The sequence below is a fragment of the Falco cherrug genome, chromosome 7 (assembly GCF_023634085.1).
Source record: "Falco cherrug isolate bFalChe1 chromosome 7, bFalChe1.pri, whole genome shotgun sequence".
Lineage (NCBI taxonomy): Eukaryota > Metazoa > Chordata > Aves > Falconiformes > Falconidae > Falco > Falco cherrug.
The window spans coordinates 11,434,161-11,722,518 of NC_073703.1; the positions used below are offsets into that span (position 1 = coordinate 11,434,161).

A 288,358-nucleotide genomic window follows, 5' to 3' on the forward strand; every position below is an offset into this window, starting at 1 on the left:
GCATTTCTGCTAGAAAAAAAACCCCACAAATCTCACTTTACCAGGCTGGGATCTGGCTCTGTAGTGGATGGAGAAGCTGCTGGAATAAGGGTAGATTTATTTTTTCTTATTTTTTCTCCTGGGTGGGGGCTGACAGGAAAGGTTTCATGAGATGGAGGAGAGCCAAAGAAAGAAAGCGAAACCAAGCAGTCAATTTGCTAGCTGCAATCTTTGATCTGTGGCTGTCTGCAAACAGAATCTCAGCTCTGTGATTAGATGTACATGCTCATTATGTGTTGTACTCTCCAAGCAGGCATTGTACCTACAGCACAATGTATTCCACTTCCTTCTGCCCAAATATCTTTTTTCATCTATATTGCATTAAGACCTTGAGGCTTATCATCGGGGAGAGAAAAAAATACAATTTTCTTATTGTACAATGCATTTCATTCCCAGCTGCTGTATTAAATTTATTCCTATTTGAAGTGGTGTCTGCGAGTATAAATCATTTAAGTTTATATGTTTTTGTTGCTGTGGCAACTGTTTGACTAATTGAATTCCAAAGTGTCTCTCTCTATTTCAAAGCTATGATAAAGGGCACACATATTCTTAGCAGAAGGAGTCTGAAATGAGAGGGGGGGGACAGGCAGCCCTGTCAAAATGGCATGTCCTCAATCTCCTGTGCACAGGCTTAGCAGCAGCACCTTTGGCAACTGGTGGGGAGGAGGGCAAGGGCTGTGGAAGAGACATAGCTACCTGTAAGCTCCCCCTGTGAGTACCACACTCAGAAATGTTGTTCATGCCCTTAGCAGGATGGAGAAGACATGGAAAGCCTGTGACTGAGGCATTGGGAGGGTCATGTTTTATCTCTGCGTCTGTTTTCCCCATCATTCATCAGTTCTCAGTGGACCTGAAGTGTTAGAGTACTTCATGGTTATAAACAAGCCCGAGATATAATAAGCACCCTCTTCTTTCCATGGGGACTTTGTATGAGCTCCTGGGGCTTGTCTGCTAGTTGGGATCATGCATGTGTTCCCAAGGGATTTCTTTCCTTGTCATTTTTTAGCAGGAAAAGGCTCCTCAGAGCTATGACGGAGGGCCAGGGAATACTGGGGTGTCCTGAGTCTCCCCCAGGGGACCTGCAGGGACCATTTCTGCCCTGCTCTGTAACATTTTTCCCCAGCTGTAGAGGTAGATGTCCTCCTAGACTGAGCCAGGCAGACAGAAACATTAAAACTTAACTCTTTGCAAGGGAATTTGTCCCAGGAGGATGAAAGGAGCAATTCCTTTTCAGGTAGAAATTTCCAGACAGGAACCGGCCTGCCTGTGCTATTCCCAGCTTGTTCTGGCTACTTCTGTTAGCCTAGAAAGGGCTCCTTTTTTTTGTGTTAATTATGTAGGTGTTTATTACGGCCACAAAATGTTAATAGACAGCCTAATGGAAATCATGCTGGCTAATGAGAAGCTCCTGAATACCTGCTGCTTTTCTCTGGGAATAACAGAAGTCACAATTCAACAGGAAATAATTTCCCCCACTCCCGCCCTGTACTTTTACCTTGTGATTACATTGTGCCGTTAACCTTTCGTCTGGTGCACTCTGCAACCTGGGGGAAGGCCAGGTCCTCTCCCTCCCCTCCACCCAGAGGGGATGGCAGGGGTCTGCTTGCCTTTCCTGCTTTCTAAAGGGTAATCTGTGAAAGGTTTTATGGAGCTTGAAAAGGTTACTGGGGTGATTCAGGGTGGCTGTGGCAGGAATGAAGTACAGGGAGCCCCAAGCGGATCCGGTCTTTCCTTCACCCACTTTCCCACAAGGGATGCTGTCCGGTCCGGGGCACGTGCCTCCAAACTGACAGCCCAGTTGCAGGCAGCCTCAGCTGCTGTTTATTTTGGTGTGGTTTTATTCCCAGTCCATTAGATGCTCCACCAGCTGCTGCATGCTCATGTAACCAACCTCGTCTTGGATAGGCAAAGACAAATTGCAACAGGTACAGGGAGGGGGAAGAACAAGGCGACTCCTAGGGAACATGGTCAAATTGTGAGGATTTTTTTCTTCTTTATTGTATTTTTAGTGAATCTCCAAAGGTCTCCATCACATATATGCCTTAATTCAGTAATAAAAGGGAACCTTGTCCACCAGGCTAAAATTGCAAATCATTAGCTTCTGGTTTATTATTCTGATGTACAGAGAAAAAAAAGGGAGCTGTGTTTGATGACGGGTGAGGGTGCAGCCTGGTTTTGGAGGGCTCAGAAAGCAGCAGGAATGAATAACTAGTGCAGCATTTATGGGGAGAAGAGCAGGCTCCTGTTGAACAAGAGCAGGAGTAGGCAGAAGAGGGGTGTATGCACTGGGTTTGGAGGGCTGTCACACTGGGAGGCTGTTGGTGAGAAGACAGGTGTGTGCTGGATTGGGGGTGGGATGAGTAAACTTGTGGAGGAAAAGGTGGGTTAGGCTGTGACCGAGGTATGCCTGTGTGTGCACCTGCTGGAGGAGAGTGCACACCTCTGGTTTCCAGAGGGGAGCAAAGGTCTCCTTTAGCAAAAAAAAAAAACCACCAAAAAACACAAACACAACCAAACAACCAAAACAAAACAAAAAAACAGAAAGCAAAACAAACAAGCAAAAACAAAAACAAACAAACAAAACAAAAACCAAAACAAATAAAAAGCCCAAAGTCAGAAGGCAAAATACATTGGAGATATTGGAAAGCTGCATAACTAAAGCTGTGAACGAAATAAAAAGACTCTTCACTGGGCAATATGGAAACTCCCAGCTGGGACCAAGTTTCACAATAATTCCCCTGTGGGAAGAAATTTTATGCTTCTATCATTGCCTGCCAAAAATAATAATTAAAAAGAGAAAGTGGTCTTACTGCTCCAGAAAGAGCCAAACATTTCCCTCATGGGCTGTCTTAGTGAATAGTTGTGGAAACACCAGATTTCATTGTAAAGGTGGGATTTCTCAGTGGTGAGGAGCTGCAAATGAGGCATGTTGCAGGGTGCATGTCGAGTTGCTGGTAGGAACTCAACACCAGGCTCTTGGAAGCTTTTCAGAAGAGACTTTCGGGAAACAGCAGCAAAGCAGTTCAAAAGGTTGGCTCTCAGTAATACATAATGCTGTAAAAATAGCATCTGAGCATCTTCTGTTACCTGGGCACTGGTACCCGGATCCTGTCGAGTGATTTCTCTGGCACCCGTTCCCCCTGCCTTGACTTTAACAGGTTGTGCAGATTATTTTATGATCAATAAATATCCAGGCAGACACTGTGAAATTCTAATCAGAAAAATTTACAACATTAAGGCAGATATTGTATAGCAGGATATAAATAAATAGAAATTGTCAGTCAAATTCCTGGCAGCTAGAGTCTGGTGTCAGTTGCAGTAAATTAAGTGTTACTTCACAAATCACCTTTATGGTTTTGCCCAGTAAGTGTATCTGTGCAAAGGCTTTTTTTCCAACTTGCAATGGTAAATATCCTCTGGTCCCTGAGATTTCAGAATGAAGCCAGTGTCAAGGGGAAGCAAACGGCAGCAGTGGATTTTGCTGTAATCCTGAATCTTGTTCCCACCTCCAAGATTTACTCAGGGGAGTTGAGTTTAGGTGCCGAGTAATCCAGGCAACAACAAACCACCACCACTGCAGGGAGGTGACTGGATCCTTTAAGTCAAGGAGAGCTTTCTGCACTGTGGGAGGGTTGCCTGATGTAAAGATGTGGAGACCCACTGACAGAGGGGAGGAGCAGCATGGACTCCTGTTCTCTCTAACAAGATGAAGTGAGCTACAGTTGGTGTTGGCTGCACCTGGGGATAGGTGGGAAGAATTAATCAGGTCAGTAACAAGACCCTCGTTTACTACAGCTGAGGCAACATTTTACCTACAGATTATTACCTTCCATTAACTACTGTTACACTTGCTGGCCTGACCAGCGATACACAGGTCCTAAAGCATCATCTGGAGGTTCCTGCGCTGTTGAGATAGCTGGAAACTGCATTAATTTTCAGCATAGGCTTTTATGAATTAAAGCTGAATGTTCATCATGGAATAAAAAAAAAAAGGAGGACCTGCTAGTGGTAGTTTTGTACTTTATTTGAGAAGAGAGAGCTACATAAACTATGTCAGGAGGGTACAGGTCTACACACAGTTTCATCAATCAATAAATGGAGCTGTTAACATAACACTGAGGATATGATACTTTGAAGAAGACATAGACACATGACCAAGGAATATTTACAGCTCTAACATACAATATATTTATATTTGAGAGAGATATTCGTGTGCCTTTGTGCACACAGATACCACTGCGTACACGTGGTGCACGCACGCGTACACGTAAATAGGTATAAAAGGCTTTAAAAAAAAACCTTACGTAATTCAAGAAATGAGTCTGCCTGCCATTTGCAGCAACTGACTATCTTCAAGGCGGAAATGGTTCCAGTTTGTGGTGGTCTGGAGTGGAGGTTTCAGTTTGAAATCTCTGTTCTCCAATGGTCATTGGCTGAACCTGAAGCAGGTTTCTGGTGTGTGGTACGCTGTGGTGGGGTGGTGACGGGGGATGTGTGAGGTGAATGAAAGGGAGGGCAGTGGAATTATGGGGAAGAGGGGACGCACAGCCTCTGGGGCTGGGGCAGTAACACGGAGATGAAAAAAATGACCTTTGGTGATGCCATTAAACCATCCTTTATACTAAACATAAATTATCGACACAGTTTTAAAAAAATAATTTTCTGTTTCATTTCAAGGCTGGGGAGAGAAGAAGGGACAAAGCAGAGCAGGAGGGGAAGGGAAGGTCTGGGGAGGGTAAATACCTCAGCACTTTAAAAGGTCCCTTGACCTCACTGCAAATCCTTAATTTAAAATGTCTCCTTGTAAGTCTGACTAACACTGTATCAGTCGTCCCCTTCCAGGGTAGCAGCGTGCTTGATGCACATGAAGTGGAAGGTAGGGGAGAAGCAGGGATCCTACCTTGGTCAATACTCAGATCAGGGGTCCTCATCCTCTGAATTTGAGCCAGTGGGGGTCAGATGGGCAGGCAGAGATCACAACCACCTTGCTCTCACCACGTAACCTGGGTTGCTCCCAGCAGGGGAAAATGGTGAGTTTTGATTTGGAGAAGGGGAGACTGCAGGATGGAAAAGGTTAAGAACCAGCAATTCAGTTGCAAAATGGCAAATAGGATTCAGAAGATGTGAAATAAGCCCTAAATTAAGAAAATATGTAGACTGGTGCATGGGTAAAAAAAGTCTGCCAAAAAAAATCAATTCAGCAAACATCACCAAAGGATTTGTTTTCTGCTCATGCAAACTTTCAGTGACATTAACTGAGATTAAAATAAGCTGGTTTGAATAATAGTAACAACAAAAATGCCATCAAAATGTCTTTCCTCTGAGATGTAGCCCCATCCTCCTTTCACTACCAGCTCGCCTGCCAGAGTGAGCTGTGGAGCAGCACCTTCTGGGGGGCAAGCCTGTCTGCATCATTGAAGGGCATTTCAGCTGGAAGTAGGAGTAGTTTCCTGGAAGTTAAGTCTACCCTTGCCGTTTTCTGGAGGCTGGGTGTTTCTCCTCATGGCAGAAGTGCCAGTGGTTTCTCTGCCTAGGTCATCACACTGCCACACCGAGCCACTGATGGACAACACTGCTTCAGCACAGGTGTCTTATAGAAATTACCAGAGGCAAGTGTGCAATGCAACCCCTAAATGCCATCCCAAACACAGACTGAAGGTCCCAAGACAGCCTTCACCCAAGAAGGTTGTGTATCCTCAACCTTTACCTGGAGAAATCTTGCCCTCTTGCCTGATCCAGAAGAGGCAGAGGGAGCTGTAACACACCAAAAGCTAAATCAATGTCAATCATTTGCCTGCACAAAACCCCTTCATTTCTATTGAAATAACTTTAGTAAAATAGCACTTCATTAAGGCAAGGTGGGGGAGAAGGAGGTAATTGAGTGTATTTATTTATTTATTTATTTTTGTTCTGCTTTAAGCCTATCTATACGAAGCTGTCATGCAAGAAATTGCCTCCCAGTTTAGCTGAAAATTTAAAGGACACTTCTAGAAAAAAAGGAAAAAAAAAAAAAAACCACAAAAAAAAAACCCCAAAAACCAAAACACCAAAGAGCAACCAAAAAACAGGAAAAAAATTATGCAATTCTCTTTCACACAGGGAATTGGCTGGGTGTGGGAGTTCTGAGCAGGGGGAGTGAGAAGAACTAAAACAAGCTGCCCTGCTTTTTCTGAAACCAGAGTCTCATCGGAGAGTAAAATAAATGCAGAGAAAATTATGGTAGTTGTAAGAGTTTGAAGCAGAGAAGGTGAGCCTGGGAGAAGCCCAGCAAGGCTGAAGGTTTGGAGAAACCTTCAGGACTCATTTAGATGAGCACACATAATTTTGTGGTGACTGCTTCCTCACATCCATAGTTCTTCTCCAAGCAGGGCTGTCTTCTGCTTTGCCACAGCTCACATCTGACACACTACACTCACTATCGCTGACCCCTCACAGGGAATTAAGGCCTCACACATTTCCTTCCCCTCCCTATGTCACAGTAGGCTTCCTTGCTCCCTTCCCTTAGCACTGTTTGTTCTCTGAGCTCCTAGTTAAATCATCTTTGCCATCCCCTGCAAGCTCATCCTTTCTGACTTCCAAGTGGCCCTAAACATCAGAAGTCTGGCCTCAATTCCTCATTTTCAGTATTGTTACTTACAAGTTTTGAGGGCTTGTGTCTCTAGGTACTTCCTAGTCCTCACTGTCTCTGAGTGTCCATCCAGATGTCCCATTGTACTAACTACTAGTCACAGCTGGGGAGTATGTGGGAGGTGGGATGCAGAGGAAACTGCCTCTAGGAAGCAGTATGTGTTGGGCCAGGGGTAAACAGCCCAGATTTCTGCCCTGCTTATGTGTCTTTTCTTCCTCACACTAGATTTTTCAGGGTTGGAATGAGCCTGCATGTTCCTGCCCAATAGCTTCTCACCATGATGATGAAGTTCAGGAGATGCTCAATTCTAATTTGTGGGTCTATCTTCCTTAGTGGGATCCAGGAAAACAAGTGGGATGAAATTCCAAGTATGCAGGCTGAGCAAGCTGGATTCTGAAGTACCTGCACATTTTTGTATATGAGATATGACTGCCTCACCATTTGGAGCCTTGCCTGTAGATGCCTGCTCTTTCCTGCATGGCTCTTCATCTTTGGCTGACTCTTCTGACAACTCTCCCTACACAGTAATGTGGCTTTTTTTATGGATTGATGCAAAAATAACTTTCAGGGGCCACAGTGTCATTTATATGCCACTTACTTTGAATTTTCCAAGAGATTTGTCTGTTTACCCTTTACCAACAGTAAATTTACTTGATGGCTAAAGCTGAATCACATGATGCTCTCTTTCTAAAGGGCTAGCAGTATAGTACCTCTCCATTTGTCAAACTGTCCCAGTAGATGAGATGATAGGAACCCTTTGCAGTCCACATTAGAGATGCATCCTTCATAGGTGGAACACCAGTGCAGGAAGAAGTGGGACAGAGGGTTTAATTCTGAAGGAAAAATGGTTCTTTCCCACATTAGATCGATTGTTTTGCATTTAAAACCATTCCGCCTCCATCACTTGAAAAAAAGATACCAGCTAACAATTTCACGCTGGAAAAAAGAATGGGAGAAAAGAAGGAAGGGCGAGACAGTCGTGCCCTGGCCGATGTAGGAATGAGGTCCCCTGTTCCTTCAGAAGCGGAGTTCCTCCTTTCCAAGCCAAGCGGAGCTCCTGCGGGAGCGGGCGGCGCGCAGCGGGGCAGCGGGCGGCGGCTCCCAGGGGCGGTGGGAGGCGCCGCTGTCCGCGGTGCTGATCCGCAGGGGGAGGCTCCCGGCGGCTCCCGGCCGGCTAGAAACAGCTGCTGGGACCTTTTTTGTTATTGTTTTGTCGCTATTCTTAGGGACTGAACTGGTTTCTCCTCATGGTAAGAACTACTTACACCAGTAGGGGTTGTATTAGGAAAAAAAAAAAAAAAAAAGACGACGAAGCGGCACACCAGAAACCCGCCACTGAAAGGGGGCTAGGCTACAAAGCTGTTGTATCATCCAGCAGCATCTGATCTCTGTTTTTCTCTCCCAAATCTGCCTCTTACCTTAATTTCAGTTTTCAAGAAAGCCATAAGATACGATTTGTTCTATATTAGGAGAAGAAGGAGAAAAAGGAAATTAAAAGTGAGAGGAGGTTTGTAGGATAGAGAGCTACTCCTGTCCTGATGGCCAATGTTCTTGGTTGCCAGGCTGAATATTCTGAGTTTTTTCTCATGTACAGCAGTGGATTTTCTTGTACTATAAACCAAGCAATATATTTTCTCATATAATATTTGTGTTTTTTTCTTGTATAATTCCTTTTCCTCTCTCCTGTCATTCTGTTCCTGATATCATAGTGATCTTCAGTGCCTCTCAGTATCTACAGCCTCTACCGACTTCAAAGTTGTGGGTGTTCAGCCCCTTCAGGGTTTAACCTGGTGTTGCACTAGAAAGTTTCATTGCATAGGAACAACAACTCAGTCCCTTGTTGATTTCTATTGTTTCAATCTAGCTATATAAGAATGAGGCTGGACTCGAACAGATCACAGCCGGAATCAATCCCAACCATCTCCAGCAATCAGAACAACCTGCTGGGAGCTGAGTAACAGCTGAATTCTTGGTGAGAGAAATTACAGGCATAAAAACAAAATCAAATAGACTCCTTGTGCTCATTCAACATTTCAAGGCATATTTATAGGCACTGCTGCACGACATCTTAAATATCTGAGTTTAAAAAGAAACTGGATCATTCCTGTTGGGGGAAAGAATTTTTCTGTTCTGTCACTTTCACTGTCTTCACTCGTGATGAAAAAGGGGGAGAAAGACACTGAATTACACACCCATTCAGATCCTTTCATCTCTTCTTTTGGCTGTTTGGTTACCCCTGAGATGGAGCTATGAAGATAAGGAGATCTGAAGGTCATCTGAAGGTCATTCCTCAGAACTGGAGTAGGAACAAGAAAGCTGGGCAGGAAACTGCTCATTAAAAGCTGTGGGTCTCTTGCTGTGTGAACCTGGCAAGGGCCTAGTATGTGAACAGATGACCTTGCAGTCTAGGTCCTAGCTGAGTCCCTTCCTTAGATTGCTCCACTGTATCCTTCTGCCTCTGCTCCCAAGTCTTGCTGTCACTGGAAAGAAAAGCTGAAAAGAAATCTTACCACTGATGAAAATCCCTACATAAAGGAGATAATTCCACCCTGGTTTTTTTCACTTTCAAAAAACCAGAAGACTTGGGAAAAGAATTTTTTAGATTTTAAGAGGGAGAATACTTTTCCAAAAGGTTCACATAAAAATTGAACAATGGATCAGCATTCATTATGGAGAGGTGAGGCAGAAAACATATGGCTGCCAAGGACAGTGCTCTTTAATGGTCTGGAAGAAAAAGTGCTGATCAGCTAATAGTATTTGCTTTGGGAACAATAGTCAGTGAGGATTACGTGGGGAGGAGTGTAGGAACCAACCTAAATCAGCAAACTCACCCTTGACGCAGGACCAGAATGAGCTAAAACTCCGTTATCACATGGCTGAGACTCAAGTGCTGTGTAATCTCTGTGGCATAGACATCTAGGAACCATTGTGGATAGCAGATGGCTGCTGAATGGTGAAAGCAGGTGGCAGATTCTGGGCAGTGCAAAACCAGAAGACCTCAAACCCTGATCACAAACCTCAGTTCTTCAGATTAAATCAAACCAGCCAAAGGGAGTCACACAGCATTGCACAAAGCCAACGTACTATTGAACATGGGGAGGGCTCTTGTAAAAAGCTCCACCTCCCTTTCCCCCCCCAACACATATACAAGCACACAGCCGCATACAGAAAAAAAATATCAAGGTTATGTGTTTCCTGAAATACGGTTGGCTGAATAAATACACTTATAGACAACTCTTTGTAAAGCAATAGCAGAATGAGTAACAGTGCATCGCTATCATGGGAAATAAAAAGCAAAGTAACCCAACTGCAATTCAGCCAGAATCATTCCAAACCCCAAAGGTTGGCCTCTTTTTTTTTTTTTTTTTCTTTAATGTGTCTGACATTTTATGGCATCAATAATGCAAACAAAGAGGAAATCATATTTGCAGAACACTAATGCACGGATGTCTAAAGCGAAATACAATACTGATTACTTTTTAAATGAGGCCACCAGGTTTTGATGTGCTGTGGTGCTTAAATTGGTCCATCAAATTCCTTCTAAAGCAAATTCCAGTCCAAAGCAACAGCTTGACCTTCTCTATAACCTTGGGTAGCCTTTTCAGCTGTATTCTGATTGGGGGTAGCAAACGTTAGTTTGAAGCAATTTTCCTGATGGGCCCGATTACTGAAATACCAGGGGCACACAACTCCATCTGAAGATGAGGGGAAACCATGGGCAGGTCCCCTCTTCATAGGCTATCCCAAGCCTTTGACAAATATGATGGTAAGCCTACTATGAAGAGCTGTGGGTGAGAGGATGGGTTCTAGATTTCTAGAAGTACTATTGAGCTTTTTCCCTTAGGGTTAGTGATTAATCTGTTTGGCACCTGATCGCTTGTTTCTTGCCTAGAACCTCCTGCAGATGACTGCAGAGCAATGGTTGAATATGAAAATAATTGCATGAATAAGAAGGCGTGGCAAAAGCACACAAACAAAAAAACCCCTTACCTTCCTCTTCCGTTTTTTTTAGACGTTAGTGTTTTTTTCACAAAGAAGTGCATCTCAGCAATGCACCTTGAGAACCACAGACAGGATTGTCTCTACCCACACAAGACTGAAGAAGCTGTTGTGCTCCTGCCTAGGAAATCTTGCTGCTCAACCTACACTTACAGCAAGAGACAAAAGGGCTTGGGGTCTGGCCTACGCTCCCAACTTAACAGTGGAAGCATTCAGTTCAGGAGTCAAGAGACTTCTTTTGCAGTGTCTCCTGACTTACACTGAATAAACTGTGTGAACTTCTTTTATTTTTGCAGTTTCGGTTTGGTAGACAAGAGTTGAGAGTGTGCCGGTGGGCTGGTGGGTAGGATTGGATACCATTGTCTCACATCAGCTGGGAGTTTGTCTGCCATTTAGTCCTGGATCACGTCTGATCAGAGCATTGTGTGTGGGGATTGTTATGTGTTGCAGTTAATCTGTGCAAGCAGCTAATTGCCTTTGGTTAACTAGTGCCTTTTAATTAGGACTGTGTTTCTGGGTGGATACATGAAGGGAGCTGTTTGTCACTGGCAAAAAATGTCAGCCTTGTGATGTAAACCTCTTTGGGGAATTAAAAAAAAAAATACAGGCTGGAGCTACTGTCACTTTAGCATGGTAGAAAATCAGTTTCAGCAGAACTGGCCTGGATAAGGGTACAGTCACGCTTTGCTGGGGTCAAGAATGATAGTGGTCGCTCCCCGACCCTTTCTCCTGTGCAGAAGGGTGGGACACTATGGGCTTCAGCTGGGATTTACAGGAGATACCCCACATGCATTACAATGAGCTTTGCTGTAAAATTCACTGCACAGAGGTTAATCTAGATGTCAACACTGCCTGACAGCAGTGAAATTACTCCGGGGCAGTGCTCCTTCTGAAGTCTTAATATAACAGTCAATTCCATCCTGCCTGCAGGAAATGAAAGTTTTCTGCTTTGTGTGCGGAATTATTCGGCGCCAATTTTCTCACTGTTTGAAGTCCAAACTGTTTGTGGTCTTGGGATTCACCTCACATTAAGACTTTCACTTCATTTAAAAACTCTGCTAGTCAAGTCCTGAGAACTGCAAGGACAGGAGCTGCACAGTGAGGAAAAGAAGAGGGCAGGGGGGAGAAATCTCACTTACCACATCGAAATCAAACAGCTTCTCCAGCTCTCCGTGCTCTGAAAAGGGAGTGAATGCAGAACTCGGCTATCTAAGTATCAAGCAGCAAAGATTGAGGAGGCTGGAAGCCAGCAGAGAGCAAGAGAAAGCATGCAATGAAGACATCTGGACCGCCCAGAGCTATGATTTTCTTTAGAGGTATTTCAGGCCTTCCCTGCTGGGACCTTGTCCTAAGCAGCCAGTCGTTCAGTAGTTAAACACCCCCTCAGAACAACTGCTCAAGTTTTCAGCTGCAGGATCAGTCACTTGTGCTGGGCAGGAGATCAGTTCCTCCAGCAGACTCCTGACAGCGTGGGGAAGTGATGGTGAGATTTCTTGTGCCTCTTTTCCCTTTGGAGAGATGCCGAAACTGTGCGACTAGCAGAAGGGAGGAGGAACCAGTGGTCATTCCTTTAGTCTGAAAAGACCTGTCAGATTTGGTCTAGTGAGAAACTCAAGCCATAGAGATGGAACTGACCTATCAGTTAGCTTAGGTCAGGCCCTTGAAGAAAGCTGTAAGACTCTGTCCTTTCTCTTTGGTCTCTTATCTCTTCCCTCAGTTTAGTTTTTCAAAGTTGCAAGCTATGGGACTCCTATCACTTTTCTCAGGGAGCCGTTTCATGGCTGAGTAGTGTACTGGAAAGGAATAAGAGGCATAGGAGACATGGAATGCTCCTGCATTCCTCTTGGAGCATTGACTGATGTCTCTGCCTGTGTCATTTATGACACTGCCAGCCAGAACGGATGTTTTGAAAACTCCCGCTTCAGGCTAGAAACTCAATATTCCTGTTTGCAAGGAGAGCAGCAAAGGGAAAAGATTTTTTAGGACGACACAGCTACTTAAAGAAACATTAAGTGTGTGCCGATGTAAGAAACACCTCAGGGCAGGGGTGGGGAAAGCGCCTTAGAGTTAAGCAACTCTGTCCACTCCTGGAAAGCAGTGCTGAGAGGGGAATTTTATCTTTTTCTGGTTTTGGTACTCATTTAGAGACAGCACTATTATGCAGAGGCTTCATGGCCCTACCATCCATCGGAAAGCCACTGTGTCTGAATGGAGGACAAGCCTTTTGGGTTGTGCCAAAGCATGCCTGTGCCTGCTGGGTCTCACAGCAGAGGAACCCTGTTGATGCCCATAGCCTTCCAGCTATCAGAGGACCACTACAGCATGGTATCACAGCCAGCATCCCATTTATTCAGCTTGCTTATCCTCACCATTGCCTTATGACCGGAGAACACACCTACAGCTGTTACGAAAACATCGGGCATGAGCCATGGCTGTAGTGGTTCAGCTGATTCCTGGTCAGATCAGGAAGCAAAGACAGACATAAATTCAGCTACTTGCTTTTCATTTTCATTAATCATTGGGAGTCACAGCTAGGCAAAGCGTGTAGATACTCCCTGGGAGGGTGGGGAAATGAGAAGTATTTAAAACAGCATAAGATGAAATGCTGAACAAAACAGTCTCCACACAGACTGGCATGTGAATGCCTGCTGATTAAGTGCTCAGAACTGCTTCTGGTTTCATGGGCTTGCAGTGATCCGGGTCTGCATTCTTCAACCCATATCCTGAACTCAAGGAAATTCATGCATTTGAGTTTTGGGAAATAAAAGCCTTTCATATGAAAGGGAACAGCTCATGTAGTAGTATATTTCTGTCCGTGGCTCTGAAAAATTGTAACTGGTTCAGGCCTTCTTTTGGTTGTATTTTCTTATAGAAAAAAAAAATAATCACAAAAAAGCACAAACCGTAGCAATTTTGTTTTCTGCCTGCATAAATGGTCCCTTGCTTTTATTGGTTTCTATCTCCTTTTTACACCAGTATTTGTCCAGCATTATAGCTAACTTTTCCTGGAGCTCCAGTATGTTGCTGTTTTCTTTTGGCTTTGCCTGTGTCCACTGTTACTTAAAATTCTACTCCACACTCCTGAAACCAGTCTCGATTTCCCAACCCAAGATACTCACTTGCCTTCTACGACCAGCCTTCCCATTTCCTTGCCTTTTTTATTTCCCCACATATTTTCTCACCTTGTTCCACCCACTCCTGGGGACGAGCAGACCTCTCAAAGCTAACAATGTCTCTCAAGCAAGCAGCCTCTCTTAAAGGCATTCCGTATTTTTCACATTTGTCTGTGCAGCACATGTTCCCAGAGTCACCTGTTTGCAATTCAGCACCCTGCGGACCCAAGGACAGGACTGAAATGAGGCAGCCCAGGCTTTTTTTGACCCCCAAAATACATACATTGAGGGACTTTTTAAAAGACCAGATGGGCAAGCTTGGTGGGAGACAGGATGGACTTTCAGCCTGGCAGAGCATTGCATGTCTTCCCTTTGCTACCTTTCAGCTTTCATCTTGCAGCCTGACAGACTGGGGTGCAAGGAAAAGTAACAGCTGGAGAAGACAAGACGGACCACTGATAAGACCCAAAGGTTGGAGCCACATTTTCCACCCACAGTTTGTAGGTCTGGCATACAATTGCCATCTGTACCATGCACCAAAATAGCACCTGCACCTCCAAGAAAGCATCATTTCAGTGACACCCTTGGGTGACTGAGTTGGTGCTAATAATTTTAATTTTTAGAGAGCAAGATGCAACTGGGACAGGGAAGACCCCATGGCCCCTTCTCAGCAGTGCTCAGATCTGCGTTCCTCCCAGCTCCCTTTCACAAGCCCCTTGAGAAAACTGCAGATGGAAGAGGCTGGGTGGTGGGAATCTCAGCCTGGGCGTGCTGGGAATTAGGCCTGGCTTGCTCCAGAGCTGGCTGAGACCTGTCGGTGTTCCCAGGCAGCAGGGATAGCTCTCTGCTCTTTCTGGAGGCAGCGCAACGGGAAGTCTCTCTCCTGGAAATGGAGAAGAAACATGAACTCATTTCCCTTTGCCTCCGAACAGTCCCCACACTCAGACTTATGGTGTTCTGAGAGAGTTTTCCCCCAAATCTGCTCTTCTTTCTCCCCTCACACGCAGGAGGACCACCCCAGAGCCCATCTTCCTACAGGGAAGAGCACCGTCACCCGTGCAGATGGGCAGCTCCACTTCTGGTCCAGGGAAGGTGCTTCTGGAAATGAGGTCTCAGGGTGTTCACCAGGAACTCAGCACAGCTGTTTTCCTTCTTCCCCTCCAAAACTGTCATGCCAAAAAGGGATGCAGCAGTTTCCATCATGTCTTCAAGCGAAAAACAACCTCCCTCATCCCCACAACAAACCTCCATCCAGCATCAACAGGCCAAGGGGCATAAAGCAGCAGCAGCAGCCAGGGAGACATCACACCGCAGGACTGCAGCTTATCCTGCTCTTCTGAGCAATTGTTCACAATTACCTTTGACAAAAGGACATTTTTCTGAGTCAGTCACTGCACTTGGTGGGGCTAACAGTAAAGCAGTCAGACAGCCTGAACCTTGGTCTCAGCCACTTCACATGTTCTGGAGACCCATCTCCTTGCCTCTCACAGACTACTTATTCCTAACCATGTAGCACCAAGGCTCGGTGTCGTGCTCGGCTCCTGAGCTTGCCTTGCTGTTGTGACTCTACAAAGAGGTGGCAAAAGGGACAGGGTGGTGGTGCTGGGGAGGAGGGGAAGGGGGAAAGAAGGAAGGAAAGCAGGATGTAGCTGCTGTGCAGAATGGTGACAGGGAAATCTCATTGACTGTAGGAATGCAGTGTCTGTACGTGATCTGATAGTGTAAAGGCCCGTGACACTGGCCAAAAAAGAAATGAGAGCATGAAAGTGAGAGAGAGGGGTGGACAAAATGGCCTTGCACAATCTGGCACAGACCCTGGAAGTCACAAGAGCAAGAAGCCATTAGAGGTAAGAGACAGGCAGCCCCAGGGAAGGGTTTTCTTGTGGAGACACTGGGCACTTAATAGACATTGCTTGTTCTCCCCTTGTATAGAATCTCCAGTCCTTTTAGCCAAAGCAGCCTGCATACAAAGGGAGCCAGGCCAGGGCTAACAACCTTTAAACCAATCTTTTTCACTTTCATAGCTGGACTCAAGTAGGCACATGAGGAAAACTGGATGTCTTCTCCCAAAGCAGTAAGAACCTACTATTGAGGGGTGACATGGTATGCTGTTCCTGTGTGTGGGCTCCCAGCAACGGTCCACACCCTTGTCCCTGACCATGCCATCTTTGGTGTCCGTGCCGAGAGCTGCTTGTGCCTGTTCAGTGGCAGTCTGCCCAGTCTCCAGTGGCACCAGTCTGTCCCACTAGCCCAGATCTCTCTAACGCGCAGAGGAAGGTTACCATGCTTAGTCTCACATGGTTACTGCCACCCATCATCCCTCACCCCAGGCTTGCACTGCTCTTTACACAAGCACAGAATAAACCCACAGCCACTGCTGCCCACCACAGACCTCCTTCTAGCAGTGTCCCCAGCCTCTGTCTGAAACCATAAGCCAGGTCATGCCAGGGCCATGGGTGGGAGGTATAGATTGGCAAAGGAACAAGGAAGATGAGAAGATGCAAAATCTTCCCTTTCACTGTCGCCTCCTGGCCATGAACACTACTCTGACCACCAAGATCCTTTCTCTGTCTCTTCTTCCTCCATCTGCATTCCCTTCCAGGCTAACGCCACATCCAAGCAGCCTATTTTTGTGCTGGCTGTTGTTGCCTTCTCAAAATTGCCTTGACAATGCCTGTGCCGCCCGCTCCCTGCCTCCTGAGAGCAGCTGCCAAGCTGAGGTTCCCGCTCATCCTCCATTAGCCACGTGAAAAAAAGACCCAGAAAGGTTTTGTATTCTCAGCCTGGTCTGGACAGACTGGATTCAGCATCTGACTCAGCCTTTCCCCAGGTCCAGATTATTTCCTGCTAGAGGGAGATAGGCTACAGGGAGAATGTTTCTGTCTCTCCCTCGCTGTCCCCACCACCCCCTGTCGCTGCCTGTCAGGCCTTTATCCTCATTGAGATGCAAGGCTGGCCACTGCGGCCATCCGCTGAGCCGTCTGCTCCTGAAGGCACCTTCCCCTCCTTCCCCCCCTCCTCCCGGGGCTGCCTGTGGAGCTATTCTTCAGCCTCTGCATTTCACAACAGCTCAAAGGCAGATGCATCAATCCTTTCAGGGGATGGGGACGTGAGGAGAATGGCAAGGGGTCTGCAGGCAGGTGTTGGTAGGTTCCCAGCCATTTCACGAGCTTTGTCCCGCTCCCTGTCCCCCACTGGCTTGTGCCTGAGGCTTGGAGTGGGGCATGGGGCAGAAATGGGGAAGAGAAGAGGATGGGGAGGAAGAGCGCTGGGATACGCTGACCCCATAGGCACGCCCAGCCAGGACGCAGGCACGCTCCCTCCCAGCTGTCTGCACGCTGCCACCTTTCCCCCGTCAGGGGAGCAGGGATCCAACCCTGTCCGCTCAAGGTTTACACCAGGGACTAATTTGGCCCTGGTGCAGACAACTGAGGGAGGGGGAACAACCCCATGGATGCTAGCAAGCGTGAAGGGTGGGGAGAAAAAGGAGGGGAGGGGATGGGGGGTTGTCGCCACCTGCGCCGGGCACCCTGGGCAGACAGCGCTCCCGTCTCGTACCCTGGAATGGGTTGGGGCTGGTTCAGGACCGGGTCCCCAGGACCCCTCCTCGGCTCCCTCGCGCAGCCGCTCTGGTCCCGCTGCTCCCCCCGCCCTGGCAGCAGCCGGCGTGGGGCAGGAGGGAGGGCTGGGTCGGGCCAGCTCGAGGTCTGCAGGAGGGCAGCTGGTTCCCAGTGTGTGTTTTACCCGTAGGTGCCACAATCCTGTGACTGTGTGTTCGAAAGCCTTGAGTCTATACATTTAAGAATCAGCAAATTAGAAAAATTGTCCTGAAATGTTGGGGGGAGGAAAAAGGCAGGAAGGCAGAGAGGGGCAGGGAAGCACTGAGAGGGAGGGAGGGACGGGGTTGGTAAAAGAGAGCTCCTCCAGGGGCACTGCCCTGGCTTTGTGCCCATCACCTGTGGGCTGGGAAGGCAGGAGGGAGGCAAGGATGAGAAAGGAGGACTGATTTCACACATTCAGTGCATATCATACAACCAGGGCAAGGCTTTCCTCCCGGGGCTCCTACCCAGGATGGCATCACTGCCGTAAGCCAGTCTAGAGCCCTGCCCAGCAGCCCGAACCATACTCACAGCAGGGTTACAATTCACTGCTTCATTGCTCGGGGGAAAGATATCTTCTCCTTTCTTTCTTTCTTTTTTTTTTTTTTTTTTTTTAATTATATATATCTCTTTAAGCACTTTTTTCTCCCTTTTTTGTTTCTTTTTTTTTTAAAGTCTTACAATTTTCTGTAACAGCAGCTTCTTTCTGTATTGGTGTGGAAGTTATATATAGAGAGATATCTATAAATATATATAAGCCAAACTGCCTTACAGGTTGTTGTTTTGTGGGATTTTTGTCGGTTTGCTTTTTGTTTTTGTTTTTTTCAGTGTTGTATGTGTAGCAGGCACTTGAGTTTATATGAAGATGTTTGCTTGGGAGCTGAGGGGCAAAGGACTTGGGAGGGGGAGAGGGAAGGAAGGACGGAAGGAAGGAGCAGGGACTTTCGACAAGTGGCCACTGCTAGCCAAGGATGTCCAGGTAGATTGGTGTGGCCTTGCCCAGAGCATGAAGGATCTTGTAGATCTCCTTGATGTTGAGCCTTTGCTGAGGTTCTCTCTGCCAGCAGCCCAACATGATGTCATAAACCTCCTTGGGGCAGACTCGAGGCCTTTCCAAAACTCGGCCCTGGGTAATGCACTCAATGACCTGAAAGAATGAAAGAAAAGAGACGTTGAACACCAGCTGGGCAGCGCTTGGAGGGTGTCCTGTCCCAGCTACTTCTTGGGTGATGTGGTACCGTTTGGTGAATGGGAGTGCTAAGAAGCCAAGAGGTCTGCAGATCCTTAGCACTCACCTGTTTGTGTATTCTTAATGATAATTTTACAGTGAAAAGTTCGTCTCCAGCTACAGCCTTGCAGTTCCCAAAAACCTTCCCCATTTGACACCTATCTACCTCAATGCACTTTCCAAACAGGTCATAGGAAAATGAAACAAAGTTTTAATTTATGATGTCAGGTTTTCCTGCTAGCTGAAGAAGGAAAATAAGCCTTAAAATCCCCAAACTAAAGTAATACGTTGCACAACTGAAATGGTATTATTCTTCCCTGAAAATCAGAGTCCTTTCCATTACAAAGCCCAGGAATGTTCTGCAAGGGAGGGTACAGAGCATCTTTTCCTACCTCCATCTCCAAGGGCAGCTTTGCCTCATTTTGACAGAGGCAAGCAGCTGAAAGAATGAAATTTCATCTCAAATCACATCTGTGATGGAGAAAAAAAAATCGCAGTGCTAACACTCTGCTTTGGGTCAGGTTGATGCTGCTAATGAATGAGCAAAATGTGAGCTTTTGGGTAGCATTGAAGTCTCTTCAGAGGGATGCCATTGGAAAGGACTCCCCTAAGTGTCTGTTCATGTTTTCTTCACCGGAGGAGCAGATGCAAAAGGAAGGGAGGTATGATTTGTGAGAGCTGCTATTACTGTCTGGCCTCCTTGGTTGGAGTTGCTGAGTCCCAGCATTGCAGTGTTTGAGTGACCTACCACACTCTGCAGATAAACACAGATCCCAAGCAGTGTGTTGAGGGAAGCCACCCAGCAAGGGATGTTTGGAATTTATGATTTATGAATAGTAATGGGCCTGCCACACAGCTCAACAGATACTTATCGCTTTGCTGTTTGCATATAAATACAGAGGGGAGATATTTGGACCTGCTGAAAGCGGCTGAGGAAGACACAGCATGCAGAGAAGCCTGCACTGCCATAAAGCTGCTGGCAGCGGTGACTTGTGGGAGGAGGTGAGTTATGGTTTCTGACAGGACATCCTGGACATGCACAGGAGCACTGTGATGGGCCCCTTCTCTCCAGGACAAAGGAAGGGCATAAACAGAAATTAATGGACTGGCTGAGGCTTTCAGGTGAGGTGGTGCTCTGCTTCATTCCTCTGCTCAGGCAGGGTCTTTTCCAGCCTCGAAAAAAACTGCTAAAAATACTCTGGAGGTATGAGGCCATGTGGATGCCACAGGAGGGAGCAGGCATCCCAGCCTTGCTACTGCCAACCCCCAGCAGCAACAACGCTCGACCAGCCTGGTGATTGCTCATGGTCCAGTCCTGGCAGCCTGGAGCTGGGCACAGACTCCATTAAGCTGCGTCTCCATGGGGCTCTGCAGCTGCGGCCAGGCTGCCGCTGGGTTGCTTTGATGCCTCCCCATCCAGGAGCTGGTGGAGGTGTCAGTCCTCTGCAACCACCCAGGTTCAGTCAGCCCACCTCTTCACAAATTGTGAAAAACTAGCCAGATGAGAGCTAACGTGGCTTCCTCCCACCAGGATAGTGTGTTCTGGGGCGGGAGTCCTCAGCTCTCAGAATGAAGTGGATACAGCAACAGGAAAGGGAAGGATGAGATTTTTTGCAGGGATAGTAGCAAAGCCAACAGAGCTGCACTCGTGCAGAGTTTAACCAGCCCTCCTCCCTCAAGGTTAAGGTTGACTATTCTCAGTCCTATTGCCCTGCAAAGGAAACTGAGGCAGAAAGCATGGGGGTAGCCAAGCTGTCATATTGCAGCATGCCTATCATCCATGTACAAGCTACATGTGCTCATTTGTGTCTGTTTGTATTTACCCTCCCAGGGAAATGCAAGAGCAGCTCATTAAATAGCGTGACAAATAACTTCTGTCGCTGTCGATTCCATTGTTTGCGTCTCTAAAATGTTTACGTGTGCTACTTTGGGATATATAGTCAGGCCCCATTGAGCACATGAATGGGCAAGTATTAGAGCTGTAAAGCAACACCTTGGATTTGCCATCTCTGCAACTCACTTAATTAAGGGATCTGTATCCAGAAAGCAGAAAATGCACATTTCTCATTACAAAAGGTGAAATTTCTGAAATCCATTAGATACACAGTAGGATAAAAATGTGCAAGGTTCCCACACACTGCTATGTCAATGCATCTTGTTCCTCTTCTATAATGCCCCCTGCTATTCTGAGCAAAAATCTTCCAGTGCATTTCTGCTGATGTGCCTCAAACCTCAGGTCTGACACTCCGCTAATCCCAGCCAGTCTTCCCTCAACATTTTTACAGCGCAGCCTTATACTGATGGGCTTCAACTTTTGCTATTCAAAGAAATAACAAGCAGAAACCAGCTCCTTGGGTTCCACCTCCAATGAACTGGGGCAAACAACATAGTAGATATCCCTACGGCAAAAAGCCCCCCAGAAATGCGCCACGTGCTATATAACAAGCTTCAAACTGTTTCTCCCAAACTGGAGATGGCAGCCAGAGCCTCAGCTATAAAGGAGAAAGAGAGCACAGGAAACTCTGGGCATGACAATGACTTAGGTCCTGACAGTAATTTGGGTATCCCCAGTTCTGACAGCACCCCGAGAGTTTACCAGATGTGGCTGTTATGGAAGTCTGCCAGGGACTTAGAAGGGAGAGACTGAGGTTGAACCAGCACATGGCTTTGGCAGAACCCTTTGGTTCCTGCATGCCTCAGTTCCCCTAGGCCTTAGGCAGAGATAACGACACTTCTCCCACGGTGAGGGCACCTGTGGGAGGGGACCATCTATGTATGAATTGCTTTGCAAGCAACCTGGAAAGGAGAGATGGTAGAAAGTACAGTTTCCAGCTGAGGTGTCTCAGCACTGTTGTACCTCTGTGTTTGAGAGCTGAAACCAGGGCTGCTTCCCATACGTGAAGATCTCCCAGAGGATCACCCCGAAGCTCCAGACATCACTCTCTGTTGTGAACTTCCTGTACATGATGCTCTCCGGAGGCATCCAGCGGATAGGCAGCATGGTGTGTCCTCCGACCTGGGTGAGGGCAAAGGCACAAGGAAAGCTGAGTGATGAGAACCCCGAGGAAGGGATCATGTCCACATGATGTGGACAAACACAGGGCATCCCTGTAAGCTACATCAACAAGGAGCTGTTCAAAAAAGCTGGGCTGGCTACTGCCTCCCCGACCGCCCATGGGCTTACCTACCAATCCCACCTGGTTAACATGATGGATAGGGAGTGAAATGTTTCAAGATAAATGATGGCCTCTCCTCCCAAAATGGGCTTGAAAAGAAATCAAACGACAAAATGCCAAGAGCATACTCCAACCCTATAGTCTGATGAACCAGGAGGCAAGGCAAGAAACAGTGTTCAGCAAAGTATTGCACTGAGTTTTGCAGGGCCTCAGTGCTCTGGGGCACCCACCAGAAATATAGGGTGAGGTTTGTCCCTCCTCGGTAAGGTTTTCTAAAAGTCATGCACAGGCATCTGCACATCACCTAGTGCCATGAAAGATTTTGTGCTCATAAAACTGTGCTACAGGCTTTTTTTCAAAGAGTGCTTTGAATATGTAAATGACTGCAGGACCACACTGCAAAAAGGCGGTCTGTTTGTAAAGAACAGGCTCTTACAGGCAGGGATATGCCCAGCATTTAATGGAGGCAAGAAAACCAGCCCCTTTGGAGAGTTTGGCAATGGAAGAGCCCATGGGTGAAGTCCCATTGGGGTATGCCAAGCCAGGGAAAGGCTCTTTCTCTGTCAGGGTCTGCTCTTCTCCAGGGCACATGAATCCAGCAGGTACACAGCAGGTTTGCAGGATACATGCGAACAGTTTGAAAGCAGATGGATTTACCTTCAGATTCACTAGAGATTTCTAAACAAGTGTCTCTGAGCAGGACAAGTTTTTCTCTGTTCTGTCCTACATAAGAAGCACCATCTGTGGGGAAACAGCTAATTGATAAGGCCAGGCAGTGCTGGAAGCAGTACTGCTGCAAGTCTCCAGCACTCATTTCTACTGAGGATAAAGCGTCCAAGGTTTTAGCGGTGATGAAAAAGAGTGCTTTTGTGGTGCTGCTTGGAAGACTGCTTGTCTCATTACAGGCACCAAAAAAGCAAGTGCTAATAACTTTGTAGCACTCTATGTGAATCAGGCAGAAATCTCTCTGGTCCTGCGAAGCATCACAGGGAGGAGGTATCTGGTATCTAGGTTTCCAGCATATGTGTGGCTATTCAAAATAATGAGATTGTTGTGTTTACTTGGATGAAAACTTTCCTTCTACAAACAAAAGCTCTTGGTTGAGCTGCCAGTTTTCCAAAGCTGCTACAGTTTTGCCTGATTAAAGCAGAACTAGTGTGGGGAGGGGTCAGCACAGAGACACACTGCAGTGCTTGGAAGCAAGAGGGAGAGTGCTGGGGAGGTGTGTTGGAACAGGGTGTGAAATGGGTATGATGCTTAGCAGGCTCTCTGCACGAAGGGTGTGAGTCAGACTTCTCTGGGGTTTGGCAGAATTTGGACTTTGGGTTTGCAATGTTGTACTCAGAGGTCTGCAGACCAGCTTTTTTTTCTAATTTTGAAACAGACCTTCCTTCAACAAAGAGGAGGAGTTTTGAAAGTCTCAGGAACATCACTGTTTCCTAAGTGCAGAGGTGCTCAGAACTGCAACACATGAAGATAAAAAGCTCATTGCAGCTGTACACCTCCTGTTTAGAGATGGCTTGGCTGGTGTGTTCTCAGCTCGCTTCTCTGAACTCTCTTCCGTAATGGAAATTGAAATATGCTTTTCTTTGTTTGTTCCTTTGAAACCTTGGCTGCAATTCTAGCTCTTTCCTGCATTCCCAGCTTTTACAAGTTGCTTTCTTTTCTTGTGAAGGGCTCTGAGGAAATGTTATCAACAGAACAGGACATATATCGAACTTGATTGTTGTAAAAAATGTTTTGTGCTAATGTTTATTTTATTATCCTTTAAGTAGCCCTAAGTTTTCAGTTTTCCAACAACCTCCAACAAAATGATCACTTATTGCAAAGCTCTCTGTGTTTGCAGTATCCTGAATCTTGCAGGATCACTTGCAATTACAAGTCGTACGATGTGTTGAGCACAGTCAACTCCCTTTTGAACAGGTCTTACAGCAGTTCAGAATCTATGAACCAGCTTCTCAGCTTACACAAAGAATATTAGCGCAGTATTGCTTGAATGGGGGGCCCCTCATTTACACCACTTGCGTATCTGGCCCTGAAAGCAGAGTAGACAAGCCATCCCAGTTCTAATAAGCTAAAATAAAGTTGAGGTCTTTCATCTGCTCTAGAGACATCCTGGGGAAGAACTGCCAGTAAAGTGACATACACAGTCAACCGTTGTACCAAGGATGCGACGACAGTCTTGGCTTAGCTCATACGGTGGAGTCCAGGGACGGCCAAAGCATTCCTCCCAGCCCTGTATGTCATGTGAGACATATCTTTTACTAAAAATTAATCTGGTAATAATTACTAATCAAATTAATTTGGGGAGGAAAAGTCCCAAGCAATGCCCAGAAAACATGTGGATCCAGAAAAATATGGCTCAGCTGTGCTCATAAAAAGGAAGGTATTCTTTGCAGAGGTATTCTTTGCATCCCAAACAGGGTGCCACATTTTTGAGAGTGAATGTTAAGTCTTGCACTTACTAGCTGGCTATAAGCAGAACAGGCATCAATTAAACTATACCATAAAAGCACTCCAATGCCTAGCCTGACACATAAGGCTGACTATTACGTTTTAAAGCATTGCTTTTGACTATCCCTTACTGCTTCCCTCACAAACTGATTAGGATTAAAATTCCCATTTCACAGATGAGAAAACAGATGCAGGAAGGCTGGGGAAGGCCCTGCGCTGAAGCTGTGTAGTAAGTCAACACTAAGTTGAGTCTCCCTGGTCTGTGGTCAGCCATACCCTGTTACTTGCTGGTGTAGCAAAATGATTTAGAGCTGAGCACAGAGGGCTTGTGCTACTGATGCCATAGGAAGCAGAGTGTGTTCAGAGTGACAGAAATCCTTTGCATAACATGTAGTGGCTGCGAGTTGTATTATGCCACTGTAGACTTGCACGTGACTCCCATGGCTACACACTTCTTTTACAGGACCAGCCATTGCCAGAAGAATAAAAGTAAAATGATGCTATTAAATCAGGCTAAAAAAAAAAGGATGCTGTTTTTTTTCTTTTGCAAAGTTTACATGGCATGTCCTTGGCTTTGCAAAGAATCGTTACCATGTCTTCAGAGAGATGCTGAAAGTTTATTTCAGGCAAACATCTGTTTGCTCAGAGCTGGGCCTGGCAGGTTTCGGTCCATGTAAGACTGATGCTTGTCAGAAGCATGCTGCTTCTGAGTCTTTTCTAAACCCGTCACGTCATCTTCCTACCCCATCTTCCTCCATTTCCCTTGGGAGCCAGGGATGGGGGAGCCCAGCGATCATGCAGGTTCATCTTCTAAAGGCCTCTAAGGGTAAAATATCCTCAAACAGTGGCATTGTAACATCTCCCCTGGAGACACTCCACAACCTGGAAGAGGGATTTGCTTTCAAGCAAATAAAGCAAGTAAATCCTCCTCTGTTCCTCTCTTTAAATCCTAAGACGCTGCCAAGCTCACCCTTTCTCCTTGTTATTTTAATGCTTCATAGACCTGCAGACTGGCCTCTTTATCCCATTGTCATGGCTGTCTAGCTTTGCTTGACATTTTTAGCTCTCTGACTTTCTCCCCCTAGATAAACTCTCCATGCCCACATTGACATGTTACTCCCACTGCTTTGCTTTTTCAGTTTGAAGTACTATCCTGGTAATAAACAGAACAATAAGTGCACATCCTTTGAGTGGCCAAAGTTTCCTTCTTCTGTATCCATTTTAAGATCACAGTATCACCTACTCGTTTCCACCCCTTTCTAATGGATACTCCCAAGTGCATGACCTGGTCTACAGCCACGTTTCTGATACTCCAGGGCACCTGGCCTCTGCTCTGAAGCCTCATTACACATCCAAGCCTGTAGACTTGCAAGATAACCAGCCACTCCCTTGGAGTAGCTTATTGCTGTATTAGATATGAACCTCGGGGAGCTGGGGGAGGTTCGTGAAAGGCCAGCATTAATGGCCATTAGGGAGAGAGATAATTACTTAATGCTAGTACAGCACTTTGACGATGTAAAGCTATATAAGTGCTATGTACAAGTAGGAGGCTTATAAGGCTTGGGGTTTGTCTGCTACCAAGGAAAGCTGGTGTCTGGGGAAAAGATTCTCCTTGTCCCACCTTTCTGAATGACATCCAGCTGATTAGGAAAGGAAAAGATGGCTTGTTATCCCCAGTGAGTTCGACAGTACAGCAGCAGGTAGTGGAGCAGCACCGTTCAGCAAAGACTGTGCACTATGCCTGCAGTTTGGGCCGCTGACAGAGATACCATGGAAATCAAAACCAAAGTATGGCTGAAAAGCCCTCATGAGAACTCTGGACTGGTGGGAATCCAGAGACTAACACATTAAAGGCAGCTGTTTGTGAGCAGTGCTGTTTTCCCCCTCCCGGCTCACATACCAGCTCCTGGGCTGTAGCCCAGGGTGGCATTCAGAGGGGAGGTACCGAGCCATCCACTCCATGCTCACAGTTGAAGGTTGCTTCATGGATCTGTTAAGAACAGAGTTTGGTCTCTGCCATACTCTAAGGCAGTATTTTATTTTCCTTTTTGTGCAGTTTCCTTCCCAACTTTGAAATAAAAAGAAAAATAAGCCCGTGCTTTTGTTTTCCTTAGTCATTTGACATTCACTTTCCAAGGTCATTTGACAGCTTTCTTCCTGTTCCTGGCATACTTCAGGAAGGCCCTGCTCCTGCTCCTGCCTTGGGAAAGTCACAAGAACTACTCACTGTAGGTGTCTTCATATGGTGCAGCATTATTTGAACTTCCCTTTCATGTGCAGGAAGTTGAGACATTTGAGTTTGAACAGAATCATGTAGCAGTAGTGGAGACCTTGGCACCATTTTTCTCCAGGAAAATCCAACACTCAGTCCCCTCGATGTAATGATAACACACGCATTCCCCAAATGCTGTCTCTGTTCCTGCTGCTGTAGGTAGGGATGACCTGGGATCTTATTTAATTGCAGACTTGGCTGTCATCCCAGGCTGGGCTGCACCAGAACACATGTCCTTTAGCCCTCAGTTCTAGGAGCTGGGTGATCCCTGGAAGATACTTAGCTCTGAACCTTCCCCCAGCAGCCAGATGTACGTCCCCATCAGGACACGCTGATTCCTGCTGCGGGCAGGATGTGTTATTCAGCAGTTCTGGACAGCCTTGTATGAATAAGAGCCGCAGGTGGCTCGGTGACCCAAGAGGACACAAGGGCAAAAAAAAGCAATGCAAGCAAGAAGCAGGAAAACCACCCCTGTTTGGCTAAGTTGAGCTCTTGGAGAAAAACAAACAGCAAACAAAACTGCTGTAGATCATGCCTTTGTTAGTCGAAGTCTGTCAGATCAGGCTGGGGCAGGAGAAGGTGGCTTCTCAGGGACAAGGCAAAGGGCAGTACGTGGTTATGGCTGGGGATGCAGGAGACACTCCTTTCTCGCCTCCAGTGCTGCATCCAGCAGCACTGAGAGATTCTTCCCGATCACATGTGCCTGTATTTTGCCTGCGTGGGTCCTGACAAATTCCTGGGCACCTTTTGCAAAGCAGAGAGATTAACTGCCATGCCAGACAGAGCTGAGCTTTGCTGAACCTTAGCTGTCCTCTACTCCATAGTTTTAACTGTCACCTTACTGGGCTCTTAAGTACCCAAGTGGTTTAAATCAGAGGTAGCTGAATGTAACTGCAAGTTGTGACTGGGTGTGATTCCGAGTACTTTATCTGTCATTTTCCTTCAGCTTATCCAGAAAGAAAGGCTCTAGCTATAGCTGAGATTACACCATTGCCAGAATTACTCTGCCCACAAAATATCCCCAAGGTGTTCTCCTGACTGAGAGGCGTCACGCGTTACGGCTGTACCAGCCCTCGGGCTGAGCCTCTTCTAAGCGACTCAAAAGCCATCACTGCAAACTCTGCATAGCCCTGTCCTTGCGTTCAGGTCCTGTGCCTTTGCTGCCGCGCTGTCATAGCCAGTGCTGAACATGAGCTGAAGAACACTCAGCAAATAAGAAAAAGCTTCCTCCAAAGATTTTGACTTGACTTAGTGTGTCCTCACCATGCAGCACTCTGCATGTGTACGCTCTGCTTTCTGGGAATGGCAGATGTGATCCTCTCCTAATCCTCACTTTCTACGCCAACCACCTCTTCCATTGCAGGCTCTGGCAGTGCCGCAGCGTGGGGCTTGCTGCCTGCTCCCCTGCATGCCAGTGACTGAAGACATCTCACAGCAATTTGCAAGCGATCACAGAGGGGTTTTGGAAAATTACAGAACGCCCAAAGCAACCTGCAGCTGCCTCTCCTACTTGCCTGCAGCTGCACTGGGTGTCCCAGCCGTGGCCGAAGCAGGGAAGATGCAGGTCACTTGCTGCCAGAGGGGAGTGCTGGACTTAACCAGGGAGAGCATGAGGAAAAGAACCAAATGTCCGCATCATGAGGTGATGTAAGGAGCCAGATGGACTTGCTCAGGAGCAGGAAAGACTGACCAGGCAGGGTTAATGTGAAAATGAGAAAGGGGTGAGACCTTCCTGCTGTCAGTAGGACTGTTTGGCAGGGGACTGTTTGTTCCCCCCAGATGCACACACTGTGTTTAAACATGAGTCTAAAAATAAAGCCTGCCGTTGACATTGTTTTTCCTTACTTCATTTAACAATCTAGTTGCTTTATGACCTGTAATTCTGAATCACGTTGAATCAAGCGGTATAATTTGCAAGCAGGGACAGCGGCCTTTCTCCCCCTTCCCCTCATCTCTGCTCCACTGACTGTGTTTTAATCCCACGGTTTTCAGCATTCCTAATGAGCCATTAACAAGCTGCCAATTACTTATGCAAATGAGGGGGGGCAGACATGGAGGGGTGGCTGTAGCTAGAGGTAAATTCTGCTACCTCAAAACGGCCTGAGATAAATCACTGCTGCTCTAAGAGCTGCCTGTACCCAAGAGTCCTCTCAGTTATATTATCTGCCATCTAAAAATGCCAGAGGTAATGCAGAGGATGGTTAGAAAAGGGAAACAGAGGAGTAATCGCACATATATTTTTAATTATGTTTGCCAATAATCTATTTGGTGTGCTCCTTACCACAGCTCACCCCTCCTATTTACTTCCCAGGACTCAAAGCAGCAGCACCCACTGCTAGAAAAGGGCTGCACAACCAGCCTGCAGAGGATCAAAGGCCAGTTTCTTATCTTTGTAGAAGTAAATGCTCCAAAAGCCATGATCTCCAACACAGGGACATAAACTGTAAGAAACCCCACCCTTGCCTCATTCAGCTGGGGAGAGGTGAGCGCACCTAGTAACGAAGTCAGCAAGGCCACCACCACGTCCCAGCAGGTCCTACACCACCACCCTGACAGTTGCTGCTAGAGCCTGCCAGGTGAAGAAGAGGTGACCAGCCTCCTGAGCCCCTGGACCACCTACTGAAAGTTTCTTTTGGTCCAGAGTAACAAAACCCCACGCTAGGATCTCGGACAGTGGAGGAAAGTGGTAGCATGAGGGAAAGATTCACCGGTAGAAGACCCAGTGGCTTCCCAGGAGTCCCACTGCTGGGATGTGGGTTGGCACTGGGCAGCTGTGCAGAGGGGTGCATGCAGATGGTGGCCTCTGCGGTCTTCTGCACCACAGCCACAACACGGGCACCACATCTAGGCTGTTCAAAAGCTACCAACTAAGCCACCTTTCCCTGGCCACTGCCCAGACAACAGCAGGTGCTGAGAAGGCCACTAAACCTAGTCAAACTACAGCCATCACGTAGTTTGTCAGGCACCGTATGGATTTACCATTTTGTCTCCACCAGGCTGGAGATCCTTGTACCACGCCACACTCTTCCAGGACAGGCCTGCTCAGAGACATGCAATATCCGTGAAACAGCACAGCTGTCGGCTAGATACAGCTTCAAAGGGGATCTGTAGTCTGCAAAGACTGCATGTGCCAACAGAAATTGTCCATGACTGATCTGCATTATCATTTTGCAGTGAGCTGGTAATGCTACAAGAAGTGTTTAATAGCTCAAAAGCTAATCAGATAGAGACTAAGTTAAACCATCATGATGCAAGAAACGCGTCCATCAGGATTCTGCTCTTTGGCGGACGCAGAGAATGAAAATCAGCTCAGTTTCTGGCTTCAGAAAGTAGGAAGATTTTCCCAATAAATCTCAACCTGGCTACATAAAAGTGAAGTCTCAAAATGGCCTGAGAAATGCAGTTTAGGAAATAGGACCAATAAAACACTTGCATGTATGATCACCCTACACTAAAATGCTTCCAGATTAGTATCTCATAATCTCCCCTACCACCGTCCCTCTCTCTCTGTCCTGACAGTGACTCCCCTCTGGGTAACCCATAATGCTCTGTCTTTGTCTGCAGCCAGAGCCATTCCAGGCTGAAGACTATACGTGACTTAGATAAGGCTCCATTACTTAACTTGTAGATGCTGGACAATCAGTTCAACTGCCTTAGCATTAATCATAATCATATTCAAAATTCATTAAGCTAGATTGTTTGGAAATCTATTTCTTGTTAATGTCAGAATCACTGAGCATAGCCCCGGCAGTGTATAGAGAGAAATTTAATACATTGGGAACTCCCGTATAATAAATGGGAACTCCCTATAGAAGCAGAACCTTTCTTTACGTGCAGCTGGACTCTGGCAGCTCCTGCCTGGTTTGTCATTTGTGAATTTTGTTAAGTAGCAGTGAAACACTCTGAGCATGCTGGCTGTCGGCTGATCAAGAGGCATCTATAGAAATATGTAGCTGAGTATGGAGTTTTTAAGGGGGAAGCTTAGATGCTCAGATCCATGCCCACAAATCTTAATAATACCTTTTGTATCTAAAAACTGGCCAGGCAACCCAGAGACTTTCATGCACAATCATGGTGTAGAGGTACAAAAATCTAAAGTCCTTTAAAAATAGAAACCTGTTCCTTGCTTTCCTGAAAACTTTCATTAGATTAGAGGATGGGGCTTTAGTACTTCACCAAGATGAAAAACTTTGAGCAATAAAATAGCTGGATCACTCCTTCCAGCCAGTTTCCTGTAGGCCAATTGAGGACGGTTCCCAATGGTGCGCTCCCTAATGGTTTATTTGGCCTGTTTAAGCATTTTGGATGATGGTGCTTTCCTTCAGGTACGAGTTCTCACCCTCTAGTCGCACAGTGGTTTCTCAGCAGGGTAACATCACAGAAATACAGAACAACTTCAGAAGATGCATACTCTTTGTCTCCTAATGAAGGCAGTGCAGGCACAGATGGCATCTCAGACAAACACGTTGCAAGCAGTTTTAAAATAAAGAGCTCATCATCAGAGGCTGCAGTGTCACACCTACTAATGATGCAATTAAACTCATCAGTGCCGGTGGGAAAGCTGTGCCAGCTCTGGCACTGCTGAATGGAGAGCTGCATTTCACGGCAAAGGCAAACCCCAGCCTGCCACCTCCTCCCCCTGCCATGATTTAGGTCCCTGTAGAGACACACTGAATATATGAAGCCAGTGGATGAACCTCCGGACACCTAAAATACAGGGGGTTGCCCTGGACATGCCCTTCCCATGCCTGCCTGAAGCATCCCCGTCAAAATGTGATGTGGCTTACAGAGGGGAGGCTGCAGATGGTGACAACAGCCAAAGATGGACAGGCGCAGGAGAGCGACTGCACCCACCAGCACAGCTGCAGTGGGGGAGCAGCAGCAGCACTGGGAAGTGGCAGAACTAAAACCATCAACAGCCCAAATGGTGGCATGTGCAGAAAGTGGGGCTGGGGTTTGGCCATAGGATTGTGATAGAAAACAAGCTAAATTTGAAAATCTGAAGACATAAAGCATTGCAGCCTCTCCTACTGTTTGTCCACCCAAGACTTTCTGTGCATTGAAATTTCCTCCATTCTTTATCAAGTTTTCCAGATGCCCTTGAGTAGGAGAGAACTGCTGGAGTCCCATGCATTTTAAACCACTGTGTTAAAATTCTTCCTCCCTACTTCATTTAGCCAGGAGTGTAAATAAATAAGCAAACCCACAAACACAGGAACCTGGTTCCCAGATGCCATTAGAGCCCTCAAGCACTAAGTGGCCATCGTAGATATCGCTAGTTGCCTTCTGCTCCCCTTCCTGCAGCCAGTCAGACACTCCACCCCAGGGAGCCCCACCGGGACCATTCAACAAACCCAACACCCGGCAGGACACATCTGACTGTTTCTGCCGTAATAGAGGACTTCTTCTAGATGGTCAGCTCTCCGAACTAGGCGAGTTTTCCTAGAGGAGTCTCCAGCCACCAGCTCTCCATTAGGGTTAGCCACAAGAGGAAGGGCAGAAGGAGAAAGTGAGTCTAAAGAAACCGCTAATGTTCTGCAGTGTCTGATAGGATGAATGACCCCTGCAGACATATGCTGAGCAGACAGGACAGTCCTCAATTATGTCATTGCTGGAGCATTTACTTCAAGGAGAAACGTGACTACAAATGCTGGGCTTAAAGCCTTGGCTGTTTTTACCGCCTCTGGAGAAGCTGCTCTGGTCCAAGAGTGTTAGGTATGTGTGTGCATCATGCACAGGCAGTGACACACATGTCTGCGTATGAAACAGCTTTACAGCCCGAAGAGTAAAGCTGAAAAAAACCTGTTAAATTTCATTCTGCCCTCTTTCCTTTGTGAGAGAGGCCCTAAAGGATTTGCTAAGGTATTGATGGGTGCCAATCCATATATCCCGGCGGGTAACCCACAGCCTCTGTCAGGAAATCACAAGCAAATCTTGCCTACATGATGGAAATTTCCTGCTCGCCACAGATTTTCCCCAGCCTCATCCTCACCGCATTATCCCTGTGCTGACTTCTATATACTTCTCTCAATGTTTTCTAACCTTCAGGCTCACAACTTTGTAAATATTTGCAGTCAGGTAGCACATTTCCCCACTCTGGTCATTCTTTAGACAAACTATTTTCATACAGCTCTTTCTATCCTCAGCAATCAATTGTTTCACACTGTCTTTGCTTCTGCTGCGCCTCTGCAGAAACTGTTGACCTTACGGATACTCTTTGTGGGGCTGAATCAGGGACACATGGCTATGTAATAAGAGGGTATTTAAAATAATGACTGCTGTAGAGGCACACGCTTTGCTTTTTGACTTGGGCTCTTTACATGGATGGCTTCAGAAAGGCATTTGTTTCACTGGCACACTGAAAGCCATAGGCTTGCTGGGGAGCTGCCACCCCACGAGGGACTGTGCTTGGTTCAAGGAGGACAGGGTTTATAAAGACAAAATGTAATTTGCCCTGGGGCAGCCACAATCTCACTTTTACAGCAATACTTGCTGTATATTGATCATAACCTGCTCGGTGCTTTATTAGCCACCCGAGGTGCGATGAGCTGCTACTGGCATTTGTGCTTGATAATCAAAGGCATTTGTCATTCTTTGAAATGTTCTGTGAGTAGGTGTTTGATTTGGGTGCATGTAAAAGAGGGCAGCAGTCTGGAGCAAGAGGCAGGGAGGCAACGGGCATAGGTAGGGTGTCCTGCTGCCCACCCCTGTCCTGACCCACAGGGCATCCCCACTGCAGCATCCCACGTGACCCCATGGACACCATCCCACAGGGCAGGATCCCGTGGCTGTGCAGCTCTGTGGCTCAGCAGCATCCTCCACCACTGGCAAAGCTCTGCCTGAGGAAGCTTGAAGAGCAGCAGCCATTGCTGCCGTTCAGCCCGCAGCCGCCCAGCACCCATAGCTCCCTTGAAGCCCTCCTTTCTCTTTTGCCTTTCCCTCATTTCCTAGACAAACTGCTCTGGGTTTTTTTCCTCCCTCTCACTGGCAGGTACAGGTGGCTTGACGCCTCCCCCAGCTTGAATTTTAAACTATATAACAGCTTTAAATGCACCTAACGAGGTTTCAGTCTGCACTTTGCTGCCATCCCTCTGCTTCTCTGACACTGGGAAGGAGAGTGGTTTGGAAACCCAACCCAGACTTCACTGCACTGGAAGTCTAATTACATGGTAACTGGTGACCTTGTAAGTACGGGGTAATCTGCTGCGTAATACCAGGGTAAATTATCCCAGTACTTCTGTCTTTTCCACTGCAGCCTTCCGCAGAGACAAAAATACAGCCAGTTAAATGGTAATTAATCTTTAAATCATTTGGCACTTACCCAGGCCAATGAGGAGTGACCAGCAGAAGCCCACTGGCTCTCGCAGGGCAAGGGACCAGTTCAGGAGCCACCGCTCTGGGACTGTCTGGTGTCACTTGGCCAGAGCAGGGGCTACTTTGTCACCCAGCCTCTCCGGGTGCCAGATGCCTAAGGCAGCAGGTATGGGCTGCTTTCTCGGAGCTGGATGTAGCTCTCTTGCCTGCCCTGTGTCAGGCATCGCTTATTCGGAGGGACACATCCAAAGCCATCTGCAGGAGGAAGGGGGCACCAGGAGCATGTGGATGCCCAAGGGGAACAGGCAGCCACCCTGTCTGTGTTAGCAGGATGGGGCCAGAGGTTCGGAGTGGCTCACCCGTGATGGGGGTGAACCATCTGGAGCACTTCCTTACCCTCACCACGAGGGAGGTGCATGGGAACGCACCAACACTTTCCTCTGAAACCACCCAAACCATCCAGGCACAGCCTCAGGCATTCACCCTGCAAAACTCCAGGAAAACCGGCTGAGAGATGCGCTTCATTCCCTCCCACACTAACAGCCTGTCGCCCTGGGGCTGGGGGCTGCCTGTCTGACCCCTGGTACCTCTATGGCACCAAAATATATTTGCATACATTTTAGACCCGCTGACATCATTCTTTCTGGAGACCTTCAGGTTCTTACAGTAACTACGGTAATGATTTTCAGATTATAGACTAATAAAATATTTTAATTTGTTAGGAACATTAAGGTGGGCACTGTACGATTCTTATGACATTTAAATACTGCTTAAAAAAAAAAAAAAAAAGAAGGGGGGGAGTTCTGAGTGCATTTCTTTTCCAGACAAGAGCACTGAAATAGAAAGTCAAAATCCTACACACTGGTACCCAGATCAGCTCTGACACCTCCCCTCCATGCCTGTTTCACTTGAATACCTGCCAAGTTAAACAAGAAAACATGAGATTGCAGTGTCCTAGTTGCAGCCCCGGTTTTGGCAAGCGAGCCCTCCTCCTTAGTCACTGTGCGGCAGCGACCTGATCTAAGCATGTACGACTCCGTGTGCCATTGCCCTCTATGGGCTGGGTCACAACTAATGGGTAACACAGAGGTTTTGCACCTCAGCCTATACTCACCCTTTTCTCCCCCCTGCCCATTCGTTGTGGGCTCTGATTAACTAACCAGACAAGACTAAAGCAAGCAAGCCATGGCTTTAGAGCATCCCGTCATTTCCGTGGCATGCAACGTACACCGTGTGCCATAAGGCAGACTGCTGCATCAGCCCCTTTCCTCTGGCTGGGTAGAAATTGCACAGTTTGGAGTGCATAAGACTGCTGAATAAAGCAGGAGCATTTTGGAGGAGGAAAATTGCCCTTGCAGCTCCATGGGTTGATATGGCTGATAGCTCTGTCCTTCGCCTCCTAACCTGTAAAATGGGGCAATGCAACTCACTGCCTTCTCAAAGATGCTGTGCAGGTAGTGGCTTGTACAGTAAAGCAATAAATGGCATGGGAAAGCCTGCCAAGAAAGGGAAAAACAGTCAAATGTTTAGCCTAGCGTTAGTTATACCAGGCAAAAGAGACAGAGGGTTACACAATGAATATTATGGAGAAGAATAGCAAAGAAGTTCCTTTGTTCTGTGAGTACTTTTGCCTGTACCTCAACTGGATCATACAAGATTAACGGCAGGTGATTATGTAAAGTCTGTACTACAAGGCAGAGGCAAGTGTGAGCTTGGGCCTCCCCATTATCATTACCTGACCTTGCACGCTCCCTTTTGCAACCTCAGCATTTTTTTGCAGATAGGATTTTTGGGTGGTTATTTTAAGAAAACTGTGTTAAATTTCTTGCTTCTGTGCCAGATACCTGCTGTTTAACAAACGGGCCATGACTAAGCATAGACTGGAAATTAGAAGCATCTATGAGTGAAAGCAATGAGATTCTGGGACTGTCTTCCCTTAGGAGCACATTTAATAGTGGTGCTTGATTATGAAAAGGATAAATCTGATGTGATTGATGCAACAGGGGATTGGATTTGATGATCCAGGGAATCCCTTCCAGCCTTCTCTACTCCTAATGAATTTATTTTCTAAGGACGGGGGGGATGCAGTGCTCTACTGATGGCAAACAACAGAGAAAAGTGGGTACCTGCTGATGGTTAATGGGTCTCCAACCCTAGACTTAACCACTTCCCATCACCAAGAAGGTGGAGCAAGTGTCTCTCCTGGTTCTGCCCATCCTGAAAACACCAAGCAGAGGTGGGAGCAAGGATCCTACCTGCTTCCCTCTTTGCATTTTCCAACTACCAAGGACTTGGAAAATGCACTTTCCTTGAACCAGTACTGCAAATGTCTCAGGTCACAGGTTCCCTGTGCATTTCTAAGGTACTTACCTGTCTCCCAAAACCATAATGCCTGTATCCCCTGCAATCTTTTTTTCATGTGAATCTCCTCAGTGAAGATGATCAGGGATCATCTTTTAACAATGGGAAACTGAGGCACAGAAGGACTAACTGATCTGCTATGACGGCAGAGGACATCGGTAACATGGAAGGGACCCACAGCCCAGTCCAAAGCTGGGATCTCACTGCTGGACTCTCCTCTGTGCACTTAACTGTGCTTTCCCTTTCACAACAGGAATAGCGGAGCAGAAAGTATCTTTCAGCCCAAGCATTCACTGGTCTGGGATTCCCATCCTCTGCCAAGCCAAGGGGGCTGAGTCTGGGGTTCCTGAGGGGAAAGTGCAAGGCTGTTTCCGAAGGAACGCACAGGGAAAGTGGTTATGTTTCTTTTCCCCCTGAGTAGTTTAAATTCTTTAATTCCTACTTGCTAATAAGATAAAATGCTGTGATTTCTGCAGGATCAAATGGTGCAGGATAAGCTAAGGCTGTTTATTAATTAACATGCTTTCAGGGCTGGGAAAAAAATAACAAAAAGATGCAACAGGGTTGTAGATGATAGCTATAAATATGACCCAGACATTACCTGCCACGACATTTTAGCCAAGGGGAAGCTGTCATGTTAGTGCTGGGCATGGCACTCTGATAGTGAATAAAACCCATAAATGAGAGGGCAATGCTTTCCGTCTAGAAAATGTGGCTGTTCACAGACACGGGCTACAATTTTCCAGGGCCTGATCCTGCAAATAATACCAGGTATAGCACTTCAGTGTGTCAGTGCTCCGCTGGCCTCCCCAGGGACTGCTTGGAGCAGGGAGTGCTAAGCTCAGTGGTAAACGGTTGCAGGATCAGATTCATAGTGCGCCAAGCATTTTGGATGAAAAGAGCTATAAAGAAGTCACATATTATTATGTCACATTGCAAAGGTCAACCCCAGTATTTGTTCTGTCATAAGGACATGATTGAAAGGCAAAAAACAGTGTCAGGGCACAGGGGAAAATAATTTTTTAAAAACTGCCCTCAGGGCTGAGGATACAGAATTACATCAGTGCTTAGAACTAAATTCCCATCCACACCCTGCAATTCAATTTTGGCTCAGAAAGGCATAAATGTAACAAAATAATCTTTCAGCAGCACATCTTATCCGCTGACATATCCTCTGTAAAATCAGCAATACCTGAACTCACACTCCTGTGTGATCCTTGCAACAGTCGGGAACTGCCAGAGCCCTGTTCTGTCACGGATCCCAGCAGCACTTCGCAGGATCCACTCAGGTCCTTAACATCGTGTAGGCGTTCACTTAACCCCCATCGCTGATTGGGCAGGAGAAGTGTTGGGATGCTGGGAGGAGGCTGGGCAGGGGGACAGCTAGTCCTCCATCACCTGGCCAGGAGCATACACCTCCCCTAGCAATGTCACAGGGAGGTTTGGGGCATGGGACCCTGGTAGCTTGTCCCAGTCATGGCTACTTTGGAAATATTTATGACCATCTCTCTGGGCTTGCTGGCACGGGGGAGCTATTAAGAAATAAAGTAAGGAAGCCATCACTTTCCTGCCTTAATTTAAGAGGGGTCATGACTGCTCCACACAGACAGTGTCTTTGGGTGGATTCGCTCAATCCATTTCCAAAACCAACTCAAGACAAGGCTCCCCAACTTTCTGGATCAGCAGAGCACTTCCTTGTGTGCCAGCAGCAAAACCTTATAGAACAATCCAGTTCAATGTTTGCCCCTCTCACAGGCTTCTGCAGTTCACCTCTAGAAGCCTTGCAGCTTGCTAGCGGTGGCTTCTGCAGTGCTGCAACACCTGGGGACCCACCGAGCCGAGCATCACTACACAGAGGCTCCAGCACAACAGTATGGTGGCCCACCTCTGTGGGAGAGAAAGCAGGGCCAACAGAGGTGTTACCAGCCCTCAGCTGGCTCACATGGCTCCCATCAGCCACCACCTTGGCAAACCAAAACGCCTTTGCACTGCTAGAGCACCTCCAGGCAAGGGGTGGGAGCAGCAGCGGAGCAGCGATGGTTAACATCCACTAATCGCAGCTGCAAGCACCCAACCGGGCACCGGGCAGACACCTAGGCTGCATCTAGACCAGCAGACAGAAGGCGTCAGGGCTGTCATCTGACAGTCCAACTGGTCCAATGGTCTGGTTTTAGTCTGCGCCAATTTGACGGTATCTGAAGGACTGTTGAGAGGACAATGCAAGTCAGGGGCAGTCCCCAGGGAGCAGTGCACATGCCACCCTGCTTGGAGGTGCGGAGTGGTTGAGCTGCACAGAGGCAAACCATGCTGCACTCAGTGCCATCAGAGCCAGAGGACGGCACACACCGTCCACTAGTGCAGAGACAGCTGGACACCCACGGGGGAAGACTGCACTGAAGACTATTGCATTCATCCCATATTATCTCACCATACAGACAGGCCCCAGAGAGTTACTACAGTAGAAACACGTGCAGTTCCCATCACACACAAGAGCCCCTTTGCTGCCAAACGCACTAGACCCGACCAAGTCCCAAAGCTGCTCAACCCCACGTGTCATGTCATGCTCAAGCGGTACCAGTCCCCCGCTTCCAGCTGCCCCAGGGGTCGAGATCCACTCACTGTTGCAGCTGCCGGCGGTGCCAGTCTCTGTCGCTGCCACGCTGCGCTGAACTGGCCCTTCGGACGCGGCCCTTCCTGACAGTGAATGGGTGAAAACAAGGGAAGGAGACAAACAAAAGAGAAGGGAAGGGTGAGAGAGGGAGGGAGGGATGGAGGGAATGAAGCAAGGGGACAAGAAGGGAAAGGGTATGTCTTTAACCGAACCATACGTCTTTCGCTGGCTGCAACATCCCAACACTGCACAACCCTTGCTGCGAGGGCACGGGGCAGGTGAGACCCTCTGGCCCTGGTCACCACCACCTCGCACCCCACACCATCACCTGCCCTCGTGCAGAGGGAGGGTGACCTGGGTGAGAGTCAAGGGGTGGGGGGGTGGCCTCCTGAAGCTTCTTCTTGGACTGTGAAGCCACATTCCTTGGGGGTTCCAGAGTCCCTGTCCAGACAGGAGAAGTTTTAGGGGGCTTGAGCGGCTCCTCTGTATCGGGTACATAAGCATCCTGCTCCTTGCCCATTGCCAGCCCTCCTGGGCACAGTGCAGGGACTCATCTGCCTCTTCCAGCAGAACAAGACCCAGACCTGATGTCTTTACTCAGGCTTAAGCTCGGGGTAGCCTGAGTTAAGGGCATCGTTGGCCAAATGTCCCAGTGAAGCACCTCGTACATCACCCTATGCTTCCCCAAAAGTCTTCGTCCCGTTGGTACTGTCACAGGTTGGGGGAGGAAGGAAAAAATTCATCCCACAGCTTCTGATCACCCATAAACCTGCCAGCGCTCACAAAACTGAACCTTCAGAGGGGACAAGGGAAGAAGCAGAAAATACAGCGCTACATTTTCCAGCATATCAAAGTAGGAAAGATTTGGGGAATGGGAGGGACGAGAAGGGGCAGGGATCTCAGTGTGCAAATTAGGAGTAAATGAGGAGCATAAGGGCTGCTGACTTCCTAGTAAGGTGTTCATGTTCCCACGGGGACAAAAAAGGAGACAAATTCCCAAGACAAAAGGGCAGTTGATGAGCACGGTGATTTGGGGGGACACTCCTGGCTGTGCTACTTAGGAGCTCAGGCTGACATCTGCCTGGGGAATATCAAAAATACGGCCTCAGGGTGTGTCCAGCTAGTCATCACCCTGGGCAGCTTCCTACTCCGCACCAGAGGTGAAAATTGAGCTGCTAAATGTAGCCGACAGCTCATTCCGCTTGGGGAATTGCCCCGTGAATGACTGACTCACCTCCCTTCCCAAAAGGTTGAGGTGGGAAATGGGTGGGGGAAAAGCATAGGAAATGGTTTCATGATGGTTGTTTAAATTGCCTCTGCATTAGTGTTACAGTTAGAGAAAAAGAAAAGAGAGATCTATCGCATAAAGCCACATCCTAAAGACAGCTGTGGCAGAGCTATGGACATTGGAAAGAAGTAGAGTAAATGAAGTCATCCAGCAGTGGAAAAAAAACAACCCATCAATATAACATAGTGCAGAACAAAGCAAATTCTACCTCAAACACAGAGCTGAAAGAGAAACATCTTCCTCTGTCAGATCTATTACCATGCATTTATTCCAATAACAAATAACTAACCCAGAGAGTTACCCAAACCTGATTTATTCCTCCATCTAAGTAAATATGAAGAGGCAGCCGAATCTGACTGTAAAAACCACTGATCTCATATGTTTTCCTTGTATGTATTGGAAAAAATAGGAGTGGAGTTTCTGCCTTGCTGCCAGGGGATGCTGGCAAAGCATTTGAGCTATAGATATTGTATCTTGTCACTAATGACTGCAGGGAACTAAAAAGGATTTGGATTTTTTAATGCTTCACATTAATTGATAATTTGGTCTCAGAATCCACAGCGGAACACAGGATTTGCTATATTGGATCAGTCTAGTGGCCCATAAAATCTGGCATCTTGCCTCAGTGATGCTCAGAAAAATTATCATCCCATGTCTTTGCTTATAAGATTGCTGGCCATTTCTGTAAGGCCATACAACTGAGGAAGACAAAAGGTCTTTCTGGCCTGCACAGCAAGGCTCTTTAAAACCCTGACACGTGGTTTTGGCAGGGCTGTATTACATCTGTTTGGGTTTTTTTTAATGCAAGGAAGAAACTCTGTTAATGACAAACATTTTCAGCAGACATGCTGCTGGTTTTCCTCTTGGTCACCACCACCGACATAGTGAGAACTTGTGTCTTCAGAGGGCAAATGAGAACATGACTGAGGCCAGAGGGGGGAAGATGCCTTGTACTGAGCAGAATAATATTGATTAGGCAGCATAAAGCTTTCCCTCACTAATTCCTTTAGCAATCTTCTGTGTTGCTGGAGTAATTGCATGGGGAAGAGAGAGGTGGAATCATTTAAGCGTTCAAAGCTTGACACACACCAAGAAAAGATTCCTATTTTGTGTGTGTGTGCAATTTTGTGCATCGTTGCCCCTTGATTGGGCAGTGAACATGCTCTCTTTGACAGCCTAGCCCTAAACAGCCTGTGCATTAAAGACAGCTGCTTGCAAACAGGGGCTTTCTCCATCCAGCTGCTGTGGTGGAGCTCTCTGTGGCTGTGACTATGAAACTGGGGGGGACCAGGCGGGGAAAGCCTGTGGAAACTCTGACCATGCAGGAATCAGGAGGAAAAAAGAAAGGCAATGCTTTTTCCATGCAAACATCTTAATTAAGGAGTATGATGAAGCTATTTACATCTTAATTTTTCTAGGAAGGTCTTCCGTTTGCCTTGAAGCAAGGCATAATTTATACGTGCTCCCACTAAACTGCCTTATAACTTCTTTGCTTCGAGTTCCTTCTGCTGACCATACTGAGATCTGGGGATGCTCCCCACCTTTCCCGACTGATGTGTGATCTCATGGCTCTCCCGATGGTAAAGGAGAGCTGAGATCATGGTCCTGCAGATGGGAAGGCAAGAGGTGGTCACTGGCCAGCTGGGAAGCAGTGAGGAAATGGGTCCAACAACATAGGTAAGTTGAGAGGAGAGAGTTTTACTCATCCAAGTCTCCCTTGATTGTAAGTGGCTGTGCCTTCCAAAGTAGGAACAGTTAATTTCTGTGTGCACAGGAGCACACACACTCTTTCTGGTCTACCTGGGGCTGGAATAATGAAGCTTGCTGGCATATGGTTCTCCACCTTCTGCTCTAGCTACAGTTTAAATCAAACCACCTTGGTAAAACCCAGGAACCACCAGTTTCTCTGTCCTGCCCTGTACAAAATCCTTCCTTGTGTCTGGTGACACCACGAAGGAACACGTTTTGGATGGATGTCCACTGTGGGAGAGGCTCTCTGGCTCAAACTAGGCTCTGTGCTCTTTTCCATGTATCTCGCAGCTTTCAGGTTAATGGGATGTGCAGAGTGGGGACAGCGGGAGGAAGGGAGCACATTGCATGCAGGCAGCCTCCAGCAAGCGCTTGGGAACCACACTTGAACAATACAAATTAGAGAGCAGGGGAAAAAGACAGTTTCACAGTCAAGGCGGGGAGAAGGGGAACTACTCAAGGATGGGTGGGGAGCACAAGTAGCTTCTCTTGCCTCTCTGGATCTGTTGGCTGCACCCAGGGGACACTGAAACAGGAAAGAGTCCTGCCCTCCCTAGTTAAGTTTTATGGGAAGGAAAAGGCTCCTGAAATCCCTGCAGGGAACTTGCTGTCTCAAGTTTTCACAGCAGAGCTGAACAGGCTTGGGTAGTCTGGCTACGCTGAGAAACAATCCCAGCTTTCTGAATGGAACTGGATCTCCCAGTTCCTGGTAGTTAAGCACTACCCCTCACCTGGGTCCAGCATTTCACTGGTTACTCCCAGTACTCTCCTCACCTCCCAGGAAAACAGAGATCAGTTCGGACAGCTTTTAAGAGCAGCCAAAGTCCTGCCAGCTGGGACCCTGACCTCAGTCAGAGATGCATAGGGGAGAGTATGGAAACGGAAGAGGCCACAGCCTATGTCCCACAATATCCTCCAGTCCTTAATAATCAGTGGCCCAGAGATTTCTTGAAAACATGGGAGGTATTTTGTGTTTGATAGCCTCTGATACATTACTTTGCTTTTACAGTTCTGTTCAAACACTTTTTTCAAGCCATCTATCATCTCCTGAGACGAGGAGTCCCACCACTTTACTACCCAGCGCTGCACCACCGTTGAATCCAAACCTCCCATGTACATCACCAGGTGTTTTAGGCCAGGAAATACCAAACAACAAACAATTCTTCCCCATCCAGCTACATCTAGGACCTCCACAAATGGAAAGCCAGCAGTTAAAATCCATCAAGAAGCTAAATCCAATGACTGAGAGAAAGCAAAAGCCTCAATTCAAATGCTTGGGAGTGGGGCTGAGCTTTGATTGAAAGTTTGTAAGTTTGATTAGCTCTCAGTAAGTGTGTGAAGGTTTGGGTGGTTTGAGGGGAACACAGAAGGGTTAAGCATTGAGGTCAGTGTTTGCATGAATATGGAGACGATATTAAACAACAAATCTGAGCCAAATGACTTGCAATGCAGCAGCGACATATCCCAGGCGTGAGAAGAGATGAGCGTGGAGGTCAAGTACCATAGCAGGGAGGTTTTATTTCCCCAAAACAAACTGCTCTTTTGTGCCTGTGCTTCAAAGAAGATGTCATGAGATTATGAGAGCTCTTCACCTGCCACATCCCTCTCATTACTGAAATGAAATAAATGGCAGCAGCATGAAAACAGCAACTCGAGCAGGAGAAAGACAGGTATACAGTGAGGAAAAGGGGAGGGGGGAAACAGGGTGCAGGTGGAGGTCTTGGCAGGGTAGAGAATTAGGGTAGTTACCATTTCTGAGAAAATGCCAGAAGTACAACACAACCTAATTTCCCCAATTAATTCTTCTGTACTTGAGCTGCTTTGTGTGAAGGGCTCTTAATGTTTTGAACAGGAGGAAAGGGAAAAAAACAGAAAGACTCAACATTTGTTCTTTCCTCAGTGCAGAAATGGGGAAGTGTTGAGGAAAAATGTCTGGCTAAAACACAAGATGATGCTGTTACATCTTCCTTCCAGGAGATAAGCTACTGTGCCGCAAATTCAATTTGCAGAGATTTTTATGAGCCACAGAGATATCAAAGACCAGGACATTCAATATCACACTGACTTTTCCTGCACGCAAAACATATCAGGACAGGCACAGAGACACTTAACCCATGCACCCACATTGAGTGGTTCCCTCACATCCCCTGTTTCCCCCCCAACTGCAACGTAGGGAGAAATTGCTTCTTTTGCCCCTAAACCACCAGTCAGGGCAGCTGTGAGGCACCACGGCACGAGCCACCTGCACCTCATGGGGAAACAGGTTTCATCTAGAGGGAATGATGGCAATGACAACAAGGAAAGAAACAACAAATCAGGGGGTGGGGTGATGGGACCCATGGGGTAAACAGATGCTGAGACGGGCATGCAATACTTTCAGCAGCAGGTACAGGGTCCTGCACATAGCAAGACTGTGGCTCTGCCTGGCTGGCCCATCTGTATCAGTACTAGGGGACCCCAGGTCACATCTCCAGGTCACTACGAGACTTCTTTGCACTCACTTATGTAGGTAGACAAATCAAGACATGGTCTCCAGGATCCCAATTGGTACAGGAGAAAATTAAAGTACTTTTCACTTCTAAGTCCTTTCCTCAGCGGAACATATTTACAGAGACAAACCCTTCCCAATGCCCAAGCAGAAAGGATAGAGAAAGAGTACTGTGTTATGTTTTTCACCTCAGGGAAGGGGTAGAAGAGACAAAAGGCAATGCTCAGCTTTGGTGCTAGAAATGGTACTGATGTCGGAAGCTGAATGCGGCACACGCATTGTACCAGTTACACAAGATCCCACACAACAGCCAGCACGGCCGGGGACGGAGCTTTCCTTCCCCCACCCATCGGCACTGAAGCAGAGCCTGAGCACAAGGTCTGGGTGCACCAAACCCGGCTCACTCTATCTCTGGAGATGACTACCCCTGCTAGTGTACACCAGGTCTACTGTAAAACCTGAGGGTGGCAGCTTTTTTATTCCCACAAAGTGAGTCAGTAACATATCCCAGACAGAAATTCAGAGGGAGTTTTCCTCCCCTCTGCCTGTCGCGTTCCCCTTTGTAAGCGATGCTGCAGAGCCCTAGCACGCTCATTGCAGGGCTCCATCCTGGTGCTAACAGGGCTGGGCAGCAGTTTCCCTCTCCTAGGATTGATCTCCCACGCTGCAAACGTGCTCCACGAGATGGATAGCAAAGCAACGAAGAGAGCATCAGGGGACTTGGAAGTAGGTGGTGTACAACTGAAGGATACACACAGGCATTAAGGGGCCCTAGCAAGGATGCACAAAAAATGCTGGTGGGAGAGTACAGCCAAATCTCTCCAGAGAGTTCAAAGCTGCTGTGAACAGAGAGCACTGTTCAATGATGGTGTGATTGTTTAAGGACCCTCTATCTAGGAGAGCAAGGGTCAGAGCAAATCTACTTTCAATATGAGGTTGGTGTATTAGTCTTAATACCATGCTGAATGAGCTTCAAAAGGAGTACAACTCAGGCAGCTGCTAAACCCCAATGATCTATTACTTGCATGGAAACTTCACTGGAAAAATAACAGACTGTACCCAGGAAAAAGAAAACAATTCTGAACTCCAGAGCAGACAAACTAAAATAAGAGATGGTCTAGATGGGAGATGGTCATCAGAAAGCAACCTGACAATGGGTACTGAAAATTACCAAGAATGCAGGGGTTTTGCTAGACATTTTAAAGAAAGAGAAAAAAAAATGTTTACACAGTAAACCTTCATACTTTGCAGCAGGAGGCATCAGCCAGAGGGATCCTAGACTTTTTAAAGAACACTGACCTAAGGCCAAAGTTATAGCAGAAATGTTTTGGTTCTGATGTGAGAGCCAAGGTTCATAGGAAGAAATATTAATCTTTTATTAAACCAACTGATACTACTGGAAAAAAAAAAAAAAAAAACCAAACCAAAAAAACCCAAACAAACAAAAAAGAGCTCAGAGAGGGTTTACGTGTCTAAAATTCATTCTTCTTCCCCCTCCAACAATATCGTATGTTCTATTAAAAGATATTACTTCTTCCTGCAAACCTTGTCTCTCCCAAACCCAAACAATGCTCCAGAGTGGTAAGGACACAGAAACAGGGAGCATTTTTTGTTATTATGTTTAGCTCTCTGTTGCTAGAAATAGAAACGTATTTTCGGAGCCCTTTGCAAATCCTGCATGTGCCTTTTTTTTGACAAGCAGGTGTCCTCTGCACGACGAACTGTGACCAGGAGAACACTCAGGACAAACCTCCAGGAAAGGATGGAGCTAAGTCCCCAAGTGATTTTAAGCCCAGCCCAGGATTTGGGGCAGGATGCCAGAAGGGTAGGACACAGGAGGTCTGGCCACAGGGTTGTCTTAATGAGGTTTAATGCCTACATAAATCCTTCCCCTATGCAACATGTGTCTTCACTGCTGATGTCCCACCCACATCAGGATGTTACCTTGGAAGTTATTAAGGACCATTGACTACGATTTAAGACTGTGTTCTCTTCTAAAGATGAAGAAGTAGTGCCCTTTCCCTGGACAGCTGCCACACGATTTTGTTTTGGAATTGAATTACACATTTTGGGGGACAAAAGGAAAATGATCTGGGTTTTATTGGAGCTCAGGTGAGTTCAGAGCCACAGAAGGGCTCTGGGAGCAACCAGCCCCCAGTCTGCTGGGTGAAAGAGCAGCTGGGGGTCCTAAGCCCAGCTCTGGTGATGCCCTCTGCTCTGGACAGCCCCCACCCCAGCCGCCGTGACAGCCTCCAGCTCCCTGGGCAGCACTGGGCAGGCACCATGTGCTGACTTGCTGTAGTCTCCATGACACATTCAACTTGGCTGAGGCACAATGTCCCTGACCTGCAGCGTCCCACCACCTGCTGTCACAGTCCTGAGTCATACCTAAAAAAATCGCCTACTCACACATTTTTTTAAAGAAAACAACAAGGAAAACTAAATCCGCCCAAATCTTTTCTCTCCGATATGGATATATTTCATCCTGCCTTCCCACAGAGACCCACACCAAAGATTGCACAGCACATTACACAACACATCACAGAAATGCTTCTTCAGCATCCCCGCCTTTACTCTTCACACAGAAGCTGGGCTACTTCTCCATCTCCCCAGTCCCTCCACTTTCCTCTGCTTTCTAATCAGATGCTGCTCCACCTCTCCCCACCACCTCCACAACCATCGTCTCTCCATCCTGTCTTGTTGAAAGAAGGTTTAAAGGCAACAGCTGACAGGATCCCTCTGTGATGTACAAGGAAAAGGACGCATCTGTCTTCAGGCAGAACATGGAGAGCCTCGTGGAGAGGGGAAACAAGCCTTTCTGCTGCTTTTGTTACACAAATGTTTGGTTTCTGTATCCAAATGTGTAACAGGAAATTAAGCAGTTCACCTTTGTTAAAGCACTTTAGCATCCCACAAATGCAGGAGCCAGATGGTGTTCTTTCTTTGTTTTAAAAGATTAAAAATGGGAAAGAAAGGAAATGGCTAGGAGCTAATCCTCAGCCTGGAACATGCTTACATATCCACGTGCCCAGTTATCCATGCTCATGGGGCCTGGGCAAGAGCAAACACGGGGACCCAGTGGACTGAAGTGAGTCTGCTTGCAGAGAGCTCCAGACCTGTCACTTTGTCTCAGCTTTGAGGTGGAATCCTTCACTGTGTTCCCAGAAAATGACAAATTATAGTATTTTCCCTAGGCTGCAGCTTAGATACACCACGCAGTATTCTCTAGAAATCACCTGAAGCAGAACTTTGCTCCAGGTCCTACTGGTGGGAATGGCAGGCTGTCAGCAGGGGAAAGCTGCTGTGCACAAACACTGAGAATCGGACTTGGGAATTTCACCGGGCAGGCTGCAGATATAACCATGGACAACACCAAAGAGTTCCAAAGTTCAACTCTTCAGCCACATCTCCATCTTACATAGGTGAGACCCAGGAGCAGTTTGGTTCTTGCACTTGGGCTCCTTTTCTCTCTGTCTATATCCATTCAAAAGCCCTCACTTAGGATACCTTGGTGAATTTTATGATAGGCCTGTGCACTTAAAGGGATTGTCTCAGGAGCCTTGAAGAGCCAGTTTTCATGCAAGGAATGGGGATGTTAGGAATTAAGACTGTGAGGAAGACAGAGCACAAATGCACAACTGTTGCGAAGCTATATAGTTTTTCTCACCTACATTTGCAGGAGAAAGCAAATGCTGCTTCTAGATACCAGAGTTACAAGTCTAACACAGTCAATTCACATGAGCCCCATGTGGCTTCATTAGTGTCACAAGCAGGTTTCTGCTCAAAGGCTTGATTGCTCTTGTTCATAGGGAACTTAGAAGTGCAGGTTGCCACACAGAAACCAAATAGATTTCCCAGTCCAGAGACACCAAATTTTACAGCAGTTCTTGCAGAGAATGAATGCAGCAGTTCCGTGCAAAGGCACAGGGAGAGAAGAGGACAGGTACGAGACAGGGGTGCATGGGGAAGGACAGAGACTGTCACATAGCCATGAGGCTGAATAACGCGATCAGCTCCGTGTGCTCTCCTGGTAAACATGTCCCACAAGGTCGTGATTAGAGAAGGAGATTGAGAAATGAACCTATTTGGGTTCTTCTCATGTGCTGGGAGGAGTGTGGTTGGGCTGTGGCTGGAGAAGGGATGAAGGGCACTTGGCCCCTGCTTTTTGCTGGGGGGGATATACAGCCTGGGTGGGCTGCCCAGCTCCGCCACCGAATTCTGCTTTGGCCTTGGGCAAGTCATATAAACCCTCTGCCCCTCCTGCCACCAATGTAAATTTGGGCAATCAGAACCTTATTATGCTAGGACCCTTTTTTGGACTTTTGGAGAAAAAGCCTCCATGCATGCAGACCACAGTCTAACTGATCAAGGGTTTCAGAAGTACAAAAAGTCAGTGAAAACAGACAAAGGAAAATCAACTAAGAACAACAGGCTGTGCTGGTCTGCAGCTCAGCTCTTGCTCTGGTAAACAGGTGACAACCAGTTACTACTTTGGTCACACATGGCAATTTGTGTTAGCAGAGAAAAATTCACTAAAAAGCCTTACAACACTGCACGAGATACCATGGAGCAATCCTCAGCAAAGTGTTTTGCACACACAGGATGAGGTCTACAACACACCACTACAGAGAGGACAAGAACGCCCACAACAAAAAACTAGACTGTAGAGATCATATCAGTTCTCAGGTTTTGGGGCCCCCTCCCAGCCTTCACATGTTAGCAGCAGCAAATTCTCCCATTGCACAGAGAGCTCTCAGTGCTGCAGGAGAACAAGCTTGGCTGGGATTGTCTCAAGCGGTCTGACACTGACTGTGGCTGGGGTAGATCTAACAGAGCTGAAGGAAAGGAGGCAGGCAAGAGCATGGGTGATGGTGTGGGCCGCTTCTCATCCTCCCCTGGGCTCTTTCTTACTCTTTCCTTCCTGAAGTTTCATCAGTGATGGGGTCATAGCCACCTCTCTTCCCTCATCACTGCCCAGTAACTGCACCGAGATCTTTTCCCAACATGGGCTCTTGTGCTGCAAGGTGAAGATTGGCTCCCTCACTAGTAATTAAACTTAGTGATAAGCCAGTGTCCTGGGCTGGGAGATGTGATATGTCTCAGCAGAAATCTGGTCACATTTTTCCTCCTCCCCAACACAGTAACTCCACTTGACAGCTGCCTATCTTATAAAGAAAACCTTCTGAATCAGATCAAGACCTCAGGTCAACCCTTTCTAGGGTAGCTGATAGAAATCATCCTCAAAGCCAAACATCCATGTTGCAACAAGAAGTAAACCCGCCTTAGTCCAAGCATCAAGCTAGAAACCACTGCTCCTTTGCCTGAAAAGCCCTTCCCTGCTGGTGGATGGCCCAGCAACAAATGCCTGCTCCAGTGTGCTTCAAACGCTCTGCACATCACAGATGCTCCTGTAGATGAGGAAGGGTGAGAAACAGGCTGTCCCCCCCAGGGAGGCTGCCATCCCAGGCACATAGGGCCGTGCAGACAGGTACAAAGGGAGTGTGCAAGACAAGGGGACAGTGCGAGCACAAATCACAGCAGAAAAGGCTGGAAAGGCATTTCTGAGTCATTGAGTCTGTCCCCAGAGACGAGTGCAGGATTAGCCTCTGCACTAAACCCAGGCATTTTTATCTAGTTGCTTCCTGAACTTCTTTAATGACAGACCCTCAGCAACCTACCTCTGACAAATTATTCCTTTGTCTAAATGATGACCCTGCTGGAAAAAAATGTATTGAGGTTGAACCCAAATTGCCTATTATTTCCTCTTCCACATCTTAGGCACTTATCAGTCAGTCTTTCAGTTGCCTTTTCTCTAGGTCCCTGTATTAAGTTTCTTTAATCTAACACCAGAGGTCACGGTCTGTAGTCTTTGTCATCTCTTTGGATTACTTTTAATTTATCAAGGTCTTCAAATAAGAGGGAGAAAAAATAGGAGGAAAGAATGGGATGACTTCAGAGCCATCCCAAAGCGTGTGACTGTGTGCTGGGGTATCACAGAGAGCTCTGTGTGTAGGCATCTGTATGGATGTCTGAGCTACAAGCATGCCCAGGACTGAAAAGGAATAAGGACTCAGGGATGCCTGATCAACACCTGTGTGCGTGTTTCAGTGAGGGAATAACCAAGTGAGTGAGCCCAAGAGCTCCAAAAACTGATTTACTGTAACATTTCCTAGTCTCCCTTTGCTCTGAGCATCAGACTGTGCTGGAGCTGCCTTACCCTGTAGTAATCAGTGCTGTAGACATCTCTTGACATCCCAAAGTCTCCAATCTTCACCAGCAGGTTGGCTCCGACCAAGCAGTTCCTGGTGGCCAGGTCTCTATGGACAAAGTGCTGGGAGGCAAGGTACACCATTCCAGAGGCGATCTGGCTAGCGATGTGGAGCATCTGAGATAGCCCTAGCTCCCCTTTGGCTTGTCGCGGCTGCCCATCCACGAGGATCATAGCATCTGGGCCATGTGCCCTATAGGGAGGAAGAAGCAAAAAGCATAGAGTTGGGTCTCAAAAGTGAGCAGGAGACAGGAATCCCACACTGTCGCTGTTCCTGCTGGGGTGGGGACTAGCTCCCAGCTGCACTGTGAGGATGTACACACAGCTCCAGTGGAAAGAAAAAAAGAAAAGCTTAAGAGAGCAGGAGGTTGGGGGAACATTCGGGGTGTGAGTGGGTACCATATATCCTTATCCTATCCTTACTCTGCTGCAAACAACTTCTTACAGCTACAGGTAGAGACAGACTGCCAAGACAGAGGGAACATTGGCTTGATGCAACTTGGACATTCTTCTCTGGCAAGACCTATGCAAAACTAATGAGGCTCCAGATATTTACATTTGCTCCAGTTAATTCTTACACCTTGGAAACCTTCCCAAAGGAAGAGATATCACCCCCTTTTCCTCCACAGCCATCATATTCTTGCTACTTAGTATCTTTATTAGTTCCAACCAACCTCCTCTATTTCCTCCAAACACTGTATGACCAACCAGCCACCCCCTGATTGATATCAATACAGCCAGAGATCATAGAAAAGGTTTCAGAGGAACACCAGCAGCTTCATGGCTGGAGAATACCTTTTGTACCATAAGCTATCCCAGATGTAACACAGGTACCGTGAACTGTGAAGGCACGAGCACAGGTGCAAAGGTTAGACCTGGATGTCAGCAGATGCAGAGAACATCCTGAGCAACAAAAGGAAATAGTTTGCTGAACCAAGTGCATTGTAAATGCAGGACTTAAGGTCAGTCTCATTCCTGTCCTGTCCCCTTTTTAGTACCCTTCCTGGCTGTGTACCCAGCCTGTCTTTGCCGTACTCCCTCTGTGATGTCTCTTCCCCTGGTAGAGCTCACCCTGTGGTAGCCTGTGTGAAGGTGGAATAACAAAAGCCCTCATATTTAGGGAAAAGCAAGAGATTTTGCTGTGACCTTCCTCCTTGTGACTAAGACTGCAGCACAGTATTTCCTTTGAGGCTTTCATACTGTTCTCTTTGAAACGATTCTTGGCATTTCACCCCTGTCATCAGCAATAACCCCAGAGAGAGGCAGCAAATTGAAACTGCACATACAGAGATTTCCCTCCTTCTTGACATGGGACCGAACAGTGCACAGCAAGATCCAAACTGTTTCCCTCCTTCATCTCTGTTCCCTGACTGCTCTGTTGGACTTGAGGATGCCCCAAAGGGATTAGCACCCAGGTGTTTGGGGCTCAACTGATAGTTTTTCAAATGCCCCCCTCTTCAGCTACCTCCTGCTGCCCTACCACTGGGAACATGGCTCTGAAGGTCCCTGCTGGTAGAAGGGACAGCTGGAAGAGGAGAGGAACTCCAGAAATGAGCGCTTGGGAGCCAGGAGTGTTTTTTTGTGAGCCATGAGTGGGTGATGCTGCGGTGAATGTGGGATGAGCTGGCTGGGAGCAGCACTGTGGGCAGCAGGGCTGGGGCTGCCGGAGGCATCTTGGACATGGTGGGAGCAGCATCACGCTGGTAGAACTGCTGAGGGCAAGGAGAAGCTGTAGAAGAGTGTATGCAGAAATGACTGCTCGATGTCTTATTTAAACAGCCCACAGATGGGTTTACCCCAGGAAATTACCTGGTGGTGACAACAGACGTTGACAGCAGGTGAAGCTGAGCCAGGACTGAGCAGGGTAGCTAAAAACAGCAAAGCAGGACAAACAATAGCTTCTAAAACTGTGGCGAACAGTTTGTACCAGTCATGCCTTGCAGTTACACCATATTTAGCTGCAGTTGATACCTGTTGTCATCAAAGGTAAACATTCCTAGGTGAGAAATGAAGGATATATTACTATCTCATTACTGCCAGCTTTTCCAAATACAGTAATGGGCTCCAAAGAAATGTGTGTCTGAAAAGAACAGGCGATGTTTAAAAAATAGCCAGCCGACGCCTTTATTTCACTGGCTCTTTGTACATCCTACTATATAGGACACATCTCGGTATGTCCTATATAGTACATACACTTCTTTCCCCCCCCTTTCTCCATCCTACATGATTATAGTCCAGAAGAACGAAGTATCAACACATTTATGAGATTAACAGGAAGGATATTATTACATTTAGTTGTGTCAAGAAGCCTACAGAGAATATGAGAAGGACCTGCCCATCTTTTCTTGGGGGAAGGGGTTTATTCGGTTTTATAGAGAGGCTATAAAATTGGGTGGATCTCCTGTTAAAGAACTCTTGGGGTTTTTTTCCATTATGGAGTCATGGAGGCTTTTGTCAATGTGGGGAAGAAAATCACCCCTCTGGCTTCCTCTGCTGACATTCCTCTTTCTGTCCCAAGACAGTCTGACTGTGGGGCTGCTTCACTGGAAGGGCTGACACAGAAACATCAGAACTTTGCAACTTTTCTAACAACATCTATTGCCTGTCTGAGTTAACAGCAAATGACAACAACTTACTATAGACTGCAAAGATGGTCTGTAATGGCAATGTTCAAATATCCCTACTTCAAACCTGCTACTGTCACAGACAGAAAACAAACACTAAAAAGCCAGTGATGGAAGGAAAAGGAGGAAGCAATGAACATAGGTGGTGAGCAGAGGGAAAAGGCAGTTGCTGCAGACTCCCGAGCAGCGGGTCTGTGTGCCAAGGAGCACCCAGCCTTGCCACACACACAACCTACAGGCAGCCTTCAGCCCCTGTGTGCACCAGCCCTAGGGACACCACGCTCCCTGGAGAGCATGCCCCTGTTTCTCCACGGCAGGATCTCTTCACTATCCCGTTTCTATTAGCGCGGACACCATGATTGCAGACTCCCCTGGTGCAGACAGCAGAGTAAGTTGTTGCACCACTAGCAATGATCTTACACGCCAGGGCCCTGGGAGGCATGTGGAGCCATCCCAATACATGCCACCTCTAATCCAGCTGGTAGGTCTTGATCCTAGTGCTTCCCCTTGCCACACCAGTTCATTTTACAAACCAGTAAAATTCCCTTCTCTGGAAAGCACACAAAGATCTAACAACACTTAGGGGGATTTATTTATTGTGCTTTTCTCAAGGAAACTGGGTCTAAAGCAAACCTCTTCTGTTTTACCACTTCTCCGATTTCTGCAGTTACAATTGGGAAAAGTCCGTCTGAGTGTCTCCTACAGACTCCCAGTGTCCCTGGCCTCCAGAGCCTGCGAGCTCCCCTCTCCTGCTGTGGGCTGGTGAACCATGCCGCAATAAAAGCTGCTTGCTGAAGGATGCCAGGCACTCCTGCACCACCAACCCTCTCTGGCCCCCTGGCAGCCCCTGTCCCCCAGAGTTTCCCACGAGCAGATATCTGACCTGACAAACAAAGCCCAAGGCTTTTTTTTATACGCTCTCTTAGGCGTTTTGAGTACCCGTTTGCTGGCTATATGCACCCTTGTCCCAAAAGCCAGCTTCCTTTGGGACACAAAGGGCTTTCACCGCCTATCACACACCAACATGCAGAGAAGGGAGCTCATAGCTGCATGCAAAGGAGAAGCTGGCAGCTAAATGCAGCTGGAAGATGAGAGGCTGCAATCCCAGGGACCACACATCTGGAAAATATCTTTTCCGTCATAACGGCCAAAGATAATACAACAAGGATCTTTCTTCTCCAGTGACACCAGGACAGGCTCTGGGAGGCCAGACTGTTTCTCAGATAAGTCCCAAGGCAGTGTTGGGACATGGGGGTGAGGGGGTCCATGGCTCCAGCATGATATCAGCCTTAGGAGCACACTGTTGCGTGAAACAATTCCACAAGGCATTGGCAGTGGGCACAAGAGATCTCTCTGAGACAGCAAGACAGCGTGGTTTGGACGGTGAACTAGAGCAGTGAAGGAGGCTATGCCTCAGCTGTAATGTCTATCTCCTCCAAGGAGAAGAAAGTTGCTGATTCTGCCAGGAAAAAAGATGGGTCAATTTTCTGCTTTTCTTTGTGAAGCACTTCAGGAACACAGCTTCTCACGCTCCAGTCACGAGGCCAAGGCTCTGTCCTTAATGCTGCATCTCCAGCCTGCACTAAACACCATTTCAGGCCAATGCACGGCTTTCGTGCCTGTAGGCAGAGCTTAATCCACTGCTGCTAGGGGGGCACTGAGTCCCTGCAAGACAGCGTGCCAGGAGAGAGGCTCTTAGAGTAAGCAAGGTTGCTCCCCCTTGAATGTGGGTCTGAGGAGCTCTGCAAAGCTAGCATAGCATCAGCCTTCACTTGTCCTACCTTGCCAAGGGTGACAACTACCCAGAGCCTGAGACAGGGTCTGAGCTATAAAATTGTATTCAATCTACCTACAACTATGACAAAATAAGGAGGGAAACCAGTGCAGGGATGTTCCCAGCCCAGCCACTGCCCTGCGAATGCCCCATGGGAGCTGCAGGCAGTCTGGCACTGCTTGGCAGAGGAAAGAAGAAACCTCTGGGGTTCTTCCCCATAGCTCTTGTGGTAGAGCTGATCGCTCAGAAATAAAGACCTCAGGGAAGGACCTGTATTACCTGGTCAGAAACAGACTGTGATGGTGGGAAAAAAATCGAGTGTATCCCAACGCCAGGTCTAGACCTGCTGTGCTCAAGCGTCTTGTTCCTGCTGCAAACTTGTTCACACTTAGCAGTCAAAACAGGAAAATACCAAGGGTCCAATTTTCTAAATACTGGGAAATAAAACTACTAATTATTTCAAGAGGTAAGTACCACTCCACTTGCACGCATGTTTCGGAGCGTAATTTCTGTATCGTGGGAGAACAGCACCACAAACATCCTCCCACGGTTGCTCCCTGCCCCTCAGCGCTGGCGGATTCAGGGCACACAAATGATCTGTGTCGCACTGATGAAATGGCTGAGTGATGATTGGGGAGGGGGGAGACACTCCGGCAATTTGCATCTCTCTAGAGGCAGGGAAGGCAATTACAGCACTTTGTCAGGCCTCGCCTGGCTTCTTGAGTAGCGTGGTGCCACAGGTTAGGCTATTCTGTATCTCAGTCAGAAACTCTGTCTGATGAGGCTTAGGGAGCAAGGACCAGGGATGGACTCCGCAGGCACCACCCGAGACCCTTCCAATGTTTCTCAGGTCTTTTCTGAATATAGGAATGAGAACTAGAGATCAGTAAATGCCCAGAATACCAATTATACCAAGGGCTCCAGCAAATTTCTCAGAAGAGTACTTTGATTCCTGTGCTGTTGAACCAGGCACTGGGTGACATGGGGAGTGGTGACAAGCGGCCTTCCTGCTTCAGCAGGGCATGGCTTTGCTGGGTGTATGGGACTTGGAGCTGCTGACAGCCATGGCTTCATGTCCTTCTACCCACCCAGGGCAAGGAGGGATTGCAGTCACCCTTCCTGCAGCTTCAGACTCGCTGGAGTGGGAGAAGTCTGGTTTCGATAGCTCACAGGGACTGTCCCTGGGACTATCTAAGAGGAAATGCTGGGACAGGGCTAATAAAGCACCAAATCTGGTGAGGACCATCATCTCCTAGCAGCTGTCCTTGGAACAGCTGGCCATCATTACTCAGCTCACCAGCATCCATGCAGTAATGGTGTCGCCGGTGCACCGCAAGTGCACCATATATAACAAGCCACATGCATAACAAGCCACACTGAGGCTGCAGAGCAGCTGTACAGTATCTCCTGTGCCCTCCTTCACACATACCTCAGGAATTTGTTCAGGTCACCATGCTTCATGTACTCAAAGACCATGATGAGCGGGTCACCATCACCACACACGCCATAAAACTTGACGATGTGCTCATGCTGCAGGTTGGTGAGCAGCTCTGCCTCCCTCTGGAAATCCTTGCGGGCTGCCAAGGTGGGGTCCTTCAGCGCCTGAAAGAAGGGACACATACGGACAGGGTGGGCTCAGGTCAGGGCAAAGCAGGAACAAATAGGCCACAGCATTGCAGAAGAACCGGTGAGGAAAAGAGGGGAGACAAACCACTGCCACCACTTGCACCAGTTGCACTGGGAAGGCTGGTGGTAGGTGCTGGTGGCACCACCTCAGCGTTTCGTTCGTGTTGTTACCAGCCCAGCAGATTCCCCAACTCATTTCCAAGGCAGCAGCAAACATGCCTCAGAGGGTAATAGCTTCCAATTATTCCCAGCTTGGGCAGGATTTGTACTGGTGACCTAGGGGTGAATGGCTTCATATCTTATTATTATTAAATTCCTGAGCCAGCCAGTCCTTGCTATCTGTCTTTTATTTTGAAATAGCTGACTACACTGCCTTTATTCAGAAGATGGATTTGCCTGGCTGTGCAGTTATTGTGTGGATTTTTCAAACTGCCTCTGAAGAAGGACACTGTCAAGTCTTTTCTCATAATTTTTAAAATCATGTTTTTATTCCCTGCTGTTTATAACAGCTCCCCTGGCAGACTGATGCTGAAATCGGTATCCTTACTGAGAATATCTCATCTTCCACATTTGAGCACACCACTTTGCCGTTGCAGGGGAGCTTGCAGGCTCCAGGCTGTGTGGACCGGCCCGACGTCACAGGGTTGCTATGAAGATGTTGCTGTGGGTGCAGCCGGTGACTGGGGAGAGTTCCGCAGGGTTGGACTCTGGCTCGTCCGTGCGCTATTGTGCAGTTGCATCGCAGAGCTAGTTTGAGAGCAGCATGTTGTCATCCCAGGGTACCGAGGGATGGCACTTAGTAAAATAGTTGAAGTCCAGAACATTTGATGAGATGGGATGGCCAGGAGAATCAGCACGGTCTTTGAAAACATTTAAGGAAATGAAGAAGCAATTCTGGTTTTGAGTTGCTGCATGTTGGTTTCATTCTCCCCATCCTCCACATGCCGGGACTGTTTAGTACCAGTTCTGGCTTTAACTGTGCAGCCTAACAGGAGTCGAAAAGGATTCAAGACAACTTGTTCCAGTTATGTCCAGATTCAATCTGATGCGCACCGGTTCCCCCTCAGTGGTGGGGGACGCTAGGTGTCTCTCCCCTTACCTACACACAAATACACCTGCCCCTTCTTCCCCATGCCTTCAATCTCCCCGTGAGGACGGGAGAGGTGGCGTCAGCATGTGCAGGCTCCAATTTATGTGCAAAAAGGGACGTTCAGCATCAGAAAGCTGTGCAGAAGGGAAGGGGCCGAGCAGGCTGGTAGCACACCCGCGGCGGGTCCCCGGCACTGCTGGATGCAACGCCAGGCACAGCGCAGCAGGGCATCCTCCAGAGCAGGTGCTTTTCCCCCTCGGAGCAGATCTGCTCTGAGGCTTTCACCCAAGCCTTAGGACACAGACTCATCTCCTTCTTCTGCCCCCAAACTGCCAGTCACATGGCATAATTTTATTTTAATGCTATGTCCTCTGGGATAGCTTGGCTAGAGGTATTTAGATGGATGTTAGCTACACGGTGCAGATGGCAAAGCATCCATCCTTATCTCAGGCACACTATTACTTTTAGTCATTTAATATCTTCATAATGTAGATGCTACCCTATTTTTCCCCCGGAAAAGAATCCCCTCCCCCATCACTCTTTCTCCCTGTTTTTCCTGCATGTAATATTTCAAGCTGCAGCGAGTTTAGGTTTCCTCTCCTTCACACACAATCATTTCTACAAGGTGTTAGGACTGTAAGTTTGTAAATATCACACACACACACACACACAAAATATTAAAAACCTAACATTATTAAGGTTGCAACAGCCAAGCATTTAGAAATGAGGGAAAGGGGAGCTGGAAGTGGTAGAACAAGGAAAGAAAACCAGGACCGGAGGAAGAAAAGGGATACTTCAGCAAAACCACTGAACTGCCTCTCTAGGAAGGTTTGGGGTGCATTGTATCTGTGCCTCCATCACACAATTCCTGCGTGACATCTGGCAAGACACTCGGCATCTGCAGGTTGCAGCTGTTGTCACGAGGTGTCGGTTGTTCCAACATTACCTGGGAAATGCCCTCTCACACGGCATCAGCGCCAGGTCTGCCCAAGCACCACGTGTTTATTGCTGCAGCAGGGTTCAATGTGGGTCTGGTACCTGTTGCCCGTAGGGCTGGAAAGGCAGGTCAGTAACTCCATCCTCCACCTAAGTGGATCCTTTCAGTTTCCCTGCTTCTCCATCTGCCCTCTGCAAAACGGGGATGATGCAACCCCAGCACCTTGCTGGGAGGCTGTGAAAAACAGCACGCTCACATCTCGGGAGCTCTCACACACAGGAGTGATCATCACAATGGAGCAGCCCATAGAGAAATGAAAAATCTGCGTTTAGAGGACATGCCCTGAACAGCAGCTCCTCCAGCATTTCTAGTACTTGACTTTGTAACCTCAACACTCTTTGCTGAACATAGTTTTCATGCATTTCTTAGGATGTTTTTAGAAGCAAGCTGAATAAAACAGGAAGCTTGTCCATGCCATCACATCAAAACTCGGGCTGCAACCTTTAGATCTGCTGAAAATCTGAGTCCCATTTAACCGAGTAACACAGCCACTTTCTTTGGCCCTGGGAGGGAGTCCCTGAGAGCAGAGCAGAGGCAGACTTTGGGCTGCGGACTCAGCTGCCTTCACCAGCGTGTCCTGCTGCTGCCCTGAGCTGCAGAGACTGGGGAGGTAGTTCTCAGCCTCCATAGGGAGCATGAGATCTTCAGGAAATACAGCCAAATCTCAACTTAATATGTAAAGCCTTTACTTTTTTCCTCCCACCCCCCCCCCACCCCCCCCCCCACCCCACCCACCCCCTGCCTCCCCAAGATTTATAATGTGGCCCAAATTAGAGGGATTTTTGCCCTGCCCCTTTCTCGGAGCTGGCAAGAAGCCAGATTTCAAGGCCCTGCTCCAAAGCTGGATCTGTATGATCTTGCAGGATGAAAGGCACTCTGGAGACATAAGCTCATAGTAGCAATTAACAGAAACAAGTTTGGATGCTGTTTCTGCCTACATGCAAATGAAACTCAGAAGAGACTTGAGAGACAGGATCACATAAGGGATGGCTGACACTGATAGGCAAGTACCAGCCATGTAATCAGGCAATTAATCATATGGGTAGCTGTGCTAGCTCGGCTTTAACCAGTCTCAAGGTGAAAGGTGCAATCCTGCAGTTCATGGCCAGAGCATAAGGGGGCAAATGAGCTAAAAAAAGGCTTGAACTGTCAATGATTAAAACAACTCTCAAGTAACTGGCTGTCTCCAGCATCCTGGAGAGAGTGCTGGAACCTTTCTCCTTGTAAAGCACCAGTTCAAATGTAGATCTTCTTCCAAGAATTTAGGAGGCATCGATTAACTCCCAGGGATTAGACTACGTGTGTCTGCCAACTGGTGCCACTTGAGAGGACAGCCCATTTCTGCACTGAGTGGTGTCCTCTACCCAGAGCCACACTGATGTGGCACAGCTCACATGAGGACTCTCAAAGGGATGCAAACAGCACAGCACAAGCCAAGCTGATTTTTTGTTGGCTCACAATCACCAAAACAGGAGGAATTTGTGGCTAAGCAAGCAGGAGCTGAGTGCAGCCGAGCTGAGTTGCTTTGCCCATCTTGCAGCAAATTGATCCCAGCAAATTGGTTAGTTGTGCTTAGCTTTTGAGTGCTCATTTTTGCTGAGGCCCTTGTTTCAGCTTCTGCATTTTCCACAAAGGAATAAAATCCAGAAAGAGAAGGGCCCTGGTCCCTCATGGAGGAAAGTGGACTCCACGCTGTGCTGCTGTAGCTGCACGGGAGCTTACAGCTTCCAGACCAGCTTCTCCTCCCTGTCTGTCTCCTGGTTGTGTCAGCAGGAAAAGAGGCTTTGGCATTGGTGAGAATAGACAACCTTGAAGCGAAACACTGAAACTTTGCGTGACTAAGTGGATTTACCACAATCTCTGGCGTCAGATAAATTTCCACCCCTGGCCCCCAGCCCTCCCCTGCTTCCCTTTCCCACGCAGGCTCATCCAGCCTCACTCCGCCGGCCAGCCCCTGCCCTACTCTCTAGAATTTGCCCTTGGGATTTACCTTCACTGCCACCAGCATTTTGTCGTTGGTGGGGCTGAGGTTGTAACACTCGGCCAAGAACACCTTCCCAAAGGCACCTTCTCCCAGTTCCCTCTTCAAAACGATGTCTCTCCTCTTAATATGCTGGACATCTGTTGGAGGGAGGGGAGGAAGAGGGAGAGAGTTGAGGGAAGAATGAATCAGGGTTAATTCAGGGAATGGAAAACAACTAATTCAATTTTCTAGCAAGCTGCAAAGGATCTGAAATTGCTTTGCAAAAATATCTACAGGGATCTTTTTACCCACCCACGGAATGCAGCCATCTCTGGGATGGAGCTAGTCTCATGCAAAACATCTGGGAGGAAAGTATTTGAGGTTTATCCCGTTCTCACTACAAGCTCGCGGCAAGCTTGTCCTCAGGGAGAGGAACCTTTGGGGCAAAATCTGCTACAAAGACCTGAATCTCTTTGGAATGATCCTGGAAATAATTCATCTCCTGTGAGGCATAGCAAAGGTCACATACTTCCGATGCCAGGCCAGGCAAGATTAGAAGGTCCTGTTGAGTTTTGCATTTCAGTCGGGATCACTCTAAACTGAAACTCAGGCAGATTTTTGAGGCTGAACTTTGGCAAGTCAAAGCATTCCCAAGGGGGGGAGGACCACTGACCCCCATGCACCTTAGGGCACAGGCAGGATCCAGTTGGAATCACCGAGTGCTGCCTCTTGCAAAGCCCTGACCCTGTAGCCATCTCCTACACCACTGTTCCCTCAGAAACAAGGTCATCCCAGGATAAAGTCACTGGCACAACAGACAAACTGAACTCATTAGTTTCAATGATCCTTTCCACTGACATTTAGGATAGCGAGGACTGACAGAGAATAGCAACTGAGGTTTCAGGAAGAAACAAAAGAGCAATAGCTATTAATTTAATAAAGGTACAGAGGCCTATGAAGATTGGCCTGCTCAGCTAAGAGGGTCATTCATAAGGGCTAGATCTGCCCAGGTACTGGGCATCTACAGTAGATGAGCGACTAGCAGGATATCCACAAATGCTGCACCAAGATTAAATGCCACTGGTCACTGGGAGAGCTTAGGGGTCTCCATATTCTCTTTTGGGCACACTAGAGCACAGCTACTTGCTGCCAGATCTCCAAGAACATTTCTGGTGTCACAGCACCCATGCAGCTCCTCTGGCAATACAAAGGGGCTTTTTTTAATGCCCAAAATTAACTGTGGAAGCAGCCAGAGATGCACAGCCACCATAGCATTTTTGGGAGGCACAGTGCCCAAAACTTCATCTAAACTGCCCTTCACTAGAGTTTACTGTCTCCCTTGAGAACTGTGGTAGCACAGACCACCCCCAGCTTCAACCTGATGGTCATGGCAGGGCAGTGAGAGCTACACACTCTTCTCCAGTGCTTGGTGAGCAAAAGCTGATGCATCAGAAGTCTCTTCAAGAGGCATTAGATGGGACAGTGCCCTCTTTCCACTCCTATTCTGGGGCAATTATAACTTGGCCTTGCATCTGTTTGCTCACAAACTGGACAGCCTTTGAGTCTTGCCCATCTCTTCCATGTGCCTCAGGAGCTGTACAGGTATGCACCCCTTAGCTCAGACTCATTTCCCTTGGGGCACTGCAGATGGAGTGCTGGACAGAGTGATGGAGTACAGGTGGACGGACTAACACCAGGTTCCCAGCTGGCTGCAGGAAAGCATCACTGACAGCAATCGCAGCCTGCCACCAGCTCCTGCCACCCAGGTGCCTGAGTAGGCACCTGTATGGACCCAAGGGAGCGTATGCTCCACAGCAACATAGGTACCACTTAATGCATCAAAAAGCCAATGGATTGGAAGGCTATCATACAATTAAGCTTTTTAATCAGCAGCTCACAGGCAGGTTTCAGAAGCTGCCATCTCTGGCCCTTTTGCTTGTTTGGGAAGATGGATGCTGCGAGATTGCATAAGCAATGGGCCTTGTAATGAGTGATGCCTCTACAGAGAATTCCTGTTGACCTTTTCATTAATTGTTCAATAGACTGAAAACTGTTAGTTACCGATATTAATATTAGTAACATTAAGGCACAGGATGGTAGGCACGTCCAAAATTACTTTGGTTTAAAATCTGCAGTGACAGCCAGGGAGAACAAATCACATGCAGACTTTGTCTTCTCTACCTGGTTTAGTTGAGTGTTTAAGGAGTACCTTGAGAAATCTGAAACATTACGTGTTGAAATGTTAAGTGATGCACTTGGGTGAGGAAAGTCCTAATCTAAGAAAAGCTCAAATGGCACCAATTTACTTAATAGAGTAGAGGAAAAGGGTTTTTTCCTCTTTCTCTTGGCAAGCACTTCTGTAGCACTCATCACTACAGTACCTAGGATTTACTGTATTGACAAACCATGTATTTGCATTCTTGGTCTCCTGAACAGCAGCAGTCGAGAAAGCTGTGGGGAAATGATCTAGTATTAAATGGAGCCCAAGGACACTTTAAAAAAACTCAGAATCCCAACAGAAATGTAAGCTGATTGCTCCATTTGGTGTGAGACAAAGTTAAAAAAGAAATGAGCTCAGAATAACCAGCAATACTGTTTGACATTATTTACGCTTCTGGTGAGTTAAGAGGTAACACTCTTACGAGAACTGAAGCAAACCTCTCTTTCTGAACTCCCCAGGCTCTTGCCCAAAATTTTCAGCTCACAATTTTTCCTCCCAACATCTTAATAACTGGTCAGACGTTTCTGAGGGCTGGCATCCAGACTGTGTAATTATGTCTACATTATTAAAGTAATATCCCATCTGTCTTCAAGACCAGATTTTGCAGCAAGTTGTTAGGGTCACCTGAGAAGCTTCAGGGAAAATTTATATGAAGAACTAAAGGAGACACTGTAGCAGACAGAGTTGAACCGAGGGAGGAGCAATCCTTTTGAGGTAGTGGACTCACATAGCACTGCTGGATTTAAAGTAAACGTGGATGTTTATAAAAAGAAAAGGTTCATGAAGTTAAGCAGTTTGACAGCAACTGGACAATCTTACTGTAGAGTCAGAAAAGTACTTTTGCTGATCACAATTTCTCTCAACCTCGAATGGCCATAAATTTTGCTTCACAGTATTTTAGGCACAAATGGAATAATAAGTGAGTTATAATAAATTGCTTTTTCACATGCTATAGGCCTAAAATACTGAAGTTTACGTCAAGTTCTTCCATTCACAGTGAGATCAGCACTATGATTAATTCTACATTCCTATTAAATATGGGTTTTAAACATAAAGCAATGACAAACCGCCACGGCACTGTGCGGATGGCTGTGTTATTGTGCTAACCTTGCATCTCTTCCCTCATCTGTCCTGGCTGTAACTCATAAGGAAGGCCGAGTAGCCATGAAAGATGCTGCGCTGCAAGGGCACTTGGGAGGTTCATCTGCATAAATCTGTTTACCTCCTCCTGGAGAAAGCTGAGCCCTGTCTGATAAACAGCTGGTGTTTATTTGTTTTAGGCAGGCGGTGGTGTGCTAATCTGTCTCGGCTGTGTTGCAGTCAGCCCTGCCGACAAGGTGTATGCAAAATGTCTTCCCATAAGGACCACACTTTTTTTTTTTTTTTCCCCCCTCCTCCCTGTACCATTAACTTATAAAAACAAGCCAACAAGATAATTCAAAAGAAGAACCCATGCAGGAGCCACAGCAAGACCTGACAAGAAAATAACCAGACTTGACTGCATGATGGGAACTCGTTCAAGGCCACGCTGTATCTACGGGAAGGATGTGAACACACAACACTGAAGTAATTCCAGTTTTCAATTAAGCATCTTGCACCCTCATTTGGGGATTACTATATTGCTGCATGATGCAGAAGGAGAGTTGGGCAGATCCCCCACCTTCCTTCCTGTCCATCAAGGTTTAACACATGGAGAACATGTTTCAAGCTCTTGCTTTCACTGCTGTTCTGAACAACACATGAACCACATCAGAAAACACCTGACCTGCAGCTGGCTGGAAATGGCCCGGGACTTCAGCTCAACGATGGCAGCACGTGGATAAGCTAGAGCATTAACCAGAGGGTAGGCTGGGACACTGCACTCACCTTTACAAATCGTCTCCAGAGCAGAAAGCTTTCCTTTTCTCTAGAAGAGCCAAGGCAGAGGGATTGTAGCTCTGGATCCGCAATGGGATCTTAACTAACCTCCTCTGAACATTTTGCATGATGGCTGACTGTATCTGTGCTTAAAGTGCACGTAGAAAAGTGGCTGTCTACAAACGGCAACTTCTTCCTCCCCATGTTCACTCCCATGTGTCCCTTAGTCTTGTCTGCTCCTCTCCTTGACACAAACATATTCTGGTTTGCTAACCTTGCGAACTCAGCACAGCTATCGGATACAGGGGAAGTAGAATAGGGAACAAGATTAATTCTGCTTTTCTCGTACATCAATCTACCATGTCCTGATGGGTCACTTCTGCACTGGCCCACGGGACAGAGCCTGGAAAAGCCACAACTGTTTTTTCTTAAATCACTGATTCAATGACTCTTCACCCATCTTTTACACTCATCTTGCAGAATCTCTCTTGCTTGTGACAAGGTCAAGGCAAAAAAAGAACCTCGCTCAACTGCCAAATCCCAAGTAGAGCATATAGGGGTGCTAACAGACTGTGTGCAATGAAAACATCCTTTTTCTAATAACCACCACATTTCCATCACATGAGCAGAAATCAGGAAGCTGCATGGGTACATTTCATGAATCTAATTTTCCAATTATTATCTCATTTCCAAATCAGTCCTTGGGGGTCAGATGAAGAAGAGGTGGGTTCAGTGACACTGCAAATTCTGCATTGCAGATTCCCATCACAGCCAGCATCCTAAAAAACATGGTTTGATAATACTTTTGAAATCTGGATGCACATGATTGAGTTTGGACACAGATGACTACAGTGGGAGGTAAACGGACAAATCAAACTCCAAACAGAGTAAACCGTCAGCAGCGCCAGTACTTAAGTTATAGCAAAATGCAAAACTACTTCTTAAGCGAAACCATTTACACCAGGTCTGAAATTAATTCTTCACATCTCCTTCTTTCCAACTCCCGAGCAGCGGTCTGTCTGATTGCTGTATTTCTAGTGGGTTTCCTGCCCTAAGACTCTTAATTCACAAACAACATGTAGCTCACTGGGGAAACAGCACAATTTTAGAAATTTCTCCATTTACTTTTGCCATCCTCTTTATCGGCAGCTTTCTCTTCTAGCCTAGAAAAGACCAATATCAATTTTCTGTCAGTTTTCTTCTTTTCTTCCACACACGTGGCCCTGTTTTCCCTAGCGGGAGGTTCCTTCCTGCACCTCTCCATCACCAGCTCCTCCCTCCCTTAGCTTTGTCACATCATCGCATTTCTTCTCTCTTTTTCTTTTCTATTTCTTACCTTTCTTGTTGCTCAATCCCTGTTTTAAAAATGACTTATTTTAGATGTGTTTCTAGGGTATCCTGATTTGAGTCTGATCCTGGGCTCTTTGTGATAATGGCCTTGATTTTCATAAGCTTCTAAAGCCTCATTTGCATCAACAGCACTATATAAATGATAACAACAATGACATTTTTCAGTAGTGGCTGAGTCATTTGCTGTAACAACTAATCTATGCCAAAGAATTGTCTCTTCTCTATATACATAAGCTGTCCACAAAAAGGTAGCAAAGTTCTCAGTTAGTCAATATGATTCATTCACTTCTTTCTTGACTCACTGCTAAAATAATTCTTAAGAAGAAACCCTGCATAGCTTCCCTGCTCCATGACAATTAAAATCAAATAAACAAAGCTTACAATTTACACTGGAAATCTTGTCATTTAGACATGTAACTACCAAACACAGTGCTGTTCATGTCAGGCAGTCAATTGCAACTTGGATGTCAACCAAACGTATCGATGAGTTACCCAATGTACCTGATCAGAGGAAAGTGTGCAGATCAGGTAGGACCAGATCAAAAAGCTTTGCTACTGGAGGGCTGATAAGTCATTCTCTCACAGACTTGTCTCATATTGAGAGAAGATAATGCATAGGCTAGCTGCACAGAGTCTAAGTCTCCCTCCTGGCCTGGTGCAAATCCATCAAAGTCAATGAAGGATATTGATTTCAATCATGGACTGCTGAGAAGCACACATAAACAAAGGGAGAATCAGTCCCACATCATTTTAAAAAATGAAGACACAAACACGCTGTTTCTTATCTCCATGTGGACTCCGAGTCGGTAGCCCTCCACTTTGTATGGCTTCTCTCCCACCTCTGACATGAGCCGCCTCTGGGAAAAGGCATGGATACACACTTTGGCAGCTCGGCACTGTGCCCAGCTGCTGGTTCTTTGCCAAGTTCCTCAGTTAAGGCACCCTTCAAGGACTCAGATTCAAAAAAGTCATGATTATAAGCACCAAGAAGTTCTGACAGTCCTTTCAAAAAAGGCCCCAAATCATGGAGGTTTGTGTAAAGCATATCTGAATCTCTGGGAATGTGGTGGAGCAGGCACAGTCCTTGGATGAGCCACCCGGGCTCCAACACGTGAGTGCACCAAGGTCCTTCCCACCCTTTCTCTGCAGGCCCTGTGGACAAGACTACCTTGCTCAGACCTTTCTCTTCACTTTGGGGCCGTATTTCAGTCTCACTAATTCTGTATGACAGCTCTCATAGCCATTTGTTTGTGTCCGCACAGCAAAAATATAGAGAGACTTTCTCACATCTTCCATCCATCTCTCCTTTGGCCTTGACGGAAACAACCTGAAATGCAAACGATACTCTCTCCCTTTTACTGTGTTACCTCTCTCTTTGCATCCCTTCTGAGGCTTTTCAATCTGCAACAAACCAATATATGTCATTGGCTTCACAGCCTCTGTTCAGACTTCTTCCCACCTCTTGTACCTTACCAAGATGCTGGCAACTCGCTTCCAGGCAGCCCCTGGTGCCTGACTGTATATTACATTATCAAACAGTCATGATCATACTCCTTCATAAAGACCTTAAAAGACAACTATTTTGTGTTTTTGCAGTTCTTTGCGTTTTCCTACCATCCCTTTCATTCCTTGGGAGCAGGCATGAGTGCAGCTCCCAGATGTGAAGGAGGCATTATTGCCCAGTTGACCCAGCAGACCTGGAGCTAACGCACTACATGCTGCTAAATGGACCTTGGTAAAAAATAGCAGGACTTGGCTTATTTGGCTGGACAATCTGGGCTAAAAAAAAATTATCCAAGAATACCAGTCTGCACCAGGAGCTGACATTCAGTGTAATCAAGCTCAAGAAAACAGGAAAACAGAAAAGCAACCTCTGCAAGCCAGATCTCCAATGCTTTGAAAATACCTTACAACCACCACTTCCAGGCATACATCTAGCAATCAGGACATCATCAGCTCCTCTGGTTTTTGTTGTTGCAATAGCAGGGGGGGAGAAAGCTCTGACCCAAAGGCTGCCTTTCAGTTGTCAGCTAGCTCCAGCCAGCCTCTGTTCGAGCGAGAGCCACGTTTCTGCCAAACAACCCTCAAACTCCACAGAGTGCTTTGATTAGCAGCATGGAGCGACGGGATTAGCACCCGCTGAGCTGCCGTAAACTTGAGCTGCTGCATCTCCACTGCAGCACCAGCTCTGATATCAGCCACACAGCAATCACCAACAACGACACGTACAGTGCTCTCGGAGCTAAAGGGAAGTGTAAAGGGAGTGCGTGTGTGTGCGTGCGTAAAGGAGCTGACAGAAAGGCAAAGCGCAATCACCCCTTAAACCAACAGCTTGTCAGACGCGAGCCCAGAGCTTGCCGCACTCCCCCACCGCACCACACTGAAAGCCATTTGGAAGCAGATGACACACCTGCAAAGTGTAAACCCAAACCAAAGCAAACTCTCATTTTCTTCATGAAAGAATTCTGAAAAACAATAATGTTAGAACATGCTTGGCAACACCCCACAAACACTTTCTAAGCAAAAAACTTCTGTCCCAGCTTAAACTGCCCAATAGTCCTATAAAGACAAAACATGATTTCAAGCTTTTCTGATCCATTTCAGTCCCATAAATCTGAGTGCTAACCGCTTAGCAATTATTTTATGAAAAGAGCAATATAAAGTGTCCCATGGCTACTGGGTGCTGAGGAGTCTCAGCTGGGATGCACAAAACCACGCAGTTCTGCAGAATGAACAGCAACCTGGGGAGATCCCAAAGCAAAGGAGCTACAGCAAGAGGAAGGCTCCCGAGCATCACCTCCAGCAAATGTTCAACAATGATTACAGCCACAAAGAAAGAAAGGCTCCAGAACATGTGGGCCTCGCACAGCAGCAGGCTCTTGCCTTTAAGACAGCATCCACCTCCTCTTTCTGCAGATTTGTGACTTACTGAAATTACTCAAGCAAGACCTCACTGTATCAACAGCACCCTTCGCTCATCCAACAAGGGAAATCCCTTCACCTATGTTGTTGTCAATGGTTAAAATGTCCTTTAGTATGGAGAACTAGAAGACTGCCCCCCAAAAATGTGATGTTTGCAAGGCTCCCTGCAGCTGCTGGGGTCAGGGTTAGGGAGCAGGCAGGCAGCTGCCATTGGGTTCCCAGCTGTGCCCCAAACCAGCGTCTGCCTCTGCCCAACCTCCTTGTGCCCAAGGCACATGTCACGATCCCCTCAGGTTAGGACAGACACCCTGGTCCCCCTTGCTGCTGTCACCTCTACAAAGCCCACGTGCAGGTTTGACCCCATGCCTGCCCATGCCTCTGTATGCACCAACTCCTCCTCAGCTGCCTCCCAGAGGAACGCAAAACACTGCTGATGGGACCAAAACCTTATTAACATTCCAGACAAAAGACGTGAAAACCAACAAATGATTCCCATTATCTCCTGCACCGTCTCAAATAATTCCTGGTTGACACTAGGCTGCAAAGCCAAACCACCTCTCTATCTTCAGCAGTCTGTCTCCTTAGATATCCAGCACCAACCTCACATCCCGAGAGGAGAGTCGGGCTCTGCCTTTCATATACAAAGTTTAACTACACAGCTGGGCTGTTCTGAGGAGGAAGACTAAGCCCACCAGGAGACAGGTAGAGGGGGGACCAGAGAGGGCTGCAGATGTCTTTGCATTGCATGAAATGCCCAAGAGCCCCACGGCAATGTATCATAAAAAGGACCTTACGCAAAGCATCGTCCTCACCAACTCACGAGTACACTCCAGCAGCTCTTGGAAACAGGGTCCAGGATTCTTGGCAGGGTGGGAGGAAAAGGGAAAGGGAGAGGGAAAGGGAGTCTTTCTGGTGGACGGGGTTTTTTTTCCACCAGCCAGGCCCCTAGGTCCCCTGCTGCCAAAGCACTCAGAATAAAACATTAATTCAATACCACACATTTAATTACACATTATTTGAAAGTGAATTTATTTAACAGAGGAAAATAGTCTTCAGAGAGCATCTGCCTCCCTCAGACTCATGCGTCTGCAGGGAGGGGGCTTGGAAAGGAGATAGGAGGAATAATGGTTTGTTTTACATCAGCAGCTACTGCCGTTCAGTTCATCCCTTCAAAAGGGGAGATTTTAAAGAGATAGAGTTGTGTTTTGCAGGAACTTACCGGCTGATTTGATTTTCCAGCTAGTTTTCACTTGATTGGAAAGCGCTGCTGCAGACAGATATCACTTGTCTTTCTTTTTTATTATTTTTCCAAGGGAAGGAAGGGATTACTGGTGGAGGGATGGAGGAGGATTGGCTGCCCCTCAAGGGACCACGCAATAGTCAGATTTCAGGCTTAAGGCTTTAACAACACAGTAATCAGACACTTAGCAGCATCCTATAGCTGAGATGGATAACCACAAGAAAGCTGGAAGCGACCAAGTCTCAGCAGCAGCCTCACAGCTTTGAGACTGTCTCCCAGCAGGAACGCAGAGGCTTACCTTCTGCCCCCGAGGTCCCGGAGCCTCTCGGCTATCGCCTCCCCCAGCCTGCGAGTTCACTGCCACGGCCCTGCCTGCTCCAGCGGGCCCAGAAGCCCGGCAGTGCCTGCTTTCAGGCAGCATCGAGCCTCCTATTTCCCCAGTCAAAGCTCCACTGCAGAGAGATGGGGACCAACTCCAGCACCTGGCACAGGCAGCAGCCCCTCCTCGGCTGCGTGTGAATCATGCTGAGCCGCCGCAAGGCCAGAAAAGAGCTGCCGGGTCCTTTGTAGGAAGCAGTTTCCTCTCAGTAAACTCAGCCTGAGCTTTCGCCTTTGCTGTCCTCCGGGTTTTGGCACCCCTGCAATGTCCCAGCAGGAAGATGTCACTCAGGACTGAGTTAATTGGCTCACGCCAGGACATGAGCCTTTCTCCCAACCCTCATCCCTGTGCTGGGTCTTCCTCCCACCGCTTAAGTTGGAAGCAGCACCAAAAAACACTTTCATCTTTGCAACAGCCTTGATTAGGCTGCATCCCCCACCTGGAGTGACAGGCAGACATGAAAGTGCTGCTAGCACCCAGCACTCCCTCCCACAGGTAACAGGAGAGCTCAGCCCAGCTAGTACTTACCCCCACAGCAGCTCCCACGTCCATGTCCCCATGTCCCCTGGTCAATCTATTACCCTTTTTGGCCTCACCAGCCAGATCCTGCGGGTGCCATCGCGGTCCAAGTAGTCAACCTCAGAGCCATGCTGCAGTTTGGTTGCACACCCAGGCAGATATTGCAGCACTGGGTTCAGGTCACAGTATTAAGCTTTTCCTCGAAGTTTTGAGGATTCAGGAGGTTTTGATGCTACTGTTTCAATGTTGGTCAGTCTCTGGCCTGATCCATGGTTTGAAGGATCTAGCCACAAGTGTATGCTGCTTCTGCCTAGTCCGGCTTTCCTGTCAGCATCTTCCTAATGGCTTCTGATCTTACTGTGCCCCCACCACAAATGCTAAAAAATTCCATATATATTGAATATGTTCTGGGGACTATGTGACTATCAGAAGGATGCTATTAAAGTAAAAGGTATGTTTTGGAAGTGGTTTGAGTGCCAAACTACAGTTGTGGTCCCTAGTGCAGAACCCACTCTGAACAGAGTAAGAACTCAGCCTGACGTTGGGTGCAAAATGAAGTATTTTTAGAAGAAGTGCAGTTCCCTCCAGATGTGAAAGTGTGAAAAGACTTACAGAAAAATCTGTTGTGACAGCATTTCTGGACCATCTCAAAGCAGTAAATTTGGTGAGAGGGCCTGGTCTTCTGCATTTTCCAGCTAGAGCTCCAGGCAGGTTGGAAATGGTTCTGATCACTGCCAGCCTTACCATCATCTCAAACACAAAGGACAATTTTGGACAAAATATAGCATCTTCTGCTTCCCCCCGCACCCCCCTTTCTTTTTTCCCTTCTGTTATTTTTGAGTACCTATGTCTTTTCTCGTCCATGCCCAGTCATTCTCCCACCAGCTTCCTTCGGTGGTCATTAAATGAGTGGCTACTGCAGTCAAAGTCACGGAACAAGAAAATTCCAGAAGTAAGGCCATATGGAGTAAAAACATGAGGTGTTGAAAGACAAATCTCAGGCTCAAGTTATGATTTCATTAGAAAGCCTCTCTCCAATTTGCCCAATTTCCATCCCTCCCTTTCCTTCCCACCTCCTCCAACTCTGTTTCTCACAGGACCAACACAGGAGGTGTACTTATTCTACGGCTTGATGAGGTGTTCCCTCAGACTCATGTTTTCCTAACACCCTGAATGGACCTTGCTCCCTCTTTGTTTCTGCCTGAGGTTTCCTTGGCTTTCTCCCTGCTTGTTCTGTCTGCACAACCCCATCCCTTTTTTCATCTTGCCAACTTCTGCAGAAGGAAACCCCTGCAGGAGGAGTAATCTGAAACAGCTCTGCCTGCTGGGCTCTAAAATTACTGTGGTTTGGGTGACTTCGGCAACTGTTATGAGGTAGCAAATTATGCAGAGAGGAATAAAGAGAAAGATGGATCATACAAAGGAATTAGCTAATCTGATGGGGATAGCAGCTGGTCCTCCTTTAGCTCTCCAGGTCTGTACATAGTTGGAGCTTCCTGGACTGCTTTGGTCTATGTCTGAGTCACAAGTAGGATGCGATGAATATTGGGCTGGTGTTCCTGTGATACATCACACAAAGAGAAGTCCACCTTTCCTCTCAGGTCCCCCTCACTGCTGAAAAATGAGCAGGGTGGTGGCAGGGCAGGTCTAGATGAGAGAAAGGAGCCCATCAGTACTGTGGGCCCATCCTGCAGAAGAGGACCTCTGAAAGGTGCCGGCTTGGCCGTGTGTTGGCTCTGGAGCTTCTGCACAGTGGGATTGGATTCGTTTCACAGACACTGGCCAAGCGGAGGCACTGTCGTCCCAACACCACCTTCCTCTCCTTGGCAGAAACAAGAGTGCTTTGGGGAGCAAGAAGTGAGCCATACACAGTTCTCCTTGGACAAGCCTTTGGAAATCCCTCAGCACCAGGAGTTCAGGACTATTTAAGGAAACACATACTCTTGGACACTGCCTTTCCTTCCCTGATGGTACTGCTTTATCATACCCCTGCTGTGCCCTGCCTTTATTACGATTATAAATGTGAATCCATCTTGGTTTATTGTCTCTGACACTCCCAGCAAGGAGAGAACATGGGGTAATAAAACACTATATATTTGTCCATTTGTCTGTCTGTCATCTTTCAGCAATGTCTCAAGCTGTTATGAGCCAGATGGTTGGGGTGAATTTTCACAGGAAAACATCACAAACTTCACTGCATGCAAGAGGGTGGTAGAAAATCCCACAGTTTTCTCCTGTGGCAAAACATCAGTGTCTGCACCAGGGGAAAAATACCCAGTTAATTCTTCTTAAGGGCCCTGGTGAGACTTGAGAAAACATTCTGCAGCGCTGGTAGCCTCAGAAGACATGATTAATTGCAGATGGTGAAAAGGTGCATGTTCAGCTTTAACTGAACTATGTGTGAGGACCGGATGATTGCTAAGTTGGTATTCAAGACACATTGGGAAGGCAAACTACTAGATCTTCAGCTACAAACCCAAGATTATATATATATAATTTTATATATATATCATATATGGCTTAACAGCTTAAATTTAAATGTGTATACTGAAGTTTTACAGCAAGAACATACTGCCAGTGGAAAGTACCAAAATGAGCAAGATTGCTAAGAAAGGAGGGAAAGGGAAATAATGTTTTGCAGTTAGCTGAGGATGCAAAGGCATAAAAAGGACCTCCCAAAGCTGGCAATCACTATTTGTAGATGAATATATGTGAGTGATGCTGCAGAGCACAGAGTGGGGTATAATGGTGGAAAGATGTCTGATATGCCATTATCTGTTTCTCCTCACTAGCTTAGGACAGGTCTCATTTAATTGGAAAATGTCTTGAACAAGAGTATATAAGTTGCTTTCCTGAACTGTCTTTTATTGGAGAGCCTGCATCAGATACTGGGATGGTAACATGGAAGAATCAGAAGCCAGTTTCCATTAATCTAATCCATCAGCCTGCCTGCAAATCCTGCTCCATTATTGCAATCTGAGCTTGGAAAGTGACCCCAAATTCAGCTTGTATTATAAAGGTCACCTTGATGTCTTTTCTTTATCAATCAGAGTTTAAATCAAGTCCCTTAACCTTTTTCCAGGGCAGAATTTTCAAGCAGGTAATAGGCCAACCTACCCAGATCAATATCTGAGTGCAGATGAGCACCCAAAGTTTAAAACTTCACTCAGACTTCTTGCATTTACACAGCCAGGGCGCAATTCTCCTGTAAACAGAGCTCACATTGAGTCATCTGAGGTTTCCAGACTAGAATCTGGAATTGTAGAGAAAGCAGACAAAATAAAAAAATAATGAAGGAAAAAATAATTACCAGGCTGTTCAAAATCACATCTTCATTTCTGGAAGGAGTTCAATGAAGGAAAAGATTCCTATGGTGTCCAGCCCGCTGCATTTATCCTTTCTTGATAGATAGTGCTGTGTCTCCACGCCATAAATTGCTGTCTCCCCAAGCCATGTCTCCTCCGGCATGGGTATATTCCCAGTGCTGCTCACAGTATTGCAGGACGATCAAAGAGCTCCCCTCTCCCTCTCTCTGCATCTCTCCTCTTGCTTGGGATTCCTCTCTCAAACACACCCCAAATCAGGAGAGGCACTGGGCACATGTGGGACCTTGGCCACAGTCAGCACTGGTGAAAAATCACTCGCATCCATGGTGTCACAGCAGGGATGACTCCGGCTTCTGCTTTCAGCGTCTCCTTGCAGATCGTTAGCAGACATCATGAAAAACACAGATGATTAAGACTGACCTCCAAGACACATCACTTTCAGCCTCTTTCCAACTGGAAACACTTTCAGCAATAACTCCTTTCTGTCTCTTGCTTTTAGGGCAGATTCCTACGTAGGCTTTCATTTTAAATTCTACACCAATGCTTCTACCCCCAGTCATTAATCTCTGATGCTGGTCCTTGTCAAATACTTGCTGAAAATCTCACTGTACTATATCCACTGAATTTCCCTTATATATAGTGGCAGTTAGCTCCTCAGGGAATGCCAGCAGATTACTTTAGTGCGACCTCTCACTACTTCAAGCCACGTAACTTCGGTCTTCACAGAGTGTTGCTTTTCCAGGTGTTCTCCCATAACATCCCTTAAAGTGTAAGAAGATTTCCAAGATTTTCCCAGAGCAAACATTAAACTTCCTGGTCTGTCTCTTGTCCCCATTATGTCCACCACCTTCCAACTCTCATCCATCTGCCCCATTTTAGATGGGCAATTTAAAACGTCAGTGAAGAGCTTGGTGAGTCTTCTGCATGTCTACAGGTGTGTACGTTACAGGACGTCCTCTCCATCTGCAGAGGATGTTTACCTTGTCCCATGCCCTTGAACAGCTGGTCACTGATATGGGGAGATATTTCCCTTCATCTTCTATAAAGTAGGATGTGATTTTAGCAGATGAAAAATATTTAATATTGCTTCTCTCCTCGTATCGCTGATACAAGCTGGCTTTTGTTCTCTGTCATCAGTCTAAGTTCTGCATATATATCACTCTCAAGATAAGCACTTTCTCCTCTCTATCAGCCGTACGAGCTCACTGTTCTCAAAACTCCAAGCACCTCTTTGCTGTGAGGCCAGTTTCTTTGTCACTCGGAGATACTTACATGCAAAAGGACCTTGCTGTCTGAAACACACCCTCAGCATCCTCTATGGCTGCTGCTTTCCATCCCTCTGTTTTCTTCTGCTTTCTTCTTCCTGTCCTCTCCTTTCACTGTGATACTTCAGCATTGCCCCATCACAGTCTATCTCTTGCTTAGCCAGCCTGGCACACATCAGTCCTTTCATTCTGTCTTTTATTGCCTATTTTTACTAGACTGAATGTTTAGGGCAGCCTTCCCAACTGTACCTCTCAGACTTGCATTAAAGCCCAGCCAGCTTTCTTCAACTCATTTTGCATTCCCTGTAAGCCTGCCCGCCGAAAGGCCAGTGGTTTTGTACGGCTGCCCTTTCTGCAGACCCTCCTCAGCACTTCAGCTCTGCAGGGAATATAATCACTGCATCCTAGATGCTCTTCAGTTTCGAGTGTATTTATTACAGCTGCTCAGTTTCCTTTAATCTGTCATTTCGAAAGGCTTCTCCTCCCCCCACGACTGCCTTCTTTTCACTGAACCGTAAGTGCACTGAAGGAGGCTTTTACCTCTGACCCTCACCGCCTGCTCCAGTCCCATCCCTGCACTGACTCATGCTGGGTGCCTTGTGCACTGATTATTGCTCGTTACCCATGTGGCTTAACGAATGCACCCGGCCCTTTACAAACAAGTGCAAATGTTGCAGACAGCACGCTCCCACTGGTGACCCCTCGGGACTAATTGAGGGAGAGAAGACAACACTTTCATGCACAAATTGCCTGTATCATCAGCACCGAGATGGAAATAAACACCGAGAAACTCTCCCAGGCTTGTCTGAGAGAAGGAAACCTTAATGACAGAGAGTGCCCATGTCTGCCAGAGTCTTGTAAAACAATGCACTTCTGGGGGAACAGAACTATGTTTTTATGTAGGGGATGTGTGTCCCCTCGGCGACAAGGTTGAGCGTAAAACCACAAGCATCCCTTCAGAGCTGGGGCTGAAACAGCCAGAGAAACCCCAGTTGATATGAAAGACATCAACATGCCTTCCTATATGTTAAGCTGTGTGGGCATGCACACACCCCGAGGTTTAATTGGTGTATTAATGTATTAAAGCACTGACACAAACAAACAGGGACTGCTTTCATAAGCTACAAAATCCTTGAGTACATTGTAATTAGCTGGGCTTGTTAAACCACTTAATAAGCAATAGATAGCATGTGTCTGATGCCCCTGCACTTTGGCTCAGTGGGAAAGACAGGCAAGTGCTTAAATATGGAATGAATTCAGTTCTTAGGTGAACTGTTAAGAAATATCATTTCATTCCCTGTCATAGGGAACTTCTGCCCAGGGCAGACACAGCTGAGACCAGGGCTAAGGCCAGAGGTTTCTCTGGTCACCATCACCATTCTCCCCCTGGCATCCTGTTCCCTGCCTGGCCATGCACTCCCTGTGCTTCTGTATGAACAGCAATAGCCTGGGGAAGGCAGCACACTTGCCTCAGTTTCCCTTCCTGAAAATGGCCTCTGAATTATGCCCTTAGCGACTCTTGTTGACTACCAGTTGTAAAAGTGCTCTAAAAACCTTCAAATAGGACAGATACAGAAAAAGGGAAAGAACACAGCAAGACAAAACACGCAGACAGCATTTCCCAGTAGATCCCAAAGCTTTACAAACTAACTGCAGATGCATTGGAGTCCTTTCTCCTTTGCAATCCTGCTCTCTCAACTCATTACACAATTTCACAGGAGCAATCTCACCCTTCAGCCTTGACTGCAAGGGGCTGGGGGGAAACGGGGGCTGGCACAAATTTTCCTGTGCTTACCCAGGCTCTTTATCTGGGGACTAAACCTGGAACCTGTTGGACTAGAGGCTGTATGATCCAGTTAGAGAAGAGGAAAGAGCTGCCACGTGCTCGCTCCGTGACCAGGCAGCTCCCAGGCTGCATCTGGTGGTTTCCAAGGAAAGGTGGGAAGGGCTGGCACTAGGAGCATGGGGGAGAAAGCCCTGTGTTGAACAGGGGAAGGGGGTTATCTTTTCAAATGTTGGGCTTCTTTCCTTGTGATACCTCGTCGTTTGGGTATTCAAGGGAGGAAATACCTGCTTTCTGAACCAGGTGGCTAAGGAGCGTGAAGTATATGGCTGTATCTTAGCATCCAGTATATTGATTTGGATGGGGTAGGGAGAAGGGAATATATTCACATAATTCCATATGACACAGTGGCACTACCATGACTTTCACCAGCTCACAAAGCAGACCAAAGTAGCGAGAGCTAGGAAACCATCCCAAACACAGCCCGAAAGCTTTTCGACCAGCGAGTCATTACCAGGACTCATGCTGTGATCTCTCTTCTCCCGCTCCCTGACACATCCCAGGAAAGGAGAAAAATCAGCACAAACACAACCAGAGCAGGCAAGACACCTCTAGGGTTACTCAGCATCCCCGAATGCAGAATGGGCAGGCAATGCCTTAATTTTATCCCAAATTCTAGCTTACACCCACAACAATACCACCAACCCATGTGCTCCCGCACAGTCCAGCTGGCTATCCAGCACCTGACTTCACTTCCCCCAGCACATCACCACGCACAACAGCAGCTTTCAGAGAGCGGGCAGAGAAGCTCCCTGAAATACCGCCTCCACCCAAGCCCATCACGGAGACTTGCAGCTCTGCAGCTATTCCTAGATCCCAACTGGATTCTTCTTTTCATCTTTATTCTGCCTCCTATTCTAGTGCTGAACCCCAGGCCTGCTGCCTTGGAGCTTCCTCCAAACGTTGCATTCATCCATTTTTAAAGGTGACCTTCCAACTTTAAAGGAAGTTAGCAAGCCTTACTGTCTTCATTTGCCCTCTCCTTCTTTTCAACCTGCTCTTTATTATGAATTAAAAAGGGGTCTGAAAGGTTTCTTTATTAAAAAATAAAATCTTTAGAAAGACCACGTTTCCAAATCATTTCTCTCTCAGTTTTTGCAGCAGCCTTCTTGGATGCCAAAGTGCTTGCTTGCTGCAAGCAATCAGCTGCCAGCTCTGACGGTGAAACCTCCTCCCATCCCCACAAGTGCCTGCCACCCTCACCCCACCACTGGCCTCCTCCTCCCTCGTGCTGTTGCTGCTGTTTGGCAAAGAAGCACCCTGAAATGTTCTGGGTGAAAAAGAACCTTTGAGGGAGCGGGGTGGAAGTGGAGTTATTTTTAACTTGGATCGTACTAGACACGGGTTAGCCTGTGGCCTCATAAGCTCTTGCGCTGGCAGAAATGAAGAACGGCAAATAAATGAAGTTCTCTTTCTCTCACCTTACTGCCAAAGTTGCATCTTGCAAGCCCTGGGGCCATATAGCAATGGAAAGGGAAGGTGTTTCCAGCCCTTAGCAATAATATTACTCTTGCCAATGAATTGGTCACAGTAATTAAAAAGGCAATAACAAAGCAACATGATAGTTTCCTGCTGTTGTGGTACAACATTTTGCCATTTAATCAGGACAAGCAATACCTGAATTTTTACTGCAATACAACTGAAATAAGAAAGAAAATTATGATCTTATAAAATGAAAGCTCAACTTCTTAGCCCTTCTCTTTGATTACAGAATCAAACTAACAAACAAACAAACAAACAAAAAAACACAAAGAAAAAGTGACCGACAAACCCCTCTCTCTTCCACCCTTGTCACTTTTATGGCTACGAGTTCTGGTCCCATTCAGATGGGTTGTGTCAACTATTTTTTTCTTCCAAGAGGTCAGGATACCACAAACCAGCGCCGTGCAGCCACACACTGAATTTAGTCATCGTCATCTGCCTCCATCCAAGAAACCATAGGCATGTTCTGTGCTATGGATATCTGGCTGCCAGGAATGTGGCTGACACCCACAAACTCATTTCATGCTGACCGCCAAGTGACCACAAATGAGCAGGAGCCCTTATTCACATCTGGCCTGTGCCACACCGAGCCTGGAAGTGCCTGGCTGAGCAAGAAAGCAGCCAGCCTTTCCTTCGAAACCACTCAATTACATTTGCCCCTGCTCCTGTTTGCCAGACCCAGATGGTTAAGCCTTCACCCCTGCTTGATCCCAGAGCATACCAAGGACTTCTTCATTCTCCATCCGACCTAACGTGTCCCTGCTTTTCCTGGCAGCCCCACTGTGCCCTCACAGGCTCACTAGGACATACCCTTTACTCCTTTAAAGGCCAATCATCAAGCTGCACAACAAGGGAAGCAGTTGATTAGGTTATCGCTACAATTACCTACAGAAAGTAGCAGAGTACGTCAGATTTTTAGGAGAAAAGAGTGCTTCCCAAAGCAAAGGCAGGATTGCAAAGAGAAGGTGCAACCAGGTCAAGATTTAGTACAATAAATAATGGAAGGTTCCTCGCCTCACGCCCTCAGCCTTTCCTTAGCTCTGATGCTCAGTTTCATCTTTGGGTGATGAATAATTCACGGAGCCTTAAAATATATATAATCTATATCTCCTAGAACAAAGAGTCTTTATTCAGGGAGTTGTGAGGGTGCAGAGAGCAGCATGTGTGATGCCTGCACTTGGGCTGGGATGTCCCTTGGGGAAGAACCCTTGTAGCTCCCCACTTCTTTCCCAACCCAGAAGCTGCTCTGAGCTTGAAGCTGAGCTCTGTGGGAGATCCCAGCTCAGTCTCTGTGACACAGGGACGTGCTTGCTGCTGAGTGTCTCAAGAATTGTTTTCTTGAATCATACCCAGGACCAGCTCAGAGCCAGGCTCTTCTCTTCCATCCCTGGCAGCCGGAGTGTACGGATACCATCAGTGTGCTGTGGGGGACTTAAATCATTTATGCAGGGTTACAGATGGGGAAGTACAGCAAAAACTTACCTCTATGTCACAGCCTAATCCACTGAAGACTTTACCATCCCAGCTTCCAGCTCTCTGCCTTGGACAGTAGATCACATTTAATGATCATGTCTCTTCCCTTGAAAATCCAACACCACCTTCCCACCATCAGTATCTGATTGCTACTATGCATACAAACAGAAACATACATACATACATCCCTGCACCATGACCGGTGAACACGTACTTACTTCTCCAGACAAGAGCATCACTTCAGGCAATTCCAAGGATGTTATGTCAAAGTTACCTCCTTTCCAACCGAAGAGATGGCCATCCTCTGGTTTCTTGTTGGGGAACCTAGGGATGGGCCTGGGTAAGATCTGGTGAAAGCTCCAAGCCCATGAGGATTTGTCCTTACTCAGAAGGAAGCACAGGCAAAAACACAGGCAAAAGATGGAGGGTCTCAGGCAGAACAGGCTTGGCAGCAAAGTCCTCCGTGGCTCGTGTGCAGCAAGCTATGGGACGCCGCCCTCCCTGTGCTGGCAGGCCAACAGCTCAGGTAGCTGGCAAACATAAGCTTCACAGTGCTATAAACTAATGGCACAGACATGCCCCAAAAAGTTGAACCATCCCTTCAAGAGATCACTCATCAAGGGATTCCTGTGCAGCCCATTTGCTTTCAGTGGCCCTTTCAGGATCAGAGAGCCAGGTTTCATTCTATGCTGTATCTACAGCTCATGGTCGCCACGTTTCCTTGCTTTTTGGAGTCTTAGAGATCTTCTAGAAGGGACATAGTCGATCCTTACCCATTTGGGTGTACCTGACGATACCTTTTACGCTCAGGAGTCTTTATCTCCTAAGGGCAATTCTGGGGGTTTTTGGCAAGAGGAATTCTTCTTCCCTTGTAAGACTGCTATTGATATCAATCGGCTCATTTTCTTTGAGGCTCAGGCCACCACCCTGAATCCAGGGAACGAAATTTGGCACAACATTAGATGCTTCACACATTACAGTCATGCAGAGGAGCTTAAGGACCTACACAGAACAGTACCCAACTCCCAGGAGTCCCCTCTGAGGTTAACAGGATTAAACTGAACTTTCAGTCTAGTCACAGGACAGTATTTTCATCCAACATGCACTGTCAGGGACTTTGCTGCCTTCTTCTGAAGCTGTGTCTATACAGATCCTCTGTTGGGATTGTGTGGCAAGTGTTTCATATGGCTGCAAAAGAGGTGATCCGTCTGTAATGCACTCTCTGCTGGCACCAGCCAGAAGGGTTAAGGCACATCAGAGCCTTTTTTGCTTACTGTTGATGAAAATGAGAGACTGGCATTATCATCAAGTAGTCACCCTTGCAGTTCTGTGCTCCCAAGCTTTCTAAAGAAGCAAAGAGCCATGCCGAACACCTCTCACAGCTCTGCCATGCCTGCTGGCACCCCAGCTGCATCCTCCAGCCGTCAGCCCTGACCCAGGCGGTCAAACAGGAGTAACGGTGGGTGTTAACCCCAGTCTCCAGCAGCACTGTTTCTTCTGGTGTTCCACTCACACAGTGCCAGATCTGCAGCATTTCCAGCCAGAAGAGCCCCTGCTAGCTCCTGAGCAGGGACTGACAGTTTCTCACTGATACTGTCTAATGCAGTCAGTTATCCTTTATGCATTTAGAACAGATCCATCAAAGTAATTCCGGCTAGAGGTCTGAATTCAGCATATTACACACATTAGCTCCCCGGAAGGAGAAAAATGGCACTTACCTGCCTTTAAGTGAGTCCCTTCTCAGTCACCTGCAATGTCTGTGCATTGTGAGATGTGATGGCTTTGGGGGATGTGTACCTCTGGAGTTGCTCTAGCAGTGCTGGGTGTATGACTGGAGCTTAAACACCCTTAAACTTGCAGCCCCCTCTGGCACCAGCTGATGAACAAATGTGTCTCAGGAGACACAAAGCAAACCTGCAGCCACCTCCAGCAGTCCATGGGGGACTGGACCAGGCACTACCAAGGAAGGAGCGACTGTGCACAGCTGCTCCTGTTGTCCCAAAATATTGCTTGGCACTGATGCAGCAAAATACAAGATCCAGAATATCTCTAAAATTACCAGGCAAAAAGGCCTCATGAGGAAATCTGAGCAGAGGTACAACTCTTTAGCCTAGCAAGATGAGCTCACATTGGTGGTGTTTGAAATGTGCATACAGCATTATCATGATGCCACCCTACATCCCCGTTACTGGCACCAGGACTGAATCCCAGCAGGACCAGCCCCTGGACATGTGTAGAACATCAACTTTCCAAACCATGAGTGCCTTCTCTCTCGTATAAGATGTTGCAATACACTCCACCACCTCACCAGCCTAGTCCACAGACTGCAAACATTCCTCCATCCCTCTCCCAATTATCTTAATAAACAGCCTGGACACATCTTTGACTCACTTAAGATAATGATGACCTGGCCACGATTAGCTTATTCAGACATCCTGGCAGTTTACCGAGCCTAATGTGACTCCAGTCTGGCTCTTTCTGACTTCTCATGAAAGAGGCTGACCTCCAGCAGCGGCTGCGCTTCATCAGCGAGTGGAGACCAACATACAGATCAGACATGGGCTGCTCCCAAAATTCAGGCTGGAGCCATGAAGGCTACTTGCTCTGAAAACAAGCTCTTAACTACCCCAAAAGCCTGGGGAACAGCAGTTTTTCTTGCCTGCAAACAGACCTGGTGGGGTGGTACCAGTCCCAGGATAAGAAACAGAAACATGGGGTTAAGGACAACCCCAAATACCAGATTACCAAAGAACGTCTCTGTATATTACATTTCTGGCTGCCTGTCTGAAACATTCATTCACCCATCGTGACAGCAAATGCAGCACCAATCAGCGCGTCACACAACGTGAATATCTGAAGCAAACCCTTGGAGGAAAAAAGCCTAATAGTCTGAAATCATAGGCAAATCCTTACAAAAAGTCAACTCATCTGCAGGAATTGGGCACAAGTCACAAATGACTCACTAACAGCAGAGCAAATAATTTAACCAGCACTTGGAATGAATCCCTCTGCTTTGTAGAGAACAACCAAAATTTATTCCTGCTGATTAGTCAGCAGCTGCACTCAAAAGTTCAAAATTAGTATCAAAGTTCAAATGTAGTTGTCTTGTACTTGCACTCTGCTTCACTGCTGGAGAGACCATCATCTTTTCTTCGGAAAGGAATCATCCCACATTTATTTACCGGGGCTGTGAGTGTGGGTTGGGATTTATTCTAGCTCTTAACTTGACAAACTGAGCCTGGACTCCACCTCACAGTGCTGTTTGGCAAAAGTCAGTTAACACTCTCTTGAATTGCTGTACTGGTTTCAGTAAGAACAGGCAACTTACCACTTCTCCGGGAACCAATTACCAAATCCCAACAAGGAAAACAGACAACCCCCAAAACTCCAGTGGTGTCTCCAAGAAGGTGAAATTCAGAACTGAAGAACGACATCAGGAACTGACACAACCAAACTGAGTCCAAGCAGAAGCAGAAAGGCATTTATCTGCACCCCTAGCCCCTCTGTGTCTTCCCCACGTGCCAGTTTATGAGAAAAACAAAGGAAGCTACACTGGGCAAATTAACATATATTTACCATTGGGTTTCCTATGTTGTTTTTTAGGGGTCAAGACAAAGCGGTACCTGCGTGGTCCCCGACAGCGTGGACCCAAGCTGGTACCACCAAGGAGCCTGCCTGTTATGAGAAGAGTTGGGGAGGACATCAAAGAAACCACAAATGATACAGGCAAAGCAAAATATATCACAACAGCAAAGGAAGATATGTTGTTGCTTCTACAGGTAAAGCACCTTTTCCAGCTCTGTGTGTGCCCGTCTCCTGTCATACTCTTTCCCCTTCAAAGAGACCGTATGCACTTCCCTGCAGCTCGATAAACTTTTCTGCCATCTGTTCAGGCTCTGCAGGCACTGGTAAATACACAGTTAATAAGGACTCTTTGACTTACTGCATAAACCACACCAGTTTAAGCATTAAGCAAAAATGAAGTCACCCAGCATTGATTTCTTGCATGCTCTCTTCCTGTCGCTCCTCCAGACCTGTGGTTTTTAGCTTTACTACTGTACCTAGGCCTCTTTATCCTCTGCTAATGCCAGGGCTTAACCCTGAGGATCTGCAGCTTTTTCTGGGTACAAATCAGAGCAGAGTGGTGATGCAGTTTGCTGAAACAGCAGAAGCACCCTCCTCTGACTGTCCACAGCTCCTGGGACTTCTGCCCCTGCCTTCCTGGACAGCGGAGCACAGACACACGCTGCAAAGGCCAAAAACCTGGTGGTACAGAAAACCACTACCTTCAAAAGAAGTTCCAGCTTCTTTCTCGGGAAAGAAGGGCTGACCCCTTAAAAGCACATCTAAGTAAACAAAAGAGCAGCAAAGGACATGGAGACTCAGCCGGTGCAACTTGAATAAGCAGCTATGGAGACTCAATATACCCTGGTCATGACCTACAGCATCACATACATCAAACACTCGCCTGCAGCAAGTCCAAGGTCCCACTGGGCCATGCATTATTTCCATCATGCAGAGACATATTGTGCCAGAATCATACAATGTCCATCACGCTCATTCCAGGCATGAACTAAAATAAATATGAGTCCATCTTTTTAGAGTCAAACCACAAGAAAAGAAAACTTAGCTTGTCTACTTGTTCACATGTAGGCTCCACAGTCTACAAGAACCGAGAAGGCAGGGTTGTGATTTTCAGGAGGAGTTGATACATACCAGTGCCTGCACCCTACCAAACCAGTATCCCAAGCTCCTTCAGTAATAAGCTTCATAAACAGCTCAAGAGTCATTTGAAGCCAGTGTGGGGAGGGAGAGCAGGACAACAGTATCAACTCACCGTCCAGCTGTCCCGAAGAGCATGAAGCCTTCACATGGGTACATCAGGTAACAGAGGCAACCAAGCAAGCACAAGGAGAAACAAGTGCCCTACCCCTCTGCAATGCATGTCAGAGCCCATGGGCACAGTTAAGCTAGCTCCTTGGGAACTGGCAGCAGCACAAACATTGTGGGAACTTTTGTGTGAGCAATCAGTTGCCCTGAAATACAAAGCAAAATGAACTAAGGCTGGCCATACCAGCAGCCTGAGCAACTGGCTAATCAACTCCATTTGCAATGCTTCTGTGCTGTGAAACCTGGGAACAGACCCTGGATTAGTGTGGAGGAAAAGGCAGAGCTTCCACCACCCATGTTTCCCGCACCTCAGAAAGGAAAGGGAAGTAGGAATGAAATCTGGTGTAGCTCAGCTGTCCATCCCGTACATAAGGTTGTATGTCAGGAGACAACCATTTGTCTCGGGCATCACAGACATCCTTGGAAAGGTAAAGATCTCAGCCATCACCTGAAACTGTGAACCACAGCACCCGATCACTTCTAGAGGCACACTCATTAGAAGGGAATAGCATGCAGAAATTCAATCATAGCATGATTTTGAGACATTTGCTTGAAAGTCATGCCAGGAAGTTACAGGAACAGAAGGATGCTGGAAAACATGTTTCTATTTTGCTCATCAAAACTCTCACCAGGTTTTCTAAGAGGGTTCCAGCACCATCCACCAATATCAGCTCAAACACACCCCCAGCCTCATGCTCAGTCATCTGCAGGTTGGCACAGCAGCTTTAAGTCACATAAATGACATCTCCTGTTAACAATACTAAGCCACAGCCTCTAAGACACATCCTCATGCTGAGCCCTGCATGCTGAAGTCGTTCCTCTCTCTTCCTGGAGCAACCAGCCTTACATCAACTTCTGATGAGGAACTCGACTGCGGCACTCACCTGTACCCCACTGCCTTTACATCGAACGCATCCTTGCTAGCTTAGTAGGAAGCTAATTGTCCCTGATGAAGGGACAACAGTCCAACACCCAACAGGAGAGCAATTTGCACAGCTGAGCAGGGAGACCTGCAGCAACAGCATGTCCTGAAACAAAAGCACTGCAGCCAGAACAATTGTTTAGTGTCAAGGTCCCTGAGAGATAAGACTCCTGATAAAACTCCTTCCACCAAGTGTAGAAACATGTCTTGGCAAATCATGACACCATCTCCCAGCAGTACCGCCTTGTTCCTGAGAACATGACCGTTTTGAGTTACAAGAAACAACAGGTTATCAACTGAGTTAGTCATCAGCTAAGCTCTCAGGCAAGAAAACATCTTTGTGCCTGATGAGAACTACAGAAGCAAGAGCTACACCTCAGCAGCGTTCACATCACAGCTGTAAACCCCACCCTCCGCACACCCCGAAGAACCAAACCAAACAGACTCCCCACACATGGACCATCTCATGAAGAAGTAGACTATAGGACGTGTCATTCTGAACCTTTATTTATTTTGTCTTCAAAGAAGAGGCCTGATGCAGCTGTTTCGTTAGAAAATAAAGTGTTTATTAAGAAACTAGACATTGAACACCCCTATAGTCTCTGTGAAAAGGGACCATCCCATTTCCCATTAGCACAGGATGATAGTTATGGCAAGATAAGAATGCTCAAAGATGGAGGAGTCTCATTGACAGAAAATGAGGTAATGATTTACAATAATTAAAAATAAAATAAATTTTTTTTAAAAAAACATCCTTAGACTTGCTACTTAAAGCCACCAATCGCAAACGGCCATGACTGGCTTTTGTTTTCAGCAGTGAGGAACCAGAGACTTTAATTGGTGTTAAATTGAGACATCGATCACAGTGGGGAGAACTGCTTTAAATTATGCTGTACGGTCCGGAGGATTTCTTCTAAGCAGAGATGGACCTGAGCTGCAAAATTCAACCCTTCCTCTGCTAGGGTGTTTGGATATAGGCTTCTGGTCCAGGCCCACGGACGTATCTCTACGACTGATACACACAGTTGAGAGCAGAGTCCCCTGAACAGTGCTAGGGAGAGGAGACAGTTCAGACAGACAAGACATCCCCAGATCAGGTGGGCGACTTCCAGGAGATGGGGAAATTCAGTTCAGACAAGCACCCAGTGATTCACACGCTTTCTGGAGCTCCTCCACACTCTGTGAATCTGCAGAATTGAGGCGTCAATAACACATGGCCGCAGGTCCTCTCTGGCGGTGCACCTCTTGCATTTCCAGCTCCGATGCGGGCAGGAAACATTGTTGGGAGTTTTGGTCATGGTTTCTAAAACCATCCAACCTGAGCCAGGCCTCCTTGTCCTAATGCAGATGCCCCCCTAAGGCATGTCCGTTAACTTAAAGCAATCTGCTACCATTTCTCCTGTACTCTTCTATTGCACTTTACCTTTTTATGCGAGCGAACCAGGAGAAGAAGCAAGAGAATGGAACATTCCCAGGGACATCCCTATGGGAAAGCTGGTAACAAAACCTCCTGGCAATCTCCAGGGTGGTTCACGCCGGTCACCTGTAAAGGCAGGATGAAGCAGAACATCCCATTCTGAGGCTTCTGCCCAGTTCTGGCGGTGGGGGACCGTGACACTTTCCAGTGGCAGCAACCTTTCAGGGCTGGTGATTTACAGATATCCCTGATGTGATAAGGTCGTCTCGGGCCACCAAGAAGGCAAGCAAAGCTGAGTGGCTGGTGAGCAAGCTCCTGGTTCAGTACTCCTCTCAGAAAAGGATCTGGCCACACCTGAAGCTTTTGGAAGGTTTTTTTTTTTTTTTTTCCTCTAGAGAAAATCTGCCTTGCTTATAGGTTATCACTGATACGTGTGAGCAAATCTGTATTTCCCATACACGTGATGCCCAGAGAGTCCAAGGAAAGCCCTGCAAGTTGCCGCAAGGGCAGCAGGCTTCTCTTGAGGACAGGATCAAAGGGTTTACTTTTCCATCTGAGAGGCTTTGGATGAAGTAAGACAAAAGTGGGATGGGAGGGTGGCGAGAGAATATAAATATCGGCCGGAGAACAGGATCGATATTCCTGTTTATGCCAGAGAAGAAGCAACAGAATACTTATTTTTCCTCTCCTTCACTCAGTCAGCCTCAAGCTGATGGTTCTGGGTATGTGACTGGGTTACAATCAACCTCTAGCTGGGTGGGAATACAGGGGAGAGCTAAAGGGGGCTGGAAAAGGCCCAGCAACTGGGACCTGCGTGCGTCTGATAGGCTTTTCCACTTTGCTTACTGCCCTAGTCCTGGCAAGGACACAGACCCTCCTGCGCGATGGATTCTCCATCCATGCGGGAAGTCCAGGCAACTCCTCAGATAAAGCTCATCATTCAAGCAGCAGGGAGAGACCAGAGTACGACAACAATATAGTCAGATCCAACGAGCCGCTCTAACACACACAGACAGACAAACAAAAAAAGCCTCCTAGAATATGTGCACTTCAAAGATAACCACATTCTCTTCCTGTCAGAGAAGTAAGATGGTTTTGTTTTGTTTTTCTTTCCATTATTCCTTCCAACATTATTTTCTGTGCAAGAACTGGGAGCGGGGCTGCCTTTGTTCTTACCAAAAGTCTTCGTTCTGCTTTAGTTGCTTCCAGGCTCCCTGCCTCGGCTCGCTCTGGGAGACCTCCCATGGCGGCGCCACGTAAGAGGTGATGGCGGCATTCACTGGGTGTTGCGAAGACACAAGCTTACAAGGAAAACTCCAAGCAGGGAGGACATGACTAAAGATGTCAGTTTGGTTGGCTTGGTTGGTTTTGTTTTGTGTTTTATTTTAAAGCAAAAGTACAATTATTTACTGTGTTATTAGGATGACTCCTTTCAATTGGGTTTTAATTCTCTTTATTTGCTCTCATTGCTGCTGTTGTGCCTTGCAGGAATATTTAACGAACACAGCGACCATTGGAGGAAAAGAACAACCCTGTTATCTGGTGACAGAAAACCACAGTTTCAGTTGGCTTTAACGTGTGTACAGGCAGGGCTGTAGAGTCCTATTAGGAGGAGACCTCAATCCATACAGACCACGCTTACTGCTTCCCACCATTTTGAGGGCACAGCCTATAAACTTGACATCAGAACAGGGACTTTTAAGGAGTTTTAAAAGCCATGACGTCCTTTGCTGAAATAAACACTGACATCCTCAACATAAATGCCTTGGTTAAGAGGTTTGGAATGTCCAGGGAGGCTTATTGGATTCAACATAATTTCTCTGAAACCTAAAGGGGAAAAAAAAACAGAAAAAAGAAAAAAGCAAAATAAAGTAAACGAAAAAACAAAAAAGAGCAAAACTAGAAAAAAAGAGAGAGATATCGACACACATGTAATTATTAAAAAAGAACCAAATGAATAACCAGCAAATGGCTGCCATTAAATTAAAGCCAAAACGCCCTTTCTGGGCCGGGCTACCTCACTCTGTCTTTCCATAAGAACAGGCAATTATTTCACGTGGCGTGTGCAGGCACAAGTGCTCCGAGGACAAGTGGCATGCAAACGGTCTGGACAGAGAACTGAGAACAACTCTTTTCTAGAGGTTCCCACTAACCAGGGGTGGAAAAGTCCTAATTCCTACCTAGTCCATCTTTCCCCTAGTCAGGGAGTGAGGAAAACTGAGAATCCTTCCTACACCTACTTTTCTCTCACGATTTATTTAGCCTGACTCAACATGTCTGAAGCCAGGAGTACTGCTGCAAGGCTGGGGAGACCTGGCTCTCATAGCCCCGTAGACGTCCTTTGCCCCAGCTGTCCCGTCTGCACCGAAACTTGCATACTGGAGCCATCTTCTCCTTATGCAACCCCACCTCTTTAAGGTTTCTGAAGGTTTAGGATTTGCCAGAAATACTGGCCAGATGAAAAGGAAAAATAAGTGGAACAGAGAACACAGGCATGTTCCTTCCTTCAGTCCCAACGAAATTACTGGGCAAATACAACATTTTCAAGGGCTGTATTAACCATCTCATCATAATGCTCCTGCCTTGGGATGCCTCAGGCAGGGAAACCTACTATTAGCATATTTCTAGTACAGAAATTATTAGATGTTAATTACTATTAAAGATGAACATTAGTCTCTGAAGCTAAATAAATGCAAATATTCAGGACTTACCAGAGAACACGTCTCTGGACTGGAGGGAGCAAACCTGCTGCGGAGAGCTGGATGTCAGTTCCAGGAGGGAATCCTTCTGCTGAGACATCCAGTCCCACAGCGCTCTCCTCAAGGTCTGACTGAAGGAGGGCACATTCTGGTTCACTGTTAGGACACAACCTGACTACGTTTAGCCTACGTTTCCCTTCTTCTTGACTTAAACCCCTGTTTTCTATCATCTTTTGTGCTAAATCCTGCAAGTTCTTGCAGAAAAGACCCATGCATTTATCTTCAGGTGTCAGCTCATCATTTTCATATTACTTTCTGAGACACCCATTTATAACAGTATTTCTACAACTGAGGTCATCTCAATGGACTGGAGACATGGCAGGAGTAGGCATAGTTCATTGAAGGTACCTGCTAAGACTGAAGTTGCTCTTAGCTCAGTTATAGTATGTGGACATAAGAGGCTTCTACACCAGCTCACCAAAATCCCAAGTAACAGATCCACCAAGCTGTCAGGACCAAGACATGCATGGCAGGATCCTAGGGATTGTTCTAATCTGTCTAAGCTTCTCATGGCCCAAAGGGTTTTTCCAGAAAAATTAATGGGATGCCTTGGCTACACAATTGCTCTAAGTTCTGGAGAATGCTCCTGCTCCTCATACAGTCACAGGATCCTGAAAAAAATCGGGTAAGTTAGCCTAAATCTGGCATCACTAGAACAGCAAGGAGCAGCTTGGATGCCCTTGAATTGATCTCGATAGGAAAGGTGCCTTCCACTAGACAACAGAAACTTTCTCACACTGAATCCACACTAGCCAGAAGACTATTTTTTTACCCCTATTTCTTCTTTCTATTTTTTCTTTTATCTCTATTCCCTGCACTATCTTATTCCATGCTTCTTTTGATGAACCTGAGGATGCAGACAAAATCTGTTTGTTTGGTTTGGAACTGTTTGAACTTTTTTGGGGGAAAATAATCTGTTATTCTCAGTAGCCCTGAAGGACTGATCCACATGGGAGAGTAAGCCAGGCTCAGCTTCAGTTCATGTGTCATAAACAAAATTCATAGGCAAATTCCAAGTATTGAAATATCATTAGTACTGAGAAAGAGCCTAGCTCAACTCTCAGAGTTTAAAGTGCTGATACTTGGAAACGCGTATGTAAACTAAGTCTATTTCTTACCAGAGTCACTGGGAGACAAGTAAACATGGCATCCCTGAATGTCACTATTTATCGTGTTTTGATTTTCATAATATAAATATATTTTATGGCCACCAAAGGACAACTGGGAAAGTCTATACTCAACAATACCAAGTATCTCCAAGGAGCACTCCTGTCTGCTTTATTTTCTTTGCATTTCGAAGCTTTGCTAAATTAAGGCAATTCTACTTCTGCCAGACCACATCCAACAGACCTAAAAACCCACCGGGGACACACTGCCTCAGCAAAGGGACATGCGAAAGACTAGCAAGACAAAAGGCTGGGGATGCCAAGGGCTTTGCTCTTTGTTGACAGCACTATGCTGTGAATCCCAGCTGCAGGGCTCTCCTGTGACAGCAGGGTCTTTGCAGAATGGGACTGCAGCAAGGGTTACCCCATAACTGACACGCAGTCGTGACTGAGGGACGATGAGGAATGTGGCAGGAGGACAGCCTATGTTTCTGAAGCTTAGGGGCTGAACACACATACCACTGGACTTGGAAAAGCAATGCAGCATCGGTCATTTTGGCATCCTCTCCTCCTGATTTATTAAAGTTCCCAAAGAATCTGAAAAAAACACATCCTTCTCTCCTGACTGGTTTTCTCTCTTCCCTCACTGTTGTCTCCCACATTGTTCTGCTACCTTCAACCCCATTCTCTTGTATGGAGCAGAAACCAACAAGGCTCTTGCTAGGTTTATGTCTTCACTGTCAGATGTGAGATGGATGAAGTTCACTGAGATGTCCAGGGTTAAAATGGGTGAATCTCAACAGGTTCAGAGTTCAGATGCTGCTATGACAAATCTCATCTTGCTACCATCAAAGCTATTAGCTGCTGAAAAACTAGCTTGGAAATTCCTTAAAGAATGGGAGGGTTTTGTTTTACTTTTTCATTTTCCCCAGAAAGAAAAAATAAAAAAATAAAAAAATAAAAAAAAGAGGAAAAAAAGTGTTCACCACCTTTGGAGGAGTTGGAGAAATTTAAAAAAAATCCCTTTTGTGGAGTTTCACATTTGTCAGTGCTAGCTGGAAATTGGGAGGAGAAATACTATCTTTGACATTGGTTGTAGATTTGGAGGGAAACCGCAATATACAAGCCTGAAAACACTAAGGAGGTAAAAACCCCACCGTGCAGATTGAAATCACAAGCATCTCCAAAGACCTACAAAATTGGGAAGGGTCTGACAGATTAAAGTTTGTGCTTCTCCTTGTTCTAGTGAGACCACTTTTTAAATTAAAACATTCTACTTTCTCTACTAATAGCCATGGTATGGTAGTGGAATAAATGTATGGAGAGTGTTGGAGAATAGGGAAGGAGGAATGAGCTCGGATTTGCTGTGCAGCTTTAATAGCCTGAGATGGAGGGGGCAGATGGGGCATTTCTCTAAGCAGGCTGGAAGGATGTGGCAATGAAAGGACAAGAAAATTAAAGGCAACCAAACCATGCAGTCGGGTTTTGTTCTCAACCCTGGCCATCCACTTAGTCCTCCAGAGCTGTCTTGCGTTTCCCAACACCCTGGCTAGCAGACCTCAGCGATGCTGCCCCATGCACATACCCAACCAGCCTACAGACAGTGCCCTGCAAGGAACACCCCTCCTCCACTGACTGAAAGCAAGACTAAGGAGAAAAACTGTATCATTTCACCTCGCCTTCATTGTTTGCCTTCTGGTAAAATTGCAGCCATTCAAATATACCATGCTTCTAGGGTTTTTGAGATCTGAGGCTGCACCAGGTCACCTGAGAAAAGCAGCAGGGTGGGTGACAACCGGGAGGTGAGGGAACGACGCAGAAAGCAATGCAGAACTCCTCACAGCAGCCCCATCCACTACAGCAAGAGCGGAAACTGCTTCTAAAACATCAGCAGAAATTGCTGTGGGAATGGATGAGAAAAGCAACAGGGTGCCACACAACACCTGGCAAAAATGGGTTAAATAAAAATAGCAAATTAGGGGCAATGAGCTGGCCAAACATAACACTGCTATCCACACAGCCCACATCAGGCAACGGAGCTTTGATCTCTCTTCTGTGTTACAGCAGAATTTATGATATAAAGGAAAAGCAATAGGAGACTCCAACAACAGTGTACATTTTATCTTTCTCTATGCACAGATATGAAGTATGAATAGCATCAAAGAAGGCATGAAAACCATCAAGCCTGGCCCGCATCCAGAGTGAAGGAAACAGCCATCCGTCTAGTCAAAGCCAGGACTGATATGTCTATATCTGAGGGGAAAGCAACACAGCAATCCAGGTTTTCTGTCATGGATGGGTTCATCTGCAGGGCTATGATACAAAGCCCTCTTTTTTTTTTTTTTCCCCCCTCCCCCCTCCAACATATAGCACTGTGAGGTGCAACCCAGCCTGAGGTCTCACTTGCCACGACAAAGCAAGTCACAGAAGCTCAGCAGAAGCACACCATGAGGCTCTCCCTGGTGCTCTCAGCTGCAGATAGGCACATCATCTCCTGCACCATCCAAGGTAAAGTACAAAGAGCATAGACCTCCTAACTTACACCAGCCCAACACTACTGACCACAATGGAGAACCGCAAGAAAATTCATCCCACAGATGAATTTCACACCAATACACAGACCTCAAGCAGGTCTTCAAGTAGATAACTTCTTTTAAGATTCACAGAAAGGCTCCATGTAAACAGGGTCTTTATTCCCCTCCACAGCAGCTCACCTTGTATCTTTGTTCATTTTCCATGGTTTAACCTCAGGCATGAGTCTCCCACTTTAGTCAATGAGACTTGACATCACTGGAAACATTCTGGGAACGTGCTAGATGGAGTTCTAGCTACAGTTTGTGGCACCTTCGTCTTCTCCACAAACCAAAATCATGAGCAGGGGATCACAACACTGCATGTGTTTTTGAGGGCAAGAAAGGGAAAAGACGGGCTGAGAGCAAGAGAAACAGCAGAAGAAAATGGGCCCAGAAGATCCCATTTCCATACAAATTTCCCTCGTGTTTAACTGGAGCAGAGGAAGGGTAGGAGAATACTGCAGGCACTCAATAGCTGAACAGTGTTCCTTGAGAAAAGGGCAGCATTCACAGCTTTCCATGCAGTGAACTCTAAGAATATGTAAGAGTCATTAAACCTCTGGTCGGAGGAATTCCAGTATCCATTGCATTTCTACTGTTGCCGCCGTTAATGTGGGTCATGTCCATATTAGCCAGGATGACAAGTTTGTTTTCTCTGGAACTCTTTTGTGGATGGAGTAGTTCCAAGATACTAAATGATGTAGCCTGATAGCTCAGGAGGCAGAGCTCCAAGATTCCCCACTGATCCCCCTCAGGAAAAGCCCCAAAGAAAGAAAGCTCTTACCAGGGTATAAAATTAAAAAAAAAAAAAAAAAAAAAAAAAAAGGAGGAAAAAAAGAAATATCTATTTAAGACCAAGGACAAAATAAAAAGGCTATTTTCAGGTCTGAGATGCCCTGTGACTTGAGTCAAAGCTACCCTCCCTGTCCAGAGGCACAGCCAATGCTTCTCTCCAGCCTACACAGAGGTGTGGCTATTTAAAGCCACTCAGAGGCCCACTGCATGATGGAAAGCAGCCAGATCAGTTGGGCCTCATCGGTTTTGTTTTCATTAGATTGAAGCCAGAGTATGTGAAATTACTTGTAAGAGGACCAGGGAAGGGGAAAGGACTGGGCACCCAGCAGTTTCACCCACAGCACACCGAGCTTAGTCTCTGCCTCATTCAAATCATACTGGGTCAGAGAGAAGGTACCTGAGCAAAGAGGATGGCCGTTTTGTCCCTTCCAACACCCAAGGCCGTGAAAAGGTGCGTAGCAAAACTCTCAGGGTTTGTACATCAGCCATGAGAACAAGACGCAGGGAAAGTGTCTGCAAAATGCCCGGGAGTGTGGTGGTAGCTGACATCCTGGGCATTGCAAAGCTGTTGCCCTGCCTCAGCCCCTCTGTGTGCTTGTACCACTGCATCCAGGAACCTTCTCTGCAATTCTCACCGCCTGGAGGAACAGCCGCATGTCACTGCCTCCGCAAGTCCCCATTTCTCACCACCGTGCACTCCCTCTGCCTCTGCACTCCACAAAGCCCGCGGGACCTGGCATGAAAAATCCCATCCCAACAAGTAATACATCATTTTCATCACTTTGGTTTTCAAATATATTCTTTTGTCAATTTTTAATTTATTTTCTTTTTTTTTTTTTTTTTTCAAGTCAGCCCTCAGAGTGCTGTCAATTTAAACATTGTGCACACAGCGTTACAAGAGCTTCTCATTTCTACTTTGCCTGACAGGTATCCGTGTCCCTCTGACACCGCCTCTGTTCCCCAGCTGCTTTAGATAGCGATAGTACCCTAAGCATTTTACACAGAGTTATTGAAGCCACTCACTAATCTGCCCAGCAATGAATATCAACTGGGAAAGAATCTGTTTGGGCTCGTGTTCCTTAATTGCTGATTAATTCAAATTATGGTACAGCTGATCCACCAGTACCACAGATCGCCACATCAAAGAGCCAACCAGCAAAGGAAGCCCCTGAGTTAGGACAGCAAAAGCCCTGTTGCAAACTTCTTTTTCAGCCAGAGAGCGCCTCATAAACATTAATTTGTTACGCCTCGCTCATTCCCTGGGGAGGCAGGAGCTGTTATATTCATTACACAGATGGCAAAACAGTGGCACGGAGCAGGACCACAGTTTCTCCAAGGTCTCCAAAGGAACTGATGCCAGTCATGGGGACTCAAGTGGGAATAGCCCCAGCTCCCAGACTCCTGTCCTCTCCAGGGGCTCTGGGGTCTAGAAGGGGACAGAGTGCTTGGTAAAGCCAGATGGCTGGGATATGAAAGCAGGCAGCAAAAGGAGACACACACAGCAGGTAGGAAAGCACACAACTGCCGCAGTCCACAGCTGGGACCTTCCCTGCCGAGGTAGTGCCAGCGATGATCTCCTGCTCTTCAGAAGAAAGGAGAAGGTTGGTGGAGGAGCTGATCAAGGCCCAGAACAAATCCTTGCTTGCGCATCTCTTTACTCTGCCATCTCCTCCAGCAATGCCTTATGTTGTTGAGAAAGGCCAGAGCTCCCCTCCAGGAAGTCCAGGAGCGGTAAAAGGCCGAGAGCCTGAAGTCTCAAGAGGAGCATCCTGTGGGAAAAGGTGATTTCATGGAGTTTTACAAGCTGAGGATGGAAACTGAGGAGTGCAGGAGGTCTCAGCAGGCAAGGAGGCACCAAGCGCTACAGAGGATTTGTAAATGGGAACAGGAAGAGCTGAGGGCAAAAACACAGCAAGAGCAGCAGAGAGCCTCGAGGAATGGGGTTTTGTTGATTTTTTTAGGCTGTTTGGATGCTGCGTTGTCTGGAATTATTGTCCTTCATCAGTGCCTTTCCAGTGCTCCTGCTCTGCTGATTGTTTTGGAAATGAAGGCTGCCACCACAGCTGCTCTTCTCTTGATAATGCCCCACTAGATGGTTCTCAAAATCAGTTGCCTTCTGCACCAAAAGGCATCAGAAGAGTGTCAGTAATCTTCCCAGGGGAGAGCTGCTGGTTCCAGTTTTTCTTTCAAGACCATGTTTTGGTACCTGCTAGTATGTGGCAAGCTCTAAAACACATGCGCCAGAGCACAGGGAGGGCCGTGCTGTCCCCAGGGGAAGAGGGGACAGCAAGCAGAGGAACACAGGCTTGCGCTGAGATTCTGTTGCTCCGAGAGGACAATTTGTGTAGTGCCAGCCAAATGAGGCAGCTGTTTGTGGTGGCCTTCGTTCTGCAGGAGGGGAGGAAGGGCTTTGCTCCCACAAAACGCACATGAAACACAGTATGTTTTTGCAAGAGAAGGTACAAAGTGCCCAGAGCAAAGCAGAGATGAGGTGAGTGGTGAGCCCCCCAGGCAGTGCACCGGGGGGCTGCTACTGTGCTAGGAGACCCTCACTCTACCCGTCAGCCAAGCATGAGCTTTGCAGAGCAGGGAAGGTCTGGCCAGCACATCACAGCAGAGCAGCAAATGAAGACCTAAGCCCAAAACGCATGGCTGCTGTCAATTAGGAGTGTTCATTCAAAGGAGGAAGGAAGGATCAGGGTTTCTTTCCTACAAGCTTTTTCCAGCAAGTGGTTTAGCCGGGAATTTTTGCTTCAGCAAGCTTAATGCACTACATGACTGCCAGACCCTTCTCTGACCCAGTTTCATTTTGGGTCTGAAAATAAGTCTCCCTCTCCCATCAAGTCACCTAAACGCACAAGGCATTTAAAGCACTTCAACCCAATCTTATTTCACACCATATAATTCTGTGCAAGCCTTTGTGTGTCTGCCCCACTTGTGTCACTGGCATGTGCTGATCAAATACCAGTAGAGATGAGGGACAGGGAAGCGGCTGAGCTCCCAGGCCTCTGGCTGGGGAGGCACTGCGACATGGAAACTCCCGGGAACACAACTGTCCAAAACCCATTTGCCCCTCCTGAGGCTTTCACATTTGAGAAAAATGCAAACAAGTTTACTTAAAAATAAGTTATTTCCTTTTCTCCATCACCTATCGTCAGAAGCCCTGCCTCCCACCACAGCCAGGACACGTCCTCCCCTATGTATACTGCTCTTCAAAGCAAGAGCTACCCACATTGGGACAAAAGCATGCAAACCCACACACTTCTAACGGCATTTTCATATCTGCACGTACAACTGAATGCAAGAGATCACAGTTCACAGCCTTGACTTCAATCTCAGTGTCAAAACCAGCCTATGCACAGAGAAACCGAGCTGAACGAGACCAAGAGTGCCAGCAGAAAGCAGGGAGAGCGCGCACACAACCTGCTGCATGTGAGACACGTGGGATGGCTAGTGGGGAAGCGTGTGAGAGAGCAATACTGCAGCGCAGAGCACGTGGCAGGGAGCAGAGGAGTGCTGGAGAGGGGCCTGAGAGCGCGCGAGTGCACACGTGTGGGCCTGAGAGCATAACACTGCTGAACATTTACTCTCACTTTACATTACGGATTTAATGGCTTTTAACAGGGGACTTTGTAAGCGATCAGGAATTGGAACAAAAGGAGCTGGGGGAATAATTATTCTAACCAGGGGAGCTAAAGAACATGGCAAAATCGCGTGCTGAGCAATCATACTAATTAAAGGCACCCAGAAGAATCAGGATAGAAACGCCAAATGATTTTCACTCTGCTGCCCTAATCCACTAACTGCCTACTGCCTCGTCACTTTGACTCCCACCAGCTGTGGGAAGGACAGCTCTGAGTTGGTTTGTAGCAATAAACGATGGAGCTAAACAAGTGACACAGGGGGGATGGTCCCCTCTGCAGTGGGCTGAAGTGATGCTTGGCTTGCCAGACTGAACAGTGGCTGCTTTGCACCAGCAGCCTCGGCGAGGGGGGATGACCAAATGCCCCCACAGCCCCCAGCGGAGCAGCAAGGATCCAAACACACTTCCCAGAAAGTAGAAGAGCTGCTGGCAACTACCAGCATGAGGCTAAACACAACCCACAGTCACAAGCCTAATCCTTTCAGGCCAGCCAGCCCCGCTGCATGACTGCCTCTGCAATTAGCTGTGTTATGTGGCTCAGCATGGTGGCTTGTCCTGGGCTGTGTCTGGGGAGCACATTTTCAGTGCCACAACAGAGCTCTGGCAGCATGGAACATGCTGCTTCCTTGTCTACACAGCTTTGGTCATCACCAGGTTGGGTCCATTCAGGTTGATGCAGGGGTTTTCAAAGGCAGGGACATCTTTTATGCAGCAGGCATCATCCTGATCTTCTGCTTAAAATGCCAGCTACGATTCATGCCACACTAGCATCAGAAAAGCAGGCATTAACACTGCAATGTGGGCAAATTTTCACCCAGAGTAAGTGGAGACTAGGAAAATGTCCATGTTGCAGGGAAAGGAAATGAACACAATATTGCTCCAGCAGACTAGAGGCTTGGGTTTGTAGACCCCAAACCAAACTGCCATGCACTCAGCCAGGTGTAAAACCCAAGGCAGACTTCACAAGGAGCTGCTGAGCCATGACCTGGTGAGGATGTCAGGGGAAGATCTTCCCTGGACATTGCTGGAGTCCAACAGGGTATTATAAGCCAAGGCAGATGGGTGCAGAAAATACAATTAACAGAACAAGACACACAGTAGTGAAACCACATGCTGAGTACAAAGAAGTCTCTCTCCGTCCTTTCCAATCTCTGCGAGAAGGTCCACCTTCACTAACTGCTTGGGCGAGATGCAAGTGCTTTTCTCTCCCGCAGTGCAGATCTGGGTTTTGTTGCAGCAGTCACCTGCATTGGCATAGGGTGGGAGCTGTACGTAGGGGAAGTGGGGCAGCAGAAAACCAAATGCTGACAACTGCCATCAAGTAACGGCTTTCTATTTAAAAAGCAATGGTTTGTTTGTTAATCAACAGGTCCATTAACACAGAGCAAATGCCTCTCTAATGGACACCCACAGGATCACAGGCTGAACTATTTGTGTGTGGCATCTTTTGATTGATTCACCCTAAAGATCATCAAGTAAATGAGAGAGGATGTAATATTTCTGCAGGAAACATTCCACAGCGGATACATTGATTGCAACATTCAGCCAGCTGCTGTGTGCCGGTCTCTTCTTAAAGAGACTTCATATTTGATTCTCTGATTAAATATTTCAAAACCAAGAACAATTCAGGGACACTGGCTCAACCATGCCAGACGCTTGGCCTGTGGAGATCTGGTACCCTGCCAAGGAGGATCACATGGGTGGCCAACATCCAACCCGCTCCCTCTCTTCCTGCCCTCAAGGCTCAGGATCCCATTCCCTTGGTCCTTGCCCAGCCACAGAGATCACTGCCAGCCCACTGCCTGGCCTCTTCCTGCCACCGCTAAATCCTTGACCCCAGCCAAGGGAGTCTGCTTGGTGGCACGCCGGGGACACAGATCTGTTGACTCATTTATTCAACTCCCACCTGCAGCTAAAGCTGCAAAGTCACAGTCCATTTTGCTTGCCAGCACCTCTCTGACTCCTGCTCTGTCACCATAACGACTCCGTTTTTAATCAAAAGCCCACTGAACACCCGACAGGGCAGGAGGAGGCAGGGCTGAAAATGAGGAATACCCTGAGAACAAAGGAAGAAAGTCCAGGACCCATAAGGAAAATAGCAATGAAACCATCAGCTGCATCATTTGCCACACCAGTAATCCCAGGTGGCAGAGATGGCCCATGAGCTAAAACTAAGCACTTGCTGCAATCTTCAGTTTGCAAAAGCAGGTTCTTTTTCCCACAGACCAAACATGGACTGACACCTCCTTTATGAGCTGCTGAAAAAACACCGTCTTCTGAACGAGCTCTGCAAAAACACAGTGACACTTCCAGATTACAAGCAAACCCTGCCACCACTCACCAAGCCACAGCCTTGGAGCTGTCAAAGCTGCCCTGAACAAGACCAGCGGGACCAGGAGACCCTGGTTGCTACCACCACTTCTGAAACAACATGCTTATTTCACATGCAAATGAGCCACACAAATTGAGACCAGACCCGCCTTTTCCCCTCTGAGCTACTCATAAATAACAGAGGCGTAAGGCAGGTGAAGGGTCTTTGAGGCAGGTGAAACACAGATGTACAAAGGACCAAACATCTAATTGGAGACAAAAGGAGCAAGCTAAACACTCACCCAGCTCCCACCCGGAGACACAGCTAACCCTCCCCTCCAGAGATAAGCTCCATCAAGAGTATGTCCAGCCTGTTGGAATAATGACTCCTTGAGGCAAATCAGAGGTGCCAGCAGCTACAAACGAGGGCCCTTCTCTGCTGTAGCTTCCATACTTTCTCCCCTTCGGTACCAGCAGGAAAACAAAAACAAATAGAAAGAGCCTACACATCCCATTCAGGCTGAACTATATGTGCCATTACAGCCAGGCAACCAGGCAAGATCTGCAGGTATAAGCTTGGCCATGGATGCTGGGCTCCTGCCCCTACTTCCTTTCTTTTCAAAGAAAATAAAATTGAGTTTGTATCGACTACTGAGAAAATGAGACAACATCGTACAGGACACGACTCTCTGCAATCAAATTAGGTCATTGCAACACCATAACCAACATGGAATGTGTAGGTCTGATAGTGTATAGGATCAAACAGAATTATTTTATACAACAAACGTTAAAAGACAAAAGGAAAATTAATCATATCAGGACATCAAGCACAACTAGAATGTGAGATAAGTTTGGAGCGGCAGGAACAAGCATCACTTCTGTCTCGGGGCTTCCCTCTCAAGCCCTTCCTGTGTCCGAAACCAACCTGCTGCTCCTCAGAGCTGATCAGTAAAACCATGGCAGATGCTGGGAAATACCTTTGCCACTTCCTGCAGAGCTTCCTCACACCCCCTCCCTGGAGCTCTGATGGTTTCCAAAAGAGTAAAACCACCATAGAGCAGGTTTCCAGCCATGGCCCTCACTGTGTCAGCAAAATGCCTAGCAGCAACACACTCAGTGTGCAGACTTCAGGCATGCTGATATCTGTCTAGAAAGAGGACTTAACGTCCTACTTCTGCTGTAAGCCACCACTTCTTTGTCTATATATACATTGCACACAGATTATCAGAAAAGAAAAACTAGACGCATGGTCCAGCTGTGTAGACTTTCACCATCACGGTTTGGCATCTCCCATCTCCCTCCCCCAGCTCACATCTCTCAAACATCTCATGCCCTCTTCCTCAGCATATCCCTACACAGGTCACCCCCACCCCATCTCTCCTACCCTGAGCACTTGGTCTCCCATAGGAAAGCCTTCATCACCCAGCTGCTGAGCAATCACCAGCAGAGACAACTTCATAAAGCTGCTTCAACCCAAACACCCCTCTACAAGAGAGGAGGGACTTCTCCAGGTGTACATGTTGGTAGGTATTTATGGTGATGTGCAGGCCACCACATGTCTCTGAAAGACGAGGGTAGGTTAGCACTAGGCATAGCAGCAGTGCTGTTCATCACCATACCAGGACTGTGAGGATCTAGATGTGGAACCTTGGCCCTGTGTGACCTGGGAGGCAAGTACTGCCATGCCAGGCAGGTCAAAACCCAGCTCAGCACAACTCCCTCAGCACCTGTTTCACCCCATCAAGCGAAGGAATATGCACCCATTATACTCATCCCGCTACACGCAGGAAGGAGGACACAAACCTTCCTAAACCCTACGGTTTACATAGCAGTCTGTGGCAGTGGTTTCCCAACTGCATAATGAGTACATTAACTTTGGCTAAGCTGATTCTCCAGAGATGAAGAGATGGAAAAGAATAATCGAAGCAAACTGTGATAGAGTTTTTGATTAAACAGCTGATGATCAATAGAAGTTATCTGCAGGGCACAGAGTGTTAATGAGCTACCATTCCTGTGGCAAAGAAACACCTGAGCCCACAGTCCCCACCCTACTTAGCCCACAGAGGTCAGGAAGACCTGCTCCTCCAGGACTGACAATGTGAGAACATGGGCTACTGCCACAGGTCTCCCCTGCCCTCATTCCTGTTAAAGGGTGATGGTGGAAGAAGGAAAAGAAATAACCTTAAAGAGGAACATGGCTAGAAAGAAAGGAATGAAAAATGTTAACAGCTTGATTCAAGGCTTGAGATGCTATGTTTAGGGGGAAAAAAAATAATTGAAAAGGTATTCATAACCTTCTCAGATAGCTCCATTAATTTAAAGAGGCCTTAGAGCTCTGCAGCTGTAACACCGGCACCTAGCACACCTACAAGCGGGAGGAAGAAGCGCCAGCCCAGCTACCAGCTTTCTGTAACCAGTGATGCTAGGCACCAAATGACCCACAGCACATCCTGCAATTACTATCCTGTCCCCACAATGATGTCACTGCAAAGTATTAGGTGCTAAATCTCAATACTTACTAATATCTTAAATTCATCCCCAAAGACTCTACGGCATTAAAGAGTGGACTTTATAGAGAATTTCTCATAATAACGTAGCCACCTGTTTAATAGCATGCAGCAGCAGCAAGGCTGTACAAGGGTTTCAGGGAACAAGTGGAAAGGAATGCTTCGTATTAAAGCTACAGAGAAGAGAAAAGGCTCGGAATGGCAGAGACACAGAATATCATTACCTCTGCCTGAATTTAGCTATTTCACTGTAACTAATCATTTTACTCTTCCAGAAATGTCTGGAGAACTGCTAGTGACCACAGGGAGCTGCTAGGATCTTTGTATTACATTTCCTCCCAAAGTTGCCTCCTCTGACAGCTCAGCCCAGCCTGCCTACAAAAGGGATTTGTTTTCCCAAAACTCACTTAGCCTTACCGTCCTTGGAGGGTCTAGGGAAAGCTGAGAAAAAAATCAGCAGACAGGATACTCTTTCTGGAGTGTCCCAAAGGGAACAGAGGGGATGAACAGCACATTAGGATTTCTCCCCCCATCTCTCAAATTCTCACGGAACTGGGGTTTGCAATTGCCCTCTGCAGAGACCACGTCAAGACAGATCATTAATACTACTCGACGCTGAGGATCTCTTGTATTAAAAAAGCACTGCAATTACTTAGTTCAAATCTCTATATTATTCAAAAGATCCGTATCTATCACGGATATAGTATTTACACTGCTGTGGGGAAATGTAATAAATAAGGCAATAAGCGCTTCCTTCCTCCAGGCTGGGATGAAACTCTGCATCTTGGAGAGCGGCACTTTCCTTGGGCAGCAAGGCTCGCATCCCAGGCTCCCTGCTTGATTCCTTCAGCCAGGAACTACAGCCAAGGTAAAACACAACTGTTCCTCCTCCGAGCCCAGCACTCGGGCTCCAACCAACTCCAACTCCAATCAAGAGGGCCAGGAGGCAGTGCCTGGGTGGAATGAGGTCAACAGAGCTCCTAGGAGGTCAGGAAGGAAAGGTCTCTTCAGAATTAGTTGAGAGAGCAAAGCAGAAACATGTTAGACTGTAGCACGGTCCCTGTGAAGGTGGAAAGGGAGGATTTGGATTTAACCTATCTAAGAAAGGAGCCGGAAAAGCTCAGAACTGTCATTTTGTGGGATCATAATATATGGCTGACAGCTCCAAGAACTTGTGTGTCCGTCTAAACTCCTGACTCCAAAAGACTGGCTGTGAAAGGACTTCAGGTGGCGACTCATAAACACACAACACGGTCCAGCGGGCTGAACGTGGGCCAGCCTGCTAGCTGTCAGCAACCTGGTGTGACCTTGAGCAAATGGATGTCTTTCCAGCTGTCTCTCCTCATTCATAAAACAGCGATGAAGATGCTTGGCAGCCCCTTGATGGGCTGGAAGGAGAAATGCCTCTTTCCAGGAAATAGCGGAGGTGCAAGATGCCAGGTTACATCTCCTTGTTAAGGAGAGGATAAAACAGCCTCCATCCCTCAAATACTCAGCTGCCTGCTGTGCCCTCAGTAAGGATCCCCTGACATATGGACTCTGCTGTGATCTGTCATGAAAACAGGACCGTCCCACGCCACCCCATCTCTGGAATTTGCCCAGTATTTATTTTTAACACAGCCCTCAGTGTGAATATTTGTGGTGGGATTCATATGAATCCATGCTGATCTCCAGCTCCGAGCTAGCCTCACCCTGGCTGTGCCAATAGCCAGGGCTGTCAAGAGAACAGATGGCACAATCTCCTCCATCCTCAACAAGGTGTCTAACACAGGGCAGACCCCAAGCATCCCACCTCCTTCCACATGTAAGAAGGAAGATTTGGGCAGCCACCTCAGATGGAGTTTCTCCTACTCTCCAGAGGTAACTAACTTGTCCTAGAACATTAGACACATCAAACAGGGAGGGCCCTAAGCTTAAAACGGCCTTTCAGAATCATGGAGCCCTTTGCCAAGCTATTTATTTCTTTTGGGGTTTGGACTGTGAGTAATGGGATAGAGTAGGAGCTGTGGCCTTTCTGAGAGAAGGCTTGAAGATTGGGCTGCAACTTTCTGATATATCAAGACCTCAAGCACAGCTTGAAGCATGAGGTCCTTTTCTTCGGTGTACACCTGATGGCCATCATCTCCCCTTGCTCAATGCTCCACATCAATTACAGTGCAGAGATGTAAAATGACTGATACTTTTAATACAAAAGGCCTGTCATTTATTTATTAGCTGGCGACAGGCCCTGCAGTCCAGGATGGATGCATTATAAATCAACTGCATTTCTAACCATTAAAAATTCATCCAATTCATAATGTAGGACGTCCGTAATTTCCTTATTAGTGTTGAGTGTGAAGGATTTTTCTTTCTCCTCCCTTGGTTTTATTTTGCCTCTTTGCTTTCTCAAAGATCTTGCTCATCTGAGGATTAGCTTAGCTTAATCCTTGCAAGAAGGAGGTGGAAGGGTGGGAAGGGAGACAAGGGCTGAAGTAATTTTTTTTCAGTGTTTTCTTCTAATTGCAAATTTGCCATATATACTCAGGAGACTTAGCTGCCTTGTCTCCTAGTCACACTTATGGGAGCCAGAGAAACTGTTCATCCTGAATTTAAGAGATGCTTGTATAGAAAAAAAAATAAAAAAAAACCCCTTTTTGCAAAGGGAAAAAAAGGAGGTATGGTGGTAGGACAGGGAAGGATGATGTAAAATCTATTAAAATGTATTAGCAAGATAGGAACAGGTGTCCAAACATTATAAACCAACACATTTCAAATGATCAAACATGCATAAATGAGATAGATATATAAATCAAAACAGGTATGTATCATAACTTTCAGACTCTGCTCCAATCCATTGAGGAAAAAAAGGTTAGTAGGGCTGAAAGAGAGGCGTGACTCTTTGCAGACCCACAACTGTGATAGACAACTGCAGGTATTACTGCAACATCAGAATAAAAAGCCACCTGGAACTAACATAAGGAAAAGCTGAGTCTACATGAGGCTGTAAGTCATCACTTAGTTTGAGCACTGAATCCCGTACCGACCATGCCTAGCTGCAGACAGGACAGCCCAATCGTTCATGTGATGCATACAGAAATTTTCACGCTTTCACCAAGTCTCAGTTTATTCCTGTCTTAAATGGATCTATCCAGGTAGGGGAAGGGAGAGGGGGCCTGAAAAACAGATTCAGGCAGGACTCAGCATTAGGTAACTTGCCGTCTGTTTAGAAATGAGCATGCAGGAATCTAAAAATGGATTATGCAATAAACCCTGCCTTAATGGGAGGCAAGCCCAGGCACTGAGAGCAATCCTTACATGCTGTGAATTCAATGTACTTTTCACCTCAAGACACTTGCATACAAATCTTACATCAGCTACACATGGAAAAGGGTTTGCCCAGTTTTCCACTGGGTCTGTTCACTTCAATAAATCACTCTGAGTTCAACAAGGCTACTGCTTTATGCTTAACCGTGGTGTAAGACAGCTGCTTTAGGTCAGGGCTTCAGAGGCACACCACCAGAAGTGGTGCTTCCACTAACAGCAGCATCTTCCTCCATCCCATCAACCCCACCAGCAGCAAACCAACTCCATCCGCACGCATGACCAACAAGAGCAAGACAGCCAGAAGGATGCTGAGGTGGACTGGAAATGTTCAGCAACCAAGAATGACAATTTCTTCATTTTTGTTATATTACATATGAAGCAAACGAGCTCCACTCTACAAAAGTGATGCTGCTCCGCCTGCCCCATGCTGCTGGGAGGCATGAGCCATCACTGCCTGTGCACACCAGTTCTCCAGAGCCAGCCACCACCCTAGGCTGGGAAACAAAAGCCCCCTTTAACATGAGAAGCTCTTTAGGCAGAATATCTCTTTACATGGGTCATTCCCCAGCTTTTAGAAGGGGGTATTATGGGCTGTCTAGCCCAGAAGCAGCACTCAGAGTAGTTTTTTATGCTTTTTAAGCTCTACTGACATACAGCTTCTCTGCTACATCCTGGGCTGTACTTCTTGTCCCACAGGGCAGTGCTACTAATAATGTTCCTGCTCTGTGTGTGGTCTTGCAAAACTGCTCCAACTCCTAAACAATAGTAGCTATTTCTAATTAGGAATTGTAATTTAACTGTCAATGAACAAACAACAAGGGCCTGCAATCTTCTAACCAGAGAGACAGCTCCTGTCTGACCATGATGAGTCCCCATGCACTTCTAAGAGTTCACCTTAGAGGTTCTAAACCTGAAGAACAGTCCAGTTAGACTAAAAAGTCACAACACAATGTCCTTGCAAACTCTGGGAGGTCCCAGTGCCTTCAGGGGTATCCCACAGCCAGGTACCATGGTCACATCCCCCTTGTCAGAGGAGCACAGAGGTACCCTAGCCTCCAGATACTTTCCCAACAGTCAAGCATTAAAAGCCGCAGTAAACTCATCACAAAGCAAGACAAATGTTTAACTGATGGCCAAAAGAAATCAGTACCACAGCTCTTCTACCCACACGCAAATACATACACCGGCTATTTTTAAAGGAATCCACAGCAAAATTCGCACAATCAACAAGCCATGAGGAGAATACTCTTGAGCCCCCCTTGTTACACCTGATACCAGGGCTGCCTGAGTTTGCAATAGCCTCCAGTCTTGCACTGTGTCACTACCTCTTATCCTGCAGGGATGAAGCCATGGGCATGAGGAGCGTTGGCTGATGAACAGAGCCCTCCTTTCTCTGGCACGGACACTTCCTTCAGGTTTGAGTGCTGTGGGGTCAAGAACACTACAAGCCCAACTGCACAGGGAGAAGCACCAATACCTGGGCACACATCCAATAACGTGGGGAATGTAAACCTACTTTATCCCCATTTCATCCCATTTGTCTTCTCTCACCCTTCTACGAGTCTTGACTCATGCCAGACCACAGGTGAAAAGCACTCCTGTGCTGCCAGGCTTTGAACACCCACCACAAATTGGAGATGCAACCATCTTTGATAACTTCTGGTAATCCCTGGCAGGAGAACTGCTTGGTCAGGAGCATCGTGGTGTCCCTGGCTTTGCCAAGAAAAGGCAGAGCTGCTGTTCAGCAGAAATCCACGTGTGCTTCGGCAGCATCAGTTGTGAGGCAGAGGTGATCGGTGTGTAGGTGTCATCGTGCAGGAATCTGAGCCATGGGGAATGAAGAAGAGCTGATTCAGCAACTGTTTTATGCCATGCCCAACACAGTGCATGTGTGAGCGGGTGGAGAGCACATGCCCACCTACGCAGGGATGGTGGTGTCTACGTGGGGGCCAGAGGATGCTGCAAGAGCAGTGGGAGGGTGCGTGAGCCCCTGTATGAGATGAGCAGGGGGCTGGATACAAGACAAAGCATTACGAGTGCACATACACATCCTCCATGAAACGGCGCATGGCTTGGGCCAGCCAGTCCAACTCATTTGACGCAGGAACAAGGCTGCCAGGCAGATCGAGCAGCCTGCTGTTCTAGAGCTGCTTCAAATCCAGGAGGAAACCAGCTCAGGGTCTCCCCTCATCTGGCTTGTTAAGTGCTTGACAGTTCACTCCTCATGGGCTCACTTTCCAAAATGACCCCAGGCAAGCCAACCCTGCTTGCTGGCCCCACAGACACCAGGATTAAAAGGTCCAGAGGAGAGGCTTTTAGGCCAGAAAAGGAGGCAGAGTTTTGTACGAGAAAATACTTCCCTGTCCACTCCTTGATGTCTGTATCCAGAAGTATTTCCATCACCAGTGCAGTCTCTCTGCAGGTACGTCAACATTAGCAGCCCAAAGCCACATTCTGCTTGATTTAAGGGTTTCTCTTCCTACTGGATCCCCATCACCAGGAATGTGTCTGCTCAATGTCACACACCACAGCTGTGCTGCCAGCATCGCTTCCCCACACCAGGGCTGGAGCCTGCTCAGCCCCTTTGATCTCAGGTATTGCTACAAATATCTTCAATGAACACACGTTGAAGTAACAGAGAGGGAATCTACAACCCAAACAGCTGCAGGAGCTAATCGGCTTCTGTACAAAGTCAGGTGCACATCGCATCTGCAGCAAGGCAGGGCTGCACTGCTGGCTACAGTGGCTCCTTCTACAGCAGGCAGGAGCCAGACAGAGCCATGTTTCCCACCCTCCCACCCCGCTTTTCTTTCCTCTGATACAATCACACAGACAATATCTGCAGAGCTGGCTGCGAGGGAAGGTATACACAAAGGAACTTGCCCACCTTCCCGAGACAGCCTGGAAAACTCTGATTTCTGTAGCACCATCATGGCAGGAAGGTCCAAAGGCTGACTTACTGAGCCAGAGGTTGCAACTCAATGTATAGATGCAATAGGAGGGATGGGCATTCCACCTCTGCAAAATGCAGCTTAGACTCCTGAGTTGTGGAAAACGCAGATATTTCTTCCACTTGCTTTTTCAGAGCTGGATGAAACGATGCAGAGCATAAAATTGCCACAGGTAAGAAAAACCATCTGAGAGGGCTGGTAAGAGCTGAGCAGGTTGGATCAAGTTGCACTGGCCATGCAATCGCTCCTGTTAGTCAGGTTTCACAGCCTGGGCAAGGGGATGAGAGGGCAATGCTGGGCACAAGGGAAGTTCAGTTCTGCTCTGGCAGGGGACAGAAGCAGTAATCTTGGTTGCTCACACTTTTCCTCAGGCACCTGCAACATCTGCTCTGGAAGCAGCTAGCCAGAGCCTATGGAGTTTCTGTAACATCCAAATCTTTTGCAGGACAATCATATCAGCACTTGGAGCTCAGAGCAGTTTCTGAGAGGCAACCGCAAACCAGAAGGAAAGGAAATTTGGAGGCAGAAGGTCATTGCAGGGACATCCAATGCCTTCCACCTGCTAGCAGCTGAGAGTTGAGGTTGGGGTTTTTCCACAGACCCAAGCCACAAACTCAGGCTTTGTTAGGACAAACGAGGAAACACAGAACAGAGTAGCAAAAAACATATCAATGAGTATACAGCTGCTTATAGGTCTTCATTAAATCCCCTAAAGACATCTCATATGGGTTGACAAGAAGGACAAGACAGTGAGGAGCCTCAGTGCAGAAGAGTGCCTACTTCAGAGAGGTAGTGGGCATTGGGTCCTGCTGGAGAAGAGCATGGGGATTTCACGTTAGAGGAGAGAAAAGGAAAAGAGAAGTTTGGAGAAACTGGAGAAACATCAGAGACCTGTGGGAGGGACTGGGACCTGTACAGCCTGGCCCCAGGCTGGGCGCTGGGCAGCAGAGTGCTGCTGGCACTTCACACTGGGTTCTACATTGTATTGCATGAAAATAACATTTGACAAATCCTCTCATCCCTGGAAGAAAAAAAAAAAAAGAAAAAAAAAAAGGAAAAGTTTCTCTTTTCCACTACCAACAGTGCTCCTTCTCAGCCAAATAAAACTGCAAGCATTTATAGCTTTATTTTTACGTTGTTGTTTTTGGTAAAAAACGGGAACATGAACTGACCAAAAATAGAAACGCTGCATACTTTTTAGCTTCCCATGCCCAGGATGAACAAAGCACACTAGACAAACAAAAAGAATTTACAGCAGTAAGGGTAAATATCCTTATATCCCTCCCATTTTTGTTTTCAAGACCTATTTAGAAGCAGAGGTAAGACAAACTATTTGTTTAAAAAAAAAATATGATTTTTTAAATGACCACAATGTTCCTTTTAAACTGCACTGAAATACAAGATAAAGACAGGGTACTGAGTGAAAGAGTGCTGATGGCGCTTTTATTGTGTGATTTGCCTTGTTTTTTTCTGAAGTACTTCTTTTTAGCAGATTACCATGTATTTACAGTTAGTGTAATTATATCTAATTACTTAATTAGCATGAATACGTGTAATTACTAACTTCGAATATGTAATTATGTCAGGGCAGCCTGTAATAAATGAGGTTGAAAAAAGCCCTCATTAGGACTCTACGGAAGGACGGCTGCTCCACCCGTGTGGAGAATGCATCCCAGTCCCCTGACTGTGCCAGTCCTGGAAAACACAGAAAGCTCTGGTTGTGTCTGGCAAAAACTTCCACCAAAATCAAACCACTTGCCCCAAAAGTCTTCACAGCACTGGTGGGAACCAAGCATCCACTACTGGGAGGCAGAGAAGGATCTGCAAAGGATCTGCCCCCCAGACTAACCTTCTCCATCAAGGAGGATTCTTTCCTCTCATTTGCGTCTTGCTCAAGACAACCTATTTTGTTGGACAAGAAATATGAGGGAACAGAACTCCAGAACACAGGCATTTGAGTAAAGCTTGGGAGACCAGATCCAAGAACTAATCTGTATCTGATGCGCTGTGCTTATAATTAATTACTACTTAATTACTACTATTAAAGTAAAATAATCATCCAAAATGTTTCTTCTGAAACATTACCAATCTTTCACCACAGAAATCTCCAGCTGCTCATAAATACAAAACTTGAATTTTGCAAATTCACATCCTGAATATCAGAGGATGGATGGTAAGAAGTTGCTGTTACTGCCAAGCCTGCCCGAAAGGACTAATAGCCATCTTCTGGACAGAAATGAAGGTAGACTGGATCACATTTTACATTATCAAAACCTTGACCATAGGTTGAAGCCATGTGGTCCTACACCGTATTTCCTCATCACGTATTCTGTCCACAGCGCTTGCCACAACAAATACCATTCTTCTCTCATCTGCTTATTTCCAAGTACAGAGAGGTGAAAACTCACCACAACCTGTCGCTCCTCCTGCTGACACCCACCAAGCAGATATGCCACTTGGTTTCTCATCCATGTGCAAAAGATGAGGAGGAAGAGACTGTTTCAGCTTAGTCTTCTGAAATCAGTTTGTGGTTGGACTGTCCCCCCTGCCAAGCTCTTTCTTTAACCCTCCATGTAGAGCTGAGGATGGCTGAAACCACTGGCTGCAAACCCTAGTGCTGCCCAGCCTGCCATGGAGTTACAGCATAAAGATGGGGGGAGCATCTTCTCAGAGACTCAGTGCTTCATCATGAGAAAAGAGGGTGGTAGTTTCTTCCGTGGCTCTTTCAGAAGCCCTCAGCCAGGAAGGGAAAGAGGACCCTGAGCCAAGGTTGTCCCTCCTGCTCCTCTAAATCAGGTAGTAGCAGAAAGAGAGTGAGAGACAACCGCAAAAATCCCAGAAAGTCAGAGGTGAGAGCTGGCTCCTGTGCCCTTCATCCCATCGATGAGAAGACAGCACATCCCCAGTGAGGAACAGGTCTCTCTCTCCCTGAGGACACGTTAAGAAGAAGAGCGCACAGGACAGCATCGCACAGCGGGAGCGAGAGGGGCTGCAGCTCCGCGGGCAAGGAGCTGCTCTCCATATTTCAGCTGCAATTCCATTATGCAGAGCTAAGTGGCTGGGAATAAACATCCGTCATCCCTGCGTGATAAGCGATGTTTGCTAGTATAGAGGGTGACAGAAATCTATATCACATCAATGTACTATTAATACTGCATTAAGCATATAGAGTTTGCTCTCCTCATTGCAGCGCGGCAATGGGTATCGGCATGTCCTCAGCCCAGACAACATCCAAGAGCACAGGGATGCTTTCAGGAGGAAGGAAGGAAGGAGAAAAGTTTCATAGTGGAGAGGGAAATTGCTGTAGCAACACCTCAGTGCAAAGGAGAGATGCTGGGTGCCATGGAGCACCTTTGCTCATGGCTGGACAGCAGCTCTGTGGGAGGTGGGTGGCAGGAGAGAGATGAACGCCTGCATCAATACAGGCTCAGCTGGGCATCGAGGCACTCCCCAGCCCAGAGGATTTCTTTCTACAAGTGACAGCAAATGAAGAAATGTTTGTGTCCAAGCCCTGCACAGGAGGAAAGAAAAACCCTCCAGCATGAAAACCATGGGGAGAACATGAGCAACAAATATTCTCCAGCTCAGGTTTAAGCTGAACAGAACACATCAGATCAAACGACCCCCTTACAACAAAAGCTCCCCAAAGCACAGTTAATTTAAAAGGTGAATTATGAAACTCTCCAGCCTCAAGCAAAGCCACCAGTGAAGTCAAAAGTGTTGTCCAAGTCAAGTCTTGGGGACTAAAATACAAAACACACACCAAATCCAACTCTGCCTGAGGTCTCAAAGCCTGGATTTTGTCCTGTGAATGACAAGCAAATCTAAAAAATAAAAGGGCTTTCAGCTTGCCAGCATCCAGCTATGGTTTACCTCTTGCTAGCACCCAAAGGGAGTGCCTGTGTGTGGGGTTTGATTTCAGTCCCACTGCCTTGCAGCCCCAGGAAACCTAGAGCTCAGAGGTGGCAATTTGTCGTGGATTTTCAAGGGTGCAGAGTTGTCAATAGCACTACACCTCCACACTGTGGCACCTTCCACAAGAGAAGTGGCTCCAGATACCACCCTCATGCATCTATGTGAACCCTTCAGACCATAATCAAGTAGCCCTGTGAAACTCTGAGGCCAAATCCTGCTGCAAGCAACTTCCCCTGCAACCCACCCAGCTCTGACAAGCCCCACAGGGCAAATATTCAGAGAAAAACTCAATCCTCTGAGGTTTAATCTCTGGCACCACACAGCTACAACATCAGCCGTGTCTTGCAATGGTCGGCGCATAGATTCAAGAGATTCGAGAAAGCACAGGAGAGGAAGGAAAAAATAAAGCAGCAGAGCCCCCCCCCCCCAAGCCATCAGAGTTTGCAAATCATTTTGAGATGAGGTGCTATAGGAAATGTAAAATACATAATTAACGGCACAGAAAAACCCCACTACGTTCAGGTTCTCTGCTCCTGCCTAATCACCGCACTCTTCCTCCCCTCTCTACAAACAGACCAAATTTAGCACACCAAAATGAAAATCAAAGGGAAAGCAGGGTGCATTCACTGGGTACACCCCACTGCTCTGCAAGCAAAGCACGGCGATAACGGCTTGGGCATGGGCTCACAGCACCCGGGAGGGTGCACGGCGGGGGCTGCCCCAGGGACACCTCCACCAGAGCAGCGGCTGTGGCTCCCCGTTCCCTGATGGGAGAAGCGGTGGCCAGGGAGCAGCGTGCTCCTGCTGAGCACTTCACTTAAACGCTGAATGAGTTCCTGCAGGTTGGGAGATCGGCCTCCTCCCTCTTTCCAGGGGCTGTAACGTCTCCTGCACTCATGAGTCAGCAGCAGCCAAGGGGAGAACAGAGGCGACTTTAATGCAGCACTCCCTGCTTCCAGCTGGGCCACAGAGATAGCACAAGTTGGGGGGGGGGGGGTGGGTGGGGTGTCCCCCCTTTTTTTTTTTTTTTGTAAGTTTTTTATATTTTTAGAGTTCTACCTGGAACCCAGACACACCAAAAGGATGAGCAATAGCAGGAGAGAAATGTTATCCAAACCTCCTGCATCACTCGACTTGCATCTCAGAGCTGGTAAGAGGCTGGGAGAAAACTACTGGCTGGCTGCGAGCTGCGTGTTGCGGAGGGCTATATTCGCCACTCGCATGGGAAGCAGTGCAGGACTCCCAGAAAAGCATCCTTTTACCCAGCACTTCCCTTTTACACTCAGAATTCAGAAACACGAAATAGAGAGGACCACCTGATCACCACCTGCTAGTCTAATGAGCCCGGTTCACAACCCAGATTTACATGGGCAAGGTGCAAAAGCTTTACAGAAGCCCATCAAACAAGACATCCAGCACCTAAGCCTCCTGTTCTTTATCTCCACGCATCTGCCCCACCTATGGCCACATGTTCTGAGCTTCTCCCTGGCCTGGCGGGGAGCCAGGGAGACAGCCCCATGGCTGGGAAACTGCTGGAGGAGGAAGGGAAGGCAGGTCCTTTCCCCAGTCAAGCAGGGGTCCCACGCTCCCAGGTGGCTCTCACTCACCCCTGGGACTTCATGCTTGGAGCCAACAAGGCAGAGCCTGGCTTTGAATGGCACTTTCAGGCAAGGGGGGGAAGGTGACTGGCGGGTGGCGGCGGGAGGGTGAAGGGAGGTGAAGGTGAGAGTGGAAAGTCTTCTCTGGAAGCACCTACATGTATGTTGTGATTTCTGAGACCTGAGATTCACTTTGGTTTCTGGACCATACCAAGACCCACTCCCTTCAAAAACCTCTTTTTCCTCTTTCTCATCCCCTTAACCTCTTGCTCCTCGTCCTCCTTTGCCCACCCCCCAAGCCCATCCCCTGATCCTCGCAGGGGGCTCCGACCGGATCGGGCACTCACACGTGTCTGGCTTGTGGCAGTTGTGACCTTGTCGGAAGTACTGAGGGTTCTCAATGACGGGAATGCGGGTCATGCCGATCACCACCGTGTCCGGGCCAGCATCCAGGGACGAGGGTGTTGTGATACCGTGGTTGATGTGGTGGAGGGGACTGGCTGAATCCTCCTCTCCGCTGATCACTGCCACAGGACCTGCAAACACCATGCACATCTGTCAGGCACAACAGGAGAAAGGGGACCCGCGAGACCTGCTGACCGTGCGAATACAGATCACTGCAGGTCAGCAGTGGATCACCACCAGCCCTTGGACAGGACACCTGTCCTAGCACTCCTGGCAGCTGTCCCATCCCCAGGGCTAGTTTCTCCAGGCACTGGAGGCAGGGCAGGGAAAACACCTGAAATTTTCCTTACTGGGTTTGGGCTACCAGGCTAACAATCCTGCCGGGGTTAAGGTAGCTACAGGTGAGACCACGTTACAAGTGAATCCTACACAAAGTCCTCTCTTAGAGCTGTCACAAGATAGATCAGTCACTGTGGTGCCTGTATACCCTGGCGTCACGAGCTTGGCAGAATACATAACTGTGCTTAGACTGGAGAAACATCACCTGTAAAGAAGATCTATTTCACCCAAACCCACTTTCACACCATTTCTCTCGCCCAGTATGTTTCCCATCTTGTTCTCCCTCCTCCAGATTCACCTACGCAGAACCCTTCAGTCAGACCGATACCTACAGGGACCTACAATAGACTGGAGTAGATAGTGCTCAGGTCATGCTGCCCCCCATTACCACAACAAAAGGCAACATCTCCCCCTTAACCTCCTGACCCCAAAAAAGGTCACAGTACCATTAGACAGACAAGGAAATGAGGCAAAGTAATCAGACCCCCAAGATGGGAGCGAAGGAAACCTCCTATCCCTCCACAGACTCTCTAGTGTTCATTAACTGAGTTCACTAGAGCAAGAGCACAGAGGCGGTTTCCCATGGGAGGACCCCTCTGCCACGCTGGCACACCTTAGAGGTCACAGGCACCCAAGGATGGCAGAGAGGAGACACTCCAACAAGATATGGAGAAGGCGGTGCCACAACCTTTAGGCTGAGCTGCAACAAACCCAGAAGATTCCTTCTTCCTTGTCTCCTCTAATTCATCTGCCACCATCTCAACTACTTCTTAACTCCCAACTCCCCATCTGCTGCTTGCTCACAGGACCTGTCACCATTCCCCAGTAGACTGAGAGCTGAAAGTGGTCCCTCTGCGCTGACCCCCATGCAAAGTCCTGAAGTTGCTGCTCCATGAGTAAGGAGCCTCAGCACAGTCCACATGCCTTCCCAAGTCCCGCAGCACCCATTTACGCATTCTGGTCTACCTCCATGGAGAAGGTCCCCAAAACACCAGCACGTTCAAATGCACCCACATCATTCTCCCTTCTGCAGATGACCAGCCAGCAGCCACACTCCGGCTTCTTCAGCCTCCTGCTCCAGCTACGGCTCCTTAACACTCAAGTGCCTGCACGCAAAGGCATCAATGCTCTTATCTTGCCCTAACCAATGGCAGGCTTGTTCCCATAGGTAACGAGAAGTGATGAAGGAAAGAGCATCCATACCTGAGAGCCAAGGCCTGCTTCCCACACATACTTCACAATACTCAGCTGTACCCCAATTTTCAGCTTATGCTTAATTTTATTTTTAGACCTTCTAACTTCAGCCTTTGCTTTCCAGCCAAGGCTGGAAACCTCAGGGGACATCAGGCCTTAATACATTATTCCCCACTTCCATGTATTCTCTACCATCCCGAGGCCCAACCAGCAAACCAACATCACAAACACCTCCATCATGAAGTGAAACCCTCTAATCCATGCTGCAGCCATTCGTGCTATGTAAACACAGGATCCTGAGGAGCTGGGCAATGTGGGGACAGCACTGCAACCTTCCACGAGAACCTCCCTTGCATATTCACATGGGGACAAAAAAATCCACACTCAACTAGAGATGCTGCTTTTCTCCTGTCTGGATGCTACCAGGGGCTACCAGAAGCTCAAGCAAAAATGAGCGGAGACGCTGCACTGAGGCTTCAAACCTATTCAGAGGCACCAGCCTTTTACCTGCATCACATAGAAAATTCCTCTCTCCCATCAGTAATCTGCTTCTAATTGCACAATTACTTTATTATGTAGCACTAGCAACAAAGAGGGGAGTCTTCGAACCATTTTACTCTCCCGAGCTTCTGGGAGGACAGGGTGAACATCAGCTCCATGCAGTCATTCTGCCTGCATTATAAAGGCTGCTCGTTTTTGGAGCTTTGAGTATTGTTTGTTCTTCCAAGTGGGATATAATAAAGTTATTGTGTAATTAGCAGAGTCCTGGCAGCCACGACAGGTGTTTTAGTCACAAGGAAAAAAAAGTCTCCTTTCATTGTGAATTCCTTCTGGCAGGTTCTGGCCTTTTTTTCCTTTGCTCCCCAGGCCCACATGACTTCCAGCTTTTGAGATGCAGAGGCAAAATGCAGCTCTTGCCGCAAGATGCCTCTGTTGGGACTATGCACGCTATATTTCTCCAAACACAAAAAGCAAACAGGCAATTTTGGTTTGAATGACTTTTGTTCTTTTGTGTTGTCAATTCTTTGCATGCGAACCAGGAGGATTGTGTTATGCATGGCGTGCACATTCCCTCAGCCATACCGTGCACCGCTGGCCAGCCCAGCTGCAGTGGGAAGGGGAGAACTCTGCATTTCAAGGTGCAGTTCACAAAACAAGTCATAAAAATATCAGCTGGTATAGACTGGTGCAGATAATGTGAGGAGATACCAGGAAGATCTCCCTTGCAGTGGAGCAGTGGGAGAGGCTGTTGAAGGCTTATCACTTTCCCTAAGTGGCTGAGGTGTTGCTTCAAAGGAAGGTACCTAATCAGGCAGTGGCATGTGAAAGGCCTCTCTAGTGAATTATATGAAGGTAAGTCTTAATTCTCCCCTGCTTTGAGAGCAGAAATCGCACCTTTGTGACAGGGAGCAAAGAGGACATCTCCTACAGCATTAGTACTGGAGGGAGATAGTTGGTTTCAGAATGAGCTATGGGACAGAGGTCAGGTTGGCACAGACCCTGCTAGGGACATACCCCTCGGGGGCTCACAGAGCCCTGCTAGCACTTAACCCTTGCTGTTCCTGCTTGCACAGCACTTCCTCATGCTTAAGGAACACAGATCAGGGCAGTGTCCTGCTGGCACAGGCAGGTTAGGACATGGCTACATCTAAAACAGTAGGGCATGCTCAAGGAGGTCAGATACTTGTGAAACTAAGTACAGCCAGCATCTACTACCCAATGGTCTGATGGCAATTTCCTTGCCAATGAACAGATCCAGTGTCACCTTCTTTACACACCACAGGTTTTTTTCTGCAGCTCACTTCTTAGGAGGACTTTCTACATGCATTATCCCCAGTTTCATAATCCAAACCTGTCCAAGACCTATAGGGTAAGAAGTAACCATATCTCAGCTGATCCACAGTTGCAATCTCATTCGCCAACAGAGTCCTGTGAATGAACTTTACCTCTTAGTCATCCAGCTGAAGTCAATGCTACCAAGATGAGCCATTTACAATATACACCAACTCTCAGAAGCTTCAGAGCCAAACTGATGCTCCATGATAATCTCTACCCCTACCCATTTCTGCAAAAGTGGGAAACCTCAAGAACTGCCAAGACAGTTACAGTCCTGCCACCACAGGGAGAGTACAGCACATGAAGTAGATTCTACCCTTGCAATAATCTAGGGACAGTTTACTGCCTGACTTGGGTCACACCAGCCCCACACAGCGCTGCAGCCTGGGCCGGCTGGGCATGAGCCCCCCGTGTGCCCGGGTGGCCAAGGAGGCCAGCAGCACCCGGCTTGTGTCAGACACAGCGTGGCCAGCGGGGCCGGGGCAGTGACCGTCCCCCTGCGCTGGGCACTGGTGCGGCCGCCCCTCGAATCCTGGGGTCAGCGCTGGGCCCTCACTGCAGGGGGGACACTGAGGGGCTGCAGCGTGTCCAGAGCCGGGCAGGGGCTGGGGAAGGGGCTGGGGCACAAGAACCATGGGGAGCGGCTGGGGGGGCTGGGGGGGGTCAGCCTGGAGAGGAGGGGGCTCAGGGGGGACCTTATCGCTCCCCACAGCTGCTACAAGGGGCTGCAGCGAGGGGGGTCGGTCTCTTCTCCCAGGTCACAAGTGATAAGACAAGAAGAAATGGCCTCAAATTGTGCCGGGGGAGGCTTAGATTGGGGATTAGGAAAAATTTCTTCACTGAAGGGGTTGTCAAGCACTGGGACAGGCTGCCCAGGGAGGTGGATGAGTCACCATCCCTGGAGGTGTTTAAAAAAGTGTAGGTGTGGCACTTAGGGACATGGTTTAGTGATGGACTTGGCAGTGCTGGGTTAACAGTTGGACTCTATGATCTTAAAGGTCTTTTCCAACCTAAATCATTCTGTGATTCTACGACTGTATTTCCAGGTCCTGAAAAAAAATCAAAATAAATCACATTCTCAAGAGTCCTAAGGAACACATCTGATGGACGCAATGCACTAGCTTTCAAGTTTTCAGAAATGTTTCTGAAGATGATAGGCACTCAGCTGGCACTGACTATAACACACCATTTAGCAGACTCATCCCAATGTCCTCCACAGGATATAATTGGATTACAGATACTTTACAGCTGAGGACTTCTCCAAATTTCTGCTCTTAACTCTTTTTTTTTATGAGGGGAGAAGTGTAGAAATCTGGACAACATTATCTCCTACAACACAGTCATGGCTCTTTATCACTTTCATTCTTTCGTTCCTATCTCTTCTGGCTGGTCACAGCTGAGATCCAGTTCCCTCTAAGCACATGGCCACGCTGTTGCCCCTCAGAGACTCAGACAAGTGCTGGACTCACTGCACAAGCCTGACACAAACTTCAAAAACATTATCGATATGAAGCAGTCACTGATCACTTTTATAGCTCTGACACTCAAAATACATACTGCCATTAGTAACTCCTGGAAATAAAGCAGCTACCGCAGCTTCAACTTTTTAAATCTATCTTGGCAATAGCATATTTTTTTTGCTGTTAAGTAGGTAAAGAGGTTGAGTTTTCTGATGTATAATGCTGATGAATGGCTTTATTTGGAAGAACTCTCACCGGCTTCAGCAGAACATTTTCCTGGTAAGGTTAAAGGGAAAAATGGAGTAAAATGAAAAAGAGAGTACAGATTTTAAGATTTAGGTTTACCTTCCACTTGACAGAGAAAAAGGCAGAGGGACACAGAGAAGGAGCCAGTTTTGTACTGCAAAAATGCAGAGTAATAGTCAAGGGTAGCCTGGGGTAATTCCTGATATATCATCCTATGATCTTAAAACACAATCTAAAACATTTTGGAGCTCCCCTGATACTTAAAACCTGAACAGTGATGCACTAGCTGTTTCTGTGAATAGCTCAGTCTGTGTTACGGACAAGTGGATATTAACTAGAAAAGGAGTCTATTTGTTGATACTTCAAGAAGCCTTCATACGTTCTGAACATCAGACATGTTACATCTATATTCTGAAAGGCTTTTGATGGCTCTCCTCCCACCCAAGCAGGAGCCTCATCGGCCAGCAGCATGCACACTGTCTGCAAGGACAGAGTTCAGCTGTTCTCCATGCTAAGCCCATGCAGTGTTCCTGCCAGGGAAGCAACGTCAGCAGCAGTGGAGCCACAGAGCTGTGGGGAAAGGCTGGGGAGATACTAGGGCTGCCCAGGACTACTACCCCTTGGTGAAGAGGCGGTCGGCCCCTGCTCCAGCCCAGCATTACAGCCACTGCCAACCTGCCCCTTTGCAACAACCATGGGAGAGTCAGCCACCACAACCAGAAAATGAGGATCAACATGAATCTGATGTTAACCAAAGAGCAGCGAGGCAGCTTGAAAACGTTGCTTTGGGAAACATCACAAGGAGAATGCTGTTCTCCCTTCCCTCCCACAGCTCCTTTACAGCCAACTCCTCTTTCCCAAGACGCACGCCTCGTTCAAACACCACTGTTCCTGGCCTCACCTCCACCCTCTTTTTCTTCCCCAGCCTCCCAGTTAGGCTATGTTCCACCCATCCCAGCAATGTTCCAACTCTTCTTGCCTTGCATTCATCCCGATATTATCATCTCTGCAAATATTGAGCAAATACTCTTCCAGATTGCCCCAAAGTCTCTGCTTTTCAGAAAATCTGCTATCGTTCTCTACTTGGCACTCTTTCCTGTGGCTAAACTGGAGTTTGTCTTGGTGTTTTCCTTCACCTCCTTGTTCTTCTGGAAGCTCTGTGAACTAGGACATACCTTTTAGTCCATGTCTTGAATCGCCTGGTTCATTCACAGTGTTATATGGACAACTTGTAACTTAAGAAAAATAAAGCAAATAATAATAAATAGCTTAGGGAGCCCCTGTTTGCATGATCATATCATAATGGTAAATTATTTATCAAGGCTAAGAGCTATACTTTCTGATAAAATGTAGGCTCAGGAATATAGGGTACTTCATAAATAACCACAGATTAGAGAAGGTAATGGTCACTTCACAGACATCCATAACATAATGAATGCCCCAAAGCAGACAGGTGAAGAAACAACAAAAATTCCAGCTTGCTATCACAGTAACCTCTCCAAAGCAACAAAAATGATTGAAGGTGTAGGAAACATGACCTCCAAGGGAAAACTGAAAGAATTATGCTTTGTGTGGAGAGGAGAAGACTGAAAAGACACGTGATAACAGCCTTCAAATATGTAAAAGGTTGCAGCAAAGAGAAATGTAATAGCTGTTCTCCATGTCCACTGGGGATAAAACAAGAAATAATAGGTTTAAATTGCACTGAGGGAGATTAGGGTTTGAATGTTTCCCCTAATGCCTAGCAGTATGGATGGCTGAGCACTGGAACAGATAACCCAGGGATGCTGCAGGGGCTCAGCCACTGCTGAGCTGGGAAGGGAAAGGTTAAAGAAACTTCTTTCAAGGACAGCTTAGCTACAGGGCCTGACGCTGCTCAGAGCCCTCCCAGGCTGCAGCACTTTTCACATGCATCCAAACAGCCCTCTGCAAGGAGCACTCTTCTCTTTTTGATGCTTCCAAAGAAACTCCAAGCAGGGACATCACCAGCGCTGCTGACCGCATTGGGGCAGCATCTGAGGCACTGTGGGTGCAGCACTGGACAGGGATGGGGTTATGGTCTCTCCAACATGGTTTCGGAAAGGACAGCGCCGTCCACATCCCAGGCCACATGCTGAGGACAGAACCCGAGTCTGCTGAAGCAGAGTGTGATGTGACGAGTGCTGCAGGGCAATCCTTCCCTCACCACCCATGGCTCTGGGAGCTGTTGCTCAGAACACCATTTTTTCATCAAGAACAATCACTGCAAGAGCTAATTGTACCATCCACGTTTGTCTGTGTAATAAAAAGGAGCCATATAATTAACCTACTTAATTAAGAACTGTATATGACCCATAACTAGAAAAAAAAAATGCTCTCCTAGTAAAGTGGGTCACCATACATTGTATAGCAAGCACTGAAGCAGACCTCATTAAACTCCAATATATATTATATATAAAATCCCCTCTTCCTCTGACTTTAAACCTCTGTTGACGCTTCCATTATTTCCCTGATCTTAATCTTAAATGCTGTTCTTCAAAGGGCCACATCACCGACTGGCAAGTAGGTAATTCCAAGGCCAGATCTCTCAGCCTAGCTTTACAACTCTGAGCTATACGTACACACATACCTGCTTATTTTTAATGCAGATAGAAAACTAACCCCCAAACTTCAGCTTATCAGGAAAACAAACAAATAAAAAAAGTTTACAAAAATCCAAACCTTTTGCTGGAGCTGAAATCAAACCATCCCTCCGGGCTGATCTCTGCACCAGCAAGGAAGGGAACTGAAACTCATAAAACAGTAAGCGAAAGCACAACAAATACAATTAAAAATCTAGCCATGCTCAGAGCGAGATTGCATTTACTGTCTCATAAAGAGAGCCTCGTCCTGTCAGGCAAACAAAAGGAAATCAATTTGTTAATTTTTATTGGCAGATGTGGGCACGCGGCCAAGTCAGTGCTCGGTGCCTACACAGGACCTGCTTGGAGCCAGACTGCCGTGGGCTCCAGCCCATCCCCGGCCCTCCTGCAATGGGAAGCAGCCACTTCTCCTCATCCTCAGGGTCCCCAATCCAAACCAGAGGACGGCCCATCACATGGCGCCTCTTCCCCTGAGCCACAGCAGACCCCTCACTCACACAAAACACTGGGCTTTAACTGGAGAGCTCCTAATTCCAGCTTTGTCCAGTACGTTTGCTTTGTCACCACCACTTCAACCAGGTCCAAGCAGCTTTTCCCACAGCAGGTTATCCCTGCATCCTTGTACAAATCCTACAACACACCATGGGAGCTGGAGGGTATCACTGCAGAGGCCAGCCCATACAGCACAGCTCTGGCCCAAACCATGCCGTGGCCAGCTGCGGAGCCTGCAAAGGTGCCCACCCCTCCTGTGCCATGCCCCATGGGGCACAGTCTCCCCCATCAACTTTTTGAGGAAACAGAACATATAAGTCGTCACATCTTTCAGCTATGCAGGCAGATGAAGACTCTGAGAATGTAAATTTGAGCTCTCAAAGGGGTCTACTCCAAATCCTCAGCTTCCAGCCCCTCCAGCAGCAAAGGCAGGAAAAAATGGCCAAGCAACAATCCATTTTCCCCTCTCCTGAATGAGATGGTGTGTTTGGGGCCCTAACTATCTCAAGGAGGTGAAGATCCAGGTGAACTTTGGGGTGAAAGGGAGTGAGGGACAGGCCTGAGGGCCTTGCACCCACCACCACTCGGGTCAGACACATGGCTGCCCACCCTGCTGCCACCTTCCACCCTCTTATAAATTGCAGATACATTATTGTATAAAGAAGGGCTGGCAGATCCACATTCAGTGGGCAATCCCTACACAGGTGATCCTCACAGCACCTTGCCTTCCCAATGAAACAGTCTGCTGAAATACTGCCATTTACAAAAGCCGCTTTCCCTTTTTAATACTGACATTTCATTCTCTCTCCTGATTTTTTCAGGTGTTCACAGGGCAAGAAGGTAGCTCTTGCTGCAAAAAGGGATGTGTCAGGGCAGAGGGGCTTTGGCAGCCCTGTGCATCTTCCCTTTGCCTATTCCAGCCTCCAGTCATCCTGGTAGTGCCAGTATGGAGCATCATTCCAATCTCATTGTGGGCAGAGGATCCCCAAACCTCCCTCGCTCCTCCCATGTCCTTTTCTTCCCCCACTTTCCAAGTTTATTTATTGAGATCAGACACCAATCCTATAAGCACTCACACTCAGGAATGGAAACATTAAGATCAAATCATATAAAATATAAAGTCAATGCATATGATGGCACAATTGCATAAATCCAGCAGAACAAGCAACAGAAAATGCTTACAGTAAAAATGACGAGACAATCTCATAATTAAAAAGGGAGGAATCTGACAAGCCAGGGCCATGTGTGACAGCAAAGCCAGCCAGCACCCACAGGAAGGCAAAGCAGGAATTTTTATATCTGGGCTTAAAGCTCCTGGCCCAGCAGTACCAAACCTCTTCAACTCAGAAAGCGTATAACCAGGAAAAGGACAGCAAACAGGGCACAGGGGTAATCAGAATGTTTTAGATTCAGCAACACAAGGATCTGCTGACTCTTTAAGTATCAACAAGTTAACACTTTCTCCTGTATAACAGAGGATGAATACTGTGAAGCCACTGTGTTTGCCAATAGGAAAAGGTTTTCACCACTAAGGTCAGGTGAAACAACTACCTAGTAGCACAGAGAACAGGAAAGGAAGAAAAGTATTTTATTCAATTGTTGCTGCACAGAGAAAGATAGCATTTCATCTGGTGATGCTGGTGCTGGCATTCAGACCATCCCCAGTCACCTTCCGCCATTCCCACCACCTGGCTTCCCCCATTTGGTGGTCACAAGCCAGTTTTCCCCATTGCTAGGCATGCATTCTCCCTATGGAACGTGAGGAGCCAGCTGAGTTCCAACACATCCAACCTTGCAGACAAACCTCCTGAGATGGCATCTTAGCATGGCAGAGCCAGCACCAGCAGCTCCCAGAGCAGAGAAACGCACACCTGGATGAGGCAGAAGTGAGCAGAGGCACCCAGGGAGGCAGCATCTCTGTGCGGCCAAACTCCCTGCATGGTCCCCCTGCAGCCCTCCTGCTCCAGCCCTAAAGTCAAGTCTCAGAAATGGCTGGTGGGGCAGGATGGGGGTGTTGGTGGGTACTGGATATTCAATGAGACATCAAAACAAAGTCCCTGTTGCCTTATCTCCCCTGCACAAGGCCATCATTTCCATCCCTCTTTATGGGATCGTCTCCATTTGAAGCCAAAACCTCATTTTCTTCCCCCAGGTCTCCATCATCTCACTGCACTCAGTGCCAGAGCTGGGCACCATCCTACCTGTCCCAGATCCTCTGCTTATTACTGTTGACCATTTTGGCCCCATTCTTCCTGTTGACTAGAGATTTGCCTCTTAGTTTTTTCCAAAGTCACCAAGCTGTCACCTCGGGGGCACCTTGAACTCTGGAGCGGCACAGGCTTTACGAGGCGAGAGCTGGGCAGCGGCTGGGTAAAGGCCTCAGCAGCACCTATTAATCTCTTGGCTCACTCATCCCTATCACAGACACACCGTAAAAATGATATAAGCATTTCATTCAAACGGCACTGCAGAGGGAGTGGGGAAGAGCACAGGGCCGATTGATTTCCAGTATGTCTGCTCTTTACCTTCAGGTATAAATACAACAGCAAAATCAATCGGAATAACATCATATCAGCTTTCTAATCTCTTCTGTTTGCAAGACGCGCTTTATATACTGCGGCGTTTCCTACAGCTTGTCTACAGGAGGCCCCAGCACCTCCACACCCCCCACCCTGCCCGTGCGCAGCCGCTTCCTCACTCTCAGCCCCTCCAGGGCGAAGCTTCAGGATCTGCAGTTCCAAACCACAGCTCTTCCCCTGCTCTGTGCGGGAGGTGCCAAGAGGTCTCCCAAAGCAACGCACCTCATCCGCATAACAGCATCGCTAACATGCACTCGCAACCCCCTGGGTCACGTTAACACCTGCTAAAAGGGAGATGCTCGCTCACTCACATCCCTTCCCAAGCGGATGGCGGCTTGCTCAGGGTCAGTGGGTACCCGGGCATGCTCAGGTCTGCTGTCAAGCATGCCGACGGGGACAGTCCCATCAACACAGGGATACAGGCAAGGCAGTAGCAGCCTCTGCTTTCCCCACATCCTCAGGACCCCATGGCTCTATTCACCCATGGGCTCATATGTGGCCCTGGTGGCATTTCTCCTCCTTGTGAGCATCCAGCACCCAGAAGCCAAGTGACCCTGCACAAAAACCCAAGCCCAGAGCAGGGCTGCCTGCTCAGCACTGAGCAGATGCATTTCCTTTCTGCTTTTCCAATTTACCTTCAGCCCAAGGCTTTTATCCTTTCTCCTGGCCCCCTGCCACCCCACCGCAGAGCGAGACTGTGACAAACTGATAAACATTTTCCCTGAGGCCTTGCTGGGGTGAACGTGTGAATGTGAATGCAGCGTGAGGCTGGGGAAAGGGCTGCCTGGCAAGGCGTCAAAGGGCTGTCTCCTGCAAACTCCAGCTCAGCACCGAGGCGATGCTCTTCCCCACCTCAAACCCAACCTTGGCTGAACAGCTGTAAGATGGAGGGGAAAGCAGAAGTGGTTTAAGCTACGTCTCAGTTTTATCCTGCGATTCAGCCAATGAAGAACATGCACACAGTGTGCATTAAGCCCGTGGCAACTGCATCGCCTTCAACACTGTGGCCAGCGTTGGGTGAAAGCTTTAGGATGTGGTATCCAACCCACTCAGCATGGAGCTCCCATAGCACAAGGGGGCCACCAGTGATGTCTCTGTGCAGGGCTCCATTGGCAGCTCCACCACCAGCATGTCCAACCCACTGCTGGATCACTGATCTGAACCATGAATGTGATGCTGCAGTAACCTGCATCTGTGCCAGAAAATACTAAAAAACAGCAAGAACCACCGAAGGTCTCAGAGACAACAGCTAGGACCACTACGGCCCTTCTGCCCAAGAGTTTTCCTGCCTTTTGCCAAGACTGGCACCCAACTGTGCTTAATAAACACCACCCATGGAGAGAAAGCCCTGCCAGCAGCAGCTCAGCAGCACAAGCCAGGGCAGCAGCACACACTCTCCACCAGCCAGGACCATCACACACTGAGGGCAAGCATTGGGCATGTTTCTCATTAGCTCCTTGCCCGGGTCCACCAGCTGCCTCCATTCCCCTCCCACTGTTCCCCTTCCCATGCCTTGGCCACTGCAAGATCAGTCTTGGGTCATCTTGATCTACCTGGAAAGCTTAACCACCATGAAAACAAACTGCTTGTCCTCTGGCTCCAATCTCTCACAGAAATCAGCGCCAATGGAAGTGTCACTATCAATTTCATAATGTTATTAGATAGATGTAAAACTGGGCCAAGTCCCATATTCCTGACGGGCCATCAAAGGGGTGGGGATTATGGGTAAGGAGACAGGCAGCCCTGGCAGGAAAGGCAAAGGCTCCGGATCAATTAGCCTGATGAGGCTACCTTCCAGCCACATCACTTTGTGCTGACACCAGTGCCTTGTCCCCAGAGCCCAGCCGCCCACCCTTGCACCAAGAAGGTTTATTTTTTCCAGTGGTAACCGGAGCTCCTTCAAGCCCAGGGAGCTGTGCGTCCCCCTCCAAATATCCAATTTATGAGACTCCCAAGACAGAAGGATTTTGATATCATTACAGGACATCAATTTTCAAGCTTCCTTATTTTGGTTTAATATTCTGTCAAGATTAAAATGAAATATCATGCATTAAAAAATATAAATAAATGTCCCTCTCTTCATTGCTCAGCAGTTTCAACTGGAAGGAGCACACAAAATGTAAAGTACCTGGTACAACACATGGTTTGTCATTGCTCTGTGTCTTTCCTCTTGGTTTTCTTTCAAGATCCTACTTGGACCATGAAACTAAACTGGTCAGTACCACCATCTGATTCTCATGCAGTAATTAATAATGCTTGTAATTTTTCAAACTAAAATAGTTTTCAGTTGTTGCTTTTTTGGTCAACTTCTGACCTTTTTGCTTTAAATGGAATTTTTGTGAAAACATCAAGCATTGAGGTGACAGATGTCACTGGACTAGGTTCACTTCCAGCAGACACCCCACGTGCCCAGTCCCTGCCAGCAAGCAAGCGACTGCATTCACTCAGGGTGAGAATTTGTAGACCCAAACTTAAAGTCAGACCTTTGATGCTTACTTTCAGCCCAAAACATAAATCCTTACATGGTTAAAAAATAATAAAAAAGTCCTTGCAACCATAGTTTGGTTTAGTCCATGCACAAAGGCAACGGAAATTTAAAACTTGTGCCTCTCAGAAAGACAATTCTTTTGTTTTTTCCCCTCCACAGCCCTCCTTGAGATGATCTCCAGCAGCGATATCAGTCTCAGATTTATTCTATCCCAAGATAAATAGTGTGTTGCTCACAGAATCAAAACATATTTAACTTGTATAATGGTTTAAATCCTGAATCTGTTCCCACAATATTATGAGACTCTTCTCGAATATCAATTCCATGTCAGAAATATCCACAAACAAACAAACATTTTTTCTTTCACACTGAGAATTTGGGAGAGGAAGGGATGCTGGGCTTTGGGCAGCTCTGGTGCTCCCCAGCCCATGATGCTCACACCAATAACGGTACTGCAGGTGTGGAGCTTTGCTGCAAGTCCTGGGATCAACATTTGTTAAAGTGAACATCACTAAAGAAATGAGGTTTTGCAGGTTTTCAAGAAACCTTTGTAGACTTCACAGGGTAGGGGGGAAGCCCTTGATGTTCTCTAGACAGAACTGATTGGAAAGGGACTGATGCCTTTTGGCTCAACTAATACCCGCTGCAACATCAATACACTGGTGTTTTCCAGGATGTCATGCCTGAGTCCAAATTTTATAGTCTTTGGTCATAAAGGTGATGGCTTTGTTTAAAAGTCACAGAAGTGGCTCCTATATAAAGGCTCTGAAATTAAAGCTTTCTGGGAGCTGACAGCTCATCTGCAAAGGGCATCGCTGGTTTGGGGTTTCCACCTCCTTGCTAGGACCCTCATCAAGTCTGAGACGGGTTTTGTGAACGGGGGGATGAAATAAGCAGGGGATAAAAGGCTGGGAGATGAGGAAGGGGACAGATAACAACTCCCTGCTCAGACAACTTGCTGCATTGCTGATCCACCAGCTCAAACAACCCCTTTAATAAATTAGAGAGCTATTCATTGAAATGGCTTCCTCTGTCCCCATGCTGCCAGTTAATCTGTAATTCAGATAGATCAGTCAGAAGGCAAGAGTCCAACACATAAAATGATTAATTCCTCCAAGGCTTGGGGAAATTTCCTTTTCTAAACAGCGTAGCACGCTCCCCTCCTCACCGGTGAGCTACAGGCGTAGACGTGGCTCCCATCAGAGGTCAGCAAGGAACGCCACTTGCATTTCAATACAGGTGCTAGCAAACGCATCGCCTGTCACCGCCGTCGCTGGGCTGGCAGTCTCAGGGTGGGAGCTCTGCCACAGCCCTTGCCAGGAGCTTGTCTTGCACCTCCCAGCACCTTCCCGCTCCACAAGTCCTCCAGCACTTAGCTAGAAATGCTCAACCTCCTGCCACCCTGTCAGCCTGACACCAACACTTTTCAAGATGAGAGTTTCTATGCAGCAAGAGTGTAAATTGTCAATTAAAGGAAGCAGGCTGGCCTGCAGAAATACAGCATCTACTGATTCCAGGTGAGAAACAAGCAGCTGGTGCCCAGCATGAGTGTGGAGGCTGGGGCAGGGCCTCATCTCCCAGCTCCCCCAAGGGGAATCATCCCCCAGATCCACCTCCGTCCGTTCTTTACAACCAGGACGCTGGCCTTTGGCTGGAAGACACCAGTGAAACAGAGCAGCTTCAGAAAATAAATGAAAGGTGGGAGTTAACCAGATGGACACACTGCAGCGGGTGGTTGTGGAATGGGGACAAGTCATATGAAGCTCCACGTGAGACCAGAGGCACCTGAACATGGTGCCAGCCCTGCAAGCAGCAGAATCAAAACAACTACATTCCTATAGCAAGGAGAGAGGCATGAAGAAGGGGAAAACCCTGCTAAAAAGGACTTGTGAAATAATGCAAGAGATTGGGCATCACAACAGTCACCCTGGGCATGGCCTGACAATACGAAGGGACATTAAAGCAGGACCTTTAGACTCCCTCTTTGATTCTGCTGGTTCTTGTAACCTCAGCCACCGGTTTTTAAAGTATGAGCAGAAAAGCCATCACCAGCCAAACCTCTGTCTCCCTACGTGTATTCCACATCCTACCCCCAAGATACTTCATCAACATCCCAAAGGCAGGTGGGAGGGAAGCTGCCTCGCATTAGCCTCCGAGCCACAAGGGCAGAGAAAGACAGGGCGTTCTGCATTTACCTCGGAGACTAAGCACTGCCTCCCTGCTCTACACCCCATGCCCCAGAACACATCCCTTGCTTGATGGCTTTGTAGCTCACAAGAGACACAACAACACATCCACACTGGGAAACCAGACCTGAAGGCACGTGGAGGTCAAGTGACTTCTCCATCTGCACTGCCAAGGGAGCAGGAAGGAGAGAGTGGGATAAACAGCATCCTCACCCACAGCAGGATGATGAGGGGAAAAATAAAGAAAAAAAAGAAGTGAGCTTGCACAAGGCTGGTAGCTTTCTAGTTGGCAGTAGCATGGACCTGCTGAGCTTGAACAAGCCATGTACCCCTTGCACCAAGCCTGCTGCAAGCTGCCCACCCTACAGCAGACCCTGTCAAACCCATTCCCAAACTGACCTGCCTGAAGGCACCCATCGGGCTGGTAGCACCCTATGGACCATGGTTTGAGTGTGCAGGCAGCACAAGCATGCAACCAGAAAGCAGCATGAGGCAGTGAGAGCTGTGGTGGCAGAGGCACCTGGACCACAACGAAGACCCTTTCTAGAAGCAGCTATCAAGTCTCTGCAGAAGCAGTGAATGGAACCACTTCTCGTGCTACCTCCCAAGGAAATCATCGCTGCCGTTACACAGACACAATTATGTCTCCAGAACCTTTTAACCACAGCTCTTTAGGGCTGAGGGAGTTGATAGAAATTTAGTTACAGGGCTGACATCACTTAGCTGGGTAGAGACACTGGCACTGAGTCAGTGGCTGTGGAGGGATCACAAAACAAAACTAGTGATGGGGGAAGTCCTAGGTGATGCCAAGGCAGCATCTCCTGGGGGACCCACCCTTACTCCCTTGACAGTATACCACAAAGGCCAGGCCATTTTCTCATCTTATTCTTTTAGAACTTCCTTTTAAAGAAAACGAAAATAGTAATATATGTGGACTGCCTGTTTTCCTTTGGCTGTGTGCTCTCCTCTAGAGGGGACCACCACTCAGAGATGGATGGCTGCACGTGCATGTCAGCCACGGCAGGGCAACACAGAGCAACATAAGGGTGTCTCGTACCCAACACCCTCAACTCTCTAGGTAGCCCTAAGCAATGCCAGGATTTGAGCACTGGGCAAACGAGAGCACAGGAACACAGCTTGGCCCTCAGTCTCTCAGACACCTTGCCAAATCCATGTCCGGAGCAGAGGGATGCAGGAAGCTCTTACTGCGGGACCCTTGAACTGCATCACAGAGCCCTCTCTGAGCTTGGCAGAGCCAGCCGGGGGCTGCTTTATCATATCTGCCATCTGCTTGTTTGCTTTGCCATCCTCTGCTCCTCCTGGCTATGCTCAAAGACTCCTACCTGTTCTCAGAAAGCTTTGCTGGGTCTCAGTAAACAAACTACAGGCAGGGACAAGAATGGGGAGGGTGAAGGCAGGGGAAGGGGGTAGAGAAGAGAGAATCAAAATTTAATTAAAGACACTTTTGCTTCAGGGCCTCTGAAAATTACAAATTCATGAATCTCTCACTAAATGCCCTGAGCGGTTGTTATGCCAGGCTGCCTACCAGTCCCACCACAAGGGCCATAAAGTGCAAGTACACAGCTCGTCAGCTCCCTCCCTCCACCCTGCAACATCAGGCAACCTTGAGCAGCCTATCAAGCCCCTGACAAGTGTTTCTACAAACAGGAGCTATCAATCTGCAGCCCATTAGTGACACAGTGCAGGGACATGCTTGTTTTGTTTGGAGCCATGGCACAATGAGAGGTGGAAGAAGGATGGGATGTAGAGTAGAAGCACCGAGTTCTCCAAAAACATATTCTCTAATGAGACTGGCCAAAGAACTGGCATAAACCAAGAGGTAGATCCAGAGGGACTTCTGCTAGCCAGTGTCCATCTGAGGGCACTATAAAGAAAACCCATCTTCTGGTAATTCCCTAATGAACCAGCCCAGTATTTTCTTCTGTGGCTGAGAGGAATCTTCACCAGGGGATGCATGTGTGCTGTCCAGCCCAGGCATACTTTTTACAAGGATGACAAAGATAGCGAGCATCTTCCGCCAAACAGCAGCAAGAACAAGCTGTTTCACCGTGTTCCTCATTCGGCACGCAGCAAGGAACAGACTGAACGTCCAGCACGTGGGGGCGTCGCACAGCTCTGCTATATTTAACAGAGCTCTCAGTACAGTCTCTGGTAGTGCTATGAACCAACACATCGTTACCAGTAGCCTGTCATAGGAAGGCTTAGAAAGGAGGAACCTGGGGTATTTTTCACCCTTTACTCACAATCGGTCATAACCTGGAACGTGGGAGTCTGTTCCCAGTAGCACGGTCAAGTCTTGGCCTTTCTCTGCTAACAAGCAGGTGGTTGGTAAAGTGGTAACAAAATCTTGCTAGCTTGTCTTTAAAGTGGGCATCAGTGGGTGAGAATGGAAAGTTTCTTGTACAAGAAGAGACCCGGTACATAATGAATTCATTTGCTGAGCTATATCCTTGGCTAAATCGCAACCAGAAAAATAATAAAGATGTTAAGAAAAGCTTTCAGAATCACTCAACCCACCATGGGCTACCCTTTAAACCGTATCAGCTACTGACCCATCTAGTTACACCAATTTTCCAAAAGATTGAGTCAAGTGGGACAGACTAGTGTTGGTTATACCAGGAAGCCAGGGCAGATAAAGTAAAAAGCCCTGCACCAGAAAGGAGAAGATAGAATCACTCTGAAGAAGCATCACCCACACCAACTTTTGGCATTTCTAGAGCCAAGCTGAACACCCAAGCCTTTCTAAGAAACTACAAGAATTTCACATCCCTCCATTTAAGCAACTACTGCGCTTTCTGCTTCAGGTCACAAGTAGAAGCACAAGAGCCAAAAACTGAGGCAGGAGCATCTGTAACAGGAAAGCTTTGGGAGCCAGCCAGTTCTCCAGATTTTCCCAGCCAAATTCTCCAAAGCTTGGTTTGAAACACCCAAAATACAGACTATTTGAATCAAATTCCGAACAGCCTACAAAGGATGTCAACAGTCCACTCTGAGACTTTGTTTTGCATTTCTAGACCATCTGCTAAAGGATGAAACCCTGCTAGGGAGAGGAGGCAGCACAACAGATGCCATTGCTTCCAGCGGGTACCTGAGCACTGGAGGGGTGCAGGCAATCACGGAGGCTGCTTTCCCATAGCTCAGCTCCCCTCATCCTGCTGGATCAGTAACCCACAGGAGCAAAAGTGGAGGCAGGTCCAAGTCAGGCTGTTTTCATAAATAGATTTTCCTGGCTTTATTAAGCTCTCTCTTCCAAGGCTGCTCTCCAAATTGCAGATGCAATGCTTGGAAAGCTACAGAGTATGGAGACTAGAAATCAAGCCTTCTCGAGAAAAAGCAACAGCTCACCATGCAAATGACTGCTCTGGCAGGAGCATCAGTGAAAGGGGCAAACAGTTCAGTGCAGGATCAGAGCAATATAATTAGTGTGTCTCCACTTCCACAAGAGCATCCTGATACCATCTATGTCTATGGACTGGTTGTGCACTTGTCTGTCTACATAATTATTTAGAGTATTGAAGTATTTATCCACTTATTTATCTAAGCAGTGTCTCCTTATTCTATTTATCTTTCCATAAACCTAAAATACTTGTTTCTATTTTAAGACAATAGCACTGCTTTTTTCCCCAAAATTCCCGAAGTAGGACAGTTCCCAGGGGACATGGCTCCCCCCTCCCATGTCCTCACTGCAATTCAGGGAGGATCGCGTGGAGGTGGTGGGGTGGGATGGAGATAGGACGTGTGCCCACAGGGCAGAGCAGCTGGGGGAAAGTGAGCAGGCAGGCAGGAAGATGCATCCCTGCGTGTGTGGGGGGGCACGTGACAGCAGGCATGCAGACAGGGTTCAAGCTTAGAAGTGTGGAATATGCTGCCACAGGGTATTTCTTCTTCAGTGTAAGCCAGGATGGCAGCTGACCCAGCTTTCTCCTCCTACCTGCCTAGTCGAATTTCCCTCTTTCCACAGCACTCCGTACATGCAGAAATGCACAAACCTGGCAATGCTCTGCTCTCGCTCACACTCAGATACCTTTGCTGGGGGTGACCATGCCTGGTACCTTTCAAGGCTGAGCCTCTGATTTTTTCCTACAGGCAGGCTCACACCTCATATCATTAATCCTTGAACAGGCAGCAAGGGCAGACCCTTAAGGAGTCAGCAACAGAGACCGACCCCCTCACCGGCACGAGCAATGAGCATCCTCACACCCCACAGAAAAGGGAGGTGGTGCTCAGTTCTGCATCCCTCATGCTCCTTTACTTGTGACATTGCCTTCTGGTTTATCCTTCTCTTTTTTTCCCCTTGAAGAGTGAAAAATGCAAACAAGAGCTTATAAATTATCAATTCTTGATTGATTTTGCTGAGAAAAGCACATAAAACAATCACACAACAGAGAAGAAGAATAATTTAGCATTACAAGTGGGGAACGGTGATGCTGCTGAGACAGCTCTATGTAGGCAGAGCACTCCTGAGCCGCCCAGCAGGATCTCCCCAGTCCAGCCTCTTCCTCCTGCCCTTTGAAAACACACAAGCAAAACCATAACCTTTTCTAGCAGCTGCCTTAAAACAGAGAAACCCTTATTTCCATTAGCAGGACAGACCCCTTCCAACACAGTTATCTGATAGCACACAGACATGAATGCAGCTGCATACACACAGGCAGCCACCGAGAAGATCCTGTGGTATGACAGTCCAGGACTGACCCACAGCCTGGGAGCTTACCTACAGCAGAGCAAGGCTTCTGCATAAAAGACTACAATTTCAGCCCCAAAAGCTGTATCACAAGTCAGACAAGGCTATTATGGGCAGGTTTGTTGAATGAGTCTGTATGAACAACTTGCCACTGCAGATGGTTCATGCAACCGCAGTCCTCCTGCTCACACTTAGCTGCATACTAGCAGGTAGATTGGACTTCTCTTCCACCTGGGGACTCCTAAAAGAAATAGTTCTGCCAAGTGTTCACAGCTCTAGAGTTTCTCCAGCATCACATGCAAAATTTCTGTTCTGAGTCTATGTGGGAAGTGAGTCTTTCCCCAAAAACGAATGACAGCAGCACACCACTGTCTGCTAAAAGGCTGCATGTGTCACGGTTCAACCATTTCATCAAGACTACAAATGACACCATACAATGTTACTTGGCCATACATGCAGCTTTTAGCTCCTGTTTATGGAATTAGTACATTATTGCAGCTAAAATGCTTTCCAGGTTAGCTAATGAAGCCACCCAGGGATTGCGTGCAAGGACAGAGACAGGAGAAAGCAAAACAAACCACCCCACACTCCTCAAAGAGCTGATATCTGAGGACTGAGACTCTCCTGTGCCAGTGTGTCTCTGCCGGGGCAGACTTAAGACAAAGTTAACCTTGTCTGAAAGCAGTGATTTAAAGGAGATAAAGAACAGGAGACCAACACACTTACCAAAGGCTGTGCTCTCTGGCATAAGTAAAGGAGCTCTACAAGAGCTCAAGGTTCCTGTTGTGCTTTCTGCTCATAAACCATCACCTTTCCCGAGTCCCTCTCTTAAGTATCTCACCAACATCCAGAGTGCTGCAGACCACTGGCTGAAACCCAGCACTAGACCAGATGCTAAATGTGCAATCAGAAAGCAAAGCTACTCCCTGGGTCTCAGAGCCAGCTTCCACATACTGTTACAGCAGCAACAGAGTTGGGGTTTGATACATGTGAGGGTTTTTTTAGACACATTCACTTCTTCCCATCCCTTCTGCTCTGTAGCCTTTGGCCACAAGAACTCACTGTGCTAAACTGACAAGTCCAGTAGCTGGATTCTGGACATAGGGGAATATTTGATTGGCAGCAAAGACATTTGTGTGTGTCTATCTCAGCACTGGATTTCAAACCATCTGGGGTCTTTGCTTGGGTTTAATTCTGAAGAAAAAAAGCATTCACCATGCTGTCTAAACCCGACTTGCTTCTCTTCTTGCCTTTTACACAAAGTGTTTTCATTTTGACCACACAGGAGAAAAAAAAATAAAAAAAGTTTTATTTAGAAATAAATAAAGAAGATGCTGAAAGAGGTGGTGGCTTGTGGATGGGAAATTATATTCCTTCACTGCTGCAGTAATGATCTGATTAGGATCCAATCCTACCACATCCTTCATGCACTAAGTCATCTTTAAAGAGCTGAAGTTGCCTGAGGGCGAGGAATGGCAGGGGGGACACAGCGCGGGAGGCTCTGATACAATATGTAGGGTACCAAAGGGATTGTGCATTCGCCCTCTGGTCACTTTACAAAATGAAAAATTTCCTTGGGCACTGAAGCACCTTTTCTGGGGATTTTGACAGCAATGTCTTTTTAAAACTACAGTTTCATCCCTTCAAAATAATTTATGTGCATATCTGGATCCTCTGCATGAGCTGAAAATCCATCCATCCTTTTTGGTCTATTATTTCCCCCTTCTCCCCCAGACTTACCACCTTCCTCGCAAATCTGCCTTTCATCTCCCTCTTTTGCTCCAGTTTCCAAGCTGCGTAGGAAGCCATAAAAACGTGCCAGCACTGCTCCAGCAAGCCCTGTTCTGGCTGCTTCTGGCTAGATTTTCAGGATATAGTCAGAATATCTAATTTTTTTCCCTTTTCAGAAGTTAATTTCCTCTGATGCAGACAATGTTCTCTGCCCAGAGAAACTGCTGGGGAACATCCCACTGTTAGCTGCCTTCCTCCAGGCTTCACGCTTGCTATGATTGAGGACAGGCTCCCTCTCGAGCAGCCTGAAACCCAGCTAAGCTCCTTACACAGTAACACCTGTACAGGTGTGCCAAGCCTGGATTGAACCATGGGATGAGGTCCACAGATGTGACCCCAAAGCTACTCCATCACCCTCCAGGAACGACAGATGGAGAGAGCATTAGTTCCCCGCCAGCCTTGGGGAACTCACCCCGTTCTGGGAGGTTTTGGCCACAACAGAGGTGCTGCACCCCCAAAGAGCTCAGCAACCTGCTCTGGACTCAGGATGCGACCCATCATGTCTGCCAGGGTGATGCCAAGGTGCCAAACAGGCTCAGAAGAGGTTCTGCACATTTTTGACAGTGACATGTCTACAGGCACAACCTGCAATCCTACCTCAACCTGTACCCGATACAGCAGCCCCACAAATATGTCCCCTCGCGGTCTGGCACACAGCAGACACCACAGGCATTGGGAGAAAACTGTCCCTGCTCCTCATGAAATTGGGAACATCTCTCATCCACAGACATCGTACATGACTCTTTGATGCAATGCTGTTACAGCTGCTGGTATGTACCTTCACCACCACAAAAAATAAATCCTGATATTTTTCCCCTGCCCTCTTACTTTCATATTGACTTTCTTGTGGCCAGGAAAATACAGTGCTAAAGATGATGCAAGGACGGGGAGGTGGAGCAAAAGAGATCAAGGATTCCAATTTACTCTCCCCCATTCCTTATAAGAATTGGAGATTGGTTGGCAGTAAAGCTTTAATAGTAGAGATTAATAGGTGAATAAAGGGATTTTTTTTTTCCCCCTGCAGGTTTCTGCAGATCTCAGATGCAAGAACAAATCACTTGCCATGCCACGGTAGCACCTCTGGTACCCGGAAACTGGGGAGCTTTGAGGGGCTGTAGGTACCCTTTGCTTCCACTACAAATGGGTGACAAGGGGGACAGGAAGGCTTGAAGCCTGGGTCAGCTGAGGAGCCAGGGGCCCAGCTCAGGTTTCCTAGTCCCCACCACCCCCATTTGCTTGGACATGGGACCTTCCTGGCCAGGAAACTTAGCCATGCATGTCTCCAGTGCTGCCCATTCCCATGGATGTGGGCTACCAGGACTCCATCCCTTCCTCACCCCACCCTAGCAGGGCAGGAATACTATCATACAATTTCAGAAATAGCCAAAATGGACCATTAATCTGTTCCTGCAATTCAGGAGGTGGGATATTGGACCAAAGGGAACTCTAGGCTGGAGTGCAGCCTTGTGTGTGTGCAAGCTAACACAGCAGAGCACGGCTGTAATTTGTCATATGCCACCTAGAACACAGCTCGCACAGCCAACATGAGTATTTTTAGAGGCAGTGACACAGAGGAAAACAAGCTCTGGCCCAAGTGACTTCATGGCCAAAGACTACCAGCTGCAGCCTGCCCCAGGCTGTGCGCTGTACCTTGGCGATCTCGGAGGGTTGCGCTTAATGCCGTGTATACAAGAACAGTATAATTTCTGTATGCAAATCTCCTTATCAGAGTCGTTTGGTTCCAACAGAACTAAAGATCGATTCAAATATCATGACTGTAGCATTACACCAGGGGAGCACAGAGCAGGGCTGCACAAGGCTATCCCAGCAAAGGCTGCATGCTGGGAATGCTGCTCGCGTTGTCCGTCAACACAGAAATAAATCATTGCCTGTGGCTCTATCCACACACCATCTTTCTTATTTTTTGTCCACTTGGTAGTTCAAAATCAGCCAAATGCATTAGTTTAGGTCACGTTCATGGATGACACACACTGTACAGACACGAAACAAAAAGCAAGCTTGGCTCTTGGGTGCAAAACATCCTTGCTGTGTCCGCTGCAGCTGAATTCACAAGAAAAACAAATTTACTAGGACTTAGCTGGTGCATACTACAGCTTTGTTTCCAACCACAAAACATTCCTCAAAAACAATGGCCAAGAAAGTGCTGTTGCTCTTTAAACGTTACATTTCCCAGGGGTACACATTGGGTTATTGAGTGCAAGTAAGATAGGGGGAAAGCTTTCGTTCCTGTTTGGGGATTCATTTGGCTGCATTTCTTTTCTCATCATAAGTTATGTTTTTACTTCTATTTCATTAAAGCTTCTAGAGGCCTTTGGGAATGGATGCCCAGGAATAAAAAAAAACAATTATGATGAAGTTAAAAAAAACCAACAAATCAGCAAGATCAGGACTGCTGTCTTCTGCATGCAGGTTTTGTCCAGACTCAAGACAAGGCTCAGCCTGATGACCCTGCTCACTCAGACCTCATTGCCTTCACCTGTGCTGCCATCCATCAGCACACCGGTGTCCCCACTCACCTCTCCTCCAAGCTGGTGGCTCTTGCCATCCCCACACCACGGTCTGAGTGGTGAGACAGCATGAGCCCAGATGCCTGGCTCAACCTACCATACCAGCAGTATCTTGTGCTCTTGCATACATCAAAAGCTGCTTTATGAGTTCAGATGCTCCTTTTAATGAAGCAGTGAGGAAAAAAACCAACCTCCTCTCATGCTGCTAAAACACAGCTGAACGCAGCTCCCTCCTCCTGCCCCCTTTGCAAATTACTGGGATATTGTCACTAATTATCAAACTCAACAAGTGAAATTGTGCAATTTACTACAAACACACTGGAGAACAGATGTGAAAAGCAGGGCTTGGTGCAAGGAGGGGAGCATGCAGGAACCTGTAGGGCAGGGTGCCATGGGGCAGCCCCACAGGTGCTAGGTCCTGGTGTGGGAGGGGGTCCCTCCAGAAGTGTTGTGTTTGCATTTTGCAAAGTGTTTGCTTTTTTTTTTTTTTTCTTTGCCTGATGTTTACTTCAAGCATCACACTCTGAGGGCTTATAAAGAGGATTAAGTGGTGAGGAGGTCTCGCAGAGTTAGAAGAAATTAATCAAGCGGTAATCAGAAAGGAAATTAATCTGAAGAGTTAATTAATCAGCCAAGGCAGGGAGACTGCAGCCAGTCGTCCCTATCATGCCTTCCAGGTTGCTATTTCATGCACCATCACGGCAGCAGGGATGGAAGAAGGCAGTCGGGGGGGGGTGGGGGGGGGGGGGTGGGGCGCGGAATGCCCAGCCACCCCTCTGCACTTTCTAAGGAGAAAGCAGAAGCCCAGCAAGGCCAGGAGTTTCCCATACCCCCACCCCACCCCACGGGGACCTCAGCAAGGACATCTCCACCCATGTGCTGTGAAGTGAGCACTCGTCATCTGCCCCCCTCAGTCCAGTTCAAAAGTTTCCAAAGACCAAGGCATTCATTTCAGAGACTCTTCCGTGCTTCTTTAACCTCTTTCCTTTAGAAAAGGGATCTAGGTATGAAGCCCACAGGTTTTTGAATGCTTAATTGATTCTATACACCACATGTTCTCCTTCCAGCATCCTAACCAGCCATTTTACTTCTCCATTGTTCAACACTTCTAAATAGGTACCACTGGAGATCACTTCCCCTTTACTCTGCTCTAGATGCATTTTATATATTTAGCTTTTCTTTTTCTTAATCTTTTTTTACAATGCATTCCCTGCAGAACGTTAATCATTTTAGTTGCTCTTCTCTGAATGCCTTCCAAAAGGCGTCAGGCAGAATGTTTTGCAAATTTGCTCTTGTTCTTTCTGGACTGCATTTTGACTAATGCCTATTTCCCTTGGGATGAGACATACTCTGCACAGGCTGCCTGATGGGGGATGCTCCACCTCCACTCCAGCCTGAAGTACTCGGGGGGGGGGGGGGGGGGGGGGGGGGGGGCGGGGAACTCCTCAGTTCACAGGGGCTGCAACACAATGCATCTCTGGACTTAAAGCTACGCCAGTTTGCAAAACATCTGAAATCTCATTAACTTCACCATTATTATTATTAGACTTTTTTAATGCACAGAGTAGACATTTTAATTGCCGGGATGTGGAGAGCAGCTTCTATCGTGTGTTTTACAGACCACAAGCAAGGATTCACCTATCTCTACATGCTGCCCACAACCTGCCTCCAGGGAGGTACAGCCAGTTCAGAGCCCAGCCCAGGGTGGCAAGGGGTTACCCAGCAGCCCCAAACCAGCTCCTTCAAAGCCCCTTCTTCAGAGGGCAGCAGGGCCCACCCCTCCACATGATCACCCCATGATCATGGAGAAGTGCTTGCTGGGGCTGCTGCCTTCTGTGAGACGACAGCTCGAACCCAAGCCAGCTCAGCTGGGGGAGGCTGCGCTATGCCGCAAAGTGATGGTGTCTTCTCCCAGCGTCAGCAGCCCAGGTACACACCGTGGTGATTAGGAAAACAGCAGGCAGAGCAAGGTTCCTCTCACTGACCCAGGGCCACCTCTGTGGTTAAGGGACAGGAAGACATCTCCATCTGCCATGTCTGGGTAGCACAGGCAAAATGACCTGCCTGGGGCAGGTGGTACCATTGCCAGAGGATCCAAGACAGAAGCATACCTTGAAAGAGACCATCAGCACTAAACATGTCGAAGTGAAATGAAAAAAAAAAAAGCTGCATTTCACAGAAAAGAACTTGAGGGGCTGAGAGCTGACCAGGGGGGCTGTAGTGTTCAAAGGTGATGAGGGACTGGAGAGAAACCAGCTGCAGTGAGGATGCTGGGTGGGGGCTAGCTGGATGCTCTCAAGCGATGTTCTGTATCAGCAGAAGGCCCTATAAAGTAGCTAGAGCAGCCTCAAAGGAAACCACATCCATTCCCCAGCTTCAATAGCCACGTAAACCATTAAAGCATTCAATCTTCTTGTCATCCCATTCCCTTCCCACCAGTTTTATTTCCAAGGAAGACTGGGAAGTGTTACCTTGAGCCAATGCCACCCTCACACAGAAAGCTTCCACATCACCCAGGGCTGTTCCTCCCCCTAAACCATGAACTTGTTCTCTTTTTCCTTTTGATACATAAAGGCTATTTGCACACATCCTCTAGAAAGAAAAATAACCTCGAAAAAAAGGGAGAAAGGCAAAAAACGACTGCTATCGCCTAAAACAAAGCTAAACTCTGCAGAGTCCAGAGGGAATGGTGAGTTCCCCTTGTCACACACATCTCCCGACGTCCTGACCCAGAGAAGCAGCTCCCCACAGATGCTTTTGTACAGAGAAAACCCTGCTCCCTTCCCATCCCCCCTACACTGCCTGTCCATAAATTGCTGGATCCATTTCATTATAACTCACTTCTGCTGTGACTGCCGATTATAAAAAATTGATTTTAATAATTTATAGCCTGCCCAGCACCACAGCACCCTGACTACTGACAGGTATCCAAAATGCTGGTCCTGGTCTCGAAATCTCTCCATTCAGAGCCAGGGCCTCAGATACCTCAGCAATCAATGCATCTCAGTGTGGTACCCCAAGAGCTGAAATAAGAGATGATGCTGCTCTTCTCCACATTAGTAATGCCACAAAGAGGGCACATTAGCAGACAGCAGCTCCTTCCTTTGAAATCTCCCTCCCCTATTGGCTCCAACAGAGACTAAAGAGTGAAGGATCTAGTCCCTGGGGTGGGGGGTCACCACTGTGTACTGACTTTGAGGGGTGCAATGCTTTTTATGTTGGTTTTTCAGGTGGAAGTTCAAAGGAGAAGGCATTAACCGCTTGCACAGCATCTGACCCCACACCATTGCCTGCAACACATCCCTGGGTCACACAAAGCTGGAGATGTATAGGTAAAACACTCCAGGAGAAGCTAAAAGAATAAACACCGTGCATATACACAAAAATGAGAGCTTAGATATAAATATGCATAGATAAACATACACCCTCTCAGATGATGCTATCAAATGCATTACTCCCCAAATCCCTGCAGAGCAGTAGACCATCTCCAAGGTCATATTAGCATGGAAGTAATGTAATCCCATTACCCAGACTCCTTCTCCTTCTCTTAGTTTCTATGTTGATGTTTGCTCTCTTAATTTTAAACACCAGCCGTGTATCTTGTGGCCCAGCCTGGGACCGCTTTGCTCAAGTGGTAGTAAACACACAGCTTAATTCACTCATTCTCCAGGAAAAAAAAAAAAAAAAAAAAAAGCTTTTCCTGTATGAAATACATGCACCCGCCAGCATGATGATCGACGCAGGGTGTGCTGAAAGCTGCTGTAACTAACTCAGGCTCGGGGAACAACCAGAGCACGCAGGGCGGTAAGCGGAAAATCTGTACATGCTGCTCTTGTCGGGAGAAAAATATCCAAGCGGCACATAACTGAGCTGCCAACCACGCACCGCACGAGCCTCCCCGGTGCCAGGGATGCAGCTCAGTGCTTGTGCTAAAGGGTATCTGCTAATTCCTCAAGCAAGGGACAGGGTCATTAAGAGGAAAGCTGGACCCAGTGCTTAAGACCAGGGGAAGCAGGGAGGGAGTGTGGAACAGCCAGCAAGACGAGCTCCCCAGAGAGAGGATGAAGGATGGTGCAGGCAGGGGCCACCACGGCCACTCTGCCCCATGGCCAGCAATAGTGGCCACCATGGCCACACAAGCCCTCTGCCAGCTTCTCCAAGGAGTTCATCCTTGGGAGAAAAGAAATCTTTAGAGTTGGGCCTTTGGTGTCACAGCATGCAAAACCTCTTGGAAATACGGCTCCCCTTCTCAGGTCCAAGCCCTGAATACCTCCCATGCTGCACACCATCTTCCTCTACGCTCCCAAAACTTCTCTAAGCCCTCTACAAATCTTCCTGAAGTTCAGGCCATTCCTCTTTGTCTATTCACCTTCTGAAAACATCTCTAATCTCCCTTTTTTTCCTTTTGCTGCCTGCAGGAGACTGTGATAACGTAACCTCCTTCACACCTCATCTCTGCTAGCTGACACGATAACAAAAAAGTTTAATAATAACAATCTCCAACAAAGAACACAGTGAAAGAGCGTGGGAAGCACTTCTCATCGGCAGATGCCAGAGAGATCTGCCAGAAACATGCATCTCAGAAGACACTGAGCATACGTTTAGACTTCTCCCAAAACCCACACGTGCCGCTTGGTGGCAAGCCCATGCTGGATGAAGGCCACAAGGGTGGCCAACACACGTGCCCGCTCTTCAAGGAAGATGCTCAGAACAGCATTTCAGAATGCTTTTACCCTCAGCATGCTTTCATTTTTGGGTCTCCCAGCCTTTAACCAAGTCTGATGAACATCCCCAAGGCTCACTCTGCAGTCCATGGTGAGAGACACACAGCTCCAAATGCTTCTGCATCTGCCTAATGAGGAACCTACCCCTCCTGGATGACTGCGGAGGGAGTCTGCAGTGATTAGTCTTATTAAGCCTCTGTGAAAGCTACTCCAACATCAAACTGATGAACTATCCAAGACAGACTTGTTAGCAGAGGATAAATTAAAATCCAGTCTTGGTATTTTAACAGTCTACAAGGCATCATTTCTGCATGGATGGCCCTTAACCCTTGCACACTCTGGATGATTTGTTCAGCTGCTGGTCACAGCAAGAAGCCCATCTCAGTCCCCAAGTCTATTTCTGTGTCTGTCTTCTGATCAAGACCATGCAAATTTACCTGCTCTGAGTTACCGTAAAGTCCTTTTTCTATAGTTAATGAAACATTTTATTAAGTACCATCCCCTGCTCCCATCATACACATGTCAGCACTTGTTAGACATTAATCCCAGGATTGACAAAGGATGTTAGAGGAATTTCAGTAGGATTTGTCTATTAATTCCCTTTGCTACTTTTTAAATTCCTGTGCTTAGAAAAATGTTGGCATATGTGTCCTTCCCAACAGGTAGCCACTAATGAAATTATCCACCACCCGCTTTTTCAGTAAAGTTCAGCTGATCTGGCAAGAGAACCCCACAAAAAAAAAAAGTATCGCTGAGATAGTGGGGCTTGGAGCTGGTGTCACAGCTGACAAAGTGCATCACTGGGTCTTCACCCCTTCAGAACTGTGCAGACGGTGTCTCCCCACCTCCCAGTCCACATGTCCCATGTCTGCAACAGAAGGAAAGGCACAACCACAGCAAAAGCCTAATCTGTGCATTTGTGATACTATCCAGAAACAGGAATAAATGACCTCAAACAGATGAGGGGTGCTCATTTCTTTATCCTCTAGAAGCCAATATTTACTAGAAACATTTCCCTCAGCCTACAATTTCTAGGATATTACGACTTGATACCCTGAAGACTTTCTTTGGTGCCACAATGCATTTAACCCCCTGCATCTCAACAGCAGCAGCATAGGGCATGAACGCAGGCAACGCTGCCGGCGGTGCTCCTGCTTGCAGAAAACACACACAGGAGTGCACAGCTGCCAGGTGGTTCCCCCTGCTCTGCACTAGCATAGGACAGTCTTTGGCTCCAGGAAGATGAGTTTGTGGATTTTGCTTTGGTTTTATTGCTACCTGACCAAGACAGTTGTATGTACCTTCTCAATAATTTAAACTAACAAATTCTGCGTCAACCAAACCTCTTTATCAAGACAATATAGGACTGCAACATGTTCAATAGAAGCACATTTATGGGTCACGCATCTCCCATAGCCACTGTGCTTACTAGACCAATAAAAGAAATCAAGATTCAACCACCAACTTTCCATCTCCCACACTGCTAACCAAAATGGGAAACACTTGCTGCTCCCTCCTCCCTCCAGCCTCCTCCTGCCTTCCCCATTCACACCCCAAAAAAAGACTCAAGCACTGCCTTCCCTCCTTCTCCACCGCTCAAGACACGCCAGCACACTTAGGAAATCATTAGTGCAAATTCGAGCCAAGATTATTTATCCTTAAAAAGCCTGCCCAACAGCAAATCTCCCTCCAGCCGCTCCCAGGCTCTGCAGCTCAGTGCAGATAAATAGGCACTTACCGCCAGCTACTAACTACTTCATAAAGCATCTCCTTACTTTTATTCCCCTGCGATGTATACACATGTGCACACACACGCTCGTGCTCCGTGCACACATAGCACCAGGAGAGAGGAGTTTCCTCCTTCCCTACCTGCTTCGGTAAGGGTGACACGAAGCGTTAGGCTGTCAAATAAGTGCCTGGGCTGCTGCATCACCTCTCCCTCATCCTTCCACATCCTAAAACCACCAACTTCATAATGCTTTTGCATGTTGTAAAGCACCACGCGGTCCAAAACGTGACGATGCAAGGGCTGTAAAGTTTTCAGAAGACACGTGCCATAGAAGAGAGCTTAGAAGTCCCAAAGCACACGGGGCTTTGTATGTACATGCCAGCTTAGCACTAACATCTGAAAGTAAAATGCTTGGAAATGGCTCCTGGGAAAAGCTCTCAAGTGCTGGGTTCAAGACTGAAGGTTCTCCTTTAAGAACGGAGGAAGTTACAGGACCCTTAAGTTATCATGAATTTTCACAAAAGCATGATGCTTTCGACAAGCACATATAGGTTAAAAAAAAAAAGTACAGATTTTTGCCACTGGTTGGAAATCAAGATTTATCCTCAATGCAGTTTCAGGCAGCACCCTGCCTGCATCTAGGAGGGTTTCAAAAGGCAGGTATCAAAGCAGGTTATTCCACCATGGGTCAAGCAGAGCAACCAGGATTTTGAACTCTGGTACCTTTTGCAAAAAGAGAGCTTACACAGCTTTCTGCAAGCTGTCCAGTAGCAGGTGAATAAATGCCAGTTTTTTGTCTCAATCAATTAATAAAATAAAATCAGGGGAAAAAAAAAAAGGCATCTGGCAAGCAGTCAAAGGCCCAGTAGCATGTGCTAGTAAAAGACTCAATCAACAAAATTTAATAGTACTTATTTTTTTAACAAAAAAGCAGAACCTCATTCCTTTTTGGCAAATTAACAAAAAGCCCGCCCGTATGACTGGTCCCAAAACCACCAGCTGAAACGCTAACAAAGTTCCAGCAGGAGCAAACCCAAGTGAGACGCCCTTTGTTGAAGCATCCCTGAACCCAATACAGATTTTAGCTTCTCTATTGGGATGCACTTAAGAGGAAGCAACTTTTTTTGGTGTGACCTGATCACAGCGAGTTCAGCAGAACTTAAATCAATGCCTTTACCTATACATATCAAAAGGTAGGAAGGTGCCCTGCTTTACCCTTATGACTTCAGTTTTAATATGCCAGGGTAGAACACATGTGCTTTGCTGATGAGGGGTTTTGGCACATGCTGACATCCCATTAACTCCAATATCTTGTTAACAGACAGTAGCAGCCAAGAAGCATTACTTGAAATCTTTAAGCAGAGAAAATAAGCCCAAATCACTTCTAATACACCAGCAGCATAATAAACTTAGACAGAAAAGAAACACAGTGAAGGCCATATGTTTTGTTATTAAGAACTAAATAACAAAAGGGGAGAAAAAGTCTAAAATCCAGCTGCCCTGAAGAAGCAGTGTGGAAGGGATTTCTGCAGACACCCAGAAGTGAAATCGGGCTGTATCTAATTACCAATCCCTACCACCACATTTTAGATCAAGGGAGATTGAGAGCAAACAGAAGACAGAAGAATTTAATAGTCTTTAAATAATAACAAAAAATTAGAGAAAAAGAAAATTAATTAATGGTCAATACAGCTAAGCAAAGTCTTACTGGAAAATTCATCACTATGTCCTCTTGGTCCCACGTGCCATGGGGACAGACCTGCACCAGTCTATAGCAGGATACGCAGCAAAAATACTCAGCAGCCCAAAAGGTATGAAGCCTCATTACCAGATGTTGTTACCAATTAATTCTGGGCTAAGAAACTTGTCAAGAAGGCAGACGTTCTGTAAATCTGTAAAGACATTTCCCTTTATATACACATATATGCACACAACTTGCATTTGCTCACCTGGCTGACATGCAGAATAAATTAATAAGCCTAACTTTAAATTTATAGTAAAAAATCAAAAGAAAATTAAGAAAAAAGTATTTAGGAGTCTAAATTATAGTGAAATCAAGAGGATGAAGCAGTTGGTCTATAAAAACAAATCACGCTGAACTACCTTCAATGCCTTATTTTCCCCTGATTGAATCACAAAATTAGTCAATGAAGACTGCAATATATTCAGGCTTAGTAAAATATTTGATAGTGCCTCAGAAAAAACTTCTTTGAAATATTAATTGAAACTGGCTTGAATATGAGCACTGTCATACAACAGTATTAATAATAACAGTAAATTTGATTTATGTGGCTCTTCCCTCCTAGTGCCAGTCTGGGTGGCACAAATACAGCAAAGCTTTAAGCTGGAGAGGCTCACCATGGGGACTGGTGTTAAGGGTGGGTTTCTCCAACATCTTTATTAATCATTTGAAAATGAAAGAAACCCACTGAATTAGCCAAGCTGTTGGTATGTGTCTGTTTAGGGGGTCAGGTGGGATAGTAATAATTTCTGAAAGCCACCTCTGATTGATATGGTGGGTGATTGATGGAGCAGAGCTGGCTCCTTCTCACCAGCTCTCCTACCTTCTCGTGTAAGTCAAGTGGCACTGAAGGCACAACATCACACAGGCAGCATGTTCCTTAGCCAGCAAAAACGGGCAAAAGTAAGAAAACCAAGAAGCAAACTTCGAAAACATTAAAGAAAAACAAGATTTGGAGATAAATCACCAATTTCTGGGAGGCAGAGACCTGGAAAATCGTTAACATCCAAATAGGCTGGTGAGGACAGCAGGCTGTGAACAGGTTATGAGCCTGTGAGGGAGCAGGACAGCAGGACCATGCTCTGCACAGAGACAAGATGTCCCCATTACGCACAGGGGCCCAAACGTGGGGTATAGCCCACAACCCTGCTGGGTATGGGGCCAGGAGCCTCCCCCAGGCTGAGAAGAATCGGCAAAGAGCAACAACAAGAATACAATGATGGTTCTGGAAGGACTGAGCTGGGATGAAAGATGGTTTGCATCTGCGCCCTTGCTTAGTGCTGCAGGAAGACCCAGCTGTAAAGACCCCAGGGACAACCACAAGGCTGAAGCCAGGGGGACAAGGTGTAAAAGCATGTGATAGATTAACTGAAACAAACAGAGACTGAGTAGCTCTCTGGCAGCAAACTGCCATGCCCCTGGGTCCAGCCCCAAGAGCACTTTTGGTGACCAGCACAGAGCAGCAGTGGGACCCCGCACGTTACACACCCTCCTTACAGCTCCCACTAGCCAGTTCCCCAGCATCACACTGCACCAGTGCAAGGGCTGCCAGCCCTGCCCCTCACCAGCTACCCAGGTCTGCCACAGCATCCCACTGCTGTGCGCGCAGGCATGAGCATGGGAATTTACCCAAAACCCAGATGAAAAAAAGTCAGAAAATCAATTAAGAAATCAATACGAATAAATATTGATTCTAGACTACTGTTACCTCAAAATTATTGGGGTTTTCTTTCCTTTTTATAATACCAGACATCTCTCCTTCAAAAAAAAATATATCATAGCTTAATAGGTAAGACCCTACTAATTATTACCCCCAACATAGATTGGAAAAAGAGCGCTTTGGATGAAGACATGCTTTGCAACTGTGCACCTGCTGATTGTGGAAAACTGCCTCTGTTTCCCTCTTGCCAAGGCAGGACTGAAGCTGTAGCCCAGTGAAAGCACTGCAGACCCTGGGTCAGACCCAGGAGCAACCCTGGATACCAGGAGACGGTGCCAAGGGGGTCCTGAGCAAGAGGCAAGCAGACCCGGCCAGCAGCTCCCGCAGAACTCCGCAGCCTGGGAGCAGAAGAGGCAGAAATCAGCCTCTCAGGACAGGGATCCACAGCTGGGATCCACAGCTCTGTGCTGCATGGTGAGAAACATGCCTCAGCCCAAGGGCAGCAGCAGCTTTACCTGCCTCCCTGAGTGCCGGCTCCACTTAGCGTAATGATTATTAAGCCCTGTCAGCAGTTATAAAAACCAACGGACGCAGCTCCACAGGCAAGTGCTTCAAAAGCCGCCGAGACGCCCCTGCTCACAGGTTTTCATTACCCATCTGGAAAATTGCGGATGTCACAAGAGCTTTTAGAGCATCAAGATGAAATCGTCTTGTCAGCAACAAAAGGGCCAGTTCTCCCCTGCCCCAACCCCAGCAGCTGTCTCAGCACCACTGCCGGCTGCTGCGCAAGCAGCCAGCATTGCACCAGGACACCAGCGCTGCCTGCCCCGGAGCTGCTGTGGCACCGGTGTCTCAGCCCGTGCCACGTGAACCTTACTGTGAAGGAACACAATGTTTTTCCTCTCACGGTAATTCACAGCCTCTTGACTGTGTTAGGCTGGGAAGAACTTGCTGTTTGCCAAGGAGGATGAAGCACACCCTGGGACACAGAGAAGATGGAGATGCAGGTTCATCAATACCAGCTCCGCCTATAGCTGGTTCAGGTGGAATGAGAAGCAAGCCAAAGAGTTTATAATCCAAAACCCAAGCAGACCCATCTCTTTTTTTTTTGGCCATAATTGTATGGGGTTTTACCCTCTGCAGCTTTTGAAGTGCTACACTGCTTTGACTTGAGTAGCATCAAAGACAGATGTGGCAAAACCACCTTGACAGAGACCATGCTTCCCAACGGGGTTCTGATCAAAAATGGCTTTTTCCTTTTCTGCAGGGAAAACTCCTCACTGGTCACAAAGCGAGGTCTGCCAGCAGAGCCACAAACCCACCCCAACAGCAGGGCACGTAAGATGCTGAGCTACAGCCTGTGTATCTTGATTTGAAACAGTCTCTTCCAAAAGGAGCTGGTAACTCCTGCAGATGCTGCACTGAGGTGAAGTAAAACAACAACAATAACAAAAAAAGTCTTTCTGCAGCTAACAGGTTCCAGCAGACACAGGGAGCAAAGAGGCTGTGAGACACAGAAGATAGCCATGAGCACCAGCTCCAGGCTATTCTCGTGCCACAAACCTGAGCAGAGGGGAGATCCTGCAACAGGGCCCAAGCGTGGAGCAGAGCATGCTGAAGGCTGACTGGGGGAGGGGGGGATACATGGGTGCACCTGGCATCCTTTCCCACATGGTGCCCCTCAATGGCCCCGATGGCTGCAGCCCAAAGGGAGACCTGTGGCCAGTTTATATGGCCACAGACAACAAGATCTCCCGAGCCCCCTTCCTGAACCACAAACCAGGTTCAGGGTAACAGAGCATCCCATCCTCTATCTTCCTTCATTATCCAGGGCCACAGCACCAACTGAAGACCACTCTTCCAAACAGAAACTGGATTATAACCCTGCCCCTCAGATACAAAATATGGGAATCCAAGTGTGATTTATTCCTCCTGTGCACAAAATACTACCCCAGCTGCCTTTGTGTACAGCCATTATCTTCTGGTCCATTGATTTTTAATAGCATAGCTGTAGATCGAAATGAGATGCCTGAGCATCACATAGGGTTTTGCGCTGCTCCCGCCTTCATCAAGAGACACTTAAACACTGGTGCTGATGACAGAGCTTTTGGGGCTGTCCGAGACACAGGCAGGCTCATTATTGCACCACAAGAAATAGAAGTTGGAGATAGAACAAACCCATTAGATCATCAAATGCTCCGGTGCTCTCTACAATTTGCTTCCTCAGTGCTTTTGCCAGTTGAAGCTTGAACAGCCCAAGTGACAGCCCCTATCCTTCCCTTGTGAGGTTACTCCACTGCCTCCAAATTTCTAGGCGCTCCAAGCAGATTCAGCCTAGGTTCAAAGACCAAGCAGCATCATTCTCTTTCTTCTCTCCATTTGCTTTCACAGCTCCCAAATGCTTCCCTTGCCAATCCTGCCATTTATATCGCAGTCACCTGTCCCTCAACCAAGAGCAAAGCTCTCCTGCTCCAGGGTTTAAGGATGGAGTGCCAAATCTCAGCATCCCTGGCTGAACATCACAAAAATGAACAACAATCTTACAGCAAGTCATGATGAGGAAGAGGTGATAAACTTACCAGGGACATCCTCCCAGAGGACCGTTTATCAGCATTAACAGTAGCAAAGTCTTTTTCAGAGAATAATTGGACAACCGTAGTGCAGACAAACTACAATTAAGATATTAATTAAAGCCCTTTGCTTCTTCCCACACTGCCCTGCACCTTATTAAAGCCACATCAAATCTGACATTTAGTTGTCTGGTTGTTGGCTGCCTTCAGAGAGGCACAAGAGCTCACACAGTATACAAGGCTTGTAAAAATGACGTCTCTTTATCACATCACTTACACTGGCTGAAAAAATAGCCTAACCTGCTGCTGTCTGTGATATCTGTTCTGAGATTAACAGAATTATTCTGGCCTTGTGCTGTCATTCCAGCACTTTTGCTAAAGCAGAGCCATGTGAAGACAGACAGACATCATCAGACCAAGCAACAAACACTGATCGGAATCAAGGAGACAAGGAGCAGGCATGCAGAGGCATCACTGCCTTGGAGAGAAGCCCCCTGAGGACTAGCATCTTTTGCATGGTCCTTGGGGTAGGCTGCTCAGGTGACTGAGGCTAGGTGATTTCACGACTAGAAAAGATTCAGGCAAGCAGTTGGATGAGGAACTGGAGGGGTAATTTAGTTGTTCCTGAATGGTGAGTGGATGAAGAGCATCTTCTCAGCCTTGCAGTGCAAGAGAAGCAGCCGTGGCTCACTCTCACCCTCTCTCTCCTCAGCATTGTGCCTACCACATACGCAAAAGCAGAAAGAAGCAACCACAGTGCCACGAGCAGCAGTGTTCCCAGTGCTGACATTTGTTAATGCTTTGTTGGTGGAAAATCTGGTGTGCTGAGTCGGGAACAGGGACCGCTCCAAATAAAAACCCTATTAAATAAATAAATACATTTCAACATCTTTCCATCACCCTGGCTGGGAGTTCACATCATGTCGGATCACAGGTAACGTGAGGGTCACTTGCACAGCTTTGGACACCACAACATGAGAACTGCGTGTAACAGTCAGCAGCGAGACATCTGCTCATGCAGAACTGCCCCAGGCAAACACCGACCGTGCCATGGGGCTCCTTTAGGTCCTTTAGGGTGGTGGTGCACCCAGGGTCCAGCGCCCAGCTGGTGACCAGACCAAACGCATGCATCGGCCAGCAAGGGAGACCCATGTGTGTGGAGGAAGAGCCTGCAAGAATGTGGCATGAAGGAGGCTTGGGGCCTCTCGGGTCACCTGAAAACTACTGATCTGACTTTTTTTAACTGCTTTTAGTAGTTGCCTAAAATAGACACCTTGGTTTTGTAAAAGCAACTGAAATAGATAATGGCTGGTCAGTGCACTTTATGTTTCCTTTATAAATAACCTAGTAATGCTTCTGGGAGTGGGAAAATGGTTTATTTCTAGATCTAAATAAATCCTGATCATCTGCTAACCATTTCTCCTTCAGGGTCATTTGATGTGTCTCTCCAGCCAAGGGTGGCTCCTTGCTCCTTCAGACAGCAACAAGGACATCACCACCCCATCTTTCCAAGCCTTCACCAGACTAACACCACCTGCAAGGGATGTGAGCATTAACTCCCAGCATGAGAGCAGATCTGCCTTTGCAGAGATGCAGAAGCAGGTGCCTTGTCACAGCATCTCAAGGGAGAGGTGAGATCTCTGGAAGGTTTGCCAAGGAGCCCAGGGCTGCACAGCAGCTTTCCCTTGCTGTCACCGTACCATTTATGGACTGCACGGCTTAGCAGAGGGTGAGGAACTTAGCAGTTCAAGGAGCTTTATGCTTTATCACCTTGAAGGCACTAAATAAATAAATAAATAGCACAACTTGCACTTCAGCAGAGTATAAACAGGCATTTATAGAAAGAAGCCCCAGTGAAACCACATGCCCTTTCAATCCACTTCCCAGGCAAATAAAACCAGGTAGTATCGAGAGTCAGAAGTACATCAAGGGGCTTTTCAAACAAACAGAAGGATACCAGCAAGGAAAAGCTCTGACCTCCAACAGCCCCCTCACAGTTGCTCTGTCCATGGCCCTTTGGGAGGCTTAGCCCGTCGGCACGGCTGGGCTCTGTGCTTCACACACCCGAGCTCAACGAAAACAACAGCCATCAGTTCCCATTTCCAGCTCGTTAGTATGGCTCACCATACATCCCTGAGCCCCCATGGTTAGCCATGGCTTTTAATGTATGGCTGTTTCTCTCCTGTAGCCGTGCCAGGCTGGCTGATGTTACTTTGCTCTCTCTTTCTTCCTTCTCCCTCTACATGGCAGGCTCCCAGGAGGATGAAATGAAAGGGCCCTGATCACAGATTTTTCCTGAGCAACTAACCCTTAAGGTGCAGGCTCTCCAAGCTGCAGAGTGCTTGCTCATGCCTATACAACTGCAAACAAATCATCAGGGAAAAACAACCAGTGCATGACTGTAACCACTCTTGGCCAAGGCAACGTGGGTCAGAATGAAGCCTCACCTGAAAAGTAGGTGATGGCTCTTGTATATTATTTTTTTTCCACCCCTTTAAAACTGCAGCGATAATTGCACGATGAAAGAGGGAAGGAAAAAAAAAAAAAGAGAGAGAAACAAAAAAACAAATCAACAAAAGCAAAAAGCCAGGCACACATGATATCTTTGCAGGAGCTGGTCCTCTTGAATCAGAAACCCTGGAATTGTTCTGCAATCGACTCAGTGGACAGTTACCATCTGTTTATGGAAAAAAATGTTAATAACCCCCAATCATAATCAAATAGGCAACCACTTTACTTTAAGTACCTATTAACTAATGTTGAATTACAATGGAACAGCTCTGCAAGTACTTCTGACATCCACAGGCACATCAGCAGTGCCAGCACTTTGATCAGGGCTAATAGAAAAAGTACCAAATGAACCGATAGCAATGCGATTCCTCAAACTACAGAAAGCGTGGGCAGTATTTATTTACTGTTCTTTCGTCTCTCCCCAACCTCCTTGTTGTTTCTGCCTATTCAGAGAGAAAATATACATACGCCTGTATACAGATATACACATCACCCACCACAGCACACCCCGTGAAAGCCTGCTCCCCTGTGTTTTGTTATTCTATCTGAGGCTTCACTTCCATACGGGTTCTCCAATGCCCAGAAAGGCTCAAAGCATTTCCATCAGTGGGGCATCACCCAAGCTGTCATCCTGTTTAGCCTCCCTATTTACATGATGCCTGTAAAGGCATCTTGAAGTCCTTCCCCCATCTCCTCTGGGTGGAACTGGCCAGCAGATCCAAAAGCCGCAGCAGAGAAAGGGAAAAAATGAGCAGGCAGAGCTGCACATACACGCTTGCATGTGTGCAGACAGGCAGCATGATCACACACCTTATTTGTTTAGGAAATCAGATTAAAAAGCAATCTACTCTTTGCCAACTGCAACCAAGTCTGAACCATTAGCTGGCACTGTCTCCACCCAAGGAAGAAAACCTTGTTTGGAGAATGCAAGTAGTTTTTAATCTCAGAGCCTGGGAAACAGCTCATCTCAGCAAAATGACAAGTGCTCTTGTCTGGATTTTCTCTAGCATCTTTCTCCCCATATCTCAGCAAACTCAATTTGTTTCTTTTGGGGTTTTTTTTGGTGGTTTTTGTTTGGTATTGTTTTGTTTTTTAAGCTGTGCGGCACCAGGAATACATCACACAAATATGCACAAGCACACATTCTTTATCCCTAGGCACTTGCAAACATAACAGAAAACAAAGAAAAGGAGCATATATTTCAGCCCATCAACCTAAGCATTTACACGGCCTCCATCACTGTGCCATCCAAACATTTTGTTAGTCCCAGGACTTTTCTGTGCCGTTATTATTGTTTTATGAAATTTCATTTTTGTTAGTCCCGGGAGTTATGTGTGGGTTTTTTATTATCTTATGAAATTTCATTTCCTGTCATCTTCTGGGATTAAACTTTGATCGGAATACGTGGGTTTACAAGGCTTGCGGTGACAAGCCTGACCCCAGAAGGTGAGGTGTAAACCCTCCACCTCCGGCGGGCAGCCAGGGAATGTGGGACACCGAGCCCAGAGCAAGCAACGACTGGGAGCGGGATGCCGGGCTCCTTACTCCCATGCAGTCTATCCCACCTGTAAAACCCACTCCCCTGAGCCATGGCAGTAAACCAAAGAGCCCCAACTTCCAATTACTTGCACTGCAAGATCCTATTATTGTTCCCACACTAATACAAGGCTTTAAAAAGCCTCTCAGCTACCCCTCTGGATACATCACCCTTCAGCAAGCGGTCGCAGCCCATTGCTGCGACTTCAGCGCGTCTCGGTTTTCACATTCCCTTTTCCCAGCGGTTTCCTCGCCACTGCCTCCATGTCACCCACACAACGCCACGTTTCACAAAGAGGCGCTTTGTCTGCCATTCTCCTGCCGCCTCCGCCACCCCAGCTCCAGTGATCCCCCAGCCCCCCCACCAGCTGCTGCAGCCCCCACCCCCTACCCCAGCTACAGGAGCCAAAGCCGACAGGCGGCCAAGAAAGGGGAGCTGACCTCTGCCACCCCGTGTTAATGAATGCCCTCTCCAGAGGGAGCAGGGGAAGGCGAGGGGGATGGCACATGGCCAGCCCCTGTGAGCTCAACCGAGGGATGCCACAGAGCCGGGAGCACAGCACATCGGAGCCCCCTTCACAAAGAGCTTTTGTGGATGCCACCGCTCCAGCCCGTCGACAGCACGCTGGGCAGCACAGGCTTTTCTACAGCTTCACCGTCAGCTGTATCAGTAGCCGGGTCGTTACCAGAGCTGCAGATCTGCCAGGACTCTCGTGCAACGCTCTGAGGGTCTGATATCAGCCAGAAGAGGAAAAATGTAGACAAACCATAAATGTGGACACACCATCCTCTCGTAGTCATCCCCCAGCACATGTACGCCAAGACACAGTGACTTTCTTTTCAGCAAAGGCAGCTGGAATATCGGACACTTGGTAGCCCATTAGTCTGCTTTTAAGACTGGAGGGCAACACAGCAGGCTGGCCCAGAGGGTTTTTCCAGCCTAATGTCACATTCAACCTTGTCAGTCCAAGTTCACCTCTCTCTCTCTCTAGGAGATAAACCATCTGCTTAACACTAGGAGACGCAGAAGGAAAAAAGATGTGCTCAGATTGACTCGAGAGGTGCTTTGGGTAACGTGTCCAACATGAGCACACAGTGTTCTGCGTCCATGACAAAAACAACAGGAAAAACCTGCTCCTGCAGGCCTGCCAAGCTGGGTTTTCAACAAGTGGCAACATATCAAGCGGTGATGAACAGCTCCTGATTCAGGGAATGATGCACTTTCCCAAAAAGCCTCGGGGTTTGGATTTTTTTTCCTCAGTAAATGGTAGCATGCTGGGTGCCATACAGGATGGCTCCTGCCCAAGAATTAACTGATGAGGGACCCAGAGGACAGTGCCAGCTAAAGGACATCTGGAGGTGGTTGTCAGCTGTGCTGTCCCATACAAGGTGTCAGAATAAGGCAGAACCTGTATATGCGCCCCTGGACAAGCAGCTCAGGACCACTCAGTAAAGTGATTTGATGATTTGTACAAGGGCATCACCCCATGCACAGGCAGCCCCCAGGGAGAAGGAAAGGAACAGTAGCCCATTAGCGAACTCAAAGAGGAGGCACCACGGAAAGAGACATCCAGCACACACAGAACAAACACAAGCTTCAAGGTACCACTGCCAGACTGGGACCATCTGCAACAGCTCAGCTGAGACCCCAAAGCAACTTAAGGAGAGAGCAAGTCCTCTGGACTCATTGGCCTGCTGAGCAGCAAGGAAAGAAAGCTTAGAAACCACATTTTGGAAAGTGTGGAAGGAACTGTGACATATCTTGTGGGGGTGAGAAATAAGTCAGCTGCAGCTGCCTGGGCAGACCATAGCCAGGGTACCAAACAACATCCCAGCTGGTGCAGGTGAATGTAAGAATTGCGTTTGTGTTGTGGAAGAAAATGTGGTGAGGTTTGGTAACGAGCTGGATGCAAAGAAGGGAGATACCGGCTAAAGATGCAAAGCATGGTGGCGTGCCAGTTGACAATGGCACTACGGCTAAAGAAAAAAGTGTTGGCAGAAGAGATGCTGGGGGAAAGCAAAGGGGTCAGAGTGGGGACAGCCACATGCCAGGGAGACTGTCCACAGGGCAGGAGGCTCTGCAGCCTCTGACGGGGAGCAGAGCTTAGGCAGTATGGGTCAGCTGCCCACGGTGCTGCCTGTGACGCTTGTGACTCATTCAAGAACTGTGTCCCTGGTTTTAAAGATCCATTTAATTTCTGACAACTTCATCTCTCCAAGAAATATCAATAAAAGTTTTAGAAACTTTTTGAGGTTGTGGTTCCATACCAGAACTGGAACAAATACAGCACAAGGAGGAGGAGGAAAGCAGGCTTTTCTGGTTAAATGTTTTTGCCTCCCAAAAACTGCACACACAAGGGTCCATCAGAGCACCCCTCTGGTTTCTGGGAAGCAGAATATCCACTAACACACTTACCCAAACACCTCTGAACACACACACGTCTGTTCACAGAGACTGGTTACCCACATGAGGTTAACTCTTCTTTGATTCTTCCACTACAATCAGAAGTTACTTTTCCTTTTTATATTTGTATCTCTAAGCCCCATCAGTGGCAAGTGCCCAAGCACTTCCAAAGTGTTCTAACAAATCCCTCCAGAAGGCACGTAACATCCCAATTTTACAGATGGGGAAATTAAAGCAGAGACAGAGGTTAAGACAGCTAATTGCCTACGGACATCAAGTGAGTCAGTAGAAGAGCTGGGAATTGATCCCAGGAACCGTGTCTTCCATTCCTCTACTCCACCCACCAGTCAGTACACCCTACCAGATGGTTCTTATCATTGGACATATGGACTAAATATTGCTAAGCTGGTGTAGAAGATTCACTATTTAATTAAACGTCCTGTCTTCTATCTCCATAGGATGCACAGGGGAAACTCCAGCCAGAATCCCATCTGGACCCACTCAGGAAACATCTCCGTGAAGCAAACAAAGCCTGGAGGCAACCACAAGAAGTGTTCCCAAACCTATCAACCTGCCCTGCAACACAGAACCCTGCAAGGCCAGGAAATAGGCTGCAACTCAGGAGCCTCAGAAGAAGCTCGTGTTGGCAAAGCCTGGCTTCGACCAGTGTGTGCATGAGCCAGCAATTAGACTGGGAACTACTTTGTCATGTGAAGGCTCTTCCTCCAGACTTCACTGGGCACCACCAACGCTGCCCAACTGGAGATACCAGCCGAGTCACAAAAAGCAGATGGCACAATGTCATCTACTTTCTTCTTGCATTAGCTTTATCACATCACAGCACTGGTGTTGGTAGGACAGAGACACCGTTCTGCCTGGCAAACTTCAGATGCTTTCTTGCTTTCCAATCACTACCAAGGACACTTGAAATATCTCCTAAAGTGGTTATTCATGATGCAGAGGGAGAAACTTTCCAACAGAGAGGCAACAGAAAGAGACCTTCCACATCACTGACAGACAGATCAGCAATTGCTTTCCCGGCATGGACCTTACAAAGTTACAGCAGCATCTCAGTCTTACAGACAGGCACAAGATGGGTACATCTGCCTTTCCAGCAGAACCCAAAGCAATTTCACATCCTTCTGTTCCCCCTTCACACCCCGCACTCTGCACCCAGTGCGACGCAAGGGGAAAGCCATGCATCATCAAGTCCGCAGACAAGACTTCATCCCAGAACATGCTCTCCTGAGTACAACTCCCTCAACACGTGGCTGGAAGAAGCAGGCGCAAAGCTCTTCTGAGCAACCTGTAGATGCAGTTACGTGCTGATCAGGAAAACACATGCATACTTCTGCCCAGCAGGACATACAGGTGAGAACCACCTGCCTGGATGTCTCCATTACTCTCTCAACAAACAGAAGAGGGCTGGACACCATTCCCTTTAGAAGGTTTTGCACCAATACAGATAATGTAGGAATAAAACCACAACACCTTTCCACGTGTGCTATAAGAGCCGGGCAATCCTGGAAGGTGCCTCCTGCTAGAGGAAAGCAACTGCACGTACCTTTCATCCCAAACTTGGACCGCCGGCCATACTTGTTGATCATAATAAAGAGGACGACCAAGAGGACACAAGCAAAAGCTGCCAGCCCAACCGCTATGGAAACCTGAAAGGAAAAAGCCTTAGTCAAGACAAAGGAATTTAGGAGTCTAGACTGGAAATGCAGCACCTCCTTGCACAGTTAACCTTTCTGTAGGCTCACACCATCTGCTGCAGCCCCGTGGATATCAGCTGTGGAGGAAAATACAAGCTAAAGCAAAGGGCTCTAGCACAGCTTGGAAGCATCACAGGCTGTTTTTGCAGGACTGGGAAGTCTGGGATTTCCCTGTCAGCAATGCTGTTCTGGGACCAGCTCCTCCCAGGCTCTCACTCCGTGTATCTGCAGGGAAGGACCACCTCTGCTCCAGTGTCTGGGCTCTCCCTTCGCTGCACCGCATCACGAGCCTCCGTTTCTGGCACAGTGGTGATGCCACAATACTAAAGCTATACTAACCTGAGCTGGGAACACACAGGAGCAGCAGAAAATTCTTTAGAAAGACCAACTCTGTCTCCATCCAAACATCCCTCAGGACAAAGAATGAGGGAAAATAACACACCACAAAAAGAAAACAGAAGAAAATAAGCAGAACTGAGGGGTTTTTTTCCCCCCTAAAACATTTGGTTTTCCAAAAGCCTCTAGTGGTTCCCTATTTATTGTGATTTTTCATAGTAAATATTTATACTACAACAGTGTCCAAAGTCCTTCACTGGATCCATGGTTCCACTGTGTAAGTGTACAAGCAGAGGAAAGAAAAACTTCTTCCCCTAAAGGGTTTACAATCCCAGGCTTATTTTAATATTTATGAATATTTATTCCTTCAAGCCTTTGCTTGAGATACTTTTATTGCATTGATGTAAACAACAATTTCTTTGGCATTTGTCCAATTGTTCTCCTGTACTGGGTCTTGTGATGCATTTAGACTTCACTTCCTTTTACAAAACTGTATTCTGCTATAATAGAAAATACATCATTTAACCAAGAAAAAGTAATTTCATTTTGCAACCCTTTTCCTGCCCTCAATACATTAGCTATGAAATTTTTACATTTTTTATTTGATCCTTCAGCTTGTTTTTTGTGCTTTATATTTAATAATCAGTGCACGTTATTACTCCAGTCTCACTGTTCAAAGCTTTCACTTCAGTTACAGGAGATTTTCAGCTGGATGAGAACTGAAACCAAGGTGGATTGGGTTTTGTTCATTCCGTTAACACCTGGCATGTTTCAAGATCTTAAAACTTTCAGAGAATCAGAGCAATTGTGTAACATGCTAATTTTTTCCCCCAATACTTATACACACATTCATTTTTTTTTCATTTTTCTACCTGGATTCTGCAGAAGACAGACAATGTTGAGATCTGATAAGCTGTAGGCTTTCTTTTCTTTTTCATTTTTGGCATGCCCTGCAGAGCAGGAGAGAGGGCGAACTGGCACTGACAGAACTGAACCAAGCTAAATCCGAGTCCCTCACAGGGCTAAACTTAACAGATCAATAATGGTCTGAAACACACAGTTGCCTGTTTGTTTGTTCTCTGGGTGCTACTTCTTCAGAGCGAGAATTTCTGACCCTGCAAGCAGCAACTTCACAGGATCCCTTATTTTCAAAGAGCTCCCTAGTTCCACTGCAGACCCAAGAGGATCAGATGGTTCATGTCAGTATTTTACCTGCCTGACAAGCCACAAAATCCTTCTGATTGTTGACTTGAGTCATAAAGGAAGATTTTTTCCTTGCGAACATCTCAGAACAGCACAGGAGTGTAAATACTGAGTCATCAATAACAAGTAGTGCATGCAAAACAGTTCTGTAGAGAAGAGGACAGGACTCACCCCAAAAGTGTCCTCCTCTGGTTTGTGGGTCACAGTGATCGGCGGGGTGGGACTCACTTCATAATCACCAACTGAAACCAAAACAAAGACAGAAGATTCAACGTGGCTCCCACGGGACTCCCAAGGCACTAGCATATCCCCGATGCCTGACCTAACGCGAGGCAGCTCACCCCTAACAGAGGTTCTCACTTTCTATTTCAGAAGGCTCCAAAATCAACCATCAGAGAGTTCCCTGTGCACATCGGCAGAGAAAATACAGATCAGGAAAACACTGATGTCACTCCAACTTTACAAATGAGAAACACTTGGGTGCCTGGATGGCCTCCATCCATCCATCTCCTGGAGTTTTCAGAAATCTGCTGGGCTAGGTAGGGTCAAAACACAAGACTGACTCCAGCAGAACTTGATCCAAAGAACCAGTTACTGGGGGGGGGGGTGGGGGGGTGGGGGGGGGGGGGGTGGTGAGAATCTGTTGGGGAAACGTCACAGAAATCAAGCCCTGCTTCTCATCTCAATCCACACTAGAGAGCATGTTGTCAATGGGCCATGACACACAACTGCTTTGGGGACTGGCCAGCCTGCATCTAGTTAAGACCCCTTCTGCTGCACCACAACCAACCATCATTTCCACTAGGACCTTCTTCAGGACATCACTACAGGGAAATGAGCATCTCCTGAGCTCTAGAAATTGACTACCCAGCTGATCAAAAGCTCCCCCAGCCATCTTGCTCACGTATGGGTAAGCCAGGACTTTGTGCAGTCTCTGCCAATTTGCTTTTGGCTTTCTGATTTTCCCTCCAGGAGCCCATAAGTCAGAAGAGCACAGGAAACCACAGAAACAAAACACCCACCATACACAAAGGAGGAGGAGGCACTTACTTGAGACAAAGTTGTCTGTACTCTCTGTGGAAAGGACAAAGAGAAGCAAAACAGTTAACAGCACAGCAACCACAGAAGTGGTCTCATTCCCAACCCACCTTAGAGACAACCCACCACCCCAAAGAGCCCAGGAAACCAACTCTTCCTAGTTTGTCCTGTCTGGCAACTGTAACTTGAAACTGCAGCACATGTGTCAGCAGGATATGCTGGAGGTCAGGATAGAGAACACAGGGGTAAGCAACTGTGCAGGGCCATGGGCTGCAACAGGAGGGGAGGGATGCTACTGCAAGTGAAAATGGAGAACAATTAGCAGCATGCTAACCACGCCTTTGAATGGTAGTTAAACGATCCTGCTTTCAGCAGGCGAGCTTGCTCGACAGACGCACAGGGCTCAGCAGGACCGAGGTGGAGGGGAAAGGAGCAGATTTTGCCTTACATGGCAGTGTTCACCCAAGGACAAAGTCCTTCGAGGATGAGGACCAGCTCCCAGGGACGAGAGCCCAGCTTGGGGCCAGGGGACAGAGGAGACATCCTCTGACCTCTGTTTGAGCCACGCATAAAAGCTAATAACATCTGAACTGGACATGGAGGTTGCGGCTGTCCTAGAGCTGCCTCTTGCCAAGGCAACACCACCAGTCCCTGCTGTCAGCCTCTTGACTGCTCCAGTAAAGCTCCTTCGGCGCCAGAGGTGGCCAAGGCCCCAGACAATGAAGTCTAAAGCTCTCGGTGACACTCAGTTTACATAGCATGAGAATAACGTCAGCTTTCCATTCACTTGCCCATGTAAGAAATTGAGCCTGATATTAACTGGAGTTTACACAGCTTTGCTGGCAGAGGGCTCCTGGAAGGATGCTGAAACGTTCACACTGAAGTATGGGTAAGGTTTGGAAGGGAAGTGTAAAACAACCCCCGGGTGACAAACACAGCTTTCCAAATCAGGGGAAAAAAACCTGAAAAAATATTTTTGTTTCAAGTCAAGCAGAAAAGTAACTTTCCTTGGCTTTTTCTAGCAAGGCCGGGGGGTGTGGAGGGATAAAAGAGGAAGAAATATTTCATTTGGAGACTATTTTTTCGCTATTAAAGCAGACAGAGTCCAGTTGTAAAACTCTTGCTGCTTCTACATTTTCCCTTTCTATTTTTCTCCACTGGACTAAGGAAATTCAGCAGAAACCAACAAAACGTTTTTCCCATTAAACCCTATTTTTAAAAGTATAAAACACAGACAAGAAATTTCAGCCAATTTGAGTTCTCTGAGAAGTTCTCAAAGAGTTGAACACTCATCACAAGGGAGGTAGGTACATTAACCTTTGTGTATTAAGTAAGGAGGTGGTAGCTTATGATAGAGATGCCAATGACAACATGCAATGAGATTTTTATCAGGATATGACAAATCTGCCCTGGGAGCCACTGCCCTGGCTTCTGGAGCCACATCATCACAGAACAGCAGGATATGGCATGGGGCACAGCTCCCACCCAGCTTCTAGCAGCACTTTTTGCCTCTCATCCTGGAAAGCACAATCTGGCACCGTACCAACGAGAGGTTGCAGACCAGGGGTTTCTAAAAAAACATGGTCACGGGTTCTTTTCTATGCTGATAGGAAGCCTTCCAGGCACTGCATTTTCATTAAAGACTAATAATCTCATCCTGGGCAGTGACAGCAAAACCCTTGCATGTGTGAATAGCTATAGGCAATAAGCTTCTTGAATGAACCACCCTGGGGAACCGTCAATTTGTGGCATTTTCTGGAGGAATCCACCTTCAAATGGGAAATTATAAATGTCAGCTGTGGTACTGGACGGAGCAACGAACTTCAAGGAAAGTAAATTACATCCTGCATTGGGCTGACAGGGTCTGCCAGGGTGAGCAATGGCTTGGGACTTTGGATCAGAAGAAATAAAAGAAACTAGTCAGTTCCTGCTGAGAGATGGTTCAGGGTCAGAAAGTACTCCACACCAACACCGCACACAAGGCGTGGGTGAAGATGCACTCACAAGGGCAATATTTTACATATTTCACACCATCCCATTCTCCCAGAGCCTCTGACACAAAAGGATCTTCAAACATCAACGTGCCTTCCCACGTCACACCACAGCACAGATCCACTTCCAAAATCAGCTCTCTAGAACAGCAGATCTGCCCCCTTTTCTGGAGGTCCAGCACCTACTTAAAGAGCTGCCCCCGTTGCACAGATGGGGAAATTGAGTCACAAAGGTGGAACCTGACAGAGGTGAGACTGCAGACCTGCACGCCTCTCCTCACCCACCTACATTTGATAAGCTGCTCTTCTGCCCTGACAGAAGGAAACATAAATAGGTCAGATAGCCAAACAGGGCATCATCCTTGAAGCCAGAATGCAAATTTTCCACTCCTTTCCATATCGGCTCATTTGTTCAATTGTCAGATCTTCAAGGCAGAGATTTGGGTTTGCATTTATGATATCTGACCTGCGGGAAAACTCTGTGTACATATATGGTGTGATATAAATAATAAATGAGAGTACCGTTGGTATTTTTCTATATTTAGCAAACGCCCTATTTTGCTGGATTTTCTTGGGCTGCAGGGGCCAATTTAGAGCTGCCACTTTCTCATGGCATCATTCCTGAAGGCAAAGGCAGCAGCTTGCACAGACCTTAACTCCGTGATGGCCAGCATGGTGTTGCAATGCCGGAGAGCAGACCAAGACCCTCCATGCTCCCATACAGCAGGCAGATCACCACAAAAGTCTCCACTGTAGTCCCCAGAGCTGGATCTTCATGTCCTCAAATGCTTTTTTTTTTCCCCCCTTCTTTTTTATTCCCCTTCAGTTAAGCCCTGAATCACTAGGGAATACAACAGGGAATTCCAAACAATCGGGTAAGAAATCCCAGCAAACTGATGCAAAGCAACTAATTGAGCCATTGCATCTTTTGTAGACCTGTCATTCTGGGATTGCACATGTTATATTCAGAAAGAAAACAATCCTGACACTGCTGCATCCAGCTTTAATCATTTCACAAATGCAAGCTAGAAGAAAAACAGGGAAGAGCTGCATCACTTCAAAGGGCTTTATTTAGCTTATAACTGGCAACCACATAGAAGAACACTTTCGCTCAAAAAAATTGGGCAACCTTTTTGGGGCACACCAGAGCAGATCCAATATAACTGACCAAATGTACATCCTATTCCCACTGAAATTCCTGAAGATCTAAAAAAAAACCCCAAAAACTGCAGAATACATTACACAACAAAAATAACTAAATCAGTCTCTCTCTGCATTACGACACCAAAGCACAATTAAGTAGGAGAATCACACTGGTCAGAAGAGGCCTCTGGAGGTCACTTCTTCCAACCTGCTGCTCAGACAAAGGCCAACTTGAGTTGTCAAAGCCTTGTCTAGGTGCAAGGATTACCGATGGGACCATAGTAAGACCTTTGATTTGCAAGCAACCCTATCGAAATAAACTGAATATCCTACCTGGAAAGGGTTTTTCAAGGAAGTGTCCTTTGATGGTTTGGTTGGCTGAGCCCAGCTGGTTGGTGGCCACAATCGTGTAGTTGCCATTGTTGTAGTGAGTGGGTTTGTTGAAGAGCAGGCAACCCTCGGACACTTCCCCTTGTTGGTAAAACTCCATGTGGATGATCTCTGTCTCCCGGAGGACCTGGCCATTGTGCAGCCAGTGAAGGGTGGGAGCTGGGTTCCCATGCACTGCAAATGCAATGCAGTGCTCCAAGTGTAGCACCGGCTCCTCCAGAGTTAGGATGCGAGGGGGATCTAGCGGAGAGAAACATGGCAGGCTCACAGCACACCTCCACCCACATGATGTCTCTGTGCACCATGGAAGTTAAGGTTATTGAAAACACAACCTCCAAAACCACTTGTTCCTTCTATTCTTCCCATGGATGCCTGCAATGAAGCAGGGCTAAATCACAGTAATGCTCCCTGGAAAGGAGATCTGAACCATAGCCAGCTCTTTTGGGCTTCTGAACAAGGGTACAAATTAACAACATGGATGCTTCCTTCACCAGTCCAGAAACAGTTAAGCTTGGAGTTGTCCAGTCCACATGCCTACCGCTGCTCTCCTTCCCCCACAGGATCATGGGGAGGCCGCCTGGCCCCATTAAGGGCACCAAGACATAGCACTGTTATATTACACATGTGCAAGGTGCCCATGGGAGCTCTCCAGTCGCACTGAGCAACTTCGGATTGCATAGCTGTGGAAGCAAACATCCCTCAGTGACTGCCTGTCCTTGGGGGTTTTTGACTGCCTGAATATCCCAAAGGAGTTCTTGCTCGCCGAACACCCTCCAGGGGTGTTTTAATTAAAGGGAGTAGAGTGGGAGAGGGAAAAGAAAAGCAGAGACTCCACCTGCAATCTATTGCATATGCATCGTCTTCCCACTGGGACACCCCAATAATTCAAATGTTGCTCTGCCATTGCTTCTGAAACCCCATTTACAACGCCTACATGTAAAGTCCCAAACCCCAAGGCTAGCGAGGTCTGAACTGGAAGAACAGAGTTTTATGCAAAGACAAAGGACACAAAAACACGTAGGTCTTCCCTAGAGCTCTCCTTTGCCTGGTACCATCCAGCTGCAAAGACAATCCATGGGACATCCACAAGGAACAAAAACAATGCACCAGCTTTGAACCATCATTTGGAAAAAAAAAAAAGAAAAAAAAAGAAGACAGTGAGTTTTTTCAGGCAGCGAAGGTGATAGAAGAGAAAAAAGGTGCAGAGCTGGTTGAAGCTGAGCAAATTCTCCCACCAGCACCCAGCTACCCTGAACCACCCAGCCATGTCCCAGCCACGTCCTTTCACTCACAAGCCTAGATGTGCATGGGGCTTATTCACATCTATCTGGCAAGGAGGATTCAAAACAGGCAGCCACCTACACGCACAAATCCAGATCTTTTCAGCATGAAATTACAGCCTGAGTGATGGGTCTGGGCAACAAGAGCAGGGGTAGCAGAAACTGTCAGCAGCTTATAGGATTACACAGGGGAAAACAGGCATTGGCATGGTGCTGTTTAAGGCGTGGAGGAAAAGATGCTAAAACACAGCACAAAAACCACCCACCTGCTGACCAATCATCTCTGAGCTGATCTAAACTTTAATTACCTCCATTCTTCAATCCATCAATAAGTACTTATAGGGAGGAAGATGAAAGCAGTAAAGCATCTGCTCTCCTTTTTCTTATCCCTTGTGACTGCCTTGTCTACAGGACCCCGTGGCTCCTGCACTGCACTGGACAGACGATATGCGTAGGTTCACCAAGACTAGCCAGAATCCTGCACGGGTTTCTGCTCTATCTGACAACATTGGAGGTGGGGTCAGATTTTCAAACTACAGAGTAAGGGCAAATATTACAGACACAGCAACATATAGTAAATCTCAGCTGCCTGAGAACACAAAGCTGTGCAAACTTCCTCTTAAGGTCAGGTTTGTGTTAAGTTATATTAGAAAGCACAAAGAAAGTTTAGCTACTTGCAGCTAAAAGTGAACAGTTGAAATGTGAGACACGCATGTTTACGTGGCATTTGCAGTTTAACTTTGTAGGAACAGATCTGGGAGGAAGCACTAGCATCCCTGAAATCAGAGGTAAGATTTACACTAGCTTTAGCAAGGGTGACATTTAACCTCTCACGTAGCATCAGGGCAAGCAATTCTCTGTTTGTAAACAGAGTTTTAGTCCCTCTGCGGCTCTTCCTTATTCTGCTGGATCTTCCAAGAGATGGGCGGAGAGATGTCCACCACCACTGTGGCACTGCTGCTCCTCCCCTGGTCTAGTGCTCATTTCTGCATTCATGGAAGCAGCAGGAAAACAAAAACACTGACACTTGAGAGAGCTATATGAAGATCCACTTCCTCTTCACTGCACTCAGCTCCTAATCCTCACCCACAAAACCAGAATATCACGAGTAGCAAATGGCCACGCATTTCAACGGTTCCCAGGGCAGCCCTCCAGCCTCTATATGGTCAAGGTCTCTCCATAGCTACTTACAGTAGACTGTGAGCAGCACACTGGCATTGCTCATCCCCACCACATTCTCAGCAATGCAGGTAAGTAGGAATCCGTTGTCTTCACTGGTGACATTCACCAAGGTCAAATTGATGGCATGAACGTTGGTCCAGTTGAGGTTGGTCTAAAAACCCCAGAGAGAAATACAGATAGAAATCAATGTCTGGTGGGCTCCTCTCCTCCCCACTACTGACTGCCCCCAGAAGATGAGGATCACAGTTTCCACATAAGATGTCAGATCTCCAAAATCCAAGGACAACTAGGATCTGGGTGAAGGGAGATGTTTCCTCACCTCATTAAATGCACCACATCTTATAAGAGAAACTACTGGAAGAGGGGAGAGCCACAGAGTTGTAGCGCTGATAAACATGGCTTGCCTCTAGAAAGCTTGCTTAGCTGCCTATTTCAGCTACAGCTATTGCAGACACCTTTGTAAACAGGTGGTCTCATTAGAGGAGACATGAGTTAATTCAATTAGGGAGCACTGAGATATGAAGCTATCTCCTCCTCACTTTCCAGCCATACAGAGGGAAGGCTTTGCTGCCCTCACATAGTTCCCATGTGGTTCTCATGTGGACAGGGCACAGCCTCCATTTTACTTTGGATACAACCATCTCACTTTTCTCATAGCAACTTCCACCATCTACCTGACCCTCCCCTCTGCATGCACAGACCTGGGAGACCCATGGCAGCTCTCTCGCCCTTGCCACATCAGGCACAGGCAGCACTAAGGTCCTCTGCCCCCTACCTGGTGCGTGTTGATGGAGTGGAGATCAGCCACGGTCCAGTCGACGTCAGGCAGTGGTGATCCTGAGCCGTTGCAGGTGATGACAGCATTCTCCCCTTCCCGCACCGTCAGATTCACATGGCTCACACTGATCTCGGGGAGGTCTAGGAGAGCCAGACACCAAAAAGCGCTCAGGTGTGGAGCAGCATTTACTACAGCCAGTCACAGGACATGTGTGTGGACACAGATCCCACCAAGCTGTTTCCCAAATCAGCCTCCACCACCCTGGGATAAGCAGCAGGAGGTAACAGCGTGTCCTTGCCCTACCAAGGAAAGGAGGTGTCTTGGAGATAGGGGAAAAATGTAGGCACTGTAGATGTGCCAGCTGAACAGACCCTCCCGTCACATTTAAATCCGAAAGTTGCTGTCCAGTTCTAGCCGCCCTTCCCTTCACAGAACCCTCATCCTCATCTCTTCTACTCCCACAGAAGCTGCTCTTGAGGCCAGTCACCTGGAAAGGGAAAGCTGTGTGTGACTGGGAGAGGATCCAAAGCATTCCCACCTCCTGGGACAAGGTACAGAGCACCCAGAACTCCAGGTGATAGAAGCATCCCCCTAATTTACAACAATCCAGAGAAGATGACCAAGGATGTATCCTCATAATAACTGCAGCTCTCCTAATACAAGGTGCCCTTGTTGTTCCTTGGCAAAGACAGAGAGAGTCAGTGATTTATGGCAGTTCTGATTTACGCCACTTCCTTACTCGCCACCACAGGCACCAAATATCCTTGCAACATGTAACAAGACAGCACTGGTTGCAAGAAGAAGAGCAACCAGCCTTCTTGCACAAGTTGGGCTTTCTGGGCTGTTCGTAGAGGCAAAGTGGGTAGGCAGGGCATGGGGGAACTGAGCAGTGGTGCCTTCCCATCATAGGGCAGCAGCATCCATCACGCCAGCCTAAAGCCATGGGATGAGGATACACACCCTTTCACTGCTATCAGGGAGTGACGCCAGGAGGGAAGCAACATTGTACTGACTTTGAAGGATGCCAGAACAAAGAAGGCAGCAGTCAAGGCCTGGTAAAGCTGCATAGGCGGCAGGAATCAGTGGAGAGGGAGGTGGGAGGGACACGTATGGTCACTGGTGGTTGAAATGGTATCAAACGTGGCCACACCAAGCAACACCAGCACCAAAGGACAAAGATAAATGAGGTCTTTTTACAACATCCTTTGAGTGGTCTTAAAGCTTGAACAGAAGGAGTTTCCTTTGGAGGAAAGCAGATCAGTGTGGCTCCCTGTGCTTCCAGGAGACTGCAAGGTCAGAGAAGGTGCTCACTCTGCACCCCAGCACGTTGTTCCCAAATCAGCACCCTGCTGTCCCCTAGAGTCTAGTACCACCACTGATGGAGCTACCTCTCCTCCAGTCCCTGATCCCTCAGGATTTTTTTTTTCCTCTAATCGTTGCAGATTATTCTTCCCATGTGCGGAGGAAATTACAGCACACAAATCTTTTTAGTTCATCCACATGCAGGCACACTTTGGCCAATTTCCAAAGATGAACAAAGGGACATCGTGAACTTCGGGTGGGTGTGTTGCAGGGGAGGGGGAATCGTGCATGCTGTTTGTCTACGGCTGCTACAAGAAACATACCCAAACTCCCAGAACAAAGGACAATCATCAGAAAAAGAAAACCTCTGGTTTTCCTCCTCCTTTCAGCCTGTCAGTTTGACAGCTGCTTGTGTATAGACAGTTTAATTGTTCTGCTGAAGGTACACCTCCTTCCCCTTACTCTGCAAAGGATGCTTTCCAGTAATGGCAATAGCAGAACAAAAACTGACACCAAACAGGCAGCTGATGCGTGAACAAGGTGAAGGAAAAAGGGATAACTATTGAACGTGCCTCATGTTGCCCCTGGGGCCACTGGACTCTTTTAAACATCAGCAGGAAAGAGAAAGAGATACAAAGTCACTCTGCCTCTTCCCTACAGATAACTGGCTTTCAAATGAAAAAAAGAGAACAGAAGAAAATTAACAGAGGCTTGTATTTCCTAAGAGTAATTATGAAAGATACAGTGGCAGTCTTTGAACAACATACTGTTCCCAGGATTTGTTAAGACAGACGAAGAGCAACATGAAACATATCCCTTTTCAAGGCATCACGCAGACTCATCGCAGACACTTCACCAAGCAACATCATTACAGTGAAGGAAATGCCCCGAATCACTCAATACCTTCACACATCCAGAAACAACAGCCCCACCTTTACCCAGATACTCTATTCTTAATCCACAAACTACCCTAATCAGCTTCTATCATTTTATTCTTGACCACATGGTGGGATTCTGCTACACCAAGTTCCCCAAGAAAATGGTTAAGAAGATAGGACAGGGCTCCTTCCCGGCACCCTCCTGGCCTCCCTCATACCCGCCCGCAGGAGTTCTTACCGCACTGGGTGATGTTCATCTCCTGCAAAGGGATGATGGCTGCATCCATGTTCATGCAGTAGAGCTCCTGGTACTGCAGGTTTGCCTCGCCCTTCTCCTGCCAGAGCTGGATCCAGCGGATGTCACAGCTGCAGTTAAAAAGGTTCCTCTCTAGTCTCCTATGGGCAGAGAGAGCGTGAGAAAGGACGGTGGGGTGGGGAAGGATGAGCAGGGCCATCACCTGGCTCCAGGCTCCCTGAAGAGGATAGCCACCACGCAGGTGCAAGGGGCCCTTCAGAGCTAAAGAAGAATCTCCTCCATGTTATTTGCCTGGGGTCTTCTGGTACTCGTTATTTATGTCTCTTCCGCCTTCAGAGAGACAGAGGTTACACATCCATGCATTCACACCGTCTCCTTCATGCATGCACACAAGGTTTTACATCTCCCAGAGCCGCACACAGGCACATGCAACGTCTTTCACCGCAAGATCTGCACATCTGCAGCTCAGTCCCGCAGCTACCCAGACACGCAAAACATTCATCCCTCAGCAAAAGAGCAGGCGGCTCCCCACTGCCCTAAAACATTGATTCACATCTTCAAATCCTACTTCAGTGGGGGTCCAAGATCCTGCTGGGTAAAGCACACCTGCAGCCCCCACTAGCACTCAGCAAAGCTGGCAGCTCTTCTCCCAAGTACCTTGGACAAACACAGCCTCCTGGTGACCCAGGACATGAGCTAATGCACAGGGTATCATGCATTTTAATCAAATCAGAGAGCACTGCACTGAGACCCTGCTGACCTGGCCAAGAAAAGAAGCACTGTCTTTAATGTACTTCATTTAAACCACACTTATATATGGTTTATATACCAGGGATGTTTATTATAATTGATTTTCCAACCTATTAACCATTTCATTTACATTTTTAAAGCCCTGAAGCTTGCTCTCTGTGGAGATGCAAGGAGGCCAAATCCCAGCAGGGAGGAGAGCCCAGTGCTCAGCCAGGCCAGACTGAGTTACCAACGTGGGTTGCAATGGTAACTTGAGCAAAAGAGGAGATACAGCCTGAACAAACAAATTATCTCCCCACATCACTGTGTAAGCGAAAGAAAGTAGGAAGCAGAGAAGCCAGCACTGCAAAAGGTGAGCTCAGTCACCCCAAAGCAGAAAGGTACATTCCAATGTCAGACCGTTGCTTCACATGATATCTAGATCCCCCTGTCATACAGCAGGGAAGCTGTTTTTCTAGTCTGTTCTGTATATTACTGCAAAATCCATGCTTGCTTTTACAAAATTAATTCCACCAGCTAACAGGATTTGGAAACGACCTTCCAAACACATGCAGCTGATGTTTTGTCAATACAGTACGGCAAAAGGAGCAAGAGGAGGAGAAAGGATCTGCTGATAGCACCCAAGGGTGTTAAACCTGAACCCTAATGATGCCATTTTGAATCTTCTTATAGAACTAGATGCCATCTGACCTTTTTTTGTGTGCATGTTTTAGAATAAACACTGTGTTAAACTTCACTCTGTGGCTTTTCATTAGTTCATTCTTTTCCCTTGAAAAGCACCTAAACCTTTGCAACACAGGTTGACAAGCGACTCAAAAGGCCAAAGCACTAAATTTAAACAGACCAGAGCAGATCAGTACTGTGATTTGGTGGAATTCGAATGACAAGGAATTCCCTGCATGCTATGGTGGATACTGCCAGGGCCTCATACAGGCTTTGCATTCTCTCCAGCATATCCATGAATCCATGTTCTCCTCAGGACTCTCCCAAGGTCGTTGCTACCAGCAGGACATGGAATGGCGCGTGGGTAAGAGCCGTGGACTCTGCTAACAGCAGATCAGGTAACCAGAGTTGTACCCTGGGACCAGGCAGGGAGCCAGGAGAGCTCAGAGGCAATGGGGGAGAAATTCTGCTCAGTTGCAAATATCCTCACGAAATGAGGCTGCTGGGGACAGCCACTGCCGTAGCAGGTAAGGGCAACTGTGTAAGTAATAGACAGCAGCCTTCCTGGCCCATTGCTAATTCATGAAGGCCCGTGAATAATGCAGGAGCAGCGGGCTTCAGGGCAGAACTTACCCACGACCTGCCCCAACATCAGCCCTGCCCCAACATCAGCGCTGTAACTCTCTCTAATCAAGACCCCCACAGGGGCTTTTGCACAAATTAACTCCATCACCAGCTGGATGCGCTGAGTGCCACTGGCAGCTGATGTGGCACCACAGGTAGAAGAGGGACAGATGTTGTGCAACTGTTTTCCCTAACATGCATCGCAAAAGCACTCTTGACATGCAGGAGACATCCTCATTCCTTGCTTGGTGCCTGATCTGCCATGCCAGCCAGCTCTCCAGAAAGGTGCATAGGGATTTCCACACTCACACTGTCCTTTGCCTGCCCAAAATCCTGGACCTCCATTGTTCTCCTCAAGACCCCACCCCTTGGCAGGGATCATTGGGAGCTGCAGCTCCTTCCAGCTCTTCCACCCACAACCTCTGTGACACATCTCCGTTACCTACAACCCTCTGCTTGCCGAGATAAATGCACCTTCTTTTCTCCGCAAGGAGGAGAAGCACCTCTGAGAACACAAGGTGCCCTTTAGCCAAAACCCACTGTTGGGCCAGAAGACATCACCATGTGCTGCAGAGACATCTCCCATCACAGTGAGAAGGACAAAAACTGGTGCTGAAAGGCACAGTGGAGCAGCCAAGAGGTCTTCATTGCTGCTGTATGCTTAAAGGATGCAGCAGCAAGAAATAAGGCAAGGGGCTCCTTCTCATGAGACTTATCTGACACAGCTTTCTCCCAGAGAGGATGAGTAAACCCAAAGGACATTTTTCACATGTAACCTTAGCTTAGAAATGTTGCCAAAGCATCGCTTGGTTACAGGCTCTCAGGAGCTGCACATACTCCCGCACCTTTTGAAGGCCTTGTTAAAACTGAAAATGCCTGTGAGAAAGAGCAAGTATCACAGCCGCAAGCAAGCTGGCGTCTCTGCACAAGCAGAGCTGCTCCCTGCACAGAGGAGCTGGCCCAAAAAGGGACCAAACCCACACATGAGCCAGAGCCATCCAGCAGCCCCAGGCAAAGCACAGGCTTGTAGCAGGGTGTGCTCTGGGCAGAGCCCCTCCATGAGGCAGGCACACTTGCAGGGCTTGTGTTTGGGACAGAAGAAAACTGCAATGATCACGCCCTTCACTGTCATTCGAGGGGACAGCGACAGAGCTGAAACCCTAGAGCTATGCAGGCACCAAGTCAATTCTTCAGAGACAGCGATGCTGCAAGCATCTGGCTGAGCCCAGCTTTGCTCCCCGCCGAAAGCTGTACCCACTGCCTCCCACAACAGACCGAGGGCTCCCTGAACAGCCCGCACCAGGGTGGACCAGTGCAAGAAGGAGATGCCATCAGCATTGCAGTACGTACTGGGACAGACAGGACTTCACACACACACCCCGAGCAGGTTTTTTTCAGGCTATGTAACTATATGAGACGCACACGCTGTCCCACACCTCCCCTCTCAGCTAAAACAAAGCTGTCCACAGCTAAAGCCCCTCAGAGGGCAGTGGAGGTCCTCGCCATGCTTCTCCTGTCTTAGTTCACATAAAACTGCTGCCAAGGTTTCATTCATTTGCAATTCAAAACTCTCCTACCTCAGTGTTGCAGCACAATCCAACTAGTAGACTGCAACAAGGCTTTGCCGTTGGTCAGATTCTACTGTCCATGCTGTATCTGCTTCCTCCAGAGGTCAGACCACACTGCTCCTCCTCCATCTGACCCCCTCTACCCCAATCCTCAGGGCTATTTAACCACTTAGCAGGAACGAGCTACACCTGCACATCATCCATGTCAATCAACCCACTGCCTCTGAGGCAAGGCCACAGCTGCATGTTATCAACACTAACAAACCCACTGCCTCCATTCCTTTACACCTCAGGACTGAGACCACTTCCCTAAGCTTGAGAACCCAAGAGCACCCCAGAAGACAGAAAACAAACCCTACTTTTGTTTTTCATTTCTATTTATTTCCCTGAACCAGGGCTTCTTTTGGCAGTCCAGCCAGAACTCTTATTTCCAAACCCCTGCCAGAAAGGGATGGAACAGAAAGGGAAGAACTCAGACAGGAGTGATGCGTGGCGTCTGACGGCTGGATTAGCTAATGCAGAGAGCAGGCAAGTACCCACTGTCTAGCTACAACTCTATTAAGAGTGACTGTTGGCGGCAATAAGTTCTTAAGCTGGAGGCACAGACGACTTTAAGTTAGACTCATAACATTAAGTGATGCTGCTGTGCCCCGTTCCCACCAAAGCCTCTTGCTGTAGCATTGCAGAAATCTACCGCAGGGCAAGCTGGCAGGGACTGCTGGTATTAGAAATGCTGATGGGCTGGGCAGAACAGCAAGATGTTCAGGACTACAAGGTTTTATACAACCAAAGATGTAATTGGATCCAGAGTCTTAAGTCTTTCCGGGAAGGAATTTCTTGAAATGTCAGCCCTGAGCTCTCTGAGGACATGACAAAGGAAGCCAAGGACATGACAGAGGAAACCAGCTGTGACTTCTGGATAAGAAAGGCTCTAAGTCCAATGTTTATGAGCTGTTGCATGTGTCAGATTCTTCCCTGTACACACTCAACTTCAGACTTAGGAGAGTTGCGCACACATTAACCCAAGCCCTGCTGGTAAAGATCGGCCCATGCTGTGGGAATTAGAACTGGATTTACTGGAAACAATTCCAAGCCTTGCTTCTGGCCAGGAGGAGAAAGATAATATTCTTTGGAATTGTGCCTCATTTTTGCCATCCTTTCTTCAGTGAGTCAGCAGAGGAAAGTCTCAGCTCTGTTGAACAAGAAAAGAAATTCTGCTTTAAAGCAGTACCATCTTCCCGAGCTTGTGATGCCTTGAATGCAGCCAGGCAGCTGTTTCAAGCCCCAAGTTCCCATCCACCTGCCTGCTTTCATAGCATGGCATGATCTTCCCATTAATCTTCTGCTCCTTCCTGCTCTGTGTTCACTGAGTGGCTTTGTCAGGTCTCACGTTCCCTGGCAATCTCCGAGTTGCATCAGTTGTAGTTCCTCTCCTCCCAACACCCTGCTGGAGATGATCCTCCCATAGCTTCCCTTCCCACATGCTCTGCTGCTCTGAGCTGCCTCGTTGTAAGTCACAGTTTTGCCTTCAGTAACTACCGTCCCTCCAGATCCCCAACTGCCTGGCAGCACTAGTACTCAATATCAGGTGCCTCTGGCAAACTGCTGCATGCCTACACCCACTTGTCCCACCAAGCCTCCCTGTAGACGTAACCTTCTTGAGAAGAGCAGACTCTTGCCAGCATCTATGTGTCCCTAGGGTCTTCTGGCCTCTCCATGGCCATGCACAAGTACTGCTGCTCAGTCTGCCTGCCTTGGTCTCTGCTGCTCACCACCTTCTTCCCTTCCAGAGAGTTTTGGCTCAACTTCAAGTCCTTGGCTGATGTCAGTCTGCAACTCCCTTTCTAGCTTTCACCAGTGCTTCACACTCACTTTATGTGGGCCATGTATTCTGTCTCTTTCCCAGATTCTGGAAGCCTCCTTGGAGCTCAGTGTGCCAAAAAACTGTCTTCTACTCACCCATCCTCTGCATGTCTAAAAAAAATAAAATATTTCCCACTTTGGCACATCCATTACTAATCTTCCCCCATCTTGGGATTTGCTTTTCCTCAACAGGTTCCTTTCCTTTTAGCACTCAGGACCATGACCACCCCACAGTAGATAATGTATGTCTTTTCCCTAACTACCAGCATCTTTACGTGAACAATGATTCAGACCCCATGGCTCAGGCTACACCTCCACACTGTCTAGTCTCAAAAAAATCCAAAGTTCATCTGGACAGTTTCATGGCCCCAAGGAGGACACTGCAGACTTATCCTCCTGCCCTATTAACACCGACATCCCAGCAGGCATCAGCTAAAACATCCCTCTCCCATCACACTTTTGGGGAACACCACCATCATGTTATTCTGGTACTGACCATCCTACTTGTGCTCACATGGGTGGAGGGACCTTAGTGACAAGGAGCCCAGAGAGGAACATTTGTCAGGAAGCACCAATGACAAAGCAATTCTTCAGAAAAAAAAAACCCAAAAAAACCAAAGTTGACCAAGCTGTTACTCCAGCCCAGCCAACAGCAAAAGCCAGACCCTGCAGGCATGTGCATCTGTAGGTATAAGTTGATCACTGGAGCTGGTTCCAGCGGATGGTTTGCCAAGATCCCTTTTGCAACATGGTGGCAAGAGAGGTCTAGCCGAGGCTCCAGCCCCACATGGTGCTGAGCCTCCCCACGGGACACTGAGGACACCGTGCGTCACATCAGGGCTGCTTTCCCACCCCGTCATCTCCTCTTACCAATCAGCCCTGTGATCTCCTACATTTCCATCTGCATTACTTCTTTCATTAATTGGGGCTTATTATTTCTGAGAAAACCGCTCTGAGCACAGCTCCGACCGCAGCCAAGCAATTCGGTTCCTTCCCATTTGCCAGGCTGCAGAGTGCTGGCCCCAAGTGACTCTGCTGACACCAACCAAAGCCACCCCAAGCACACCTGCTTCCCTGGCAGGATCACCATATCAGGACAACACAGATGTATTCTTCATCAGGTGGGAACAAGTACACTCTGCTGCCCAAACAGCAGTATCTCAATTCCCTTTGTGCTTGGCATTGGTCTTTTGAGTCTGACTTGGGCTGGCAGACCAGGGACACGCCTGAAGAAACAAAATATGACCAAATGAAACCACATAAAAACGAGCCCCGCTGGAAGTATTCCCATTAATCTGCAGGCTCACCGTTACCCCAGACCCTGCCAGTGCCTCTAGCTCAGGACTGCAGCCCCATTTGCTCCTCCACTCTTGGGTCTCTCTTGGATAACAACCATCAATCTGAGTTTTGCCAGACGGTGCAATGACAATAAGTAAAGGTCTAAGAATACAAATGACTCATGCTATTAAACTTGAAACCTGAGCCAGGATTGAAAAATATTTAGAGCTGTAATCAGCAAGGAGACAAATTCCAAATTCAGCATTTTAACTCTGCAAGCCAGATTCCCCATCAGAAGGGCGTTTCTCTATTTTCTAATATCACTATTAGTATTTTTCATTTAACAATTTGACAGAAATAAAATACACTACAGTAACACCAGTGATAACACACTTACTCCCACTTGAAAGACTGTCTTTATTCTTTCATAAGTCACTTCTAGCTTACAGCTCTATTGATCATCAGTGAGGATGAATGGAGCTTCCCAGGTTCCTCTGGGACAAATCCTACATATATATATATTTATTTTTTTTATACCCACCAAACAAGAATTTCTAAAATTCAACAAAACAGGTCATCAGGGCAACGCTCCATTGATTTCATGTCCACTTATTCTCCAAGCACAGTGCTGAATGCTCTATCAATAATTCAGCAGGCTGAAGGCCACTGGTGCCCCAGGAGAAACACTACCTCATCTCCCACATAGGAGCTGGGAGGTGCCTTGACTGCTAGAGAGCAACGGTGTCATTCACCTAAAAAGAAGGGGTGTCTTATAAAGCCTGACCATCAGCTAAAGCAAAATGGTTAGCCCTACGCTGCAACAGATGAGGAGAAAGTGTTTGAGAAGGTCTGCTCAAAATCTAGTAAGTATTTCTAATGTGTTCCCAGAATTAGTGAACCATTTACTACCCCAAGCATGACTTGTTCATCATCCCGACGTTAATTAGCCAGCTGCTGTGAAGTTAAAAGAGAAGCAGTTCTGCTCTGGTGCTCCCGTACCTGGGAAACCCTCCCAAGGATGGTGCTGCCCACTGGAGTATTAGGTAATTATTCACAGGCTTCAAAATAGCTCTATTTGGAAATCGTTCCTCCTCTCAGCCTCCCCTCTTCTCCCAGGAGATACCTCCAGGGTGGGACTTACAGTTCAAAGAGTCGCAGGGTCTGGAAGAGTTGCCATGACAAAGTGGTGAGCCGGTTCCCAGAGAGGTCTCTGAAAATTAACGAGAAAAAAAAAAAGTCACGGTAAATAATTCCTCCTGCACGTGGCCCTACCGCCTCCGCAGGGCTCATCATCCTCCTCGATGGGGAGGCTGTCAAGCAGTTTAGGACCCAACTTTAGATCTTATAATGAGAGGTTTTAATGAGGACAAGCCCAAATGGAAGTTTTTCATTTTACTTTTTTTTCCCCAAGGGAGCAAACTGTCTATATCCTACTGCAACATTAAGGAAAAAAAAAATACAAACAGAGCAAGATATATCTGATACTTGCCCATGAATCCAGAGCTCAATCAACCACAAGCAGAAAGAACAAGTCTAATTTTGTAACTTGAACAATAAATTAAGCACAAACCTCATGTTAAAAATAGTAACAGCCAGGTTCAAATGACAGCTTGATGATTACCCAAGGTGTTATCATATGATCTGCAGTAGCTGTGCACTCAAAGCGTCCTGGTATGGCTGTGGTGTTGCACCCAAGGGTTCCGCCACTACAACAGCCAGCAGCTCCCCATCCCTCTCTCCATCTGCCCAATTGTGCAAAATCATAAATCTCATCTACCTGAGAAAGCTCTCATCTACCTGAAAGCCAAAGAGGATGAAGGAGTGTAAAAGCAACCAAAACACTAAAAACAAGAGGAACAAATGTGTTTGGGGCAGACCAAGTGGAAAGAGAAAAGTCCCAGATTTCTAACAGCATGAGAAGACGGCAACGAAACGCTTACTGCAGCAGGCAGCCTTCCTGGGGGTGCCTGGCCAGCCTGAGAGTCACAGAGGGACCAGCCCATGGGGTGAGCAGATAGATGCGTGGTCACAGGGTCTGGCAGAAACTCAAATCCTCCCAGGCCTATGCTGGCCTCCAGAAAACCCAGGAGGTGCTGCCTCACATGCTTAGCTGAATCCCTCCCTGTCATCACCAGCTCCTGCCCCGCTGCGAGACACGCAGGCAGGCTGTGGGCAGGCAGGACAGCTCGGCACGAGGCTGCAGATGCCCTCCTGCCTCAGCCCTGCTTGCTGGGAACAGTGGTGAAGCACCAGAGGCACAAATGACCTGGAGGTTCATTAAACTCTCAGCTGGCCAGAAAGGAGGTACGGGACGAGGTGACAACCTGTGGGCAGCCTACCCATGCTAGCCTCAGCCCACAACCAGTTTGATTTGCAGAAACATGGTAAAACCAAGAGAACAAATCCTGGAATGGCTCTTGCCACTGCAGGTCTCGGACACAAGAATTTAGGATGAGAGATTCATCCATCACCTTACACAAGGCTGCAGCAAGGGCAGGTACACTGGGCAGATGCAGAGGGCACAGCCCAGGGACTGACAAGGCAAAAGCAACTCTGGTCCTGTCCCACCTGCTACCAAGCGATGCTGTGAAGCCCAGAATTCTGTAGTTAGGAACGGGGAAGCCGCTGCAGTTCACACAGCAAACCACGATCCCAAAGGCTCTCCACAAGGCTGGCAGAAGAATAAGCCCAAACACCATGATGGCCCAGTGCTGCATCATTAAATTCTGGCTCTGCTTCACATCAGACTATCCCGCTGTGGAAACCACGGCAAACCACAGGTACCTCATTTCACATGACTAAGATCCCACCGTTCCTACGGCTGTAGACAAACTGCTTCCAGACTCCAATAAACTTCAGAAAGGTGGCAAAAATAGCAGGTGAAGTTAAGTGGGGGGGGTATGGGGGTGGGGGGTGGAATATTGCAAACCTCCCTCTTTTATCCACCCCGGAGCACTGAGCACCTGGAAACTTTGCAAAGACAGATGAAAAGTAGGAGGGGAAGGAGCAGCTCGCTGCTACTGAAAAGCGAGACAGTAAACTCCCTCCCCCAACCAGAGAAAAGAAGGAAGCGTAAAGGGGGATGCATGAGAGACAGCAAGATGTAGGAGAGAGGCAGAGATGCAGAGGAGGGAGTGAATCTTACTGGAATGTCCTTTCTCAAAGGTCATGTTTTGCTACATTAGGCAGAAATGTCAAGAGAAAATTGGATTCTGAAAGAGAAAAAACAACAGGCTTTCCACGCAAATAAGGGAATCAAAAATAGCATGATCGTGTTATTACAATTTAGGACACAGAGACGGAGAAAGGAAACATCCTCACTAATGCAAGAAGCTTTGCCAGGCAGATGTGCTGTGCTTCTCCTGCAGCCCCTGGAAACCAACTCCTACCACCTCCTCCTTCCCCCAGACAACAAATCAGAGCAAGTATCAGGCAAAGAGGAGACGGGTCTGCGCTTGCACACATCTGGCAGGAGATGCTGCTCTCGGAGGGCAAAGACTGTGTCCAATCCAACTTGACTTCTGCAGGGCCAGTCAGGGGAACACACACCAACGGCTCTGCTTCAGATCAGCCAGGACACACATGGGGAGGAGCAGGTTTGCCATTGGAAACAGACACCTTGAACGGACACTTTAAAACATCAGAAAGTTCCTTGCAATGGACCCTTGTAAAGATCCGTGATCTCAGCACAGAGACAGGCTGCACACACAAACATACATTAAAAACATGCCATTGCAGTCACAAAACCTCCAAAGGTCAAAGAAGCCAGGACTGGGTTTCCACATGCAAAGGGTACATCTAATGACTTCTGCCACAAAAGATAGAGCGCTCCCATGGAGAAACCTCACTGCACAGCATTCATTTCTCCCAGAACAGATCCATCCCGTGCCCTGGATGGGGCAGGTTTCCCAGGGAAAATAGCATGTGATTGTGTAATTAAAGACGGTATCGCAGTAGATGCACACAAAGAGATTAAATTATGGCTCCACAGGTGAAGCTCTGAGCTCTGGCAATTTGTAACTCCTGTTCAGTGCTTTGCAAGGCTCCCCCTGTGCTCAATCCTTGGCTGCACACACCGAGTTTCCCAGTATTTTGTAAAGCATAGATAGGCAGGATTAGGGGAAATCAAGGCACTCCCACACAGGAATAGTCCTCTCCCAGTTTCAGCTGCCTGTTTTGCCTTTCTGTCACTGTTTCCAAGGCTGAGTCTGTTGTCACCTCCAAATGCCCATCGCTTGCACTGACCAGAACCTCTATCCTCCTGTGCCAGTTCTCCCCAACCTGTTTGCTTCCCACCTCACCCAGCCACTTCTCCCCAAATACTTCTCCACCCCAAATTTCCTTATTCCCAACCAAATTTCCTATGATCTTCCCCACTTTTATATCCTCCAATCCCAACCCCAGTGTCCCAACAAGAGCGGCCAGTCGTCATCTCCCCTATCCACGCCCAAACATCCTTTGCAAAACTTCTCCTCTCCAACTGGATCAAGAGCCATTCTGCCTGTGTAAGGAGACATCTCAAAGCAAAATCAAGTCTTCCAAGGAAAATCTGTCCTTTCACAATGTTTCTTTCCTTCCAGAAAAGGAGGGTGCAGGTGCTCTGCAACAGGAGCATCACCAGTATTTTCTAGCTTGAACAAAACAGACTGTTTCCCCTGCTCCCTTCCACTGCCTCAAACATTTGAGCAGGTTTTTATTTGAAACTAGAAAGAAATAATTCCCCCCACCCCAAAAAAATGCAGGCAGAAGCAGACACCCAACACAGAAAACTTCAGCCTGAGCAATTAAAATCTGGCAGAGTTATAGGAAAGTGGAAGCAGTCCTGTAGCGGAGCTTGCCAGAGAACCTTTATAACAGCCTATGCATCAGCTCTACCTGTAATAAAATACGGCACATCACACATCGAGGAAACACGGGGGAAGGGAATAAAATACCTTCCCTGCGTATTTCTCAGCAGTGAACAGGACAGACTTGCCATCAGTGCTCCTGGAACATACTCAAACTGCTTCTCCACCATGGGACATTTTCTCCATCACTCACAGGATGCTCTTTTCCACAGAGACATTCTTTAGAAATAGCTGCCAGGGTCCTTTTTGCCTCTGGAGTAGGTTTCAAAGGAGTTGAGTAGGGAGAAGGAGTTGGATGGAGCACACCTGGACCAGGTCCAGGGCAGCAGGCATCCAATCCACTTGTGACTCAGGCTCAACACCACTCTCCTCTCCTCCCGCTGCAGCAGCCATGGTCCTAAGCCTCCTGCTTTGCAGGTGGCTCATCACACCATACCCCCACCAGCAGCCCCCCACACCCCTCAAAGGCAGGATGTTATCACTGAGTGACAGCATAGTCCCACTTCTTGCCATCTCCTTCCACCCATCCTCCTACTATGTTTCAGGAGGGAACACGCTGTGTCCTGCACTCCCCCACAGGCACTGCCGAGACCTTGCTGGTGACTGGAAGGGGAGGGGAGGTGACTACTGCCATTTTGTCCCAGTACATGACAGAGATGGAGTCGCTGAGGTTCACCTTCTGAACAAACTCCTGCATTTAATAAGGAATGGGCGGGTGCGGGACAAAAAGAGGAGTCTGAATCCATGCAGCCCAGAATAAGTGGACTTCAGTGCAAGAGGAGACAGCATGTCTTCTCTCTCAATTACCCAGCAGCCAAATTTTTTTCCATTATTAAAGCCATTTTTATTCAGCTAAATTAAGCCAGTTGCCTCATTAATGACACCAAGAAGCAGGAGCCCCTGTAATTAAACTGTAGGCTATATTATGCAGTTCAGTCTGATGCAACAGCAGAAACACTGCTGCTGGGGAGGGACCCTCCACGCCTGTCCCTTCTCCACACATCTCCATCCTCCACTTGCCCTTGTTGCCAATCTGACACATTTACTTCTACACGAGAGAAGTTTTTCACACATTTTAATAACATGGTGCCACTCTGAAAATTGTGATTGGAGCGGGATTAACTGTGCAGAGCAGCTGGGGCTGAGGGAGCACGAGCGACTGCCTGGCAGAAATGACAGGCAAGATGCACATCCTCACCTGCGGTTCCCCAGTGCCGTGGGACTCCCTTGATATCCCCCATGCTTTAGGCACAACAGGTGCTTCCCATCATCTCACAGCTCGCTGCAGCCTTGGCCGGGTACTGGTGGCCACAGGAGAGGAAAGTGTCAGCAGCCTCACACGCTGCTGTAGGTGTAGGGGTAGGTCCATCCAGACGTCATTTCTGCAGCAAGTAAGCCGCTAAAGCTTTGGGTTTGAACCAGAAAAACACTGGAAAGTCACTCTGGGGATTGTTTGTCCCTGCCAGATAACTCCAGTGACCTCTAAATGCAATGTTACACTCCCCATCGCCCGCCCTACCCTCCCTTCCCCCTCCCTCCTTTTCCTGTTTAGTAAGCAGCTTTGCTCATTAAGGGAAAAAATGTACTGTCCTCCCTTAATGAATGTGCTAAAATTACCCCAGCAAGTCCCAGAAGCTGTGGCAGTACAGGCCTCCCCACAAATCAGGCTCTGCAAATATTAGACTCAATTGAAAACTCCAATAGCTCAGCACAAAGCCCCAGCAGGACGTGCTTGAGATAGAGCCTGCAAAAGCACTGGGCAATGCCAAGTGCATGCAAACCTCGCATGCCCGGGAAGCAGACTTAGCAGAACAGGACACTGTGTTAAATTGGTCAGCCTGAGATTTCATAGCTGCCAGCAGTTCTCCCGCTTGTGCTCCCTGCCCAGACTCAGCACCAGAACATGTGTATTGATGCTGTGGAGGAATAAGACAGTTTACAGAAGTCCTCCAGCCATGATTTGGCATTACCTCCAGTTCAGCTCATCAAGCAACCCCTTAGCAACACCCAGGTCTTTACTAACCCTGAACACTGCAGAATCAAAAAGCCTCTGAGACTCAATCTTCCTTTGTAAGTTTGGATAGCATAACTAATTCCTTTCTCACATCCACAGGTACCGTCCTGTGCCTTGTAAGGCATGCATCACACAGCATATCCCATCACATAATCATCTCATTTCACCCCAAAATATTCCTTGTTCTAGGGCTACAACCAGAATTGGCAATAATTTTCCAAACTCAAAGCATCCTGCACCAAAGGAGAGCAAGAGAACATCACTGGTGACACACAAGAGACCCTGCCACTCCACGTGCACACCCACTAGCCCTAGAGGTGCAGTGCCCAAGGAGGAACTGCCCAACCCTTCGGTATTTCCCAGCTGCACGACCTTGATTTGCAAAGAATCCCTACTGTCACTGAAACAGGGCTGAAGGAGGTGGAAGAGGCTGGTCCTCTGCATTGTTCTTTAAACAATAGCATTACAAAACAGAAGTTGCAGAGCAAGTGGGAAAGCGTAAGGCACCACGCCTCCATCACAGGGCTCCCACACCCCGTGCCAGCAGCACATCTGCCCCACGCCTCTCCTCCCACAGCCTTTGCCAATGCAGCAAGCCATCTCCTGCTGCTGCCTTCATCCCAGCCCATCCCAAAACATTTTAAAGGCCACCCAACCCCGTGACGCTCCCACACCCTCTAAGTCATCTCTTCTGAGGCATCTCCCAGCTGCATGAAGCTTTGTTTGGAGGCAAATCACCCCTCAGAGTTTATTGTTGCTCACAGTTTTTGTTCAGCGGACGGTACAGATGGGAAGCTGTCACCAGATGTGGGTAAAGCTGTCCCCTATGCTTCGAGGTGGAACAGATGCAGGGATCTGGCCCTCTGGACTCTGATCATCTCTCCCCCTGTTGTGTACATTTTCCACTGCTCTTCTCCAAAGAGATCTGGGCTCTCAGAGGACTTGAGGAAAGGTTAAAAGCTGGGTCAGCCTGCAGTTGCTTTTGCTTTGCCTGCCAGCTTCCCTGCAGGGCAGAGTCCAGCAGCATCCACAGAACATGTCAGTCTTCTGCTAAAGGAAAACCAACCTGCAACGGGCAAGAGCCCTTCCCCACGGCTGCCCTCCTGCAGCTGAGACATCCTCAAGCCTGTCCTGCCCCCACCCCATCTCTTCTCTCCCAAACTGTAGTAATTTTGGATCTATTAGGCCCAAAATATAACTATATGTTGGGCTTTTCTCCTGCTTCGGCATACAGAAATAATACTGGAGATGTGTGCCGACTGAGAACAAGGGTTGCCAGCTGACAGCTCCAGTGAGGGGTTGGGTTTATCCTGCCTGTTTGCTTCAAATTGCATGTTTCTTTGAGCTGGGAACAGAGGAATGGGAGCTGGGAACTGGGGAATGCCTCCTACTCACAGGTTTCCAGTGGACCCAAAGCAAACCAAATCGCTCTGTACTGCAGCGAAGCACAGCTCTAGGAGACAGCATGGGAAGGAGAGCTGTGCCTAAGGGGTACTTCCCTGCATCTCTGAGTACACAGTGACAACAGACCCCAAACATGTGCCCTCCCAGGCTCACATGTGTCTCCCACCACCTCCCCCTTGCTTGCACTGGAGTAAGCAAGGACAAGTGCTCAGGAGATACCACTGCCACTGGGAGGTCACCCCAGATCCCCAGGCAGGCACTGGGAGAGCTGGACAAGGACCACACAAGAGCCTCAACTTCAACACATCAAGCACAGATGCACTGGGACAGTGCCTGGTCCTCCCTCTCCCTCCTGAACCAGGGCTGTGCTCTCAGCCATTAGAGGGCTCTTGCATCAAATTTATCTTAAGGAAAAAAACCCAGACACCTACTTGGATGCCTGGATGTCAGCAAGCCCTAAGTAATCTCAAACGCTACCCTTGCAGGGCGGTTGGAATGTAACAGCTAGGCCTGAATCCCAATTTGCCTGCCTCAGGGAGGGGTGTCAGAGGCTGTGATGGGCTGGGACAGTGCCAAGCACGCTGCAGAGCCTCTGAAGAAAGGAAGGGGTACAATAATGAAAATATATATATATACACACACACACACACATATATATATCTCCCAGCAATAGCAAAACAACAGGGCATAAGGCAGGCTAAGCTCTCAGCAGACACTGCTAAATGGTTTCCAATTAATTAACTGATTACATGATAGAACAGAAGGGGATTCAAGTGAGTGCTGTTGACCTTTAAGAATAATTAATATCATCAGGATCGTAAAACTCGTCCAAGAAAAATAATTAGGAAGATTCTAATATTGCCTACAAAGCCTCATCGAAGGGGGAGAGGAAGGTTCTGGTTAATTCAAGGCACGGTTCTCAAGCATTTTCTAGCAAACCCATTTCTCCCTTACACTTGCTTCCCCCTGCAGAGCTTACACACATAAGCTTCTTCCCTACCTCAAGGCACGCCCCCCCCCTCCAGATCAGTTTTCCCCATCACCTTTTCTACAGCCCATCACCCTTCTGCTCCATTTCAACCTTCTTTCCTAATGAATCCTTGCTCCAATCCTTTCTTGCAGTCCTCTCTTCAGACTGGTCCCTGTCCCTTCCACAGCTGCATCCCATCCCCTGCTCATCTTTGACCTGCTCTGAGATCTGCTCTCTGCCTTTCTGCACCTCAGGAAGGAGCCCTGGTCCTTCCATATGCCATGGATCCACTTTTTATTTCCAGTCACCACTGGCAGCTTCATAGGCTGACAGAAGGCAAGCGCTACATGTAATCCCAAAAAGCTCTTCCCTGCTTTTCCTCAGCAGTCAAATCCATCACAGAGGCTGGTCTGGGAAGCAGATGTAAGCAATGCACAGCAACAGGAGAAAGCAAGAGACTGAGAACTCATGACTCCCTTTTGTTCCATTGCACCTCACCAAGCACATGAATACACCCACCCCACTATACTTTCCTTGCTTCTCCTTTCCCAGTTCACTTGGCCCACAGGTCCTGCATGGGACAGGGTCTGGAAAGCCACTGAGCCAAGCAGGAACTGCAGTGGTGAGCTTCGCAGGGAAGGTCACTTGAGCACACTGGAAGGCAGGTTGCATGAGCAGCCAACATTTCTTGCGAGGGAAGCATTAAAAAAAACAACCTACAGCCCTGGAATGACACCCACCTTTACAATGAATAAATAAGTTTCCTCTGCTGCTTATTATCATTAAAAATTCTGTGGCCTGACACTTCACAAAATTATAAATAAAAGGAAAAATGGTCTTCCTGGGCTCAGAAAAGCAGGCTGCTGCCAAAGAGCTGTGTTTACACCAGCTAATGAAAAGAAAGCCTGCCATTAGCCTACAGCACTCACCCCACCTTGGCAGGGAGTGGAGCCACCTACACCCACAGCACAGGGGGCTGGGAGGCTCCCATGAGGGACCAGAGCTGGGGGGCACACGGGACACTGGGCTGCTATGGGGAGGTACACACATGGGGAACAGGGGACTGAAGGGACCATGCTGTCAGCCAGTGGAGATGGCAGCTGCCACCTCCCATGCTGTGCGGAGGCTCCTGGCTGCAGCGGGAGGTGAGGCTGACGTGCTCCCGCTACACCTCATCAAACAGCAAGAAAAACACGCAGCCTTAGAGACAGACAGCATCAAGCAGGGAGCTGCCTCGCACCAGGCTGCTGCTTCCCTCCAGGGGCCTGTGGGGTGGGGATGAGGAGCAGGGAGGCAGCAGATGCCTGGAGCACACCCGAGCACAGGCATAGTCCCTGTTTGCAGCAGCTGAGCACACAGGGAGGAGCAACACCCTGAGCAGACACCTGCCTCCAGCTACACCTGAGCCATGGTACAACATGCCTCATCACAGCTCCAGGCACGATTAGATGAGGGGGACAGGGAACTATTGGTGACTTAATGCAGTCAGAGTCCAGAAAAGCCTGCTTGATACACTTCTTGCTTATAACCACCCCAAAAGCAGAAACATGTTTTGTCTTTGACAATTAGCTCCGTCAAAAAACACAAGAACATCTGGACAAGGCAGTTACACTTTTCCTGCTCTTCTCAACACATGATGTACTTGGAAAGGAGAAATATCTTTCACCCACCCTTTATCTTCAAATATTGGTCACCATAAGGAACATTTTCAAATGAAAAGACTAATCACCATGAAGCACCGAGTACTTCAGACTGCAGCAGGCATTCTTTCATTATTCTGAGACAGCAAATTACCCACAATTATCAACACACACAACTGGATACAACAAACATTTAGCCAAAGCCCATGGGTTGTGGTTGCAGTAAGGTTGAATGGCAGATCTCCTAAAGAGCTACTCATATGAGAAACCCACAAACAGCAGCTGGGTAGCAGTGCTGCAAGACAACTCCATTCGCGCTGCAGAACAAATCCAGCGCCAGAAACCACTGCAGCTCAGGAGGTTTGTATTGCATCTATCAAACAGGCATCTCGACAGACTGGCTCCATAGTGGGAGAGTTGGAAGAATAAAGGCACAGCTGTAGTGAAACCAGGCTGGCCACCCCTCCGGTGGGCTCACACTGGATGGCTCCATCCAACTTGCCCCTGCAGTCAGGTGTGCACAGCCACAGCTCCACTCCCTGCCCTGGGGTGCTTGGCTAGGCCTGGAAGGGGAAGGAGTTTGTTCCAAGAAAAGGTGAAAGGCAGCAGGGCTGCATGCAGGGAGGCCAAGCTGCAGGCTGGGGCCAAGGAAGAGGCAGAGAAGCCAGGAGGCTTAGGTGCATGCAGGGAGGCTGCATCAGAGGCCAGGCGGCAAGCAGAGAGGCAGGGAGGGCCAAGAGGCCTGGACAAGGCTAGAGGCCAGGGTCCATGCTACAGGCAAGGTGGCCAGGGCTGGCTCTAGGCTGCAGACAGAGACATCAGAGCTGATGTGGCAGCAAGGAAGCCCAGCTGCAGGCAGGGAAGACAGGAGGCTGAACTGGGACAGAGGCAGGAAGGCCTGGAAATCTGGAGGGTGGGAGGCAGAGAAGCCCAGGCCCAGGCAGAGGGCCAGGCCCAGGCTGGAGGGCGGGATGTGGCGGGACGCAGCGGGAACCGGGGATCGCGGCTCCGGGACGGTGGGACGCAGCGGGAACCGGGGATCGCGGCTCCGGGACGGTGGGACGCAGCGGGAACCGGGGATCGCGGCTCCGGGACGGTGGGACGCAGCGGGAACCGGGGATCGCGGCTCCGGGACGGTGGGACGCAGCGGGAACCGGGGATCGCGGCTCCGGGACGGTGGGACGCAGCGGGAACCGGGGATCGCGGCTCCGGGACGGTGGGACGCAGCGGGAACCGGGGATCGCGGCTCCGGGACGGTGGGACGCAGCGGGAACCGGGGATCGCGGCTCCGGGACGGTGGGACGCAGCGGGAACCGGGGATCGCGGCTCCGGGACGGTGGGACGCAGCGGGAACCGGGGATCGCGGCTCCGGGACGGTGGGACGCAGCGGGAACCGGGGATCGCGGCTCCGGGACGGTGGGACGCAGCGGGAACCGGGGATCGCGGCTCCGGGACGGTGGGACGCAGCGGGAACCGGGGATCGCGGCTCCGGGACGGTGGGACGCAGCGGGAACCGGGGATCGCGGCTCCGGGACGGTGGGACGCAGCGGGAACCGGGGATCGCGGCTCCGGGACGGTGGGACGCAGCGGGAACCGGGGATCGCGGCTCCGGGACGGTGGGACGCAGCGGGAACCGGGGATCGCGGCTCCGGGCAGGGAGACCCGCGCTGGGGTGGGCCGGGCGCTGTCGGCCCTGTCCGTGGTGCTGAAGCGCGGCCCCGCGGGCGCACGGTGCGGGCACGGCCCCACCGGAGGAGCAACCGGGGGGAAGCCAGGCCTGGCCCCACGGCAGGCTGGAGGCAGCAGGCGTGAAACCTCAGTCACTCATCCTCAGTCACCAGCCAGTCTACTGATACAGCTAACCCACAGCTCCTGGGGAAGGCAAACTTCTGGCCCCCACTGGCAGCCTTGGAACTATCCCACAGTCTCTTGCATCTGACATAATTCACAGCTCACCCCTTCACAAATACAAACGACGGGAGGGGGTTAGTCGGAAACTCCACCCCCTCGCCTAGTTTTCCAATAATATTTTATCATTCCAATAAAACACACAACTGCCTAACTTATGACATTTAAATTCTTGCCTAGTCACACACCATCATGAATTAATGTCCCATCATTCATGCCATGTCGTATCTAATTGCTCAAATAATATACGATTTTACTGTTTCTATTTTTCTGCCCTGGTGCTTATTGCCCGGACATCAAAAACTGAAAAACAGTCCTGCAATCATACTGTTAGTAAACCAGTATCATGGAAAGAAAAATCCCAGCTGACATAACTTGTGCAGTCACTTAACTTTCACTCATCCTACCGTGATTGTTCACTCTCTCCCCCAGCAACTTTCAAGCAGGTGTGCATGTCCTCAGGTCCCTCTTGGGGAAGGTCCTCCTCCTAGTGCAGCAGCTCTGATACTGGCACAAGCGGGTAAGATGTGCCATGTACCACATGTAATCAGCTGAGCCACAAGTTCTGGGGAACAAGCAAAAGGGACAGCCAGAAGCTGTTTCTGGAGTACCTCCATGCCGCAGTGACCTCAGAAGCCTAGGAACAAGATCCGGTCCTTCTTATGCCCAAATCTCCAGAAATCAGCTCATTCTGTACTGCTGATCTCAAGAGATGCAGTGACGTTTAACCAAGACAAAATTACACCTCATCTTTAGGATCACATCCAAGAGGAACGTTTGGCCTCTCCTTGAAGGGAAGCTCACAACAAGATATCCATCAGGCCATTGCTGAACAGCAAGGACTGTGTCACAGAGGATGAGTCCCCACAAAACCTCAACTTATCTCAGGTTCACATTTTACCCCAATCCTGAAACAAGCCTTATAAAAAGACCCACATACACATAGCCCCACGTAGGAACAGACTCATTCAAAACATCCCCAGCATTGTCTGCAATCTTTTTTAAAGAGTGGATGGGAAAAAAACAGGACCTTTGTAAAACCACCATTGCCCATTTCACACATCCGCCAAAAGACAATTGATCAAACTTCAGAATGGGAAGTAACTCTAATAGACACACAGCGCAGCTAGATAGAACATCTCAACATTTCAAAGAAAGAAAGGAGAGACAAAGCAAAATCCTGAGAGCCAGGTACCAGAGTGATAGTTATAACCTAAGAATCCAACCCGGCAACGAACATTTATGATAGCATTATTATAACTCATCTTACATTGCAACAGCATCCCACAATTCAAGGCCAGGTTTCACTAGAAACCATACAAAGTGTTACGCTGCAAATAGATCAAATAAGAGCAGAGAAAATATATGTTATTATTCCAGGTTTTCCAATGAGGAACTGAGGCAGGACAAGTCTTGCCGTAAGGTGCACAGTGCTTGAGTTAAAAACTTTCCTTCTCACACCCCACTAGAGTACATCAGTCACAAACTCGCCACTCCGCCTCCTACTACAACACATTAAACCTTCTTCACAGCAGAGCAAAGCAGCCTGAAGCCAGGAATTAGTTACCCAGCCCTCTGAATGCAGGTCAAATGATTTCAACCCAGCCTGAAGGAAAGCCACAGTCCTGCAGGGAAATGGTCTCTCCTCTGGCCTTGCGCACAATGCCTGGTAAAACGCAGGACCTACCTCTGCCGGCTACAGAAAAAGGAAATGCTGCAGTTAACTGCTTATCAGTCACCTGCGGTAACAACTGGGAATAAACATGCCATCACACCACTACTACTGATTAGCATATCAGCAAGGACCTGCCCTACACTGGCATCCAAGGGAACAAAGCAGATGGGGGGCAGGACAGGAAAGTTAAGGGAAACAGAGGAGATGTTACTGCTGTTTATTTTAGTGACTGCTCTATAAGCATGCCCAGCATTTTATACAATAACTAGAGACACATGGCAGAGAAATGCTTCCCCGAGTAAATCACAGCACAGAAGTTTGCCCCTAGAAGAGGCTGCAGCAGGAACATCCTTAGAGTACAAATGGAAGTCAAAGGGTACCCAAGCTGCCTGCCTGATTAGGGATAGTAGAGGAACATTCACCCAGTGGAAATTAAAGTGCCCTTTAAATTCTTCTCATAGCTATTTTGCCTATATTCATGGAGAAATTCAGTTCCTATTTAGCCCTTTACAAATGCAAACTAAACCAAGTTAAATTATCAAGGAGGGGGCTTAGGTAGATGCATTTTACTTCACCCTCCCAGTGAGCTAAGAACTTACATATAGTCATATATTGTGTCCTGTCTCACATGCAGACTTATTAGGCTGCACTGACTCGAGAGTATGGACAGGAAATCAGAAGCAATTAACACATGACAGTTTGGGTTAGGAGAAGACTGCTGGGATAGGTATGACAGCAGCACAGTGACGAAAGGACAAAGCAGGGAGAAATAATCAGGGAGGGGGAGGAAGGGTAACAGGACATCCAGAATCAAGTGGAGGACTGCAGACAGCCACAGGGCCTGGAGCTGGTTATGGGAAGAGAGCAAGAGTTTAACCCTGCTGCGTATATAAGAATGACTCTTTCAGAGCAAGGCAATAGATCATTAACTACAAAGCAGGGGAAAATGACCCTCAAGACATGACTTAGAGGGAACAGTGTTATACTTGCAATAATTCAGCATCTGATATTTTGTTTATTTCTTTATTTAGTGTAAGGTCTCGATCAAGCTCCCAGACACACAGAGCAAAGGAGGTGAACCTTGCCAGCCTTGCACGACAGTTGCCTGCAGCCCTTTGAAAGTGCATGGGTCTCAGTTGCTGGAGGGCTTCAAGTGCTGTCCTGAAACAGCACTGAAGAGGGCAGAGAGCAACTCACCAACCTTGTGCTGCCTCAGCTACCTCAGTTCTCAGGGGATGCAGCCCAGCTTCTTTCCTATCAAAGCCTAAAACCATAACACATCTCTGGGAATTCCCACATCAAAGCTACAAACCACATCCAATACCAGGGCAACAGTTCATATGACACCGCACAACTGCTGTGAACCCAGCCAGGACACTGAAGCTAACTCCATGCTCAGTAAACAACACAACCTACAGAGGAGGTTCTGGGAAGCTCTGATTAATCACAGCTCAAGTTTGCCTGTGACAACAAGCCCATAGATCAGCCAGCTCAGTCTTTCACCAGGCAAAGCAGATCCCTGCACATTCCTGCCAGCACCTTCTAGACCTTCCCCAACCCTCAACTTTGGGAGAAAAAGACTGGCAGGATCACACAAAAATGCCTATGGAGCAGAAGGTGATCTGACCATACCATACTCAAAAAGCTGTTACACTCCGCACAAACCACTCCAGGGTCTCCATCTTTAAGACCCCTGGAAGAGACAGCTTGATCACCCATGCCATCCTTACTCTGGCGGGCAGGGCTGAGAGTGAGCTCATTGACAGGAGCTGTGTCTTGACCAGCCCACAAACCAATTTAAAGCATGTATAAACCTCCAGAAGACAGTTTAAGAAGAGCCTATGAATGCAGACAGAAATGGCAATTATTAATTTTCTAAATAGAAATCTGACTACTTAAGCCTTATTTAAAAGTGTGCCTGTCTGTATAATTACACAGCCTTAATTTGTTTTCTTTACTACACAGTAAATAAGGTGTGCACAATTACCCTCTGCAAATAAAAGGCAGTGCCTCCTGACTGGCTGGCTGAGTACACAGCCGCCCAAGAAATCATTTAGAGGGAATCAGTCTCCTAAGCACCCGCTTCCCAGTAAAGGGGAGACTCATGTACTGCAAATGTCAGCTTGTCTAGCTCTAGGCACAACCTGGTGGGAGTCTGCTCTCCCACATGCACAGCTCTACTGTCCCACAGCCAGCAAAAGCTGGATGCTTTGGCCAGCAGCAAACAGGTCCTGTCCTCTCTCCCATGCACGGATTCCTGGTGCGCTGTGAAGCTGAGCTCGCCTGTGGACTTCCCAGTACCTAATGAGGAATGTGATAATGTTGTATTCTTCCCCACAAGTCACTCAAACAACCTCGCTTTACTGTTCCTCTGCCTGTTTTATGATATGAGCGGGAACTTGATATCCCCATGACTTGCAATCCTTTATCAAGTTCAAATAAACTGGCCAAAGCATTCCAGTGTTATTAGGAAAATGATAGAGAGTGAGAGCGTGCAAGACTTTCCTCAACAAGCTGTGCTAAACACAGCGACATAGTGAATATGTATTCAGAGGGTTTACATGTCTCAAATGTAGGGACCATATCACCCCACAGTTTTCTTGTACAGCCTCAAGCCAAAGACTGAGGTTTTCTGTCAACACCAAACATTTCCTACGTTCACCTGCTAACACTGACTTCCACAAATCTTGGCTACAAAGGCTCAGTTTTCCACAGCCTAGAGCTGCTGGTCCTTGCATCCAATGCATGGTGCTCTCTAGGACCATCCCCACATTAGCCAAAGGGCTGTCAAAGCTGCACAGACACAGGACCAGGAACACACCAGTGCAACTTTGCCCAGCAAGACGACCTCAGTGAGGGCACAAAATGACACTGGATGCTAACCAGCTTCGACCAGACCCACAACCATCCCCATTCAACATCTAGCCAGTACTTGTTCTGGAAAGAGTTAACTGCCTCAGCCTAACTGCCAGCAGAAGAGGCAGTTCCACATTACAAAACCTACTGTTATATTTTGGATTAATTGCCTGCATAGCAGTGATAGGCTTCACAGCACCGGCGATCAGAGAAGACATGGAGCCCTAACTCTCCTCATTCAAGAAGAATACACAAAGTTATTGCTAGATGTACACCTCTGCCTTCCAGTCACTCACTGCTCCTCCACTGATTAGGTTGGCCTTAACCCCCTTATACAGCTAATTTCAAAACTTAAAGGACAGGCATGACCCTGCCAGGCAGCACTTTGAAGCCTACCACTCAGGCAGCTGAATGCTGAAAAGCCCCTTCATAAGTCTCTCGCTTTTCCTCCCTGATTCTGTGATGGGGAAGGGGGGGGGGGGGGGGCGGGAGGAAGGGGAACAAGCCAAACTTCATCCAGAACCACTATCTTAAACCCCCACAAACCTGAGCTCCTGCAATTAGAGCTGTGATAAGTTATCTGCTTGTGATTGCACAGCTGGGGTCTGAAGACAAACATGTGCACAGAGGAAGGGCCAGAAATAGAAGTTGCTGGGAGAAGACAGAGCTATCTGGCCCATCTGAGAGGAGGAAACCTTGATGAAAGGCACTGGGGAAAAAAACTCACTTCAGCAGGAGGCTGAGATTTAACCCAGGATGGGGAGCAGGGAACAGCTTCTGAGTCTTTACAATTTGTACATGAGCTTCACATGGAAAAATGCCTGCTGCTGCTCAGACCTAGCTTGTAACACCCTGCAAAGGTCCAGCTCACCATCCCCACCATCTTGTGCCAACCCCTCCTGGCAGTGAAACCCCTCCGTCATTTATGAGACACATTTTGCCATCTTATAGACTCAAGTCCACCTGCAACTGTCCAAACAGCCAGCAAAGGAGAAGAAAAACCAGAGCAGCAGCAATAACACATAGCAGGAACTCAACAAGCTTAAGCACACCATCCGATGGTCCCCAGCCCCGTACCCAGCTGCAGCCAGCCCTACTGCAAGGGGATTGGGACAGTATCCCTTGCTCCTGTCAGCTACTGTACCTGGTTACAGCAGGCCAAGACTTACAGCAGAGTGACATTTCCATTAATCCTTTTATCCCTGGCTCCTACGTGCAGCGGCTGCAGAAAATGTCAGGCCTTTGGCGAGCCAAGCTTCCCAGGAGGCAGCAGCTGTAGAGGAGCCAAGGAGGCACCCCGGTGCACTTGCACAGTGCCACAGCCATGGAGGGGCCCCGGGTGGCACCAGGTACCTGCCAGGCTATGCAAAGCCTCCAGAGCCACTCCAGAAAAAGCAGCCTGGCTGCAAGGGAGCAGCAGCACCATGGCCCAGGAGCCTCTGGGGAACAGGAGGGAACCACCATCCCTGCAAGCACCAGGTCTCCATCCCTGGGTGCCCAGTATCCACCAAGGGGGACATCAACCCTGCAAACATCCACGTTGCCAGCTCCCAGGAACAGCATCAAAACCCACTAGAAAACACTAACCAAATAATATACTTACTTGCCTCAAGCTTCAAAAAGCAAGGAAAGAAAGATGTTAAGAACATGATCAATCTTACATGACCCAAGCAGTAAACAAACACATATTTCATCACCACATACCAACCTTAACTCTTGACACAAGATGGATGTGGGGTTTTTTCCAATCTCAAAAGTAATCTCAAAAGACAAAACCAAACACTTTTGGAAAAAGCAGCAACAATCGCATGTGTACATATTAACACCACATTCAGCCTCAAAACAAGCATACATGGCCTTCTAAACTACAACATCCAAACTAATTTAATCAGGAATCAAATGTTATACATTTTATCTGCTGGATACATAAACAGCAACTGCACAATTGACAAACACCCCACCACCACCCCCAAAAAAAAAAAAATCAAGTGGGAGAGGTCTTCAGAGAGACATTTCTCAGTAAAAAAACTACAAAAACACACAAAACAAACACTACAAATCAAAATAACAAAGCACAGAAATCAGGAAATTCCCAGTGGTCAGCATTAAGGAAGGTTTATTATGACAAAACACACAAGCTCAGTGCTTCTTCACAACTATTCATGCCCTTTGGTACGGCAGATCTCCTATTTAGCAAGTACTTTACCGTCACTTAGCAACTGTAACTGGTTTTCCAAAAAGGAAGCTTTTGGGGTTTTTCAGTTCACATCATCTCTGAGCAGACATCAAAAGACAAATCTATCCTGCTCTGCAGGTCACATCTATCTCCCTCCGCCAGCAGCACGCCCATATCGATGGCCACACGCATCTGCAGACTCAAACAGATGTGCACTAGGACTGTTTTTCATGGAAGAAGCCACTAACGCTGGTTTCCAAAAAGCAGGGATACACACACTCTCCACCCAGCCCATCAACTCATGCCCACAGCCAAGGCCTCTCACCAGCCCCTTTACTCCTTTTATAGCTATACCAGAGCAGAGAGGGGTTTGATCTCAGACACAGTCACTTTGATGAGCTATTTCAAGCCCATGGAGGGCCTGGCACACCAGCCTGAAATCCAGGCTTTTCTTTATTGCCTTGGGAAAGGTAAATGCATATCTAGAAGAGAAATCAGTGCCCTTAGCCTCAAGGATGTGGAACGTCCCCAAGACAACACCATACCCACTGGCTAATGATGCCCCAGCAGCTGGACACTTGTGCAATGTCCCATGATAACAGGACTCCAGCCTCTCCAGCACAAAACAGCCCTACCCCAGGCCTGCTGCAGACACCAGTTTAAGAAGTTAATAATTAGGCCCAAAGCTGACAGCCCCGTGCCCCAGGATTTGTGCCAGAAAAGCATCCTTTGGTTAAAAGCTAATGAGCAGGGCAGGCTCCAGCTGTGTGGTGAGGCGCGTGGCTGCCCCCCGAACTCTGCAGAAAGGGAAATGTGCACCAGCCACCGCAAGGCTGCTAATGATGCAAGCGATGGTTAGAGCAGCGATCAAAGCCAGGGCAGGACTAGAAACCAAACCCCATCAGCTGCCCAGTGGGAGCTCACCCCATCCTGTGTCACATCATGCTTCCCTGCATATCCGCTGTTCCTTTTCCTGTCCTTTACCACCTCTCCCTCCCTTTCCCCATCGCTCTGCCCGACAGGCACTTTGGAGATCCATTCCAGGGATCACCTTCCCACAGGGAGCAGAGGGAAAAGGAGAGGAGCCATTGGCACTCACATGTAGCGCAGGTGAGGGTTCTTGGCAAAGGCGCGTGGCTGGATGTTTCGTAGTCCTGAGTTCCTGATTGTCCTGTGAAGAGATGCAGAAGGGCAGCAATGGAGTCAAGGCAGACAACTGCTCTAAAACCCTGCACTCAGCATCTGAAGTGCACTGGGAGCCCTCGATTCCCCGCCCCAGGAGGCACATCTCTCCCTAGACAGCCTCTATGAGCTACAAGCAAAGAGGAAATTGGGCTTTTCAGCTTCATCTGATACGGTGACAGCACAGGCTCAGCACAGAGCAGCTGCTGGACAAGAATCTCCCCCCACATTCACCAAGGCTTGCTGGGGTGGCCCAGAGCATCTCCTGCTCCTCTCCTCTCCCTCCATCTCCACAAGCAGCACTGCCTGCTCCCACAGCAAACTTAACACCCAGCACCGCCATCTCCCCTCCCTCAAACCCAAGAAAAACCTTTCTGCTTGCAGCTCTGTTAAGGAGGGGTGAGTATTTTGCCTAGGGAATTATGGACGTTGAGGGGGAATCCTCTTCCCACCCTGTTTTGGAGAAGTTCTGTCAGCACTATGACCAGGATTTATCAATATCTGCTGCGAACAAGTGTATGCCTGACTCCACTGATGCTTTTTTAGGTGAGATGAGAACAGCAGCCAGCCTGCTTACAAGGGTTACGTGTGTTAGAAGTACAGCTTTCTGGGGTTTAGATATTGAGTGCTCAGCAACGTACACCTCTCCTCCAACCCACACACAAGCTGTACCTAATGCAAAGCTCCCAGGGAAACAGATTAGCAAAGTCTCCGATTAAGTCTGAACAACACTGCATCTCACACAAGCAGCACTCAGGGCACTCCCAGCTCCAGGAGGATGCAGGAGGGGGAATTGAGTGGTATTCTTGCTTGGCCAGGCTTCCCAAGCACCTAGCAAGAGCTGTCAATCTCATGGACCTCAGTTTCCCCTCCATGACGCACACAGTTGACCTCTCCTGGTGCTCAGAGTGCTGTGCAGGAAGACGCGATTACCTTACTGTGCAGCACCACCATGATGGCAATTGCACTAAATGAGGACCAACAGCCCAGCAATGAAGGATCAGTGGAGACAGCTGGAATTTTGCATTGTGGGGCTGAAATGAGTCAGAACAACACACAAGCCCAGAACCAGAACAGCAGGGGAGAGGTCAGGGTTGATGTGTGCTGGCAGAACTGTCAGGAGCTAGCAATCTTCCTTCTCACAGACCCAGCAAGGACCAAAAAGCACTCTGCAGAGTCTCATAGCAAAACACAGTAGAGCCAGTAGCTTAAACAGGCTCCGAACACTGCGGCATGGAGACTGCAGATGGAGGGAAGCACAGCTCTCTGCTGGAAGGAAGGGGCTGCCCATTGCTCTTCTCCTCCCCGACACACAGGACATACTCACAGCCTCTGGAGTCCCGTGTACAGCTCCATGTCAACAGCATTCAGCGTCTGCAAATTCTTCCAGTTCTCTATGTGTCTGCGGAGAAGAAGGAAAGGCTCAGCTGCTGCACGAGATGGTCACTCTGCCCATGCAGGGGACAGCACACCGAGAGAGTGTGTCATGCCATACCACCCTGCCCCATTCCGTTTTCCCAACATTTTGGAAAAGCCAAACAACAGTGTTTTACCCACAGCTTCAGGCACAGAACGTGCAACCAAGCCATTAACATCTTTGCTCTCTGTACCTCACCGCACACATTTATGAAACAAAGACACAGTTGATACAGCTCACACAAAAGGAGTGAATACAGAAACACAAAACCTCTCAACAAAAAATTAGGGCCTAAATAGGAAAAAAAAGAAAAGTCATATTTATCCGGTCTTACTGGGGTGGATACACAGGGTCCTAGCCTTTGTTGGCAGGAGAGCAACAAACTTAGTTTGGAAACCATGCCTTTATTATAAATTCCTGAGTCGCCTGGGGGCACTCTGGCAGGTATGTTATAGAGAACAAGCCCAGAAATAGATCTGTCACTGCAGGATCGTTATTCGATAAATATTAGAGCCAGGGGAAAGTGACAGAACAACAGCCCCAGAGAACAGGGTCCCCTGTTACAGGCAGCACAGGAGCAATGCTGGCAGCAGTGTGGCCAGCTGGCTGTGACCGTGGGCTTCTGCTAACAAGCTGCAACGCTGCGTCGTGGGGAGGAAGCTCAGTCCTCGGCCAGTTCAGTCTTTCTCCCAGATTAAACTCAGACATACTCCCACCAGAAAGCACAAACATTTTCAAGAGGTTCTTTGCTGGGGAGCAGGTGGAGGTGGTCCTCTTTCAAAGGTGAACTGAGAGGGGGAAAACACTTCTGGCTGATCCTCTTAGACAACATGTGAAAGAAGCCCAACTTTTAAGTTTATGAATATGTGCACCCAAGCTCACAATCTGCCTTGATGCAATAGTTGGCTTTGAACTTGGCCCTGGAGAGGGGAAACAGTTCCAAGTGATGCAGGGTTGGGGTGATAAGCCAGCACTGAGAACCATCCTATGATTCTAGGCAAGAACATTGCAGGACCCCACGTGGTGGTCCAGGGGGCAAGTAAGCAGGAGAGGGAACTTTGACCACTTCTAGAACAGTCACAGGGGCCACAAGTTCCTCCTCCAGCATTCATTACACCTTGTGCTTGCACAAGAACAAATGAATCAGTGTGACAGAACTATATGGACCTATTTAAGCCATATCCCAGACACCACCAAGAAAGGAAAATACAAAGCCTGGACTAAATCTAAACGTATTTCTGCAGTCTCACCATGCAGATCCAAGAAAAGCAGAGACCTGCAAGAGTCACCTCTGCTTCCCACATGTCTCAATTATCTACACACCCAAAGGGGTTAATGTAAGGATGCAGCATAAGCTCCCAACTGGTTGCTACACGACAGTGAAAGTTACAGTTCATCCTCAATGACCTGCTCATTGGCTTGAATCACCTGCGTCCCAGACAGAATGAGAAAAAGGACATTATTATAGCTATTTCATATTCCCTGCCAACATCTAAGGCCCCCGCGAACACTTGCAGAACAAAACACAGACTGGGAGGAGTCAGTCAAGAGATCCCACAGCTCGCTGAAACCCTTCTGAGACAGGGCAGGACTGTGAGTTTAGGTCCTGGGCCACAAGACTGCAGGACTGAGCAAGGCTAGAAACACATTGAAGACATTTCCCATCTTCAACTCATACACACACACAAAAGAGGTCCTCCAATAGGAAGAATGTGGAAAGAAGCAAAAAACGGGATAATGTGCATTTACCACCAGGTCATGCTGAAGTTACAGCATCCAAGCAATGACCTTCAGGGAGGGATGGAGCAGCCCAGAGCTATGGAGCAACCACAGCTGGGAAAGAGGTGGCAGCCAGATTGGCTCTTGTTTTATTGATTGTGTTTGCTAAAAAAAGTCAAGGTTATTTTTGACCTGACACTCAAAGCCATGTGGGCAGCATTTTAGAAGAGGCAGAAAAAAGACCCTAGCTTGTTCCCAGTGACATGCACAGGCATGACTTTCTGATGACTCAGCACTGAGGTACAGGGGTCCTGGGGGGGCCCTACAGCCAAGCCCCCTCAGAAGTCACATTACACTAGACTGTAAATACAACTCCACGACCTGTGTTCTACCATCCCAAATGAAGCCCATGAGGTTCCTGAGCCAGATATGTTTTGGCATGTTATTTAACAGACACACAACACCTACAAAGTGATAGACAAGAGAAACAACAGTGGAAATAAATACATACATACACAGACATTTACATACAGGATAATCCCCCATCCCAGCAGCTGCTTTTATGTAGAGTGCCATACAGGGAAACAGCTTAATCTTGAATTAGGTGCACAGGTCAGCAAGGGACTTTAAGTCCTTTAAGCTACACAGACATTTCCCTTCTCAGGGACTTCAGGAAATGGCTTTCTTTTTTTCTGTGATTTTTCAACATAGCTGGAGTTGCACCCTTGCTCCTAGAAGCAACAAATCAGTCTTGGTTCACAGGCACCTCAAAAATACACCAGGAAAACCATTTTCTTTGTTTCCCTACTTCTTTGGAAAGAATATGTAACTGTGCTGGCTGGGTTCATCTGAATCCACTTTAAAAACGAAACAGAAACACATCTTACTCTGAAAGCTCAAGGAGTCAAGCTGTGATTTTAAAATTGGCAGTGGTTGCACAGGAAAGCAAACCAAACAAGCAAAGAAACTTCACCCCTAAAACTTAAGTCCCTCTTCATGTCGTTCAGCATCTCAACTAGCTGCTCCTCTTTTCCTTCCAGGATTCTGTTTACCCTAGAAATCTTACGTCCTCCCAAAGGCTGTTGAAGACTGAGCCCTTCCCTTCTCCTCTGCCTCGGTTCATTAACCCAGCAGGAACACGGGTGCTGGGTTCACACCAAATACAGACGTGACAGCTCCCTGCCCTGCCCTGGTCTGTGCAATCAGGCATTGAGGTATGAATTAGTCAGTGGGTTACTCCCTCCTCCCTGCAAGCATCTCTATATATTCCTGTGGCATTCCTCAGTTATTACTAAGGTAAGCTGCTCTTCTGCAAGATGCAACAGTTTCAAGCCCAAAACCATACTTAAATCCTGAAGTGCTCACCATGCACATCCACCTAGACTCATTTCCAACTTCTAATTGAGACCATACGAGATGCATCGCAGACACAGATGAGACTGCTCGCTTTGGGGAGGGGGGTGTGTGTGGAGTGAAGGGGCCGTTTGCCTAAATACTCGCTTCCTTCTCATACTTCTTGCCTGTTTGGGGGGTACTGCTGGTCCAGGTCTCCTTGCGCTGCAGAGCTGCCATTATACCATGCCTCCTACAGACCGATCAAAGTCTACCTTAGGTGTAGCTAGGGCTTTGCCCTCCCAGCTGAGACTGAAACACTGCCCCAGAACTCCCCTCCTCTTCTCATTTCTGACCCAAATATACTCCAAGCATTTTACATCCATTTTCTCTTGTGTCGAAATTATCTTTGCTTAAGCAGCTCTTTTTCTTTCCTGGCATTTCTTCCTCCCTCCTTTACAAGCAAGAGCCAGACCCACCCAGCTATCATTTGTAGGTTACGTGAGGCCAGCTCTAAGGCAGCATGTCTGTACCAAGCAGCGAAGTGCAAAGCTAATTGTCTCAAGTGCCTTGAAGAGATACTAACTCAAATCCCAGAAGTGATGCAGATATACTGCTCAGAGTCCTGGTAGCGAAATTATTTTGCTTCTGGTTTCAGACCCAGCACAACTGATGCTCGCACTTGGTGACCTATGCAAGAAGGACCACTGCGATAGATACCATAATAGAAAATGGCTTTCTATTTTCTTCATCAGCTTTTAAGTCCCTTTTTCTTGAGTAAGGGTGACCAAAAACACAGAGCAGTCTCCAGGTCTCACTTGTATAACAGCATGAACAACTCCCCAGTTACACTGGAAACACCATGACGTGCTGCCTGAGATCACACTGACCTTTCCAACAACCCCATCAGCCTGGAGGCTTGTTTTCACTCTGTAATCAAAGCACTGCACCAAGCATTTCTATCCACCAGGTTGTTACCAACTGACATGATTTCTTAGCTGGCAGCAAAAGCCCCATTACACCCACATTTGCATTCGCCCCACTTTGCATTACAGACTCACTCTTGGTTTTGCTACTGCAGCTCTTCCCCTTGGCCATCCTCACCCCATTTTGTGTTCCCACAGCCCCAGCACTGTGCCAGCAGGGAAGCCTCTGAGCACACTCCTGCCTTTAGTGCCATTATACTCAACAAAAGCAGAAGCCAACACCTCCAAGAAAGCTCAGCGGTTATCTCCTCTTTCAACACTTCCCACCACCACTCCTCCATTATCCAGCTCTTCACCTACAATAGCTGGGCTATACTGTGTCTTCTCCAGGAAAAACAGACCACTTCTGATGTAATGCAGCATCATATTAACCTCTCACCACAAAGTCATCTCTTTGCTGAGGAAATTGGTTACCTTTCCAAAGGAAGAAATGGGGTTTATGCTGACAAAAGCTAACTTTAGGAGGCCAGCCCTGCACCATATCTCAGCCTCCACGTACTCACAGACACACCTTTACAACTTGTTGAAAGCCTTATAAACTGCTGCAGTTAAACCAATGGTCAGTCCACAGCACGCATGCTGTGTCCCAGTTGCTAGCAACCTTGTGAAGCATGAAGCCCTGTTTATCAGCTCTGCAGCTCGTGAGCATCACTTCTCACTTCAAATCCCTAGGCACCGTGTGAAGCCAGTAAGGTGGCAGGTATCTTGCCCCTGCGTCACACAGACATCAGCAGTCTTGTTGACCAAATTGTCAGCTGGTCTCCAGAAGTGCCAGGAGCTTGCCCCACTTGCTGGAAGGGGACTGGTAACCACCAACCCTGTGGAAATGATGGCTCCTTTCACTCCCAGAAATGCATCGTGCAAGGAGCTGTTCGACAGCACAGGCTGGCATCACCTTCTTGATAGCACGCGGCAAGCCTGCACAGTAATGCGTGCTCCCCTTCAGGGCCAATGCAGCAAGGAGTCTAGAATATCCACTGGGATTAAACACAGCCAGGTTTATTGTGTCCCACATGCCTGAGGCAGAGGTGAAAAACAGCCTCTTATTCCAATTTACCAAGTGATGAGCTTGAGGCTACTTAATGTGTCTGGCCTTCCTTCACCCTCCTCATACAACAATGATAATATTTATCGAATCTCTCTCAGCTTTTCAAGCACTGTGGTCAATAACTAAAAAAGGCACTCAATAAGCAACAAGTATTATATAGCATGTGTACACACATGCTACCCAAATGTGTATCTAGCCCAGACTTGGAGGGGAGCAACTTTTCACCAGGATGCCATCAGCTCCATTCGCTGTGAGAACAGATGACACATCCCTGTCAGAGCCATGCCGTGCAAGTACCACCACTCAGGTTTGGGTGCTGGGCAGTGAATAAATCGTACACCAGCAAGCAGGCAGCACCCAACACACACACACACAATTATTTTATTTATATATGTTTTGATACATATATATATGAAAGGCAAGCAGAGCATTTGACTCCTCTTGTAGGACAACAGGAAAATTGATTTGTCATCCAGGCATATTATACCTGGCGATCCAGACAGAAGCATTAGCTTCCAATTACCCAATATGTTTAACATTATAAACAAACCTCCTGGCACACCAGCTCCAGACCATACAATTATTAATTTGATTGCAAGCAGGGAATAGAGGGAAGACATCTTCTAAAACCCTTGACCGGTAAGATCTGCTTCCTCCAAGCAGAGGTGCTGCAGATGTTGACAGGAAGCCCTGGAGGCTGGGAAACCTGTGGCACCGGTGCAGGTCCCGCACCCCCGGGCAAAGCACAGCCATGGTGGGGACTGCCAGCTCCTTTTATCCATCTTTTTGCACCCCACATAGGGCTGAGGAAGCCATAAAGGAATCCGCTGTCTTTCACAGTATTATAAGGCACTTATTGCATACATTTAATATCCAGAGGCGTGAAGGACTTGTTTCTCTCAATATGGAAGTTATAAAAGTGAATTGGTAACTGAGCATTAAAGGCAAGTGCAACTGCATAAAGACTTATGAGGGAAATATTTTCCTCATCTAAAGCATGGGCTTCCCCTTCCCAAAAATGCATGGAAAAGTCACCCAGCAGTGGATAACTTTGCATCCTTGAGGATAATTTGAGGTCAGTGGGAAAAGGGGAGGGGGGAGGCAGAAAGCAAACTCAGCTTTATAGAAACAATTATGAGCATAACCCCACAGTGTAATTGTGATTCGTCAAGGTAACGATCATAAAACACACCACTGTGACACAGCTTCCACTGCACCAGCAGATCTCCTCTTGCCAAGGCCGTGCACAGGTACGTGGGTGCTGCAGAGGATACAAGGGGGGTGTCCCCAGTCCCCACCCCATGGGCTCAGCAACATCCAACCCAATGATCCAGGCCCTTCCAGAAAGGCTGGACATAGGAAAAAGCCCCCAGTCCCCCGAGGTGGGAAGGGCATGGGAACAATACAGCCATGCATGAGCCACCGCAGTGGGGTGTCTCAATAGTCTTCCTGGAGAAACCAAACTGCCACACACAAGCAACTCAAGGACACGAGGCATTCACAGGAGGGGACTCCCTGCAGTCACCTTTCAGATGACCATAAATGAGCTCCACACTCACCCCAACACCATCCGCCCGGCCCCAGACCAGCTAGGAGCAACGACTAGGTGCAGAAGAGCTGCTACAGCTGCGCTGTCTAACAAGACTGACATATAGAGACACCCTGCTGTGGAAGACGGCCTGAGAAACAGCTTTAAGCTTTGCTGAACAATTTTCTAGACACTACAACGAAGCCATACACCCTGGCACCCATAAGGACACACAGGAGCAGTACCTAAAGGAGAGGAAAAGTGCATGCATTTAAAAAACAGCAGTGCCAACATGACCAGGACTCCATCCTTTACTTTTGCCTTCAAGGACACGAGAACCTCTCAGACACAGGGTGCACTGTGCCCTCTGTTTGTGCACTCACCCATTTTCCTTGTATGATCTCCGCAAGCCTCCAGGACAGTCTCCACATCCCACACCAGCTCTGGCTGGCAACTTATGGAGCTGAAAGCATCCCTTCCAGGGACAATGTGTCATTTATTACTAGAGGACAGCAGGCTGCCTGGACTCAGCATGGACAGATTGCCGCAGCACACTGGAAGCAGTATGTTCCCGTTATCACACACTACAACCAAAGTTTTTCAGTGTGGGAAGAGTTATGCCTAGTCACTCACTTTCAGAAAGGAAGAAATAGGTGCAGGTGGGATGAGTTATGCCTAGTCACTCACTTTCAGAAAGGAAGAAATAGGTGCAGGTGGGATGGCAGAGCTGAAGTGCTCTGGGCAGCAGTGCAACTGCCATCAAAACAAGTACCCTCCTTTGATATCCATTACTATTACTCAGCTAGTGCTGGCAGAAGACAGCCCTGGGGTCCCGAGCAAGAACTGAGGTGTCCAAAATCATCCCAGTGCTGAAGAAATCTCATTTACCAGAGATGAGCAACAGTGCAAAAGCTTCAGGAGGAAACTTCCAAGTGCCACAGCATCTCCTGCATGGGGAGCAGGATTGGGCGGAGCAGTGCCCCTAAACCCCTCTGTGTACAGGTTGTGCTCCTGGCTCAGCCCCAGCTCCCTGCCCACCACCTCAGCACCTCTCAGCTGGATCTCTCTCCACCTTTCTCATTTATTGCATATCACTCTCTGACCCCTGCACAGTCTCAGACACCACCTGAAGCGACAGCTCAGGATGGGATGAGCAGTTTAGTCCTGCAGACATGGACAGAAGTACACAAATCCAACTGCCTTGAGATAAAGCATCAGCAAGAGCCCACAACCCCCACCTGCAGCATCAGCTGTATGCTCCCCTTTTCCTCTGGAAAGCAGGCTCAAAAATTATGGTATTTGCCCAAAAGGGAATTTCTTTCATTACTGTCCAGCAGGAGAGCCCACAGAGCCAGTCCTCTGTGCCCAGAGAGGTGCTTCCAGAGAGGTGGATCTGGGGCATGTAGAGCAGGGGCTCCTGTTCAGAACTGCTAACATCAACCCGTGTGTATCTAATGACACCGCATCTCAGAAACAAGAGGGCAATTCAAGGGCAGAAAAAACAATTCCCCTGGGAGTTTTACACCAAACAAACCTCAAGGTGAGGCATCCCCCTCTGCTTTATGGGGCACAGCAGACCAAAAGAGCTCCAATTTTTAGGCAGCTCCCCAGGCACCTGCCATGCTAAAGGAAAGGATGCTTTTATCCATAGGATTTCATATGCAGTGAGAGCCAGCAGTGTGCACCATTTTGTGGTCTTTAAAGATCAAACAGCATTTTATAGAGGAAGCAGCACCCTGGTCACAATCAGCTTCAGTAATCACATTCTGATTTATTAAACTCCCCCTGCAACTTCAAACTGGAAGTCCGATTCCCTCACGCTCCCGTCTCCGAACAGGTCTGGGGTTTTTCAGAAATTAACATATATATCTCTCTAAATTAGAGACAGAGCTGCCAAGCTCTGCTCCAAAGGCAGTTGTGTTTCTCTCCTGAAGAACACAGTGCCTACACACATTAGCAAGATAAGGAGACATTCTAAAGGTATGGGATCACTAGAGTTCAGCTTGGCAGGAATAACTCTTGGTACAGAGTACTGCCAAGGAGCATGTGGTGGAAAAGAGCCCTGCAAAAAGGCACAAAGCCTTGACGATGGTCAATACGATATCCTGACAGAGCATATTAGCTCAGCTAGGACCCAAAGGGGAGTGCTGCCAGCCACGCGCATTGTACTTCATGCTGTGCTTGAAGACAGGAAAATGGATGGAGGAGGAAAAGGAGAAAATAAAGTCTCCCACGAACTGGCTGTTACTGTGATATACAGTGCTGGGAATGAGAAAGCAGGAACGAGAGTCCAGTAAGAGCAGACACGAGAGCCAGGGATGGGGCTGCACAAACACCACAGTGGGAGGGGGCTGCAGTCCTTAATCCAGACCCGCTGCCTTTCCTGGCCCTGCCCGCTGCCACCCACCCACACAAACCCACAAGCACGCTTTCTAAAACCACAGCCTCCACAGGAGTCTAAATTCAGGAGTTTTTTTACATCCGTATCAGCTTCATCTCAAATCCTGTTTCAATGTAGCTGCACATTTTTGGGCAGATCCTGCCACTGCTCCCATGCCTAGATCCCAAAAGCAGCATAGAAACCAGAGCTTGGAGCTGCAAACTGCGGGTGCCAAAGGATCCCTCTGCTTCTGCAGTTATGGCTATTTAGCAGCCAGATCCAGCGCCCTCCCTCAGTCCCACATCCCACTTTATCCCCCTCCACTCCACCACCCCCATAGCATTGCTCATCCCGTCTCCAGCTTTCCCACACACCCCAAACACCAGGAAAGCCGCTGCCTGAGCGAAGCGAGGGGAGAGCCAATCTTTCTTGGACTCAAATCCCGCTCCCACGAAGCATTTGTTTTCCCAAACAGCTCCCAAGGAGCCTGAACTTTGATCCTCCAGTATTTTGGCTCCTCAGATGTTTATGAAGTTCGAACAAGTGGGCAGCAATGCCCAGCTGGGCTGGCCGCAGGCCAGGCTCCCAGCCGCTCCGCTCAGGACGGCCACGGGCAGAGCAACTCCAACCTGCAAGAAGAATTGCCAGGATCCCCATTACCTCCATGGCATGGCAAATCTGCCTGCCCAGCCCACCGGCTGCTCCCCGTAAAGCCAAAGGACTGGGCAAGCTCGCCATGGAGTTTGTTTTGAGCCAAACTGCCAGGACCCCTCCCTGCCCAGCTTGTATCTGCCTTGCAAATAAATCACAGCCAGCTCTGTCCGCCCTCCCCACCAGTGATGGGGCTCCTCCATCACCCATGAGGACTCAATCCCCTTTTCCCCAGCCAGGAGAAAATCCTTCCCCCTCCCCTTAAGCTTTTCCTATGAGGAGACACACACTAGTTTGCTCTTACTACAGAGGTGTAAGAGCAGAAGCATCACCCACGAGCAGGGGGATGTACCCATTAAGACATCCTGACTCGGAGCTCTAGGCTTCCCAGGATAGCAGATATTTTGTGGGAAGTCAGCTGGCTCCAAAAAGGAAAAGCTAACCAGCACACCTATAAACACAACACAGGCAGGAGGAGGCAGGGAAGAAAGGAGAGCAGGGAGGGAACAGACACTTTGAAAGCTCCTCTCCCAGCGCTCTACTTTGTTCCAATAAATGTGAAAAAAGCACCTTGCAAAATGTTATAGGAGAAGACACCCTGACAGCCAGAGATGCTGCTAACTGGGCTGTTGTGTTTGAGCTGATCCAGTTATGCAAACAGCAAATCTGGGGACTGTTTCTATCTCGTATCACAGTTCACTCTGCCGTTCCTCCAGATAAAGGTGTAACTGAATTGCAGAGAACCCTCTGCTCACCCAGCACCTCGACGGAGCGGCAGCCACAGCCTGGGCTTGCCAGCTCTCCAACACCAGCTGCCCTGACCAAGCCCCTGCCCTAAACACACTGCTGTGCCCTTCGCCAACAGGCTCTCCTCACACTGTTTGAAAATGTTCTTCATCACGGGGGCTTAGGGGGTTGCACAGAGGGTTTAAGGCCACAGAGGTGAGAAGCGATGACATCCAGTCCCAGGTGGACCATGGCAGCCCACGTGTCCCTCTCCACAGCCCCAGGCCACATCCCCTACTGTGAGACATGTGAGACATGATGAGCCTGATAGATTGGTGCTCCTGAAAAAAAAAAAAAAAAAAGTCTCCTATTTCTGAAGCGCTACCAGAAGGCTGGCATTAAACTGACAGGTATAAAATCTCACAGGAGCATCTGAGGAATCCAGAGGTCCTGCTCGGTTGGAGCTGTAGAGAGGCAGCTAGCAAGGAAGCTGGGCTGCACCTCCTGACAGCATCTGCCCTTTCACCATTTGGGCTGAAGATACATTTAACAGGACACATGTCTTTTTGGCACCGTTTTCAGTCACGCAAGAATTTCAAAGCCAGAAGGCAGATCATCAGACCAAGTCCTTCCAGGGAGATTTTGTTGTTGCTGTTGTTGGTTTACATACATATATATGTATATATATATATATATGGGGGGGTTGTTTGGTTTTTTTTTTTTCCAAAGAATCACTCAAACTTTGTTTCTGCTCCTGGGCAGCTGGAGAGCTAGGAGGGTCCCAGCACCAGCCCAACCTCAGAGGAAACTACCTGAGCCCAGAGGGTTATCAGCAAAGGGAAGCTCATTCTGCATAAAGAATACAGACATTGTCTGCCACCAGCCCCGGGCAGCCCCCCGGGGAGCAGGCTGGCTCACTTGCAGCCTGCAGCAGCTGGGGCCCAAGAGCCCACGCTGTGTGCCAGGCTGGGGCTTACCAGGGACAGCAGCTGGCCGGGGACAGCCCTCTCACATGCCGGCTCCTTCCCCTTCTGTGGATATTGCAACGGGACAGAGAAGGGCTGCCTTCATGCTCCCTCCGCCTGGCTGGGACCAGGTATCACCAGCTTACACAGCTGGCATCAACCCAGCAATATGCCCTCACCCACAGCCCCCCTGCACCAGCCTTGCACTGGGCATGTGAGATGCCCACCAACCCCCAAGCCACCTTCGAGCTCACCAGGCAGCCAGAAGACCTGCCCAAAGCCCCAGTGGTGGCCCCCAAACCCAAGCCACCACCAAACCACAGATAAGACCCAACAGCACCGGGTCAAGCCACTCTCTGATCTCTGCTGCTGCAATGCCAAGGCTCAGATTCAGCCCCTGGGATGGGACACACAGTGTCACGGTGACAGTCTTGTGCCCATCACTGCATTCCCAAAGTTTTCTGCACCAAAAGCATTATTTACACCCATTCTAGCTGTTTCTCTGGCTCCTAGTGAGGGCAAGAGGCATAGGAGAATGAAGCAGGATGAGGACAGAGACCAGAGCATCACTGAGATGCTCCAAGGCCAGAAGATGCAGCTCCCTCCACTGGGGCTCTGAGCCCTGAGGGAAAGCAGAGGCAGGTGAAGGGCATCCCCAGCTCCCACCTGAACTGACACAGCTCCCAGCACCACTGGAATCACATCAGCAGCAACAAGCTCAGCAGTGCCACCAGCTTGGGCAATCACCCTGTGCATAGGCAGCTGCAGCATCCTGCACAGCTCCCTCAAGAGCCACCAGCACACACTGCCGTCACACCGCACAGCCCTGCAAGCTCCTGTCCCTTTCCCCAGACCCAAAGCCCTGACACGGCTGTCCCACGAGGGTATCCCAGCCCTCCCAAGCGGCACAGTGCAAGCACCAGCTCCAGTTTCCATATTTTAGGTGGCAAGAGCATCAGGGCTGCTTGTAGGCTGCCTGGCCATGAGGTCCCACACAAACACACTGAGCCAGAGACCTTCTGAGCAAGAGGCAATACATGATCTCCTGAAACCCCTGCACACTGACCAACAGCTTCTGCCCATGACAGTGTTCAGCTGGGTTGGTTTTGGTTTTTCACATCTTTCCCCTATCTCCCCTTTGAAAAATCCTGTAGTTGCTATGGAAATAGTCTCATCAGTATGACTGGAGCATAGCAGTGCCAGCCAAAACTCCCTGTGGCTCCCAGTTGACACCAGTGCCTAGAAACTGGCAGCACTGGAGGTTATCCCAAGCTGCACAGGGGATACCCTGAGCTTAAAGCACCACTTGGCACTAATGGGTGAGTGAGACCCATCTGGGACTCAAAAAAAGCCTGCAATTCACCCAGGGATAAACCAGGAAGAAAAAAAAAAAAAAATAACCGAGACATCCTCACATTGGCTAAGGGATGAGAGGGTAATAAACAACAAAAAGCTGCAATCTGCCCCAGCAATACCCTCACCACAAGCAGGAGGTGGCCACAAATAAGGGTAGTAGGAGCCAAGCTGAACTTTGTCACTGGCCCTGCCACCAGTTTGATGCACATCTCCAGGCAGGCTTCTGCCACCCTCTTCATACTCCCACCTTCCCACCTCCAATATGCAGCAATAAGCAAGCAGGGTGCAAACAGCAACCATCAAGTGTTGTGAAGAGGCTTGGAGAGCAGAGCAAGAATCTCTCCCATCCAGCAGAGACCAGCATGTTGGACAATTGCTATGTGCCACAAGGGTGCTTTGCTCTGAGTCACCCCCTCCCCTCCCAGGGCCGTGGCTGCAGACCATTCAGATTTTACACTGTGAGCCAATTCCTTGCTGAAAACACTGGCAGGGTCTTTGCAGGTGAAGGATCATCCTTTACCACTACAGCTTGGAGTAAGGCCCCCAGGTTCCAGAGACCAGCTGAGTGGGAAATGCATCTTCTCCACAGGATGGACAGCAGGCCAGCAGCGCTTAGTGCACATGGAGATGCTCCTGCCGTGCTGGCAGATGTAATGCATCTGTCATTAACCCTGGATTTAGAGTAAGTGCTAGGGAATGCCATCTCCATCACCCTATCCAGCTGGGAGACAGGGAAGATGTGACACCCCTGCCAACAGCATGGACATCTCCTGCCTCCAGCCACGCTGAATAGCTGTATTCAACCTGTTAGTGCCCATCACCTTGTCACCAGCTGTAGCTCGTGACAAACAGCAGCTCCGCTAGAAATGACAGCAGGAGGCTCTCACAGCTGCAGGATACAAATGCAGGCCTGTGCCACTACAGAGGGCTGTCCCCAGCCATCCCTAACCTGACATCACTTCACAAATGTCAGCAGTTTAACCTTGCTGCAACCTGGTGCCACAGTAATGAGCTTCTGAGCTGTGTGGTGGACAGCCACATCACCAAACCCTTGACAGCACTCATTGTGGACCACCACGCATGAAACTCCTTTCACAGCATCGTTGCATGCTTGGCAATACAGATGTTTCCCCAAGCATTCTCTCCTGGGGCAGGGATTTTCCTACATTCAATACTGACGTCACCATGCAGATCCCACTAAGCTTCAGTATATTCCCCCACCAGCCCTACAGGAAGCTCCTGGAGCTGTGACACAACATATCCCACCCGCTGCTCTCAGTCCTGTCTGCAAAGGGGGAAACACTATAGGCAGCAGCACCCTGAGGCACTATGGCATGTCCATTGGGCTGACACATCAATTGGTGCCAGGGTGGATCTGAGTGCAGCACAGAACATTGCTGGACCCTGCCAGTCTTTACAGGTGCACAACCCTAATTAATGGTCTAAACAACAATTTGCATCATCAAACTGCAAGGGGCACATCTACTTCAGGAACCATGCACATCATCAGTCTTGCCAGATCCTGAATGCTTTCCCAAAAGGATGCACTTGAGAGAGGAGGACAGGCTTGAGCTGTTAGTGAGTCATCCAGGCTTGGTCAGAGATGCCGAAAACAGGAGCATGTGCTCCAGCAACTGTCCTTTCCCATCCAGATTTAACCAGTTCAAGACCTAAAGCATAAACTAGCAGCTGTAATGCTTCCCACTCCATGGTTTTGTCCCATGCCTGGGGAACACACAGTCTCTCTTGCTCTCTGCTGGCAGAAATATCATTGCACCAGCCCAAAACATTTTGCTCCACAGTTTTGTGGAGCTGTTATTGGAAGAATTTGCATGCAAAGATGCCTGCAAAGCAAAGGGATTCTCTACAAAAGCAAGAGAGAGGCCCGGATTGGCCCCACTTGGACCAGGAACAGCAAATCCACGCTCAAGCCAGGGAGCAATCAGCCACCCGTGACACTGCTCCCTCCATCTCGTGATGCTGTCTATGCCAGAACACATCACTGTCCCACAAGCAGCACATCCAAAGGCCTGGGTGACAGGCTGTCCAGTCCAAGCTCCCACAGTCCCTTTACCCCCTGTGACCAAAAGGTGACCTCAGCGATGGAACAGGACCATCCCATACCACCTACCGTCCAAGAAAACAACTTCTCTCCCATCATTTGGCAAACCTTTCATGACACCTTAAGAAGCAAATCTCCCAGCATCCACCTTTATCACTTTTATCACCTTTGCCCCAACACAGGGGTCCCTATCAAAACCACAGCAGCAGGGATGCTTTGATGAGGCCAGGTCAGCCCTGGGGATGCTGCTACCAGGCAGCAGAGCAGAGCTTCGTTGCTGGCTCCGGGGGAGGCCACCCATGTGGGTGCCTGGGTGTACTGCTGGCACCCCACAGCACCCCGAGACACCCAGCCGAGAACCACTGGCTGTGTCCATTGCCTGTGTATTGCATTGCACAGCACCTCAAATAAACGCTCCCCACAGCCAACACAGCGAATAAGATTACAACAAATATAAACTAATGATACAGCTGTCAAGACAGATTAGACTGCACAGTGTAAAAAATTGCAGGGCTGTTTAGTCACAACAATATAAGATTAATTTATCAATACAGCTTATGTGGCACTGGAGAGATAGTAAATTGAATAAGTGAATCTTTTCTACACCTTGCACAAGGAGGGAGTCTCAGACCCAACGGGCGCACGGGTCTGGATACCAGTGAGGATTCACAGACTGGGATCAACCCGACAGGGCTGATTTGATAAAGCCTGGGGGGTCTGCACCCCCATCCCAGGCTTAGGGGATGGGCATGCATGCCATCCACATGCACGGCAATGCACCCACGCACTCCAAAAGGTGCCCACCCTTCCGCAGCCCCAGGCTGGAGAGGGATACTGCTAAATCAAGACCCCCAGAAGGTGTTGCTGCAGGCAGGAGCTTCCCAGACCCCTTTCCACAAGCTCCTCAAAGTCCAGCATTACAGGACTTGAGACGTTTGCGTTGCCTCATCTTTAAGCTCTGTGCCAGTTACAGCATGTGCATGTTTTGGTGCACACAGCAATCAGAGGCAACGATGTGCCTTGCTAACACATGCAAAAATATGCACAGCCACCTCCACCCTTTGGGGGCTAAGCTCTGGCAGATAGAGGCAAGCTTGCAAACCTGACAACATCTCTCAAGGGTTCCCAAAAAGCAAGAATCCAACTCGCAGGTCCTTAGGAGATGCTTCCCTATTCATCCTGCAGCTTCTGGTCAAAGACTACAATGTCCCCATCGGGCCTGTATAATTTCAGATCTCTCATATGTTGCCATCTGTGGGTTAAAAATGTGCAAGTAAATAAATAGCTGCAGCGATAATGAGCCAAGGTTTCGATCTGTGAAGGTGAGAGCACAGCGGCATCCGCCGATATGAAGGAAGCACCCGTTTCTATAAATATTGAAATCCGGTAATTATCATCATTAGAACTAGTTGTGATTTAGCCGTAGCTCAATCCCAACAAGTAAGAATGGCATTTATTTGCCACAATTAGAACAGCTAAAAATACCTCCCAACTTTGCCTGGTTCAGCCCCATCCCACTACCCCCCCAGCAGGCTCAGCCTTCAGCAGGGAGCAATGCAAAGCGGGGGGACCACTTGAAGGGCCATGGAGGGGGTAAAGAAACCCTGTTCTCCCCCAGGGAGACCAGGACACCCACACAAGGTCACTCCATCTTCTAGAAGCCCTTCCCAGCTCTGCTCCACGGCTTTCTCCCTAACTCTGATTCAGCCCAGATAACTCCCACCCTGCCACACTGGCTCACCGGTGCAATGAGGCGGCTCCCTATGAAAAATAACATCCCCCCTAGCAAGGTGCCTTTTCCATACTGAAAGTTTATTTGTGTTTGTACCAGAAGGCACAGATTTGCTTTAAAAACATTATATTTAAACAGATAAAAATGCAAATGAAAAGGCCTGGCTTGCCCAAGCCATCCCACTGGCAGTGGGGGGCAACAGCCCTGGCAGCACCCAAGTGATCTGAAACAGCCATCACTGACACACAGGTCTTCTCACCTCAGGGGAACAATATAGTTACGCCAAGATCCTCCACACGTTCAGCATCTCTTCCAGGCCCCAAACAAGTGCTGAAGGACTACAAGAGCTCAGCGTGCCAGACACACACCTTCATGGATGAACCTGCTGGAAGATCTCATCATTCCAGACCCCCCAGTATAAAATCCTGCAAGGAGCATCAAGCTATCCTGTTCTACCTCTGCCAGGTGACCAGGGGGCCACCACCTCTTTGTGAGCCTGTAAGTGTGAAGGGACTTGGCCATCCTCCCTTGGGGACACATCTGCACTCCAGCTGTCACTAGCATTTTCCCGGCTTTCTCCCTGATGATAAATAAATGCCCGCAGGGTGCAGACAGATATTGCAGGAGGCAGCATCTCAAGGCAGCTACAACCACCTCTCAGCTTCTCACCCAAGCCCACAACCCAGGAAAATCCCCACCTACTGACCCACATCACCCAGGGCCATCTCCTCATGTTTGCTCCAAGACTCGAGATTATCCCTGTGGAAACGTGCCCAACTTCCCCAGTCAAGGATGTTCTTTCTGACAGTCACGGTGAATATTTTCCCCTGCTTACTCGATAATATCTGGAAAGGGCCGTGAAATGGGCAGCTTAGCGATTCTCCGCTGCGCGGGGGCGAAGGCACTGAGGTGCTCGCTGCCAGGTTCCAACAACAGCCCAAATATTCATGCCTGCCCCATGGGCCACCACCTGCTCCTCCCCAAAATGCCTCCAGCCCTGGGACTTTCTCAGACCCCAGCCTCCCTCCACGGGTAATCTGACCCCTCCGAGGGCTTTTCTCCCCCCTTGCCTCTGAACTCCCTCCAGTTTGTCAATATTACTGTAATAAGGTGCCTCAAACTGAGGCCACATTCCTGTCAGTTTGGGGTTTTTTTAATAAGAAAAGCCAGTTCATAGCTCGGCTCCCACAGCTCCCCCTCTCCCCAAACACAGCCCATCGCTATTTGTTTAGGGCCCTAAGCCAGTTTTCAGTCCATTTGGCAGCATCATATCCAAGGCAAACTGAACTAATTTTAAGAGTAAGATTTGGCGAGACACTATATCAAATGCTTTGCTAAATCCAAATATATTAGGATTTCCACGTTCTGCTCAGCCACTAATTTTGCGATTCCATCAAAAAGAAAAAGCAATCAGGTTTGTCTGGCAAGATTTATTCTTTCTAAATCCCTGCTGTTATTGCTCGCGCTTCCCTTATCCTCTAGTGCTTCACTTTCTTAATACTGCAGGACTGGAAGCATTTGCTGGAAATTTATTTTTGCTATTTATATGGATTTGGAAAATCTGCCTCTGCTCTCCTCCGCTGCCCCCTGCCTTCCCCAGTGCTGTTAGCATCCCTGTGCTGCCACCGTGCACATCGCCTTCTTCATCCTCCTCCCAAAGTCAGAGCAGAGCAGTATCATAAGCCCAGTGTTAATACACAACTGGCCTCAGACGCAAGATAAACTAATCCAAAAAAAGGATGTTTGGCAGCAGGAGAAAAGTTTAAAGGAAACACGCAGCTGGGTCAAGCCCAGGTCCACTGCAGAGCACCGCCAGCAGTGTGAGCAGTTAATATTAATGACTGATTCGGTTCTCCCGGAGCATCACCTCGTTCTTCTTACAAGTCTTTTGGCAACCACCCTCCAGGCGATCAGGCAGAGTCGAGCCACAAATGACACCAGCTGGTGCCTTTCCAGAGGACATGCACAGTCCATGGTGGGTCAGGACCAGCATGTCTGTGAACCAAACCCTAAACCACTTCGGGCTGTTGAGGAGCTCTTCCAGACTTGAAACTTGCAGAGGGGTCAGGGAGGGCTGCGTTCCCCTGTCCTGGACTGGTAACCCAGCTTCCCACTCGTACCCTGGGAATCTGGGGCACCTGGAAAGCCACATCATAAGGCACTCTGATCTCCTGCAGCATTTTCCTCCCCAGGTAGCCAAGCAGGAGTCTCTAAACCCTGTGTGCACACAGCAGCTTTGCAGACCATCCCAAAACACTCTGGCGACCCCATCCTGACTCTGACTGTGCATCTTCTGTGGTGTGCTCCACTGACCTCCGTGGGAGTAGGGCAGAGCTGCTCATGCATTTCAGGGTAATGCTCACTCCTGCTCATTAGGAGGAAAAAGGCAGCTGTGCTGGAGCATAATCTGTTTCTGCTCACTAAGTCCTTGGACATAGAAAGGCTCAATATTTTGCACACCAAGTAACACCCTGTCTGGGTGCCAGGTGCATGCGCACCCTCAGGATGCCCCATCCAGCCACAGCATAGCAGAAGCACTACCAGCCTGGACTGAAGCCGAGCCACCCACACGGGCCAAGCTATCGGCTCCAGCCACTGCCTTTCCCATGAAGACAAACACCTCCTCTTGCACACCCTGGCGCAACCCAGTGCGCTCAGGCTGAGCAGCGAGGCTGGGGTTACAGACCGCACAGCTCACAGCACCAAGCTGATGCCCCGTGCTTGGCGTCCTACACCTCCCTCGGGTCAAGTCCCTGCCAGACCCCTTGCCTCAGCTCCTACACACTGTCCCAGCATCATCATAAGGGGGAAAAAAACACAGCACAGTCATCCCAGCAACTCAGGGCTCAGAAACAGAGCACCAGCACCCAGCAGAAGCTGAGGTGATGGTTCTCTGTTACCATGAAGGGACCGCTGCTGCCCACAGCTCCTTCAGTGCTCACTGAAGGGAGCTCAGATGGGGGCCCAGCAAAGCTAAACTACAGCATGACCCTGAGGACTCGAGGGTTAAATGAACATTCTCTTTACTCTGGCCGTTTTTACATCTCAGAAACATGTCCTACAGGAGCAACCCTCTCCAGGAGCCCTCCTGAAGTCTGGGATGCCTGCAGCACAGACTCCACCAACACCTTCCAGTTTGCACCCAGCTGGCTGCAGCTGAGGGGCTGAAGGTAACAGCCCAGCCCTGTCCTGCTTCCAGCGCAAGGACAACCTTCCCTGCAGGCAGCTGGGCAGAACATCCTCCACCAGCTCCTGCTGGTGAGTGAGTCCAGGGGGAAGCTGTCAGGAGGGATTAACAAGTCCTGGGGCAGCTGCCCTCCATCACCCCATCACTGCACCCTCCCTCCCTACAGCCCCCCCCCCCCCCAGCCTCACCAGGGTTCAGGATTTACAGCACAGGCAGAGCAAGGGGGCTGGCAGTGGAAAACTGACAGGGACAGAGGATTTACAGGGAGAGGCCAGTTTCAGAGGAGGTAGAGCAAAGCAGAGGGTGATTTACAGGGTCAGCAGCAATTTACACAGCAGGTAGCACCAAGGAGGCAAGGATTTACAGGGGCGGGGGAGAAGTACTTTTAATGGGTGTTTATGAGGAAACAAGCAGCTCCTTCCCCTGACCACCGAGACCCAGGAAGGGGTGCGGGAGCAGATGGATTTGCAACCAACCTCCCCCTCTTGCTCTGGAGGTCACAGACAGGCCAGCATCAGGGACCCTTGCCATCCCAGCGTGGCTGCAGCTGGTTTCTGTTTGGCCACAGCACCCTCAGGGTCATTTCAGCATGTCCCTGTGCTGCCACCATCCCAAGGCAGCATTCCAAGGCCAGGCTCAGTGGCCAGTCCCTCCAGGGAGGCTACAAATAGCAAACACTCAGACATCTCCTCCAGGAGCTGGAGGCCCTCCCTCCTGGCAAACCCCACAGCCCCTCCCTGCCAGGGTCTGATCCAGCCCATCTGCTGGCAATGAGGCAGCATTTCTCCCACTGCCAAGGCTCCTCGCTGTCGCCGGGATGGGGCTGCCAGGCTGGCAACTGGTGGGCAGAGGTCACCGTCTTCCATCCCTCAATCCCACAGCAGTGCAGGCGAGCCAGCCCTGGGGCCAGCAGCGCAGACGCTCACAAGTCACATCACCCAGTCTCCAGTCCCATTTTTCAGCTGCTTCTGGCACCCAGCAGGAGCCAGGGTCTGGGGTCAGCCTCACACATGCAACCCTGAGCACTTCAGTTTGGGCAAGCAGGTCCTTTCCCTCTCCCGCCACATCTCCCTCCTACTCCCAAACGACAACGGGGCTGGCAGGGGACGCACAACCCAAGCACACAGTGTAAACATGAGGGGTGGCAGCATGTTTGGGTCTCCAGCTGTCACAAGCCTCCCAGCCCAGGCTCGTACCAGCAGCATCCCTGAGCTGGCAGGTGCCAGGCTGGGCATGGAGACCCACGGGTTACGACTGGCTCACTCTGCCAGGGGTTAGCCTCAAGGGTTGCACGGAGTAAGTAAAGAAATATATAAGAAAAGTTGTCCCATCACCGAGACTGGTTGCCGCTCTGCCATGTTGTGACATCCTCCCATCAGAGCATGCTGTACTGTGTAGGGCCCTCATGGAAGTGTGACAGGTGCCACGCAAGCCTCTGCCACCCCCAAGAGGTGCCAGGACCAGCTCGACTTAAGGAGCAGGCTAGGACATCTTACTGCCCCCAGCCCTTCCCTGCCACTGCTCCCCGACAGTGGTACAAGCTGAGGGCTACCTATGCAGAAGTGATGTTTGCAATACATCATGGCCTGGGGGCCACAAATTCAACCATGCCAACAGAGGGGTGTCCCTAGATGACATGCCAACCCACATCTTACATGCTTCTACACTCACTCCCAAAAAAACCCACCAATCTGGTTTTCAAGAGAAAAGGTGGAAAGGCTGATCCTCAAAGAGCCCAAGAGGGAATTTACTCAGACATTTCGTCTCAGTCTTGTTGTCCCATCGTTATCCCCAGATAGCAGGAGACCACATGCCCAACGAGGGCAATCCCTGCAGGGAACACTCAGTTTCTCCTAGCGTTGGGCTGCTCAGCATAGGGACGCAATAGGACCAGGAGCCACTGGCAGCAGGAGGGAAAGGAAGAGCTCCAAGCGTTGACCACAGACACCCATGAAAGCACTGAGCACTGCCCAGCCCTGGCATGGCATAAACAAGATGAAAACAAAGTTGTGAGCAGCCTACACAAAGAGAAGAAATTTCACTCTTTCAGCCCAGAGAGACAGCAGCTCCGTAGCACAGAGGGGTTACAGGTCACACTGGGCAATATCCCAACACCTAAGAGCTCAGATAATGTCCCATCACTCACAGACAAGCGCTTGCTCCCAGCACAGCCCAGTGGATCCCACAGCTCCTCAGGGTCATCTCCCCAGCAGAGAAACATGTGCAGCACCAGAGCAGCATCCCAAGCAACCTGGTTCTCTTCTCCATGTAAAACCTCCAGAAAGGCACAATAGCAGCATCCAGCCCTCACTATATCCCTGAACAAAAACCCGTACGTCTTCACCCAAACCACAAGCAGCAGCAACACCATTGCCCCCACCCCGCTACCCCGAAGTTTGACTAAAGCTCAGGAGTATCTTTGCTTTTATAAATCTCTGCCTTTTAATGATGGCTTCAAGGCTCAGAGAAAAAAAAGGCCCATTAAACTCACTGAATAAGTTAATGGGGCAGAGAGAATCCATTTCAAAGCCACCCCAGGCTATTTTCCTCTGGAGCTAAAGCCTGAATAAGCAAAAAGGAAAAATTAAAACTGTACAGCGCTTTGCCAATAAATAACCCCCAGTGTAATCCGCTACCAGGCAGGCCTCCATTTGCAGAGATAATAGGACGTAGATCAGCCGCAAACCACCTCCCCTCACAGGGACCACCACCTTTTGATTGCAATTAGCTGTGCCATGGCAGGAACCTCCATCTCCTGTCTGTCCCCTTCCACCTGCATGAGCAGGAGGGAATGGCACATCCTCCAGGGAAGTACCAAAATCCAGCACTTGGCTCTGCAATTCCCCAACATCCATGCTCCAAGTACACACCTCTGTTCCTCTGCCGCTGTTTTTTCCCCAGCCTATTGCCTGTTCATGCCCCTTCACCCATCTTCTGCCCCTCCTTCAACAGCAGCACTGTGGGTCCGTCCCTCACCTGTGCGCCAGCACCCACACACAGCCGCTTCTCTCCAAACACTTAAAAACCAAGTGCATGTCCCAGAGAGTGGGAATAAATAAATAAATAAACCCTGTTTGTAAATGTTGATCCCGCTAGACGCAGTTTGTTTACTATTTAATATTTAAAGATGCTAATTAAGTCTCTGAATAAATAAATCTATGTTACCCGTGCCTTTTGGAAGGCAGGCATCCTTCCCCCAGGGCCAGGGCAGCTCAGAGCAGGGCGGGTGCTGGGCAGCCTGTCTGGGGCTGAGGACTAGCCTGGGGCAAAGCCTGAGGTTCCCACCACCATCCCTGCTGGAAGGGAGAACTTATCTGCAACGCAAAGCAACACCAGGCACAGCTCAGGCTGGGGATATCAGGGACTTCAGCCATTTAGACCCAGAGGAGAGCACAGGCAGCGCAAGGCACAGGGAGGAGCATTTCCAGGCAGCTGCCCAAAGCAATGCCTCTCGGCCCCGAGACGGAATCTCAACTACAACCAACGAGCCAAAGGCTTGTGCTCCTGAGAGCCAGAGGATCAACCCACAAAGCGCTGGGGGGACCCAAAGACGGGCACCAACACACATCACTGCAGCCCACCACCAAGCAGGCAGCCAGGGTCACTCCAGCGACCAGCTACAGGCACCCACATCCCTCCCAGCTGCCCCGCTGCCCAGAGCCAGGGTAGGCAACCCACACAGCTTCATACCTGAGAGCATCCCCACTTCAGCTCCTCTTCCCAAAACCGCTACCACAGCATCTTGCAAGGCACACTGCAACTGCCTGCCTTCCTTGCCCACAAACCGTAACATCTCTCAGTGCCCACACCTCAGCTCTCCCACCAGACACCTCTTCAGCCTCATTAGGCTCTGCCTCTCCCAAATCAGCTCCAGCTGTACCATGCACTTTGCCATTAACCCCCAGGGTGCCAGGCCCCGCACAGCTCCCTGCTGTAGAGGCTCCCTCCCTGCCCAGCCAGCACCCCTGTGCAACATTGGTGCCCTTTATGCACTCCTCGAGCTCAGGCTTGGCTCTGATGCTCCCAAGGAGCATCTTCAGCACCTGCCCCAACCTGAAATGAGGGGCATAGCACTTGCCAAGGGAGCACCAGGCTGCTGCTCTGATGCTGACCCAGTTCTGTGCTGCTCTGCCCTTCCCCGCTGCAGAACCTGGGGCATCCCATCAGACATCTGGCAGTACAGATGTGGCCAGAGCCCACATGAGGCTCAAACTAGGAAACACCCCCAGTAACACTCAGCTCCTCTGAACAGGCACAGGGTGAACCCCAGGAGGACAGGGGTGCCCTCATCGGGCTGGGGAGCTGAGAACACACAGCATCCATGACCCTGTGCCCCACTGAACTTTGCTTGCTCCCCAGGCTGCTCAGCAGCAGTCACCAAGTGACTTGGCTTTCAGTTCACTTTTCCTGGGATATAATTTGGCTGGGAGAGCACAAGCAAGACAGGAGACAGACAAAACCAAGGCCCACATCGATGCCCCAGGAGCACCCAGCCACATCCCAAGAGGTTTGGGGGACAAGAAAACTTCCCAGCCACACAAGTCACAGAGCTCCCCAGAGGCAATCCCATCTGTACCAGGATGGAGACAAGGGATGCCCAAGCTGGTCTTGCCTGCCTGGATTAGAAGCAGGCAGGAGGAGGGCTGTGATCCAGGACAAGGGCAGGCAGCCCAAGGGAACAGTTGCACAGCTGCATCACAGACTGCAGAGCCAGAGCTCCTGGTTCCCAACCCAGGTCACTGCACAGCATTTCCATGGAGAGCATGGGATGGGGGATGAGGGAAGAGCTGCTCCCAGAGCAGAAGGAAGGTCAGCAGCTGGAAGCACCCAGGCTCTCCCTCATGTGGCTTCATGTCCCAGCAGGGTCAGGAGTTAGAACCTGGCATCACTGCAGCTCAGCTGAGCACTCATGTTCCTAATTTATCCTGGCAAGACCCTGAGCATGCAGGGTCCTCAGCAGCACTCAGATTCCCAGCATCTGTTTGAGCATTTCCACATTAACATTTCCTAGTGGGAACCACCTGGGGATTGCTCAGGGAGAGCTAGTTAAGGGACAGCCTTGCACAGCCCAGGAGGTTGGGGACTTCAGCCCTCTCACACCTGCTCCCACCCACTTCTTCATCCCCCAGGGAGAGCACGCAGCAGCCAGAAGAGGCACCAGTGTCCTGGGCCCTCCACGGCACAAGTGAGCCCAGCATGGAGCCACAGAAGGGCTTCAGGGAAGGGGCTGCACGGGGGACAGCACCTGGGCTCAGCACCTCCCTGCACCCTTCCCTGGAGCCCTGGCATCCCAAGTCATCACCACAACAAGGACCAAGGTCAAGGAGAAGCATCCCAAGCTACCCATCTGTGCTATCACGCCATCACATTCACCTGGGAATCCTTCCTGACCTTTCCGCTCCACTGCTGGGACTTCAGCTTTTAATTAAAAAAAGCAGTTTTCCTTTCCATTTAGGCAGATCAGAACTTGGAGAAGGGGAAAGTGGGGGTGATGGCACGTACTGGAGGGAGGTACAGGATGGGGACAGTCACTAATAGGCTCCATTATCTCCTACACCAGAGCACTGGGTGGCAGCTGGAGGAAAGCTGGCTGCACACGCAGTTCTGGCTTCTCCTTTGGCTCCCCAACTGCTACATCACATGAAAACAAGCTAAAAATACAGCACACAATTTCCCGGTGCTATTCTTCCAGGCAATCAGGTGTCAGGTCTCACACAGAGGGGGATAGGGCAGGACCCCCAGCCCTATGGGATCTGGAAACACTGTACTGGGTGGTTACACGGAGGATGGAGATGCACAGGGGGACATGCAGCAGGGCTAGCGGAGAAGCCCTGCTAGCTGGGCACGGAGTCCAGTGCAGCCTTCCAAGGGGAGTCCAGAGAGAGTTTAATCTCCCTTCCTTCAAATGAAGTCCAGGCCCTGAGCAGTATCACAGCTCTAACCTAGGTCCAGCAGCCACGCCCCAACACACACCTAGCTAAACGTCACCCCTGCCATGATGCTGGGGACCCATTTGCTGTTGCATTGCAGGACCGCTGGGTGTCACAGCCCTCTCACCATGCTGGCAACACATGGCAATAGCCAGCAGGGAGATAACCAGCCTATCTTTGGCCCGGCTGCCAGGGAGGATGACACACCTCCCAGGAGCCACGCATGGAGGATGCTACAGGGTCACAACCAGCTTCCTACCATCGCTCGCCCTTGCCCTGTCTCACATTAGGCTCTTCTCAGCCTCTCCCTCTTGGGGAAGGACACATGGCCTCTTTAGCCCTCCAACCTCCATCCAACCCATGCAGCACAGAGTTAATCAAAGAAGCAAAAAGCATTGCACCTACCCTGGAGCCCTCCAGAGACAGTTCTTAGCTTGTGCCCTTTTGCCCGGGGATTTCTCTGGGGACATTTCTTATGGCTACTAGATAAAACAGGACCAATATAACAGCCTTGTTCATGTCCCCCTTCACGCTTGGCCTCTCCTTAAACCCTGGCTGATGCTGGGCTGAAGGGTCTCCAGCCCCTCCGGGCTGCTTGCGGGCCAGTTGCACCACTTTCCGTGCCTCAGTTTCCCCATCCGTAAAATGGGCAGAGCTGAGAGAGGCTTCCTTGCAGATCATGCACAGCCAGCAGCCGGGTGCAGATGGCAGCACACTGCCCTGGCCCTCATCAGGCACCTCTTGCCCAGAAACACCTTCCCACAGCACCAGCTCTGGCTGAATCAACACCTTCCAAAAAGCTGCAAATCACCTCAGTTCACAGACGGGTTGTGGCTGTCTCACTCACAGCGCTGTGCCAGAGCTATCGGTAAGTGGGGGTGCACAGACCGCATCCCCCCGCAGCAGCAGAGAGGAGAAACCCGTGACCTAGCAACCCACTCCGATCCCAGGGGACCACCCGACAGGACGGGGTGCCCACCCAGGATGCTGAGCTAGGGAGCAGGTGGGTGCCCCCGAGGGGTCCAGCAGCACGGGCACCCCAAAGCAAAGGCTCTTCCCCGGCACAGCACCCAGCGGCACGCCAGCAACGCAAGCGGCGACGTGACCCCTCAAGCCCCCGGCCGGCCCCGCACCCCGCGCTGCCGCCGGTGCCCCCGGCCGGGGCTGGCGGGCGGCTCGGTCCCGGTCCCGGTCCCCATCCCCGGCGGCGCGGCGCTCTCACGCTGCCGCTTGCCCTCTAGCGGCACAGCCGCCCGCCGGCGGGACACCGGTGGAGAGGGCAGCCGGGCCCGGGCCGCCCCAGCGGGGCACACGGCAGGGGCTCGGCCGGGGGCTGTGGCACACGCATGGAGCTGCTCATTCGCAAGCGCTCCCGCAAAACCAGCCTCTACCCGCAGCAGCCTGGCAGCGCTGGGCGACGAAGAGGAGGAACAGCCCGCTGCAGCCGTAGTCCCGGTGATGTGTGCGTGGCCCCCACAGGGACCTGGAGCACCTCGCCAGGGTGGGGTGGGGCTGCTGGTCCTCATCCCTTCGTGCGGGGCACAAAATGCCTGCAACACCCAGCACCGCACACAAACTGCGGCCTCCGAACAAGCAATTCACCCCGCGGTGGGTTTGCTGCACACCCCTCGGTGCCGAGGGGAGATCAGAGCCCGCAGGCTGCTCCCAGACACCTGCCGACCCCCCCAGCTGCAGGAAACCCAAAGCTGAAAATTGCACAGTACCCAGTAAATAATACACTGAGTCACAAGCGTTATCAACACCCGCTTTTGGAAGCCTGGCAGGCTCCAGGGTTGGTTCACTGCCCGCTTGACCGCAGCCCCCCTTGAATGGGATGCACCAAATCCAAGCACAAACTCTTGGGCAACACCTGGCATGGGCACTGCATTGAGCAGGACAAGCCAGCGGGCCAGGGTGGCACTGGGCAACATCACCGAGCACAACCTACCTGCAGGGCTCACCAGGTGTGACCCCATGGGACACCCCATGGCCTGTTTGGGGGGTTCACTGAAAGAGCCCAGTAGTGCTGGGTGCATGGATGGTCACAGGCCTTTGGGAGACCATGAGCAGCCTCATGACAAAGCACATGAAGGTGTCACCCCCACAGGGGTGAGTTGATGGGGTAGAGCTTTCCTTAACCAAGATCTACAAAAGCCCCTAGCCCAAGGCAACCATCTCTGAGCCTCCAAGGCAGCAAGGCAGGTCCTTCCTCAATCTCTTACCCTCCATCTCCACTTCTTCCCTCCATGAAACACCTGTCCTAGACCCAAAGCATCCTCATCTCACCTCTGCAAGCCCAAGGAGACAAGCCAGCAGGCAGAGCTGACTTAGACCTCCCCAAACCCTGCAGGACACGAGGGCTGGGAAGATGTCACATGCACCCTCAAACCATCCAGGTCAGCAGTTTCTCCGGTCTGGGAAGCAGCTCAGACCCTACATTCAGCTCAGAAAAAAACTGGGAACTTCTGGCAGACACCAAAATTGTTTTGTCCCCACAGAAATAGCTGGAGTGGCCCATCAGCAGAGCCCGGCAATGCAGACATGGCTGCAGATCCCAGTGGGATCAGGCACAAGGAGGGCAGACACCAGCAGACCCTGGCATGAAAAGGCAGGTGACAACCCAGTAGGAATCTTGTGTCCCAGGCAGAGTAGGGCTGTAACTCTTAGGTGCTTTGTGTCTTCCGCCCAGTGTTAGCCCAGTCACTGCTGGGAAAGCCAAGCTGAGACCTGGCCTTGATGGCCAGCACCTCCAAAAAACACCTTCTATAGTCCATCTACCCCAGATCCTTCTGCTCTGTCCCTGAGCATAGCCTGAAGGGCTGCAAAAGCACTGAAGGTCCCAGACATCACCTGTTCCAGGAAAGTGCCTCCCTGCAGGACTGGTCAGCAGGGAGAAAGGCCATAAGAGCAGGGCAAGGAGCCAGCAGCCAGCCCAGGGTGCTCCTGGTGCAAGTTCAGCTACTTTGGTGCACAAGGCAGCACCCGCCACGGACCCGATCCCCTGATGCATGTGGGGCAATATGGGAACACAGTCAGGACCAGTGCTCCTGGCTTAAAGCACCTCTAGAGCATCAAGACCATACCTCAGCCTACCCTCTTGTCCCAGATATCTCTGCACCCTCTTCTGTCCTCACAGCCTCATGCTGCACCAGCCTCCCCCATCCCAACAACCTTCGGGACAGCTGCTTTGCGTAAACAAGAGCCTTGCAAAACAATGCTGGATTGAATTGGGGACCTTTTGAATGGTCTCTGCAACAGCCAAAGCCTCTGGGACCAGGAGATGGGAGGAACGATGGGATGAGAAGCTTTGGGAACACAGAGCCCTTCATCTCTGGAGAGCAGTAGTACACAAGGCACACTGGGCACGCTGTGGCTAATTCAGAGAGGGGAAAAGTTTGTGCCCTGTTGTCTGAAGCAGAGCAATCACCAGCTTGAACATCACGGGAGCCCTCTTCCTGGCTGTTTGTGTCACCAAAGCAAGTTCTGCTTCACCCAGCCCTTCCAGGAAGATGCTCGCCTTTTCTTTCTTTCCCTCCTTCCCAGATGCAGGCATACATGGGCATCACCAGTGCCTCAGCTCTCCCTGCACCGGCAGTGAAGGGGTGCTACCATTCTGAGCACCCCACGCTCTCCCCCATGCCACGTGCTCCCAGCTCCTACTGCAGTGAGTGGGGGCTGCCTGCTGCTCACCCCCCACGGTGCCTGGCTCTGACGTGGCTCTCCCGCCCCCAGCCAGGCCCACGGGATGGGGATGGAGCGGATGCTGCCATGGGCTGGTAGGACAGCCCAGTAGGAAAGGACGGGGCTTCTCCTCTTGTCCATGGAGGGGGCAAGATGCTTCCCCTTGACCTACAAGTGACACTGCAAAATCCCACATCCCGCATGTGTGCTCCCCAGTGACCCACCTCCTCCTGGGTTTCTCTGAGTTCATCTCACCTTGAAGGCAGCTACTACCTACACAGATAAATCCTGCAAATGTAACCACCAAGGGTATTTTACCACGAGAACCCCCGTCCTCTCCTGGTGAGGCTGGGTAAGAAAGCAAGTCTTTATATACCAGGGACACATCCCTACCTCGAGGGAGCCCAGAGGTGACAAACGAAGGCCACCGCCGCCTGCCTGGCAGCATCTCTGCAGTGCCATAGCAACAGCTGAGAAGTAGGGAGGCCCAGATGGCAAACTCCTCCGTCTGTCCTTCCCCACGCGCCATGCCAGCGCACGCAGGCGCTGCCCACGCTGCCAGAAGGGTAACTCCCCGGCCCGCCCCTGGCACGCGGCGCCCGCCGTCATCCCAACACGCGGCGGCACAGGCGAGCCCGGCTGCCAGCCAGACCCCTGCGGTGCCATGGATGGAGACCCAGAGTGGAAAACACCCTGGTTGCTCGGGACATGAGGGCAGAAGGGGTTTTGCACTGCAGACCCCCAGAACCAAAGTTCTCCCTGCGCATCTGGTCTTTTTAGGGAGGTCTTGCAAGGGATGGAGCCCTGCACCACAGGGGTGAGGCTGGGTTAGGGGAAGCTTGAGCATCTCTACAGGTCACACCTGGCTGGGGGCACAGCTAAGGCTACCCAGCTGCCTGAGGAAAAGCAGTGCCATGAACCAGCCCCATGGTGGGTCCTCTCCCCAAATCGGGGGGGGGGAAGTCCAGCAACATGACTCCAAACTGGAACCAACTCAGCCAGGGTCCAAGCTGGCCCCAGCGCTAGACAGAACCCTTGGCAGGCCTCACAGGGATGTCTGTGTGCAGAGCTGCATCCCCAGGGATGCGATCTGAAATTGGATATGTTTCTGGGCAGGCTGGGAAAGGGCAGAGGAACATCAGCCAACCCAGCCTCCTCCATGTCAGGGTAGGAACCTCCTGCCCTTCCTCTGCTTCACTATTAACCTGGCACTGCCTGGATTTGTATGAAGGTTGTGTGCCAACATCCCCCCCCCAGCCCAGCCAGGGCAGAAGCCACCCAATCCTGACTGCAGCTGCTCTGCTCTCACCAAAAGGAGGATGGGTGGGAAACCAGAAGCAGCAGCAATTGGAGTGAAGGCTATTCATTTGAGAGCTACAATGGGAGGCTTGATGATGGGGTATCACACTATGGGCACCCACAGGGCTGGCCTGCCCTGCCTCCCTCTGCGGGCAGTGCCACAGGCTGGGTGTCCCCCTCCTGCCATCCTTGCCTCAGGGGTCTCATCAGCCACTGAGGTGTGAAATAACGCAAAGCTCTTGCTGGCTTGGCCCCCAATGCTGGGGGGACTGGCCTGGCTGGGCTGCAATGGAGGGGGGCCTCTGCCCTGGCTCAAGGGCGTAAGGTGGATAAGCCCTCCAATCTGGCTGACACTGCTTTCCTTCCTCCAAGGCCTCCAAATGGGCCCTGGCAGCCTTTCATCAGCACCACCCAAGCTCTGATTGCAAAACTGAGCTTGTCTTTCAGACGCGAATAAGGCCCTGCTTCGCCCCAGGGTGGCTTCACCACACCACATCCCATCTACCTTTTCACCAGCAGCAGGATGGAGCAGAGACCACCACTTTCCCCAGGGCCTGCAGGGAGGACCTGGCTGGAGCATCGCACCCCCCAGCCACAGGGACAGAGCTAAGCCTCCCTTATTGACCCCCAAGCCCAGTGGGAGAAGGTGTTTTTGCCCACTCACTGCCCACAAACGAGGCAAGCTGCCTAATGAAACCAGGCCCCCAGTGAGCGTGTTGAGCAGAGGGAAGCACCGTTCGGTGCCCAGCTGAATCAGACCTGCACTCCAAGGGTGATTCAGTGATGACCAGGCTGGGCTTCGATGCGCCCCTCGCCCCAGCACCCATGATGCAGGGGCTGGCAAGGAGGGGCCTGAAATCAGCCTGGAAGGGTGCAGGACCTGACGCCTCCCATGCAAAAACGTGAATGTGGGTTCAACCCTGGCTCCCAGCAGTGGCTCCTTTTCCCAGGAAATGGCCCCACCACACAAACTATTCCTCTGCTCCCGTAAGTATCCCCTATGAACCACTGCTGCCTTCCCAGTAAGCACAAAGCCCTGGGGAAAGTTTTCACCCATGCTCAGCCTCAGCCCCTTCCAGCATTTTGGGGTTCACCCCAGTCCTGTGCCTCAGCCCCCCAAACCCAAGGAGGGAGGCACAGGGCCAGCAGCGATGCAGAGGGTGAGGGAACGTGCTTTGCTCAGTGTGGAGCAGAGATGCATACAAATTCCAGCCAGAACTGGCACCTTCTCCTCCTTCCCCAAGTTAAGAAAAGCTCCTCTCCAAAAAAATACCCAACATCTCTGTTTCTAGAGTTGTCCGTTTCTGGGTTTTTTTACCCTCTCCTTTTTACAGACTGCTTATCAGCATTTTTCAATTTCAAAGCAGTAAAGACGTTTTCTGGGCACAAAGGGCTCACATAATACTACCTCTCACAGCAGTTCAGATGTATGTGCATCTGACAACGCACGCTCGCTCACGCTGGTGGGCTTCCAAATCCTTCGCAGCCTTTACTGCTGCTCCCCACCCCGCAAAGGGTTAAAACCAAACCACAACAAACAGCAAGCACAGGGAAAAAACACGAGTTTCTCTGACTTCCCAAGCATCATCCATATCCCTCTGGCATTGCACAGAAAACACTCCAGTACCGAGATGCAGGATAAATATAGGGCAATTGGGAAGGGAGCACTGCATGAGTTTCCCCGTTTACTTTCCCCATTCCGGCTGGGTTTGCAGAGGTTTGCTAGCAAGGTGAAGGGAGAGCTGGGAGTTCAGGGTCAGTGGTACCTGCTGAAAACCTGCCTGGGCATCGCATAAACCTGTAAGCAAGTGGGGAAAGCGGCTCCCGTCATCTTTACCCAGCAAAGGTGACAAGCAGAGCTGCGAAAAAGGCACCGCAATTACTCCATGGCTCTGCTGCAACTGCACTGTGACCAAATAAAACAGCCTCAGGAAGAGACCCAGCAAAGCCCTCTCCCTCTATGCAACTGTGCCATCGAGGTGGAAAATAAATAAATAAATAAATAACCCTCCATTACTCATTTCAAACCTTGCTGCATTTAACTGCCAGAATAAAGGATTCCACCTCTTCCCTGCTCAACTCCCACTGGCAACTTGCTCTGGGGGCTACATTTCCCTAAATGCTCACATTTCAATTAGCATTAGAATAATGAAATGGCTCAGAGTTCATCTCGCTCAAAAATGTACTGGAAAATAAAGAGCAGAGATTGGAAGCGATGAGGATTATTTTTTTTTCCACACACACACACAGCATGATGGATTCAGGAGAAGGAAATATATTCCTTTCTCGACTCCACGTTGATGAGATTAACATAGGCTTTGCTAACTGCCTCTCCAAACAAGGATAATGCAACTTCAAGTTGATTTTCCAGATAAACAAGCATGCAAACAAACGCAAAGTGCTCAACTAAAAATATCTCCTTGCTCCGATGCTTCTCCCCACCGTCACCACCCCGAGACGAAAACATGCAAATCCTATCGCAGCACCACGGCGAGTTACAAAATTATAACAATGCGAGTTAAATAAACTACTTAAGGGACATCTCACTGTCCTGTTTATTTTTTTTTTTCCCTCCCCTTAAAAAGGCGAAACCGCAGATGCCCAGATACACTCAGCCAGGGCAGGGCAGGCAGCATTTTCTGTTGTGGGGATGCAAAAAAAATACGATATTCTAACCGGATCCAAAGTCTCGAAAAAGAACAAGCGGCTCAGAACTTGCTTTTCTTGCCCAATTTGGGTAAATATGTGGTTGTATGTGGCTGTGGCGTCCCCCCTCCCCTTGCAAGAGCAGTTAAAGGAAGCAGCAGCTTTAGCATCTTCGCCTGCTGCTCTCTCTCCTGCTAAGGAATCGGATCTCATTGACTTTACTCCTCTTAAGCCTCGGCCAAACTGTTGCTGGGCTTTTTAATTTTTGTGAGGGGGGATGGGGTAAGGGGGAAAGGCGGATCTGCGTCCTCCGCACGGGCAGCCGGGCTGAGCTCCGCCAGGCAGCGCGGCAGTGCCGAGGGCACCTGAGCCCTGCACAGCCCGGCCAGCCCGCACCGGGAGGGGACGGCGCCCCGGGGGCACCCCACTTACATGGAAGTGATGTTCCTTGAGATGTCCGTGATATTGATGCTCGTGTTGCCATTGCTGCTGCCTGAATCCTGCCCTTCCAAGAGAGGGAAGAGGTTCCCATCATCCGGCTTCTTGCAATTGATGTCTGTCTTGCTGCAAAGACAATTAGCAGGGCAAGCCAGCACCGAAAGCAGATAGTCTCCCCAAATGCTCCAGAGCAAAAATACCCTCCAGAAAGTGCACTTGGTAGGGCAAAGAGAGACATCCATCTCCGATTGCTGCTTCTAAAAAAGAGGAGGAGGAGGAAAGGGGGGATGGAGGGAGGGGAAGGGGGGGAAAGGGGGGAAGGAAACAAAGACAGAGGGAGAAAAGAAAAAAAAAAAAAAAACCACACACAACAAAACCTCAAGCGATCAGATGCAAAAATCCTCCAGCAGATGAAATCATGCTGGCAGCTGGCTCGGAGAGGCTGTAATTCCCGCTAGGGCAGCGGCAGCGGGCGGGGATGCATGCTGGCCCGGCCGCCCTGCGCCCGCCGCCCGCCGCTCCCCGCCAGCCGCTCCGGAGGATTGCAACGGGAGGCTGGGGAGGCAGCCGAGGAAATAAATAAATAACGAAAACGGTGCGAAAGTCACCAAGTCCCACCTACTGGGCAGAATTAAAATTGACACACCTGCAAAAAAAACACACAGAGGGAGAGGAGGGGGCGACCTCCCCTTCCCATCGCTTCCCTCCCCCGGCCTGGCCAGCCCTGCTGCGGCGGGCACAAAAAGCAGGGGAGGAGAAGAAGGAAGGCTTGCAAAGCTAGCCGGGCTCTGCAATAAAAAGGATTCCCCACCCCCCTCCCTCGCCGCTAAAATCAACCTAGGGGAGGGGGGAGAGAGAGGGGAAAAACCCACCCCGGCGCTGCTGGAGCCCCAGCTCAGCCCCGCCAGCAGAGGAAAAGTTGCAGCTGGGGTTAAATTTGTGCTGGGGAGGGAGAGCAGAGGGGCTCTGGCTCGGCTCCTGCTTTCTCAGGCTCTTTCGTCTTTGGGAGGAGGACGATGCTGTCTTTCGCTTGGTTGTGGGGTGGGTTCACAGCCCCCACCCCCCGCCTGCAATCCGGACACAAGGGTGGAGAGGAAAGAAAGATTAAACTGAAGTGGAAGAGAATGAAAGCCAGTGTGGATTACAGCAATTTAATTTTTTTTTTTTTCTTTAGACGATCCTAACGAGAGGCAGATCAGACGGCTGGGTGGGAGAAGAGACTGGAGAGCACCCAGGAAGGACTTTCTAGAAAAGACACACACGCACCCCCCACCACTCCCCCCCCCACCAAAATGCAACGGAGACTGCCAGGAAGTGCAAGCAGGAGCACCCAGGGTCGCGGCTCCCGTCCTCCTTCCCCTGGCTTCCCCCTTCCCTCCTGCAGCAGATTCTGCAATCAGACATGCAAAAAAAAAAAAAAAAAAATCCTGAAAGAGGAAGACTGAAGTGTTGAAAAGGCTGAGCTCAGAGCGCCGAAATGGCATCAGGAGAGCAGTGAGTGCGAGCTGAACAGCAGAGCGAATTAAGATGCATGGTGCATTTTTGGCAAGCACAAACCCAAGCAGATCAGAGCTCTGCTTAATTTGCTCTGCTTTTCTACAGCGCTTTTCTGCATGCTTCCCCCCCACCCCCCCACCCCACCCCCAATAGTTTCATCTCTGCTCCTCCACACGGAGACACTGTGATAAAGGGATGGTGCTGCAGGCAGGATCATGGGTGAAGGGAGGAGTTACAGGTGTAGGACTCCAAATATTTCAAGGGTCTACTTCTGCCAGGCACAGGGCTTTGCATAGGGAGAAGGGACAGAGGGATCTCTGCACAGGCTGAACCAACACCTCCAGGCTCTGCTGTGCGCTCCAAATCATCCTAGTCCAGAAGGGGCAACAGGATTTGGGGGTAAAAAGGGGGGGGGGGGGGGGGCGGCACAGGAAAAAAAGAAAAGCAGCTGCAGGGAGGATTTGCAAGCACAGTTCATGCACCCATACACCTCAGTGGGGAGCAGGCTGCCCACGGCCAATGCTCGCAAGAGCCCATCCCAGCAGAGCACAAGCAGGGCTCACGCTTGGGTAACTCCTCACCCATTGCCGCACAGCCTCGGCACAGGGCCTGGGGACAGCAGTGATGTGCAAGGGGCTGCACATACCGGGGCATCAGTCCTGATCCCGTGGGCAGCTTCCAGGGCACAAGGTAGTTTTGCTAGGGCTCCTCCTGCCAGGACTCCCTAGGGGAAGCAGGGGTACTTGCCTGGTGAATAAATACCGAGGTGGGAGGACTGGCTTCTCCCTGAGCCCCACCTGCTTGCAAATTACTGAAGTGGAACACCTGGATCTAAAGAGGTCACAAGTGCCTGGCACTGCAAGGAAGAGGAGCATGGCAGGGAAGGGGGGGTCCCCACCCCCATAAGAAGTAGGTTCTGTCTTCAGGCATCTGTATGGAGACTGTGTCTGGGAAGGCACCACAAAGGAAAACACCCAGGCATATATTTATTCCCTGCCTCAGCTTCCCCAAAGACATCAGAGCGATGCCATTCCCGTGGCTCAGCACTGCAACCAGACTGGAGAAGACAGTGATGGAGTGCACCATGTCACATGCCCCTGCCAGTGGGGGACGCTGGGCACCCCACAATGCCCAGCCAGCATGTGGGTTCATCCCTCAGCAGTGCAGGGGACATCACACTACCTGCAAAACCAGTGCATGGGCAAGACCAGGGCTTCCTTATACTGGAACTGGTGCAAGATCACAGCCTCCTCATGGCACTTGACATCAATCACATCATTGCCTGCAAAACTGGTGTGAGGCCTTCAGCCTGCCCTGGCATGTCACCACGGGGCTGGTCACAGAGTGGGGACACGTTCAGGGGGCACACACCTGCATTGTGGACCCACCACAGTCCCACAGCAAGGCAAGGCTCTCCTCTGGGGAGATCGGTGTCGGGACCTGGGGAAGCCACTGTCACCTGGAGGTGCCAGGGCAGCACCGCTTGGCATGGGCATGAGCACTCTCATGACTACTCACCAGGTGGCAGCCCGCCCTGTGTCCCTCTGTGTCCCAGGGCACGGGTCCACCCCTGGCCTGGAGCAAAGCACAACTGCTAAGGAAGCATGAACCCATCCAGAGAGGCTTTTGGGTCCTCCTCTGCAAGCTGAGCCACTCCCATGCTTTGCAGCCCCCTTGCAAGGACGAGATTTAACCTGCAGAAAGTTGGGGAGATCTCAGGTCGGCTGTCCTGGGTGTGAGGGGTGCAGGAGCCCACTTGCCTCACAACATGCACATCCCACTCTGCCACCCGGTGCCAGGCTGGCCCCACTTCAGCAGCTGATGAGGAGGTTTTATGCCAAGCCACGGCTTCCTCTGCCGCTAAGAGATAAAGCTGCCACTCGCAGAGGAAACGTGGCCAGGCAAAGCGGGGGAATGGGAGGAGCGGGAGCATCCAGCTGGGTGCCCAGAGGGCAGGCGGAAGGTAGGCAGGAAGAGAAAGAAACGAGGGCGCTGTTCATCCTCCCCAGTGCAGGCTGCCAGGGGGATTGGCGAGTTCGCTGGCAGAAGAGACTGCAGCGACAGCAAAGTCCCTGCCACAGAGAGCGGACGGGCCACCAGCCTTCACCCAGCACCACACCTGCGCGGCTCCTGGTCCTCCTTCCCCCGCTGGCACCCGCCACCCCTCACCGGTCCACAGACAAACAGAAGATGATGCTCAGCGAGGGCACGTCCAGACCCAAAAGGGAATGGGAGTATTTGGGAGTTGCAGATGGTGGGAATGCACCCTCCCTGCCTCCATCCCTCACTCCTGTCCCCGTGGAAGAGGGAGGCAGGAGCAGGGCATGAGTGATGGGGCTGTCAGAGTGCAGAGATGGTATCTCAAGCAGAGGCCTTGCCGTTATTGCTCTGAGGGATGCTGGCAAATTGCTCTTTCAAGAAGCATCTCCATGAAGGATGAAATCAGTGCCTCCTGCGAGAACTCTGCCCCACAGGGGTTCAGGGGCTGGCTTCTCTCTGGCCTTCAAGAGCCTCCAGAAATTCCATGGAATGCACTTGGCTGAGATCAAACACCAGTTCCCCTGCAGAGAGGTCTCCATCTCCCCTATCCCAGCTGCCCTTTGCATGGGCACACAGGTTGCTACCGAAACACCCAGCCCAGAAGAAGGAGCAGGCCTGGGAGGTGCCCGTGAGGCTCCTGGCCATGAACAGAGGTGAAGGCAGCTGTTCTGTTGGCATTTCTGCTCTTCCCACCCACACGGCTGCCTTTAGTATCATGCTCTAGGGCTGCCTATCCCTTGGGGACAATCTTCCCTGCTGCCGCTCTGCTTCCCAGGTAAAGGCTCCCCAAAGCACTGCTTGTCTCCTGGGGCCAGCAAACATCATAGCCCTTCGGAGCCTGACCAGAAAGAGATCTGTGGTCCGATATCTGCTCAGTCATCATAAGCTCCTACGTCCACTCCTGCCTCTGATCTTCGTATCGATCTGGCAGGCCCGCGTTAAGGCATGCACCGCCCTGCTCCCTATTACCAGAACAGCACTCGCTGTTCGCTGAAAATGATGAGCTGACATTTTTCTAGCCCCCCTCTTGTCCAGAAGGATCTGAAAATCTGCCTACAGCAGGGCCACTTTGCGCACCTCTGAAACACAGCCAGCCCCAGGGTGGGCAGAGCTGCTGCTTGGCAGCATGCAGCAGTGCCAGACAGCAGCGCAGGGCATGAGTTCTGACGGGAGAGGCACAGAGAAAGGTTTCATCCCTTGTGTTGGGAATTTGGCTGTAGGTTCGCATGCCCCTTCGCAGAGATACCCCAAGAAGGGGAATTTTGGAGAGGATTCAGCTTGCAGGGTCAGTGCTCGGGAGCTGCTGCCAGCTTTTGGGGCGAGGGATGGTCACGGATGGTTTGGGGGCACAGTATCCCCCACAGCATCACTGGCACAGGCTGCAGGAGGAAACTATCAGCCCCTGCAGAGCCAAAAGGCATTTGCCTCTTGCCTGAGCCATGCAGACACACGAGCATCAGAAGTGTTGCTCCCTGAAGCAGAGCTCCTTGTTCCTGTCACCCTGGGAAGAGCTTGGAAGCAGCTTTTGATCTGATGTCCATATCGCTTCTCAAGTGCTTGGCAGGAAGAGCCCCTGTGCAGCAGGGAAGGTCACATCCTGCACACAGGTCAGCCTGGCCCCGGGAACCTGCAGTGAGAGGGGCAGGGGGAGGTGCGTGGGGCAATCATATTTGGGCAGCAGTAGCTGCGTGATGAAGGGTGAAGGTCTCAGCTGGGGGAGGTGGCTGGAGAGCAGCTGGTGGGAGGAGACTCTAACCTCGGCTTTTTTTCCCCATGCTGTGGGCATGTGGGGACAAGGGCAGGATGACGCTGTTCCAGCAGATGCCCTGTTCATAAACTCTCCGAGGCTGTTAAGAAAATGTAACGAAGAGCATCTAATCAGGAACTGTTTGCTCAAATAAACAGGAGCAAAAAATTCAGGAGAAAGCATATTCAAGTGAGGTCTAAAGAAACATCCCTGTCACAAAGATAACAAATAATGCTGTGCTTGCATTCATCGCTAGGACCTGAAGCAGTCTCCCACCTAGGCAGCTCCTGAATTAATGTGTCTAGCCAGGGAAAAGGTCTGGTCATGGCTGTAATATCCAAGAGATCCAAGAGATGGTCTAGGGAGGATGCCTGCAATAATAATAGTATAGAAAGACTGCAAGGAAGGTCTTGGAAATCCCAAGGAATAGGAAGGAGGAAAATGTGGAGCAGATTATAGCCGCTGTCAAGAAATCAAGGCAGCTCTTTGATCTGCCAGCGATGCTCTGTGCAGAGCTGGTCCGTCTCTCACTGAGAAGAAAAAGGCGCAATTCTGAGACCTGGGTGGGGAAGCTCTAACAGGGGTGAGACTGCAAAGTCTGAGGGCAGCTGCTGGGAAAGGAGCTGGGGAGGGGGCTGCCAAGGAGTCCCAGGAGGCACTCAAGATGGCCATGCTGCAGGCAGATAACAGGAATTATAGTCCCAGCATTGTTCCTCTGATGCCCTGCCATCTGCACGTCTCTCAGGGCATTTTACATGCACAAAGCTGCTTGGCTGTGGGCACAAGTCAGGAAATTCCCAAAGTGAATGGTCAGGCTGCAGAGTCACGGACACAACCTTTACCAGGGCAAAGGAGTGGAAGTCTCCATCATGTTCTCCCATGATTTTCCCTAAACCAAGCCTGTGCTTTCAAAAAGCTCACATTCCTAATTCAGTCTCTGAATGTGCAGGTGGAGCATATAGGACTTCAGAGGGGTCAGAGAGGGCCTGGAATGTCCCACAATGCAGGACCTCAGCGTAAGAAAAATTCACAATGAACCAACACCCCCCCACACACACCCAAAAAAAACTTAGCTTATTTTCAACCATGCTTTTAAGAACAAAAGCAAGAGTGACGTCCATGCCAAGCCCTGTTTTCCTGCATTGCAGTGCACCATCCATGTGTCCCTGTGCTCCAGCTGGGCACCTGCACCCATGGCAGCATCCCTCCCCGCTGTGTGGCTCGCAGAAGCTCAGACTGCCGCTGGGATGCTGGGGAGGAAATTGTGCAAAAGAAAAAGTGGCTATGACACACACCTCATCAGAGAGGTAACAACACTTACCTTGGGCCCCTACCAAGGCTCCAGGTTGATTCACAACTCACTGGTGAATTAATTCCTCTTCGCCCTGAGCTCTTCCCTGCACACGTGCACAGAAACATGCTCCACAAACCCTGGTCACCCTGTTGAGGAAATTAAATTGCTTTAGAAAAAGTTCCCCAGCCTGTTTATGCCTCCAAATCTTTCACTGATCTTCCTTCCAGGGGCGGGGGGCTCTGTTGACTTTGGAGAGAGGTGCCAAAGCAGGGTTAAGCAGGGAAGAAACTAATATAACCAACTCCTTGTAAAATGATTTACCAAAATCTTTTTGTAGGGTGTTGCTCTCCCAAATAAATCCGATGAAGTTGCTATTATCTACAGCAGGGTAGGGAAGGCAGCTCCTACCTGGGTGTCGGGGCTCTGATGTTGGAAGGACATATAGCCCCATTTCAGCATCATCTGCAACTAATGTGCTTCCCAAGTGCCAGGGGGATGAGGGACTTGCATCCCTCACAGCTGACTGGGGAGATCGCTGTGGCCCCAAAAGGACATAGTTTCAAAAATCTCTGCTACCTCTTTTGTCCCAAGGCTGAGTTGAGTCAGCAGCTGTTTGAAAGGGTTTCCTGGTCCATCAGGGGAATTACTTAAGACATCTCCCCACCCCATGATGGGTGTGAGACAGCTGGTCCCACCCTCAACCCACCATGCGTGGAGAAGTGGCCATACCAAATGCAAAGGGACCATGACCTACGAAGCCTGGCTTAGCCAGGAGCCCCAGGCTGAGTAAGCAGGACCCCAAAATGCTCTGTACCAGCCACCTCACCCCACTCTGTAGAAAAGCAAGCGAATGCAGGACGCTCCCCCTCTGCAGCTGGTGGCATCTGTGTTTTCCTGCTTTCATGCTTCTTCGGCATCACCTGAAAGCTGGAGCTCCCAGAGCACAGAGTGACAGGCTGACAGCAGCCCCAGTAGCAGGACCGTGCCCCTGAGCCCTCCTCTCCAGGTGCTGCCATGCTTGTTTCTCAACATGGGTTTTGCAGACTCGTTAACAATCCCACTAATGCGCAGCATCTAATCTCTCCCCACCCGGGGATGGCAGCAGCTGGGGCTCAATAGCATAATTGTATTTTGATCCCTCATGCCAGACTTCCTAGACACATGCTGGGAGTTGATACCACCTTACAGGAGGGGGCCTTGCTATGGGAAACAGCTACCATGATCTCTGCTCACCTGGGGAGAAAAGCAGGGCTAGTAGGGGAGCTCTGGTTTTGGCTCTGCAGGGAAGCCCTTCACCATTCCCACCTGGCTGGGCTAATGGGGAATAACCTGGGAGACTCTGGGGCACATGTGTGGTCTGGTGGGGATGGAGGGATGTTGCCCTCAAGCTAGGGCATGTGGTCCCCAGGTCAGCCCTTTAACACTACCCTCAGCCCCCATTGTGCTGCAAGGAGAACTGGAGGCAGCAGCCTGGTGTGTGAGCTGTGGCAAACACCCTGCCAAAGTGTCTGCAGTAAACAAATCAATAACTATGGGAGGATGTACATTAGCCTTTGAACACACTCCAGGTAGAGCTTATTTTAGCCCTTCCAAGGAAAGCATGTAGGGTGAGCAAAGGTGGGGGGACAAAAGGGCCAAGGGGCTGCAGGAAGATGAGGTGGGGGTTAGGAATGAAGATGGAGAATTAGGAGGAGGAGGGTGAGATTTATCAAGCAGGCAAATTGAAGGATTAGGGATGTGTGTGGGAAGCAGCCAGCTGAGGGAACCACTGGGGGGCTAAGGAGAAGGGGGATTCGAGTATTTGCAGGGGCTGGAGCTGGTGCACATGAGCATGCCTGCAAGTGTGATGGGCACAACGTCCACATGCTAGAGCTGAGAAGTGGGGATGTGCCGTGAAAGATCATTATGGAGGAGCCATGCGGAGAGAGTACATCACCAATGGCTCAGTCCCCCACCCCTTCCCATGCCTGGCAGGTGAAATCCCACCATAATTGTCTTCTGCTCCTCCAGCAATGGTGGTGTTCAGGGCCTGCTCCAGCTCCTTATGGGCTGGCTAGGGGCCAGGTGCTGGATGGAAGAAGTGCTCACCTCAGTCCCAGCCCTTACACACCATCTCAGGATCACCAAAGGAAGACTGTGCATCATGGATCCATTCAGCTGTGGCTGTTGATGATCCACAGATCATCAGGTGAACAAAAGGTCTAGACACCTGCACATAAAACAGCTGGGAGATTTTCTTCTCCTTGAACATGCGGCGTTTTTTGCTTGCCTACTCCTTCTCCAGTCGTGTCCCTTGCTAAAGATCACTACCTTCCAAAAGCAGCCTTACCAATCTCACACCCACCTGTCCAACACTCAAGTTGCCAAATCACTTGCCAACCTCCTGTCCAGCAAACTCCAGACCTACAGTCCAAGAAAGCATCCTACAAAGTGGCAAATGATCTCTCAGGTCATTTTGGTTGGTGGCAGGCACCAGCAGGTCAAACTCTGAGGTCTCCATGCTCATCTGGGACACACTGCCAGGGTAGGAAGGCAGATGAGAACACCAGCAAGCCCTGAAGATGTCTGAGTAGCAGTGCCATATTCCTCCCTACATTGGCACCTGTATCATCTCTGCTCTGCCACTTTTAATATCAAGCAGGAAAAGCCAAAGCCCAAAACCTCGCACTGCAGCTACATGTCCGTTCTGCTAAAAGGGCGAAGCCCCCCACATCTTTTAGCCCATTGCTGAGCAATTCTCAGCACTGAGCAATTCCCCCTATGACTCCACCAGCCTGAAAAGTGGTTCTTCCCATCCTTACAGAGAAAGATCTGGCTGACGTGATTTATGCCTACTGTATATCTGAGCTGGCTTGCCACAAGCCGTTGCATTTGGGCGAGTGCTGTAAACCACAGAGGAGCATCGGCTAATGTGAAACACAACCCACCTCAGCGGGATGGGGTCCCTAGAGCCCATCTTCCCATTCCCCCCTCCCCTGGCTTCGCACCCGCTCCCCCTGCCAGGCAAGGCTGTGGTTTGTGATAGCCAAACGCATCAACAGCTGAGTGCGGCAGCATTAACCAGAGCCCTGCCAGCCCTGCTCCACCCGGGGAGCTGGGGAGGCTCTGGGAGAGCCCTGGGGAGGGATGCAGACAGACTTCTGCCAGCCGGAGGTGCTCAGCCACCCACTGCAGAGCTTCCAGGGGAGCCTGAGTTGGTCCAAAATAGCAAACACTGGAGAGTTTTCCTCCAGCAAAGAGCTTCCACTATGAAGAGCTATCAGTGAAACACTTGTGATGCAGTTCAGCTGAGTAAAATAAATAAAAGTGACTAATGACTGATTAAATATTAAAGGATCACTTTATTTTTGCAAATACACAGAACATTGCACACAGCTGAAATCTGGAGATGGCCCCTACAGCTGAAATGACCAAGGATAGCTAAAATGACACCAGGTTCTTCCTTGTGCTGTAAGGAGGATTATCTGGATAGAGACCTCTGCTTCCCACCAGCACAGAGGAGGGTCCAGCAACCATCTCTGTTGGCTGCTCGTGTGCAGATTATCCAAACAGCACTTCTATAGCCAAGACAGATAAGCTGAGCTTCCAGACCATACTGTGCCAGTCTGACCTGCCTCTGAGTACAGACATTGCTGCGCGAAGCAGGCAGATTCAATAGCAGTTGCTTCATCATGCGACAGGGCTCCCCTCGCCCCTTCACCTCCCTTAGTGATATGCCAGAGCCATCTAACGAAGTTAAGATAAATATTTCCTTCTACTGCCTATCAACAGTGGCTGGAGGGGAGCTCCTTCTCTCACCAGTCCTGCCACAAGCCCACACCATTTCAATGGCCCCAGCAGCCCATCCCCATTCATTCCCCTTGGGGAACTTCTCGGCCTCGCGGAGGTCTCCACTCTGCTCGTGGTGCTATTTATCTCCTCACCTGCAGCACAGAGGGATGCTGTGGTTTTGGTGGGTGAGCTCTGCTGGAGAGGATGGAGCAAGCTGTTCTGGGGGTCTGGCAGCTCTGGGTGCTCTGGACCCAGATCCACCACTCCAAACCTGCAGGGAGAGCAGGTGGAACACACCACCATGGACCAACCCCAGCAGCCCTGCTGCAGGACCCGGGGGTTTGCAAGGATGAGCCAGAGGAAAACAAGGGATTTTGTGGTCCAATGCCCAAGTCCCATGGCTCAGACATGGGAGCCCCGGGCTGAGCAGCCAGCACACCTCCATGTGGGGGATACACGTGAAGAGCACGTGGTCACTTCACAGGCAGTTTGCACTGGGAAGAAAAGACTCATTTTTTTATGAAATAATTCCCTTAGCACCAGCTGGTTGGTTGCTCCATCCCCAAAAGCCTGCCAGAGAGGGACATCCTGATCCGAAACACAACTTCCTTCAGAGTTATTACAACTGAGGGAGAACATTTGCCTTGGTGCTAATTTTATTTTTTTGGTAAAGAGGAGTCCAAGAGGCACTGCAGCATCACATGTGTACCAGCCCCATCTCTGGAGGACCCCAATAAAACTACTGTGCCCATCTCTTCCCCTGCCATCTCCAGCTGGCCACAGTCACTGCCCAGGCACGGAGAGGGATGCTGCTCAGTTAAAATCCTGGTTATTAGGAACTCAAAGGGAAAGGAATGAACGAGTGCCAAATGGCGAAGGATAAAATCAATATGGGGAGAGCTGTTATTTAAGCTTCTGAGCTCCGGGGTATTACAAACGTTGGAGAGCAATGAAATAAAAATGATACATAAAGTGACAACATCATCATGTCTGTATAACTGACGCCCTTAGCAGCTGTTTGGTCTGAACAACAGAAGTAAATCCAAATCTGTGCCTGCTGCCCAGGGCTGTCTGGCACTCCTAAGGGGGCACTTTGCGATCAGACAGAGAGGAAATTACAGGGTATTTTTGCCAACCAGATCATTTTTAACCTCCTTTGGTCACTGTGCCCTGGAAGCCTGGAGGATTGCATAGTCAGCAACTCACTCCACGGACCAGCACACCAGCTCTTCTAGAAGAGGCTGGGTCTTTGCTGCAGGTGGAGGAGACCCCATGGGGCATCCCAGCAGCTTCAGGGATACAGGGTGGCAGTGGGGCTCCCTGGGCACAGGAGCCAGCCTGCTGCCATGGCCAGGAGTTGCTTTCCCAGGACATCAGTCCTTTGGCCAGCCATGAGCCAAACTGCACCAGACAGGGAACACTGGGAAACGATCCTGCAAACCAGGAGTGAAAAAACTAGGCTGGCATGTGAAGTGTCCTTTCCTTGCCTCCTAGGCTTTCTGACACCCTCTTATCACCCTTTAAAGCTTCCCCACGCCAACACAAAGCAATAACATTTTTATGTCTATGTGGAAAATCAAGATAATTTTTTTCCAGCTTTCTCTGCCTCTCTGTCATCTCTCCTCCTATTGACAAGACCCTGGAAGCTTGTAAGCCCTCCCAGCTTTGCCTGCAAGCAGCCCCTCACTGCCAGCCCCCCAGCGCATCCTCCTGCCTGGGCCTGTGTGCGTACCACTGTTGCTGCCAGCAGCGGTGGGTGTTGCGGTGCCCTGGGTCCCCCAGCAGCCACTCGGGGCCAAACTGGGCTGCTGGACAGCACGGATGGGGAGCGAGCCACGAAACACAGTGCTGGGTGCTTTGGGAGGCTGAGGGACACCTTGGAGGATGCAGAGCTTAAATACTGGGTTGTGGGAGGATGCTGCAGCAAGGGGATTCGTACTGCCACCTTAGGGAAAGCAAAAGAAATGCTTAACCTGCGAGCGGGAAGCGATGTCACTCTCGCCTTGGGTTGAAAACCAGCTCTTGCAAGGCCGAGGCAGGAGTTTAACCTCCGCAGCAGCGAGGGGAGCCGGGGGAGAGCGAGTGTATTAACCCTGCTTGGGGCTGTGCCTGCAGCTGCCCCCGCATTAACCCGGCTCCGGGGCAGCACCCGGCCCCGTTCCCGTGCTTTTGCGGAGGCAGCGGAGCAGCCGCTGGCTCCCCGAGCACTCTTTAACCTCCCGAAGATGCTTGGGGATGCGCTGGCGGGACGTGCTGGCAAAAAGCAAAACGGCCTCCGAGCCGCACAGAGCAGCGAGGCCGCGTCTGCCGGCAGCGGGGCACTGGGGACCAGCCCAGCGGTGGGCCGAGGGGGCCACGCTGAGCAGGGACAGGGAGGGGACAAATGCTCTTTTCTCCTTGCTCACCTTAGCATGCTGCTCCTGAGCCTGGGGAAACCTGGCAAGACCTCCAGTCCTCTGCCCAAATTGCTTTCCCTGAGCGTGTTCCCATGGGCTTTCCCCACCTTCTCCCACCCCTGCAGCCCACCCTGCAGTCTCAACATGAGCTCACGGCTGCTCAGATCCACCCTGTGGGGTTATGGTACTCTCCTACTCTCCCGCCTGCACCCAGCTCCCAAGCAGCAGAAGAAATCGGAAAAGAAAAGGGAAATTTTTGGACTGTGGGTTTTCTGAAGGAGAACTGAGACCAGTGCTGCTTCAAGAGAGGAGGTGGGACAGCAAGGACAGACGGGGGGAGGGGCAGGGATGCAGGATGGGGTATGCTGACAGTGTCACATGGGATGGGATGGGATGGGATGGGATGGGATGGGATGGGATGGGATGGGATGGGATGGGATGGGATGGGACGGGGTGGGATGGGATGGGATGGAACGGGATGGGATGGGATGGGAGGGGAGGGGAGGGGAGGGGAGGGGAGGGGAGGGGAGGGGAGGGGAGGGGAGGGGAGGGGAGAGGATGGGGTGGGTTCAGATACTGCAGGGCAGGGCAGAGAGCTGCACCCTGGCGTCTGGGAAGGGTTAGGGCTGAAATAGCAGCTTGGCAGGGCAAGGAGTTGCTGGCAGACACATCCAGAGGGTAAACATGGACCAGTGGAACAAAAAGTATCTAAAGAAACCTGAGAGTGTTGCCTGCTCTCTGCTGTTCCTGACGCTTGCAGTCTTTCCTTCTTTGGGGGACAGACAAAAGGTCCCAGCTGCAGCCACAGACACTGCCTAACCCCCAGGTTTCTCCATGCCTCTTCAGCATTCCTGGATTTTGATCTTTCCAGCTCTTCCCAAGCCTGCATCCATATCTCTCCTGGTGGTGCTCAGCTCCTGCACATAACCGCAGTCAAATATGCAGCACAGAGCATCTCTGCGGTGGGTGGTTACACTGCACTTCACCTACTGGAAATGGAAGTAGGGGAGAAGAAGAAGAAAGGAAAAAGAAATAGAAGCAGAAAAACAGTTTCCAGGCTCTGCCTCCATTTTTGTGAAACTGCAGCTAAGTGCCAACAGAATTGGGGAAATCTGGGGTTTTCCCGTTCTGCTATACAGCGACGACGCAGTTCCCCAAGCAGGGGGAGCATGACAGGTTGAAACTGCAGGAACAAGGCAGGTGCATCTCCCCTTACAGACCTCTCAAAATCTTAACCCAGGAGCACCGAAGTTAGCCGAGAGAAACTTGCCAAACGGAAGCCTCCCTGTAAGCAGCAGGTTAAGGCAGGTTTCCTTGGATACAGGGAGCACTCCAGCTGTTTAGCAAATGGCCAAGAGAAAACTCCAGCCTTGCTTTACAAAACAGGCAGGGATTGATGCCACCCTCTTCTGGCTGCCGGGGAGCTGGGAAGGGGACAGCCCAGGGCTGGCAGTGGAGCTGGGTGCCAATCACAGGCTGAGGGGACACCAGCTGTGGGGAGGGTGCTGATGCCTTCTGGGCGGGGGTGCAGGCAGTGTGGGGTTGGCATCTTGTTCTGCATTGATTTTCAGGCTGGTCCTTTGCAAAGTGCTCACCCTTGGTGAGTGGATGAGGAAGATCCGGCTTTAGTCCAGTGGATAATCCATCTATGCTGATGAACAAGGTTCCTTATGGATAATTTAGTGCCAAGGAGGGCACACCTAAAGGGCCTGAGAGATGCTCTTGGGTCTACATTCACATCCCAAGCTGTGTCCCGTGAGAAGGCATGCAGCATCTTGCAGCCTGCCTAGCTGCCCAGCCAGGAGCTGTAACAGGCAGATGCGTGAAAAGGAGACTCGTTAGAGGTGTCCCTGTCCAGAGAGGTGGAAGGGTTTTTCCAAGTAATTAAGCAAGCAGCGAGGTTTGGGAGAAGCCTTGCGAGGAGACATGACATGCAGCTCTGCTCATCACTGAAAACATGGGTCGCAAACAGCTCCCACAGGAACCACAAGGTGATAGAAAGAAGCTCATGCATAAGAGAAGGGAGCAGGTCTTCTGTCCTTCAAATTCACCCCACAAGCCTGGCCTCCAAGTTCAGAAGATGTCAAGAGACACAAGCCCATCAGGGAGGTGTGGAGACAGTGATGGAAATCTTGGGAAAGGTCCTTCACGTCCCTGTGTACCCGTGGCAGCACAGCAGACCAAAGGGGTCTGGCAGGAAAAAGGGAGGAGTGCAAGGAGTGTCCTGTTTATGTGGTGTGGCACTTTCTTCTGTTTTAAGCTGATTATTTTTTGGATGGAGCTAAGCTGAGGGAATGACCATCTGCATGAGAGATGAGAATGCCACTAGGACAACTGTCCTAGAAATCAGTGGAGTGAAATTTGGCTGGCCTTCAAAACAAAGTTAACGTGGCTACTTTAATTGGAGGAGGAAGGCATACTACTGTGCATGTCCCTGCTAGATGCTCAGTTAACACAGTCCAGCAATTCCTGGGATGGTGACAGGAGCCCTGGTTGGGCTCCCCCAGCCATTTTTCAATTCTGCTGCATCTTTCCCCTCGCTTCATCAAGTCATCATTAGGCAAACGCTCAAAGATGACACCAGCAGCAACACAAGGGAAAGCAAAGCTTCCACGTCAATGCACATGACTTGACAATGCAAATAGCTTGGGATACACAGTGCATAAGTATATATTATTAAGCAGCAATAAATGAATGAATTTCCCGTACTCGCTTGGTGGGTAGGGGAGGGAGGATTCAGGAAAGACCCGGTGAACTGACAGCCTGAATCTCTCCCTTCTCAGCTTGTCTCTATCGAGTGGCTTGTTTGCCCTGGGTGTTTGAGATCGAATCAATTAGGATTCTTTGTGCATTCAGGTATAATAAAACAGGGACAATTAAACCTAATAAAATTCAGGTAGTTGTGTCCTACCCTCCTTATGGTTTCTTGTTCTTTTGACAACCTCCCATGAGAGGTCAGGGCATGCCTGACGGATTCAAAGAGGGCAGGGTGAGGGGTCAGCCAACACAGCCCTGCTCTGGATAGTCCCTGATGTCCAAAACCCCACAGAGGAGAAGAGATACACCAGCTCTCATTCCTGTATTGGCCCAGAGATCAGTCCAGGTGCAGAGGTGGCCTGGGATGGATGGTTTGGGACAGCTGTAAGACTAATAATAGGAAGCATGGGAAAAGTATTAGATAGGGGTCTCCCCAGTTACAGATGGCCCCAAGCTGAACTGACAAAGTTAGATGGAAAGTAAACAGTTGGCTCCATTGAAGAAACCTGGGAATTCACCATGCCTCTGAGGACTGGATGACACAGGGAAATCCCATAGTGTCCTCTTGAAGACTGGCCCTGATGTGAGTTGGCTCCCAGTACTGGACTAAAGTGGGAGAGACAGATGTACTCAGCAGGCAGTGCCACAGAGAGACCCCGTAAGGGTCTGAGTCCAGTGCCACAGGTGCAAGTCCAGGCTTGTAGCAGCTGCAGTGGTGGGAGGAAGGAACAGACAATCTTCTTGCAGGGTCCAGCCACCACCCTGGAGCATCTTTCACCAACAGGGTCTCTTACACAACCCAGTGAAGGGACCGAGGCCACATCATGTCGAAGGCAGGGCTTAGGACCTGAGAAGTTAGATGGAGAGCACTGGATTTCTTCCCCAGGACTGGATGAAGAGTGTGTGGTTATGAGCATGGCCATCAATGAACCACAAAGCCTTTTAGCATCCATTATTTGCAACTGCTGCTGAGCAAACAAATGTGACCACATCAGTCACTGGGCCCATCCCCAGATGAAAGCTGCACACATCAGCTGATGCTTCCCTCCCAGGAAAGAAGAGCTGACCCTGAGGGAGCGTGGTACAAACCCATCCCCTTTCCCTTCTGTAGGCTTGTCAGGAAGAGACAAAATGGTGTATCTCACCTCTCCCTTCTTCTATCATACCCCCTGCAAGGGGTTCACCATGGTCTTTGAATAATCACTTTGGGCTACATCTTCCTCTCCATGTCAGCTGAGTAAGTCCCACTCATGGGTAGGTTTGGGAGATGTGCGCCCATCCCCACCAAACACCCATTTGCAGCCAGCAGCATGGAACAATGGAGGCCCCCAGCGTGGGCACCAACACTTGGAGGTCAGATCCATGTGAAGACCTTCATTCAGCTCCACCTCACCTGCCCTGACATAGAGAAGGGCCAAGGCTGGGTGTCAGCCCAACAGAGGTCAAAAAGAGGAGGCTCTCCTGGGCGGCCAGGGGGATTTGGCTGGCATCCCAAGGGCTGGTTTAACGGAGCAGATGCTGGGCTCCCTTGGCAGAGCAGGCAGCGAAGAGCCCAGCAAATGCCTCTTCCCAACCACAGACCTGCCCTGGCTTTGGAGCAAAGGCTCGTGCTTTGCCAGCACACTGGGGTCCTTGCACCCCTCCGCCTGCTTGCCTGTTTATCTTCAGGCTGCCAGCTTAACAGGATGGTTTATTTATTTATTTTATTCGTAGATCTTTCTTTGCCCCACTGCTTCTATCCCTCTCTGTTTTCCCTTTTGTCTTTTTTTTTTTTTTTTTTTTATGAGTTGTGCCGCACTTCTTGGTAAAGCACTTTAATCCATTTTAATGCCCCAGTTCTGCTCCTCAGTGACAGCCTGGTGGTTAGTCTAATGCGTCCCACTCACCTCAGGGTTACTAATGAGGTCACGGCGAAGGCAATCTCCAAACTGAATAATTCACTAATCAGATGCTGCAGACTCCAGTGGTAAAATTTATTTCTGACACCTAAACAGCAAATGGGTTTGTGGACACACACACGTGCGCACGTGCCTGCACACACGCTTCTTTTTCTTTCTTTGGAGCTATTTTTGGTGAATTGGTGCCGTGCCATACACGGGTCTCACCACAAGGAAGACTGGCTCGTCCCCAGCTCAGGCTAAGGAGGAACTAATGTGAAGGGCAGGTGCCTTGCACAGCGCCATGGGATGGCTGATTGAGTGTGGTGAGACAAAGATTTGGGGACAAAGGCACTCTCATGCCATGTATAGGGACTATCTGCTGCCAGTTTTCTCCTGGCCTTAGCCCTGGGGGAACTGCCTGGCCAACCACCTGGAGGAACTCACTGCTGATTCAGACACAGATGGGACTAAGGACTAGTTTTAGTCTTTTATATCTTTTATATATCTGGAAAACAGAAAAAACATGCATCAAATTGAAGCATCCAGCCTGTAGAGGGTTTGATGCTGTCATTGCTAATCTCATACTCTATCCCCTCTAGGACAAGTCTCCCAGATCTCTGCTCACCTCTGCCACTTTGTATTATCCATATAACATTGCATGAGTTCCCTCTTGCCCCTTTTCTGTATTGAAAGCAATGTCCATTACTTCTACGTGCCACCCCCAAGCATCTCCAAGAGAGGAAATAGTAATAATCCAATTAATTAGTATTGTTAATAATAAAAGTCACAGGGAGTCATTAATAATAGTTAATGCTCCATATTCCTGGAGGAGGCAGCAGTCTGAGAAATTTTGCTTCTTTGTTGCTAAGCCAGAAAACACGTAGCTGTTGACATGCCTGGTAGGTCCTCAGCATGGGGTGCATGTTGGCAAAACCTCCCCCTTGCCTTGGACCCGAATATATGCTGCCTCAGCAGACAGCCGGAGCTGAAAAGCTCCATTAGTGCCACCCGTATCTGTCCTCTGCCACAGAGGGGCTGTGATTCTCCTGAAATTGCCAGTCCTCCTGATGGTTCTTCTGCAAGAGAGGGAAGGAAGGTCTGGAGCTGTTCGGGCAGCAAACGGCTCTGTGGATGGGAATTGCAAGGAGGTGGCTAAGCTCTGTTTGAGAAGGATTTCATCAGGCACAGGAGGGCTGTGACACCTCTTCCAGCTGGATTTGGGCCGTGCTGGGGGGAAGAGAGCTCTTTCAGAGAAGAGCAGCTTCCTGTCAAAAGCATAAGCTGAAGCTGCTCTGAAATGCGATGGTAAGGACATGGTTATGGAGCTGGACACATGGAGGAGCCCATCCAGGAGCCTGGCTGAAGGAGGAATAACTGCTGGACCTGGCTGCAACATTGATGAAAGCTTTGTCCCAGACAAAATGTTTCGTGGAAACGAACTGGTTTCCACTGCCAGGAAAGGTGAGAGGGTACAAGGGAGTGGGTCTGCAGGCGGAGCATTAGGGATATGGGAAGCTGAAGCATCCAGGGGGGAAAAGAATTCAAGCGGAGAGAGGATTCAAATCTGTGCTCCCCAGCCCTGAGCCAGTGCCCTGCACACCAGCCCAGCCCAGCCCACATCTCTCAGTGCCTGAAGGCTTGGTTTTCTTCAGAAAAGAAGCAAACAACAAAATCTGAAGAGGTGATGAAGCCAACTTTCTGGTCCTGTGGCCAGCTCTAGCAATTATTACACAGCTAACTGCTCATCTGTGACAGTGCCGGTACAAATTAGCTATACCATTTGGCACATCACCATTTTCCTGGAGATCCAGAAGATGATGTTAATCACCAAGCCCATGCACATCGGCTGCAGAGACAAGTTCCGCAGAGGTGGCTCAGTGGGCATCCAGGTCCCACAGCCTGGCACTGAAACTCCGCATGAAAACTTTTTTGATAACCCATCCCTGGCGTGAGATGCTGCTGTGCTGAATGGTGCTGAGTGCCATCCTAGCAGCACGGGGGGATTCATGGGTCTAAAGAGAAGCATAGGTGTCCCTCCGATGTACAGGCTCAAAGAGGAGGAAGAGCGGATCCTGACGGAGCCAAGAGCAGCTGCAGCCAGTGGGGGTCCCTGCCCCAGACACTCACAGCCCTAGCTGGGGAAGAGCTGCCGGGTGGTCACAGAGCTCCCACCCCCCTGCCTTGCAGGAAGGGTCGGGCAGGGGCAAATGAGCTCATCCTCATCAGAAGCCACCCTTTGATGTCCGGCCATTCCCCTGGGGTGCGGATCACATATGGCCCAAACACAGAGCAAACCTTAAGATGCAACATGAGCAGGGAGTGAAATTCCCTTGCTGCTTCCTTTTGGTAACGCTTTCATGCTGACCCCTTTTTGCAGTGGTGTTTCAGCAATGCCTCTTTTTATGGCCGGGGATGAGGAAGCAGTAAATCCAGGTTCCAGGCGAGTGGCTAACACAGCGTGGAGCCAAAACGGCCCAGTGATGAAATGTCTCAGCACAAGCAATGACCTGACAAGGTGCCATCTTTTCTGAAAAAGGGTCTGCAGCGAAGCAGCATAAGCCCCAGCCCGGCTCTGGGGAGGAGGGAAGCATGCAGGGGGCAACGGTGAGAGCACAAATGAGGAAGGTACCACAAGCAGAACAAGGTGGTGAAAGGGAAACCTCAAACCCTGCAGAATCCAGGAGAAACAACCCTCACCAACTGGAGCAGGGTACCAGGGGCCAAGAGAGCCTCCTCTGAGTGCCAGGCACTGCCAGGCTCCCCGCCCAACTGCTGAGCAAGATTATGTGATAAATGATTGCATTAGTCCGGACAGCTTCTCATTTTCCTCCAATCTGGCCTGTCTGCCCTCTTAGCACGGGGCTTCTGATAGCATTTCTCCCTTCACTGACTTCATTTTTACTGTTAGGTTGTCAAGCTGTCAGTGGGAAGAAAGGAGAAGCATGGACAAGGCTGTTACTGTCTGTGCTCCACAAAGGTCCTGTGCCTCTGCTGTCCCTGCCCTCCCTGGCCCATCCCTCTGCTCATCTTCCTTGGAGACCTCCCTGGGCATCACATGTATCCCCACTTCAGCTCAGGAGACAGCAGCTGCCTCTGCCTCTTACTTGCAAGGATATAGTGGGGTTTTGTAGAAATTATGGGTAGAAGGGGTTTTGCAGACACCGTCTGGCTTGAATTATGCATTGATAACAGTTTTGGGGGGAAAGGCTCATGGATGCCATGTTGGGGTGCACAGATGATGCTTGTGAGCCCTTCTGAGTGAAGCAGATGCTCCTGTCCTGGTTGATTGTTGATGGAAGGAACCAAACTGACAGTGGGAACCAAGCCAAGCTTGTTCTGGTATAGCTTTCTTCTTTACTGTACAGCCTGCTTGATGTTTATGCTATGAAGACAAAATGGAGAGGTTGGGGGAAAATTAGTTTTCATCAGAGCTCTGTGTGATGTCCAGCTTGGCATCCAGGCAGCCATCCCTCCTGGCACCAAGTAGCACATGGAGAGGAGGTGGTGGCTCCAACAAAGTTGTAGCTCCAGGGTCCTCTGGTCCAGAACAGGGACACGGTTAGGGTGAAACAGTCCTGTCACCCAGCACATCTCCAGTTCCTACTAAGGATTAGGGGGATGCTGGAGGAGGAGGTGGGTGAGCTTGAGGTTTGGCCTGATTTGAGGGAGAGGCACATAGCCAGAGCTGAGCACTTGGATGTCTCCTGGGTCCTTCAGGCTGAAAAGGCAATAGTCCAGACAATATTTTAGCTACCCTGCTCCCACACACGGAGTATTGTGAAAAACTCGAGTCTTGATTTCCAGAAAGAACATCATGCCTCTATGGCAGCATTGTCAGTCAGTACATGCTTCCTAAACACCAAAGTCTTCAAGTCCAAGTATCCCCTAAGTGGAAATCACAACAGCATGCAGAATAGGACTTTTCCCTCCTAATCCCAGCTCTGTGAGGGACATTCAACAGCTCCCCTGTGCTCTGTACCCCTCTTTCTCCATTTGCTAAAATGGCATGATAATATTTGCACCTTCTGCACATGCCCAGCACAAGTGACATGCTGTGGAATCGTTGGGTGGAAGATGTCCCATAGCTGCAATCCTCTCACCTGAGTGAGAGCAGCACTGGGAACAATAGTGCTGGTACCTGCAGCATTTCTAGGATGTTTCCTTTTTCCAAAGCACTTTGCAAACATAAAATAACTCTTCTAACCCCCTGTGAGGGAGCTGGGGAAGCCTAATTATTCCTACTAACAGAGTACCCCTCCTTTTCATTTAGCACAGAGCAAGGAGGAACTTTTATGTCTTGCTCCCCACCAACGCCCCTAGATAGCACTCCTTCATGTTGATACGAGGGTTAACAACCATTTGTAATCGCGTTAGAGAGGTGGTTTAATTCCAAGGAGGCCCATTCCCTGGACTTGCTTCCCTCCACTGCATCGCAATGAGCGGATCAAACAGCACCAGTTCCAACGTGGAGATCGATCCGGGACAAGGGGAGCACATCTGTGGGCTGGGAGCACAGTGGAGATCGCAGCCGGCATCCTGCTCCACCAGTGGAAATCTTTGCAAATGTCGTTAAGCAAGGGCTGAGTTAGGATATCAGGTACCAGGGAGCAGGGGATGGCGGCAGGCAGGGCCACGCAGCCAAGTGATGCGGGAGTCGGGTGACCTGGGATGTCATCACTTTGCTGCTGCCCTGTGGAAAGCGCTGAGCTCAGTAAACACGGGGGATTTTGGCTTTTGAACACCAAGGAGAAAGCCACCTTCCCCGTGTGGGGTAGGAGCAGCTGCTGGGAAGGGCTGAGGCAGGACAACAGCTCCATGTGCCCATTTTTCAGGATTATTTAGGGTCTAGGCAAGAGGCCAGCATGTAGAAATTGGTGAAAAATGCTGATTTTATCATCAAAGACCTCCCCTGCACCCCCTCATTAGACAGCCTGTTTAGCCATTTACCTGCTAGATGGGTCTTTTTATTGAACTTGTCAATATTTGCATTTACACCCTTTGAAGCGGGTGAAGCTTGGATAAAGCAGCAGAAATCGGGTAGATCTGCAAAATTTCCACACACCTCATCTCTCCAGCCTCGACAGATGAAATATAATTCAGGAGGAGAAAAATCTTAGATGGAGTGAAGGGGTCAGCTCAGAAGGAAGATATAGACATGGAAGATGTCTGGGAGATTAACTGCTAGACATGGGCTTCCCAAGGAGCCAGTGCTTCAGCGAGGCCCTGGCAGGAGATGGAGAGGCAGCTGTGGGGTGCCCCACTCCTGCCACAGAGGGGTGGGACCCCCAAGATGGAGCTTATAAACTGATGCAACCACAAGAAGGTGCAGCTTGAGAGGCTGCACAGCCTCCCAGCCCCTCTAAACCAAATGTCTGCCCCTTAGCTCTCCTAGCTGTCACCACCACCTTGCCCCAACCATGCTGTTCCCTGTGCTGCCCCTTTGGGGACTGCTTTTGGGGTTTGGCTGGGCTTGGTGCCTGCAGAAAACACCAGGCTGGTAGCTGGGGAGTTTGGAGCACCACAAAGGGGTCCCCTAATCACCTGCCAAGGGGTCCCCACTCCAGCATGCTGCTGGGAGGGGAGAGGGAGAGGACTCCTCTGCAAAGACAAGATCTTGTAGTTCCTGGTGTACAGCTATTTTCAGATAATTAATCTCTCAGAAGAAGGAGATATCAGTCACTGCAGGCACTGACGAGGTGTCAGCCTACTGTTCACTGACAGTAATTGCTTTTTCTCTCCCCCTCGCTGGAGGGAAACTGAGACTCCCCCTTGCTGCCAGCCCCTACCCCACACAGTCTCTTCTGCCTCTCTGGGGCCAGCGTGGCAGGCTGGGAGCAGGAGACACCCCCAGCCTCCTTTGCTACCTCCTGGCAAAGGTGGGCTGCCTTTCCATGGGACCCACTCCCTCCCCTTGCAGCAGCTCTGGGACTTGCCCTGCTCAGCCCATATAGAGATGTGGCTCTGGAAGGGACCTTGTGGGTCACAAAGGCCAGCTCTGCTATGGATGAACTGCATCAGCCCCTAACCCGTACCAGCCTCCTCTGCTAATTCTTTCAGGCACAAAAGCTCCTGTGCTTTCCCCAGTTTTGTCTCCTTTTCTGGCTGAAGAGAGGAAGAGACGAAGTGGAGGAGGGACCCCAGAACTGGGGTCTGGGGTCTGCAGAAACCATGCTAGGTTAGAGGAACCGGCAGATTTAGTAAGGACACAACTAGTTCTCTGTAGTGTTAGTTTCTTCTCCTGAGCTTGCCAGCCCAAATGCTGGTGATTCCCCTTGTCCATCCACATTGTCTCCATCCTTCTTCCAACTTTCTCAGCCCTGGACACCCACAGCAGGACTCAACACCACTGAGAACTGTACCCCCCCTGGGCACATCTGAGCTCCTCAGTGGCTTCTAAGTCCACCCCAAAGGCTTTCAAACAGGGGCACATCCCAGCCAGACACTCGAGGAACCCACTGTATTTCCCACCACTTGCCACCAGAGTCCCTCTGGGACCCCATGGAGTCTGAGTTAAGGAGAGACAAGCTATCATTGATGAAAAAAATGTTCCCATCCATTTTCTTTTAATGCTCTGTCCTGCAGGGAATGGCTGACCTGCATTTTGACAGGGACGCAGGGCCCAGTGGACAATTAAGTATCCATTTTCCAGAGTGGGCAGATCATGTGTAATTATAGACCGTGCCAGGGTTTATGGCCATGGAGAATCTCTCTGACTGGCACTTAAATGCTTATGAAGTTGTTTTGAACTTTTTCCAGGAGGAAGGGATCCAGTGTGGGTCATCCAGCCCTCCCAGCCCCTCTTTCTGCCCCTCCAAATACCAGATCACCCCATGCTCAGGGCTAAGCCTTGAGGGAAGAGTAACCAAGCAGTAAAGGGCTGTAAATTCCAGAAAAGCAGTATAGGATCTTTCCTCCCTTCTCCAAAATAATGTGCCAAGACCAAGAGATTGGGCTGAGACTCTGAGACTCTTGAGAGCTTCTAAGAGTAGACTGAAGCTGAGAGGTTGCTCTAGGCTGGGCCATACCTATCAAGCCCTGAATATAGGCAGGTTATAAAACACCTCCAGGATCCTGGATTGAATGGACATGGACCCTAGGATCTTCTCTGTTATTTCTCCTGTCTCCTCAGCACCAATATTTTGCTAGGACCAACTTAAAGAGCAACTAGACAAGCGCCAAGTACAGTTGCTCCATGAGACATGGTGGAGGAGACGTAGGTCCTCGCACTGGTTGCTACTGGGAGACATGTTCCCTGGTGTAAGCTGAGTCAACCTCCACTGAGCCTGGTGCCAGCAGCAAGAAGGTCAGAACCATCTCCAGGAACTCCAAGCCAGTCCAATGCTTCGACACCAAACCTAGCTAAATGGTCACACCTTCAGGCACAGCTGCCTCCTCACAGAAGTCCTCACCTTTCATAAAAAGAACTTCTCTGCAAATTATGGGGAACAAGCCACGTGAGACACCAGGCAGTCTCCTGAGAAACATTTAGACTAAATCTAGGCTCTCCAGTGAGTCAGTAGCAAAGTAGGTGAGAAAAAAAAAAATGCTTTTAGAAAAAAAGCGAGACATTCTGAAAGAAGGAAAAAATCTCTTAGTGCAAACATTTAATAGCATGGTCATAAAACAGTGGAATAAAAAAAAGGACATGAAATAACAGGATTGGTGCAATCTTTTCTAATTTCTGAATCACCGCCTCTTCTGAGGCCTATAAGCATGCGCTGGGGGAGTCCACCTGAGCCCACCTCACCTGGGTAACCAGCCAGATACAGCCACGCTGCTGTCTCCTTCCCCATCCCTCCTCTGTGATGCTGTGACTTCTCCAAGCTCAGGATGTCTCAACAAGGGGATGCCGGTCAGTGCAGCAGCAGCGGTTTCAGATGGCCCGCTTGTGCCGTTCCCAAATACCTACTTCCATGTAGACACTTTTTGTGGAAGAAGAGAGATTTCCCTTCCAGAATAATTACTCCGCTTGGAAGCACACTAATTAGCCTGGAACAAAGTGGCTCGAGTGTCCACATGGGGAGCTATTGTGGAATAGCTTATTCTGTCAGAGCTATTCTGGGCAATTTCCTCTCACAAACAGGCCATGCGATTTAATTTTCCTTCTTTCTACAAACAGTTGAAAGGTCTTGCTTACCAACCCCAAATCATCACAGCCTTCCCTGCCAGGAGCAAGCGATGGGTGCAAATTGTCCTGAATCCTCCTTTCTTTGGGACTCCCTCCTTTTTTTTCTCATTTTTTTTTTTTTTTTTTTTTTTTTTTTTTTTTTGAGGGGAGACATAAATCAGAAAGATTTACACCAGGACTCTGGACTCTTTCCAAAGGGTGAGGTCTAACCCAGCATAAATTAACCCGAACAATGGCAAGTGAGGACAATGTTCTGAGCATCCCATGAACATGCCGAGGACTTACGCAATACATGTTTACCAGACAAGGGAAAAGACAGAGAGAGAAGAAGAAAAAAAAAGGCAACACCAAGTGGCTCTGTAAACCTTTTACAGAGGTTTTACTTTTACTTTAAAAAGTACCCTCTTTTAACTCAGATTGCAGTGTTTCAAGAAATGCATTATACATTTCATTAGCCTGTAATTAAATTCACCTTTTCCCAGCATGTGAGAAGGCAATGAAAAAGGGAAGGAAGATACTGGGGCAGAAGAGAAGAAAAGCCCATGGTGCTGGTGGGGTTGGAAGGTGGGAGGACACTGGGGGTTGCTTTGTGGAGCCTTGAATCACCCCAGTGATGGGAAAACTGGTAAACACCAAGAAAGACCCACCTCTAAGCAATTGTAGCCTTCTCACCTGGTTCTCTTGGCATCTTCTTGGCCCAATTCATTTTCTTCATCTCCCTCTACCCACAGTGGGTCTTGCAGATAAGGAGAGGGAGAGCAGACTAGAAGCACAAAAGCAGCTTCACAGCAAAGCAAGAGAGACGTGGGAAGGACCAAGACCAGCTGCTCCAGGAGACGAAGCAGAGAGTGGTTTCAGCTGTGGGTCTGAAAAGGCTCAGAGATGCGCTGCCAGCCTGGGATGGCTGGGGACACCTGGGACGGTGCATCGGAGCACTGCAGGGACAGCGGGGAAGAGCCAGGGAGGCGAAGGGCTTTGGAGAGCAGAGGACAAACTGTCCACTTTCTGCTTGGTAAAAGTACTACCAGTCTGGTTTCACTTGTACCTGATCTTCTCAACATCTGTCCCACTTTATGACAGCTCCCTTATTTAAAAATAAATCCTTGGGGGGAAAAAAAAAAGAAGAAAAAAACCCAACTCTGCAATTTGTTCCTCCAAGCTGGGCTGCCTTTCTGGCCCTGATTTTATCAGAGTGGAGACAGGCTGTCCTTGCAGAATGATTTTACCATCTTGAAAATGATTACAGGGCTGCACAATGCCTTCAGCTCACCATGTAACGATATTTTTATACGCTGTCTCGTTAGATCGCCACCCGGGTTGAGGATGTTTTCAAACATTGTCTCTCCATGGTCGGCGTACCGCAGTACCAGGAATAGAGTGACGGATGGGAGGGAGTTCAGAGGGCAGTGGCAATAATCAGAAATCTGATTTACAAGGGAATGTTAAGAAAGCTGAATCCATTTTGCTTGGCTAGAGCAGAGAACTGAACATCCATCCACAAAGATCTGGAAGGGCAGGAGGCAGGCACTGGGGAAGGTGGTACCTGGTGTGTAAGCAGAGGAAAAATGCATAAACTAAAAAGCACAGGTGCTTTCTCCATAATATTTTGTTTTCAGCAGATCTGGTATGGATTTCTGGAGGGACAGGAAAACTCAACTGGAAACAGGAGTAAATGACACCCTCGTGAATAGTTCTGCTTAGGCAGAGACGTAGGTTACAAGACTTAGTGGGTCTGCTTCTCCTCCAACCTCCCTGCTTCTTAAACCACCATTGACCAGCAGTGACAGCCAGCTATTAGTGACCTGAGCTGCCACCAAACCTGTGCTCAGAAGGTGATGGGCTCCAGAGCTCACTGTCACCCCTTGGAGTCCCCTGAGCCCCTGGTCACACCACGTGCCTGAACGAACTGACATTATCCCTGCAAACAGAGTTCATGGCGTGTTGCACACTTGGGTTTTTTCCCCTTTATAAATACATGTGCTATAGCACGGCTGCACTCTGTGAACCAAGGGTGTGAGCAGCCTGTCATTAGAGGAGAACGAAATGCTGATTATGGGTCAATTAGGTAGGCTAATAAACTGCCTGTAGCTTTGTTTAGGAGAGAAACTGTATTTCATTGCACAGAAAACAGTGAAGAACATGGAGGGGGAGTGTGTTTTTCTTAGAAAGGTTGAAACTTGACCCCTAGGAAGGAGGGAGGGAAGGAAAGGGATGCCCTGCATGGATGTGGAGGGACACCAGTGGACAATGGCCCATGGTGGGTCTGAGTTCATCCCTGCTCCTGTCCTACGGTCAGGCTGGAAGAGCAAGCTGGGGCTGCTGGAGGGACTGGGGGAGCCGCAGAGGGAGGAAAGCCAAAATCATGCTGATGAGAAACATTATCTCCAGGCATGGTCCTCACCCATGGCCAAAGCTGGGCTGGGACCTGGCAAGGAGAGCATCTCAATGAGATGAGGCTGGAGGGAGCCCCAGCATGAGCCAGGGCAAAGGGCAGGAGCTGGGCTGAGAACACTTCTGGTACTGGCGGGATGAAGGCAGCCCAGCCAAACTTAGCCAGGGCAGCAGCATGTGTGTGAGACCACAGGAAAGGGACAATCCTGCCTGGGGGAAGGATTAAATGATCTACAGTGCTTACATGAAACAGTTGTTTCCATTGCTCATTTCACTCTGAATCAGATATTTAGAGGTTTTTCTGAAGTGGCTTTTCTTTCTTACTTTTTTTGGTGGAGGAGATGGAAACCCCAGCACCAGCCCTTGCCTTCCTGGTGGTGTTTCTGCTCCCAGCTCTCACCATGACAGCCAGGTGCCCTGGAAAAAGCCAAGCTGGTTTCACCAGGCCCTTCGCACAGACCTGGCACCCAACCAGCCTGCCACCGCATCGGCCACAGCTCCATGGGGGCTGGTTATCTCGAGCTCAGCATCTTGGTCCACGGCTTAGCTGTGGGCAATACCCCTTTCGCCTTTCACCCTGCCACGATGGGAGCATATGTGCAAGGCTGTCATAAAAATAAATCCCCTTCCATCACATTTCCTTGTATTAATAATGACACTTAGTAACTTCTGCTTAATAGCCTCCATATTTGTGTGTGAATCTGTGACACACGGAGGACTGGATTTGCTTTCTCAGCACAGGCAGCATGGTTGCCCCATATGTCATGCAGCTTGCAAAAAAAGGAGAGGGACAAACAAATGTCACTCTTGAAAAAAAAATTAAAAAAAAAATGCAGATTTTTATTTTCTTCTTGCTGATAAAAATAGGGCTGACAGCTCAGTCTTCTCATTCTACAGTGGATATAAGCACCAGACGCTCATGGGTATGGCCAAATCCCGTCCTGGAGGGTTTGAGAGGATTTCTCTTAGTGTGCATTGCATCTTCATCCCTCAGTCACCACAGGTACCAGGAACAGGCTGAGGTTACCTGAGGATGCTCAGCTCTCAGGGGCTGTGCCTTAGCCGTGCCCAAGCCACGCCTGTGGTTTGCTCCATGTACGGACAACAAATCTAGTTGTGAGGGCAGCCAAAGTACATCCCTGAAGGGACAGCCTAAACATACCATGTGAGTCTAACGAGCCCATTAACAAGCTGGATGGCCACCAAATAACATCCTGTGTTTAGGATCAAGCAGAGAGGAGGGGAATCCGGGGGCAGCTCCAGAGGGGTTTCTTTCTACAAGGATGGAAGGCTTCGATGTCTCCCAAGGGGAGCGTGTGGGCCACTGGGAGGGGATGTCTCTGCCAGCTGCCCAAGCTGGGTGAGGAAGAGGTCTCCTGTGAGGATCTCAGGTGGAGACGGTGTGGGGGGAAGCTGCTGGAAAGGTTCCCCCACATCGGAGGCATGGTTTCACTTCCCCAGGCTCTCCCCCATTTGCAGCCTTGCTCCTCTCGGCTGGATTTCCAGCACGGGTTATATTTCTGGCTCTGCTCACCAAGTAATTAAAAACACTCATTTAAAAAACAGCAAAAACAAACAAACTAGAAATCAGTCAAACCTCATCAGTCAAGACTGCTCTGAAGCAACCAGCAGCTACAACCACAAAAAGGCTTTGATTCCCAACCCATCGTCCTAGGTTTAGTGTGAGGGAAAATAGTCTTCCCCATGGAGAAGAGGCTGCTATTACAATTTTTTGCAGTCAGAAAACCTGCATAAATCCCAGAGCACCTTTCCTTATTGAGAGGAAGGAGCCACCACCTGAGGGACTCCCAGGGTCTGGAGGAAGGCCACCTCTCCTAACCACACTGCTGTTGTCCACCCAGCCCTAATGGTGCCAGGGATAATTTTGTCACCTAAACTCCACACATGGGGTGTCAACCACTTAAGGCTCCTTCCTGTACCGTCAGTAGGTGAGGCCAGAAATAATGGTGATGGAAATGGGGGGGGGGGGGGGGGGGGGGGGGGGAGAGAGGTTTGGACGTGGTGATTCAAAGGTCTTCCTACAAAATCTTTCTAATCGGGCATTTACCTAAGCTGCATTCCCTGCCACACAAAGTTGTTGCTTAAAGGAGTGCATACAGCGAGGAAATTGCCTTTTTATTTTGATGGTTATTATTCCTCACTGGAAAAGGGGGAAAAAAGCTATCGCTCTGGATTTTTTATCAGGTTTCAGCCACTCTGCCTGATGTTCAATGAAAGAAAACCTATCTCTGTTAGAGATGAGTAGCCCTTTACAGAACAGTCATTGCCTGCAAAGTAACCTTTAAGCACCTGGCTGTCTCTTAAGTTAATGCAGGTAGAGAATGGAGAGGAAGGTACAGTCACTTCTGTATGTTTGAAAAATGCAGCTATTTCTCTTAAAATTCAGCAGCCAGCCACACACACTTTGATTGGTTTTGTTGATGATGTTGTTTTCAGTTTTCCTGAAATCACTATCCTTCACCTTCTCCCTGCCTGGCTCAGTCATCCAAGTCCTCACGCAGGCAGGAGGGAAGCAGAGTCAGCCCATGCTTCGGGGACAAGCATCAGGTCCCCTTCCCACCGCTGATGTTCGAAGCTGGAAACCCCTAAACCTAAAAGGCAGCTCCCTCAGGAGAATGAATGCAGGAGACCACAGGTCCCACGCGAGGGTCTGGGCAGCAAAACAGGGGTTGTTAGAAGGGCTGGTGTTGCACCCCAAGCCCGCACCATCACAGTGCCAGTCCTCACCATCACAGCAGCTCGTGCTGGGACATTCATGTGCCTGATGTGCTCTCTCTGCATATCTCTGGTTGTGACTGTGGCAGCCAGGAGTGGTCTCGAGGTGACAAACCTTCCTCTGGTGCAACACATGCCACTAGGCAGGCAATCCCATCCCAGCAGGAGACTGAGATGTCTGTGTGGCTGTCGCTGCAAACGCATCATGCACTTCTAGGGCTTGCCATGACCATAAGCTCTCCCACTAACAATGACCCCAGCAAGGTAAGTTTGCAGCCAGGCTGCGAAGGTGGGCATGATTCGACTAAGTCTTTATGGCAATGCCATGTCAGAGACTTTGGAGGATGCCTTTGGTGTGGCAGCTTAAGATGCCCCCAGCCTTGCATGACGAAGCCCAACCCTTTTGCAATACAGATGGTCCTTGCAGTGCTATCGCCCTTCAGGGACCACCACCAGGCTCAGAAAGGACAGCACTGAGGATACGGGGCTGCAGGTCCGCCAAGAAAGAAGGACACACAAAGGTCACCCACTGCGTCCCTCCACCCACATCCATCCCCATATGCTCTGAGCCACATCAGCAGGGAAGAAACCCCTGCAGCCTTTCTGCTCTGGCTGTACAGAGAGGGGTGGCAGACCCCAGCCGGTGAATACACACGTGCCAAGGGAAACCTGAGCCCTCCCCACGCGACTCGCGCCACAGCTGCATCCCGTGTTAGAAGGTTCAGGATTTAGGGTACCCCCGGCACCTACTGCATAAGTGACAAGCAGCTGTCAGCAGCTTACGGGGGTCTCCGGCTGCCTGCAAATTTCCGCATTAAAGCTGTAAGCTCTCATGCCTCACTTGGGACCAATAAAACAGGATAGGGTAGAGGCTGTCGTGATAAATGGGGCATAAATCACACCTCCCCCTCCTCCTTCCCCTTCCTTGGGGGGAGGTGGTGCTGCCAGAGCCTCAGCGAGCCCTGCTTCAACATGCTCAGACAGGTCCTCTTCTGCCTGTGCAGTCAATTAGAACTTCATCAGAAATCAATTTGCGAGGCCCAGCTGAGATGTACCTATAGATCAGGCGATGCCAAGTGATTATTACACTAATGGAATATTCCATTGATTAATTGAATATTTAAGTCCTGAAATGTAAGCCCCACTGTCTTATCCATGGCTTGTTATGGAGCTGAGAATCAGAGACAGTGCACCAGCATGAGAAGCTAACCTTGAGTCTCGCTCTTCTGGGGTGAGAAGCAGAGGGTCTGGTCCTGGTCACATGGGAAACATTTTTACCTCTTTGGTAGATGCCTCAGTCATCCTGAGACACTCCTCTTTCCTGTGGCAGCAAAAATAACGTCCTGCCTTTTCTAATAGGTTGGGTCTGGACACTTGTCCTGACTTGGAAGTCATGCAGAAATGGTGTATTCTGGGTGACGGGTGAGAAGTCTATGCAAAATAAGTAACGCGCCTACAAAAAGCACATAGGATAGTTAATGAAGTGGAGCAGATGCTGTTGGGTCCATTGCCTGGACTCCTTCCCAGGGTTCTCCAGCTGCCCTCTGTGGCCGGGCAGCACCCTTCACATCCACCTCTTCCTCCTACACAGAGCTCCAAAAAGCTCAGCCTTTCTCTGCCTCTTGTGCAGCACTAGCTTGGATGGCCCAGCCCTGTCCCAGGGTCAGTGCTGCTCCTGTTCTCCAAGCCCAGGGAGGAAATTCTTGGTGATTTATTTTCTTTTTTACACACAAGCAGATGTCAGGACTACGGATCATAGCCAGCAGGTCAGGAGAGCCATCCGAAGGCTTTCCAAGCTCCTCTACCCACAGCCTGACAGCTTCTCCACACCATGAAAGCCCCAGGTGTCCAGAGGGCAAAGGTGGCCAGATGCCTCCTGCATCAGGCTTCCAGATTCGCTGCACAGAGAGGGCCAGGTTACTTGTTTAGTGAACACCTGGTTAAGTGCTTTGTTGGATGAAGGCCATAATGACCATGAGAGAGAGTAACAAGACAGAGATGGGGGAGAAAGGAGGGATGGAAGCAGCAAGTGGAAGAAAGGTGGGCTGTGCAGCTGCGGTAATCATCACCAAAGGGTCCAGCGGTGTGTTAAGGAATATTATCCCTCAATGATATTGCATGATTAACTCAGCAGAGAGCCATTAACTAGATGAGCAAGAGAGGACTCCAGTCCTCTGCACGGAGCTCCTGCTCCCATGCCAGATGGTGAGGTCTCCTTCCCAGACTTGAAGAGCACTGGCTGCCTGGAAGAAGGAGCCATCCAACCCAGAAAGGTGGCCTCCACGGCAGATGTCCAAAGAACTGGAGAGCCATTTGCTTTCCTCCCAGCAGGGCTGTAAGCAACCCCTTGAAGACTTCTTCCAAGGAGGTGGTAGAAGCTACAACAGCGGTCACTATCTTCAGAGAAATTATTGCAAGGGTAAAACTGGATCCTTGTTCCCACTTGCTGCCTATCTGTGAGGCCTAAAGCGATGGCTGTCATACAACCACAGGTGGCAAGATACACGTAGGGTCCCCATTGTCCCCATCTTCCTCTCTCCCTGCGCACAGCATCTGCGCTTCTTCCTGCCCTAGGTATTGGAAAGGACCCTGCAGCCAGCCAGGATGAAGGGAGCACATGGAGAACAAGTACCATGCCTTCATTCTGGCAGGAGAAGGTCAGGTGTCCCCTCTGCACCTCAGCTTCACACCCGTCTTTGCACTGCCCTGACCATCACTGGGGACTCCTGGTCTCTGCTGTTGCCCCCAAGGTGTACTGGGGTCTTTGGCCTGAGCTCTGGTAGTAGAAGGTGCTTAGCTGCTTCATGGAAAGCAGTGTTTTTCCCCCCTCTTTATGTATGTTTTTCTGAACAGGAAGGTAAAAGTAAATGGAGAGGAAAAATAAGTATTGATGGAACAGCTAGAAGGGAGAAGAGAGCCTTTCATCTCACTGAGAGACCTGACCTTTCAGTGGTAGCTTCAAGAAACCTCAAGCAAATGTGCTTTGCTGGCATTTGCTGCAGGTGAATCACTGGGAGTTTTCATCCCCTCTCTCAGGAGATAACATCTAGACGTTTATTAACTTGCAGGCTCTGGGTGTCTTGGAGACCTGAGGAGTCTAGAAACCTCCAGCTAGTGAGATCAGGCTCTGAAAAGATGCCTGAAGTTACGTCCCTCTGTCTTTTCTCAAGCAGCAGATCCCTATGAAACCCAGCATTTCTCCTGCTCATCAGACCCTATTGCCCTCATCCATGGACCTGCTAACAGGGCTGCAGTGGGACGCAGCGCTGCGGTGGCCTCAAGCACTACCTGTGGTCTTCAAACTATGCTTCAGTCGCAAAACACAATAGACTCATAAATGCAGCGCAGAAAGATGGGCCAGAAATGAAACACATTCCACTAGGTTGGGTTTGCAAAGAGAAGAGGAAAGTTCATCTGTGCTCGCGTAAAACCATACAGCCCCTCCTCTCCCATAGCAATGGGGAGCAACGTGTCCAGGCTGCCTTCCTCGTAGGAGGGGGCTGGTAGTCCCAGGCATACTGGTGACACCAGGAACCAAGGGGGGGACTGGAGGTTGGGAAGCAAATAGGGTTGTGCTATTGATCAGGGAGAAATGAGACACAGCATGATGGAGAGCCCATCTTACCCGTCTTGTCTTGAGTTCCCTTAGCTTCTCCTCAGCCAGAGGGATGCGGGAGGCCCACAGCAAAGGTATTACAACAGTAGCATCCGGACACACGCTGGGAGAGGCATGCAGTCCGTTCAGACACAGGCCTCCATCTCCTGCTGTGGCTGTGTGCAGAGCATGAATCTCTTTGGCAAGCCCTGAAACACGGCCCCCAGGCCAGAGGGCAGCAGAAGCAGCCCAGGAGCCAGCAGCACAGCAGGCTGGCTAGTGCAGGGTACCACAGCCGGTTCAAACAGCGGTCGCTGACGATGTGGGGAAAAGAGATAACATCACCGGAGCGGGGTTTGCTGGCCGCCGGGCAGTGCAGAGAGGTCAAATGCTGTGTCCCCATGGCCCCTGCCTCCCCTGCAGCCTTCTGCCACAGGGCTGCTACAACCTCTGAGCGCCCATAAACACACACCCCATCTTCCTTCCCTCTGCAAAGAGCGCAAACATCATTGATTTCAGAAGAATCCGCAGGTCTCCCCGCAGAGGTGTTTTGCACAAAGGCAGAAAGCCTGGGGTGGTTTTTCTATCCTGGTAGCCCTGCAAGCAAAGCAGCAGGCAGCTCTCCCTTCTCTGCCCTCCCCTGGCTGCTCAGCCTGCCGAGAACTGATCCTCAAGCTGTAGGAAGGATCCTCCAGGGTCACGCCAACCCCCTCCATCCTAGCCTTGCTAGATGAGGCAAGGCAGGGGGAGAGGGGGCAGAGATGCAGTCCTGCCCACCGCAGCCCCACAGCAGAGACCCAGAGACCCTCCTTCTGCCCAGGGAAGCTCCGTTGCAAACCTGGAGGACAGGGAGAAAAAATGGAGGTATCAGAACCATGGTATGAATCGCAGGGAGATTTCAGACTGATAAATATTTCAGACTGACAACTATTCCTGTCCTTGAAAGTTCATTCATCAAACTCTCAGCAAGGCCTCCACACCCCAGGACCATAAATACTAAGGCCTATTTTAACAACTGATTTCAGCATGGCCAATAGCAAAAGTATGGAAACCTGTTACAGATCAACCTATACCCCTGCATATTGCAGGGTAATTTATTGCACCTATAAAGGCTATATTCAAATATACTTATGTTGTAATTACAGTCCCTGGCTGTGCGGGATCCATTTGCCAGCTGATTGTACCTTGTTTAGATACAACTCTGCACGATGATGAAGATTTAGAAACAATGGCAGCTATTAGTATGGCAGCAATATAAGCAGCCTCATCCTTAAGTGCAGGGATAGTTTTACTGTCTGTCTGTGGACGGAAAATTTGATCCAAAACCGGGAAAACCTGCTGGCTGTCAGGAGAATAAAAATGTTGGGAACCAGGGGCTGTGATGCTCTCACTTCCTCGGCACTGATGCAGTTTCTGAACAGTGCTACGCCAGCTCATCCCTGACCCCTGCAATGGGTATCACGAACTCCAGCAGGCAGGCACGGGTCCTGCGAGCCTCAGACCCCTGGAGGACTTGAGGGATTGTTTTTTGTGGGGAGTATTTGTCTGTTTTCTCCTTAAATTAGGTCCAAATTTTTGGGTTGCCCAGATAATCCCCACATGATGGAGCAGCACCAGGAGCCTCTGGCTAAATGCCACAGCAGGAGTGAAGCACAGAGCCGTTCATTGCACCACATTCCTGTTAGCGATGGCCTACAATAATAAAAGGGAAATTTGCTCTGCTTCTGTGTTCCATGAATAAATTTCATCCCCAGATCCTTGCACCAGACCCAGACTGTGATATCTAGTGCTGAGCAGCCGCCAGGCTTCTTGGTTCCTACCTCCAAGCACCATCTTGGCTATGAGCTCTTTAAGCAGAGCTTTTGCCTACCAGGCACTCTTAAGCACATTTCATTCATGAATTAAGTCCCTGACAGCCCATATCTCTATGATCAATATGTTTGTTTATTAGCAGCAGCTGCTGTGTTTTAGCAAAACTGGAGGGCTTCAGCAGGAGCAGTTTGCTCTAACCACAGAGCAGGGCTTGGGATGGGGAGGAGAAGGACCTCCTGCTGGCAAATGGGAGCTGGGCTGGATAAGATTTCACGCTAATGACCCTTTAATTGAAATCACTGCTTGGGACAGATTGCTCAGCTCGGGGATATCTGCACTGATGGCTCCCCGGTTTGGCCACTCCTGAGATGAGTCCATTAACTCAGCAGCAGAGAACAAAAGCAAGTGAGAGGGACAGCGAGGGTCGTCCATCCCCAGCAGAGCTGATCTGCACATCCAGGGAAGCCCAAGCCACCAGCTGGTTGTAAATGGAGACCCGCACAAAGGGAGGAGAGGGTGTGCAGCTTGTTGGACCTTACGCTCCTGCTTCACTGTGTCTGCTGACACAGGCTGGATGTGACCCCTACTGTCTCATTGTCTGGGCAGGGTTGTCCTCATGTGCTGGTCCTGTGTGCCCAGGAAGGGGAATCAGGACACCTGGGCCTCATCCCCAGCTCATGGTCTGACCTTAGCCTTCACTTTTCATTTGCTCCACCTTCCTCTCTCTCAGTCTCACTGCATGGATGTTGCAAGGCAGTAATATCTGTCTACCCTAATCCATGCTAGGCAGGAAGACGGACACAGCAGAGAAGAACAGTAGCTGGAGAGAAGGGAAAATCCTGCTTTCTTGTCTTCTTGTGCAAGTGGCAAGGCAAACTCCTTCCGTGAGGTCCTTGTTTGCTTTGCCTTCCCCTCCCGTAGCAGCAAAGGCAGCACCGCACAGCACAGGCATAGGCAAGGCTGCTCCTGTCTGGACTGGCAGCACAAGCCAGCAGCTCAGGATGAGGGTGAGCCGTACCCACATTCGCCCCATCCACCAGAGCAGGGCATGTGTGTGGGTCTGTGCCATGTAAAACTGGAGACCCTTCTGCACTGGGTAGGCTCCAGGTGAAGGGCAGAACATGGGCTTTCCTCCCTGCAGAGACTGGGGAGCTCTGATACGAAATGCAGGATTGGCACTAAGTCCTTGACAGCCAGAGATGCTCCAAGTTACGGTTCCTGCTCCGTGCACCTGCCTCATTCCCAGTAAAGAGGGAACCTCCCAGTCCCTGAGGACCCTTTGTATCACAAGGTTTATTAAGGGACAGAGAGTGCTAATGAAACCCGGGCTTGTTAGACGTAGGCAGCTCTTTGGGGCCTGTTTTGTAAGTGGAAATGTTGATGTGTGTCTCTTGCAATGCAAAGAGATGTCTGAGTGCACAGAAAGGAGGGTTACGAACCTGCTTTGAATGCATTTATTATTCCCATTAATTACTATGCCTGCTAAAGAGGACCAGCTGTTCTAGGAGGCTGTGGTACCAATTTATCAGGAGAAGATTCCAACAGAAGTCGCAGAGAGTTTTCCTCTGAACTTGGGAGGAGGAAGATGGAGGTTTTTTAATTAGAACTTGTTATTAATGGGAACGTAGCAAATTAAAAATAGTCTCCCTTCCCCCCTCCCTATTATATGAATCTCTGATCTCAATTAGAAAGATCAGGGACTAACCATTGAATAGGAATTACTGAGATGAAAACTGATTGAAAGACAAAAAACCAAAGACAGAAGCATCACAGGGAGAGAATAGGAGACGAGGAGCGGCAGGACCGGGAAACAATGAGCGGAGGCTGGCGGAGGCTGCCTACAGCTGCTGGGTGTCAGAAACACAGGCGAGAACTGGTGGCTTTCTGCTTTCCCCTGCAGTGAGGACACCCTGCCAGGGCTGCTGCTAGCAGGGACTGTCCCATCTAGAGCCATGGCAGCTCATCTCTGCTTGGTCTGGGACTTAAGACTTGCTGCTGGGCGTCGTTTGTACCCCAGCTTTGCAAGCTCAGCAGAGTGGGACCATAGGGTCTGGCCTATATGGGCATTTCTATAGGAAGGGCAAGTCCCCGTTTTCAGGCTCAGGGCTACCTGAGGTGTTTCTGTGCGAGCCCACTGGTAGGTTCAGGCTCCTGTCTGCTCATCCTTGCACCTGCAAAAATGTCCCATCTCATCTTGCCTCCTTTCTTCAACCATCCTCCCATCTCACCCCACCATCGTTGCACGGCCCCAGAGCAAGAGTCTTTGCCCCAGGCTCTGCCCTCATGCAGGCTATGAACAGGCTACATCATGCCCCCACCTCTATGGTCTTGTCCTGCTGGTTCTCCAAACCAGCAGCACTGAGGATGCCCTGAACCTGCTGAGTTCTCAGCAAGAGATTATCATGCTGGTCCCCAGGCCCTCCACCCCCAGAGCTTTAGCTCTGCCACCCAGGCGTGGAGCGGAGCTGGCTGCAGGATCAGTCCCTGCCATGTCTGTGTGGGCAAGGAGGGGGTAAAACAGCCTGGTGTGGGTTGGGACAGGGCTTTGTGTTTCATTCGGGTTTTGCCAGTCTGAGTCACACCAGGTTCGGAATGGGCGGTCAGCAGTGAAACCTGGGGTGATGCAGAGGGACGGCTGGGTCTGACCAAACTCATCTGCTGCTTCCTGCTGTTTGAAAAACTTGGTTAATGACTTCTTAATGAGAATCTCATCTGCTCCTTTCTCTGGTCACCTGTGGATCAGAGCCCCTGTCTTCCTTCCAGCAGATAATCCATGCCATATTCTAGGGCAGGCAGGGACCTTAGGCTGAAATTACAGCCTTGCTTACTAATTGCTGCATGTTCTCTCTCTGTAGGTATATCATTGCCAGCAATTAGCACAAAATCCTTTCCCACTCTTGTTAAGTTCCTGTGCTGCAGTTAAATACTCCCAGATCCCATTTAAATGATTTCAAATGCAATTCATTCTGGCTCGTTAAATAATTCCACAGCAGTGTTTGTCGTCTTCTCTCTCTGTTTTCCAACAGCCACTTTCTCCCAGAAAGAATACGATGACTGAAGAACAGATAAGAAGGGGGAAGGGGAAGCAATACAAAACCTGAGAAATTCAGGGTCCATCCTCTTCACCCATATTTTCACTTCTTTTTTTCCCTTTTAATCAGGCTGACACTTCTCCTGGTAATTGGATTTTGAGATCTTATGGCCCAAGGAGAACAGGTCATGCCAGGGTTGTGCCCACGGCATGATGCAGCACGTAAGCAACTGGAGGGAGCTGCCTTGTGCTTCCCACTGTGTTTTCCTGAGTCCAGAGCTGTGGATGGGCAAGGTTGAGAGTCAGTGAGACAGCAAGTAGCTGCTCAGGTCCAACTCAGGTTGCCCTGGGGACAACCTGATGTGTTTCTTCCGCTTACAAGCCTTATCCCTCCTTTCCCTATCATCTCCTCTTTTTCTTCCTGCATCACCCAGCTTCTGTCCCCATGTCTCCATGCTGCTGGTCCAGTGCCCCATGGCATTGCCCACCTCTCCTAGAAAACACGATCTTTACCTTGACTCACACATTACGTGCAGAGCTATTGGCAGGGGGGCAGGACGGGCTGAGATTGATGCCTGCCTGTCATCACCATCTACATGGCATCCCACAGCATTTGTCTGTGACAAGTGACAGGACACAGTCACAGTCACAGAGTCCTGCCCTTTGACCTGGGTTGTGTATGCCCCCAAACATAATCCTCATGTTGTCCTTCCTAACGCGGCCGTATTACATCATCTTTTGGTTTCAACTCCTGGTGGTGCTGCCAAGTCTCATGCATACCCTGCACACTTCCCAATATAGGATATTTTCCTTAAAGTCCCAGTTCCTGGAGACAAGTGATTCAGCAAGACTCTCAGCTTTTGTTTTATACTGAGGGGAAAAAAAAAGAAAATTAAAAAAAAAAAAAAAAAAGGAAAAGTTCTAGTTCTTGTGGCTGGGGAAAAAATAAATAAAAGCTGTGTTATTTGAGTGCAGCCTACTGGTTCCAGAGCCAGAAGGCAAGTGGAAAGAAAACAGCATTTAATATCTATCTTTGAATTTGGAGACCAGGTTGGCGAACTCTGAATGTCTGGGGTCAGCGGCACAGCATCTGTTGTGCCTCTGCAATGGAGAGGAGATGAAGGAGCCCTGCTTATCTCTTTAGGTAGATCTTCATGGCTCCACAGCCAGGGCTCTGTTCACTATGAGGGACATTATGGCAGGGAAGAGCTCTCCACCTCCATCAGGAATAGCCAAACTCCTACTGTGATTTCAGTAGCTTCTTATTCCCCCCGTATCTGCATGAAATGCTGCCACTTGCTAAATTTAATGGCTAACCCTTCTCCACCTAGAGATGTTACCTGAAGTGATCTCCGTATCCAGCTTGGTAAGTCAATGGTTTTCAATCTGCAGCTCTTGAGGTCTGGGGATCCAGCAACTACTTGCAGGGAGTCATGTAAAAGTTGCAAAGAAAAGCAATTTCGTTTCTGCCATTCAAGAGTCCACGGCTGTGTTACTGTCAGAAAATTTGTAGTGGTCCTTAAGTTGACAAAGCTGAAAGCCACTGTGCTAAATGCATTAAAGATCCTGCGGGATGAAAGGTGGAAGAAAAAGAGAGCGCTATCAACAGAAGGGGAGCTGCCAGACTGCCGGTTGGGGAAGGAGGAGAAGGACACGTGGGTGGAGGGATTCCAGGGTTCAAATCCAGACTTTGTGTTTATTCCCGTGTGCTTTTGTTTGTTTATGCCAGAATGAGTTTCGAGTGAGGTGCATGGATGAACTCCTCAAGCCACTTAGTTTCCAGGGTGAGAGCAGGCAACATCAAGTGCTCACAGCTAAAGTCCTCCTGAAAGGCTTGGATGAGAAATGTAAGTCTGGTTGGAAGGGAATGAGCACTGAAAGGGGTGAAAACTAACCAGAAATATCACAACAGTGTTCACACAGTAAAGTTTGCTACCAGAAAACAACTTGGCCAGCCACAAGCCTCAGACTGGGATGCCATCTTATTCCCAGGCAGCCATGGCATTGCAAGGATGGTCCTGAAAAACACCATTTAAAATAAATGGGGCAATGTAAGGGAAATCTCTGCCTGAAAAATGTGTGTCCCCATCTGTTAAACAATATTCAGGTGCTCCTGCATTTACGCTTCCTCCAGATTTATGCAGCGATTGCTTTCGAAGGCAGATTGTCTATGAGAAGAACAGATGGAGGAAACAATCCTCCCATCCAAGCTTTGCACCAGAACTGAAGAAGTTTGTAATCTGGTTCTTGTTTATGGAGCCAAGGCTTCAAATTAAGCCCCCTCTGGTCTGACTCGCTGGGTAGCTCAGGAACCCACGGCAGAACTGAGATACTCCTGGTTTTACTTATTCGTTTCTGCTGGTTTCCCATCGAGGGCTATTTTCTGAATGCAACAACAGTGTCAGGGATATTTTCTGCATGGGCACCTGCTGGGGTCAAGAATGTGGGCCAAAGATAACAGGACAGCTGAGCCAAAATTTCCTTCTTCCCCACAGGTACAGGAGAGAATTTTTTCAGGTGTCTGAGCCAGCTTCCCAAGCTTCAGGACCAACTGGTGAGCAAAGTCTCTCCACTAACCTGAAAATTCCATCAGCACAAAATTTGCTGTAAAATGAAAAGTCATTTTCTGGAAGCAAAATAATACTCAGTCATATCGGCATCTTAGCTCCCAATCTCTCTGTCTTCTGTATCTCCGTCAATATTCAAAGGAAAACAATGTGATTGTTAATTACAAACGGTTTTGAATGCATGAAATAAACTGTTTCAGAGCCAGAGCCAGCCAGAGGCAGGAAAGCTGAGACTACGTGTGTCGAACTGCTTTAAAGGGCTGAAAGTCCCATTATAATTAAAGCTGATGCAATCGTCGTAACAGACACAAGGTGGAAACGTTACCTTGCTTAGCTTCCCACTTGTCTCTCCTCTGTCTATTCTGTTTTGCATTGGACTAGGTGGAAGATGCTGAAATATCAAGGGAGTGCTTTGCATTTCAAAGAAGTTAATGCATAAGTGATATTGTGATTCATTAGTCATCTATTGGTGCATTGGTGTTCCAGGGCCCACAGATAAACTGGCAGCCCTTATTGAAAGCCAGCGCTCCCCTTTGCTCACCTGCTGCGAGTCAGAGGTGCACAGGAAGGAAGAGGCCAGCCAAAGCCCGGCAACTCCACCTTGGTGGGAAATAAAACAGAGCTGGACGTTGGTGCAGCAGTTAATGCTGAAAACACAGTTGCTTTCCCCGGCTCTAGATGATCTTTTTAATCCCATCATGATGTAGCTCACCATGGTGAAAGCTATCACAACCACCTGATGATGTGCAGGATGAAAGAGAAGCACACAGCTGTAAACAGAGGAGGAGTCTGGATGCAGTACATGTACAAGGTAATATATATATGGGCATGGAGTGAGGCACGCACAGTATCCCTGTGTGTACTGGGCAAGGTGGAACAGGCTCATATGCAGACACAGACATGCACCGCACACATATGTAGACACAAAACTGCCAGAGAAGGTCCAGGCATGTGGCACGTGGACAGCCGTGAAGCAGCAGCTCACAGGGGAGGGATGCTCAGAAGGTCCTGGAACCAGCCCTGGGCACGGCATGTTCCCAGGTTGTACACTCACAGCTCCCTTCCTAGCAGAAGGTCCCACCTGAGCAGGACCACCCTTCTCCAAACCCACCTGGGGCTGGAGAAGATGTGGAGGATGGCAGTTCACAGCAGAGTGCCTGTGGGGCAGGAAAGGGGGTACCATGGCTGGAGTGTATGTAGGGGAGCAGGGAGGAGAGAAATAAAGGATGTGAAAGACAGGCTGGATTAAACACCCAAACCCGAGGAGGCCTTTGGATAGAGCCATGTGGAGGGACTGTAGGAAGGTCCCAGGAGCCCAGGACAGCTTGCAGCACCAGTTCACCTGTTTATCGCCCTAGAGGGACTGCAGAGCCTAGTGTGTTTGCACCTGCCCAGCCAAGGACGACCATGCCACTGCCACTGCCACCTCTGACTCCCCTGGCCTCTTCTCTGCCAGCACCATTGCCAGAAGTCACCAGCATGCCGTGGCCAGAGCTTTACACCTGCTGGCTTACACTTCCACCCACCCTGAAAATAGGACAGCTGCCTGCTTTGCAGTTCAAAGGCAGCCTGCCTTCGCTTACCAGCTGGGCTGAGGCTGATTTGTAGGGAAGGAGATAGTGCAAGAAAGTGTTTGTGGTTATTCTGTCCTCCGATCTGCTGCCCACATGCTCTGGGGGGCTTGGAAGCTGCAGGTCGAAGTGGCTGGCAGGCAGAGCTCCGCTCCCAGCTGAGCAGCTGCTCCACACTTCTCAGCCAAGGCTGTTGCTGTTGGGACACCTCTACAGGACAGCCAGCTAGGCTATGTTCTTGTCACCTCTTGGAAACTACTCAAAGGGGAACGTCCCTTTGCTCAGCCTGGCTCTGCTCCCTTTGGAGCCCCCCAGAATGCTCTCAGTCCCCCATGACTGCCTTTCTCTGCCCCTGCCCTGGTTTCTCACCCACATCCGTAAGCCAAACCACCTGGGGTGCTTTGCTCTCCCCTCTCCAGTCCATCTTCTTCAGCTTCATCCACCTGCCCTCACACTCCTGCACACCCAGTACCTCCTCCCCAGAAAGGGATGTTCGGAAACATGTTGGCTCCACCACAGGGAAACACTCCTGTGGCTCTGCCCCTCTCTCAACCTAATCCCAGCCACATGTCCCCATATCATCGGCTCCATATGTGGCCCGGCACCTTCCCTCCCAGTGGGTTGCGATACCTCCAGGGTGTTTTTTCTGCACCCAAACCCAGCCATGCAATTATTTTATCCTCCCCAGCTCCAACTGCAAGGAGCAAGATGGTGAGTGGTGAGACCACATCCAACCCAGTGGCTGTCCCTAAGCCTGTGGTCTTGCTCCACACTGTGGCTCTGTTCCTCCTCCTCTGCTCACAACCTTCCTCCTACAGGAACCGGTGACTAATGCTGATGGCACACGCTCCTCTCCATCGTGCATCATCTCAGCGCGTGGGCGTGCGAGGGTGAGAGAGCGAGCACACGGAGGAGGGGGTAGCGCTTGCAAGAGTGTGAGACGGGCTGTGGAAGCCTGCATGTGGCAGTGGGAGGGGGGGAACAATCCGGGGACCACAGTCCAGGGACATGAGGGCAGCGAGGCTCCCTGGCTCGGCACAGCAAGAGCCAAGGACGCAAAGGGGCATACAAGTGGCACTCTCTAGCCATTCTAGACATTGCTCCCAGGGTCTTGCTCACCCAGAGCAAGTGGGGACATGGACTTGAAGGAGTTGGAAGCACTGGGCACACTGGGAAGATCAGAACTCCCAGATTTCTCTTACATGAGAAACAGAGCAGGAGGCCAGGCAGAATGGCTGAGACCCTTAGGCCCCAGCCCCCTGCGAAACACTTCATATTGCCACAGTCATCATTTTTAAGCAGTCTCCTACACCAGCATTCTCTCACCAGCATGGTGCAGCTCCAGGACATGACACAACACAGCTCATGGTGCACCAAGCCATCAGCAGTGACCACAAAGGTTGATGTGTGGGGATAAGGAGACAATGGGGTGGCCCAGCATTGCCCAGCATCCCTTTTGTGAGCTGCTCCATCATCCATGGGGTGTCAGACCCTCAAGATAAGGAAACACTCTGGGTCAGACACTTAGGGGACCCTTCCCTCCCGCAACAGTCCCACCAGTCTCCATTTAGCCCCATTGCCTACACAGGGCACTGGTTGGTGGCCTCTGCGGGGCACAGTGTGCTGAGGGATGCATGATGCTGAGGGAGGCAGTCCCAGGAAGCCAGATCCATGCAAACTCTCAACCCAGTCACGGAAAAGTGCATTGCATTGAGGTCATCTTGCCTGCTTCGTCCTGGCCAGCCTTGGGTGCCCACATGCAATTTATCTGTGCATGGGTGCACTTATGGAAGCCGCAGATATTGCTCCTAAAGGCTGCAAGACCCCAGCCAGGGCTGCCCTTGCTCTGTAGGACACACACGGTGTCTGTGGCCAGGATGCTGCTGGGATTTCAGGCTTTGGCTGCAGGGTAAGTACCAGCATCCTGTCCACCAGGTATGGAAAAACCCCTCTCTCCAGGGTCTGCTGCCCCTCAGGCTGGTATGTTCTATCATTTCTGGCAGTCATGAACTGGTAGTGAGGGCTCATGCCACATCTGTCCACCTTTGATCACCCCACCACATGCCTGCTACCCATGCACAGCCAGGGCAGCCAGGCATGAGACCCTTTGTCCTCGTCACCCCAGGTGCACCCCCCATCACCCTGCCGCGGGGAGGCTCTTTGGTGGGAGGCCAGGCAGCGCTCTTAAACAAGACGGTTAACCATGCCTTTGTTTTCCTGGCACGCGGGCATGTGGTTTTTCTTTTTTACAAGCCCACTTAAGAGCAGAGGAAGGGGCGAGCTGCCGGCTGCCGTGCCGGCATCCCAGCGGGCTCCGGCGCCCTGTGCTGCCAACCGCAGCCCTGCGAGCCTGGCGTAATGGCCTAAAGAGCGGCGGAGAAAGCCAGAGCAGCCTGCTAATGTGAGCAGAGCAGACAGCACAGCCCGCGGGCTCCTCGCCCCCCTCCTCCTCCTCCTCCCTTTGCCAAAGCCCTGCCCAGACAGGGAGCCCGGAGAGTCTGGTTTTCTCCCTCCCTCGAGAAGACTCTGCACCCTGGGACCCCCCCAGTGGGGCTGGGTGGGGAGACAGGATCGGGCTGAGGCGCGGGGAAGCCTCCCCTCCCACCCTGCACTCCCCAGGGGTTGCTTCGACTTGGCTGCTCACACCCCTGCCATTGCCCTGCCAGCTCTGTGCCAGCTGCGCGGAGGGACACGCTGTGCTGGGGCAGCGAGGAGGACAGCAGGACCAGGTCCCTGCAGCCGGCTTGGAGGCTGGGAGCCATCTAATTGATAGAGGGTCTTAATTACCTGTGCCCTGGATAGAGCCCACACGGGGAAGAATGATGGACAGTCATCTGGGCCAGCAGGTCTAAAACAGGGAAGGTCATCACTGAAGGGTTGGGTAGCAGTATTATGGAGCGAGTGCCACTGGAACTGCACCTAACAGGCACCGTTCTGCATGCTGTGTGCCAACAGGCAGGTATGAGCCATCGTATGGGACCCACTCACACCTTACCTTCCATAAAGGTCCCCAGACAAACCCTACGAGGGGCTGGAAATGCCGCTTTATCCTGGCAGATGTTCTGAGTCTTTGAAGACAGAATGGGGATGCTGGAAGGAGCAGCGCACCGGCAGGTAACCCCAGCTGGAGAGAAGAAACCATTTCTGCTTCTTTGGAAGAAAGCAGAGTGGCAGCTGAGGGCAGGCTGAGGTGTTCGAGCCTCTGTCTGCAAAGTTTCAAGGTGCAACAGTCAGCAAATATCAAAGCAGCAGGTCAGAATCAGCGTTGACTTCAAGGATTCCTCAAGAACTAAAGAATCCCCTCAAAAGCCCCCAGACCTCAAATCCCATCATCAACCCCGTGACCACTGGCAGCAGGTTTCACTACCTAGCAGCGGTAGCAATTTATCACATAAACCTTGTCCATTAGGAGCAGAATGGAGCCCCAGCCAGGAGGTTTCATGGCAGGTCCTGAACAGGTTTTGGCACCTACTGTTTGGATCAGAAACACTGACCTCGGAGGCACCTCCAACCATAAAAATGGATGGCAAAAGCAACATGTACTCCTCAGTCTTTGGCATAAAAACACTCATAAAGGAGGAAGAGCAGCACCTTAGCCCAGGTGGCAAGGACAGAGCATCTGCCAGCCCAGCCCCATGTCACCAGAGTCCTCCAGTGCAGGTCCTCGTGCCCCCAGGCTCACCACAACCCCTGGCACGTCCCATCGCACCAGAGACATCTTTCCCAAGCAGCCCTCATCCAGAAGGACCTCAAGGCTTTTGGCAGCTGCTGCACCACAAAGCATTTTCCCCGGCTTCTACGTGAACATCTCCGCTCCAGGAGAGCCCATAAACACCCAGCAGCAGCTTCGGCATTGGGGTAGACACAGGCTGGAGGATGCTGCCTGCCAGTTCAGCAGTGCTCTGTACGAACGCCTCAGAGGGGTCTGTTGCAAGCAGAAAGCTAGCCAAATCCTGCTTATCAGATGGGATCTACCAATATCCCTGCTCACAGCAGTATGACTGCAGGGGTGTTTTTGTCAGCCGATGACACGAGGCTGAAATGAAGATAAATGAGAGCAGAAAAAGAGAGAAATCCCTCATCAAAACACATCTGAGCTCAGGATAAAAAGCAACTCTGCAACAAGGGTTTCTTTTTTTCTTCTCCCCAAACTTTGGGAACTCGGATGTGGGTGTGAATATCACTTTAAGGATTTATAAAATGACACATGGCCTCACCTGTCAGTATGCCAAAATCTGAATGTCGGTTTTAATTACACCGAATATTTTACTTTCTTATGCAGAGGCATAATCAATTATCTTATTTAAAGGCATTACGATAATGTGTGTGTAAAATGGAGCCATTCCCTGTATTGCATTAGATTCTCTAATTATAGGAGAATGTTTGGAGCTAAAATGTCAGCCTGTCATCTGGCGGGTGTGTAATTCATGATCTGCATTCGCCAGCACGGATGGAGCTGACAAAAATTGCATTCGTTCCCTTCCACTGCTTTGGCCTCAAATTTGCCTGGTCTGGAGGTGACAAATCCCACCCCATCTTCCTTCCTGAAGCACAGTGAGTCCATTCAGTCTTGTCTTGGGTGGACGGTGCCGAGTTTGACAAAGTGCTTTCTGTTGGTGTGTGTTCCTTAGTTAACCCACCGGGTGCCCAGAGATCAAGTGTGAGGTTATATATCAAGCTCTTGGGCAGCGCGGAGCTGCTAAGGTGTAATCAGGGGCTCAGCAAACGGCTTCCTCGTGGTCCCACCAGGCAGGAGGAGACACAAACATGAACAGAGCCAGAGGCTGAAGACAAAACCCACCAGGGACTTTTCAACACACCCTCATCTGAATTACGAATAATGAAAGCCCTCCAACTCTCAGTTATTAAAGCAGAGGGATTAGATAAAAATAGTGTGCTTGTTTCTTGGAAGCTTAGTCCTTTCTTTAAGCATTACCCAAGTGAAAGCAGCCTGGATGGCTTTGCTGCCTGTATTTTGCAGGACAGTTTATGATCGCATCCACATTGCCTCTTCTAGATGGGCAACCACACAGAGCAGTGGGAGGAGAGAAACCCCTTTGACTTGGGGCAGAGGGAAGGAGGAGCTTGGTTTTTTTGGAAGTTATACTAAACTTTCTCAGTGAATGAGAAACACTGCTGGGGGGTGGGGGGGGGTGGCAGGTGGGGGAGGTGTTGCTGTGAGAGCACCAAAACAGTGGTTGTGACCCCCGCAGGGTGAGAGGCAGCAAGAAGCATCACCCTGGAGGTGACACCTCAGCAACACCATCACAAAGGGGATGGTCCTGATGAGGGAAACTCCACTGCTGGCTTTGCCATTGACAAAGGGACAAAACACACCACCGTTGCTTTGTCCAGCACCAGGTGATGCCGTTTCCCAGGCAGTAGCTACCCACTCACCTTGGAAACAGGTACTGCAGGACCAGATGCGCCACACTGCACAACGCTGCCAGCTGTGGGCAGTGCAAACTCCCGGTCTGCCCCTGTGCCTGTGTCCCAGCTTTCAGACCAGGCCACCTTCTTGATTTTCTGCAGTGACTTGGATCTGTGCAGCAGAGCAGGACCTGGGTCTCCCATGGGTTTCCCGCAACACCCCTGCCTCCCTAACCCTCCAGTTCCCAGCACCACCTTCCCCACATATGGGTATCCTAATGCAGGCATCATCCCAAAGCTGCCAAGGATCCACATGATGCCATTAAGAGGCTTATTAAAAAGTGATGCTCCAATTTAACACCTATTATCCAGCACGGTGCCCTTTAGCAGCGCAGGGGAACCTGCAAATGGAAGCCCCAGCTCCCAGCAGAACCCTAAGTGGCTGAGTTTAACTTTATGGCTCCAATTAGAGGAACACTAAAGCAGCACTGGCGCTACGGATTTATTAACACTCATCCCATCCCCAGCCCACTGCTGGTCAATGCTAGCAGCAGGCACGAGCGGGTGCTCTGCCACAGCAATGCTCCATCCACCTCCAGGGGAGGTTCTGGGAAGCTTCTAGGGAAGGGATGGCATCAAACAAAGGGGTATCAAGGGAGAAGAGGCTGAACCCATCCCCGGTGGCTGCTGCAACAGGATGCTAAGGCAAAGGGGGGAAAAGTCTTTCTGGGTCCCAGTTCTTCCTTCAGTCTGGATGAGCAGGGCGAGGTGTGCTGCAGGAGCGGGAGGGAGAGCAGCCGCCTTCACGCACAATCTGGAGTTGTTTAAAAAGTCCGTTTGTTCCAGGAGGTTTATAGGCCGCCTTTGCCTAATAAAGTAATTTTTTAGCATCTCGCGTCACCCTAATTACTTGTCACAATAACAAGAGACAGCTCTCACGTGCTGTGCTCCCTGGCCCTGCCAGTGACAGGCATGGCCGGCAGGAGGGACAGCGGGTTGCATGGGTCTGTGGGGAGCACGGAGACTTGGCGTCATGTGTTCCCACCACTCAGCCCCAGCATTTGAGGTCACTTCCCCACGCACCTGCTGTTTCCCATTTCCTCATCACAGCTCCCCAAAGCAATAGCACAAACACCTTGTGAGGGGCCCCCCCTCACCCAGGTCGTGTTGCCGGTGGGACCCTTTGCCAGCTGCAGGGATGGGAGCAGTATTTCAGCACCGTGCTGCTGCTCAGGGACTGCAAACATCCCCTCCCTCAGGCAGAGGGATGTCCCCAGCCCTGAGCCACTAAGGCCTGCTAAGGAAAGCCAGGAGCAAGGCAGGACAGCAAAACCAAGCAGGTCCCATTCTGGACCCTCCAGTAGCACATCATCCCCCTTGCAAACCACTCATGGGGCTACAGTCACCCCACAGTGCTGCTGCCCCAAAGGCTCAGCCCCCCACCAGCTCCTACATGCGCCACTGCCCACATCACTGCCTGCACCAGCAGGGCAGCTCCCACCCTTCCAAGCTTCTGCGAAAGCCCAGGTGGGATTTCATTGCAGCAATTTTCTCCCCATCCCCACTGCTGGCTCGTTACCCAGCGTGCCCCTGCCAGCGTGTGCTGTCATTTCCTCACCATGAACGATGTCTAACAGCTCTTTTTCCCCCCTTCATTCAGACAAACAAACAAACAAAGCATTCCAGGCCTTTGTAACCAGAGGAAAATTAGTAGCAGGTGAAAACAGATTTTAATGAGACCAAACTGTTCCTAACATAGCCCAGAAACAGCGTTTCTTTCCCCTCCCTTTTGCTGTTCTGTGGTTTGAGTGGGTAAAAAGCAAATTAGGATAGGGAACACTTAAGCTTTTCTTGAGCAAAGTACAGGTCTAACGGAGAGATTGTCCCAGGCATCTGTGTTCCCACTTGCTCCCTGCATGGAGCCCCCATAACCCATCATCTGCCTGTGCTCCCCAGGTCGAATCCAGCCCTTACTCATATGCGATGGTCCACAAAGTGGGAACTTTTCAGGCTGCAAACCAAAAAAAACTCATTCCAGTTCAGCATGAAATGTTTCATTTCACTCCCATATTAGTTAACGTGGTTTGTTAAGCTTTTTTTTGGAAAAAAAAAAAAGGGAAGATCAACAGTAAACCACAAAATGCCAACATATGGGAACAAAAGGTCCCAAGTTTGGGTTCTGGAGAGGTTAAACTGCCTGGATGAGGTCACATGCTCCTCAAGAAACGTCACATCTTTGAGCCAAACCAGGGTATTTGACTTGAATTCATTACTACCTTTTGTTCCTCCCGCCACTATTTTCTCTGCATTTGTTTACATGAAGAAAATCTCCCCCTTCCCATTCCCCAGCTCTCCTCACATATTAGAGGAACATTATGGGTTATTTATAACTCAGCTGAGCTTGCTAAATGCCTTCTTCTAGGAAACTAGTTCATCTGTCTATTTTGACTCTTTGTTTAATCTCTCTTGCCCATCTGTTCCCACTGTCATTGCTGGAAGCCTGGCACTGCCTGAGTGCGAGTGGGCACTGACGGACACGGGCACATAGCTCAGGTTGGGGAATGTTACCTGGGTTTAGCAAGAAGCAGCAAGCACGAACCCCAGCCCTGTCACTGCCTTTGTGGACATCTCTCCAGTGCCACTGTACAGCAAAATGTCCTCAGTTCCACAGCACTGCAAAACACCTTTGCTCTGCCACTGCACTGCAAAGCGCCCTCAGTGCCGTTGCACACCCGCAGCCAGGCTGGGCACGGCGGGGGGACTAAACCAGCCCCCAGCAGAGCTGGGGCTAGCGGAGCTGAACACCCCATTGATGGGGCAGCCAAGGCTTCGAGTGTCTGTGGGGCAGCTCAGATGGGAATAAAGGGACTTGCAGAGAGGCTTGCCTTGCTCCAAGGGAAATCCCAGTCACTTGGAGCAGTTCTGGCTGGAGGAAATACAATGTACTATGTCTGGGCGGGGGGGTGTGGGGAAAGCAACTTCTTAGATGGTTGCACCCATTTATCACATGCTGGGCAGTGCAGAAATGGACCCCTGAGGGGCTGCAGACCAACATGCTGCCTGCCACCCCGGCTGGGAAAGAACATCCCCCAGGACAAGACACCTCACTGCATGGCTCCGCTTTCACTGAAAATCTGGCAAACTTGACAAATTTTGAGGAAAAACCCTCGTGCCCACAGGCTACCAGAGCCAGCTGTAAGAATGTTTGCAAAGCAAGGAAGGGGATGCCTTCAAGAATCCCACAGCAACACGGGAGGAACAGCCCAATGTGGGAAGCCTCTGCTTTTTTCCATGAGAGAAGATTTGGATAATTTCAGAAAGGTGACAGGAGTGTCAGCCTCTTCCCTGTTCCCTTACTGTCCCCAGGGGAGCTCTGAAACCACATCTGTACCAGCACATCTGGCTGGTGCCCCTCAGAGCAAAGGCTTTGCTCACTACCTGAGGACACAGCTTTGAGGCATCTCACTAATCCCCCCGCATCCCCACTTACAACCACATGGCCAAAAGCTCCTTCACTCCCCTTTCTCTTAATATATAGGAGGGAAACATCTGAGATCACTGCAGTTTTATTGTCAGATTTGGCAGCCTTTTCATATTTGCTTGGATTGAGATATAAATTGAGTTTGGTTTTCTCCCACCGACTCAGTTATTTGTTATAGGAATAAGCATGTGGTAATGGATTAGACAGGGGAAAGATTTCTTTCAGGCGTGTGCACGAGGTGGGATTTGCCATGCCCTGTCCCATGTTCTCCTGATGTAGCTTTGCATCACCAATGACTTTGCAAGCTCCTTCCCCTCACTATCCAGCCACAGCTGGACATGGGATTTTTTTTCATGGCAGACTTGTGCTTCTTTCCCCAGATCCTGCAGTGTTTTATTGCAGAGGAAATTTAACCAATGGTGAAGTAATTTTCTAAATCTGCTCCCCACCCTTCTCCTTCCCTCAGTCACTTCGCTAGAAACTGTGAAACATTTGTGGGGCTCCTCAGCTGTCCCTGCAGTGATCTCCCTACCCAAGGAGCTGTCAAGATCCCTTCGCCCTTCCATCTTCCATTTGTGCAGACCAGGATCTCTGCATGAGACACTATGCTCTCTGCATCCCAGCCACATCCTTCCACCCTGCCTGCAGCAGGGCCGGGCTGCACCACCACCAGCCCCACAGGGTCTGTGACCAGAGAGAAGGGCACCACATGTGGCATTAACCCTTAGAGCTGCCTACCAGCTCTGGCATTCCAACACTCCCCACTCCAGCACTGCTGCTTCATCTGGGGTCTGGCACTGCTGGGCTTTCTCCCGTGCCCCCAGCCCACCTGGGGGCAAACAAATCCTCACAAATCCCCAGGCATACTGCAGGCAGCAGGGCCCAGCTCAGTCTCCCCAGCATCCCCCCTTCATGGCACCTGTGGGGAGTTTTCATGGAAAAGCCATAAAAATCCTCCTGTCCCCTCCATTTGATGGGGGCTGCGGGTCCTCACAGCATCCCTGAGGCCACAGCACACTCTGCAGGTGCTTGCACCACAGCACCGACACCAAACCCTCTGCTGGGCCCATCCCAAGCGCCACAGCCCCGAGCCTTGGCCACCCCGTGCACCCCCAGGGATGGCAGCACTGGGATGCAGAGGGGCCCACGCCTGCAGCCCTGGGGTGCTGGGAGCTGGGGCCATGCAGAGGCCATGTCCACAGACAGCAGCAGGCAAGCAGAGACATCAAATAGAGCCTATGGCATCAACATCCCACCTGCCCCCACAGCTCTACCTCCCCACTGCACCCCCAGTTTGCAAACCACCAGGCACTCACTGCCTACAGCTGC

The 288,358-nt window shown here is 49.1% G+C and overlaps 1 protein-coding gene across 5 annotated transcripts; it reads right to left on the reverse strand.

Annotated features, from left to right (window-relative positions):
* Positions 1–4,073: 4,073 nt before the first annotated feature.
* NTRK3 (neurotrophic receptor tyrosine kinase 3) lies at positions 4,074–236,211 on the reverse strand. 5 transcript variants are annotated; one of them, XR_008733243.1, is made up of 19 exons: positions 234,960–236,211; positions 201,210–201,284; positions 199,800–199,871; positions 180,352–180,420; positions 172,447–172,604; positions 170,026–170,168; positions 169,260–169,401; positions 166,732–167,028; positions 163,277–163,300; positions 162,398–162,468; positions 160,537–160,639; positions 115,575–115,763; positions 60,689–60,819; positions 56,415–56,587; positions 50,537–50,780; positions 38,803–38,877; positions 21,464–21,622; positions 14,834–18,525; positions 4,074–14,662 (listed from the first exon to the last, which is right to left on the reverse strand). XR_008733243.1 is itself a non-coding variant. In XM_005436616.3 (18 exons), the coding sequence occupies exons 1-18, from the start codon at positions 235,205–235,207 to the stop codon at positions 18,340–18,342; spliced, it is 2,559 nt and encodes an 852-aa protein (XP_005436673.1). In that variant the 5' UTR covers positions 235,208–236,211; the 3' UTR covers positions 4,074–18,339. The 5 variants fall into 5 exon arrangements, 3 of the variants coding, with proteins under 3 accessions (XP_005436673.1, XP_005436674.1, XP_027657410.1); XM_005436616.3 differs by having other exon boundaries at positions 4,074–18,525; XM_005436617.4 differs by lacking the exon at positions 38,803–38,877 and having other exon boundaries at positions 4,074–18,525; positions 234,960–236,210.
* Positions 236,212–288,358: the final 52,147 nt, after the last annotated feature.

Excerpts from the sequence above, each read along its gene's own strand:
- NTRK3 (XM_005436616.3), bottom strand. The coding sequence starts at position 235,207 with ATGGATGTCTCTCTTTGCCCTACCAAGTGCACTTTCTGGAGGGTATTT. Across the intron at positions 170,169-172,446 it reads GATGAACATCACCCAGTGCG|ACCTCCCCGAGATCAGTGTG; the intron begins GTAAGAACTCCT and ends TGGCTCTCCTAG. Across the intron at positions 162,469-163,276 it reads TACAGACAACTTTGTCTCAA|TTGGTGATTATGAAGTGAGT; the intron begins GTAAGTGCCTCC and ends TTTTGGTTTCAG.